Source organism: Chrysemys picta, chromosome 14 (genome assembly GCF_011386835.1).
Source record: "Chrysemys picta bellii isolate R12L10 chromosome 14, ASM1138683v2, whole genome shotgun sequence".
Classification (NCBI taxonomy): domain Eukaryota; kingdom Metazoa; phylum Chordata; order Testudines; family Emydidae; genus Chrysemys; species Chrysemys picta.
Window position 1 is genome coordinate 9442738 of NC_088804.1, and position 228025 is coordinate 9670762.

Below are 228025 nucleotides of genomic sequence, written 5' to 3' on the forward strand. Positions count from 1 at the left end.
TTGATTTATCGGGGATCGATATATTGTGTCTCGTTAAGACGTGATATATCAATCCCTGAACGTGCTCCCCGTCGACTCCGGAACTCCACTGGAGCGAGCGGCGGTAGCAGAGTCGACGGGGGAGCCGCGGCCATCGATCCCGCGCCGTGTGGACCCAAGGTAAATCGATCTAAGATACTTTGACTTCAGCTACGCTATTCACGTAGCTGAAGTTGCATATCTTAGATCGATTCCCCCCCCACCTCCCCCCGTGTAGACCAGCCCTTAGATTTAAGAAAGGGAAGCAGGATAATCCCTAACACGAGCAGATTTCCCCCCCACAAACCCTTTGATTGTTTTAAATTTTTAAAGGTTGGCAGTGTGGCCAACTCTCACAATTTTAACCTGAGTCTCACGCTATTTGGTGTGTTTCTTAGGCTTGGTCTACACTACCCCCCCTAATTCGAACTAAGGTACGCAACTTCAGCTACGTGAATAACGTAGCTGAAGTTCGAAGTACCTTATTTCGAATTAGTTCAAACTTACCTTGGTCCACACTCGGCAGGCAGGCTCCCCCGTCGACTCCGCGGTACTCCTCTCAGCGAGCTGGAGTACCGCAGTCGACGGCGAGCACTTCCGGGTTCGACTTATCGCGTCCAGACTAGACGCGATAAGTCGAACCCAGAAGTTCGATTTCCAGCCGTCGAACTTGCCGGTAAGTGTAGCCAAGGCCTTGGAGACCCACCTCACAGAATCATGTGACTATCTGACAATCTCAGCTTTTGTGTAAAAAAACAAATAGTATGTTTCTATCTTTCACTGTTGGGGGAAAAAAGATTGAAACTGTGACCCGAGTGCTCCCTAAAAGTTAAAAAGCAGACGGTAAATAAAAACCTCAAAATTATTTAAAAAAAAATCTTGTGATTTTTGAGCCAATCTCTTGATGTTTGTGGACCTGACTCGTGACTTATATGGCAATACTGCATTTGCTTAATTCGCTTGTAGGTTCTCTGGGGCAGGGACTTTTTACAGCGTGTTTTTAGGGATTGCTCACCATGCACCGTGTTTGTACCGCACTAGCCCAGCACAATGGGACCCCATTCTCGGTTTCTCTCTCAGTGCTGTCATAATAAACATGATTAATAACAACATTTGCTTCACAATGTTTTGACCCCTATGCAGCTGTTGTGCACTAATGCCCAAGCACCAGAAAGTGAAATGGACTAGAAACAGAACACGAAAGTAAGTCAAACAGCTTCAGAATCCCAGGCGCTCTTATTTATTCAATAATCACACATATGCTCTCATTAAAATGCATAAAAATATGTACAACAGTGAATGTTTCCAACCAATGAAAGAGGAAAATAAACTGGAGTAGAATCTCAGCATGTCCAAATGTAGAAGTTACAGTGTTATCAATACAATGATAAAACAGGCAAAGAAATCTGTTTTTACAAGTGCTATAATTTGTTTTTAGAATTTTTGTTTTACTGAGTGGGTGCTAAAAGCACAGAACTTCTGCAATAGCTGTTTTTGAAGGTGACAAAACTGTGATCACAATTCAGTGCACAACGCTGCCAACGCTGGAAGAAATCAACTTGACTTTTAGGTTCCCAGCCTGAGTGTCATAGATTTTCAGGCCAGAAGGGACCATTAGAATCAGCTAATCTGACCACCTAAACTTCTGGGAGGAGACCATGTAGGCAGAGAACAATTAATGTGTCCCACACATGTTCTCAGAAACCTGCTAAGGGCAGAACTCAAACTCACAGACGCTTCTTGGGTTCAGTAGCCACAGCAGGTCACCCGGAGTCACTCAGCTGCCGTTTGCTAGGCTGGCAGTTAGAAAAATCCTATTTTCACTTGTAAACAAAGTAAATTCCATCTGGAAACATGGAAAGGAGATACAACCCAGATCCACCAAAGCACGTGCTTAACTTTGAGCGCATGCTCAAGTCACACATGCTCAAGTGCCTTACTGAATTTGGACCTAAATATGGAAGCTCACTGGTGACTTTGGGCTCCCCTGCCCCATCCCTTTTCAGAGTATAACCACGCTGCAACCAAATGAGTCATAAAAATCAAAACCAAATATGCACCTTGGGAAACTTAACACTGATCTTTCAATAAAAACAATCACTCCCCATACTTCATGGAACAGTGGGAACCAGCAGGACATGTGCTCTTCACTTATCAGCACTCGTCATTGCTAAAAAATGCTTCTTTTAATACAACAGAATGCAGCTCCCAATCCAAACCACGGCTGTAAACAAGTCGATAAATAAACCCATTTCATTTCAGAGATTAAATATTTACAGTACCAAACGTACAAGTCAGCCACATTGCAATGAATGGGTATAAATAAGGTGCTCCGCATGGCTCCCATCCTGCCACTGGATATGCATGGACAGTCCCTTTGACTACATGCTCACACAGATCAGATCGCAGGATTGGGCCCATGTAGCGATTGCAGCATTTCATCCAAGACCACGCAACCCCCCCTTCACCTCAAACAGGTTAGTGCAATTTCAAATAGAGGGCCCCATTTAGCATTCCAAGCCCCGTGAAACAGTTAAAGCAGTATGAAAATATCTTTCTCCTGGAATAGCTTTCTCCTGCCCCCACCCTGAAATACCTCTCACACTGTATTTACAATTTTGTTCTATGCCATTTTGCAGCCTCCAGACTTTGCTCATTATGAAACAGTTATTTTCTCATTGAAACTTGATCTTTACGCGATCAAAATGTGAAGATTGATCTTTGATTGCTTGACAATAGGCTGATGTTCACACAGTAGTGTGCAGAATCAAAACAAAATGCCAAGCAGTCACCGGTTTGTTGTGAATATTTTGCCCAGCCTTAGAAATGATATTGGTCTGAGGGAAACATACACCATATTCAAACAACACATTGGAGAGTATTTGCAATAGGGTGTTAGGTTCTAGCTCCTCACACTGAGATGCAGAGTTCTTCTGACTCATCCTGGTATCAGGTCTTATGGTCCTGTATAAAGATACAGAGCTAGTCTTCTGACTCACCCTGACTGCCAGATCCAGTGGATCTTATTGGCTTCAACCCAGGAGTATAAAAGATTAAATCTCTCTTTGAGGTAGACGGGAACTAAGGCCAGGAACAGAGAGGTCTTGCAGGGAGTAACATCAGAATAACTAAACTCAGGAGGAAGCTTAGTTTGAGGTTTATATAATAGTCAGAGTTACCTCTGTGTTCTAAGAGCAGGGCTAGAATGCCACATGCTTACAATATTTATTTTTAGAATTCTGCTTTCTCTGTTTCTCTAGGCTCCTTTTCAGTGCAATTCACCAGGATAGCAGTAGTGGTACCTGGCTTACCTACCCTACCAAATCAGCTCTTAGTCATTTAATGTTCTTCCTTTATTAAAAGAATGAGAAATGCAATCTTGCATCTTGCTTCGTAAGACTTTCTTCAATGTTCTTGGGTACTGGATTGTTCCAAAGCCTAAAACGACATCGCATGGGTTATTAGTGGTTCGAAATATCCCCAGATACCCTCCCTCCTTCCTGCTGGGGTGCAGTTCATAACTGTCTGCTCCTAATCCACAGGGGCTGATTGGTGAGGGAGGCCTGGGCCATTGGCACGCAGGCCCAGTGGTGAGAGGGGTCTGGGGGTAGCACTGCTTCAGAGGCAGAGCTGCAGCTGGCGTTGGGCAGCACAATGGCTTTTTACCTGCCAGCTGGGGTGGGATGAGTTGTCTATCTTGGGGGAGAGATTTCTGATTCAAAAGACGAGGGTTTATTGTGGTATCAGAAGTGGGAGGAAGAGCTGACCTAATAAACCCGCAAAAAAATATTCCAAAACGTAACGAGAGGGAGAAAGCTGGGATGCGGTCATTCCTAGGTGTAGCAGGGAACAGCCAGTTATGCAGACGTGCCCAGCGTGATACAGCAGCAAAAGAGACCAATGCCGTTTGGACCAGCTTGTGCAAAGACAAAGACGGGGAAGAGTCTCTCTCTATACAGCTCTGCTGTGACTGCACTTGGCATAACCGTGCTCTGCCCTGGGGGCCCCGTTACCAGGCGGATATTGTCAAATCGGAGGGAGTTCCAAGAACAGTAACAAGAATGATCACAGGGCTGGAGGGACTAGGGAAGAGGTTAAAGGGAGTTCAATACGTAGAGCTTGGCTAAGCAAGGACTCAAGCTGGGGGAAACAAAGGGGTCTCCAAGCATGGGAAGGATGTAGACACCAAGAGCGAAGATGGGTTGTTTGGCGGAGAACACAAGGGAGTACAATCGGGTGTAACAAGATGTAGAAAAATGGAAGGGAAAATGCAATACCAGGATACGCTTCCTGACAGTGAGATGTATGAAGCTGTCTAATAGCCTCCCCAGGGGAGTGGTGGGAGTCCCCTGGAAAACCAGAGCAACAGAAAATGCATGGTAAGGACCAATCTCACACTGGCCGAAAGGATGGGCTAGATGGGACGTAGGCGGTGGTGTTGTAGCTGTCTCGGTCCCAGGATATTAGAGATAAGGTGGGTGAGGTCATATCTTTTACTGAACCGACGTCTGTTGGTGAGAGAGACAAGCTTTCGAGCCACACAGAGCTCTTCTTCAGGTCCGGCCCAGCAGAAGTTGTTGCAATAGAAGATATTACCTCACCCACCATGTCTCTCTGGATGGGAACTCCATCACTTATTGCTATGACTGCTTCTGAGAAGGGCGAGCTACTCTGCGGGGAAGAGTCGGTCTGGGAAGCCCACAATGTTTTTAGGTCTGGGCCCAATTTAGTGTCCTCATCCACTCCAGCGAACCTAATGCTGACTGGCCAGTGGGGCGCCATCACCCTTACAGAAGTGCTACTGCCCCCAGACCCTGGTGCCACCTGAGATGCATGCTCACCGTATGACTTGAATTCCACCACACTTGGCGAGCTCCTCCGCTAGCTTTGTGGCACCCCGGGCTGAAATGCGGTTATTGTCCAGACTTTCAGAAAGGGAAAGAGAATGTGCAAATGGTTTTCAGAACAGGCTAGGAAAAGATCGGCTAAGCTTCTGCTATGTACCACAGGCTGCAATGCTCTGCGACATGGGTCAGGGTCAGAAGTTCTCCTTCCTCCTTTCCCTGTTTGCAAAAGCAAAGGGCACCGCGGCTGTTCACCATGGCCTGAGATTTGCTAGCATGGACCCCTGCATTTATGCAGAACCTCAGTGGATCCCACTCCAGGATCAGTGCCAAGGACTGTCAGGAACAGACCCCCTTGTTGCAAACATGGCCTTCTTGCTAGTGCCTGTGGGCTTGTCTCCACTGCAGCAGTTGGCTGGAGGGAAGTAGGCTCCATTTTGAAGTGTGGCGGCTCTCGCTGGAGTTACTGGACTCAAGCTAGCCTAACTTGAGTGACAGTGACCACATATCAAAATACTGGGAGTTACACAGAGCGACCGGATTAGCAGCACACACTGACCGGATTAGCTGCTGATAGCTGGCGTGGTGGCATCCCCACTGCATCGCTAGCTTAAAGCACCACTTGACTCTCGCTAGAGATTTTTGTGTGTGGCTGGGAGTTGAGTTAGGGGTAACACTCAAGCTATAATTCCAGTTAACTGTGCTGTGAAGACAAGCCCTGAGTTACAGCCAGTGAAACTGAGCATGTAACAGCCTAAGGCTATGGCTACACTTGCAGATGTAGAGCGCCGCCCTCGGAGACCGCAGCAAGGAAAGCGCTGCCGTGTGTTCACACTGTCAGCTGCAAGCGCACTGGCGTGGCCACATTAGCAGCTCTTGAGACGCCACAGAGAGCAGTGCATCGTGGTAGCCATCCCAGTGTGCAAGTGGCTGCAGCGTGCTTTCCAAATGGGGGGGGGAGGGTGGAGCGTGTTGTGTGTATGTGGGAGGAGAGACTGTGTTTTGGGGGGCAGAGTGTGTCAGCATGCTGTCTTGTAAGTTCAGACAGCGGCAGGGGGAAACCCCAACATCAGCTCCCATCCCCCGCCTCCCTCTCTCACACACACACACACACACGCACAAACGCCTGCCTCTGCAGCAGGGGCATTCCACAGTAATGGGTTGCTTTGTGTCCTGGCAGATAAGCACGCTGGCGGTCAGAAACGGAGCTTTGAAAGGGGATATCTGCATGCCTGCCGCCGAGTTCAAAACAATGACCAGAATGGCCACTTGACTTCAGGGAATTATGGGACGTTTCCGGAGGCCAATCACAGCGCAGTAATGCAACACGTCGTCCACACTGACACCTGGGCGTTTCAGCCAGGGCGCAGCAAGCTTTATGCTTCTCATGGAAGTGGATTAACCAGGAGCCTCCAGCGGCTGAGTCCAGGCGCTCTATGTGCCTTGCCAGTGTGGACACCTCAGGAGTTAGGGCGCCCGGGGCTGATTTAATGCACTCTAATTTGCAAGTGTAGCCAAGGCCTTAGAAACCAACTAATGCTTCCTTGGCCCCAGATGAATGAAACAAACATTTAACAATGAAAATTAAGTTTAACTACATCCATTTTATGGTGAAAAACCTCAAGAAAACTCCTTGTTGAGCCAAATCCTCTCTCTCTCTCTCTCTCTCTCTCTCCTTTCATCGTAACTTTGAATCTCAACTCGTAGTCAACAGATATTTCTTTAGTGAATATAATTACATGTGTACTTGCAGTGCATTATTGAGCTATTAGATGTCTTTCTGCACTGTGTAGAGTTCTAGGCATAGTTTGGTCCCTGGTAAACAAAGCAGACTAAGCAAGAACTCAAGCTGTGTGGAAGCCTATTTTCTCGTGTCTACAATTTATAGCTATTTCCTTTAACAAATGTCTCCTATTTAATAAGGTCTGTGATTCCATATATGGAAATTCCCCTGGGGCAGTACTTGATATTGCCACGTCACACTCACTCTAGCATCCTCAGCCTTGCCATTCGCGGGAGAACCGTGGCCAGCTCCAGGGCACCTTCATCACCAAGACTGTTCCACGACAATCTAAATAAAACCAGAAACATCAGCTGGTTGGTCACCTGAGGCAAATGAAAGTGTAAGCCCCAGAGATACAGCAGCAGCGCTTTGGTGCAGTCTCCATCACATACTAGCACAATGATTTTAGAGAGCCAAAGTCATACAGTGAACCACAAGATTTTAGCAAGGGAAAGCGTTTATTTTGCTCTGACCCTAGGGGGAAACTTTCCCCGTCACAGCCTCAGGAAGCTTTATTTCCCCCCTGCTTTCTACTCTTCCCCTTGAGGAACTACCTCATGGCCACAATATCTTCCTATGCAAGACAGGACTCCACAGAACTGAGTGGGGTGCTGCTCATTCTGTGGGCCAGCTGGCCCGGGGAGTGAGACTAATCAAGATTCGGGTCTCCTGTACATCAGCTCAGAACGGTAGAGCAAGGCAGCTCCTTGGTCTGTTCATGGTGTTAAACTGTCACAGCAGGCGGTAGCTAATGGGGCCCACAACAGCGCCCGTAAAATTCTCCGACCTGCCCTTTATTCTGAGCTCTGTATAACAGGATTTCATGTGACCTTTCAGAGGATGAGAGTTTTTGCTTTCTGGTTTGTCACCGAGGGAGTTTTTGTCCTGACTGGAAGGGGACAGGCTCAGACTCCAGCCGTCAGCACCCGCTGAGCAGGGGGACGTTCCAAATGGCGTAGCGGTGAGACTCTATGAAAATGGGGGGTTTGTTGCAGTAACCGCAACTGTTAGTCGACATCACAACTTTTTAGAATTGCTGCAGATTTCCGCACTGCCAGCCCTTGGATGCTGCTATCCGCGGCACAGACTAGCCCTTCTGCAACCGGCTCCGTGCACCTTGTCGCAATGCAGAGGCACCGTTTCTAGCCAGGCGGTTCATCTTGGTGGCAGGGAGCAGAAGCGCATGGAGCCGGCTGCAGAGAGGCTGGTTCCTGCCTCCGGCAGCAGCATCCAAGGGCTGGCAGTGCTGAAATGAGCCAACAGCAGTTTGGCGTGGCAGGAAACTGCAGCTCTTACAGGGGGGCAGGGTATGCCACTGCTACCTCTGGGGCAAGGGTGCCCAGTCCGTGTGCCCCTGCCTGCTCCGGGTTGCGGTGGCAATTCCCTCCTGGGGGGGGAGGAAGCAGGGCTGGCAGCAGGGCAGAGTTGTGGCTTTGGCGTGATTACACCATTTATTATAAAATCGGGACATTTTGCAGGATCGGGGCCTTATATTGTAACAATTTCCTGGCCATTTAGGGAATTCACAAGTGTTACTCTGTTGCACCCCATGGCCACTCAGAGCTTCCTGGTGACAGAAGGGTTAGAACTCAGGACTGCCTGCTCCAAAACCAGAAACTGATAACACTACAGCTAAAGGAGACTCTTCCTTACCCGCTAGCAGTATAGGGGCTGTGACACATAGCTGAGCAGTTCTGATTCCATCCAATGGAAGGCAGTGACACGCATACACAATAACCAGTTCAATACATATCACCTGAGTGATTGTGAATGTAGAAAGTCAGCTGCGAGCCCCTGCTAGACGGTTAGGGAATTGTCGTAATGTACACTGTGCTCCCATTCTGATCTGGTAGTTTTTCATACCCACTTTACAACGGGGCAGGGCAGCAGAGAATCCAGACCAGTAACCTGCTTCTCTCGCTCTCATACGAGATGCCATGATGCCGGCAGTAAGGGGCGTCCGTTAAAGAGGAAGGTTTGGGTTTCATTTCCACTGACCCGCAATTTCCATTCAGGTTTCAATAAGATACCACGAGAGCTAGACAGGAATGAACGTGCACAGTAACCAGAAGACAGGCAGGTGCTAACTAGTGTGAAATGGATATTCGGGCCCCGAGGCGAGATATATACCCACGCCCTGCACTCACATGATCTCTTCAATGACGGGACAACGACTGAAGCCGAGGGCAAGATGTTTGGAAACGCCATCGCTGATTCCACACAGTTTCAGTCTAAAGGGAAGCAGGATTTGGAAACACAAATGGAATTGCTGGTCCACACGGCCGGCAGGCAGTTTATCGCAGGAAACGTCAGGGACTCCATTCGCCTGTCTGGAATCCCCTTGGGAACATCTACGCCATGTTTTACAACCCGTGGCAGCACGCCTCGGAGCCCGGCTCTACGGACTCCGGCTCGTGCTGCTGCACTGAAAACAGCTGTGTAGACACTGCGGTGAGGGCAGCGAAACCTACCCCACCCCTAGGCTTCGGAAACAAGCTCCAGCCCGAGTGTCTACACAGCTGTTAGAGGCCCCACTCTCTGGGTCTGAAAGAGGCAGGGAAAGTGACTGTATTCCGCCATTGTGCTCGCTCATCAATCCATGGGGCTGCCTGAGGCCAATTCTCCCCTCAGTTTAAATTAGAGCAGCCACAGACCACACCCCCTGGACCAGCTGGTGTCGATGGGCATAGGTCCACTGAAGTCAACACCAGCGGAGAATCAAGCCTTGCTGGCTGGGTCACCGCTGAAATCTTGTTCAGAGAACCACCGATCCACTGTGCCTCACGCAATTGGACTTACTCAATCTTCCTGAGCCGGGTGAATCGTGGAAGCCCCTCTGACAGGGTGCGGATGGCGCCTTCCCCAAAGCTGTTCTCTGACAAACTGCAAGGACAGTCAGAACACACTGAGTGGCTGTAAGAAGCTGTGATCAGAGAAGTGACACTGAGCTGCTAACGCTGGCAAAAAGCAACCCCATTCCTTAACAAACAGTAGTGCTGAGGTGAGGGCTTGAGAAGAATAAAGATGGTCAGTGGCTAGCTTGGGACTCGGGAACCCGAGGTTCAATTCCTGGCTCTGCCACAAACTTCCTGTGTGACCTTGAGCAAGTCACTTAACCTCCCTGTGCCTCAGTTCCCCATCTGTACAATGGGAACAATAGCACTGCCCTGCCTCACTGCGTGTTGTAAAGGTAAATGCATTAAAGACTGAGAAACGGGCCATGTCAGCACCTAAGATAGAGAGATGTTGCTTTGTAAAACACACCCGGGATCAATGGTTCACTCTGCCCATTTGTTTGCAGTGGGAGAGAATAAGTCATAGGACAGTCTCTAGTTGGTGTCTCCGGGGCTGAACCAAAGGTTATCTCAACTCTTTGGAAGTGTAAAGACATCGCTGACAGCTTGAAGTGTATCCTGGGGCAGAAGGCAAGTGCATTCTCACACTTACCAGCAGGTGGCACCCTGCTGTCATTTAACCTAGAGGTTGCTGATGAAATAAGCCAGGGCATGGCATCAGGGCAATTTCATTTGCCTCGAATTTCATGTCCCTGTCAGTTTTATTTTGGAAAATTATTTACTTCAGATGTAAAGCATCATGACCTAGAGGTTTCAGAAGGAGTCCTTTAGACTGAAAGAAAGGCATCCCAAAGCTGTCTGATTATTTTACGTGTTACCTCCTGTCACACACAGCATCCCACATTTGGGCCTAGGCTGGCGGGCGGAAGGTGATGCTAAGAGAGCAATATCCTGATACCAGTGTCGCAAAGAGGGAATATGCAGGGAAGGTCTCCCTGAACACGCTCTGTAAGTCAGTGCACGAAGCAGGATTGACCTACAGGCTCTGTGCATTTGCACAGGGGCTTTAAACTCCATGGGTGAAATCCAGGGCTCAGTGAAAGCAAGTGGAGTTTTGCCATTGATTTCAACGAGGCCAGGATTTCACCTACATAGTTGTAAATTCTACACGTAACTGTGTACTACTGTTTGTACGCTAAGTGTACATCTACACTACCCCCCCGGATCGGCGGGGAGTGATCGATCTATCGGGGATCGATTTATTGCGTCTAGTGTAGATGTGATAAATCGATCCCCGAGCGCTCTCCCGTCGACTCCGGTACTCCAGCTCGGCGAGAGGCACAAGCGGAGTTGACGGGGGAGCGGCAGCAGTCGACTCAGTGCCGGGAAGACACTGCAGTAAGTAGACCTAAATACGTCAACTTCAGCTACGCTATTCTAGTAGCTGAAGTTGCGTATCTTAGGTTGATCCCCCACCCTAGTGTAGACCAGGGCTTAGTTTTACAGGGAAGCCAATATATAATCCAGACCAACAGGCAGAGGTACACCGAGTCCTACTTCTTAACACATCCCTATTAATTCCCAACAGCACCTACCTTATCTCTTCTAGCTGCTGGCATTCAACCAGGCCTTTGGCCAGCGGTGTTCCTCCAAGTGAACCAATGTTATTGGACTGCAGACTGGTGAGAGAAGAAATTCAGACACAAACTTTTCAGAAGAAAACTGGAACAAATCCTTGTATATGCGACTTCCTGTCAAAGAAACAGCTGCTTTTCCAGAACTGATTCAACCGGAATCCCTATCTTTGACATTTGCACCCTTCTTTATGAGACCTTGAGAACAGCGACAAACCAGTGATCGGAATGTGGCTAGCAATTTGTACTCTATCGAGCCACTCCAATGTACCTTCGTTCACCTCAGTGCATGTGGAGGGTGAAATCTTGACCCCACTAAAGTCAAACCAAAACTCCCAGTTGACTTAAACGGGGCTAAAATTTCACAGGTAATCTCCCCTTGCTTTTCACACGCGACGCTCATTCACAAAGCAGCTGTAGTTAAACAGGGAGATTTAGCGCTACATTAATAAATGATGGACAAAGATCGGCCAGTCACCATAAGAGGCAATGCCCCCAGGAAATTAAAAGCTGCATGGCACAGCGTATTTGACCTGTACCCATGGCATGGGGGAGTTTGGTCTAAGATAGTAGAGAGAAAAATTAGGGTCGTTTAACTGTTTTGCTGCTGTGGGAGAGCAGGGCAGTGTTCTATTGATTAGAGGCTTGGCAAGGCTTCCACCTGAGGATTAAAAACTTAGCACTACTCAGTTTAGAGAAGAGACAAATAAGAGGTGAGAAAATAATGACGGGCCAGATGGATGTGCCTATTTACCCTCTCGTCAGATGAGAACAAGAGGACACCCAACAGCATTAATATGTAACATATTCAGAACTGATTAAAGGAAGTCTTTTATACATTTCCTAACTAATCTGTGGAACTGATTGCCACAAGGTATTTACCGAGGCCAAGAGCTTAGTGGGAATGAGGAAAAGTTTTTATGATGGAATGACACTACCGTAAAGACATCTGGCAATAAATAGTAGTCAAACTGTGTTAGGAAGCATTGGAAGCAGGTAGGTAATGAAACCTGGTCTTGGCAAGTCTTTGTTCACTTCATGCATTTTAGATTTGTTTAACCATGTCCCCGATTCATTGTTCTCCTGCTTCCATTTTCAGTCTCTTTTTTATCAGTCCCAGGATTTCCGGGGTGCCCTGCCTCTTGGAATGTGAGTACAGAAGTGGAAGCAAGCACTTACTGAAGGATCTTCAAGTGGCACATGCTAGGCAGAGAGAGGGAGAGTCTCGCTGCCGTCTTGTCTCCGACATGGTTCCTGGCTAATCTGAAAACAATATGAAACATTATTTATGACGAACTAACAGGCCTAATTCCCCACTCCCATCCATGTCGGTGTGTCTCCTGTTATAGTTAAGAGGAGCTGCACATGCTGAGGGTAGAACATAAATGTCCTTACTTAACCCTTTGGAGACTGAATAGACCTACAGACTGAAATAATAGTTATGCTTCATAATTCAGTCATTAAACAGTCAATTAAAGCATGGTGTAATTACCCTGTGGTTATATTTCCTGATACCACTGCAATTACCACTAAGTCATACAACCAATAGGTGAATTAAATAATTCAAATACTTGTTATTTCCCTTTTATCGACATAGAGATTAGGCCCCATTCCTTCAATCCAGACTGCAGGGTAGGAACTCAGTCAGGATCTTCTGCTACTTGAGCTGAAGGAGAAACTCCATCAGCTCCCAGCAGTAGTAGGCTGCTTTCCTCGATGGGCACTAGCCACTTGATGGGGACGCGACACAGGTGTGTTATGCCACCAGCACCCATGTGGTGTCCTGTTGACTCAACTGACTCACATGCGCCGTGAGCTGACTGCATGGTATGACGGGGGCCTTATGCTGTAATTATATTTTTTGATGCATGAGCTTAGTCCAATATCCTATAATCTGGAGGCTAACTGGGTGGGTTATACATTTTAACTGCAACAGAAATGATTTCCCCCACTCTGGTTAAAGATTTTTATTATTTTATAGGATATCGACACTTCTCTTCTGCAAACTAATAGGGAGTTAGATGAACAGTAATAAATTCAGCGATGGTCCTCAGCTAACAAAATCTCAAATCAGCCCCAACCCCCATTTTTAATATAGTAATAATTATACAGCTTTCATATTTATTTCGTAGGTAACATACACATCAAGCAGATGTGTGGCACACTCTAGGCCAAGGGTGGGCAAAGCTTTTGGCCTGCGGGCCACATCTGGATATAGAAATTGTATGGTGGGCCACGAATGCTCACAAAATTGATGGTTGGGTGCAGCGGGTGCCCTGGGCTGGGACTGAGGGGTTAGTGGACAGGAGGGGATCGGGACTGGGGTAACGGTGGGTTGAGGGCTCTGGCTGAGGGTGCAGGCTCTGCGGTGGGGTTGGGGATGCAGGATTTGGGGTGCAGGAGGGTGCTCTGGGCTAGGATTGAGGGGTTCAGAGGACAGGAGGGGGATCAGGGCTGGACAGGGGGTTGGGGTACAGGGGGGGCTCAGGGGTGCGGGCTCCAGGCAGTCCCGCCCCTGCAGCTCCCGGAAGCAGCAGCATGCCCCCCTCTGGCTCCTACGTGGAGTTCCCGGCCAATGGGAGCTGCAGGTGGGGGGCGGCGCTTGGGGCAGGGGCAGCGTGTGGAGCCCCCTGGCTGCCCCTGCGTGTAGGAGCTGGAGGGGGGACATGCCGCTGCTTCCGGGAGCTGCGTGGAAAGCCTCCAACCCCGTTCCCCAGCTGGAGTGGGGAAAGCCCCCAACCCTGCTCCCCGGCAGGAGCTCAAGGGCCGGATTAAAAGTTCTGACGGGCTGGACGCGGCCCATGGGCTATAGTTTGCCCACCTCTGCTCTAGGCCCTGTGTTTCTGAAATCCTAGCTATGATTCTGTACAAGGCACAGGCTTGGGCTCCACTCCATTAACAGAGTCTGTACAGCCCATTGATTCCACTGGGGAGAGCAGATGTGACACCTCAGAACTTTCTACAAGCCAGTGTGAATGTGGGACTCACAGTAACTCCTCGACATGCCTGCAGCGAGCCAGAGCCTCCACCAGCAACTCCCCTCCAGCTGGGCCAATGCTGTTCGACGACAGGCTACAATACACATGGAAACAGGCAGAGTCTGTCAATGGCTGAAAGGAGCCAGGATATACCAGATACAAATTAAGCCGTGGCATGAATGGCGCTTTCGCCGCAGATTGTTTCATGGCTGAGTGGCGTGACAGGGAGCGCAGGGCAGCGTAATAACGAGCTACCACTGAAGCAGGCCCGGAGATGCCAATCCAAAAGTTTGTCAAGAGACACACAGGTCTCTCCATCAAATAGCTTGGAAGAGAAAGGCTTTCTAATGCATTAGGTTAGACCATCAGAGCACTGGCATGGAGAGCCTATGGCTGCTTTTTCTCTCAGCGGGTGACCCCTTCATGGCCTAAGATTTGGGGTGAATTTTCTTACCAGCTGAAACTGGCCAGAAAGAGAAATTTCTCCATTTCCCCCCTCCCACACTTTTGTTAGGAAATAAATGTAGCGGTGATGGGACGTGCTGAGGCTGAAACCCTCCATGTAGCTACAGAACAGGTACACCTCTACCCCGATATAACGTGACCCGATATAACACGAATTCGGATATAACGCGGTAAAGCAGCGGTCCGGGAGGGGCTGTGCACTCCGGCGGATCAAAGCAAGTTCGATATAACGCGGTTTCACCTATAACGCGGTATGATTTTTTGGCTCCCGAGGACAGCGTTATCGGGGTAGAGGTGTAATGCATGGGCTAGGGAAGTGTACAACTATCCTATCAGGCCAACACACCGGGGCATTCACTCCCTGCGGCATAGCCAACCGTTGGCCTCCAGGTCTCCAATAACGGGAGAGACTTGTGCTGCCCAGGCAGGACATGGCAGCAACCTTCAGTCACAAAGCCAATTGCGGTCAATATGGGAGCCTTCCCAGTACCTTCTATGCAGGTCAAATAAAATCAGACATGAACATTCCCCCCAACCTGAGCTCTAACTCTAATTAATCCCATTATTCAACCCGAAATATAAAGCGACTCACTCGACTCTCTTTAGATTTTGCAATTCCGGCAGGAGCGTGGCTATTTTTTCCAGACCAGCATGTTCAATCTTGTTATGGCTTAAACTTTAAAGGGAAAAAAAAGCCACATTATGAAAGAAAAGGCTGAGTTTCCCACTGAGCGCAATGTCTTGTTTAACAGCCCTGATCTGCTGGAGGGAACCACAATTGGTTCACTAGTCACAGCTGAATGAATTTCAAACGTCAAAAAGGGGGTTGTTTTCACTGCGTCTTGTGTTAGAGAAGGGACAGGGCTTGGTTGCAATGAAGAAAACTAACAACAAGAAAAGGGCCTGAGACTGGATCTAGATTCAAACGTTTCCAGCTCTTGGGAGCACTGGGACCCGTTCTCAGAGACAGCTACAATACACAGATCTTGATCCAAAGTTTGACAGAGGGGGTTCAAACTTGGCGTTTCGGTTGAACCCATTATATGCAATTACATGTGCCAGCGCCTCAGCTCGGATCAGACCAAAACTTGCTCAGATTTTGCATCTGACGTTTTGGTTTGATCCCATCTCTAATTCAAGCAGCCCAGACACTAGAGCATAAGCAACCCCCATAAAACTTGCTTCTTTCATATAACTGCACCTAAGAACACCCCCTGACTTGAGCTCTATAATCCATCCCCATCACTGGCAGAGAGATTACAAGAAAGGAGGAACCCACTTGATTTCTTCCATATGAGGAGCATTCGTCAGAGCTTCGGCCAGGTGGGAGCAGCCTTCACTACCGACATTGTTATTGTTCAAGCTGGAAAGAATATTCACAAAATACCACACATTAGACTGTTATTCAGTGGCATGGCTTTCTGGATAAAGGATGAATTTCACCGCTGTGCAGAGGGCCAGCACAAGGCCTGTGGGCCATCTGAGTCCCACTTAAGGCTTCAAGAACAGAGATATAAATGGAATGCAAGTGGCGCATTGGTGTTGGAATTCAAAAAGAAAAAATAAATCTATGCAATGCATCGCTCTGCTTGAAAAAAATATGCTACCATCAACCTCTGAAACAGCTGCATGTATCCACGGTAACCACTGAACAGTCTACTTAACAGTGAAATGATCAACTCCGTGGTTTCCTGTAACATAACTGTAATGACAGGTTTCAGAGTAGCAGCCATGTTAGTCTGTATCCACAAAAAGAACAGGAGTGCTTGTGGCACCTTAGAGACTAACAAATTTATTAGAGCATAAGCTTTCGTGGGCTACAGCCCACTTCATCAGATGCATATAGGATGGAACATATATTGAGGAGATATATATACACACATATAGCTCTCTGTATGTATGTATATATATCTCCTCAATATATATTCCATTCTATATGCAGCTGAAGAAGTGGGCTGTAGCCCACGAAAGCTTATGCTCTAATAAATTTGTTAGTCTCTAAGGTGCCACAAGTACTTCTGTTCTTATAACTGTAATGCTATCGCTACTGGAGATTCTGATGGCTGTGCAAGTGAAAGACCCCCCGTGCTCCCGCAAAGCAGGAAATTATGATCTTGGCTACAAGTTTGTCTATTAACTGGACTTACATGGGAGTTTTTTTGGGCTCACTGGGTGCATGTGAATTTTTACGGGTGCATCTGTTGTGCTCAGCTTTGCAAGTCTGCCCCTGAGTGTTTCCTCTTCTCAGTGTATTTGCTGCGAAGAGGAGGATGGACACTTTTTTAAATTTTAAATATTTTTTAAAATGCTACTTCATCATTACTTAGTCAATAAAAGTAGGGACTACCAAAAATAGCAAAATAATGACGCAAATAGTGCAGCGGCTGCTAGCGTCACTGCAGAATTGTAGAACAGTGCCGCACCTTTGTGCTAAGATAGTTATCTCTTTAGGTTAGTATTTATCTGACCCCCTCACTGCATTATCCCAGGATAGACTGGTGGCAGAGTTTTGGTTAGGCCCAAAGCAATGTTTGACAGCACGGGAAGGATTCAGACTGCAGTACCCAAGTGACTCAGACATTAACAAACTTATCCTCAAAACAAACCTGTGAAGTAGGGAGAGGATTATTACCCCTATTGCACAGAGGTGAAACTGAGGCACAGACCTGCTCAAGGTCACACAGCGTGAGTGGCAGAGCTGGAGAAATGAACCTCCATCTCCTGAGACCCCAACCAGGGCCATGTACACAGGCCCAGCTTTCCTTGCTGCTATGATAGCAGGCCTGTCTACAAGGAGGTCAGACATACTCACGATGGAAACTTTCCTTCTTGAGTCTAGCACAGTGCATAGAACGTACACAGATTCCTTAGGGCTAAATCTGCTCTCCAGAGACTACGTAATAGCTAAGCTAGGCATCAATGTGAGATGCTCAGGGAATGAATCACAAAAGTTCCTTCTCTCGCTAGTGTCTCTATGGCCCTGCTAACACTACAGTATATGAAGGCCTGCGCAGACATACTTACAGGAGTCTTTTCAGTAAAGGCATTTTGTGAAGTCCTGGCACCAGCATGAGAATGGCCGTGTCATCGAGTCCCAGGGAGCCGAGGCTAAGAGGCAAATGGACACCGGAATGAGTGTGCACAGATCTAAACGGAGAGTTCACAGACCGTGACCAATTTGCTAGGCAGGAGCTGTCAAACCAATGGGAGGCTGATGGAGGCCAGCGTCAGAGCTCTCTATGGAAGCCGTGTCGTTATGTTGATCCCACAGGGTTAGCAAAGGGAAGCCTCTTAACTGTCGTGTAAACGTTTTGCAGCCCTGTGTCCTCCACACTGTGGGGCTGCTGAGGAGATTGCAATGGGAAATACTCTTTTCTGGTGTTACAAAGACCCTACCCCACTGACGTCAATGGGAGTTTTGCCATTGACTTCAATGGGTGCGGGATGAGGCCAAAGGTGCATAAAACACATACACAGCATGAGAGGCAAGTTCTTCATTCCCTTTCAGCCAAAACTGTCCCCAGGAGACCTGGAGAAAGGAAGAGCTGCCTCTCTGAGACCTCAAGCAATTACAAAGGCTAAGAATTGCAGGATCATTATTAACAGAGACGGGTAGAAATGTTTCAGACGTAAGAATTCTTCATTTTTGCTTCAAAACCCAAAATATCGTGAAAGCATGTTGAGATTACCCCCACCTGCCAATATATTCATTTCTCAATGGAAATTTATGATGGGAAAGTTTATTGCTCTTCTATGGGTTGTTTTGTTTGGTTGGTTGTTTTTTGCATTCCAGATTTTGACTGGACAGCTTAGTCACATGATGAGATTCCCACCTCCTCCCCAAAATGAAAATGTTCATTTGAGGATATTACCAATTTTTAAAGCAAATAAAAATTTGATAATGGGAAAATAACAGACATCCTTATATCAGGGGTCACATCGCTTTTGTAACAGGTGGTTACTATTTTGGGAATTTGAACAAAATACACTGATAATGATTAAAGACTGGCCAATCACAACTAGGTCTCTTTTGCAGGTAACAAATACAGGTTATAAATAAGATTTATTAATACCTGTATGGAAAGTTAATGTATGTTAATAACAATAAAATTGCAAAAAACCCAGTGAGATTTCCAATAACTGCTAAAACATCTTCTTTTAAATTGCATATCCTGTTATTTCACTGATGGCCACAACACTGGGTTTTATGTCTGATTGTGTGACATGGATGTCAGAAAATCCGTGTATTAAATGTAGAAAAATGAATACAAAAAATAAAACAAAAATCAGTGGAAAATTAGGAAAATAAAATAAGTCAGTCCCTCTAAAAAACATCGGAATTAAAATGTTTTAGAAATTCTTTTAATTTTCTTTTACCTGCTCTCATTATAAAAGGTGTTGATTTTTCAGGGTTCTTTATAAGAACCAAATAAAATAAGCAGGCTCAAGACACTAACAATTCTGCAACTTTTCGCCTGTAAGATCTTTGGGGCAAGGATGCTGTTTTCTAAGGGTGATGCCTCCGCAGTGATATGAATGATAAAATAATTGACTTTACGATCTTTAGGTTGCAACACTCATGACTAGAGCTGAGCAAAATTCTTTGCAATAGTTTATTCCTCAAAAAATGTAGTTTTGGGTCGACTGAACTTTACATTTCTACTTTTTCAAAAGGAAACATTCTGACTTTTCGTTTCAAAACAATGTTTCATTTAGAAATTTAGCTAGATTTATTTTAAAAAAACAAAACAAAAAAGGATAAAAACACCCAAAAACAAAATAAAAAAAAAACTGACAAATTAGTTTCAGGTCAAAGATGTTTTGTTTGACCAGAAACAATTTTTTTCTGGATTTTTTCAGTTCAGTCACAGAACCAAAAACTCAGTTCTTCTCCTGGCATTTCTCAGGACCATTGTGTCTTGGTCTAGTGTTAGGTCTTGGTCTGGATGGCTTCCTATGGCTGGCCCTCCAAAACAGGAGAAGTCAGAGGTGTACCATGGGTGGTTTCAGAATAGCAGCCGTGTTAGTCTGTATCCGCAAAAAGAAGAACAGGAGGACTTGTGGCACCTTAGAGACTAACAAATTTATTAGAGCATAAGCTTTCGTGGACTACAGCCCACTTCTTCGGATGCATCCGAAGAAGTGGGCTGTAGTCCACGAAAGCTTATGCTCTAATAAATTTGTTAGTCTCTAAGGTGCCACAAGTCCTCCTGTTCTTCTTTTTTCATGGGTGGTTGTAAAGCAAGGCATAAAAGTGCTTCTGTAAATGCCATCTGCTGCCACTAGAAGGTGCTACCTTCCTGGATGTGGTGTATCTTCTAACACTGCAATGTGGTTCCTGAAACTGCAGTGGGACACGGGTGTTCACACATACTGCAGAGGTACTGAGGATAGCAAAGCACTTGCTTGTACACAGAACCCTGCTCTCCCTGCCCTAATCACACATTACTAATCCTGTTCTGCCCATCCTTAGTTGCAAATACTAAGGAATTCATACTTCTCCCCCAGCTGATGTCTACCAGCCATCTGTGTAGTTACACTCATCCATGACACACAGCTTGTAAGTAACTGCAGTTTAACCATAAAATATAGACTGGCCTAACAGGGTCTACATAGCACCAGGACTATAAACTTACTTAAGTTCTTCAATAGCATGGCATTGCTGCAACCCCGCAATCAGGTGTCCCATTCCGCTTGGCGTAACACTGCTGGACGTCAGCCTGAAAAACCAGTAGCAGCACCGAATGAGAATGACTTCCATTCAGGCCGTCCAACAAGACAGGAGATATAGGAATCACTTCCCTCACCACTGATGTGCAGCTGCTTCTGGGGTGGAATGCAGAAGCTTTTTATCAGCATAAAACACAACCGGGAAGTTGGGAAGTGTTAACACCAATTGGTACCCACACACTAAAATGCTGAGAGCCTGATATTTCCAAATAGAACCACAGAGGGGAAATTAGATCACCAGAATGTAAATGGCCAGGGTCCCAGGGCTGGTACCCTGGGTTTGGATTTATACCCAAACACGACAGCTCGGCACTCGTTTCTCCCTCTTGCAAAAAATGGCAAAAGGTCTTTAGAAACCATACATGAACATGGGATCTTGGATTTATACCCAAACATGACAGCTCGGCACTCGTTTCTCCCCCTGTTAATCTTGAATCTTTTCAGAATTAGGGGTCTGCCTAAAAGGAAGGACCCCTCGGGGCTAAGCTTTTGGCACATGAGGAGCCAAAACAAACGAGAAGAGAACGTTTTTGTGATTTCCAGCTCCATTTTACAGACCCAAGAGAACTGGAGAGTCCAAAATGTTGGGTGCTGATCTGTACCGACTTGGACTCTCTGCAGGTTCCGCCAACAGCAACAGTGAATGAGTCCCAAAAGACTGTATTGTGCAAAGATACAGTCTATGGGCCTGATTCTCATTTAGCTACAGCCATTTGACACCACTCTGGGAGTATAAAGGGGCCTTAAAGTGAGAATAGATTATATTTACACCCTTACGCCCCCTTTACTGACTGGAGGAGGATAAAATGGCCACGGTGTACATGAGAATCAGGCCCTCTGTCTTTATATGTTTTTACTTAAAGAAAGGGGGCAGGAAGTGATAATTTCTCTGAAGTCTTGCACCATGACTAAATGCTCAAGTGCCCCATTCCAACAATTCACAGAAGAACATTCTAGAATATATGCCATGTTAACATGCAGATATGCGAAAGTTGCAACGTTCATGTCTGAATTCCAATTTCCCCACCCAATGGGGCTGCGGTTGGATCCGTTACAAAGTCAGGGGTCAGCTATGGAGTTTTGATGCTGATTCGGGTCTGAACTTTTCTGCACTTTGATCCAGGCTGCTCCCAAGAACACAAAGCTCAGAGAAATCATGAAAATACACATTTGGATTTAGCCAGCAACAGAGATTGCATAGGAAGGAGAGAGTTTCGTGGGGGTAGTGGACTGGGGAAAGGGCAAGTGAGGGCAGTAGGGGTATCTGCTTGGAATGAGCCATAGTTCATGAAGGAGAACATTCAACAGTAACGAGCTTTTTAGATAATTACATACTCAAACTTCCTCAGCGTTGGAAGAGTCAGAAGCATGTTGGCTAGCATCGCCTCTTCAGCTTTGTTGAGATCAATATGAGACCAACTGCAAGGACGAAAAAGCACATCCTCTCAGTGACACACAAAGCTCTGAACTGCCCATAGCTGCCTTGGCGTGGTGTGATACTTGCAATTGTTCTGCGTGAGTTAACTGATCAAGGGCGGCCTGGATGCTGACCCACCTCCAGGTCAACAGTCCATTCAGAAGCACTTCAAGGTATACGGAATAAGCCACATTTGCCCCCTTGTTGTTATAGCAACATAATCGCATTGTGATGCCAGGCCCAATGGACCCTGCATTCCCAGGCTCTGTTCTCCAAGCTTTCATAGTTCATGGAATTCTAAAGCCAGAGGGCACCGCCGGATCTTCTAGTCTGGCCTCCTGCGTAACACAGACAGGGGCAGGAGCTTGGGTTCGTCAAATCGCACAGCTATAACCTGAGTCTCTCTAGGGGCTGGTCCACACTAACCCCCCAGTTCGAACTAAGATACGCAACTTCAGCTACGTGAATAACGTAGCTGAAGTCGAAGTACCTTAGTTCGAACTACAAGGTACTTACCGCGGGTCCACACGCGGCAGGCAGGCTCCCCCGTCGACTGCACGTACTCCTCTCGCAGAGCAGGAGTACCGGCGTCGACGGCGAGCTCTTCCGGGATCGATTTATCGCGTCTAGACAAGACGCGATAAATCAATCCCAGAAGATCGATTGCTTACCGCCGAACCCGGAGGTAAGTATAGACGTACCCTAGGTTTGACCACCCCAGGTTTTCTTGCACGAGTCAGCTCATTCAAGGTATTTCAAGCCCCAACCAATCAAGAGCTACTCCTCAGCCCGAAGAGCCAACCAGGAAATGGCTGGCAGCTAGAGACGGGCCTTCTGTTGTGTCCTGGGGGTGCCGTTTGGAATTCTCATACACTCCACGATGCCAGCTATCACAAAATGCACAGCGTATGCACCAAACCAAGCACGTCTTGTTGACATTTCTGTGCCCTCGGTGCTCACTCGCCGTAGGGTATGCGTGTCTCAGTGAGCTGTAGTAACGAGCTGTGGTCAAGCCACATGCAAGAACTGCATGTTAGATGGTACGTGTACTGCTGTGTCTAACCACCTCCTTCGCTGGGGTCACTTAGGGCTAAATTCTGCCCCGAAGTTCACCCCCTGGAACTCCCGTTGGCTTCAGTGAGGTTGGACGGGGAGCATATGTCAGGGGAGAATTGACTATTGTCTACCATTGCTTCTCTACATGATTTTCCACCTCCCCAGTCCTAGTTTCAGAGATGCATCTATTCTTCCCATGCGCCAGGACACAAGAAACTATTTCCTTCCTGAGATAAATTGCTACACCGCTTTGAGAGCTCACCTCAGTTCCTGAAGCTGCGTGCATTTCTCAATAACCCTCTGGAGAAAGTGAATGTGCTTCGCTTCCAGCCCGCACTGATTCAACCTGCAGGGTGCAGACACACACAAACGCGACCGATCAACGTCAGTGACAATCAACCCAGCTCATGCGTACACAGGGCCTTGCAGCCTGCAGTATCCCAATGGCCTTTCTGTGCTATATGGCTGGGCTTAGGAGCAGACCAGAGCTGCACAAACCCAAGCTCCTCCTTGATGTGCCTTGCCCACTCCAAAGTCTGGTGTAGAGTCGGGGAGACATGGCCCTTTCCCACCTCTGGGTGTCCCTTCATTTTCCCAGGCACAAGGGCTGATTTCCCTGCCAAGAGCATGAAAGCTCCTTGCGCTATCCCTTCCATGCACACTCTTGCAAAAGAAAGGCCTGGTCTACACTAACCCCCCAATTCGAACTAAGGTACGCAACTTCAGCTACGTGAATAACATAGCTGAAGTTCGAAGTACCTTAGTTCGAACTTACCCCGGTCCAGACGCGGCAGGCAGGCTCCCCCGTCGACTTCGCGGTACTCCTCTCGCCGAGCTGGAGTACCGCAGTCGATGGCGAGCACTTCCAGGTTCGACTTATCTCATCCAGACAAGACGCAATAAGTCGAACCCAGAAGTTAGTCCACGAAAGCTTATGCTCTAATAAATTTGTTAGTCTCTAAGGTGCCACAAGTACTCCTGTTCTTCTTTTTGCGGATACAGACTAACACGGCTGTTACTCTGAAACCAGAAGTTTGAGTTGCTTGCCGCTGAACTACCGGGTAGTGTAGACCTACCCAAAGTGTCAAGCTGGCCTGGGTCTTAATGTATTCAAGGCCTCTACTTATTCAGGGTACAATAGGAATGCTAGTGAGTTCTTTTATTGGATGATCAGTCAGAGGGAGCAACCTGCAATGAAAAGCACAACCAGATGCACCTCCTCACCTGCTAACCACAGACTCCATCTTCTCCGTTCGACAGGGGAACCCCACGCCCACTCGAAGGAGACCTTTGTCTTTTGATATCCTAGGAGAAGATGGAGATGACAATACATCACAGGCCCAGACCTTGCTGGATGCATAATACAAATGGTTCCAAACACCCTGTAGCAAAGGTTACTTTCCACAAGATGGGAGAGAGCAGAAGACCGCAGGCAATCGGAGTTTACTTGTTGAATGACTGGAAACCATCTTTGCCTAAGGACTTGATAGCATTCGTCCAAGGCTGGTTTCCAAACACAGACTTTTATTTTTAGAAAAGGAATTGAAAACGGCAAGATCCCAGAGAAACCTTATGGAATTAAGTTAAATCTTACTGAATTGAGTTTTTAGGTTCCATTGTATAAAAATGCAATTGTTTATGTGTTCCTGTAGGCTTGTATGCAACTTTTCTAGAGATGTGACTAATGGAAATGTTAGGAACTTCAGAGACCCCTGGATGGACTAAACTTGTCCTGAGTGTGCTAGGCCTGAGCTTAGGCTCTTAAGAATTTATGACCATGGAAGAGACATCCAGGTGGGGTTTGCCAGAGCCCATGTTGGAGTTGGGGTGATCTCTATTAAGCTTATTAGCATGCACGTAGGTTCTTTTCTTGTTTTAATATGTTCTCTTGCACTTGCTTTTACCGTACGAATACATTAACTTGCATAGGAAGAGCTGTAGCTTAACTGAAGGCCATTACACTGTTGTTATTAGTTTCTGAAGAGAAAGCAAGCAGGCCTGCTTAGGCTGCCTGACTTTGCTGCTGAATTCACAGTATAACCAGGGAGCTGGATAGAAGGGAGAGATGTCTCCACCCAAGCGAGGTGACAGCTGGGGACCCAGAAGCCTGAGAGCAGGTGTCTTTCCTGGACTGTTGAGGGGGATTAGAGACCCTGGATCTGTGACAAGCAGCTGTCCAGGCTCCACTTACGTGATCTCTGTAACATTCCCGTGGGGTTGGACAGCCATCTGCAGAAGGCTAGTGATACTTTCATTCCGCACCCATTGCTCTTCAATGCTGCAATGCAAAACACAGGCAGCTTTGCTTTATTTCATAAGCATCATTTATCTAAACTACTCCCATCTCGATGTTACGTCCCCATATGTGTCTGTACAACCCTTGGTTCTCAGCTCACCATACTCAGAGGGGCTACCTCAGGGGAGGAAGCACAGTGCAAACTGGAAACAAGGGGATGTTAACCTCAATTTTTTCTCTTTTTGCCCCCAGTATTTCTCATTTTTTCTCACCAGCTGTACTGAGAAGACCGGATATGGTGTAAGTCCTTACTCGCCACCACCGGGTAGAAGATGGCAACAGTAACAATGCAAAACAGTTTGGGACAGGAAATAAAGAATTAATTGTTCAAATGAAATGTTGCAGGGACAGGTTCTTTTCCCCTTTCCCCTTATGACTGGAGAGGTGTTTAACAGGTCACTTCACCTTGAATGGTCCCTTGAGATATGTGTTAGTTATTTACGCTAAGCAATCTGTTCCACCTTATGTTGAGCTGTGACACCCGGAGTACCCTTCCCAGCCCTGCAGAAGAGCTCTGTGTAAGCTCCAAAGTGTGTCTCTTTCACCAACAGACGCTGGTCCAATAAAAGCTATCACCTCCCCCACCTTGTCTCTCTAATATCCTGGGACCAATACGGCTACAACAACACTGCATTAGGGATGATTTGGCCAGACACAGTGTAATTATCTGATAGGAATTTCTGCCCAGGCACTGGGGGTTAGCATCCGTGCTCTTACGAAAAGTACCAGGGGTTCTTTCATGATCACAAGTGATTACGGTCACAGTTTTACATGTATCTAGAAATAATGGTACTGCCGGCAGCACAGCGCCCCCTTGTGCCATGCTGGACACAAAGGGTTTGTCTACAAAGGGAAATTGCCCAGAATAACTATTCCACAGTAGAACAGCTATTGTGCTTTAAATTCACAGCCTCGCTTATTTCACGATATCTTCCGTGTGCAAACATTAAATCGCTGCTGACTCAGACAGCAACTAAATCCCAGCCCCTCAGCCCTCCAAACCTAGATGTTATTTTCAGCAGAACTGGATCCTAGCTTATCAGAACCAAAGTGGGTTTGACTCACAGAGCACTAGAACTATTCTGTACCTTATTCTCAGCGTTCCCAGACTTCTCCTCAGTGCCTGCAATAGATCTTCCACCGCCCTGGTTGTCATGTTGTTGTTTGTTGATCTAGAATCATAGATCATTGTGAAGAAAGATTTCAGACCTAAAAGTGGCAATTCTTCAACAAAAAAACTTGAAAAACAGGCTCCAATGTGAAACGGCAAAACTGGAATTAATTTGCAAACTGGACACCATCAAATTAGGCCTGAATAAAAACTGGGAGTGGTTGGGTCATTACAAAACCTAAACCTAATTTTCCCCATACTAATTTCCCCCTACTCTTACTCACACCTTCTTGTCAACTGTTTGAAATGGGCCACTCTCATTACCACTACAAAAGTTATTTTTCCTCCCTTGGTATCCTGCTGTTAATTGAATTGTCTCGTTAGACTGAGTAAGGCAACTCCCATCTTTTCATGTATTTATACCTGTTCCGGTATTTTCCACTCCATGCATCTGATGAAGTGGGTTCTAGCCCACGAAAGCTTAGACCCAAATAAATTTGTTAGTCTCTAAGGTGCCACAAGGACTCCTCATTGTTTTAACAAAATATTGTTAAGCAAAGTTCAGTCTATGCCAGATTCTCAGCAGTATCTAACTCACATGTACTCCGTCAGGTTGGTGCACTTTTGCAGTAGAGAGAACAGCTTTGGCAGGTGTTCTGGTTGAAAGTTGCACTCCGTTAGTCTGAAAGAACGGGGGAGAAAACTGTATTAGTTCCTTCTCAGTCATTAGTCCCTTTGATCCAGAAATCGCAGGCATCGCAGCTGCATCTTCTGAGAAAAGAGGAGGGACGGACATCTAAGTACTAAAACGCTGCGAAAAAGATTTTTGGTAAAATCTTAAGAGTTCTTCGGTATGCTATGATGCAGCCTATTATGAGGGTTCTTTCACTCTACCTTCCACAAAATACTCTTTTGTAACTGAAGCACAGGGATGGATAACTACTGATGATTAAGAGTTAAGAGATGAACAAGGGATCCAGGTACATTTAGCAGAGACTGGTGGGATAAAGGATTACAAGAGATCAGAGCTACAGAGGGAGTGTGTGTAGATTTTCTCTCTCTCATATGAAGGGACTATTATTGCAAGGAAACCAGGAAGAAATACCTGATGGACCAATTTTTAAAAAGGGTAAATGGGATGACCTGGGTAATTATAGACCTGACATCAATCCCAGGCAAGATAATGGAGCAGCTGATATGGGACTCGATTAATAAAGAATTAAAGGAGGGAAATGTAATTAATGCAAATCAACATGGGTTTATGGAAAATAGATCCTGTCAAACTAATTTGATATCTTTTTTTTTATGAGATTACTAGTTTGGTTGATAAAGGTAATAGTGTTGACATAATATAGACTTCTGTAAGGTGTTTGAATTGGTACTGTATGACATTTTGATAAAAAAAACTAGAATAGTACAAAATTAACATGGCACACCGTAAATGGATTAAAAACTGGCTAACTGATAGTTCTCAAAATGCAACTGTAAATGGGGAATCGTCATTGACTGTGTTTCCAGTGGGGTCCTGCAGGTATTGGTTCTTGATCGTACACTATTTAACATTTCTATCAATGACTTAGAAGAAAACAGAAAATCATCACTGATCAAGTTTGCAGATGCCACAAAAATTGGGAGAGTGGTAAACAAAGAGGACAGGTTGCTGATTCAGAGAGATTTGGGTCACTTGGTAAACTGTGAGCAAGCAAACAATCTGCATCTTAAAATGGCTAAATGTAAATGTATACATCTAGGAAAAAAGAACTTAGGCAACACTTACAGGACGGGGGAGTCCATTCTGGGAAGCAGTGACTGAAGAAGTTTGGGTGTCCTAATGACTAATTAGCCGAACATGAGCTCCCAGTGTGATGATGTGGCCAAAGAGCTAATGCGATCCTGGGATGCATAAACAAGGGAATCTCAAGTAGGAGTAGAGAGTTTATTTGGCACTGGTGTGACCACTGCGGGAATACAATGTCCAGTTCTGGGGTCCACAGATCAAGAGGGATGTTCATAAATTAGAGAGAGCTCAGAGAAGAGCCATGAGAATGATTAAAGGATTAGAAAACATGCCATATATTGATAGACCCAAGGAACTCAATCTATTTAGCTTACCAAAGAGAAGGTTAAGGGATGACTTGATTACAGTCTATAAGTATCTACATGGGGAACAAATATTTTAAAATGGGCTCTTCGGTGTAGCAGAGAAAGGTGTAGCATGATCCAATGGCTGGAAGTTGAAATTAGACAAATTCAGGCTGGAAATAAGGCATAAATTTTTAATGATTAGAGTAATTAACCATCGGAACAATTTTCCAAGGGTCATGGTGGATTCTCCATCACTGACAATTTTTCAAACTAGATTGCACGTTCTTCTAAAAGCTCTGCTCTAAGAATTATTTGGGGGAAATTCTGTGGCTTGTTTTATACAGGAAGTCAGACTAGATGACCATAATGGTTCCTTCTAGCCTTGGAATTGATGAATATGCCATTTGTTACAGATATTATATTATGCAATTCCTTAGGATCTAGAAGGCAGAGAGATGTTTTTCATTCTTCTCTCTAAAGAGGGGAAGACTCTAGCTTTTTAAAGGAGATTGAAACACACACAAAATACTCATAAAATTACCTCAAAATCTTCCTTGGTTCATCTTCTCTTGTGAACTTGATGAGTGATGTTGCCTTGGAGCACAAGCTGCACAGACAAGACCACATGAGTTTAGGATACACTGCGCTTTGGACACGTCTCCAAAGGACCCGACTTTTAGTTGAGGTGCACAACTGCCTGTCCAAAATATGCCTGCAATTGTGTACCTGATATGTGTTTGCATGCAACTGTCCTAGGGATTCATTGGGTTCAAAGCCTCTAAAATGAAAACTAAACAGCAACTAAACAATAAAGACCTACAGCAAGAACCTGCTTAGCCGCTTTTAACATTGAGCAGAATCAGTACTGTCCATGGACTATACTTTTGTCAGGCGTGAAAGAGATTAAAAAAAAGAACCCAAATTCAGTAAATCAAGGATTATTTTTGGCAATGTCACACAGAATTTAGAGAATTCTAAAATGTAGGTCTTCTGAAAATTCGGAGCTGAATTTTCAGATAGCGGAGGCAGGCTAGTGCCCATCAGAAAATGTACATGCATCCAGCGGCAGTGGGAGGGCGGGGGGCAGGAGGACCATTTGGCCTAGGCCTCAAGCTCAAAGGGGGCCTCAAATTTAGACACTTGTTAATTTTTTGGCATTTGATAAGTTTCGCTACTTGTTTTTATGCACAGCCCGATCGGACCAAAGTGTGACCCACTCTCTCAGCTTAGAGCTGCAAATTTAAGCAAATAAAAAATGTGATTTGGTAAAAGACATAATTTTTGTATTAACTGATATAGATTTTGTCATATTAAAGAGTTTAAACTGTTCATAAATATTAATAAAAATGCATCGGCTCTGATGGCACAAGATGAGACTGTGTCCGCTCAGATCAACTGATTATATAACCAACCCACGACTAGTGGCTGGTGCTGGATCAAGGGCGTGTTGAAAGAGGCCTCAAAAACTGGAAGTGGCCCAGGCCTCTCTGGAGCTCCGAGAGGGCCTGGTTGTATCTATATTTGCACACACAATGCCCAGATTTGCATATATAAAAAAGGACTTGCACTGACAGAATAAGGTAATGGCCCAACTAACTTCCTCATTTGCATATCCAAAATATTCATTTGCATGCACACATTTACATTTTGTAGGAATGGGTGCATGCACACAAAAAGTTACGTTGGCTGATAAGTCGACCCTTACAGTCAATATATAAACTTTAGGATAATTAAGTGAGAGAAAAGATTTAATGACAAGAAACCATACCTGACTTGAACTTCTGTTACATTTCTGCATGTGGAGAGGGTGTTAATTAGATGCAGCACTCCATCCTGAGATATTTTGTTATGGCTGAGGCTACAACAATAGAACATGATGATTCATATAGTATTAGAAATCTCAGTTACAGCTACTGTTACTCTTTGCTGCAATTTGGTGCTGTCAGCGTACGGCCATGTCTACACAGCAACTAGCTACCCACGGCTGCCCTGTGCCAGCCGACTTGGGCTCACGGGGATTCAGGCTGTGGGGCTGTTTCATTGCTGTGTAGACTTCTGGGCTTGGGCTGCAGCCCGAGCTCTGGGAGCCTCCCACCTTGCAGGGTCCTAGATCCCAGCCTCTAGCCCAAGCCTGGACGTCTATGCAGCAGCGTAACAGACCCGGAGCCCGAGTCAGCTGGCATGGACCGGCTGGGGTTTTTCTTTGCTGTGTAGACATAGCCGAAGCGTCTCGTGCTGACATTTGAGAAGAATGAATATTTGCAAAGAGACACTCACAGTTTTCAAATCTGTGAGAGACTAAAGGGTCTGTAGCCCCTTTAATGCTTGTGTGTACCTCCGATTATGCCTAAGATATTATGGCAAAGTCCCTCCTTCACGGCACTGGCATAACTGCACGTAAGTGACAGTCTCATGCCTTTCCCAAGCATTCATGTGTTGCGCAGCATCCCCGCCATCTCAAGCCATGTTAGGAGGTGGGACTTCCTGCTGGGAAGTGTCACTAAAACAGCAGCTCTCACTGAGAGACTCCCGCCGCAGCAGAAAGCTGCTGAATGAACGGGTGGAGACTGGAGTCCTCTGTTTATCTGTAGAATAGGCACAGCTCGAGCGCCAGGCAGAGAATCCAGCCCGCAGGGGCAGATGCAGCCAAAGCTGCAATCTCTGGACATTCACAGAACTTCCTCCTGTTTTGTGGACTTTCTCTGCCCTGTGCAGATTGGCTGTTTGCTCCAACCCTGCCCCTTCCCTCCTCTCAGTGTCTCTTCCCATCACTTTCACTCCACACTTGTCCCTCGTACTCTCTTTTCTCCTGCCTTCTTCCGCTCACCCTCCCTCCCAATTCCCTTCCCTTTTCTGTCCATTTCACGTATCCCCTTCTAAGTCACCCCCCACCCCTTGAGGATCTAACACGATATGTCTGACTAACATTTGCTGCCCCATCCCATTGCTCATGCTGCTGTTCCACCTTTCCCCTTGTCTGTCTTGACTATTTACGCTCCTCGGGGCAAGGACCGTCTCCTGCTCTGCGTCTGCACAGTGTCTACCTAGCACAAGCGGGCCCCATACTTGGCTGACGCAAGGCACTACCATAATCATATGATTAATAATCATAATCATTAATAATAAAAGCTTCACACTACAGCCCTACCGAGGGCCTGATCCGACTCCCACTGAAGCCAGTGGAGAGACTCCCATTGATTTCACTGGGTTTTTGATCAGATTCTACATCACTCGCTCCTGACCTGGAGGGACCGCCAGGAACAGTCCCAGGGGGCAGTCCAATCCCCACAGCCCATTGAATCCTTGGCCTCTCCAATGAGACAGGACAACAAGGGTGGCCACTAGTCCCACACGTGCTGCTATTTTTTAGGAGGCGAACGCCTCCCCACTAGGCCCCTCCTGTCTTCTGCTGCTTTTGGTGACGAGCTCGAGAGCAGGCACCAGTGCTCCGAGCGAGTCCCCGGGTTCCCAGGGCGCTTTCTTACTTCAGCAAGCGGGAAACGTGCATTTGGAGCAAGCGATCCAAGAGGCGTCTCAGCCCCTCGTTGCCGAGGTGATTCCCAGAGAGACTGCAAGGGAAGAGAACAAGGTGAAAAACACCCAAACAAATTCACATGTGAAATTCAGGCCAGAGCGCTCCCTTGCCGAGGTTTCCAAGTACTGCACAGCCAAACATCGCGGCCCAACGCCCCGCCCAGCACCACGTGGTGGAAACTAGAACGTGGGTGTTCCACAAAATAGATTACTTAGATTATCTACTAGGAAGTTCCCATCCTGTCACCCAGGTCTCTGGCTAATGGAGCAGAATAATCTGGTGCCCTCTTGACACATTATACAGCACAGATTGTCTTCAACAAAAGCACAAGGAGGTTGTTCAGTGTATTAATCTGAAGGCTCACATGGTGGAAAGTATTTCTTACAATGCGTAAAACAGGCGGTCGATTTACAAACAATAATAATACCTAGTTCTATAGCCCTTTATATCAATAGTTCTCAAAGCAATTCACAATCTTTAACATATCTCTCCACACAGCACCGCTGTGAGGCAGGGCAGCGCTGTTAGCTCCATTGTACAGATGGGGAACTGAGGCACAGAGAGGCCCACGGTCACACAGGGAGTCTGGCAGAGCAGGGAACTGAACCCAGATGTGTTATGAACTGTGGGTTTTAAACCCGGGTTCGCAGAGTTCCCCAGGGTCATCTTGCTCCAACCCTCCACCCACTGGCGACTGGGACTCTTTGAAGCCCAGCTCACATAGGAGACTCCACTCTGGGCCCTGATTGGTCCAACACCGGAGATCCTGATTGGTTGCTTCCTCTATTTAAGGCAGAAGAAGGAACAGGATTGGAAGTTGTCCCTACAACTGGGCTCCATCCTGCTTTGGGCTCCTCATCTAGTGCTACCTGCTTGTGTCTCCTGATCCTGATCACCTGGTTTCCTCATTCTGCCTGATTCCTGGTATCTGACTTGTGGCTAATGATCTTGGCTCCTGACCTTCTGGTTCTGAACCTTGGCTAGTGTGGGGACCTGCCACCCTTTCTCCCAACCCCCACTAATCACTAGGCCTGGCTGCCTACATCCCAGCCCTGAGAAGGTATCCTAAATCCCACACTGCACCTTCTTTCCTCTCCCTCATTATAATGGGCATTTCATGGTATATTCTCAACTGAAGGGACCAAGAGCTGTAGCCATTGGCTAGCCATGTGCAGCTGAACAAATAAAGGCTGAATTTGTTTACAGTTCTTCTCGGCAACTGGAGCACTGGAAAGCAAAGGGATTTTATACACACGACACTGTCATAGAAAACTACCTCACAAACCTGGCCTCACAGGGAGAACTCTGAGATAACAAAACTATTCAAGTCCCTTTACCAACTGGGGTCTGAACCAATAACTCAGCCTCATTGATTTCGGTAGGCATTTAGGGTACTCCGCACCTCACAGGATTGGGCCGTAAGGGCCGGATCCAAAGCCCAATGAAGTCAATGGCAGGACGCCCAGTGACTTCAATGAGCAGTGGGTCAGGCTCTAAGACAGAGATGTACATTAGTCCAGAGCAGAGTGGAAACACCTTGTTCCAATTGGTGGGCTCAAGCTATCTCCTGGGGACTCTGTGTACCAGGGAGCTCCACAGACCCTCACAGATCGAGGGAGTATGGGTGGGACCAGGTGAGTGGTCCCTCCGGGTCTGAGTTAGGCCACAGAGGAGGCAGCGCAGGGAAAGCTCGCAAAGCTCATTCCTTTCACTTCCCTCTTTGTTTAGATGCTGTTAGATACTGGATATACAGACAGAGTGAGCCTACAGGGCTTGAGTGTATGGAGACACCTATCTCTATCCACCCAGCTTTCCCTCACTGGCTCTGTTCACCTTCCTTTCAAGGCCACAGTGGAAAGTCAAAGCCCACTTACTCCAGTTCCGCAAGACGACCACATTGTTCAAGGATTCGGCAGAGTTCCTCCACCTCGTTCTGACCGATGCTGCAGTCAGTTAGCCTGTTTGAAGACAGACGAGGGAGACAGAAACAGCATTTGAAATAGATCCCGAGAAACTGCCTCGCACTGACTTAGCCTCTGCACTGAAAGCTACAGATTCTCAGTCGCTTGCTTGTACAGCAGTCTAGGGGCAACGCCTGCATTAATGAACGAGACTCTGTAGCCCTGCCATTGAGTGTAAAGATCTTTGCAAATATTCATTAAGCCTCAACACCTCTGTAATGATTATCCCCATCTTTCAGGCAGGGAAACAGCTACCGAGAGGTAAGACCCACATTTTCAAAGATGGTCACTGGTTTTTGGGTGCTCATTCTAAGACACCTTGAGCCTGACTTTCAGAGGTACCAAGAACCTCCCGCTCCAATACATTTCAGCAGGAGTTACGGGCCCTTTTGAACATCCCACACAAGGGTTCTTCAAGCTGAGAACCCAGAACGAGAGGCCACTTTTGAAAAATTGGCTACAAATGACTTGTCCAAGGTCATATGAGTCACTTGCAGAGCTGCAGATAGAACCCAGGAGTCCTGACTACTAGCCTCCTGCTCCAACTGATAGATTACAAGGTGTTCCGGAAACACACCCTTCTTCTCATGAGACTGGATCCTGGACTTTTGCACGACATGCACAGTTACATGGTGCTGCCCACGCAAGGAGTGAGAATAATTCTTATTCCTGATCTTAAAAATATCAGTAAGGATTACACCATGCATGGTGCACATTTTATCCATGCTGTTATTTAGTCAAATGTGGATTCCTTCGACATTATTTCAACAAATGCTAACAGTTTAGAAGCAAACTTATAAATAAATAATGTATGGCCCGACCTGCAGGATGTTTCTTGGCTTTCTATCCTCCCCGCTAAATGCAAAAAAGCATTTTCACTTGACCTGTAGCAAACACAAGCAAAAATAGTCATTGCATCCACGGCCACATTCTTCGAAAAGGACAAGGCTCTCAATTCCATTGGTTGGAATTCAATGATGGCTGATTTTTTGGGGAAACAGGAGGTCTCAGTTCCTTACCTGACTTCTACTTCTCTGATTCGCTCACACAGGTTGAGAGAGCTGGCCAGTAAGAGAGTGCAATTTGGGGAAAACTTGTTATTCCTAATACTGGAGGAAAAATAAATAAATCAGTCTTCATCTTCAAGGAAGGTTGGTTCCATTCACGTAGGACTTGACCGTCACTTCCACAAACTCAGACACAGACACGAGAGGGCCTGGTTTCCAAAACTGTAGGTATGACACTGTTCTTGCCTTTGAACAACTAGATTCTCCACTGCATCGGCTCTGGTTTTATACTGCTGTCACTTCACTGATGTAAAGCTGGAGTAACACGGTGGTGAACCAGTTCCCTAGCCCTGGTCTACACTGCGGGGGATCGATCTAAGTTACGCAACTTTAGCTACATGAATAACGGAGCTGAAGTCGACGTACTTAGATCTACTCACCGTGGTGTCTTCACTGCGGTGAGTCGACTGCTGGTGCTCCCGTCAACTCTGCCTGCGCCTCTCGCGGCGGCGGGGTACAGGAGTCGACGGGAGAACGCTCGGGGTCGATGTATCGTGTCTAGACTAGACACGATAAATTGATCCACCCTGGATCGATCGCTGCCCGCCGATCCGGCGGGTAGTGTAGACATACCCCTAGTTTGCATGTGTGATTTTTTTTTATTGCACCTGCAAATCCATTTTCACATGTGCGGATCAGGTAGCTACACATGCAAGCGATCCATTAGATGGATAAGTGACCATTTACATCTACACAACTGCAGCAGCTCTGTGTGCAAATGAGTTGCAGATACGCCCACCTACACGCTTGGAAAGTGACTTCTAAGTGACAGATCTCCAGTGCTATATGGCAAGTCAGTGTCCAAGCTTGGGTCACAATTCAGGAGCTCTTAGCCCTTGTTTCTTCTCTTAGGCATTTTGTGGTAGGCTAATCCTAAAAGGTTCAAAGTTTGTGTTCTTTTTGGATAAGCACCCAGGAGCCTGATGCAAAGCCAATGGAAAGACTCCCAGTGATATGAATGGGCTTTGGATCAAGCCAAAACTTATGAGGCCTGGTCTACATTACACAGTTTCGCTGGAGCGTGAAAAAAAAAATACCCCCGCACCCTCAAAACTGTCATAGCTATCCCGACAAAAATCCCAACACAAGTCTGCCGACAGAAGAGTGCTTCTGTCCGCTTAGCTAATATCATTCGGGGAGGTGGTGTAGTTATGCTGGAGGAAGAACTTCTTCTGACAGCTTTCATTGAGTCTACACTAGGGCAGTGTTTCTCAAATGCCTGGGGATTTTTCTGCAGTCACAACAGCCTCCTGGGTGGAGATGGGGGGGTGGGGGAACAGCGCCCCCTCCCTGCAGTGCCCAGCTGTTGCTCCTGGCAGCCTTGGTGTTTGCTGGCACCGCCAGCAGGGGATCATCAGCCTGCACCACACAGCCTCCTGGGGTTCTGGGCAACGCCTCTGCAGACACATGGGACCAGTGTGTGTCCTTAGAGGCTTTGGGCTTTAGGCCCTGGGCTTCAGCCCGGGGTGGCGGGGCTCGGGGTTGGAAAAATTTTCAGAGCGGCCACCAGCGAGGGTTGGGGGGCCACTCTCTTAGGCCACCAAAAAAGTTGGTCTGAGAACCCCTGCACTAGGGGCCTCCGCCAGCATAGCTATATCAACCAAGGCTTGGTGTAAACAGGGCCCGAGTCTGCAATCACTGGGCTGGAGACCATGAAAAAAAGAAGCGCGGAACCTCCAGCACTTTTGCTTCCCGATGTAAATACACGAGAACCGTCTTTCTTGTAGCATTTCAGGAGTTGGGGACCTGGTGGCAGCTAGAAACCAAGAGTGGGATCCAATCATCTCAGTATCTTAAAAGAGGTTTAGTTTGTGTTTGGGCGTGGACATGGGAGAGGAATTGGGGTGAGTGCGTTTCTGAGGGTTTCTGGACTTGGTTTGCTTTTCCTATGTTAATGTAGAAAGATGCGATGATTTATTAATGCTGGTAGGACATACTGCAGCATTACCACTTTCAAAATGAATATTTCATGACATCCATCAAAACAATGGCCCCAAATTTTACCTCAGTAGCTTCAGACTGTGCAAACGTGGTAGGGACATTAGCAGCCTTTCAATGCTTTGATCACTCAGCGCATTTCTAGATAATCTGCAAAGCAAGGGAGAAAACACATGGCAAGAATAGAAATGATTTGCAAGCTTCACGGTTAGTAGATATTAAAACAATACACTTCTACCCCGGTATAACACGAATTCGGATATAACGTGGTAAAGCAGTGCTCCGGGGGGACGGGGCTGCGCACTCAGGCGGTAAGTGGTAAGATTTTTTTGGCTCCCGAGGACAGCGTTATATCGGGGTAGAGGTGTATATTCCTGTTGAAAAATACACACTCGGCTCAGAAATCCTTGACTTCAAAGGTTTAAGTTTATTTACTGGAATATGGGAGTTAAAAAAGAACAGCAAAAGAAACTGTTGAGAAATGAAAACGGTTGGATAAGTTATGAGAGACCACTAGCTTCTGGATCATTCATTTTATAAACATCTTTATGGGTTTGATGCAGAGATCACTGGGTAAGGGTCTCTGGCCTGGGCTACACAGGAGGCCAGACTATCTAGAACTGGATCAGAATAGTCCTAAATGACCGTAACCATCTCTGAATCTAGGCTAGGTAGGGGAACAGAAGGGTGTGCCAGCACTGCATGCGTCCAGGGGAATTTACACACAAATTATAGAGTTCCAGGAAGCCAAATTCTGTTCTCAGATATACTGGGGTAAAACCAAAGTAACTCTCCTGAGGTCATGTACAGGGTGTCGGAGGGAAGATACTTGTATATGAATATCTGGATTAAATTCACCTTTGGTGCAAAGAGACAGTTGAAGACATAACACTGCACTGAGATCATGTGTGTGAGGGCGGGGGAAAGATGGAGCAGTCAGACAATTCTTTTCTGCCTTAGGAGGAGATTCCGAGCTGAAGGCTGCAATGGGGGTGAGTCATGAGACTTGCATTTACGTGGAGACAGAGGCCCCAAACACTCCATGCAACTAGCACCGGGGGCTGAAGGCGATACGCCAGCCCGTAGGCTGGAAGAGCAGTTCTGGCGGGAGGAGACCCTGGGTTGGGAGGATGGATTTCATCACCCTAGGTGCTCCGTCTGCACAAAGCGTAGTTACTCCGGGCCAGAACGTCAACTGCAGTAAATGGGTATCATTCCAATGAAGCAAACAGAGTGACACTGATTCACACCAGTTTGGGATCTGGCCCGTTGGTTTTATACAGGCGGATTTCACGTTCTAGGAGCACAAGACAGCCTGACGTATAGACACACTTACACAATGCTCGGCACTTACTCAAGTTCTGTCAGTCCAGTGCATTTTCCAAGGATCTGGCAGAGCGTGTCCATGTCCTCGGGACTCACGGCGCATTCCCTAAGACTGAAGCAAACCGCATACTCAGGATTCTCAGATTTACCTTCTACAGCAGGGATGACATGGGAAACTCCATCTAGACCTTACGTTTCAGGCCGAGCTGCTGGCCTGGGTGTTCAAAGCCCATCTCAGCCCTTCTCCCGACCGCCTTGCTCACTTCACAAGTGCATTCAGAGGGACGGTTTTGCTGTTCTAAACCTTCTGGGCCAGATCCCCAGGTGGTGTAAATGCAGGTCGCTCGATTGACTTCGGTGCAGCTCTGCTGATTCACAACAGCTGAGCATCTGGCCCCCGTGTGATCATCCCACTTTGTGAAGAGACTGACTAGAGCTGCCTCCTTGGCAATACAAATTCCTTTAGGAATCAGCACTTGTTTTCCCAGTGTCACACGCCTTCTTGGTTCCCTCGAAATAGGGCCGGGAATATTCCTCTCTCGCTGCATGGGGCTCCCTTAATGAGAGTTAGGGTTACATAGCGAGGGAATAGTGTGGTGAGAAGGCATCTGCTTTTCCCTATAGATGGGCCTTTCCAAGGCCTTCTCCTTAGCTGGCCTGATCCCCCACTGCCTCACACTCAGCAGTCATTTACACTTGTGCAAAGTGTGGGTAGAACACTAGTGTGACTAGAGAATTCCGAGTCTCACTTTGGCAGGTATCAATTACTCCGTGAGAGCAAAGCAGTGGGGAAATCAAGCCCTGTATATCTCAGTCAACTGCGATATGGGAAACAGCTCCAACCAAGCCAAGACACTTTCTATATAGCACGCTATACTGTTTTCTTAGCAGACTAGCTCATTTGAATTATGATTCTCTGTGTGTGTACAGGGGAGGAATAGCATAATACCCTATGGGTCATATCCTCAGTTGGTGTTAATTGTCATTGACTTCAGTGGAGCCGTGCCAATTTACATCAGCTGAGAATGTGCCTCTATAGACAAGTATTTCAGGCACCCAGATCTCTTTTCATTCCAGTGGTGCAGGGGCTGGGAAGGTGATGCCCCAAAAGTAAATCATTTAGACAGGGCCAGCTCCAGGCACCAGCAAAGGAAGCAGGTGCTTGGGGCGGCCAATGGAAGGGGGCGTCACGTCCAGGTCTTCGGCAGCAATTTGGCGGCGGGTCCCTCAGTCCCTCTCAGAGGGAAGGACCCGCTGCCGAATTGCCGCCGAAGAATGAAGCGGCGTGGTGGAGCTGCCTCCGAAGTGATGCCGATTGTGGCTCTTTTTTTTTTGGCTTCGCCGCTTGGGGCGGCAAAAAAGCTGGAGCTAACCCTGCCTTTAGAAAGATCTCCCCAAGAATGCTCTTAGATTTGGAACAGCTGTGGGGTCCCCACCCTTTCTCTCCACCTCTGCCAATGCTCTGACAGCTGTGACTGGCCAACCAGAGGGGTAGAAGGCAGCTGTTTCCATGGGAAGCAGAATCTGGCACCCTCTCTCTCTTTAGGATGAGAACTAGGCAGTCCATGGAGAGACCCTCTGAGGAGATGAAGGACTCCTAAAATGATCGTGACCCACGCTTGGCTCTTCTGACATTTCTAAATGAAAAAATGGGAGCCAGAACAGAAAGTTGCCATACCGAAAGCAATGGTCGTTCTCTAAATGTTGCGGATGAGCTGGGAACTTTCCTGCAGATCTGGTCCTGATGTTCCTGGGGACAGAGTTTTTGTTACCATTTCAATTGCACCGAGGGCAAAACACTATGTTGTCTATGGGTAGCTGACTCTCCATGCCTCAGTGCAGTGGCCTCCCACACCAGCCTCCCCGGGCTCCCCAAAATGAAGCACACATTGTTCACAGGAGCGAAGACTCATGCCACCCCTCCAACCCCAGGGGTGCCTTACATCCATCCAGCGCCTTTGGTCAGGTGGCTGCGCAGGAGGAAGTGAACTCCCATCCCTATCACCCACTGCTGACCCTGCACCCCATCCCGCACACTCCCGGCTGCCCACCCCCATCCATACCACCCAGCTGCTCTCTGCCTCCACTATTCCCAGCCAGCATTCAGAGCCAAAAGGACCCCTGATTTTGACACCCCATGGAAACCGCTCTATTGCAACATGGACATCTAGATACTATGGGAATGGCACACAGGAAATGCTTGGACAGGATCTTTACCTGACACTTTCCCAGAAGGTTAAATGGACCGACTGAGCGTTTCCCAGGCTGTAACCAAAAGAGAACACCATGAACACGCAGTCGGGAGAGGGGTGCTCACGTTTCATGGACTGCAAACCAAGGTCACGTGTCTCAAGCTTCAGCGCTGATGGAAAAACACAGCAAGAAGAGCCCCAAACATACCTGATGTCTATTGATTTAATGTGTTCCAGGGCCGATAAGCACTGAGCTAAGCCAAACACAGCACTCAAGGAGATCTGATTGCCACTCAGTCTAGAGGAAAAGATGGAATAAAACCATTATTTTCAAAGGATTAAATCCTCATCCTCATTATCATTAATGATTTATACGGTGCCATAAGATACAATAGAAATGGTCCTTGCTCTGAAGAACTTAGTCTCACTGCAGCCGGGAGCGTGCTTCCCAGCTTGCGAAGACAGACACTTCCTAGCTCTGCTCGAGCTGGTGCACCCAAAACCGCGGTGTAGCCAGGGATAGCACAGGAGGCAGCTCGGGCTAGCCGCTTGAGTACAAGCCACCTGGACCACTGGCTATATGCCTGGACAGCTACCACAAGCCATCACCCACGCTACCCGTTTGCATTGCTATTTTTAGCACACTAGCTCCAGCCAAGCTAGCGCGTGTGTGTCTAGGCGAGCTAAAAAACACGCTCGCCGCTGCAGCGTAGGCATACCCTCAGGGCCTGACGCTCTGCTGCTTTGCACCGCCTGTCCGCATTTCCATCTAGGCAAATGTGACTCAGTCCAAGCGAGTGTTACACAAATTAGATGTCAAACACGCCCATCCCCTTGTGTGTGAGTGGAAAATTCCAGTGTGGTAGCATTTCACACCTATTTTGCACAGGTTTAAACAACTATCCACAGGGTAAGTCGAGGGTGGGAATTAGGCCAAATATTTCAAACAAGCTACATAATGACGAGTGATCACTTACTTTAGGGAACTCACTGCCTTCAGCTCCGGAAGGAGTCCAACCAGCTTCCCGACGCCCTGGTCACCCAGGGAATTATTTGACAAACTAGGATTTAAAGGAAGATATTTATTTTTCATTAAGGAGAAAATAATATGGTCTAGATAATACTTAGTCCTGCCGTGAGTGCAGGGGTCTGGGTCAGATGACCTCGCGAGGTCCCCTCCAGTCCTGCGATTCTATGACTTTATAATATACATGGTATGCTCCCTTAATGTCAGTCCCCAAAGGGCAGAGCACTGGCATCCTCGGATGTAAATCAAAGCCGCAGGTAACTCATCCAGTCTCCTCCTTGCCTTTTTTGTCAAATAAGTTGATGGTGGCTTATGTCAACCCTACTTTGTAGCGTAGCCCAGGCCTCAGGACTAAAACCTGGGGGGGGGCAAGGCCACTGACAGAATCTGAAGCATCGCAACTCTAACTCGAATCCAGTCGAGTTTCCTCCCACTGACAGGAGGAAACAGAGTCACGCCAGTGTGAACGAGAGAAGAGTGTTCAGAACTTCCTCATCATCTGATGCCTAGGCGTTCAGTAGCCTCTGGAACGAGCTGGTGCTTCTCATCCCCAGAGGTCAGACAGCCACATCCATCAGGAGGATCTCAGATTGGCCCTGGTGTTACCAGGTTCAGCAGAGGAACCCAGGCATGAATGAGTCCCAGACAATGCAACTTTTCTGTTTTGCAAAACTTGTTGAGGTTTCAAGTTCAGTTTTCGTTCCGATGCTGAAGGACAATGAGACCTTTCGAAATTTTGACCAAAAATAAAAGAGAATCTGAGACTCATCCCAGAACAGCTTGGCGGTTAAGGCACTTGCCTAGGGTATGGAAGGCCCATGTTTGGAACAGGCTTGCAAACCTGGCTCTCCCATGTCCCAGCCAAGTGCCCTAACCAGCAGGCTAGTCTAGATCTCTCTTGTTCTCTTCCCTTCAGCCACCAGAAAACAACTCCATCCTGGGCCTGAATTTCCCTCCAAACAGATGCATTTCCACAAAGCATTTCGGGGTTGACGAAATGACTTTTTTGACGGAAAAAAAAGTTTTGCCATACTACTGAGAATAAACTCCCCGCTTGCACCTTTCCTGGGTCAGGCAGGAGGCACTTTGGCAGGGCAGTTAGCTGGGAAGATTGCACTGCTGCCACTAAAGTTATACCTGTTCTGTGAGTACATAGAAGACTTCAGTCTCCAGGCCATCCATATAAATATATATTTCATTACACAATAGGAAGGCATCAGTTCCCATCTCTTCTCCTACCAGGAAAGCCGTTTAAAAGTGTTGCTATGCTGAATTTGGCCTAGCAGAGGGGGTTGAAATCTCCATTACAATGCACTGCCTCCGATGCAGGCACTGTCCCTCAGGCAACATAATTAAAGGAGTCTCTGAGGTACAGGCAGCCATTTCCCTAGAAATATGCAGGCTTCATACAAATGCTCACTTGACTCACTGAAGTCTCTTTCTCGGGGCTCTGGCAAGAGGCCTGGGGAAAGTTGCATCAAGCACTGCCCCATATCATAGAAAATGCTCCACTTCCCAGACCAGTACGGAAGCACACAGGATTAAAATTGGCTTTGTACATGCTTTTGACCAAGCAACTCGATTGCTTGAATGCTTACGGAAAGTGGACACTAAAAGATAGTTTGACCATCCATTGTTGGGTTTAATGCAAGAACCACTGGGTGAAATCTCTCGCCTATGTTACACAGGAAGTCATGTTAAATTATCATAATGGTCCTTTCTGGCTGTAAAAATCTAGGAATCTCTGAAATCCTACATCTGTACAAGTCTATGACCACAAAACCAAGAACCACCTCCCGCTGCTAGCAAATAGAACGACTCCTTTTGTTTACAAGGTAGAGATCTGTGCTTTCGTGCTGAAGATCCTAGGTAAGCCATGTTGACGATCTATACGTGAGCATCACACCCTATTGTGAATGTGCAAAAGAGAGGCACATTTTGCATGCACGCAAATGAACCAATGGAACAATTTGCTCTAGGCATGTGGTGGATTCTCCGTCACTCCAAGTGTTTCAATCAAGACTGGATGTCTTTCTAGTAGATACGTTCCAGCTCAAATACCCGTGAATGGGCTTGATGCAGAACTTACTGGGCAAAGTTCTCTGCCCTGTGTTATGCAGGAGGTTAGAGTAGACAACCACCCTTCTGGCCTTAAAATTATGAATCTCTGAACAACTAACTGGGGCCTATAAATAAGGCCCAACATTTAAAAATATTTATTATAAATAATATCCCAACAAATTGCAAAAATACAACTTAGCTCTAAAAAATAAGAAGACTCACTCGAGCTCTGATACGCTGCTACATTTCTTCAATACAGTGCACAACTTGTCCAGATCTCTGGTGGGAAAACCACTGTCTGTCAGCCTAAGAAAGAAAGCAGCCCCCCCACCCCAAATCATGAGATGGGCTTAAAAATCATGAGATTTTAAAAAATAATAATGTTTAAGTTCTTTTCATTGCCTTCTGGTGTTTGAGCCTTTTGTTTATACTCAGGTCACACTTTCCTGTTTTTCTCTGCAAACACGAGGATTAGAAACATACTTTTTCATACATCCAGGAGCTGGGGGTTTTAAGAAACCCATGAAACTAATGATAAAACCATGAGAGTTGGCAATGCTGCCGTAACCCAGAGGTTTAAACTGCATCTGACTGAAAGAGCGAGTTGTTCTACAAAAGACTTTCAAAATCAGATTTAAAATGAGCTCTGCTTGGGAAAAATATTAAGGTAAAACAGCAAGAGCTACACTGAATTCCACCTCAGCCCTCTGAATACAACCCTGCATAGCAGCCCAGCACTGACCAGTGGATACGGCCTGGGGCCAGGTGACTGAGGTGCTATTCTGAGGTGTGTGACCTTGATCAAGTCACATCACTGTTTTGTGCCTCAGTTTCTCCATCTGTAAAATGGGGATAATACATATATGAAAGTTATGAGTAAAAGTGCTCTATGGACACTGAGCGTTATCATTTGCTAAGAGATGAGGCTGGCTGTCCTTTATCATTATTGATTTGTATTACAATAGCACATGGAGGTCCGCACTGAAACTGCCCCTGTGAACCCCATTGTTCTCAGAACAGTGCATACACATGGTAAGAGGTCCTCACTGTCCCAAGGAGCTTTACACTTAAACAGACAGAGGGTGGAATAAATGAAGGATGATTAGCCTCCTCTTACAGATGAGGAACTAAGGCACAAAAAAACGAAGTGACTTGTCCAAGGTCACACAGGGAGTCTGTGGCAGGGCAGGGGTTTTAGCCCAGCTATCATGAGTCCTACTTGAGAGCTATATCCAGATGCCCATCTTTCCTCTTGACAGCCTGCAAGAGATACGAACACACACTGACCTATACAGGTTTATATAGTCTGAATTAAATCCGGACTTGGGTTTGAGTCCAGAATCTTCTTGCAATGCATGTCCCAGAACAAGAGTAACTGACCAGCTCAGCAAATCCAGTTCCCGCCTCTGACCTGCTGGTTGAAATACTAACCACAGACTGGTTTGGTGAATGAGACCTCATAACTAGACATCAAAGTGGGCTCCTGAAGGACTGCACAAGCACTAACCACAGAGCCACCGGTGCAGTGCATCCTAGACTTTACCCCCACGCAAAGATAATTACGATAAACAGTGAGAAGTGACTCTTCCTTTCAACAGCCTCGTCAATGCTACTCCCCATTTGAACTTGCGCCAGAAATGGTTTTCTCAGCTGCAGACACCAAAGATCTCTGAACGCCCATGAAAAGCATCAAGATACCTTATTTTCCTTGAGACCACAGACTTCTGGCTCTCACCTCCACCTGACTGGTCCCCACTATGAGAGGTATCCCTGTAACAATACACATGATCAGACCTGAACATGAACTGTCCTCTGAAAAGACAAGGTGAAGAGAAGAACTCAAGGAGTCGTACATAAGTAACCACTCCACAGGGAGCACTCACCTCCACAAGAAGCCAGCGCAAAAAGTAGGACAAATGATTGGAAATATACATTGCTTTCCCTTGTTTGTAACGCCACCATGGATTTGCCACCATGATCTACCTCAAAGAGCTTGTCTCTGACCAGCTCATTTCCCTGCACTTGTCTAGCACTAGCCAATTCTTCCTTCCAGTGGTTAACGAAATACTTGTGGGAAGGGCTGTTTGAAATTTTTCCATCCAAATTGGTTTTGGGCAGAAATATAGGTTTTGACGGAACAAAGATTTTTGTGGAAAATGTCTGTCTTGTGTGGAGAAATTTCCATTTTTTGCTCAAAAACAGGACACCCCAAAACTGAAATATTTTGATTCTAAAATGCCACACTGTGGTGCATCATGGGAGTTGCAGTTCAGGTATCTCTTGTTCCCATTTTTCTCTATGAGCTGGGCTCCCCGGTTGGACTGCATCTCCCATGATGCAACATGGTCATGCAACTCCTCACTAAGAAGGGGAGACCCTGGTGCATCGTGGGAGATGTAGTCCAACCAGTGAGCCCAACTTATAGAGACCAGGAGCATAAGGCACCTGAACTACAGCTCTCATGAGGCAAATGGCAGCATTTCAGAATCAAAATATTTTGAATTTTTTTTTTGCCCAAACTTTCTGAGACCATAAACCTCATTTTCTGACCAGCTTGACTTGTGAGTTATGGCTATGATGACCCCAGAATTTACCATAAGCTGAACTTGGTGCCATTCTATGTGAACATATCTGTGAATCAGGTTTTGTAACTATTCGACCTGCCCCCCTGTTGTGTAGCACAGCTGTGTGGTGTTAAACAATTGCTACATTGATGACCTTTTATCTTACATAGTCTACTATGCTTGGGGTCCTGTGGGATGAAATGTGCTGTCGAGATGTAAGACGTTATAATCAGGGGCAGCACTGTCAGGGTACACGAGTGCACCCTAGTGATCAACCAAATCATATGTCTGGATTCATTCCAACATGTAAATAACAGGAAAATGTAAGGAACAGATGGGGGGGGGGGGAATTAACATTTCAGCCATGCTCTGACTTGTGATCAGCACAGACTGATACATAGAACAAGGATCTGTTTCCATGTGATGTACCTGGAATGGGTAGAGGCAAATTCTTTATCACCTATAAACTTCAGGATTGCAGTCTGATGATGAAGGCTGTGGGAAGAAAGAGATGACAAACAAGGTCACACTCGGTTCACTGACTATCACTAATTTATATTGTATTTACTCTTGATAATATTGTGGGGTTTCTCAAAATGACTTAGTCATCACTTCAAAGGTCAATTCAAATATTACCATTAGACAGCAGTTCCAAGGTCAATTAAAATATTACCCGAAGACAACCAGCTATCTCACTTGAGTCTAATTATGAAATATCAACTGAATAGTTCAGGAACACTATCAAGGAAAAGGTCCTGTTGAAGTTATTACACTTAACAACACGGAGTCTTGTCTACAGTCAGGAATTTTAGTCAGGGGTTGGGGAGGGAACCCATCAGTGCTCCTGCCAGTTCAACTGAACCAGTGAAAATTTCTCTCTAAAACCCCCTGGTGCCAATAGCATAAGAGAGGCAAAAAAGGGGTTTTATGCAATGTGAAAAAAGACATTTTGACTCTCTGAAATCTGATTACTGTATCTGATTCTCTGCTAAGGATTTTGGGAGTTTACCCTGAAAAACGCTGTTGATTCTGCAGGGTTATTCCTGCTAAACTGTACCGCTTTTAGCTATGAAGGAATACACAGCACTACAGAAATTAGAAGTGGGTGGTCGTTTAGCCCATGTCCTGCCAATACAAGAATATTCCCTGCCACATATTTTCAGTGCTTGTAAGGATAAATACAGATTGTGAGGCATTCAAATACTGTCCACACAAGGGCCATATAAGTACCTATAGATAAATTAGATAGGCTAAAGGGGGCCATACAAGTGCCTTTAGATGACAGATTAGACAGATGAGATAGATCAGTTGAGTACAATTTCCTGATCTGACTTTGCATACCTGGCTTCAAACTCCACCACATTCAAGCAGGTGTTCACGGCATTCAACAGACAGCAAACACCGTCCACAGATATCTGGTTGTTACTGACACTGAGAAAGTAAACAACCAGACAAGCAAATGATTACCTATTAAAAAGCGTGTGTGCAATAACAGACCATGAAGGAAGTCATTAGAGGGACATGATGGACATGGCTCTCATTGCGCGTGGGGGGGGGGGGGGGGGGGGGGGGGGGGGAGGGGCACCATGAACATTCTAACATTTAATTTTTTTAAGCGGTCGGGCTGAAAACAGCTGGAGCCAGTATTCTTGGGGACAAGGCATCTGATGCTAAACTTCTCTATTCTGAAAGGATGAGACTCCGCTTCTGAACGCAATGTTAGAAGCATGTGAGCTACCTAAGATTTCAGAGGTCCCTGGGCCTTCGGCTGCTCCTCTGTACGGGGATATGTCTCACTCCAAGAGAGGCTTGATTGGCTTCCTCCTGACTCAATATTCCACCCATACTCCTATGTGAGGGCTAGGAAGGGTGTTAGCTTCCTTCTTGGTGGAACCCTGTCAGCGTCTATGTACAACAGCCACCGTCTTCATCCCAGGTAATTCGGGGGGTCTAAGGCAATACTTACTCCAACTGCTTGGAAATATGTACTTCAGGGAGACTCTCTGCCAGCTCTCTGCAGCCTTCATCACCAAGTTGGTTACCTGATAAACTGAGGGATTTTCCCATTAAAGTGGTTCATTCTGAACAGTGTAAATAACACAGAATCTCATCCTCCTACTCCACGCTCCTCCACTCCCCTGCTTGGCCCCAGTAGAACTGTGCAAATTGATTTTTCAGTTTACTGGCAATTCTGGGAAAAACAACAACCCTAAAACAAAGTAGTTTCGGGTCGAACCAAAACCTTTTTTTTTTTTTTTAATTTTCAGCAAATTGGGTCCAAGGAAACGTCTCAGTTTGACCATTTTGATTGGGTTTTTTAAATACAATTAAAGGACATTTTGAAACAAAAAGTCATTTCAAACCAAGAACTCAAAATGTTTTGTTTTGAAAACTTTGAAACAAACTGTTTTGATTTAAAAAAATAATTGTAGGTTTGTTTTGTTTTTAACCAAAACAATTTGGCAAAAACAACATGAATTCTCAAAATATTTCACTGTTGCCGAACCTGCATTTCCCCCCCCTGTAGCGAGGTGGTCACCCGCTCTAGCCGTTAAGGGCTTAAATAGGGTTACCATACGTCCGGATTTTCCCGGACATGTCCGGCTTTTGGGGGCTCAAATCCCCGTCCGGGGGGAAATCCCCAAAAGCCGGGCATGTCCGGGAAAATCAGGAGGCTCGGCCGGGGCCTCTTTGTGCGGGGCCGGGGTCGCGGGGCCGGAGGCATGGTGCCGGGCTGGGAGCCGGGCCGGGCGCGCGGTGCCGGGCCGGGGGCCAGGCCAGGCCAGGGTCGCAGTGCCGGGCCGGTCCCGCGGGGCCGGGGAGCCCACGGGGCTGGGAGCCGGGCCCGCGGGGCTGGGAGCCGGGCCCGCGGGTCGGGGAGCCGGGCCGGGGTCGGGGAGCCGGGCCCGCGGGGCTGGGAGCCGGGCCGGGCCCGGGGAGCCGGGCTCGGGGAGCCGGGCCGGGGTCGGGGGGCCGGGCCCGCGGGCTGGGAGCCGGGGGTGGTCGGCCGGGGCCGCGCCTCCTCCCCCCCCCCCCTTACCTGCTTCAGGCTTCCCGCGAATTAAATGTTCGCGGGAAGCAGGGGAGGGGGCGGAGACTTTGGGAGGGGGTGGAGTTGGGGCGGGGCCGGGGCGGGGCTGGGGGCGGGGGCGGGGCCCCCGGGAGTGTTCTCCATTAGGAGGCACAAAATATGGTAACCCTAGCTTAAAACAGCCCAGGAGAGGGCTGTGGCTGGGAGCAAGCAGTTCCCAGGCGGATTGGGAAGGGCCCGGCTGCTTAGGAGCTCACACGGTACCTGGAGTGGAGCAGGGCTGGGGGAAGGCCAGAGGAGCTGGGGAGCTCTGGCTTGGAAACCCCCCAGGCTGCAGGCCTTGTTGAAGGCCCAGAAGGGTACTGGGGTTGCAGAGGGCAGCCCAGGGGTAGGCCAAGGCAGCAGGTCCAAACCCAACCTTGCCTGTGATGAGTGGTTTGTAGACTGCAGTCCGCCCCAGTGAGCAGGGGCTAGATGGTGACTGGCAGTAGCCTGATACTGAGGTGAGGTGGGGATAGTGGGTGGGGGTTCCCTTGGGTGGGGAAACCCAGATACTGTGGGGGTACTGCCAGGGGACAGCCCCCAAGAGAAGGGGCACCAGGGTCCGGGAGGGACATGGAGGCCAGTGAAAGGCGAGACACCGGCCAGCAGAGGGCGCTCCGGAGGCTGATGAGCTAATTCCCCGGTGGCCAGCAGGAGGCGCCGTGAAGGTGAGCATTGTCCCGTTACACCCCGCAAAATAGTTTCGGACAAAAACTTTTGCCCTGCTCTACTTCCTACATGAAGCGACCTCAGAGGGAAGTTCTCCCCTCAGTGAGTCCACTCGGCTTCACATTGCTTCTGTGGGTGCCCCAGCCCCAACAAGAACCTTCCATTCAAGCACTTGGGGAGGGAATGCGACCCACAGAAGAGCCATGACGATGGGTGGCTGCAGTCCTGATGGGAGGGGGAAACCACTGGGTAAGAAAGACCCTCTAACCCTAATCCCAGCCAGTCAATGGGAGAGCTGGCCCTCTGAACCTGTGGTGCTGAGCTGGGCTGGAGAATCACCTTGCCAGAGGTATTAGATTTCCCTGAATTTCCTATTGCAAGTAGGTTACAATGAAACCTGTACAGCCAGACCCTGTCTGGCACTAGCTGCGCAAAAAAAAAGGGGGGGGCAGTAGCTGCTAGTCCCCCCCAAAGGGGAAGGGCAAAGAGTGCGGCCCTGGCCCTGCCTCTGCCTCTCCAGACCATCTCGCAGAGGTGGATGGCCTTGGAGGGGCATAAGGGCAGCACAACAGGCATATCTGCCCTCTGTGCCCAAGAGTCCCACATGTCTCCTCAAGGATCTAAAAGATGCGCTCTAGTTCAAACAGGAATTAATGCAGAGAAATCCAATGGCCTATGTTATACAGGCAGTCAGACCAGACCATCACAATGAATCCTTCTGGTCTCTGACTCTGTAAATGCCTTCCAGAGCTACTCCAGAGCAGCGCCGTTCCCCGGGGCCCCTGGCACATGCCTTTGCCTCCGGGGCACAGCGTGGCCAACAATGCTGTTTTAAAATAGGTGTCTCTGGTTACATTCCCGCAGAGCCAGATGCTGGGGTTTAGACACCCAACTCCCACTGCACTGAATCTCTTCTAAAATCTCAGTGTGTCTAATCTCAGAACAACATGGCCCCCCTCCCCGCACTGGGGTGAGGAACACACATTACATTGGTGATTTGACATGATTTCTCCCTCTTCCGTCCCACCTGCAGCAAGATCAACATTAGAAGGGACCCTTAGATGAAACAGGATCTTTCCTGATGTACTTACTCCACTTCCGAGAAATGGGCGCAGCCCCTGAGAAGAGCAGCGATCTCCCCTGCATGTTGTGAATTGAGGCTGCAATCCTGTAACCTACGAAGAGGAAGATTACAGTAAATGAGCGGTGAAGAGACAGACAGAGCTTGAGGCTGATATCAGAGTGCAGATAGTTTTAAAGGGATTTAGGGGGAATTCACATCTGGGATAAATGCAGAGAGGGCCAGTGGATGGGGAAGCAGACTGGGAGTCATCAGATCTGGATTCTAGTCCTGCCTCTGCCAGTGATGAGTCTGGGTGACCTTGGGCAAGCCACTTCACCCCTCTTGTGCCTCAGTTTCTCTAGTTGTAAAATGAGGATAATACTTTGTAAGGAGCTCTGAGAGCCTTCATTGACAAGTGCTATGAGAGTGCAAAGTTTTATTGCATAGTAAAGCCTCATCATCCTCCCTACAAGGAAGGTAAGCATTATCATTCCCATTTTACGAGCGGGGAAACTGAGGCACCGAGTGACACTAATTGTAGGTTGTGAGAAAAGGTCTTCACTTTTATCAGGTTTAAATTTGCTTCATTTCAACTTCATTCTAAATGCCTGTGTTCCTGTATTAGGAGAAAAGTGACTTTTCTTTCTGAATCCCAGAGGAGGCCTTGTAATGAGTAGGTAGCTGTTTACTTTAAAAACCACGTTGAGAGGGAGGGAGCATTAAAAGAGCTCAAATTAGATTCTTTGATCAAAACAATATGTTTTCTGCAACATAATCTTTGTTTTCAGCAGACACAGCAGCAGTTTAGGTCTCTAGACTGTGATTACTTCTTGGAAGGGATTGTCTCTTCTAGGGAGGTTTATGGTGCCCAGCACATGGGGCCCTGATCCTAATTGGGGTTCTGAGGGCTACCAGAATATAAATACTTAATTATAATAATACTCATGATGAGAAAAAGTGACTGCTAGCAACACTCAGATATTACGGTGATGAACTGAATAGACAAAGTGTCCGCTCAGTCTTCTCTATACTATTATCTTGTGTATCTTTATCACCTGATACCAGCCCAATGACCCCATGGTTCTGCGACTCCAATACCCACCATCCCATGGAGGTGAGGAGAAGCAGGCTGGCTGCTTCCCAGTGCTCACAGCCCTCTCCTGCCATAAGTGCAGGCTCCACTGGGCTGGTGTCATGGCACGACAACATTGTGATACAAACTTCCCCGTGACAACATGACAGCACAATGAATTGTTGTAAAACCACATCAGCTGAGCCCAGCTTGCAGTAACTGGGGGCCACTGGTCTGGACAGCCTGGGATTTTTATATTTTAACTACTCACCCAGCTCCATCTCTAATAGGTCTTCAAGAATAATAAAACAACAAGCAAACCCTCTGAATGTAGGGTGCCCAGACAGCAAGTGTGAAAAATCGGGACGGGGGTGGGGGAGTAATAGGAGCCTATATAAGGAAAAGCCCCCAAAATCGTGACTGTCCCTATAAAATCAGGACATCTGGTCACCCTATTCGAATGTAATGATTAATATGATGGCTGCTTTGCCTTTGTGTGGAACCTGTTCTCTGAGGATCTCAATTAACCCACGGAAATGTAGACATATTTCTAAGAACAGGACTATGAGATTAAATGAGCTAAGTAGAGACAGAACAAGGGACTAATATCAACTGTCAACAGGCACTTCAAGCATCCATTCCTCTCTAGATCCATCCAGAATTCCCCTTTTGAATTAATATAAACAGGCAGAGGGGACCAGGGAATAGGCTACTGGCTTGTGAGTCGGGAGAGTTGGGTTTTATTCTTAGCTCTGCCACTGACAGCTGTGTGACCATGGGCAAGTCACTTGACCTCTATGTGCCTCAGTTTCTCTACATAATGAGAAAACTTTTGGACAAATCTTTGAGATCCTTACAGGAAAAACGCTACATGAGTTCAAACTACTATTATATAACAAAGTCACACAATTCGCCCTTTGATGTGAGTAATCATTACCTGTCCCGTTTTACAAATGGGCAAACCGAGGCACGGAACAGTAGGCTATATGTAAGTTGTGAGAAAAAGTATTTCCCTTCATCAGTTTTAAATTTTCTCTCTTTCAACTTCACTCAAGATCCCCTTGTCCTTGTAGTATGAGAGAGTGAACATAAGTGCCTGATCTACATTCTCTATGCCGTCTATTATTCTATGTACCTTTATCATCCAACACCAGCCACAATGTCCCTAGGCTCTGTAAGTCCATCTCATGTTGCCATATGGAGGTGAGGGGAAGCAGGCGGGCTGCTTCCCAATGCACACCTAGCCCTCTCCTGCCACAAGTGCAGGCTCTGCTGAGCTAGTGTCATGGCATAATGACATCATAGGATGATCAGATGGCAACTGTGACAAAATGGGACAGTGGGTGGGGGAATAATAGGCACCTATATAAGAAAAAGTCCCAAAAAACGGGACTGTCCCTTTAAAAACGGGACATCTGGTCACCCTATGACATCACGATACAAACTTCCCCACGACAACATGACATCACAACAGAATACTGTAAAACCATGTTTGCTGAGCCCAGCTCACAGTAACTTGGGGTTACTGGTTTAGGCAGGCTGGGATTTTTGTATTTTAACCATTTACCCAGCTCTAGCTCCAACATCCTTAAAGACTAATAAAACAATAAACCCTCCTGCATGTCATGTTTAATAACTATTAGAATTCCAAGCACTTTTCATCCATAGATCTCAAAGTGTTTTACAAACAAGGTCAGTCTCATCATCATTATTATGAGTATTACTTTGCCCTTCTGTGAAATCTGTCAGCTGAGGGCCTCAGTCAACCCATGGACATTTAAATACATTTCTAAGAACAGAAAGATTGGATTAAATGGCCAGAAAGACAAACAGAACATGGAACTGATTTCAGCTCTCACTGGGGCCTTCTAGGAATTAGCCCTCTCTCGATCCATGGGGAATTCACATTAGAAACAGTGTAGACAGGCAGAGGGGCTCAGTGGATGGGGTACAGGACTGGGAGAAAGATCAGTTGTTTTTCTCCCTATAAAATGGTCATAATCCTTCTGTAAAGTGCTTGGGAATCTTTAAAGGCAAAGTGCTACGGGAGAGCAAAATGTTATTCTGTAGTTCAGTCTCACCCCCGCCGCTATGCTGCTACTAAGAATTACCATCCCCATTTTACAAATGGGGAAAAAGAGGCACAGGGAGGCAAATGGTTTTGCCAAAGTCACTCAGGGAGTCAACTGCAGAGCAGGTGGTAGAACCCAGGAGTCCAGATTCACAGATACGCTCACTTCCAGCCGTCTAACTTGCTAGTGGGTGGCGCTGTGACACGACTGTGCTAGGGAACCAGCAAAGAGGCTTGGAATAAAGTGCTGTCTCTTACCGCCATGTACTCCAGTTTGGGCTCCCTGATCCAGTCGAGCTTGCCATCAGCTGGCCAATCAGTGTATTTTTGTAACACCGCTGCCCCCTGAATTTAGTGCCGGGGAAACGTGCTGGATTTAATAGGAATGAACATGGCAGCTCAGACCCATGGTCCACCAACGGTGGTACCCTGTCTCTGATAGTGGCCAGCACCAGCTCCTAGAGGGAAAGTGGCAAGAAACTGTGAAGTCGGTCACTATGCAATAGCCAACTCCTAGGGACATTTTCGTCACGACCCCTGCAGTCAGAGACTGGCTTTTGCTCTGATGCAGGAGGGTTTTTCTCCCTTCCACAATGCTTGTTTAAAAAAATCCTGACTGGTGGAAATCTGGATGCTCTCATTATCCTTATAACTATCCAGTCCATTTTTACTCCTGCTAAGCTCTTGTCCCCTCAGTTATATATAGTGGCAGGGAATTCCACAGGCTAATTGTACGCTGTGTTAAACACCCATTCTTTTCATCGGGTTAAAATTTGCTGCCATTCAATTTCATGGAACATCCCCTTGTTCTTGTATTGGGAGAAAGGGCAGATAATAATCCCCAAGCTACCTTCTCTACACATGCCATCCATTATCTTCTTTATCGTCTTATGCCAGCCATGATGGTCCCAGTGCTCTAAGAGTCCATCTCCCATCATCACATGGAGGCAAGGGGAAGAAAGTCAGTTGCTTCCCAATGCGCACAGCCCTTTCCTGCCACAAGTGCAGGCTCTGCTGTGGCTGGTGTCATGGCATGACGACATTGTGATGCAAACTTCCCCGTGACAACATGACAGCACAATGAATTGTTGTAAAACCACATCAGCTGAGCCCAGCTCACAGTAACTGTGGGCCTCTGGTTTGGACAGCCTGGGATTTTTATATTTTAACTACTCGCCCAGCTCCATTTCTAATAGGTCTTAAAGAATAAAACAACAAACAAACTCTCTGAATGTAGGGTGACCAGATAGCAAGTGTGAAAAATCGGGACGGGGTGCCGGGTAATAGGTGCCTATGTAAGAAAAAGCCCCCAAAATCGTGACTGTTCCTATAAAATCAGAACATCTGGTTACCCTATTCGAATGTAATGATTAATATGATGGCTGTTTTGCCTTTGTGTGGAACCTGTTCTCTGAGGATCTAAATTAACCCATGGAAACGTAGACATATTTCTAGGAACAGGAAGATGAGATTAAATGAGCTGAGTAGAGACAGAACAGGGCGCTGATATCAACTGTCAACAGGCACTTTTAGCATCCATTCCTCTCTAGATCCATCCAGAATTCCCCTTTTGAATTAATATAAACAGGCAGAGGGGACCAGAGGATCAGCTACTGGCTTGTGAGTCAGGAGAGTTGGGTTTTATTCTTAGCTCTGCCACTGACAGCTATGTAACCATGGGCAAGTCACTTGACCTCTCTGTGCCTCAGTTTCTCTACATAATGAGAAGACTTTTGGACAAATCTTTGAGATCCTTATAGGAAAAATGCTACATGAGTTCAAACTACTATTATATAACAAAGTCACACAATTCCCCCTTTGATGTGAGTAATCATTACCTGTCCCGTTTTACAAATGGGCAAACCGAGGCACGGAACAGTAGGCTATATGTAAGTTGTGAGAAAAAGTATTTCCCTTCATCAGTTTTAAATTTTCTCTCTTTCAACTTCACTCAAGATCCCCTTGTCCTTGTAATATGAGAGGGTGAACATAAGTGCCTGATCTACGTTCTCTATGCCGTCTATTATTCTGTGTACCTTTATCATCCAACACCAGCCACAATGTCCCTAGGCTCTGTGAGTCCTTCTCATGTCGCCATATGGAGGTGAGGGGAAGCAGGCGGGCTGCTTCCCAATGCGCGCCTAGCCCTCTCCTGCCACAAGTGCAGGCTCTGCTGAGCTAGTGTCATGGCATAATGACATCATAGGATGATCAGATGGCAACTGTGACAAAATGGGACAGGGGGTGGGGAAGTAATAAGCACCTATGTAAGAAAAAGTCCCAAAAAACGGGACTGTCCCTTTAAAAACAGGACATCTGGTCACCCTATGACATCACGATACAAACTTCCCCACGACAACATGACATCACAACAGAACACTGTAAAACCATGTCTGCTGAGCCCAGCTCACAGTAACTTGCGGTTACTGGTTTAGGCAGGCCAAGATTTTTGAATTTTAACCATTTACCCAGCTCTAGCTCCAACATCCTTAAAGACTAATAAAACAATATACCCTCCTGCATGTCATGTTTAATAACTATTAGAATTCCAAACACTTTTCATCCATAGATCTCAAAGTGTTTTACAAACAAGGTCAGTCTCATCATCATTAATATGACTATTACTTTGCCCTTGTGTGAAATCTGTCAGCTGAGGGCCTCAATCAACCCATGGACATTTAAATACATTTCTAAGAACAGAAAGATTGGATTAAATGGCCAGAAAGACCAACAGAACAGGGAACTGATTTCAGCTCTCAATGGGCCCTTCTAGGAATTAGCCCTCTCTCGATCCATGGGGAATTCACATTAGGAATAGCGTAGACAGGCAGAGGGGCTCGGTGGATGGGGTACAGGACTGGGAGAAAGGAGATCAGTTGTTTTTCTCCCTATAAAATGGTCACAATTCTTCTGTAAAGTACTTGGGAATCTTTAAAGGCAAAGTGCTACGGGAGAGCAAAATGTTATTCTGTAGTTCAGTCTCACCCCCGCCGCTATGCTGTTACTAAGAATTATCATCCCCATTTTACAAATGGGGAAAAAGAGGCACAGGGAGGTAAATGGTTTTGCCAAAGTCACTCAGGGAGTCAACTGCAAAGCAGGTGGTAGAACCCAGGAGTCCAGATTCACAGATACGCTCACTTCCAGCCGTCTAACTTGCTAGTGGGTGGCGCTGTGACACGACTGTGCTAGCGAACCAGCAAAGAGGCTTGGAATAAAGTGCTGTCTCTTACCGCCATGTACTCCAGTTTGGGCTCCCTGATCCAGTCGAGCTTGCCATCAGCTGGCCAATCAGTGTATTTTTGTAACACCGCTGCCCCCTGAATTTAGTGCTGGGGAAACGTGCTGGATTTAATAGGAATGAACATGGCAGCTCAGACCCATGGTCCACCAACGGTGGTACCCTGTCTCTGATAGTGGCCAGCACCAGCTCCTACAGAGAAAGTGGCAAGAAACTGTGAAGTCGGTCACTATGCAATAGCCAACTCCTAGGGACATTTTCGTCACGACCCCTGCAGTCAGAGACTGGCTTTTGCTCTGATGCAGGAGGGTTTTTCTCCCTTCCACAATGCTTGTTTAAAAAAATCCTGACTGGTGGAAATCTGGATGCTCTCATTCTCCTTATAACTATCCAGTCCATTTTTACTTCTGCTAAGCTCTTGTCCCCTCAGTTATATATAGTGGCAGGGAATTCCACAGGCTAATTGTACGCTGTGTTAAACACCCATTCTTTTCATCAGGTTAAAATTTGCTGCCATTCAATTTCATGGAACACCCCTTTGTTCTAGTATTGGGAGAAAGGGCAGATAATAATCCCCAAGCTACCTTCTCCACACGTGCCATCCATTATCCTCTTTATCGTCTTATGCCAGCCATGATGATCCCAGTGCTCTAAGAGTCCATCTCCCATCATCCCATGGAGGCGAGGGGAAGAAAGTCAGTTGCTTCCCAATGCGCACAGCCCTTTCCTGCCACAAGTGCAGGCTCTGCTGGGGCTGGTGTCATGGCATGACGACATTGTGATGCAAACTTCCCCGTGACAACATGACAGCACAATGAATTGTTGTAAAACCACTTCAGCTGCTGAGCCCAGCTCACAGTAACTGGGGGCCACTGGTTTGGACAGCCTGGGGTTTTTATATTTTAACTACTCGCCCAGCTCCATTTCTAATAGGTCTTCAAGAATAATAAAACAACAAACAAACCCTCTGAATGTAGGGTGACCAGATAGCAAGTGTGAAAAATCGGGATGGGGGTGCCGGGTAATAGGAGCCTATGTAAGAAAAAACCCCAAAAATCATGACTGTCCCTATAAAATCGGGACATCTGGTTGCCCTATCTGAATGTAATGATTAATATGATGGCTGCTTTGCCTGTGTGTGGAACCTGTTCTCTGAGGATCTCAATTAACCCATGGAAACGTAGACATATTTCTAGAAACAGGAAGATGAGATTAAATGAGCTGAGTAGAGACAGAACAGGGCGCTGATATCAACTGTCAACAGGCACTTTTAGCATCCATTCCTCTCTAGATCCACCCAGAATTCCCCTTTTGAATTAATATAAACCGGCAGAGGGGACCAGAGGATCAGCTACTGGCTTGTGAGTCGGGAGAGTTGGGTTTTATTCTTAGCTCTGCCACTGACAGCTATGTGACAATGGGCAAGTCACTTGACCTCTATGTGCCTCAGTTTCTCTACATAATGAGAAGACTTTTGGACAAATCTTTGAGATCCTTACAGGAAAAACGCTACGTGAATTCAAACAACTATTATATAACAAAGTCACACAATTCCCCCTGGGATGTGGGTAATCATTACCCGTCCCGTTTTACAAATGGGCAAACCGAGGCACGGAACAGTAGGCTATGTGTAAGTTGTGAGAAAAAGTATTTCCCTTCATCAGTTTTAAATTTTCTCTCTTTTAACTTCACTCAAGATCCCCTTGTCCTTGTAATATGAGAGGGTGAACATAAGTGCCTGATCTACATTCTCTATGCCGTCTATTATTCTATGTACCTTTATCATCCAACACCAGCCACAATGTCCCTAGGCTCTGTGAGTCCTTCTCATGTCGCCATATGGAGGTGAGGGGAAGCAGGCGGGCTGCTTCTCAATGCGCGCCTAGCCCTCTCCTGCCACAAGTGCAGGCTCTGCTGAGCTAGTGTCATGGCATAATGACATCATAGGATGATCAGATGGCAACTGTGACAAAACGGGACAGAGGGTGTGGGGGGTAATAGGCACCTATATAAGAAAAAGTCCCCAAAAACGGGACTGTCCCTTTAAAAACAGGACATCTGGTCACCCTATGACATCATGATACAAACGTCCCCACGACAACATGACATCACAACAGAACACTAAAACCATGTCTGCTGAGCCCAGCTCACAGTAACTTGGGGTTACTGGTTTAGGCAGGCCGGGATTTTTGTATTTTAACCATGTACCCAGCTCTAGCTCCAACATCCTTAAAGACTAATAAAACAATATACCCTCCTGCATGTCATGTTTAATAACTATTAGAATTCCAAGCACTTTTCATCCATGGATCTCAAAGTGTTTTACAAACAAGGTCAGTCTCATCATCATTAATATGACTATTACTTTGCCCTTGTGTGAAATCTGTCAGCTGAGGGCCTCAATCAACCCATGGACATTTAAATACATTTCTAAGAACAGAAAGATTGGATTAAATGACCAGAAAGACAAACAGAACAGGGAACTGATTTCAGCTCTCAATGGGCCCTTCTAGGAATTAGCCCTCTCTCGATCCACGGGGAATTCACATTAGGAATAGTGTAGACAGGCAGAGGGGCTCGGTGGATGGGGTACAGGACTGGGAGAAAAGAGATCAGTTGTTTTTCTCCCTATAAAATGGTCACAATTCTTCTGTAAAGTACTTGGGAATCTTTAAAGACAAAGTGCTACGGGAGAGGAAAATGTTATTCTGTAGTTCAGTCTCACCCCCGCCGCTATGCTGTTACTAAGAATTATCATCCCCATTTTACAAATGGGGAAAAAGAGGCACAGGGAGGTAAATGGTTTTGCCAAAGTCACTCAGGGAGTCAACTGCAGAGCAGGTGGTAGAACCCAGGAGTCCAGATTCACAGATACGCTCACTTCCAGCCGTCTAACTTGCTAGTGGGTGGCGCTGTGACACGACTGTGCTAGCGAACCAGCAAAGAGGCTTGGAATAAAGTGCTGTCTCTTACCGCCATGTACTCCAGTTTGGGCTCCCTGATCCAGTCGAGCTTGCCATCAGCTGGCCAATCAGTGTATTTTTGTAACACCGCTGCCCCCTGAATTTAGTGCTGGGGAAACGTGCTGGATTTAATAGGAATGAACATGGCAGCTCAGACCCATGGTCCACCAACGGTGGTACCCTGTCTCTGATAGTGGCCAGCACCAGCTCCTACAGAGAAAGTGGCAAGAAACTGTGAAGTCGGTCACTATGCAATAGCCGACTCCTAGGGACATTTTCGTCACAACCCCTGCAGTCAGAGACTGGCTTTTGCTCTGATGCAGGAGGGTTTTTCTCCCTTCCACAATGCTTGTTTAAAAAAATCCTGACTGGTGGAAATCTGGATGCTCTCATTGTCCTTATAACTATCCAGTCCATTTTTACTCCTGCTAAGCTCTTGTCCCCTCAGTTATATATAGTGGCAGGGAATTCCACAGGCTAATTGTACGCTGTGTTAAACACCCATTCTTTTCATCAGGTTAAAATTTGCTGCCATTCAATTTCATGGAACACCCCTTTGTTCTTGTATTGGGAGAAAGGGCAGATAATAATCCCCAAGCTACCTTCTCCACACATGCCATCCATTATCCTCTTTATCGTCTTATGCCAGCCATGATGATCCCAGTGCTCTAAGAGTCCATCTCCCATCATCACGTGGAGGCGAGGGGAAGAAAGTCAGTTGCTTCCCAATGTGCACAGCCCTTTCCTGCCACAAGTGCAGGCTCTGCTGGGGCTGGTGTCATGGCATGACGACATTGTGATGCAAACTTCCCCGTGACAACATGACAGCACAATGAATTGTTGTAAAACCACTTCAGCTGCTGAGCCCAGCTCACAGTAACTGGGGGCCACTGGTTTGGACAGCCTGGGATTTTTATATTTTAACTACTCGCCCAGCTCCATTTCTAATAGGTCTTAAAGAATAAAACAACAAACAAACTCTCTGAATGTAGGGTGACCAGACAGCAAGTGTGAAAAATCGGGATGGGGGTGCCGGGTAATAGGAGCCTATGTAAGAAAAAGCCCCCAAAATCGTGACTGTTCCTATAAAATCAGAACATCTGGTTGCCCTATCTGAATGTAATGATTAATATGATGGCTGTTTTGCCTTTGTGTGGAACCTGTTCTCTGAGGATCTAAATTAACCCATGGAAACGTAGACATATTTCTAGGAACAGGAAGATGAGATTAAATGAGCTGAGTAGAGACAGAACAGGGCGCTGATATCAACTGTCAACAGGCACTTTTAGCATCCATTCCTCTCTAGATCCATCCAGAATTCCCCTTTTGAATTAATATAAACAGGCAGAGGGGACCAGAGGATCAGCTACTGGCTTGTGAGTCAGGAGAGTTGGGTTTTATTCTTAGCTCTGCCACTGACAGCTATGTAACCATGGGCAAGTCACTTGACCTCTCTGTGCCTCAGTTTCTCTACATAATGAGAAGACTTTTGGACAAATCTTTGAGATCCTTATAGGAAAAATGCTACATGAGTTCAAACTACTATTATATAACAAAGTCACACAATTCCCCCTTTGATGTGAGTAATCATTACCTGTCCCGTTTTACAAATGGGCAAACCGAGGCACGGAACAGTAGGCTATATGTAAGTTGTGAGAAAAAGTATTTCCCTTCATCAGTTTTAAATTTTCTCTCTTTCAACTTCACTCAAGATCCCCTTGTCCTTGTAATATGAGAGGGTGAACATAAGTGCCTGATCTACGTTCTCTATGCCGTCTATTATTCTGTGTACCTTTATCATCCAACATCAGCCACAATGTCCCTAGGCTCTGTGAGTCCTTCTCATGTCGCCATATGGAGGTGAGGGGAAGCAGGCGGGCTGCTTCCCAATGTGCACCTAGCCCTCTCCTGCCACAAGTGCAGGCTCTGCTGAGCTAGTGTCATGGCATAATGACATCATAGGATGATCAGATGGCAACTGTGACAAAATGGGACAGGGGGTGGGGAAGTAATAAGCACCTATGTAAGAAAAAGTCCCAAAAAACGGGACTGTCCCTTTAAAAACAGGACATCTGGTCACCCTATGACATCACGATACAAACTTCCCCACGACAACATGACATCACAACAGAACACTGTAAAACCATGTCTGCTGAGCCCAGCTCACAGTAACTTGCGGTTACTGGTTTAGGCAGGCCAAGATTTTTGAATTTTAACCATTTACCCAGCTCTAGCTCCAACATCCTTAAAGACTAATAAAACAATATACCCTCCTGCATGTCATGTTTAATAACTATTAGAATTCCAAGCACTTTTCATCCATAGATCTCAAAGTGTTTTACAAACAAGGTCAGTCTCATCATCATTAATATGACTATTACTTTGCCCTTGTGTGAAATCTGTCAGCTGAGGGCCTCAATCAACCCATGGACATTTAAATACATTTCTAAGAACAGAAAGATTGGATTAAATGGCCAGAAAGACCAACAGAACAGGGAACTGATTTCAGCTCTCAATGGGCCCTTCTAGGAATTAGCCCTCTCTCGATCCATGGGGAATTCACATTAGGAATAGTGTAGACAGGCAGAGGGGCTCGGTGGATGGGGTACAGGACTGGGAGAAAGGAGATCAGTTGTTTTTCTTCCTATAAAATGGTCATAATCCTTCTGTAAAGTGCTTGGGAATCTTTAAAGGCAAAGTGCTACGGGAGAGGAAAATGTTATTCTGTAGTTCAGTCTCACCCCCGCCGCTATGCTGTTACTAAGAATTATCATCCCCATTTTACAAATGGGGAAAAAGAGGCACAGGGAGGTAAATGGTTTTGCCAAAGTCACTCAGGGAGTCAACTGCAGAGCAGGTGGTAGAACCCAGGAGTCCAGATTCACAGATACGCTCACTTCCAGCCGTCTAACTTGCTAGTGGGTGGCGCTGTGACACGACTGTGCTAGCGAACCAGCAAAGAGGCTTGGAATAAAGTGCTGTCTCTTACCGCCATGTACTCCAGTTTGGGCTCCCTGATCCAGTCGAGCTTGCCATCAGCTGGCCAATCAGTGTATTTTTGTAACACCGCTGCCCCCTGAATTTAGTGCTGGGGAAACGTGCTGGATTTAATAGGAATGAACATGGCAGCTCAGACCCATGGTCCACCAACGGTGGTACCCTGTCTCTGATAGTGGCCAGCACCAGCTCCTACAGAGAAAGTGGCAAGAAACTGTGAAGTCGGTCACTATGCAATAGCCAACTCCTAGGGACATTTTCGTCACAACCCCTGCAGTCAGAGACTGGCTTTTGCTCTGATGCAGGAGGGTTTTTCTCCCTTCCACAATGCTTGTTTAAAAAAATCCTGACTGGTGGAAATCTGGATGCTCTCATTGTCCTTATAACTATCCAGTCCATTTTTACTTCTGCTAAGCTCTTGTCCCCTCAGTTATATATAGTGGCAGGGAATTCCACAGGCTAATTGTACGCTGTGTTAAACACCCATTCTTTTCATCAGGTTAAAATTTGCTGCCATTCAATTTCATGGAACACCCCTTTGTTCTTGTATTGGGAGAAAGGGCAGATAATAATCCCCAAGCTACCTTCTCCACACATGCCATCCATTATCCTCTTTATCGTCTTATGCCAGCCATGATGATCCCAGTGCTCTAAGAGTCCATCTCCCATCATCCCATGGAGGCGAGGGGAAGAAAGTCAGTTGCTTCCCAATGCGCATAGCCCTTTCCTGCCACAAGTGCAGGCTCTGCTGGGGCTGGTGTCATGGCATGACGACATTGTGATGCAAACTTCCCCGTGACAACATGACAGCACAATGAATTGTTGTAAAACCACTTCAGCTGCTGAGCCCAGCTCACAGTAACTGGGGGCCACTGGTTTGGACAGCCTGGGATTTTTATATTTTAACTACTCGCCCAGCTCCATTTCTAATAGGTCTTAAAGAATAAAACAACAAACAAACTCTCTGAATGTAGGGTGACCAGACAGCAAGTGTGAAAAATCGGGATGGGGGTGCCGGGTAATAGGAGCCTATGTAAGAAAAAGCCCCCAAAATCGTGACTGTTCCTATAAAATCAGAACATCTGGTTGCCCTATCTGAATGTAATGATTAATATGATGGCTGTTTTGCCTTTGTGTGGAACCTGTTCTCTGAGGATCTAAATTAACCCATGGAAACGTAGACATATTTCTAGGAACAGGAAGATGAGACTAAATGAGCTGAGTAGAGACAGAACAGGGCGCTGATATCAACTGTCAACAGGCACTTTTAGCATCCATTCCTCTCTAGATCCATCCAGAATTCCCCTTTTGAATTAATATAAACAGGCAGAGGGGACCAGAGGATCAGCTACTGGCTTGTGAGTCAGGAGAGTTGGGTTTTATTCTTAGCTCTGCCACTGACAGCTATGTAACCATGGGCAAGTCACTTGACCTCTCTGTGCCTCAGTTTCTCTACATAATGAGAAGACTTTTGGACAAATCTTTGAGATCCTTATAGGAAAAATGCTACATGAGTTCAAACTACTATTATATAACAAAGTCACACAATTCCCCCTTTGATGTGAGTAATCATTACCTGTCCCGTTTTACAAATGGGCAAACCGAGGCACGGAACAGTAGGCTATATGTAAGTTGTGAGAAAAAGTATTTCCCTTCATCAGTTTTAAATTTTCTCTCTTTCAACTTCACTCAAGATCCCCTTGTCCTTGTAATATGAGAGGGTGAACATAAGTGCCTGATCTACGTTCTCTATGCCGTCTATTATTCTGTGTACCTTTATCATCCAACATCAGCCACAATGTCCCTAGGCTCTGTGAGTCCTTCTCATGTCGCCATATGGAGGTGAGGGGAAGCAGGCGGGCTGCTTCCCAATGTGCACCTAGCCCTCTCCTGCCACAAGTGCAGGCTCTGCTGAGCTAGTGTCATGGCATAATGACATCATAGGATGATCAGATGGCAACTGTGACAAAATGGGACAGGGGGTGGGGAAGTAATAAGCACCTATGTAAGAAAAAGTCCCAAAAAACGGGACTGTCCCTTTAAAAACAGGACATCTGGTCACCCTATGACATCACGATACAAACTTCCCCACGACAACATGACATCACAACAGAACACTGTAAAACCATGTCTGCTGAGCCCAGCTCACAGTAACTTGCGGTTACTGGTTTAGGCAGGCCAAGATTTTTGAATTTTAACCATTTACCCAGCTCTAGCTCCAACATCCTTAAAGACTAATAAAACAATATACCCTCCTGCATGTCATGTTTAATAACTATTAGAATTCCAAGCACTTTTCATCCATAGATCTCAAAGTGTTTTACAAACAAGGTCAGTCTCATCATCATTAATATGACTATTACTTTGCCCTTGTGTGAAATCTGTCAGCTGAGGGCCTCAATCAACCCATGGACATTTAAATACATTTCTAAGAACAGAAAGATTGGATTAAATGGCCAGAAAGACCAACAGAACAGGGAACTGATTTCAGCTCTCAATGGGCCCTTCTAGGAATTAGCCCTCTCTCGATCCATGGGGAATTCACATTAGGAATAGTGTAGACAGGCAGAGGGGCTCGGTGGATGGGGTACAGGACTGGGAGAAAGGAGATCAGTTGTTTTTCTCCCTATAAAATGGTCATAATCCTTCTGTAAAGTGCTTGGGAATCTTTAAAGGCAAAGTGCTACGGGAGAGCAAAATGTTATTCTGTAGTTCAGTCTCACCCCCGCCGCTATGCTGTTACTAAGAATTACCATCCCCATTTTACAAATGGGGAAAAAGAGGCACAGGGAGGCAAATGGTTTTGCCAAAGTCACTCAGGGAGTCAACTGCAGAGCAGGTGGTAGAACCCAGGAGTCCAGATTCACAGATACGCTCACTTCCAGCCGTCTAACTTGCTAGTGGGTGGCGCTGTGACACGACTGTGCTAGCGAACCAGCAAAGAGGCTTGGAATAAAGTGCTGTCTCTTACCGCCATGTACTCCAGTTTGGGCTCCCTGATCCAGTCGAGCTTGCCATCAGCTGGCCAATCAGTGTATTTTTGTAACACCGCTGCCCCCTGAATTTAGTGCTGGGGAAACGTGCTGGATTTAATAGGAATGAACATGGCAGCTCAGACCCATGGTCCACCAACGGTGGTACCCTGTCTCTGATAGTGGCCAGCACCAGCTCCTACAGAGAAAGTGGCAAGAAACTGTGAAGTCGGTCACTATGCAATAGCCGACTCCTAGGGACGTTTTCGTCATGACCCCTGCAGTCAGAGACTGGCTTTTGCTCTGAGGCAGGAGGGTTTTTCTCCCTTCCACAATGCTTGTTTAAAAAAATCCTGACTGGTGGAAATCTGGATGCTCTCATTCTCCTTATAACTATCCAGTCCATTTTTACTCCTGCTAAGCTCTTGTCCCCTCAGTTAAATATAGTGGCAGGGAATTCCACAGGCTAATTGTACGCTGGGTTAAACAGCCATTCTTTTCATCAGGTTAAAATTTGCTGCCATTCGATTTCATGGAACATCCCCTTGTTCTTGTATTGGGAGAAAGGGCAGATAATAATCCCCAAGCTACCTTCTCCACATGTGCCATCCATTATCTTCTTTATCGTCTTATGCCAGCCATGATGGTCCCAGTGCTCTAAGAGTCCATCTCCCATCATCCCATGGAGGCGAGGGGAAGAAAGTCAGTTGCTTCCCAATGCGCACAGCCCTTTCCTGCCACAAGTGCAGGCTCTGCTGGGCTGGTGTCATGGCATGACGACATTGTGATGCAAACTTCCCCATGACAACATGTGATGTCACAATTGAACATTGTCAAATCACTTCAGCTGCTGAGCCCAACTCACAGTAACTTGGGGCCCTCATTTGGACAGGCTGGGATACTTTTAATGTCTACACATTTATCCAGCCCTATTTCTAACAGCTCTCTGCCTTTATTGTCTAACGCGGCTGTTACTTTGCCCATCTGTGGAACCGGTCATGTGAAGATCTCTATTCACCCATAGAAATTTAAGTATATTTCTTTTACCGTAACTTCACATTTCTTATTTGAGCAGCATTTTCCTTTTTATCTTCCCTTCTCCTCAAATTTGATCTGCAAAGAAACAAAATATTTACTGGCCTTTGAAACTCCATCATGAGACATTTGCGCTGTTGAATATTTTCCAGCTACATTGTGGGATACAGTATGCACAGGGAAGGAATAAAGCTTTGTTGGAAGAAGTCACTGGGGGTACATTTAACACAGCAGCAGGGGCTGTAATTCCCAGCTTGGGGAGGCGAACTTGTACTAGCTTTGATCGAGCTAGTGCGCGAACAGCAATATGGCTGCAGTGACATGGGCGGTGGGACGGGCTAGCCGCTGAGTGCACACCTAGGGTCTCAGATAGGCTTATACTTAGCCCATGCCTCCCACCACCCACACCATCATGGCTACATTGCTATTTTTAGCATGCTAGCAGGATCAAAGCTAGCGCAGGTATGTCTACCCCAGCTGCAGTGTAGATGTAGCTTGAGTCTCTTTCCAGGATTCAGTTCTTTGGCCCAGCACTGCCGTAGTGCAGCTGAATGGGAGTCAGGAGGTTAAGGACTGCTCATTGCAAATGAAAACATTCAACTACGTAGCACAGCATGTGATGAAAGGTGCTTTCCGGCTGGGGCATCTTCAGACTGATCCTCTAAGAGAAAAACAAGGACCCATATTTTGCTTGGTATTTACTTACCTAGGGCTAAATCCATGCTGTCCCCACACATACGCAGTGGCATGAAAAGAGGCAACCAAGCAAGGTGCAAGAAGTGTTGTACCCCATTTATGCCCCACCCCCTAAAGAAAACATCGACATGGCCGTGATTCAGAATTGTCTTGCGACCTCTACTGTCATTTACTCCCATGCAAAATGCTCCCGTTCTGGATTAACAGTTTTACATTCCCTTTTAACAGGTAAATGACTGCACGGGGTGCAGGGGAATTATGTCCCATTTCTCAGAGGCAGATTTAGGGTTTGTGGGGCCCTGTGCACAGCTTCATGTTCGGGTCCCCCCAGCCAAGAAAAAGAACATTCTCTCTTATCTCCCCCCGCCCGGGTTTTCATTCTTTTTTTCTTCATCCTCCTCCTCCTATATTATAAGTAATGGGAATTAAATGACAATAAAGCGAGGTACCTTGATTGGGGCAGGGGGTTGGGGTGCAGCAACGGGTGCGGGGGGAAGGCTCTGGGAGGGAGTTTGGGTGAGGGGTGTGGGCTCTGGGAGGGAGTTTGGGTGCGGGCTCTGGGCTGGGGCAGGGGGTTGGGGTTGCGGGAGGGGGGCAGGGGGCGGCGTTTACCTCAGGCAGTGCAGCTCCCAAAGCGCAGTTTCCAGCCAATGGGAGCTGCAGAATCGGCGCTCAGGGCGGGGGCAGTGTGTGGAGACACCCCCCCCAGGGGCCGCAGGGACATGTCAGCAACTTCCGGGAGCAGCGCGGAGGGAGGGAGGGAGGGAGGCAGAGCGGGCAGGGAGATGCCTTAGCCCTGCTGCTGGCATGTCTCTGTGCGTCCCTTGGGAAGATGGGGACAGCAGGTCTCCACGCACTGCCCGGAGGACAGCGCACGGAGCCGCCTCCCCAACCAGGGACGCACAGAGACGTGCCAGCAGCTGGCCACTTCCAGGAGCGGTGTGGGGCCACTGACCACGGCATGCAGGTAGCCTGTCTGCCTGAGCCCTGCTGCGCCGCCGGCCGGGAATTGGGGGGCAGGTTGTCAAATATTTGTCCTGCATTTTGGGGGCGCCCCTCTGTCTTTGGGGGCCCTGTGCCACTGCATGTTTTGTCTCATGGTAAATCCGCTCCTGCCATTTCTGGAGCCAGCAGTCACCAGTGTCCATGGTAGAAATGACTATTGTTTGAATCAGAATTCCCTTAAATACTCACAACTCCAAGCTCAATTTCTCACCTTAGGACTTTTCTGGACTGGCCAGAAAAATATATCATGACGGTGTCCTTCCTGCAAGCAAAATACAAGACACTATTCAGTTAAATGCTAAAGGATTAAACTTCTTATGCAGAAATGCTCAATGGGGCCCTGCCTGCTCTCCTTGAAATGGACAGCAAAGCTCCCACTGAATTCAGTGGGGCTGAATCAAGCCTTAGAAACGTGCTGCTCTCAGAGCTCTTAAGCTTATAAAGCAAAAGGGAATATTGCAGTGGATGTTAGTCAAAAGAATCATTGGTCTCAACAAGGCTGGTCAGAAGCTTGAGCAAATTGCTTCTTGGGGTTCCCCTTCTCTAGATACAACTCTCATGAAAACAGGAACTCATTCCACTGATCCAAAATGCTACAATTTACTGCAGCAATTTGGCCCTTTGCTCCAGCTGTGGCATGGAGCAAAATAACACTATTCAGTAAAAACGTTCTTCTGCAAGATAAGTTATAAGAAGGGTCAGCAGTGATTTCAGTATCACATGTCTATTGTGTGGAGAAACTTGGAAAAAAGCAAACTGTGTCCAACAGGACTTCATTAGAGCTAAACTAGGGATTAATCTGGCTCCTGAAGTTTACCCATGGAAATAAACTAGTTGTAAGAGCTGTAATTTAAGTCTCCACTTTACCCAATATCTTGGACATATGATAATATCAAAACCGTTGTTCAAAGACAAAGCAAGTGCACAGCAACGCAAAGTGTTGCTTTTCCAGTAATTTTCGCTGGTTTATAACTCATTTGCACTGACAAGGAATCTCACCGGGTAGATATTGCATGTTTTAAAAACAGAGTTTAAATTATGTTACATATACATTTTACATTGAAAAATCAATGTGTGAAATGAACACGTAAGAATCAATGCCTTCATAATTCCATATTGTATAATGTAACTGAATCAAACTCCACGTTTTAACTTGTCAATAAGAGGAGAGAATTGAACTCAATTTGCACCAATCTTTATTACGGAGCAATTCTACTGAAAAGAGAAGTCAATTTTTAAAGTCAACAGTTAGAGAAATACAGTCTATATTACCAGTACCTTATATGTAGTTCAGTAACATTTGGACAAGTGGTGGCTCCCTTCGCCAAAGTAAGAACAGACTTCACCGAAATATCATTATGGCTTAAACTGGGGATAATAGTCAAAGAACATCACAATATCAGCTGCTTGTATTTGATAGTAATTCTCTTTTATTTAATACACAACCACTGCTTCTCAACACACACACACACACACACCCCTCCCTAATGGATTTGTTGACTATTTAAAACTATCCCTGTTTGTTTTCAGCCAACAGACATTTCTGACTGTTCGCAATTCAATTCTATTTTATGGACTCTTTCAAATGCAACTGCTGCCCCTGAGTTCAGAATCAGGGACACTTGATAGAGCTATAGGATAGTAAAACAGTTCTTCACCTTTTTCTGCTAAACAAAACACTTATTAATAATGTAGGTGATGCAACTGCAATATCATAGGCATTTATGATAAAATATTTAATACATACAGTACATTTTTCATAGTTTGCTGTAGCAAACTAACAGATGTAAAGTACAGCACTTTAAAGGAATACACTCAAGACAAAAATCTTATGCTTAAAAAAATCTAACCTGTTACTAGTAAAACTCAAAAGATTTTTTAAAAATATAATTTCCTTTTATTTATGCTGTTTATTTCAGTTTTGGACTTCACTCACCCTGATCCTGCAAACACTTTTGCACGGGCATAAATTGACTCTGCCTGATATCAATGGAATTGCTCACGAGTAAAGTTATGCACACGTGTAAGGGTTTGAAGGAACAGCCCCTAAAATTAGATTGGTTTATTTGGTAAATTTCACTCTCTTCTTTTTTCAGCTGAAAACCTGTTTCACTGAAGGCTCCTGTGCATTACGAGGCCAATGCTGTTGTGTCAGGGTTTCACTTTCCAGCCTGGCAGAGGCATGTTTGACTCCGATTCTTCTTCCCCCCTATATTTGCATACACAAGCACATCCCAAGAAAACATTTCTATTCATATTAGGTTTAGTAAAACCTTGAGGCTGGGGATTATCTTCTTTTTTAATGAAATCTAATTGTACATAACTTCCTAGATATTAACACCAGGAGCGACTATTAGATTATTCCCATCAAATTGCATCCTCTTACTTCCATTTTGAGCCCAGTAGCTTGTGTTTGTGTTTGGCTAAAGCAGATCTTCTAGGAAGGTAACCAGTTTTCATCTAGAGACCTCAAGAGATGAAGAATTCACTGTTTCCTTTGGTAGTTTGTTCTAATGGTTAATGGAAGGGGCCTCAGGCATTGACTGCGGCTCGGCCTTTCCTGTTCCCCAGGGGCACATAACCGTTTAGTCTCCTGAGGACTAAAATGCTTTGGTTTAACTGAAGTCATTAGGCTCCATGATGTCAGGGTATTTGGGTGGGATTTGATGATCTGTGGTCCAGCCTTTTCACTGCTGTGGGCCAGATGCTAGTTTTGGGGCACCTCCGCAGGCCACACCCAGGAATAAGTGCTCTACAAAATGGCGCCCTCCGTGCGGCATGACCTCACACGTATTGTAATGGTAAAGTCCCACTGTGCAGAGGACACCATTTTGTAGAGCAGGTCTGCTAGGGGTGAGGGCAGACACCTTTGGGGGCTGGACAAAATCATCCCACAGGCCAGCCCAAGAGCTGCCAGTTGGACTGCTCACCTCACTGTGAAAAATCTGTGCGCCTGACTGACCCCAGGAACTGCTGGCATTACTCCCTGACCTGATATTGTCCCTAAACTACTTGACCCTTTGATGGGATGATTTGCTTCTTCAGAGCTGACATTTTAAATGGGCTTAAGTCATTAAATCTCTTACTTACTCAATCATCTTTAACTTTTCCACTCTGGAAAGCATTTCAATCACCTTCCCCATGTCTTGGTCCCTCAGTCGATTGTCCTGCAAGCTGCAAATCAGTTTGCCTGGTTAATATTCCCCCCCCCACAAATAATTCTCAGCTGATTTTAAAAGCATCGCTCGCCCCCAATAACGCAGGTCACTTACTTAATTTCTTCAAGTTGAAAGCAGTTTGGAAAGACTTCTGCCAGGCCAGTTACCCCCAAGGCAGTGATACTACCACCAGTTAACCTGAAAAACACAAAGCAAATTGAACATGTCGGATCAGTACAAATCCGCCAGACTCGTGGCAGAAACAGTGTCTGGGACGTCTCTGGGTTCCACGTCCAGCATGTGACCAGGAGGAAGATGCAGAGGCGTGTGGCCTGATTCTGCTCTCAGTCAATAGAAGTTACGCCCCTGGGGACAAAGGGCAGAACTGGGCTCCAGCACCATCACTTTGCTCCGCATCCATCGCAGCTTGCAGGAATTTGAGTTCCTGACATTCAATTTCCCCTCTTTTCAGTCTCTGAACACGCAGGGGAAAGCCGCAGGAAGTAGAGAGGAAAATGCACCCCAAACTGCTTCCAAACAAAAGCTCAACACAGCCAAAATGAAGCTCTTCATCTTTCCCACCCTAAGCCCTGCCCACTCCCTTCTTTCTCCATCACCATGGACAGCACCCTCAGCGTCACTCAGCCCCATAACTAGGGCTAAGATTTAGTCACGGGCATTTATGGTAAAAGTCATGGACAGGTCATCGGCAATAAATGAAAATTCAGGGCCAGTGACCTATCCATGACTTTTACCAAAAATACCCCTGACTAACTCTTGATTTCTGGGGCCCTGCTGCTTTGGGGGGTCCTGCTGGGGGTTGACTGTCCCCGGCTGCTGCTCCCTGGGGACCGCTCTTCAGACGACCTCCGGGCGCCTCTGGGGATGCTGCTCCAGCCACCTCGGGACCACTGTTGCTCGGGTGGTCCCCAGGGTGCCCACAGGACTGCTGCTTGGGCACTCCCTGGAGCCAGCCACACTGGCCGCTGCTTGCACGGTCCCCAGAGCCAGCTGCCCGGGGCCTCCCAAGCACTGGCCAGTGCAGCTGGCCCTAGGGGCCACCCGAGCAGCTGGCCTCAGGGCTGGATGCTTGGGCAAGGCTGCAGTCAGCCACACCAGCCACTTCAGAAGTCACGGAGGTTGTGGAAAGCCACAGAATCTGTGAGAGAATCGCAGCCTTACCCATAACCTACGCATGGTCTTCGACCTGGCCCAGCCATCCCGAAAGGCCTGTCTACACTTACAGCGGCGCAGCTGTAGGGGTACACACAGGCGGCGGGTATAAGAGGCCAGGGGAGGCCAAGCCGTCCCAAACAGCCTGCCTGCCACCTTCTGAGCGTGCTGCCGCCGAAAGGGTGGGCACCCTGGCTGTGGCCCCACCCACGCTCTGCCCCGAGGCCCTGTCCCGCTCGTCCTCTTCCTTCACGGCTCCGCCTCTTCCTGTCCCCGCTCCGCCCGCATGGGAGCCTCATGGCAGGGGGTGACTAGTCATGCGCGAGCAGCTGGCTGGCCGACAGGCGGGTGGGGCTGGGGGAGGGTGCAAAGAGGCGCATGCATGGGAGCGGCCGACCGGCAGGCGGGTCGGGGGACCTGAGGGAGGCAGCAAAGCAGCACAAGCGGCAGGCAGGGGGGCCAGGGGCAGGAGAAAAGAGGTGTGAATGGCAGGCGAGGGGGGCCTCGCGGATGAGGCGAAGAGGCACAAATGACGGGGGGGGCTCGTGGGGGAGGCCTCGGGGGGCCTGGGATGGAGCATGGGCGGAGCTTCCAGGAGAGGAGGCTGAGCAGGGGTGCGTCTCAAGGCAGGGCCACCGTCCGGGTGCTCACAGCCTCCCCACATGGAGGAGTCACGCACCACCAATGCCGGTACCACTGCGCCGCTGCAGCACGTGTGGTGAAGACGTTCTATGCCGATGGGAGAAAGCTCCGTCGACTTAGAAAAAACAGCCCCGTGAGCGGCAGAAGCTCTCCCACCAACACAGCACTATGCACACTACGCTTATGCCAGTGTCACTTAAGTCGCTTAGGTGGGTGGAATATTCACCCCCCCCCCCCCGAGCAACATAAGTTTTGCCGACATAAGTGGTAGTGTAGACATAGCCTAAATCTCACCACTTCTTCCTGCATAACATCTCTAAGATCCCATCCTTCCTCTCCGTCCACTCAGCTAAAACCCTAGCACAATGGGGTCCTGATCCAGGTGCTACCCCAATGCCAACGCCCCTTGCAGGCAAAGCATGGCTCTGCAGCGCCCTGCCTCAGTTTCCCTTCTCGCAGGGCCCCTTAAGAACTTCACACATACCAAAAGATAAAAACCAAATTCCCTTGCTGGGGTTCTACTTAATTAAGTCTAAATAAACTTGAAATAAATCTGCCTGGCATGTAGTTTCTCCCCTCAGATTCAGATGGTAGCCCAGACCTCAGCTCAGGGAGATAAGGGAAAGAATGACAGAGCTACTAGAAGGGATCCTGAAGAAAGTGACTGGGGAAGAAGCTGCTGGAGATGTTGCTGAGAGCCCAGTGGGGAACGTGGTGGAATCTAATATTATAATGAAAATGTGTAAAAGGGAAGTCAACGGTATTACTTATTGTAAACTTCAGTGCCAGGGTTTGCCTGCTGTGCAATCCTCTCAGGAAAGAACGAAACTGCATTCATACTGATTCCTTTCAGTTGACGTGATCAAGAGAAGGAGTAAGGCTAATGTTTACAATCAAACATGCTTATGCTATCAAGTTAGTGCTGAAGAGGCAGTAAACCAGATGCATTGAAACCACATAGTGTGTGTATAAGGACATTTGGCTAGAGTGGAATAATCACAAATGTAATTGTTCAGCTCGGTCATACATACCAAGGTCCTACCGTGGTTGTTGAAACAAGGAGAACAGGCCTGGACTATTTACAGAGCTGTTCTGGCCATCCAGAGAACAACAGTTCTTGAAGGGACTTTGCATTGTATAATGGACTGTTAACACAAGTTTAAAGAGCACCAAAGATTACGAAGAGACTTTATATAAATTATATGAACTTTAAATTGGACATTTCAGCAGCTAGCAGGATGTTGATGGAGAAACTGCAAATTGAACAAGCAATAATTGCAAAATTGGCCAAGGGACGCACCACAAAGGGGTCACAGAAAGGGACTTGCGGAGGTAAGCTGCTGACCGGACCAACCAGTGTTCAAGGTGTGTCCCAAGATGGTTGTATCAACAGTTATGGCCAAACTTGTCTTACACTAGCTGGTGTGACAAGATGTATTACTCAATGATTCAGGAAATTCCTAGTCTCATTTGCAAGAACTCAAAAGCTGATGCCTTGTTCCCTGATGGGATGGTAAGAGAGGATAACTCTCCTTTTGGTTGGACATTTTGAATCTTCACAAGAAGTATGAGTCGACATGCCAGAACCTCTAAAAAGAGGAACCAAGTTGGACCAGCCAGCAGAAATAGGATAAAATCACTAGTGTCCTTCAGCACATCACTTCTCAAAAGCTGAAGGCAGCTGGAAGACAGAAGACTGAGTTTCTGGGCCAGCAATCTCGGAGTCCTCCTGGTGACACCAAATACCTATCTCAGACAGACCACCTTTAAAGTCTCTTTCTATTTTCCAGCAGTTCAGGTTCCCTGTTAGCACACCGGGAAAAGACTATAGTTGTATCCATCCTTCACTCAATCTGTGTTTGCATGTCAAGTCCTGCTGTGGACAATTACTGAGCCGAAAGGTGATGTCTGAGCAAAGATCTAGTGATACGTAACACACAGACTTTCTTTGGGAGATGTGATGGGGCGTCTGCCCCACACTGGTGGAGAAAGGGTTAAAAGCAGCCCTGGGGAGGCTGCGCAGCAGACAGCCAATCAGAGAGGGGCTGCAATGAACAGCCAATCAGGGCAGAGCAGGCCCATATATAAACAGAGAGACAGGGCAGTGGGGCAGTTCCCTCTTTGGAGCCCTGGGAGAAAGGGCTGGGTCCCTGAAGGGCTGAGGAAACTGCCAGCACCCTGGACAGAGCAGTGCTGAGCCGGGTCGGGGAGCAGAGGGAGCTCCAGCTTGACTGGCTGAAAGACTGAAGCCCTGATACAGGGGCAGAGAAGGTGCTAGGGCTAGACACAGCGTGTGGCTGCCGCCTAGAGGGTCCCTGGGTCATGACTTGGAGTAATGGGCAGGCCCAGGTCTCCCTTGCCCCCACTTGCCACTGAGGGGAGTTGCCAGTGAAGGGCTGCAGTTTGCCACTGAGGTAATTGGCTAGAACTTTGGGCTGCAGTTGGCCACAGAGGTGAGTGGCTGGACAGAGGACTGCTGTTCCCCCGGAAGGGAAGGAGAACAGAATGGGGCATGTGGGGCTGGAGGCCTGTGTCCTGAAGAGGATCCCGCCGGTCCTTGAGGCGACGCGGGTCCGGAGCAGAAATCACGCAGGCGAGCCACCACCGGAGGAGGGCGCTCTGCGAAAAGACAGAGCTAATTCCCAGAATGACCAGCAGGAGGCACCATGGTGGTGAGTCCCGGCCTGTTACGCGAGACAACCCAAATCAGTCAAATGGTCACTTCCTGAAACTGAGTACCTAATTAGTAAGGAAGTATACATGCTTGCCACAGAATTACAGCATGTGTCTTTGTTTTGGAACAGGTTCCAACCAAGATTGTTGTAAAGTAGCTTTAAAACTGAACAAGTTACTGTTGTTAACGAAGATTGCAGAACTGCACACGTCTACCATAGTTAATGGTAGACTGCCTTTGAAGTTCTAGGTGTATACAGACATAAAATGAGACCAGGGTTAACCTCTGTAGCATAGACGCTTGCTATGACGATGGAAGGGGTTTTTCCATCACATAATAAATCCACCCCCTCTAGAGGAGGTAGCGAGGTTGATGGAAGAATTCTTCTGTCAACCTAGCAGAGTCTACACTGGGGCTAAGGTTAGCTTGACTACGTCTCTTGGGGATGTGGATTTTTCAGACTTCTGAGTGATGTTGTTAGGTCAACCTAAGTTTTAGGTGTAGACCAGGCCTAAGTGTGCAAGCTTCTTGTACTGGACTTGGTCTATCAAAAATGTAGGGGTTTATTTTAGGTAGTTAGGAGTGTTGGGCGGATCTTGGGGCTAAAATAACTCATTGAGAAATAGGTAACAAGGATTTGACTACTACAGGTCCATGGAGACAAATGCACCATGAAATCAATGATACATCTGAAATATATGGATAATATTTTCATCCTTTGGACAGACGGCTTAAACTCTCTTATAGATTTCCACCACAACTCCAACAACTACTACCAATCCATTAAACTCTCTCTGGAACACTCCCACACTAGCATCAACCTCCTGGACACCACAATCAGCTTCAACAATGGAACCCTACAGACAACCCTAGACAAGTAACCCACAGATCACCACACCTACCTCTATAGACCATCCTTCCTGTGCTGTACAGATATTAGGGTTGGTCAAAAATTTTCCATTGAAGATTTTGGGGGGGGGGAGACAAATAATTGGATTTTCAACTTAACTCAATATTTTGCAGAAAGTGTTTTCGTTTTCCTCAAAAAAAATTGATTTTTGAAAACCTGAAAACCAAAAAGCTTTTGTCCAAAAAGTGAAAGAAAAAAAGTGTTTCAATCCGCTCTAATAGATATAAAGGATCATTACAGCAGCATAAGGTGATGCACATCTTTTGCAGCTATCTCCTGGCATTTGGTAGCAATGCCCAAAAGGTACCATATACAATCATATTTTTCATATATTTCTGTATTTTTGTGTTGCACTAAACAACAAAACAGATTATATTTTAGACAACATCACCCAGAGCAAAAGATTTAAAATACGTATGACATAAGATGGTGGTACAAAATCCAAAGGGGACCCCATTCCCTATTCCTATTCAGCACTAGAGCAAAGTAAGATGGGTTGACCCCAATATTAAATGCTTACTCTAGTTTCTTCAGACTCTTGATCTTCGGTAAGCTTTTGGAAAGAGCAGCTGCAAATTCGTCACCATATTTCCTGCTCCTAAAGCTAAAACAATAAAAAAGTGGGCTAAAACATGATAGAACAAAACAGAACTCTTTATTTTTTTCTAACATTATCTATGATCCAGCCACCTTATTGCATCATAATTATTTCTAAACATATTAGTTCTTTAAATACCATTTCAACATAATCAAATGTACAAAGGGGGAAAGACTTTATTGGCTTGGTTACTAAGACACTGAGATACTAAGTAGCAGTTGCTAAACTGTGGCGGCAGTCTGACTGAGCGTTCTGCTAGTGCTATGATAAAGATAAGTAATTCCTTATTTAAGGACATTTTCTGCTCACGGTTATATCGGTGAGCAGTGAAAATCTGACTCTTATAAACTGGAAAGGCCTAATGGCTCCTGCGTGTAAAGCAATTGAAGTCAATGGAGTTAGACCAGGGATGAATTTTGTCTGAATGCTTTAAAGCTGTTATTGGAGAAATAGACCATTTCAACTATGGTAAATTAGTAGCACACGGTGACCTGGAATGCACGCAATCTTCAAAGTGAACTTAGCACTCATAAAAGCTATCAAATTGATTGAAGTGCCTATTTTGCCCCGCTCCCCCAGCTTTCAAGTACCAGCTTTAGCGATGAGATGGTAGTTCACTCTCCGTCTTTGATCTCTCTGCTGAACCTGCCCACTGCAATGGGGGCACCTGTCCAGTAGAAACTGGACTGAGAAAATAAACGCATTTCATCTACAATATCTAACAGCAATCAGAAGGCAGCAAATTTCAGTCGCTATCAGTGCTGGTTGGCTGTGAACCAGCAACCCAGAAATGAAATGCTTGGGACTTCACGGCTAGATATCTGAGCCCTCCATTGATAGGTAATTTAGATACCCATTTCCCATTCATTTTAATGGTAAATGGGCATAGAAATCCCTTCAAAATCTCAATCCAAATGCACATGTCTTTCATGCATTTCTTACCTCAGATGCTCTATACTTTTACAGCTGGCGAGAACCTCCAAACAATCTAATTCCATGGGGCAGCCTGCAAAATCCAAGTGAGTCAAATCCCGGCCACAGTTAATGATGAAAACCAAAGCTGAAACATCTAGAGGGGTCAATCTAAAGTTTCTAAATTCATACTTTAAATTTAACTGGCTCCCGACATGCTGGGCTAATTCAAGGTCTTGTGTTTCGTAAGTGCAATGGCACAGTTCAATTATCTTGGGCCCCGTTAGATTAGTAGCTGCCAGCTTCTTCAACGACTGCAAGATGGCGGCTTGCTTGTCCCGCACCCACGCCTGATTTTGTTCAGCTAACTGGGTGAGGAACGTCCGACACTCTTTCGACGAGAGGCCTGAGAGAAAGATGTGAAAATTCTCCATGAACTCGGTCCTGGCTTCATTTTTTAAAGTCCACTTTGACTTCAGAGAGAACTTTTTCTTCAGGTAGCTTCCGTCGATTGTGTTTTTTATCATCAGGTTCAGCGCAGCAAAGAACTCCTGAAGACTTAAGTGCACAAAGGCATGGCCGGCCTCTGGGAGGCTGTCACTCCTCTTCACCTCAAAGACAGTCAGCAACCCATGTAGGGAAGCGAACTCTTTCACATGCTCTGGGATATCATCAACGTAAAACACTATCTTCTTCTCTTCCAGGCCTTTCAGTGCAAGGTCACACAGGCCCAAAATGGCCGTCCTGTGGTGATTCAGCTGCGTGTCTTCACTCACAGTGCCCTCTGTCTGCTGTTTACTTATAAAGATGAGGAGCATTTTGATATAAAATTGGGTCATGGTCTGAGGAAGCTCCACCTTCGACAAACGCTTCCTCAGCAAATATTCCAAACAGACGCAGACGATGCAGCACAAGGCAGGGATCAAGCACATACTCAGAAGCTTGCTGTTGTTTTTCAGGTGAGCGATGGCCTGCTCTTTGAAGGAATGTTGGTGGAAATAGTGGCTGGCATATTCTTCAACCTTCTCGTGGTCAAATCCCCAAATTTCTGCCAGCAGATCTGCTCTGTTTAACAGAAAGTCGGGTAATTTCTTAGGCCGACTGGTGACCAGCACCGTGCACCCAGGGAGAAGTTTTCCAAAGCAGAAATTGGCAAACAACTCAGATATGGACATAGGCCTGTGGAGGGCAGGGCTTACACACGGCGAGGATGGCTGGCCTATGTTCCCCACAAATTCATCCAGCCCATCAAAGATGAACAACATGCGCTGGGCGTTCTCCAGGAGGTGCTGAAATACTGCATCAGGCCTATCTTCTGGCTGAAGGACCAAATCAAACAACAGCTCCTTTAATGTCAGCTTTCTGCTGATCAGATTCAGCTGCCTAAACTCAAAGAGAAAAGTAAACAGAAATTGCTGCAAAGCTCCTTCTGCCCACTTCTGGCAAAGCCGATGCATCAGCATGGTCTTTCCCATCCCCGGTTTGCCAAACAAAAGGATAACCCGGGTGGTACCCGAGCTAACGACACTTTCAAACAGGTCTGAGACTTTCACAGCCGTGTCCACACATTCCTCAGCTTCCTGCATGCCTGCCGAGTCCTCCCTGGGTTTATCTGCTCTCTCCTTTAGTCTGGAAGCTTTACTCCGCCGGATGACCAGGTTGACGAAGGCTTGGCTGAAAGCTGGTGGCTGTGCTTGTCCCAGGACAGCTGCTCCTGCTGCTCGTTTATTTTCATACCTTTGGCACATTGAAGCAATGATGAGATGCCGGTACCTTTCAGCTGAATCTGAGAGGCAGAGAATGACAGAGAGAGAGTGTGTGTGAGAAAGTGGTAATGGGAAACAGCTAGATCAACTTCATGAAAAGTGATCTTCACCATAATAAACACAGTGAGACCGTGGAGCTGTGCCAGTTCATATAGGATCTGGCCCGCTGCTTAACTACTGAAATAGACCCTGATTGTATTGGGAAGTTCATGATCTAAAGTACTTCCCCCTGCCCCACCCCGGCCCCGATCTATTTGCAAAGTCCATGTGATTCTTTACTTATGTAATTTTTTTTTTAAATCCATGCTTCAAAGCACGCATTTAAAACAATAAATCAATACCACAGCAGTATATTCAGCCCAGCAACCCTACACCAAGTAATTAGTAAACAAAGCAGCACTCTTGTACGACCTTGCAATAACAAACCACGTGCAGACACAATTCCATAGTGTTATTTGCCCAAGTAGCGTATCTTCCATCCTCTGCCTCATAGACCTGGTTTTGGGGATTCATACTTCTCCCTCACACAATATAGGGAGTAAGACAAGCTCACAGCTCAAACAGAAGTTACGGGCTTCATGCAGAAATTACTGGATGTGGCTCTCTGCCCTGAGTTGTGCAGGAGGTCAGACTAGATGATCATAAAGGTTCCGTCTGGCCTTAAAATCTATGGAAATTAGCCAAGGATTAGAAAAGGTCCCCATTAGGACCCCAGTGGCGGGTTCAGAAATACGCAAAGTATCCCTGTCGTCTTCTGAGCAATCTCATCAATTTTCTGTGTGGCGCTCAGCCCAGTAACACACTGATTAACTCTGAGGAAAGGTGTTCACTGTTGAGATCCCTCCCAGAGACTGTGGACTACTTTTATTTCAAACAAGATCCTAGGGTGTTTTGTTAGGCTGCCAAGAATGCAGGAGACAGAGGGACAGATAAAGGGCAATGACTGGAACCTAACAGGCGTTCCCTCCCTCAGGAGGGCAGAGTCCCTTACAGATAGCATCTGGATGTATTTCTCTTTTTTATTATAGACAATGTAGGTATTGATGCCTATAGTTAAGGTTGCCTGACACTTCCCATTATAAGACCCTGTTTTCAGTTGCTTCTAACTTTGCCAAACATTAACCATTCAAGCCAAAATTTCAAGAGGGAGGGATAGCTCAGTGGTTTGAGCATTAGCCTGCTGAACCCAGGGTTGTGAGTTCAATCCTTGAGGGGGGCCACTTCAGAAGCTAGGGCAAAATCAGTACTTGGTCCTGCTAGTGAAGGCAGGGGGCTGGACTCAATGACCTTTCAAGGTCCCTTCCAGTTCTAGGAGATAGGATATCTCCATTCATTTTTATTTATTTCCCATGCTGGGTTTCTGCCTCAGGCTGAATTTTTGGAAAAATTTTCAACTAAAATGGCTCAACCATCTCTGTTTAAAAAAAAAAATTCTTCCAACCGCATCGCTGAGAAGCTGTAGTATAGCCATGCTTTGGAGCAGGGGGACTTGACATTTGACTTTTAGGTGGCCTTTTGCTGTGCCTGTGAAAATTTGTCCAAATTTGTCCAAGTTATTAGCCTCTGAAAAACTCTCAGTTCCCGCATGCTTAGTAAGACTTTGTTAGCGTTTGGCAGCTAAATTATCTGGAGGTTACATCTGCACGGAGGATGCTCCGTCCCCTCACAGCTCCTGTCTGTGACCAGCCTGCATGTGCACCATTCCCACGGAGCAACCGAGCATGCTCCGGCCAAGGCTGCCAGGGATGAGCTGGGACTTCCCTTGACATTGCTCCTCCTGGCAGCTGACGTAGTGCCAGGCACTGGAATTGAGAGCAGGGAGACTCTGCCTCTCCTGTGTTCTCAGAGCTACCCTTGCTCGTGCCCAGGTAGCATGGAGGAGAAGGAAGACACAACCTGGCTCAAATGCAGGGAGGTGAGGAATGGGGGTGGATACAAGCTAGAGCCAGAAGGGGAGGAAAGAGGCAAGAGTAGAGAGGGGCAGAAGATGAGGTAGGAGTTGGAGCTGTGGAGGGGTCAGGATAGCTGCAGGGGTGGGACAAAACAGGTGCAGGAGCAGGGGGGCAGAGGAAGGAGTTGGGGGCAGGAGCTGGGGTGTTGATAACCAGGCTGCAGGAGAGGGGGGCTGGAGAGGGAGCAAAAGGAGACAGGGAGAAATGGGGGGGGGCAGAAGAGTCCATAACTAGAGCTTACTTGCCTCCAGAACCTGGAATTGAATCCATGAGTCCTGAGTCTCAACATTGCCTTGCTGTCTAGCAAACAGGCGTGAAAAATACAGGTAAAATGTGTGTCCCCACCCCCCTCTAGGGGCAGGTCCACATAAAAGATAACAGCCTTCTGCTGCTCCCAGCTACTCCATTAGTTTGAGTGGTAGAGGACTGTGTTGTGGATCTAAAAATCCCAGCCAGGCTGCTGACCCAGACAGAGAATCAATATGGTTCCAAGGGATAGAATTTTGCTGGGTTTTATTTTTTTTTTATTATTACGTTTTTTAAAAACCCTAGAAATTATATTTTAAAAAAACTAAGTTAAAAGAATGTGAAGGTTGCAAAGTCAAGCACCCAAAAGTTAAGCAATGCCAGAATTAGGGTTGCAACCTTAACTCAGACCCACCTTGTGCATGTGCATTATGATCCAGTCTTTCATTACAGTCATGAATTTGGATCCTGAGCTGGGATCAGAGTCCAGCCCCCTCCAAGCTGAGAGTTGTCTAAATCCAACATTTTGCTTTGCACCCATTTCGGTTTCCAAACAACTCTCCGAGTTCACAATGTGGTGGGACCAAGGCCTTGTTCCTGACCTCCTGAGACATGTCCCCTCTGAGAACACACTAGTACCTACTGGAAATGCTAGCTAGCGCCCTACAACCCCGCTCTCTCCAGCCCCTCTGTTGCTTCCTATTTTGCACCAATGTAAGTCAGCTATAATTTGGCCATTCATATTTTGTGGGTGTTGGCGCAGGCCCTATGGCCAATGTTGGTGTTATTCTGTCTCATCTACAGTTTGTGGAAATTCAATTCTTCCTCAATTTCTCTGGGTTTTGAAATCACACAAGTGCATTTTCAAATGTGCCCCACTAGCTCTGGCGGCTTATTGGAGTTTTGTAATAAACTTGCATGTTTCCTGAACTGGTTCCCCATTCCAAAAAAAATAAAATAAAAATCTTTCATGAATAACAAGCTGGGAGAGACCTTCTGGGCATGTAATTCCTTCAAAGGGTTTTTATTCTAGATTATTTTAATCCATCTTTTTCCAGAAGGGTTTTTAGTGTACCTCTGAGCCAGTTTTTTGCAAACGCCCATTGTCTTTGTGTTTTTTTAAGATCAGTTGCATATTAGATAATGCAGCTTCTCAACACAGGCTTCCCATAATGAGGCAGGATGATTTCTTGGTGCTTTTGATTTATTTACTGGCATGCAAGAAAAATAATGGGCACTTGGGTCGATACTGTATATGACACATACAAAGTCGGTAACTTGGCATTTCCCCACAGATGAACATGCTCATGCATCGTTTGCGAAATCCACATACCTAATCGTTGCTGTTTAGACCCTTTACCATTGGGATGAGAACTGCTTCCATGACGACGCCTTTCAAGTCCTGAAAGTTGAAAAGCAGCAAACATATTAATGCAGCACTGTGAGCTTGAGATCACATGGTATAGCATCCCGTCAACAACAGCCAATCAAAACCCTGCAACTGCTGGGGAAAAGCATGTGTGCAGTGCAGTCATCTATGGGGATGGATAACAGAATGTCAACAGCACCTGATTTGTGGAGATAACACTCATTTGTGCTTCACGTATCGGGGGAGGGTGTAAATTCTGTCACTTTGATCCCATAGTTGACTGGATGCATAAAAATGTAAGTGTAACATTAGAGGCTGTTCGTGGGTTTGAATATCTTCATGGCAACACTTTACATTAAAAGGGGTATTTATAAAAAAAAAAGTGTTCAGAATTAGAAAATGGTTGTCAGATGTTTTCGATGGATCCTTTCACCATCTGTTAAGAAGCGTGGTGCTAAGACATATTGATCACCAACGCGTTAACCAGACCGTTCTCTGAGGGACTGTTGCAAAGTGCACTGAGTCTGCCAATATACATTCTAAGATTCCAAGGCCAGTCTGGCTCCCTGTACAGTAGGAAGTAGGAACTTCCCTGAATTAATTCCTGTTTGCACTACAAGTGTTTTAGAAAAACATCCAATCTTGATTTCAAAATGGCCAGTGATGGAGAATCCAATTGTTGCGATGGCTAGTAGTCCTCATTGTTCCTTATGGATTGTCTGAATTTATCTAGCTTCAATTTCCAGTCATTGGCTCTCGTTATATCATTGCCAGGCAGGGTGAAGACAATACCAGTCAGCCTCATAAGTAGTGCCCACAGTGCACCAGCTGCCTGACAAAACAGTTTGCTGGGTTAAAGTGCCTCAACATTCCTAATTGTAATTTATATCCAGGTGAAAAAGCAACATGTTTGATCTGATTCTCTGGAGGGCTGCCCCCAGCTCATTGGGGTTTGATCATCTTACACTGGTCCCAGTTGGAGCAGAGTGCCAGCCGCAGTTTGCCACACACAGAGGCATGCGAATGGATTTCTACCTGAGCACTGGGGCGGTGGATGGGGGAAGGTAACATTGAGTCATGAAGCGGGAACCCACCAGAGTTCCAAGGACGTTGTGGCTTGGAATTGGGAATGGGGGAGCTTCATGCAGAGGGAGGTCTTGAAAGCCTCCTAAGCTCTTTCTTTGGGCTCATCAGAGGTGGCAATTTTTTGTGTGCAATCTAAGTGCACATTCCAGCCTCCCCACAAAGGCCATCCACCTTTAACAAGGCAGCCTTGCTCTGGATCAGGGAGAGAGAAGTCCCCCTTATGAGCTGTCTAGTTACAGTAGCGTTGTCAAGTATCCATCACCATAGAACGGCCAGGCACAGCAGGGGCCGGATTCAATTTTGCATCTGGATTTTCCTCCCTCCGCCTCTTTTTTTTTAAACCCTCTTTCCTAAGCAAGACAGAAACCTATTGAAGACTGAGCCAAACTTCCCAACCGATGACATTCATGGGTGTTTGAAATCAGGCAGAATGAGTCTCCCCCCCCCGACCCGGGGATGTCGCCTAGCCTCTTGTGATGTGTGTGCGCAATTCCCCAGCCCCTGACAGAGCTGGGTAGCGGAGTTAATGGAATCTGGCCTGTTACAATGGAATATGGTTACAGCTCTCTCTCAATCTGCACCCTGACCCAAAACCCTTTCCTCAGATTTCTTCCGCTGCTCCTTCCAGCTGTCTGTCTCTCTCTTACAGTTTCTGTCTGTTTTCAGTTTCTCTGTGTTCTGCCTTCCCTCCCTTCCATTCCCGCACACGCCTACTCAAAACAATACTCAGCAAAAGCTCCTGGGTGGGTTCACATACTCCTGCTGGTTTAGGTTGGGGTTTATCCTTACAGTTATGTTAATTGAAAGGTGTGTTCACACCTATCGATCTCAATGAGGTTTTAACTCACTCCATAACAAGGTTTCACCTAGCTCCTAACATTACCGATAAAGGATATCATTCATTGCTATTGGCGTTTAAAAGAGAACTAGATAAATTCATGGTGGTTAAGTCCATTAATGGCTATTAGCCAGGATGGGTAAGGAATGGTGTCCCTAGACTCTGTTTGTCAGAGGGTGGTGATGGATGGCAGGAGAGAGATCACTTGATCATTGCCTGTTAGGTTCACTCCCTCTGGGGCACCTGGCATTGGCCACTGTCGGTAGACAGGATACTGGGCTAGCTGGACCTTTAGTCTGACCCGGTATGGCTATTCTTATGTTCTTATTATAGGAGCCCGAATTGGGATCAGGCCCCCCCCCATGGTGCAAGGTGGTGCACACATATATAGTAAGAGGCAGTCCCTGCCCCCAAGAGCTTACAATCTAAACAGATCTGAGCTGGGCAGATGAAATTGTAAAGGGCCAGGACTTTGCCATACTGAGGTTTTGTGGGTATACAGAGAAGAGAAAGAAGTGGATGCAGAGATATAGGGATTGCAGTCTGGTAAAAATCCTCTCAACTGTACATTATATAAGGAAGTAGTGAGAGGTGGGTTGGGTAGGATGTGGTTTTGAATACGTAAAAGAGAGCGATTCTTGCAGATTCAGGACTGAGATAATAGATCCAAAAACTGCACACTACACCACAGTCTACAGCTGCACACTGTACCACAGAAAACAGCCCACAGTATCCTTAACATTTCCATAACCACACTGTAATTTAGGCATATCGGTCCTGATTTGCAGTCGTGTTTGTACACAAACAAATGCGGGCCGACTTTATGCAAGTGCCAACTCCGCATGCATGCACAGTTCTGGGGATACAAGCATTGCATGGCTATCTAGCTGCGTGCGTAAACCCTCAAGTGCAAAATGTCGGGGGGTGTTGCACATACACAAATTACAGAATATCAGGGCCACTGGCAATGGTGACTCAGAGCCACATTCTCCCTGCACCCTGCAGGAGCGACGTGTGCCTATGAATTTGAATCTCAGGCTATGTCTACACTAGAAACACTGCAACGGCACAGTTGCAGGAGCTCTTCCGTCGCTGTAGTAAACCCACCTCTCTAAGAGGTGGTAGCTAAGTTGACAGAAAACTTCTTCCGTGGGAATTGTTCACACCCTTGAGCTACATAGCTGGGTTGACCTAATTTTCCAGTCCTTAGGATATGTCTACACTACAGCAACTCTACCCACATAGCTGGGTAATGTAGTGTAGTCCAGGGTGTAGATGCAGCCTATGTTGACGGAAGGGTTTTTCCCATCAGTGTAGGAACACCGCTTCCCCAATGTAGCTGCATCTACACTGGGGAACAGATCGGCAAAACTGTGCTACTCAATGGTGTGGGTTTTTTCACACACATGTCCAGTGAAGCTGTGTCAACCTAACTTGTAAGTGCAGACCACACCTTAGCTAGTCTCTAAATTCACAGACCCACGTACGCCTGGCTGGAGCCATAAGCATAAGTCACCGTCTGAACCAAAGGCTCTGAACCGGAGTAGGCCTGGCTTTGGCAGAACAGCAATGCGCCAGGTGTCAGCGAACCAAGTAAGCACATTCCTGACTGGACAGGACTGTACAAAAACATATCGATCTCTCAAGTAACTGTGTAAACACATTCTTAAGGGATGGTACAAGAACATATCGACCCCTCGTAAGATAAGGAGGGGATGACAGGATAACGGATGAGGATGTTCTAACTAGCAGGTACAAGGGTGGTAACTAACATCTGGAGTGTAATATGTAACTTGTTTGTATCCATGTATAAAAGGAGAAGTCCTATGGGGGGGGGGGCATCGCTGTCCAGCCTAGGGGACAGCATCCTGGTGTGCTGATTTGCCTAGTACCATTGTCGTGGGCATATGTGTGTGAGTGTACGAAGTGTACGAACCATTGAGTCAGGGCACTAGGATTGTGCTTTGTCGACAATAAACCTGGCCAAGTGCCTTCGTCACCAAACCGCGCCTGTGGTCTTTCTTTCCAAATAACACTGAGGTCTCCTGAAGGGGTAAGCGGCATTAACTGCTAGTGCAGCTGGCATCGGAGCTCCGAGAACAGCAGCACTGAGTAGCCGTAACAAGTTAGCAGCCCTAACAACTCTCCTCAGCACTTAACAACACTAATGGGAACTTCCTAGGCAAAATGGAGAGCACGGCGGACTTCTGATCAATTCTTTCTCTACCAGGCAAAATCACACATGAAAATCACACTTGGCCACTGACTTTTAGCCTGCCTGTCCCTGGCCAAGCACAGAGCCCTGCACAGCGATCAGCTTGCACTGTTCTCAGACACTCACTAGCACCCTAGGTTTCAAAAATTCAGCTCTACAAGGTCTGTCTGCAGATTTCTTCAAGTTGCAGAGCACAGAATACAAAGGGTTCGTTTCAGCATTTTTATTTCTACTTGTGTACACCTTTGGGACAGATGCAGCAATAAGGTTAGAGCTTTCTAGATGAAAGCTAACCCACATCCAGCAGACTTCTTCTATTGATGCTGGCTTGTGGAACAATTGCCTCCCAGCTCAGGAAGTGACAGTGCTGCAGCAATACTTACCACAGCCTTTCTCCACCTGCTGTAATTCTCTTCACGAGGGTGGGTGGGGAGATGTGCCGGTGGTTTGATTTTAGAAACCAGACACCGTTCGAATGAGAGGCACCTACTGAGTTTCTTCAGCAGTGTAACACCCATCCAATAATACACAAAGCTTGGCACACTGATGGCCATTAAACGACTTCCACGAACCGCATTGTGGGGTCATGTGTAACTGGGGTGTGTGGAGCAGTCTGAGCCTTTCCTGATATGTTGGATTAAAGGCCTCGGACTGACCTTTGGGCCACAATCCATAGCCAGGAAACCAGGCAGCCAAGCATAAAGCATCACTAAGTCAACATAAAACCAAATGGGTTTCCTCAAACTAACCCGCAGTGAGGCCAGTCATTCAGATGCAGTGAATTAGCCAGAGGGGCTCATGTTATAATGTCCTGGGGCTAGGAGCTTCTCTAGACTGGCAGAACAAATCAGTAGACCGTTGGCGAATACAGGGCTTATTGGCCTTTTCTGAAACACGCAGAGGGAAATCAAAACCTTGGCAAATAGCTGAGACGTGTAGAGAATGAGAGAACACAGTACAAGCGGGTTTCCTCATGGGGCGTTTCAGTCTGGGCTCAGTTTGTGGCCTACTCTATGGTGCAATGTCCTGATCTTTGGCTCCGCCCCCAAGTAGGGTTGCCAACCCTCCAGGGTTGTCCTGGAGTCTCCAGGAATTAAAGATTATGTCATGTGATGAAACCTCCAGGAATACATCCTACCAAAATTGGCAACCCTACCCCCAAGACAGCTACCTCACAGAGAGCTGGGAAGCTCCTAGAATGTTATCCCCTTGCATTCATGCCATAGACACCAGGCTTACCTGTAGGTTGAGAAGGAGACTGAGTACTTTCTTCTGCAAAGGCTTCTTGTTTCTGGTTTAAATTACCTACAATTATTAATTTAAAATAAAATTAGGATATTGCCAGGGCCTCCCTCTAACGTGCTCCAAATGAGTTAGGCTCACCTGTCTGTGGCATTACCGTCCTGACAAAACCAAAGGTATGCAACATGCAAACACACACACACAATGCTGCAAAGGAAACCCCGGTACAATGTCTGACTAGTGTCTGATAATCTGCTGAGTTGCAAACAGGCATGGGGCACTGTGGCCTACCTCAGATGTGCCCTGACTCTCATCAGTTCATCTTTAGTTCCCAGAGAGGTGTGAAGCTTCAACTTTTACACAATGCAGTTTGCTCTGTCTCACAATATTTGCAGTGCTAGACCTGCCTCAGCCTAAATTTGACTCATACGCTCATTCATTAGGCAACCTGGTTACTCATGAATCACCTGGTTTCAGCCCCACTCCAGTGCAGTAGCCTGGAGAGTCCAGGCTGATGCTAAAGTTTCAGTTTGCCATGGATTTTTGTATTGATGATACATTCATGCATCATCGTTGTCAAGGCAAGGGTAGAGGGTTCAGCAGCTGGTGGAGAATAGTTCAGGTTTTTGTTATCCAGGAATGTGTGGGAAATGTTTTTGGCTTGTGAGATAAGCACAAGTGCTAAGCTATCAGCAGCTAAATAGTTAACAATATAGACCTTATTAGGTGTCAGAGTAAACCAGGGCCGCCCAGAGGATTCAGGGGGCCTGGGGCAAAGCAATTTTGGGGGGCCCTTCCATAAAAAAAAGTTGCAATACTATAGAATACTATATTCTCATGGGGGCCCCTCCGAGGCCAGGAGCCTGGGGCAAATTGCCCCACTTCTCCCCCCACTCCCCCCGGGCGGCCCTGGAGTAAACACCCCAAAGAAATAAAACAGGTGTTTTATTTCACGGCTGTTGCTTTAGGCTGCCTGGCTACAGATTCAGACAGACATCACTACACTGGTTTGTACGTGGCTTCCATCTGGAAGTTTCTCTTCACAACCAGAACAACCAGAACATTATTCTTTTGAAATGAAAAAGACTTTGGAACAAAGTTCTGTGGCGAGGAGAGGAGCTGGGGAAACTTCTGCAGAATCACAGACCCAGTTCAGGGTAAACGGTGATCACTGTATCACTAGTGATGAGTGAACCTCCAAAGGTTTGGAGCTTTGGTCTGGATAAAGTTCAGCATTTATCAGAGAATCTTTGGTTTAAAAAACATTAGACTCCCAAGAACAGACTCTTTTTGCTGTCGTTGCCAACATTTGCTATTTCTGCAAGTACAATGAGATCAGTACAGTATTTTGGTATTTCCGTTTCCAGGGCCCAGCTGAAAGCAGGGAGCAGAGAGATGCATGTAGAAGGTCTCTGCATTGTACTTGCCTGGTACCAAAAGCCATGAACAATGACCATTTTAAATGATTACTTAATATTTGTATTACAGTAGCACTGAGAGGCGCCCATCAAGATAATTGTATGAGGCACTGTGAAATTAGGGTGACCAGAGAGCAAGTGTGAAAAATCGGGACAGGGGATGGCAGGTAACAGGTGACTATATAAGACAAACTCCTGAATATCGGGACTGTCCTTATAAAATCAGGACATCTGGACATCTTATGTGAAATAAACACATGAAGCCACAACTCCTGATCTAGAGATTTTACAATCTAAGAAACTTTAAAAAAACAACAACACTGAACTCTGAGGCTAAAACTTGTTTTAGCTTGAACACTGGAAGAAAGTACAAGTCAATTCTTAGTTTTAGCCTGTAGCTAGGTTTAACTTTGTTCCCCTTTCCTTTTCTAGGTGGGTTGCTTCTGGTGCACTTGGCTAGTCATGGAGGCAAACAGGGTTAATGTGCAATAACAAGACTGCTTGCATGATCTGTCTGCTTAGATGAGCCGTCAGTTATTTGCATAACCTCCTGCTAAGCAAGAAACCGGGGGCTGAGGATATCCAACAGCTAAATAGAGAAGATACCCTCGGTGAAATCCTAGATCTACTGAAGTCAATGGGGCTCAAGATTTCACCAAATGTGTCAGGAACTATTAAGTAAGAGTTTGGTATCTATAACGCTCTGTGCGGTGTTATTCATTGTCAATGACAACAGCTCACGTGGAGCATCTCCCATATTCTGCTGTACAGATCAGACTGGGAAGAAATTTCTTTTGATGTTTTCAAAGGGAGAAAACCACCTCACAACTTTTGGAGGGCTATAAAGATTGTGGGATAAATTGTTCCAGCAGGTGGGACATTCAATTATAATGATTTAAACAACAATATTAATATACTTACGCATGTAAAATAAAATGACAGATGTATGTACTGTATCATTATCACTCTTTGTTCTCTCACCAAAGGATCGGGATCCTTATGGGGCAGAATACATTGTCATACCACAGTCCCAGTTTGCACTAGTCAATGCCCTGAGTCCTTCCAAAGAGATTTTGCCTCTGAGGACATTTCGAATTTGGGAACTGGATGTTCTGCTCATCCAGAGACAGGCCCTGAGCCTGGAAGGTATTGCACACCCTCAACTCCCAGTTAGGTCAACAGGAATTGAGAGCGCTCATCCATTTACTGTATCATCCATCCTAAAACATCCACTCCCATAATGCAAAATTCACTCCTGCCATTGCTCTGTCGAAGCCACTGGGCTGCACCAGGGACACAGTTAGCCCATCAGCTCTACCACAGCTAGACCTGAGAGTGGTGATGCTAGGGATCAAGGTTTCTAGCGCAGTTGAGCTTTCTCCTTTACCTTCTCCTGAGGCACTCATGAGCAGTATCTCCAGGTCCATGGGGAGGTTGCATTCCATGCAGACGCACTGGATAAACCGCTTCCAAATGATCGGTCCTGCATTCTCAAGCGTGTCAAGGAGCAACAAGACCTTTTCTTTGCGGTCAGTGACCCCAGCCACGTGACTCAGGTCCATGTGAGGGAGGAAACATTTGGCTTTCATAAGCAGCCACTCAGGGGCATGACTCAGGGACTCCACCAGCTGTGGCTGAGCGTTTGCTATGGCCCTCTGGAGATCCATATCCTCCATCTGGGGCTGGAGGGAAGAAACCAGATAGGTTAGTAGTGAAGTTGGGAACAATGGAAACCTGCCTTTGCCCTAACACTTACAAATCACTCCTGCCTGGTGTTTGGTTAGGCTGCTTATACAAAACCCCATCTCTACTGTTCCCTTGTCCGTCCATCTCCCCACCATTTGTCTGTTGTATTACTGTCAGAATCCTAGTCTAGGAGCTCTTTGGGGCAGGGACTGTTTTTGGAGTGTATGTTTGTACAATGCCTAGCCCAATGCAGGCCAATCCTTGTTTTCGGGGACTCGGGGGCTACTGCGCTAGAAATAAATAACAGAAGCAGGGTCATGTACAACTTCATCATCAATAACTTCACTGATATGGCAAGTTGGGCCATAGTTCACAAAGTGTCATAACAACAGAGCAGCTGGGAGGCTTTGGGCGCCAAGAGTGGGGTTATATTTTCCTCTTTAGGGGACTGATGCAGCCACTTTTAGTCATGCGCCATGGACTTCAGTGGGAATTGTGACATGTTCTTGGCCCATTTGGTGACACAAAACCATGTCCATGTTCTACTCTCACAATCTCTTCTGCCCTACCCAACTGAAGATCTCTTACCTGCATCCTGAGACGGTCACTTTCTTTCTAGACTTTTACATTTTCAAATGTAACTGTGGATTCTCCTCCATTTCCTGTGAAATTACCGACCCCCGTAGATGTCACACTTTCAATAGACATCGGTTCTCGGATGCATGTTTTGTGCATGTAAGTGGATGCTCTGTCCTGTGCAGCCTCCTACGGGGAAAGAAGTGGACTGTTAACAGAGCAGGATATAAATACGCATGAATAAATACAAAATGCCATATGCAATTACAAGCATTTCAGATTTAGGAGCTCTGGCTAGGAGAGCAGCAGAGGACTGGTAATGGGCTACAGAGCCTTTCATTGCCAGGTGAACAGTTCAAATCCTACCCACGTGAGTGGTGACCAAAGTGTTTTGCCATGTGATGACTGGGCTGTGAGAAATGAGTTGGTAGACTCAGTCAAGCTCCTTACACATCGGGTTTCATACCAGTGTGTGTGAGGCAGTATTAGCTAGAGATTAGAAGAGGGCAGAACGGGATTCTATTTTCAGCTCTGTCGCTGTGTGAACTTCCGCAAGACGCTTCGCCTTTTGGTACCTCAGTTTCCACATGGAGATAATAGCAGCCGAGGTGCTCTGAGGCCTAGTTCATGCCTGGACGGTGCTTTCAGAACCTTGGAGGGGCGGTGCTGCAGAACTGCAAAGCCCTAGTAAAGCCACCAGCCCACGACACAACTGACTCTAAATAGCATTCGTGTGGGTTATTTTGGCAGGGAGGCTAAGAAAGGAAGAGGCCGTGGAGACTGAATTACCTTCTATCCCCTATTGGGAGCGGGAGCGTCCTTCCAGGCCCAGGGCTGAAACATACTGATGGTGGCTGAGAGTGGGGAAACTTGTACTGCTAATCTGATACCTTTCACTAAGATTATTTAATCTATTTTAGGGTTTAATATTGGCCCCCATCTCTGTAGTATCTGAGACTTCCCCAGATACTATACTATACCACCTATACTTTGGATTGGTCTCCTAGGCTATTCATCTCACATCGTTCACCATCGGTCATTTCACTTGCCAATTAAGGAGCTGAGATTGGATAAATGAGTCACAGCAACAGCTTGAGAGGGCATTTTGTGCAAGTCGGGGATCATTCCATTGCAGAATTGGTTCTGTGCAATTCTGGGAGCATAAAGATGATGGGAGAAGAAGTGAGTGAGTTTGCACATCATGGGATAGACTAAGCGCCTGACCCAAAGCTCATTGAAATCAATGGAAAGACACCCATCAACTTCAGGGGGCTTTGGGATCAGCCTAACAACATTGCTTCTATTTCACAGAGGATGAGCATTTTTTGGCACAATCAGATTCTGACCTCAACAGGTGGAAATGCAGGGCAAAGCGTTAGTATTAACTCACGGATACAGAGTTTAGAGGTGTACAAGTGTCAGGAGTGTTAAACTCGAGATGAGAGTTGCTGAAGTAGTTTAGAGTCAAACGAAAGTGAAAATACACAGACCTTAACTCCCTCGCACACAAAACAAAACAAGCCAAACTGACCCTGAAATCAAGGGAGTCACAGCGTGGATGTATTTGACTGAGCATGTGTGTGTGCGTGTTTGTGTGTAGAAATGAACCAAAACAGCAAAGTCTCATCTGTCAATTTTAGGTTGCCATGAGCTACCCATAGTGTGAGACACAGTCAGGTGACAGGATCCATTTCTCGGAGTTGTTTTTTCCTTCTTTGATCTCAAATAGTCTTCTCCTTCTAGCCAGTATCAAGCATGTGTAGCCATTTCCCACGGCCTCTTCCCCCACTATCAGAAGTGCTTTTGTAACAGAAAAACAACTGCAGTAACAATAATCTGACAGAGAGGGGGCGCTGTTCTGCAGAAACCACCTTCCAATCCGGCCATTTTACACCCTCGTTCCTGAGTTTGCATTAGATCCCAGCCAAGTAGCCGAAGACCCAGCAATGTGTCCCCTTTTGCCCTCCAGTTCCCATGCGAGCCGCGGACGAAGGCCGGGGTTTGACAGGGAGCTGGGGGAACAACCCAAACCAGAAACTCAAAAATGAAAGAAGGCTGGTGGCCAGGCAGCCTGAGAGAGACCCTTGCTGCCCCTACGGGGCGAGCTGGGTGGCTGAGCCTTGCTTACCACTGCAGGCCAATTTCTTCCGCACGGAAAGGACCACTCCCCCTTCCCCTCTCTCTATAATTAAAGGCGTACCCCACAACACCAAAATATAGAGAGAAGGGAAGCAGCCTCATCCTCAGGAATCCAGAAAAAAATAGCAGAGGAAATCTGTTGTCGAGCTAAAGCTGGAGAGGCACAAATCTTCCCCAGTGCAGATTGCCCCCCCAGAGGGGATGCGCCCGCCTACCCCACCCCACCCCTGATTTGCTGCTTGGCTTGTACTGAGCAAGCTCACATGGACTGAGCATGCTCAGTAACACAGCTGAAGCCGGCTGCCCTCACTCCGCCCCCCTCCCCATCGGCAAGCATGGGTCGCCTTTGTTGCCACCCTCTCCACAATGTCTCTTAGAACAAAACCAACCACCACCACCCTTTCCGGTACACTGATGGGAACAGGACTGATCGATAACATTCATTTATTTGTAAAGACTTTGAATCTCAAGATAAATTGACTGATCTCTGAAGGTCTTGTCACCAGGCCAAGTGGGGTTTGCCATCACAATTCATCTCGATGCACCAGCTTAATTGGTTAATTTGTCTCCCAACTGTACCGAACTCTTTCTATCATTCTTCCCAAACTCTAGCAACTTTCTTAACTGCTCTGGATCCATTAGTAGGCAAACGCTTAATAAAAAGTCCTTATCTTCTATGCACACTTATTATGCCAGCATTCATATAAGTGCTGTAGTTAAGAGTCTATCAGCATTCCCATTCTAAATCCAGTTTTCAGGATGTTTAACTTGGAAATGAACTTTTGTTCTTGGTTGAAATAAGAACATAGGAACAGCCACACTGGGTCAGACCAAACGTCCATCTAGCCCTTTATCCTGTCTTCCAACAATGGAACAATGCCAAGTGCCCCAGAGGGAATGAACAGAACAGGTAATCATCAAATGTGTCATGAAACCATGCTGGCCAAAGAGCAAATAAAAACATGCCTACTAATGCCTCTCCAATAGTCCTTAGCAATAGAGCGTCTCAAAAATTTTCCAATGGAATTTTTTCCCATCAGCCAATGTCTTTTTGTCTAAATAGAAACTTTCCACAGGAATGTGTCAATTTCAACAACAACAAAACTTTGAAACAAAGCATCAAAAATGTTTTGACCTTATCAGAATGGAATGTTTTGATGTTTCATTTCAAAATTACTTTTCATTATGGAATTTATTTTATGTTTTAAATCATGATGTACATACAATTTTAAAAGACATCAGAATAAAATATCTGAACAGAAATCAGAACAAAATATTTTAATGCTAACAACAAGGAAAATGTTTTTTGATTGACCCAGATGATTTTTTTTTATTTCATTTTTGAGGAAACGTTGATATTTTTATTTAAGCTCCAATTTGGAATGAATTCCTGTGGAACGGAAATTTTAAGTTTTGGCCGGCTCTACTTATCAATCTTCGGGACACAATTATTTAAGTTTTCTACCGCTGAGCTATTAAATTAATTTTACAATATAAGTGACTGACCTTTCCTCACCTTTGATATACAGGGACTACTCACATAAATAAGGACTACTCATGCAAGTAAGAGCTTGCAGGATTGGACCATAATACCACGGAACATAGTACAGGTACTAATGGAAGGCCATCAGTCCAGAATGTCAACTCTTGTAAATAGGAGAAAAATTGTACACGAATAAGGGAACAACGTGTGACTACAGCTTAAGGTACACAAGATATTTTAATCCTCAAAATAAATGCACAACGCAACCCAACCCAACGGGTAGTGTGGTCCAAAGATCTACGTCCTGACTCTGAACTAGGCAGAGGGGCTTTTACAGCCAAATGGATACATTTTGGGTTCTATCACAGCCTTTGTAACGCTTGAGCAGCAAACTGATCAAAACATCAGTGGAAAAAGCCAGCATGCACGCTGCTTGCCACCCCCAGCATGAAACATAAAACCAAAACGTGAAGCTGACCACCATGAGCCTAAACGCTGCACAGACACCGGAGAACATGTACTTACCAAGGGAGAGAAAGAGACACAAACCACCACAGAAATGGACAGAGACGAGGACTCTGAAATAAGAGAGTGCCGAAATTGTGTCCTTCTCTTTAGCTCTGATCTCTGCACGTCTCAGTAACTACTTGAAACTACCTCAGACGTACACCCCCACACTCCCCTTACGGGCTCTGGTAAGGTACAAGGCCTAATTAAAACTGAAAGTAAAACCGATAAGGAATTCCCCCTTGCAACGGCCCTTTCCTGTGTTAAAAACATTAGGAATTCATTCCAAACATATAGATGGGAGACTAGATAAAAATGACATCCCTCCCTAAAGACTTCACCCCCAGGAAATCAGCCAGCCAGCCAAGGCAGCCTCCACTGGCACTAACCCCAGCTCAGCCATATTGAAGGTTATGCTGGTGGGAGCCTCAACGTCCACATGGCTCTAAAAGCACTGATGGGAATTTCCCCCTAGAATTCCCAAGCACGGACACAGCCTAAAGGAATTTAAAGGGAAAGTTTAAAAGCTCAGGGTTCTCGCTTTGGATACGGCACGAGATTAGGCGAGCTCCTTCGAGACTCGGGCGATTTGTGAAATGTTCCAGGAATCCAAAGAGGCTTGCCTGCGTCAATAGGAGGGTCCTGAGGTTATTCTGTAATAGGTAGCCACAGAATGACTGCAGACAAACAGCTTGGTAAGGGTCTAAAAGGAGATCAGATATTACTATTCTTTCATCGGAGCACAGGTATGGCGGGCCAGATCCTCTGGTGCTGATTAAATCCAATGACGCTATGCTGACTGATACTGAATGAAGATCCAGCCCAATATGTATTAATAATACCTAGGACTTTTCCCCAGTAGATCTCAAAGGCCAGGATCATTATCCGTATTTTACAGATGGGGAAACTGAGACACGGAGCAGGGAAGTGACTTGCCTAAGGTCACCCAGCAGGCCAGTGGCAGTACTGGGAACAGAACCAGGTCTCCTGGTCCCCACACTGGTGCTTTATCTACTTGGCCACACTAGCACATGGTGGAAACCAAATAACATAATTAGGTTCAGTAGCTACAACTACAAGCTCATTAGCTGGGATAAAAGGACAAGAGCTGCTGGTCCTCGTGTTTCAGGAAGAAATGCTTCCCCCCTGTGTCCTGTCTATGGGAATCTGGGAAGCAAATCTCTCACTCTTCTCCAGGGCTAGCAAAAACTGGGAGCTCTAGTGCTGGCGTTTTTACCCGTGTTGTCCGGATTTTCTCAGAGCAGGATTAGATGGCATGGAGGGGAAAACAGTGAGAGGATTCCCTAAGATGGTCGATGTAGACTCTGCCCCGGGGTAGTGTGAACACAGCTGGCGCTCACTTGTTCTTACCCGAGGGAATTGCAAGCAAAGGAGTCTCTGTGAGAGCCCCTCTACTTTAGAAGAAATTCTCCCCACCCCCTCACACCACCTGAAATAGCCCTTGTTTTCTGACCTTTCAAGCACACCCCACCTATCTGGGCAGACCTGACAGACACAGGGTTTGAATGTTGGTGGTAGCTGAGTTTTGGGGTCTTTTTTTGACATTTGTTGACTGGCAGATTCTGTGCAGAAAAAAAGGCTATGGAGCTGCTATTGGTGTTACCTCCGTTTGCTGCACAGCGTGTGGGACAGTCGTCTTTATACTTCTATATTGACAATAAAAGAAATAAATACAAATCTGAAGGGGAAACTGTCTACCTTTCGGACTATCTAGAGGGAGCCGGTTCGATGATCCTGGGACAGGAACACTAAACCCCCAATCTCTCGGAATTATCGATAAATTGGCAAATGCTCCTTTTATAGAGCAAATGGAGCCAAAAGAGATGAAAAAAGTCAGATTTGCAAGCTAACCAGGTTCCAATTTATTAAGTACATGCACAGATGTTAAGGCAAGAAAGGGCTATTTTGATCATTTAGTGTGGTCTCCTGCAGAACACAGGGCACAGAATTTCACCTAATTACTCGTCCAGTGGAAGGACTTATTCTTTTCTACTATGCAAGTGAACAATAATCAGCCCAGTATCAGAGGGGTAGCCGTGTTAGTCTGAATCTGTAAAAAGCAACAGAGGGTCCTGTGGCACCTTTGAGACTAACAGAAGTACTGGGAGCATAAGCTTTCGTGCATAAGAACCTCACTTCTTCAGATGCAAGTCAGCCCAGTAACTTGTGGCTGAATCTTTTAGAAAGACATCCGGGCTTGATGTAAAAACTTATCCAGATTGATAAGTAACAGTCATTTCAAATCAACTGTCCTCTCACTATTTCAACCATTCAATTTTAACCAGTCAGGGTAAATGTTTACATTTAAAATACAGTAAGCTCTAGGGAGAGGGAGCTTGAAAGAGACGCTGGAAAAAATAATAGGGACACTGAGGAGTATTTTGCTAGCTGCAACGCTGACCAATTTAGCCACAAAAACTTTCAGGAAACAGAAATTAACCTGGCACTGTTTTAACCTAGCAGTTTCAAGGAAAGGCTCTGAATGGACTAAGCATCCCGTGACAATGGCCCCCGCCCATTGTCCTACCCTAGGAACATCCAACCGCAGAAACCCCAAAAACCAGGCTCTGAACTCAGGGCTGCATTCTGGAGAGGGGAGCCCCTCCCTGCAAGGAATCGCCCTTCAGCATCAGTCTGCGGGCAGATTTTATGCCCCACCAGCGGGGAGCCCACCCCGCCTCCCTGTGCCAGCCCACCTCCACGTGCTGATGTGGAGAAGGGAGCGGCAGGCTGGCGAGCGGGGCACCTCGAAGGCACCCCCTGTCCCAGGGGGCTCAGGCTGTCAACCGCCCCCCAGAGACAGGGCCGGGGCGGAGAACTGGGGGCGGGTACTGCACCCACTGGTTAGCCTCAGCTCCATCCCCCAGGGCTGGGCAGGGGGGTGTGGTGCCCCTTTGGTTGCATTGCCTGTGCTGCAGGACTGCGGAGAAGGGGTCCCAGGAAGGGGACCAGGCAGCAAATGTGAAAAATCAGGATGGGGTGGGGGGTAATAGGAGCCTATATAAGAAAAAGACCCTCAAATCGGGACTGTCCCTATCAAATCGGGACACCTGGTCCCAGCCCCCAGCAGGGTGGGCTGGGTGTCAGCAAAGGCGGCTCCGGGCCCCCAAGCGACCAGGTCTGCACCAGACCCGGGACCGGCTGGGGGGAGACACTCACCCCGCTCCGTGCTCATGGCGCCGCTGCCCCCCGTGCTCCGGGCCCGGCCACCCCAGCGCTGCACCGCCCGGAGCCGCCGCCCCCTTCGAAAGTGAAAATAAATCCAGGCGTGAGACAACGGGAGCCGCTTCCGAGAAACCATGTGATGCGGGCACCGCGCTGTCCCGGGGCACCGGGCAGCATCCTCCCGGGCGGGCCGGGGGAGCACCGGGGGCTGAACATCAGCGGCCGGAGCGGGGCGCGCACCGGACAGAGGCCACACGCGGTTCAAATCACAGATCTGCCCGCCCCAGACCTTTAATCCGAATTCTAATACTCCCTCCCTAGGTGTAAATGCCAAGAGCTCAAAGGGGTTGGAAAACCTTCCTGCAGCCTCCCAGGCAAAGCGGCGTAGACCTGTGCCAAACTCGTAGGGGCCCAACTACGAGAGACATTTGGTCCGGGACCCGTGGAAAGCAAACCCCGGCCCGGCCGGTTCTCCAAAAGCTGCCTGAACGAGGGGTTTTGCAGGTGGCAGTGGGCGGGAAGTCGTGGGGTTGGTTTTTGGTTTGCGGAGTAGGTTTGAAGACGCTGCTCTTCGGAGCCGGTTTCGCTCAGGGTCCAGCTCCGCTTGGAGCAGGACCCCCAGCTCCAGGACACACAGACCTGCTGGCGCTAGTAAGCCAAAGATGGACCGGAGCGGGGGTAGGGTGAGCACCGGGAGGGGGCTATCCCCGGGCCACGGGCACCTCGTACCCGGGATGGGACCGTACGGGGGGGCCTAGCCCCAAATATTTTAGAAAAAATGATTTCTTTTCCCTGCAAAAAATTCCAGTTAGTCAAAAAAGCCATTTTTCAAACAAATATTCCAGGGGGAAATGGTCAAGCCGCTCTTTTTGCAGAAGCCAGTGTCCCTGCAGTGCGGACAGCACCGGGCTGACACAGGAGAGGGAGGCACAAATCCGGCCTCGTCCACAGCTACTCTGACCCAGTCCTTCCATCCCACTGTGTCCCCTGGCGGATACGTCCTCCCTGCCTCCAGGGGCTGGCCGGTTTAATTCAGTAGGGTTGGAAAGGCCTGGGAGATCCCCAGGTACAAGGCCAAACAAAGCCCAGTGATCAGCAGCAGAGAAGCCAACAGTGCAGGGAGCCGGGCAACTCCGCTCTCCAAGGGCTTGTCACAGGGGTGGCCAACCTGAGCCTGAGAAGGAGCCAGAATTTACCAATGGACATTGCCAAAGAGCCCCAGTAATACGTCAGCAGCCCCCCACCCCGCTCCCAGCGCCTCCCACCCATCGGCAGCAGCTCTGCACCTCCCTCTCCCTCCCCCACCTCCCAATCAGCTGTTTCGTGGTGTGCAGGAGGCTGGGGCAGAGTGAGGACATGACAGGGCGGGAGGGGGTGGAGTGGGGGCAGGGCTTGAGCAGTGAGCACCCCCAGAAAGTTGGCGCCTGTAGGTCCAGCCCCGGAGTCGGTGTCTATACAAGGAGCCGCATATTAACTTCTGAAGAGCAGCATGTGGCTCCGGAGCCACAGGTTGGCCACCCCTGGCTTATCAGGTGGTTCTTTGGTCTGGGGGCACTGAAACTCATCCCATGTGCTGGACAGCACAGGGTGAAGCCAGGCTGGCCTGACAGCAAGGGGCTTCCCCCCTCAGGGTTTGTGAAACACTCTATACCCAGGTGAAAGCACATCTCTCCCTCTCGCGTGCGCACACCCCTCTTATTTGTTTACCCATTTAAAGCGAATCCGAAACCTGGCTTGGCTGGCCGCGGGCACGGCTCCTGGGACCCCCCTGGAGTATATTGGTGGCAGGCAGCGCTCAGCCGGGCGTTCAGAAGACATCGTAAGCGGGAAAGAGGGCGTGATCTGCAGGAACATTTAGAAACACCAGCTGTCATTTGGTGCAAGCTGGGGACCCTGCTCTGCAAAGTAGGTTTCTAAGGTGTTACCTGTCAGCTCTGCGTTCTTGGGGAACCAGGCCGCAGTATCCATCCTGTCTGACTCACGAAGGACACCCCCCCAGCCTCTGCTTGAACCAAAACCGATCAGAAGAAGGACTTACAAAACGCCTACAGAAAGGAGAACAGAGAGTCCAAGGCAAGAACCACATTGAACTCTGGGACCAGAAAAGCAGGGAAGCACTGCATGATGGGGGATCTCTGCTCCAGATGTTAAGGAGCCCACACCTGCACACACCCAGCTCAGCAGTTATCAGACCCGTTCTAGCAGGGCCGGCTTTAAGCCGATTCGGCCGATTCCCCGGAATGGGGCCCCACGCCTAAGAGGGCCCCGCAATGTCCAGGACTGCCGGCGAAGGGGGAAAAAAAAAAAAAAGCCGCGTCCTGCTTCTCCCCCCTCCCTCCAGCGCTTGCGCCGCCATACAGCTGATCAGCACAAGCCTGGGAGGGAGGGGGGAGGAGGAGGAATGCGGTGTGCTTGGGGAAGAGGCGGGGCCAGGACAGGGATTTGGGGAGGGATCCAATGGGGCAGTGAGGGGGTGGGGCTGGGGCGGGGCCAGGGTGGAGATTTGGGGAGGGATCCGGAGGAGCGGAGTCGGGGCAGGGCCGGGGCAGAGCCGGGGTGGAGTTGGGGCAGAGGGGCAAGACAATTCGCATCCCGGCGTGATGCCGGCCCTGAGTTCTAGTAATAAATCCTTTATTGGTATCCAAAATACTGAAGCTGCCTCATTGCATTGTGAGCTTCCTGGAAGGAACACCGCCCATAGCCAGGAATGAGCAGTTCCTACTGTCTAGGCTGAACAAAACAACTTTGGTATACTCCCTTGAGCCATCAGTTTACCTATAAATAAATCTTGTGTTGTCCCTTGAACCACTGTTGTTTCCCTTCCCACGCTCAAGTAAGTGTTCTGATGCCTGGATCCAAAATTTGCATCAGCCTCAAGGGGGCTGAGTAGCTGCAGCTCCCGGACTCCTGGGTACACTGTGGCTATTCAGCACCAGTCAGGATAGGGCCCATATCGAATACACTACAGAGAGGCGAAGGTAATCTGACATTATTATTTGTATTGCAGTAGCCCTGAAGGGCCCCAGGCAGGGATCGGGGCCCCATTTCTAGAAACACGCCTTGAAAGAGCCAGAGATTATGGCCCCAATTCAGAAAGCCATCTGAGTGCAGGCTTAATTCCTTTCCTATTCAGGACAGCCCCCAAAACCAGGCTCAGGTTCCAATGGCTTCAATGAGGGACACCGCTCCTAAATTTCAATTTACTACCAGAACAATTGTAACGTGACAGTGGGGACAGGGACGTGCTCAACCTGGGACATATGAGGGTGGCAGCTTGGAAGTGCTGATTAAACTGGTCCTCTGAGACACACAGAGTGAGTGAGTGAGAGTGTGTGTGTGTGTGTGTGTGTGTGTGTGTGTGTGTGTGTGTGTGTGTGTGTGTGTGTGTGTTCGTCTGATTCTGGGGCTGGAGGAATGCAGCCCTGGGGAACTGAGGTCCTGCAGGATAGCTCCACGGGGAGGGAACTTGCAGAAGGGAGAAGTGGAGCTCCATCTGAAAACACCAGTGACACAAGCAGTACATTGATAGAATCACAGAACCCCAGCCTCCCCCCCCCCCCGGAAGAATAATCCTAATAAATGAGCGTACCCCAAAGTAACGGGCAAATCTGGTAACAAAGGGTCCAGCTCTGCTTGAAGTAGGATCCCCAGCTCCAGGACACACAGACCTGCACCCCTCTGCTGGCACTAGCGAGGGGGGCGTAGGGTGGCAGTATGAGCAGCAGGCGGAACTATTGGCACCTAGTGTCTGGGATGGGATCCTGCTGGGGGGCTCACCCCTCCCACTTCCACCCTCTATTTTTAGGGCACCTGTGGATCTGAGCTAGTGCAGGTAGGTCTCCAGCTGGGAACTACACCCTGCTCCACCTAAGGTTTTGTCCACACTGCAGTGCAAGCAATATGAATGTGGTTTATGTAGGCAAAGCCCAGTTGATTGAGGTAGTGCAGCCAAAACCAGCATGCCCCTCCCGCCTCGCCCGTCTGCGGGGTGAGCTAGGCACAAGCAGCAGGAAGTGGCAGAGCTCGGTATGCGTGCAGACTGGGGTTGGCCAGCCACAGGGAGGGGGAGATAATTGGAGGTGGAAACCTGCCCACTGCTGTTTAGGCTGGGGCAGTGAACGTTGCCCTGACCACGCTGGGAAGTCCCTGGCACTGCCTGGTGGGTTTTGTGTCAAAGTGAGAGATAAAGCGAAGGTGAGTCCTGGGATCCCTGCCACAGCAGCGGGCGGGGTGGGGGAAGGGGCTTTATTTCATGGCCACAGTGTGGGTTGCTGGCTGCAAAAGAGGAGGGACTTTGGGTCTGTGCTCCGGGAGCTATTTAAAATGCACAAACACACCAGTGAGAACTAGCGGGATTTCCCCAGCATGAGCAAGGCCTCAGAGAGGGTGATTTCCTGTCCACGTGGCTGCCCGGGAAGAAGCTCACTCAATCCCCCAGCGCGGTGACTAATGAGGAGTCCCAGCAATTGTCTGACTAAAACCACCTGGCGGCTCTGAACTTTCTGAGCTCTCTCAATAGCACCTTTCCCTGGACCAGCTCAGCAGCAGTTAGTGAAGCTTCAAACCCCCTCCAGTGAGTTCAAGGAATCCCCCATTCAACAAATGGGGAAACTGAGGCACAGAGCTATGAAGTGACTTGCTCACGCTCAAACAAGCCCATAGCTGAACGGGGTGCAGAACCCAGGCCAGCCAGCACGCAGTCTCTTGTGCTACCACTAGACCACATGGCCTCTCCACATGGGTTTGCCACATAAATATGAAAGCCTATCACCAGAAGCAGAAATAGATCCTCTCATTTCATGACCCCTATTGGGGGGTGAGGGGAGAAATCGTCTCAAACTTCTTGGAGAAACCCTGATTTTAATATGCTTTCATGCAATGGGAGAGAGTTCCGAGCTCCTATTTTTATTATTGTAATAACCCTGTGATTCTTGGAATTGCATTTAGTATTTGTTCCTCCTGTTTTGCATTTGAGTTTTTCCCCTCATATTGAAAGCTTTATAGAAACACAATGGCTGGAAAGAAGAGATAATTGGTACAAAAAAAAAAAAAAAAAAAAGAGAGAGAGATTGAACAGCACCAAAACATCATACAAAAGAATGTACGGTACTGGGGGGTCCATCCATTTGTATCTTTTGCTCTTTCCTCGTGCTCTTTCTAGTCTCCTCTTTTTGCTGCTCGTAAACTTGCACCAATGGCATCACCACCCCTCTGTTATTGAGATGGCTATAACTGAACGCACTATACCAGTTGCAAACAATGTAGCAAGGGCCTATCCCATCATCTCATGTCCCAGGATGTGATGCCTCTCAGGGCCCAAGTGAGGCAATTTGCCCCGGGCCTCGCAGGGGCCCCCACGAGAGTTTTTTGGGGCCCCTGGAGCGGGGTCCTTCACTCGCTTCGGGGGCCCCGGAGCTGCTTCCACTCCGGGTCTTCGGCGGCAGTTCCGCAGTGGGGGGTCTTTCCACTCCGGGACCTGCTGCTGAAGTGCCTTGAAGACCTGCGGTGGGAGGTTCTTCCGCCCGGGGACCCGCTGCCAAAGTGCCGGGTCTTCGGCGGCGGGGGGCCCCAGGCCCCCTGAATCCTCTGGGCAGCCCTGATGCCTCTATATAAACATCAGTCATTGAGACTGCCATATTACACTTCAAAGTCATATCCAACTTACTGATACTAATACCATGCCTAGGCATTCTGGCATTACTGCTTCTGAAGTTACTCTCCGGGAAGTTCACCAAGTCTGGTGATCGCATCTCTAAGGTTTGTCAGTATCACCACACTACCCCTTTGATATGACTGGTGGCTAGAAGAAGCCTGGGACTAGCACAGTAAAACGCTGCAACGGGGATGAAAATGGACCAGTTAAATCCTTCACTGGGCCTGGCACTAGGTAGTAGGGCCTGATCCAAACCCACTGACTTAGTAGTTCACTTTCATGAGCACAGAGAATCACCTAAGACTTTTAAAGCAACAAGCCGTAGCTTTGGCTATGAACTTCGCCATCCATGTTTAGCAGGGATTCATCAGAGAGAGATGTCCACAAAAGCCAGAGTATTTCTTGCTAAAATCAATCTCTCTTTTAATGGCTGGGCTATAGGGAAGTTGACCCCCCAAAAGGACATCATTTCATTGGGTCACATGCATTCTTTCTATGTGTACAGTCAATTCCAACACTCCTTTATGAATGGATTCCTTCTATAATGTTTTCTTAAGAAAATCTACAAGCAAATGATGTGGGAAGCCAAAGTCCAGCTGTATAATGAGGTATCCCTATAAAGAGAGAGAGAGAGAGACGAGTTATACTAACTCACACCACATTTACAAGAAGAAGCTTGCAGTGCTCTGTACATAGAAGTGGCGGTAAGTTTACTTACCTCCTTTGTGATGATCTCAGGATTTTTAATTTCAAATAGATTGAGTCCTTTGCTGTTCATCAGAGAAGTTAAAGCTGGCTCAATCCCTAGGAAATCAATAAAACCATCCAGTTATAGGCCCACTAATGGTGGTTTGCTAGTCCCTCGACAGTAAACGCATTTGGTGAGACTGTCTGATTGCATAGTAGAAGGGCAAACTTCCCAGGCTGGGTGTGGTACCTCTGAGACCCCATGAACTTCACTTGTCCCTATTTTCACACAATGGGCCCGTTTCCACAGTGCCGCTGCTTTTAAGCGCCAACGTTTGTGCAGTAAGCCTTGATCCTCTTTTCACAAGGGCCACTTTGCACTTGCACAAGGGGAGACAGTTTTTCATCTTGGTGAATAGGAAAGTGGATCCCACACGGGGATGAACATTAGTTGGCGCCTTTGAAACACACCCACGCACCATGGAGCTTTTGACATGCTGGAAAACGGACAAATGAAACACACCAGAGTGTGATTTTTTTCGTGATTCTGATGAAAGTGCATCATGAATCAATCAGCGATACACTGAATCTAAGGGGAACTCAGTTTTGTGCCAGGTTTGTCAATGATGTGACTTTTTTCACACCACTCTACTGGCCACTTTATTATTATTTAACCACATTAGTGCTGCCTCAGATACCGTACCAGGTACTGCCCCATGTACTGGGTCCATTGTCATTAGATGGAAGATTTTCCATAGAGACTAAAGGGGTTTAGAGCATCTCCCATGATGCACTACAGCCAGGGGCTCCCATGATGCACCACTTCTCTGCACCAAGAAGAGAAAGGGTGCATCGTGGTCAGTGTAATCCAACCTTAGAGGAAGCACCCAAACTACAACTCCCATGCAGCATTTCCAAATCAAAATATTTCAGATTTTTCACCAAAAAGTCAAAAATTTCCATGGAAAACAACTCATTTCTGAACAGCAACTATGGAACAATTAGAAACAACTTGCAGCCACTTCAAACGACAGTTCGAAAACACAACTGACGTTGCATGTTCTGCCAGAACTTTCTCCAGAGCATAAACTCACTTGAAATCACTTCTGGGATTCCCGCAACTGAGATGATTTTCTGCAGGAAGTGCCTAAGAGATCTGTCATCCTGAAAATCAAACACATTTACAGAAAAAGCAGCAACTGCAGAGATCTATAATGACCCCTAAGTTAGCAAGGTCTTCCCTGGAGATTAAATGCTCTCTACTTACCCCAGCTCTCTCCAAAGCACATTTAAAAACTTTAGGCTCTATCCTGTAGGAAAATATTAACCAAGAAAAGATAAAGTCAGTAAGAAGTATCTGAAAAAGCCTTCTTTCCTTGCAGCTAGCACAGGCAAGTTAAGAGACCAGTGCAATGCACAAGAGACACCGGTACCTACACAGAGTCAGCGAGATGCAAAACCAGTTTCTTTTCTACATATGCAGACTGGATTGTGACAGTGACTTCCTGTGAAGAGAAGGAGACAGTCACATGCTCTGTTTGGCTTCATCACCAGATTCATCGGAGGAAGAAAATCATGATCATTCCCTTTTGCCAGTTCAGCATGGTAAACTCCTGTTGAGTCCCTGGTTACTAGGAGCTCTGGAAATGGAAGCTCTGTGACTCGATTAGTGAGGTACGTGCCTGATAAGCGTTATTTATTAAGCCTATACTATATGGGTAGGCACACAGCACTGACCAAACACTTAGTCCCATCCCCGCATGCGCAGGGCTCTGGTGTAGTTCTGATAAAGCCAATGGAATTGCACATCAGAGATGTGTATGGCCCACAGAGTCAGCATTAAAATAACGCACTACTGAACACTTTTCCACAGGATTCTCTAGAAATAACGTCATGTTCCAGGTTTGCATGTGTGGATGGGGGTCAAGGAACACCCAAGCTATACTGCCTAGTGAGGACAAATCCCAAGAGACAGAGAGAACAGGGGAGCGGGTGTGGGAGAAACTAACAACTTTAGATAGTTATTTGTGTGCCCCTCCAGCAGTCATTTACTTTCCAAACAATGTCAATGTAATGACCTAACTTTAAAGCTTTTATTGGTTGAGCACTAACAGCATTGGGGATGCAACGCAGAGCCTAGTGGGAGACATGGTCCCTGTCCCAAGGAATCTGCAACCTAGATTAACTGAATAAGAAACTGACCTTCTCAAAATATAACACCCCGGTGGGCTCTGCTCCTTGGGAAAAAATGCTGAGTTCCACGGCAACAGATGACTTCACAATTGTCCCTTCAGGCTGGAGGGTAATTTGGGGAGGGGTGAGACTCCAGACCTTAGCCAGCGAGTCATTATAAGAAGTGCCTTGAAAAATCTGTAGGACATAAGGGGGACAGGATATGTGCTCAAGACGTTTCTGAGGTGCATGGTACTTGATTTCTTAATTTATGAGGCGCACGCAACACACTGCATCCCTCTTGTGGCCTCAGGTTCTTCTCACTGCCCCCCGCCCCAACCAGTCCCAGTAATTGAGTTATTTGGGCATAAGCTTTCGTGGGTAAAAAGCTTATGCCCAAATAAATCTGTTAGTCTTTAAGGTGCCACCAGACTCCTTGTTGTTTTTGTAGATACAGACTAACACGGCTACCCCCTGATACTTGACAGTAATTGAGTTGGGACACTGGGGGAACTACCCAGAGATGGGGGTTGGAGAAATCCACTCCCTCCCCCCCAGCTCTACAGATGCTACTGCAGCCCAAGGGGCAAAGAAGCCGCAGCATCCCTTGCCCCCAGAATCCTAGAGATGGTTGGGAGGGCGAAGGACCCAAGATGCTGCATCGTTGCAAATCACCCAGCCCTAACCTGAAAGAGCCACTGTGTTCCAGCCTGCCCTCCCCCTCCCCCCGTGGTTCCGTGTGGCAGGGGCAGACGTTGACCTTCGGTTGGGTTGTCGCCTTCCAGCTCAGGAAGGGCGTTCCTTATGTGTTTATTCACTTTACTATTTTATATTCCATTTAAAGAAACAACATTGCCACCGTCCATAAAGTTAGCTCTGAACTGGCTCCCTGGTTACCTCTTGCACAATCCCTTGGTGAGCCTCCGTGTCTTCCATTTCAAACATCTCCTTAAAGGAACAACAACAATGAAATTATGAGTTGGTTTGAGCACAGTGTGTTCCCAACGTGTCACCGGAGCTGGGGGGACCAAAGAGTGCCCATAGGTTGAGGGCAACTCCCAAGGAATTCTCAAATGTAGCTGAATTAATATGGAACAAGAGGGGCAGCCCCTGGAGACCACAGGGCAATGGTCTATCTTGAACCAACCAACCACAGGAACAATGTGTGGCTAGAGATCTTTGCTACCACTGACCCAGGCTCTGGTTTTGCTCTCATTAAAAGTAGGATAAATTACAATACATTGTTCCCCACATCAGCAAATTGTTCTGTCAGCTCCTTCTCCTACCCCTGTCTCTCTGTCCGTGCTTTTTCACTCTAGCCGCTGCAGGTTTCACCCACTGGATTTTCCCTCTTCATCACTGTCGTTCTCCTAAGCAGAGCCCAAGCCCAGTACCAATTCTAAGCTGCAATAAACCAAGTGCTCTTGTCTACTCAGAACTAAGCTTGGTGCAAACTGGTATTTCAGATCTTGTAACACCTTCTCTTCTGCAGTACTGCTGGGAAAATAAGACCCACAGCGTTTTGTTTTCTGAGGATTTCTTTTTTCTAAGTGACTCCGTGTAAGACATTGTGAGGTTGCAGATTTCCTTTTCTCCCAATGATCCCACAGCATATTTTGCTTAGTTTACAACTCAAAAGATTAATTTTCTATCTGCCAGCGTAACCCACTCAGTGTGGGCACTCTGTCACCCACAGCCAGCGGCTGATGCTGCGGATACAGCCTTGGTTAACAGCTGAGACTTTTAGCTCCTGAGTTCTCACGTTCGATCCCCACTGCTGACAACCCTCCCATAGGACCAGTGTTACACCTGCACCACAGACTTACCCCCAGGATCTGAAAATCCGGCTAGGATTCCGCAATCCAGAAAATAAGCTGAGTGTGTTCTTACCATGAAACAAAATAGAATCCACTTCGCTTTCCCATAGCTCTTTGGGGTCTGCAGGGGATTAGTAGATAGGACTCATCAACCAACACACAGGGAGCAGGTATGGACATCTAAGAAGGTGCCACTTTTCTGACCATGATCACACTGTAGGCTGCATCTCACTATACGTTCCCTTCTTCTTTTGGAACCAGATTGCACAGCAAATGAATGCTCTGAGAAGTTTTACTTTCTCCCCAACGTGGGGGGCGGGGGCGGGGAAGGGCTTCAAAATACTATTTGAGTGAGAGAAAAAGTTAAAATAACCCTGTAATAGTTACCCTTAACTCTTCCCCTGTGATCGTTAACACCAGACGTTCATCCAGGAAAGCTGCCATGGCCAGAGAGTTCAGGACCTGGTCTGAAAACCAGAAATATAGCATCTTGGACTCGGAGAGCAGAGATGGAGCAAACATGGAGTCATTGAAGACGACGGAATAGTTCTTGTACAAAAGCAGACCCTTCAAATGAAAGAGAATGCATTGCTGGTAACCACCAATTAGCCAGCTGTCCTCACCTGGCCACGTCACGCTTGGTCTGCGACGCAAAGGGCTAGTTGTGTTTATTAAAGCCAGACAGGATAAGCTAAGCCAGACACAGATGGAAGATGGTGTCTATACAGCCTAGGCAAGATGCTCAGCTACCCCCAATACGTGCAGGGTGTAGTCAGGGTGGATAGCTAATCCCAAAGGGGCAGAGTGGAGGAAGGAAGCCAGTTGCCGCTCCCTGATTTTAGGGATGAGTCTAGGCTGGCCCCATCCCCAGCATAGATGAGAGAGACCAAGGACCATTCTAAATCACAGCAGCTGGTTGAAGCCACAAGGGACTGTTATGCCAGGGAGGGACTACGAGAGCCCAATAACGCTTCAGCCACACCCCCTTGTGACTAGCCATCCTATGTGGGAGACTCACCCACACCCTGGGGGAGTCCTCGAGAGATCAATTAAGGTGGTGCTGGCTGGGGGGGGGAGGGGAGGAACGCAGAGAATCTGGCCCCTGTATGTGCAGAGTTTACTGAAGACCTTTCTAATTCCTGAGGGTTTGAGTTGCTTGAACTGAACCTGAGCGTCAGTTTGTATTTCCCTTGTTAACAGCGTTCCAAGTAAGGACAGGGGAGAGCCAGCCCAAATCAAATAAGAGCCGGTCTGCAAACCTTTCCATCACTCGCCTTCTAAAAGACTAGTCCCGGAAAAAAGAATACTCTGTCCTTCTAGAACGCCTTTAATCTGGGGCTCTTACAACTCACTGCACCCTGGGAAGTAGGGATTTATTATCCCTATTTCATAGGTGGGGAAACTGAGGCAAAGAGTCATTAAGTGACTTCAATTATATAATAAATCAGAAGCAGAACCAGCAGGAGAGCCCTGGAGTCTTCCTTCCTTAACCCTTGCTCTAATGGTTAGACATCTCTGCCTTCTAGCCATCTCCACTCCAAGAGTGGGACAGAGCAGAGAACTGGGAAGAAATTAGTATGAAATGCCCCCACCCTCATTTGCCCCCACTCCCCCCCCCAAAAAATACTTTACCTTATGATGCGATTCCATGTAGTTTGCTTTTATTACTGGAAATGATGCCAGTGAAATATCTACTCCGATAGCCCCATCCTGGAGGAAATTTGCTGCAGAAAAAAAATAAAAACCACTCGTTTTACTGACTGTGCAATTTCACATGATCGAGACCAGAATTTACGAAGTCCATTTCGAACACTAACAGATTAACTCCTGCAGACTAGAGGAAGATAATATAGCACAGCACTAGGAGTCAGGACACCTGGGTTCTATTACTATCTCTGCCATGGACCTTCTGTGCCTCAGTTTCCCCACTTGTAAAACAGGACTAATAATTCTCAATCCTTGCATTCCAAAGTGATGGGTGCAATAGAAAAACCGTAGAGAGATGTATCAGAGGGGTGGCCATGTTAGTCTGGATCTGTAAAAAGCAACAAAGAGTCCTGTGGCACCTTATAGACTAACAGAAGTATTGGAGCATAAGCTTTCATGGGTGAATACCCACTTATGGCTTCAGTCTCTCAGGCCTCATACTTTAATTTAAGGTCACTCGCTATCCAACTAATCTAATAAATATTATTAGGGGGGAGGGATAGCTCAGTGGTTTGAGCATTGGCTGCTAAACCCAGGGTTGTGAGTTCAATCCTTGAGGGGGCCACTTAGGGATCTGGGGCAAAATCAGTACTTGGTCCTGCTAGTGAAGGCAGGGGGCTGGACTCGATGACCTTTCAAGGTCCCTTCCAGTTCTAGGAGATGGGATATCTCCATTTATATATATTTATCCATCCCTGTGGTGTCTGAGCATGTAGACCAACCAGGAAGGGGGGGGATTTTCAAGCACATTTACATGACTTAGGAGCACAAGTTCTATTGAGTATTTTTCCCCCTTGGCAAATATTTTCCTACAGGACGGCGCCTTAAGCTTTTAAACCTGCACGGAGCTCTGGTCAATATTTCATCTTAAGGGAGGAGCCCCTGGCAAACCGGGATGTCATTTTCAATGGCTGCAATGAACATTTCATTTGTCAATTTCTGTTTGGTTCTCAGAATGACAAATCTCCAAGGCGCTTTCAGGTGCCGGAACCCCAGAAGTGATTTCAAGCGAGGGCAGTCTGGGGGGGGAACGTTCTGATGGTGACGCCCACACACGTGACATCAGTTCAGTGTACAGACAGCGGTTAGCTGGTTCCTACGGCTTTGCTGATGCCGTTCCACCGCTGCTCTCGTGGCACTGCCGTTAAGTGCCAGCGTTGAATGGCAATGTTGGCACTTGAAAGAAGATGTAGCAAGTCCATGGGGCAGGACCTGGTTCAGTATCTGAGGCAGCACTCAAGCGGCCCAGTAATAGCACTGGCCAGTAGAACGGTGCAAAAAGAATCCCACTATTGACAACACTGGCACAAAACTCAGTTTTCCTCACATTCAGCAAATCACCGAGTCACGACGCCCTGACTTTTTTCATTTGACTCCCCCCCACACAAAAATCACACTTGGTGTGTTTCCAGACATGTCAAAAGCTGGAGTGTGTTTCAGAGGCACCAATCCTGTTTGTCTCCACGCGTGACTCGTCGTCCTATTCACCAACGTGAGAAACTGTCCTCTTTTCTCATGCAAAATGGCCCTGGTGAAAAGAGGAGCAAGGTCTGCTGGGCAAACCCTGGTTCTTAAAGAACCGTGTCATTGGCGTGGGGCTCGTTGTGTGAAAACAGGGACAACTGAGGATAGGCGCATGCTGGGCCCAGGTTCCTGGGATCTCCGAGGCACCACACAGCCTGGAAAGCTTGCCCTTCTGCCTGCAGTCTGAGAGGTCACTTCTGGGGAAGTGACGTAGGTGAACGGGCCCTACTGACTTCCACTGCGGTTTGTGCTCTGAAGAAAAAAATCCAGGCCCAAGGCTCACGCAGGCACTTCTAATGAAATCTTACTTACCCGACGGACTTGGAATCTGTACAACACTCTCTCCTCCTGTTTTAACTCAGAGCAGATCGCCACTGTAGACATGCCCAAGTTAGCTTTGATCTAGCTAACTCGGGGTACTACCTGCCTGAGGCCAGGTCTACACTCAGACGTTAGGTCACCCCAGCTACATCGCTCAGGGGTGTGAAAAAACCACACACACCCCCAAGCAACACCGTTAAGCCGACCCACCCAATGCTAGGTGGGTGGAATCATTCCTCCATCGACCTAGCTACCACTTCTCAGGGAGGTGGATTAACTCCAGCGAGGGGAGAAGCTCTCACGTCACTGTAGTAAGTATCTAAACCAAAGTGCCACCACGCCTCTGTAGCTTTCCAAGTGTAGACGAGCTCTGAGTAATGCCCGGGGGCCAGGACTGGCTTGCCCAGCCCACACTGAACTCCTAGCTGGATAAAAGCTAGATTGAGTATCTCCAGCCCACACCAGCGGAAGTCCCACCCCATGAGGGTAGATGGACCCTCACTCTCCAGCCTGCGTAGTTTTTTTCCTCCACCCCCCACCGCACAGGGAGGGATTCTGATTAGTGGTTTTGGGTGCAGTTTCCTCGACCGCGGCCATGTCTCGATCCCCATTTCGCAGGGACAGGGTCATTGTCTCCTTTGGGTCTGGCCCAGCCTCAGTGGATTGCGTCTAAGAAAGGAGGAAGACAAGGAAGAGAAACTGGGCAGAACACTTACCTGCTCTGTCCTGTATAAAATCTGCCAGCAGCTGAGCCAGAGAGTTAATTTCTTTACACACCTACGAGAGGAAAGGAAAGCAATTGAATACATTGGTGTGGGCCAAAAAAACCCTGGTGTCGCCATGTGTCCAAATCCAAGTCTTGCAGTCTCCGCACTGGTGTAACTCCACTGGAGTCACTCCTGATTTACACTGCTGGGAGATTAACATCAGCCTCCTGCTTCTCAAGCGTCTGACGTTACCCTCTCTTTGGATACCAGCACTAAGAGGTTGCTGCTAAGCAAGGCAGGATGCTCCATGCCCGTCAGCTTGTTGCCAAAACTCTGCTGTCCCAGGATACCAGGGTCTAGAATTGGGACTCAACCCTATATTCCTGGCAGCACAGGGCCAGAGTACTCCATTTAGACACCAGACCAGCCTCCAAGTTTCACTGGGACTCCTCATAGTGCATAAAGTTAAGTAGGTGGCTACATCTTTGCAGGATCAGGCCCTTCATTATGATGATGTACCAATGCCAGAGGCTTATAGGGCACTTTGTGGCCATAAGACACAGCCTTTGCTCTTCTGTCATCTGGTCGTTTGTGTTTCTTACCTGGCCTTTTAGAACGAGCTTCAAGGTGAATGAGATGAAGTCTGTGAAGAGCTGCTTCAGCCACCCTGGCCTGCAGAGAAGAAAGATCGTTACAGAAATGTGGGGGGCGCCCAATGGGCTCGAAAGCCCGCGGGGACAGTAGCGATGGGCCGGGCAAGCTGCCATGTGCACAAGGATGCATTGCTTGAAGAAGAACTCACTGTTTGTCTCCCTGGAGATGGAGCGTCAGCTTATAGAACGTCAGGTAACAATCCGAGGTATCGGCCGCCACCCGGCCCTTTGCACACGCTGCACAGCACAAAAAACAAACGTGGATGATAAACCCCATGCAACTGACAGGAAACTGGGGAGCGAAATAAACAGGGCACCTGGGCTAGCTGGAGTGAGTACAGGACAGAACAGGAGGAATCAGAGACCCCGGGTGACTAGAGGGATCTTTGAACTGCACCATATTGAGGACTGGAAGAACTTAGGGTCTGAGCCTACGAAGGGGCAAACACTGCATGTGTACCAAGCTCAGTAGGTTTACGGGGGACTTATTTGGGATTAAGACAGGGAGGTGGGAACCAGGAAATGAGAGTGCTGGGGTCAAATTTTCAAAACCATCCCGAGCCCAGATTTTCAAAGGTATTTCGGAGGCATTGCGCTGCTCAAGGCTGCAATCCCGAGCTGGCTTCACAACCTGAGTCTCATTTTCCAGAGGGAACAAAGGCACTTAGGAGTCTGAGGTCGACACCTAAAAGTTGGGTCAACCTAGCTACGTTGCTCAAGTGTATGAAAAATTCACGCCCCTAGTTAAGCCGATCTGAGCCCTGGTGTAGACACTGCTAGATCAACAGAAGAATTCTTCTGTCAGTCAAGCTATTGCCTCTCCCGCGGGTGGATTAACAACAGGAGAACCCCTCCCATCACCAGAGCAAGTGGCTACACTACAGGAATGGAGCAGAAGCGCTGTAGCTACACTGCTGTAGCGCTCACAGAGTAGATATCCCCGAAGTGTTATTAAAAGTCAATGGGACTTAGGCTCCTAAGTCACTTGGATGCTTTTGAAAATGTTACCCGTGTCTCAACTCTGCCCACTAACTCGTCTGTGATGCAGGCAAGTCACTCCATGTCTATGTGCCTATTTGCCCCCCTGTACCATGGGGTGAATGCCTGCCCATCGCCAGGCAGTGCTTTGAGAGCTGGAGCATCTGGTTTCCTCTCCAAGACAACCAGCAAATATAAACGACTCTGGCACTTTCTGCCAGGATCTCGCTCCTCTTGGACTTTAAAGCGACTCCCATGTAACATTATTGCGACCCCCATCCCAACCAAAAGAGGTGTTTCCTCCACCAGACGTTTTCTTCACGGAACGCGATTTTTAAACATGCTTCTCCCCCCAGCCTCCCAGCCCAAACCAATGAACTTGGGGGAAAGGTTTGCAAATCGTTCCATGCAACGCTGGCTGCACTGCCGTTAGCTTGCAACCCACTGCGTGCAAAAGGCTCCTGTCATTCCTCCGATGACAGAGCGACCAGCAGGCAGTTTCACCAAGAACTTCTGGGTTCTAGTTCTGCACTGACTAGCTGCAATATCTTGGTCAAGTTCCCTTCGCCCCGCTCTGCCTTGCTTTTCCTGTCGATACATGACGTGCTGCAAGGGATAATCGGCTTAACGTTTGGGCGGGGCTCTGCAAATATGACACACTGTTGTCACATGCTTCATGCTGTTATTGCACCCGAGGGTCTTTAGAGCAGTGAAGCCAAAGAAATAACCGACTCCCTCCCATCAGCAATAGATGGATCAGTTTGGTCTAATAGTGAGAGAATGCGGAAGCCAGCAAGGAATCTAAAGCCCAGTCTGGGATAAGCCATTGACTCATTTTGCATAAAGTCAGTCACTTTATATTATATATTATACAGCACTCAGAAACCTGCTATAGAACAGGAGCTCGCTGAAAACGAAGGGGCTCTTGTGAAATTTTGCTTCCCTAGATCAAAACCCCCAACGGACGCAACTTTGTGCAACTCACTCCTGGGTTTGTGGGTTTTTTTGTGATCCTAAACTGCAAAACAGAGAAGAGGGCTGGTCTGTGGATAAAGCAATGGCCTTGGCCTCGAGATCCAGCCCAATTCTCAGCTGTCCACCAATGTAAATCCACGTAGCTCCATAGAAACAATTGACACCAGCGGAGAACCTGTCCCTTTAATCTCTCTCTACCTCAGTTCCCCCTCTGTAAAATGGGATTCCTTTCTCCTACGTTGTGCCTGCCTTGCCTAGTTTAGACTGTTAGCTTCAAGTGCAGGGACTACCTCTCGCTGCGTGTCTGTAACCACCCAGCACAATGGGGCCTGGATCTCAGGTGGGGCCGCTCGCTTGCTGCTACTCTAATAGAGATAAGCAACAAAAGGGCCATGATAAGCGTCTCATAGCAAAAGCACATGGTACTGCATGGCAGGAGAGGTCACAAACGGTGCCTTGGGCTCAGTGAAGTTAACCCAGCTGTAGTTAAGGCCGCTGTATTCCAGGCTGTGCCGCTACTTACTCAGTTTGGCGTTGATCTGGAGATCAAGTGAGGATTCAATTTCAAAATCAATGGAGTGGGTGAGTTTCACACTGTAAGAGAATGGAAAACACTCGGCAGCCGTATCCATCATAGAACTAGAAGTCCAGTGCTGGCACATAGACCCCAATGGCGATAGGTGCCTTCTAAACACCTTGAAGACATTAGATTGACTATGTAAGACTAGCGCCATTTCTATCTTTATTAGCCATTTCCCCCTTGAATAAAGAGGGCAGGAAATTGCAACACTTGTTTTAAAAAACCATAACCCAGAATGTGTGTCCTTCCCTTGTATTCACTCCCTGGGTTTCTTTGCACTGCGAATTGCTAGTTGATGTCACATCAAGAATAGAACCACCACACTGATGATCTATTCAGAGCTCAGACCTGGCCCCCCCTTGTCTGTGAAGCTCTCTCACCTCCCCCACCCTCCCTCCATCTGCTCGTTCTCATTGCCAACTAGGATTAAATGGATTCAGGTTGTTTTGAGAATCCTTTAGGAAAAGTCTGGGCTTCTTTACCTTAGAGAGGAGACAAATAAAGGGGACAGAATACACGTCTATACAGTAATGAGTGGGACAGACAAGGTAGGTTGGGGATTGTTGTTGTTCTTGTCTCTTAACACAAGATCAAGGGGACAGTCAATGAAATCAAAAGGAGGAACATTCAAAACCGGGAGAAAGAAATACTTTTGCACACGACACATAATTAGATGGTGGAACTCACTGTCACATGAAGCTGTTAGGGGTTAAAACTTAGCACAATTCCAAAAGGGATTGGAGATTTATCTGGATGTCAAGAATATCCAGTTATAATGAATAATGATAAAATAATAATAATGTTGGAAGAGATATTAAACTCTGAAGCACAATCACTAACTATTAGAGACCAGCATGTGGGGGCAGATTACTCCACATCTGTCCACTGTGGGCTTCTTCCTTCTGGCAGAGACATACTACTGGATTTACTGGACCTGGGTTTGATCCAATCTGGCAGTTCCTGTGTTCCTACATACTTACAACCAAGCCCCGCTGTAGCCATAACTCAGGGTCCCTTTGAAGGATGCTGTCACGTTCTGAATTGCAATGTCTATGGCATCGTCTTCCTTAAAATCGACCTCACTGTTTTCTATGGACAAGTCGTTGATCTGTATGCTAAAGAAGAAAATGAAAAGGGTGGATACATTCAGAATGCCCGGCGTGACCTGAATGCGTCTCTTTTCTCCATTGGCGCTCTCTCGGTTATTGTTTCTTGCTAACCTTGTAATTGTACTGAACTCTGTACATTCGCTGGGACAATTTCTAGGAGAGACACTACATAAAGTTGTTTTGTTGCATTGCATTTCTTCTGGGTCGGGTGAGTAATAAAAAATAAGATAGTCTTGTATTCTTACAGTTGCTTTTGCTGAATTGTGTGACTGATCGATAGTAATAAGTTAACATAATAAAATGTAGCAGGTTTCATCCCAAAGTGGTTACACACTCAACACCTCACTATCAGCAGGAGTTGCTTTATCTGCCCCTGCAATGTGTAACCTGTGCCCATGAATGGCCCTCTGGCACCCTCTGGTGGTGGCTGGGCCACATTTAGCGATTGAGAAGCCTGATACACTGTTGGCTGATACATTTAGCTCAGTCAGTCAGTCCTACACAGCAACACGCCCCCAAAGTGCATCAGAGCCCAGGTCAGCTGCCTCAGGTTTGGGGCTGAAAACAGCATGTAGACGTTCGAGCGAGGGCTGGAACTTGAGATCCCCGCCAGGTTTCCGAGCCCTGGCTCCAGCCCAAGCCTGGATGTCTACATGGTTATTTTTTAGCCCTGCAGTGTGAGCCCGGATCAGCTGACCCACACTCTGAGACTTGCTGCTGTGGGTGGGTTTTGTTTGTTGCTTGCTTGCTCTATAGCTGTACCGTTAGAGGCCCAGGCTTTAAGACACAGAGGTGGCAGGGTCAATCCACCCCAGGACACAGCACCTCACAAGTAGCTCCGTCTGCAGCAACTGTTTGACAGCGCGCACAGAAACACCGCACCCCCACGTAGCAAAGAATACTGCCCCAATTCCAACAGCAGAGGACATTTAGGTGGGCAACAGTTAATTACTAGAGATGGGCCCAAAGCAGAAGCCCTGGCCCAATGTACTTGGGGAAAGTTCAGGGTCTCACGTGAACTGCGTGACTTTGAGTCCGGGGACATGGGCAGTGCTTTGAAACCCATCTGTTCTCCATGTCCCCAGAGCAGACGTAGCCCGTGGTGCAGTCACTGAATTGCTACATGCAGATCTGCAGGCAGCGGACGCTGCATGGCGGTTGGACAGGTGTTTAAACAGTGCCACAGGCAAATCAATGAGTTCAGTCACCCTCCTGAGACAGTTCAATCACCTGAACGTTCGGACACTTCCCCCATTCTCTTCGCTCACCTCCAATGAGGTAAGTGAAACAGCCCACAAATAGCCTTGGTAGCTTGTTAGAGCTCGAGCTCTAAGTGACGTATCCGATGGCAGAGGCCAAGTTATGCTGGCCTCTGTTTTAATCAGGAAATACTTGCATGTGGAAAGGAGCAGAAGGGGACCTCGTTCTCCCAGCCATGATTTCAGACCAAGCATATTTGAATCTCCCTTCAAACCTTCTTCCCAGGCACATCCAGGGCCTTATTCATAGGCCTGCCGCATTTCCTGGCACAAAAGGGAGTTTAGAAAGCGCCTGGTCGTACTTACTTTGTTAACCCGTAGGCCACTTTGCCAAGAAACGTCATGGACTTTTCCCCACTGATATCCGGGTAGGTGGCATGTCTGAATGCTGCTTGAATTACCTGAGCTGTTTGCTGGTTCACTGCAAGCGGAACAAAGGGACAAGACAAACGATAAAGCACAATTCAGCTGCGTTTCAAAATCAGATCAGCGCCTCTCGTTAATAGCATTAAAAGTCGTACAGTTTTGCTTGGCACCTAGCATCCATCCGTGCAGGGATAAGCTCCCGTTAGCTTCATGGTAAAACACTGACTTAAGCGTGTTGCACAGGGGAAGGTCATAGGGATAGCACCTCCCTATGTCTGACCCGTGCTCCCAGGGCATCCAGCCCAGATTTCACGAGACCAGATCATGAAGGGAGTTTAATGAGAGCTGTGATCCTCCCCATACAGCGCAAATCTGATCAACCGAGCTCAGAGTGATGGATCTCACTACTGAGTTCCAGTGCTTTGCTATAAGGCCGTTCCCGAATACCAGAGACAACGCAAAAGGACAGAAGAGTTTCCACAACAGATGAGACCATTGGTCCATCATGTCTGGTTGTCCCATGACAGCATGGCCAAGATCATCTGATCCTTCCTCGGTGGCAGGTAACCAAACAGCCTAATGCACCTAGCCAGGTGTGCAGCTCTGCACGAGGATAAACAATCGTTCCTGATTCTTGCAGTTGATCTCAGTATACCCTGGAGAATGAGATGAAATTACTAGGGTCATGATCATGGTCTGCACAGCTACAAAATATTAACAGCAGCCATAACATTACCCCTCCCCTTTCAAATTCTAGCCACAGGGTGTCTCTCAGGCAGAATTTAAATGGCATAAAGTACTATTTCCTTCTAAATACACCAGCCATCAAGTTCATCATCTGTCTTCTTATGCTTGTATTATGGAACAGGAAACCAAGAATAGATTGATCAGTTTTCACTCTCCCCTTCATTACTAAGGCTGGAGTATTTAAAATTAAGTACTATTGCCTTTCATCTGAGGATCTCAAACCCCTAACGCAGCAGAGAAACATTGCTTCCCCCACTGAGAAACCGAGGCACAGAGACATTAGGTGATTTGCCTTTGGTGCATGGCAGAGCTGGGAATCAAACACAGGTCACCTGACTCTCATGCTGCTGCTTTAACCACTAGACCATGAGTCCCCACATCAATTACTGTCACTAATGTGGTTTTTTAAAAAGGTCTGGATAATTTCATGGCTCCCAACAACAGCTGTAGCTATGAAAACTAAGTTTATGATGGTCATTAAATGGTAATGACAAATAAATCTATTGCTTCAGGGCATGAACTGGTCATCAGAGCGGTCAGGAAGGAATTTGCTCCTGAAGTACAGCATTGCACCATTGATTCTGAAGCATCAGTCATTGGCTAATGCGGGAGGCTACAGCTGCCTCATTGGACCAGCAGTCTGATACAGTATAGCACGTCTCATTTCAATGGGATACTTAATAGTGTGGCCCCACAGGCTGATTGCAAAGGCTTAACTATAAATACTAGTTGGGGAAATAGGGACGGAGAAGGACTGATGTACTCATAGCCGTCTGCTGTGCCCGCCGCCCGCCGCCTGCCTTCCCTGGGGGGAATATAGCCCAAGAAAGCAGAGACTTACGCACTAATGCCGCTGGCTTGGTCATTCTGCAGACGATCCCGGTGAGGTTCAAGGACGACTCCTCAAACGTACAAGCCACTGCCGTGCTGATAAGCGCTAGCGGGATCACAAAGAGCCCGGCCATCATTCTCTAGGCGGAAGATCCCAAGGACTGGCTGACCGAGTCCCTGCTGCAGCGCCAGCTCCTTTCCCATCCCAAACAGAGCTCTTTCTAGACAGGACATGAGCCACTTCCCTTACTTATCCAAGTCATCACACATTTCCTGATCTTCCTATGGCTTCCTTAACCCTTGCAGAGCCACCGCTCTGCCTTCAGCCCGGTTTAGATAGGCCGGATTCTTTCCCAAAGACTGCTATAAATCCGGAATAACACCCCTGCAGCCAATGGAGTTATGGTGGCATGAGACCTTGATCAGCCCCGTGGACAGGCATTCAGGGGGACAGTTTAGAAGTTTACCATCACCCCTTTACAGTTTGATCTCTTTAGAAGAGAGAGAATCCTTATTTTTCAGTTATGAGCTGGCTTTGTCCTCTGGTAGCACCTTCCATCCAAAGCGCTTTTCAAAAAGTACCATCTGGATTCAGAAGGCCCCCCCTTCACCAGTGCCCCCTGTCCCATCACCCCCTCCACATCACATGTTGCACTTATGCTGGAATGCGGTTTGTTTATACTCTTCATGGGAGGCAGCATTCTGTGGACGATTGACTAAAAGTCTTGAATCTGAGCATTCATACAGTGAATTGAATTGAGCTCCTATTACCCCCCCCCACACCCCCGTCCCGATTTTTCACACATGCTGTCTGGTCACCCTAGCATCATATGCTACTGAATTTGAGCTCCAGCTCTGTCGATGACTCGCTGCGTGGTTTGGGTCTCTTCGTGCCCCTGTGTTCCCAGCTCTAGAACGGGGATGATAATCGGTCGCCAGCATTGGGAGGATTAGCACAACAGCTAGGGTGACCAGACACTGAGTCTGAAAAATCAGGATGGGGGGGGGGGGGGTAATAGGAGCCTATATAAGAAAAAGACCCAAAAATCAGGACTGTCCCTATAAAATCGGGACATCTGGTCACCCTAATAACAGCTCAGATTAACCACGACAATAACAGAGAGAGGTGAGCTACAGGTCTGAGCACAGGACTGGGAGCCAAGCACTCCTGAGCTCTATTCACTGGCTGGGACAGTGACTTGGGGTAAGTTACTGAGGTCAAAAGGTTTTGGATTTAGGTGCCGAAAGCCAGGGACCTAAGTCCATATGGCATATGTCTGTAACATACACACACCTACAGGAATGACTTCACTTAGCACACAATAGTGTGCTATGTAGCACGCAGTGCAGTGAAAGACATTTTGTCCCAGTGACACAGCAGGAGTCAATGTCATTACCACCGTTAGAACTTAGTATGCCTACTGGGGAGACGAGGGGGTCAGTTTCACTTCTCTTCCCAAAAGGCAGATCTCTCACGCTTCTGGTGCTAACCTTTTGAATCCTGATTCGTTTGATCGGTCAGGATTTTCCTTGCTGGAGTTTGTAAATGGAACAGAATTTCCTTTGGGGAATTCCTGTGTCTCGGATGTCAAAGGTGGTGCGGCCCAAAGGGAATCCAGTCTGATTGTTTTTCTGTAAAGATATCCTGAGTTGGAAAAGTGAATAGCCTCTGGTGCGGAGGTATTCGCGGTCATTGACCTGCAAAGGGAAACTAAGGTCAGAGAAGACTGCAGACATTCAATGATAAGGAAAGTCATGCTGGGTTCCTGGAATGCCCGGCTAGCTAGGACCTCACATTCTTACTAACGGTGGGGTTGCATTGTACTTGCTCTCATGACTGGTATGCTAATCAGAACTGTCTCCCTCAGCAGACATTGCTGCACACCGCTGTGTGAAAAAGCCGTCCCACTGGAGCTGTGCGGTGGGATGCTGGAAGTGCTAAGACACCAGGGTGAGGAGAGCAGGGCCGGCTTTAGGAAGTGCGGGGCCCGATTCGAACAGTTTCGACGGGGCCCCGACAGGGGTGACTTAAAAAAAAAAAAAAACCACGTTAAAAAAAACACGTGGGGCTTGTACTCACCGGCCCGCGCTCCTAGTTTTTGGCGGCGGGTCCTTCACTCGCTCCGGGTCTTCGGCGGCACTGAAGGACCCGCCGCCAAAGTGCCGCCAAAGACCCGGAGCGAGTGAAGGACCCACTGCCAAAGACCTGGAGCGCCGCCGGGTGAGTAAAAATTAAAAAGGTGCCTCTAGCCAGGGAAGGGATTCTCTGCCACTTGCCCCCCACTCTGGGCGGCCCTGCCACTGGGCGCGGGGCCCTCTTAAGCACGGGGCCCGATTCGGGGGAATTGGTGGAATTGGCCTAAAGCCGGCCCTGGAGGAGAGGAGCCCAGACCACCCACCCACTCCTGTAGGGGCGTCTGGGACACCTGGGCGTCGACAAGCCTTGGAACAGAGCTGCGTCTTTTAGCTCAGGCAGTAGAGCCTCATGCTACAAGAACCAGAAGTTCCAGGTTTAATCCCCGCTGCCAACAACCCACCCAGGGGCGCAGCATTACAAACGCCTGGTATAAAAACAGATACAGAAAGACAGCGGCTGCATAGCCCTCACCACTGGCGGGGGAGTTCATCTGCAGTGAATGCACTGAGCTAGGTTCACTCACACTAGTACTGGGGGCTGTAAATCGCAGAACCCAGCACCAGTTTTTGAGTCTTGTGTCCCAGGGGCATTGACCCTTCTTGGGTGGGGGGGAAACTCAGAGGTGAAAGTAACTTAAAGGACTTACCAGTACACCAGAGTCCTGAGCGGGGGCGTGGCCTCAACCGGAAGAGGCGGGGCCTTTAAATCATCCTGGAGCAGAGGCGGCTGGGAGCCCCAGGGCTCAGGGGTGAATTAAATCCCCGCCCAAGCCCAGCTGCAGGAGCCCCGGGCCCTTTAAATCCCTGCCGGAGGCCAGCTGGGGTAGCGGTGGCAGGGCTCCGGAGGCAATTTAAAGGGCCTGGGGCTCCCCGCAGCGGCTGGAGCCCTGGGCCCTTTAAATCACCACCGGAGAAGCCGGTCCGGTCCAGTGCACCGGCTCTTTCTGGTACACCATACCGGACCAGACCGGCTTACTTTCACCTCTGGGGGAACTGTAACATTATTCTAGACTTGTGTCCAGATGTGAACTCGGTACGTGCCAAGGGAAGGTCTTCAGACCTCAGCAACGCCAGGAATAGCAAGGCTCTCGTTTTGCTGAAGCACTTTCTGGAAGACTCAGAGAACTGGAGTGGGAACTTTCTCAGCTCTTACATGGGAGGACAAAGGGGCTGACTCTTTAAGAATGATCTTCCTCCCCAGTGTTCTAGGCTTTAATTAATACAAATGTCAGCGTCTCCTACAACCCCTTTCAGTGGCTCGGATTTCAGACTCTTGGTCTTTCTGGCATCCTCAGCTCCAATCCTCCAGCTCAAAGAGCAATCTCAGGAGCAGCTGTTTGAGAGGAAGGACGGACCACTGGCTAGGGCACGAGCCCGAGACTCGAGAGCGTAGTTTGTGCATGTCTTGCTGGCTTGGCTCGCTGGCCTGTTCCTTGCTACCTTTTTAAACCTGCTTTAGTGTATTAGTCCTTGGCTGTCTTTTCTAACAGCCATCCTGAGCTGGCCACGGGAGTGGCCTCAGAAACCCCCTTGTACAGTTACAGGTTTACTAGCGGGCGTTGACCTGCAGGAACTGGGAGGCCAGAGATTTTCCGAATGCAATAACAGGAGGCTGGAACGCAGGGCTGCAGCTGGTACAACACTTCTCGCCTCCCTTCTCCCTCCCCACGCTCTCTGGCCATTGCCAAGTCACACAATGGAAGCCCCGTATCCAGTCCCTGCTCTGTTCTCAGTTACACCCACTCAACTGCCTTTGCGCCAGTGGGGCCGGACAAGCAAAATAAAAAGCAGCATTTGGCCCCTCCGGCCTTGCTGGCATTGAGTTGCTGTGCCACTGGCACGAGGGGGCAAGCGGGTGGTATGGGATCGGGACACAGGGGAGCCTGCAGCTGTCGAGGGTTTATATTATAGTAGAACTTAGAAGCCCTAACCAAGATCAGAGTCCCCTTGTGTTAGGTGCTGGACACACACATAGTACAAGACAGTCCCTGCCCCCTAGCAGGATGTCTTGTAAACTAACTAGACACAAGTGGGAGAAGGGAAATATCATCCTCGTTGACAGAAGGGAAACTGAGGCAGAGAGCGATTAAGTGACTGCCCCAGGTCACCCAAGGATACTGCAGCCGAGTCAAGATTTGGAGCTAGATCTTGAGTCCCAGCCCAGGGCTTTAACACAAAATCACGCTTCCACGTTTACAGGCCGCCTGCGCCAACGAAAGCGGGTTGCCCACCTGTGAGGGTAAGGGCCTTGGAATGGGACGCTGATCCTGACTCCGTCACCAATCTGCATTTGGACTCTGGGCACATCAATTACCCTCTGGGCCAGTTTCCCCAACTATAAACTAGGGATTATCACACTCCTCCGAGGGGAAAGGGAGGGCGAATGCATTTAGTGTCTCCATAGTGCGTTGGAGGTGAGAATTGGCTTTGTAAGGTCTCATCTGAAAGACATTCACATGTGAACGCACACTTCATTGCCTGGGCCTTGGTCACTCGTCAGGCCACCGGTGTAGATGTATACACAGACTGTTTGGTTATCCTGTTGGCTCCATTGAGCTAAATTCTGTACATCAGAGCGATCCTCCCATTGCTACACTGCGTCTGTTTCCTGAGATGGTCTTCAGCTCTGGGGCCTGCAGCGGTAGGGACTCTGTGATCCGCTGCTCTCTCCCCCCTCCAGTTTCTCTGACCCGCCATTCCCCACCTCAGTGCTCCTTTCGCTACTGCAGGGCTGGGACGATGGGGGAGGGCTGAGCCCACCAGCAAAGCCAGAATAGACAAGTTTTGCTTATGGAAGGTGCAAAGGAGCTGGGTGATCCGAATACTCACCCACGAGCTGCGTCTGAGGCAGCTAGACACATCCCGCCATTGCTGGGGCTGCCCCCTCCTCCGAGGAAAAGCAGATCAGTGAGTGCTACGGCGTTCAGTGATCGCTCTGAGCCACGGCAGCAGAGAGCGCTCCACGTTGGTCAGGGTCTGCGTCCTAAACAGCCAGCATCGCTTAATGTTCTAGGGACGCTCACAACAATCACGTCCAACTGGCTCTTGCCTGGGCCCCTTAAAGGTACAGTTCCCCACATGTGCCGACCCATTGGCCACGGCTCTGCATCTCGCATGGAATGTGAATGTTTTCAAAGTAGCATCTCTGCTGCCCTGCACAGTATGCCTGGCTTTGACCTTTATAGTAGCGTGGGTGGGACTTCGCAGTGTCCACCCCAGCTATGGGCCAGAAGAACAGGGTTATCAGCAAGGGGGTTGGGAGCTCCAAATACCCCACTGGGGACAGGATATCTGGCTCCTGACTCTGAAGCCCTAGTCGAGATGTCCTTGCGAGTCTAAGTCTCAGCCCATTTCTTTACGGAGATCACTGAATCCCTCCACTAGCCAGGCCTTTGAGAGCCATGAAATGGGAGCCCAGCTTGCAGTCCTGGGAAGGAATGGAGCCTGGGCTCTTAACCCTGGCTCTAGACCAGGGGGTCTCAAACGTCACTGCACTGCGACCCCCTTCTGACAACAAAAATTAGCACATGACCCCAGGAGCGGGAACTGAGCCCGCCTGAGCCCCATCACCCCGAGTGTGTGTGGGGGGGGATGCTGAAGCTCAAGGGCTGCAGCCCCAGGCAGGGGCCTGTAATCTGAGCCCCTCCACCCAGGGCTGAAGCCCTCAGGTTTCAGTTTCAGCCCCACTTTGGGGTCCCCACCCACAGTCTGAGAACCACTGCTCTAGGGTCACGTCCCTCCCAGCACGTGCTGTGCTGCTTAACGGAGCAGCCGCCTCATGAGAGGCAGCGTGATTACCCAAGACCGAGAAGGGACTCCTGAATGCTAATCCCAGCCGTGACACTTCTTCCCTCTGTGGCCTTAGTCAAGTCACTTCCCCTCTCTGCCTTCGTTTTCCCACCTGTAAAATGGGGATATTTCCCTACAGCACAGGGTGCCCGTTGTGAAGGTGAGTGTGTGTAAAGTGCTATACATAAGCATACCAAACTGTCTCGCCTTCCCCTGCCTGCTTATATGGAGAACAGGGCCTTGAAAAAGCCTTGACTATATTAGTGGCTTTTCACAGACCTCAGGAGAAGCAGCTGGACGCTGCCTCACCCGCAACAAGAGGTCAGTAATGGCCCAGCGATCACATCCTCCACCCCAGCTGCATGATATTGAAGATTAAAAGTGCCCCAAAGAGTCCTCCGGCAAACCCTGGCCCAGATCCGAAGGACCAGCCCTGTACACAGTGGTGTGATCATGGTGCACAAGAGCTGTGAATACTCTCCCCATCCCCTGTAGCAAGTCTGACCTGGAGAGCGATGACAGGAAAAGCAACTAACAGGAGGCATCCGATAAAGCCCCCCCTGCTTTGTCAAACCCCAGCCTCTTGGTTACTTTTCCTACTAGCACCTGGCACAAAGGAGCAACCCCATTCCACAAGATGAGGCGGACCAAGAAATAAGAGGGCCTGAGCTGGAGCCACTGGGAGAGGACGGCAACAGGACGCTGCAAACTTGGGGAGCAAGGGGAAGAACAGCTTTTGTCCATGCTGAGCAGGGTGGAAGCCCACAGATCAAAGTGACTTGTAACCACTTACCCCAGGCTATGCCCCCATTCGGGTTTTCACCCCTGTTCCACTCTTGGAAGCCGTAGAAGGGAGCTGGGCCCATAGCTGCAGGGAAAATCCTGCCCATTTTGCCTTGTCAAAGATTCAGCACTCGAACAGGGCATGGCCTTGTGAAACTCAAAGGAGACTCCAGCTAGGCCAAGGAATTTACTGGCCAACTATCCAGTGCGGCCAATTTATGATTTTATCCCAAGTCTTGTTGCTTTGGTGCTTTCCTTAAAGCCCGAGCTCTGGGAGGCCTGGGATTCTATTAGACTCTCCCATGAAAAGAACTCAGCGTTTATTGTTTTTAAACTCTCATGATTCTCACGCCAGTCCCGTGATTTTGGGAAGTCTGACCCAGGATTTATGAATCCTTGGGGCTAGCACTGCTCAGCATCTTAAATCCAGGATTGAATTCTTCAACAGAGGCAGGAGCGTTCAAGCATCCAACTCTCTTCAGGTTTAAGCGAAGGTAAGTGGCTTAGAGAATCATCATGTTTTAGTAACACCCCCCTGGCCAAATTAACACATTCTCTGGCTTGAGTCATCTGCTCTACAGGGACAGCCTGCTTAAGGTGTTCATAAAGAGGGCAAAACACAACAGAAAGAAGTGGTCAATCAACTAAACATCATATTAAAAAAGCCCAGACTCTTTAGACATACAGGTTCAGCCCACCTGGTTTTTCACCCTTCTGAGCGAGACACACAGAGAATGGAGTAGGTCACTATGAAAGCGTTTTTCAGATTAGACCTTAGAGGACAGCTCTGTTTGACAACGTGCCTCTGTACAAACAGCATCATAAGATCCCACGGTTATCATCTCCCAGATCATGTCATGTGTTCTCACGATGAATGAAAATGAGGTTTAGTTCCTGACGAGTACTCCTGCAAATCTCAGCTGAGAGGTGGCTTTGTTCTTCTAAGCACCAGTAAGAAAGGCCAAATTATGCTCAGTAACCCCTTTGCAGTCCTAGTGCCGTCAATAGGTTTGCACAGGTGAAACTGATTGGAACTTAGTAAACAATCATGTTGATGAGACACAAGGAGGAATAGAATTCAGCTGCCTCTCTTTGAGGAGAGGTTTCTTCAGGGCTAAAGAGATTAAAAAGCAATAGAAATGTACTTTTGTCTGATGCATGCACTCGGGGATCAGATTGTCCCATTTTATACAATTGCATCTCAGGGTAGAGCTGCTCTCTGCTCCCTATAGGTATAAAATCCCAGTAGGATTTTTCCATGGGGACGAGATATTCCAGTGATGATTAGCAATGCCTTAATAAGTTCAAAGGGAAACAGAGCTCAACTTGATGTGCCTGACTGAAAATTCTAGTACCTGATCATAAACTGAGCGTGGCTTTTCCCGAAAGGGGATTAGTATCTTTGGCATCCAGTAAAAATTAAACCACGCTGGGCCTGGATCATCCCCAATCATTTATACTTGAAGGAAGCAGGACAGATCCTCAGCTGGAGAAAAAAGTCTGAGCTCCCCTAGGATGACAATTCCCCCCAGCTGAGGCTCTTCCCTCTCAATCCCAGGGTCGGGCCCCAATGTTACCAGTAGTGGGAGTGGAGAGGAAGTGATTCTGTGATCACCCACAGCCGCTAGCTAGGAGCAGTTATTGGCAGCAGTCAGTCTGATTTTAAATTCCTCGGTCCTGTGTCCCGGGGAGCAGCCCAGGCTAGCACCAGCATTTTGATGGCAGTTTTACACACTCACTAAATTAACTAACTACCGCTTTAAAATAGCTGGAAAGACAAAAGCTTGAGATAATTTTAGAACCCAGAACTTAGGATCTCCCTGCCAAAGGCTGGGGAGGGACAGAGCGCCATGGAAAGCAGTTCACTCACTCTGCCACCTGGTGGCCAATCCTCCTATTTACAACTTCTGTTCTTCCACAGATGTATTGTTTTCTATGGCGTTAGCCTGTGTCCAGGCTGCTAGTTGAAAAGCTACAGGCCCGAGCTGCTGTTTGTTTCCATAGTTGAAATAGGGTTAGTAATACAAAGATAACTTCTCGCTTTATCATTGAGCAGCTTGTTGTTGGACCCATCCGTAAAGCCTAAATTATGTATAAAAATTCTTTGCCCATAAACTTACGGCTCATCTTCAGCTTCTCCCTCCCTCAACCAGGCAGTTTCCACATCCTTCTGCTTCTTCCTCCAAAATCAATCCATTTTTCTGCTGCCAAAGCTCCCCTTCAGACCCTCATCTCCTATCAGTGCAGTAACTTCTGGATTACCCTTCTCCCTCCCACCCTGCAGTTCTAATCACATAAGCCTCCCCCACAACCATATCCCTCTGTTCAATCCCACCACTAGCTTCCCCCCTTTCACCCCATCAAATTTCTAGGACTGTCACTACTCAGCCCCTCCAGACCTGTCTCGCATCCTTACCTTGCTCCTCCATCACCATCCTTGGCCACCCCTTTATTAGCCTCTCTCAGCATCTTTTACAAGTCTCCTGGCTCACTGCCCTACAGATGGGCTGCCCCCACCCTCTTTTTCCTTCAAAACACCTGTAACAATCCTAATAGAAAAATCAATCCATTAGGATTTGATGGATGGGGAAAAATTGATACTAATACAGCATGTTAATCAATATGTACATTTAACTGCATCCTCTTTCCTTTATCAATGAGGGCTCGTTAGGTTGTACTTTTCAGAAGAAGGACTGTCATCTGATCCACTACAGTTCAAGTTGCCATAGGCTTGGCAAATTTTGATTTTATTATTACAATTCTACTAGATAGTTATCACTTTAAATGGTTGCAGTTGCAGGAAATTATGAGGGAGACGGGGCAGACAATTGGATCAAATCAATTTGGGATGCCTAGAACTGATTCTTCCTCAACTTTCAGTGTAATGAATACTGCACAATCACCTGGCGCACCAGCTCTAGTAACAGCAGAGGCAGCTGTTTTAAGAGAAAGGGCACTAGATGTTTTATGCACATAAAGGTGAAAGTCTAAGTTAAAGCAGTGTTTTTCTTACCGTTTCCAGCTGACAGGTTCAGTTATCAATGGTAATATTTTTTCAGCAGTTTGTGTGTTTAGTGAAATCAACATTTACCACCAAGTGTAATCTTTCCAACCATAATCATGCTTATTAACGGGGCCTTCGCCTTACTGCAATATTATATACATATGAAACAAGGCTGTCAGAGGTTTTTTCAGGCACGTTACAGTGGAACAATAAGCAAGGAGACTTCTCACTCCTCTCAGAGACACAGATACTCATGCTTGATAAGGATTTGTTAGAGGGTGTATTACTTTACTTAACCTTTCTCTTCACTGCCACCTCAGCAGATTTATAGGAGTGACAACTTCCCACTGAGGTTGCATGGTTCTGAAACAGGAACTCTATTATGCAATGGAGAAGGATTTATCTCCAGCTAATTTGTTATGATAAGGAATGAATAAAAGCTTAAGTGCAGTAGATAAAACACTGAAACATTAAACCATGTTTAATGGGTAGGTGTAATATGTGGAAAGAACAGGATTAAGAATTTCAGATTAAGTAATTACATGGTCAACTGTACAGAACAAGTTCATGCACATTAGCATGGCAAGACATTTGCTTTAAAGCTTTATAATGCAGTTTTGCCATCTACAAGTAGCATTATTGACGAGATGTTAATCCCAAAAATCTTCATACCACATCCCAGAAAAAAAAAAAAAAAAAAAAAAAAAAACCCAGATGTTTACTTCGCAATAAAACATTATCCCTGAGCTAAAACAATTCATTGCAAACCCATGCACATGTCAAAGGAGCCTCATACGTTAGGCCAACTTCCTGAACGCCTACAGAACTACTAGGAGCAGCTACAAGTTGTCTGACCATTGTAACTTCAACTTCTTTTGTTTGTTCAAAGAAAAGTTATCCAAGGCACATTGGGCAACAAAGTTATCGGCTGCCGAGGAGTAAGTCTAGTTTTACAACGTGCAAAGGCTCTGTTCATGTATACATGCAATTAGTGACTGGGTGTGCAGACAGCAAGTTAGGTGCATACCATCTATTTGCACAGGGCAATTTTCTGATTGTGGTCAAGTCTGCACACAACTGATTGTTTTCGAAAACAAAGCCCTTGACAATATTAGGCGTTCAAGGGAACACCAGGAAGGAAGAAATGAGTACAGTGAAAGTTGTTCCGGAGCAATCTTGTGCTTGCTGGGATGCAAAAGCCTAGTTGACGCTTTTCTGTACATCTCAAAAGGAACGTAGCCATTTGTCATGAACGTCTGGGATTCAGAAAGTTCTAGCTGACAAAAGGTAACAGGCCCTTCTAAGTTTAAGTTGACAGCAAAAAAAAAAAAAAAAAATGTTGGCACTGGTCTTTCTAACATTACAGAAAATTGCATGGATTGAATAGAGAACCTCTAGGCGACAAACATGGAGCATCCTGGAAGCGGTCACAAGATAGATGCACAGCGCAACTAAGTTCTAGATGAATGAAGCTTTGGGATTTACAAGCCAGAAAAGGAACCTTTAAATGGTTTTAAAAGACACCTGATTTTGACAACTTGAAATTCACCCTGTAACTCAGCTGATCCATTTGGTGTACTTGTTTATCAAAGGCTGTGATTAGCTTTCACTTTCTGACAAAGTAGGTAGTTACTGTATTACACAGTATGTCCTCCATAGGAAATGTACAGCGAAAACATGATTTGTCTTCATTTTCTGTTAAGATTAAGCATTGCATTCCTTTAAGCAATTTAAGGGTAAACCTCCCCTAGAAAAGTCTGCCAATACTTAACAGCAGTTCCTTGTTTTATAGATGAGATACTACACTCAGTGTAATTTAAACAGCATTTGAAACATTCCAACAGGAATCAAATAGCATTGGTAGAAGCAATCTGCTTCTCTTACATCTCCGACACACCTGCTTACTGTCTGTGCATTTAGGGCACTGCTGTACAATGCTAGGCCCTCTAATTTAACGCTTGCTATACAGCACACTGAAGTTCTTTGGAATGAAGACATGGAAAGCACAGTATGTTTTAGTCTATATGCTGTAAAGGTTTAAGGCTTCTTGCAGTTTTTAGGTTGCTTAGTTGCTATGAGATGGGAAATCCCAGTGATACTTGTCATTTTAACTTTGGAGTTGGTGTCCAGACTAGTCAGGTACAGAAGAGTAATCTGCTGGAGTTACAGACGGGCTAGTACGTCGATATCAAAATCAGTTAGTTGGCCACGGCTGGAGGCCCTTCTGGCAGGAGCGATGCAAAGAAAGTCTTGAAGAAAAGCCAGGCTGTGTTCATAAATGAAGGACTCTCCTGCTGATTTTCTGGTAAAGCTCTTCCTTCATCAGAAACAGCCTCAGGTTCAGCTTCTCCACCTACATTTTCCTCCTGCCAAGATAAAGATAAAGTCTCTCTCATAAGTTGTTTTAAGAACACTAAATTCTAAAAGCCAGATTCCTTTCTAAAACAAGCTATTTTAATTCCTTTCAAGGGAAGAACCTTAAGGACTCATTAACAGCCCTGACTATACTGCAGTACTTCATTCCTTTATTACCCATTGTCCCAGAATTACAGCTCAAGAGACCACATGGCTAAGACACAGTAAAGCCACCCACCATTGCCAATACTGTCCTGTGCTAAATAAAACGATATTTACAACTGGGAATGATGCATCTGATACACCCAAACAAGCTGTTGAGTCTCAAAAATATTTTGATGTTCTAGTTGTAAATTGGTCAGCACCAAAAGCACAATTCCACACCAAGTACTAAGACCAAATGAAAATGCCAACTTGAACATGTCCCATATACAGAGAGAAACATTATGTACAACCCTCCATACCAGATTAAGGTTCATACACATTCAAGTTTTAGCTGCAATATGAGAGCCATTCACTTGTTGTAGAGACAGATTACGGTGGGACTGTTAACACCTGCTGCAGTAGTTTAGCGTTAACAAGCACTGCAAATATTTGCCTCTTCCCAAAATATGAAAACGGTTGAGCCTGTTACACTGCTAACAACCACAGTAGCCCTTGGCCAAACCGGGATTTTCTGGAACAAAATGCATCAACCAAAGGCACAAAATGAGCTCAAACTAGCTACGGGAATAAAAGGAAACAAGAAGACTTTTTATCAATACATTAGAAGCAAGAGGAAGACCAAAGACAGGGTAGGCCCACTGCTCAGTGAGGAGGGAGAAACAGTAACAGGAAACTTGGAAATGGCAGAGATGCTTAATGACTTCTTTGTTTCGGTCTTCACCGAGAAGTCTGAAGGAATGCCTAACATAGTGAATGCTAATGGGAAGGGGGTAGGTTTAGCGGATAAAATAAAAAAAGAACAAGTTAAAAATCACTTAGAAAAGTTAGATGCCTGCAAGTCACCCGGGCCTGATGAAATGCATCCTAGAATACTCAAAGAGCTAATAGAGGAGGTATCTGAGCCTCTAGCTATTATCTTTGGAAAGTCATGGGAGACGGGAGAGATTCCAGAAGACTGGAAAAGGGCAAATATAGTGCCCATCTATAAAAAGGGAAATAAAAACAACCCAGGAAACTACAAACCAGTTAGTTTAACTTCTGTGCCAGGGAAGATAATGGAGCAAGTGATTAAGGAAATCATCTGCAAACACTTGGAAGGTGGTAAGGTGATAGGGAACAGCCAGCATGGATTTGTGAAGAACAAATCATGTCAAACCAATCTGATAGCTTTCTTTGATAGGATAACGAGCGTTGTGGATAAGGGTGAAGCGGTGGATGTGGTATACCTAGACTTTAGTAAGGCATTTGATACGGTCTCGCATGATATTCTTATCGATAAACTAGGCAAATACAATTTAGATGGGGCTACTATAAGGTGGGTGCATAACTGGCTGGATAACCGTACTCAGAGAGTTGTTATTAATGGTTCCCAATCCTGCTGGAAAGGCGTAACGAGTGGGGTACCGCAGGGGTCTGTTTTGGGACCGGCTCTGTTCAATATCTTCATCAACGACTTAGATATTGGCATAGAAAGTACGCTTATTAAGTTTGCGGATGATACCAAACTGGGAGGGATTGCAACTACTTTGGAGGACAGGGTCATAATTCAAAATGATCTGGACAAATTGGAGAAATGGTCTGAGTTAAACAGGATGAAGTTTAACAAAGACAAATGCAAAGTGCTCCACTTAGGAAGGAAAAATCAATTTCACACATACAGAACGGGAAAAGACTGTCTAGGTAGGAGTACGGCAGAAAGGGATCTAGGGGTTATAGTGGACCACAAGCTAAATATGAGTCAACAGTGTGATGCTGTTGCAAAAAAAGCAAACATGATTCTGGGATGCATTAACAGGTGTGTTGTGAGCAAGACACGAGAAGTCATTCTTCCGCTCTACTCTGCTCTGGTTAGGCCTCAGCTGGAGTATTGTGTCCAGTTCTGGGCGCCGCATTTTAAAAAAGATGTGGAGAAATTGGAAAAGGTCCAAAGAAGAGCAACAAGAATGATTAAAGGTCTTGAGAACATGACCTATGAAGGAAGGCTGAAAGAATTGGGTTTGTTTAGTTTGGAAAAGAGAAGACAGAGGGGACATGATAGCAGTTTACAGGTATCTAAAAGGGTGTCATAAGGAGGAGGGAGAGAACTTGTTCACCTTAGCCTCTAAGGATAGAACCAGAAACAATGGGTTTAAACTGCAGCAAGGGAGGTCTAGGTTGGACATTAGGAAAAAGTTCCTAACTGTCAGGATGGTTAAACACTGGAACAAATTGCCTAGGGAGGTTGTGGAATCTCCGTCTCTGGAGATATTTAAGAGTAGGTTAGATAAATGTCTATCAGGGATGGTCTAGACAGTATTCGGTCCTGCCATGCGGGCAGGGGACTGGACTCGATGACCTCTCGAGGTCCCTTCCAGTCCTATAATCTATGAATCTATGAAAACTACAAAAAATACCAGGTGATTGCCAGGGTTAAGTTTTAAAACCAAATACATTTCTACATATGGCAGGAAAGATACTTTGATTTCTATGGAAGCAAAAGTATCAGAGTACCTATTACAGTGGTAACAACCAGACAGAGCAGGAATTAACCACATCCCTCCTGTTCTTTGCCTGTGGCACATAATAAATTTAGTCTCCTGAAGGCTGTTAATATTTTGGTCTAATTTCAGTTGGGTTTAGCATGCAAGTGGCTGAATGGTGTTGGTGGCCTGTAAAATACAGGGGTAGGCAACCTGCAGCACGCGAGCTAGTTTTCAGTGGCACTCACCCTGCCCGGGTCCTGGCCACCAGTCCGGGGGTCTCTGCATTCTAATTTAATTTTAAATTAAGCTTCTTAAACATTTTAAAAGCCTTATTTATTCTACATACAACAATAGTTTAGTTATATATTATAAACTTATAGAAAGAGACCTTCTAAAAACGTTAAAATGCATTACTGGCACACAGCCTTAAAATCAGACTCTGCACACCACTGCTGAAAGGTTGCCAACCCCTGGACTAGAGGATCTGTGATCCTTCTGGCCTTGAACTCTAGGACTCAGTGAGAAAAGGCGGCTAGTTTAGATATTTTACCAGGAAAATAAGTTTCCAGTAGAAGATTTTGTAGAGAACACTATTCATCCTTAGTGATACAAATGTTTCCAAAATGGAAACTAAACCCTTTCCCGGGATTTGCTGCTGTTGTATGTCAAATATTGAGCCAATACCTGTAAGTTATTGTTTTGGTCCTGGTTGATCGCAGCTTGGGGAAGAACATTGTTTGGAAGAGGGTGAACTGGCCGTCGTCTAAATGGAAACCATCCAGCATGGTGCCTGGAAGACAAGAACTCATTGTGAATAGCAGTTAGCTAAACATTACTCCTGCCTTGCTAGACTTCAGGCCTAGCAAAACACTCGAATATGCACACAAGAGTAGACAGTTTGCTCAAGACACTGGGATAAATTCTGATTGGGAGCCTTCCTCCAGCACCTCAACCAAAAACCTTCTCCACCACAATCCCTACCCCCCAACATTATGGCAGCAAGGCACAACATAGCATTCGAGAGGCAGCAGTGGAACCAGCTCTATACAGGCTGGTGCATCACAGCCTAAGGGGTCTTGATCAGGCCCCCAGCGGGCTAAAGCAGATGCTGCAGTGTGTAGCGTGAGAACTAGGACAGAGTGCTCCTTTTTAAAGCAGCAGCATGTACCACCGTACCTTGGATTTCCCTACACCTGCCCTGTCCTAATGGGATAACTGAAATTGTGATGCTGGCATTGCTCCCTCATCCGGTGTGGCTCACAAAGAGGGGTCAAAACAGGCCACCACATGGCCACTTGGCAAACTAATCTCTCTCTCTTTCCCCAGTGGCTGCATCTTGTACTCCAAAAATATAAACTTTTAAAATGTTCTACCCGTATGGCTCTGAAGATAAAACTTCAAAATACTAACCAGATGTAATCCAGTGCTGACTTCCTGAGTCTGCAGACAGCCTGAATTGGCTCTAAGAAGCGTGGACTGCTTCTGTTTGAATGTGTTAACTCTTAAGCCTACTTGTGGCAATTTAAAGGTCTACACTAATGTCACAACTGATCCAAGCATGTAAAGGAGGACGACAATTATTTGAAGATCAGCACAACAAATTATGAGCAGCTTCACAAATGGGCAGAGATTGGGAAGTACTACAAATTACCTGCCCATTCAGAGCAAGAGTGGTCAGTTTGACTGGTAGCATTTTTTCTAGTCAAGAAAGTGGCTAAGGATTACACTGCATTCAAATTAGTTTTGCATGTTTACAAACAGTCAACAACCATGGTAAAAAATGCTAAGCCACATCTTATATAAAGGTATGAGATCAATTCCCCTACCAAAGACATGGCCGCACACAACTGTACACAATCGTTAGCCATGTTCTTTGAGTATTAACCTGAACCAGTAATGTATGATATAGTGTGAATGTTTTATTGTAACTTTGACTTTAAACAATTCCCTCCAAAAATGTTGAGCTAAGAGTTACAGTAGGAGATTTGCTGATCCTGTGATGCATTTTGACATGTCAAAAGGCAAGATCTGCTCAACACTGGAAAGTATCATCAATTATTTTGGCTAGGAATGTGATTTCTTACAGTGATACTGATATAAACCCTTGTGTGGCTACAGTTATACCAATATAAAGGGGTCTTATCCTAGTCTAGCACCTTCCTATCCCATATGGGATAAATTACACAAGTAAAAGCACTTTTATACTACTATGAATGCATCCACACTAGGGGGTTGTGTTGCTTTAACTATACAAATATAGTTAAACTAATACAATGGATGCATAGATGAGCTGTAAGAGACTTGATTCCAACAAAGACTCTCACAGTGCAGACAAACTGCTCCAAAGAGCAGTCCCCTGAATGACAAGTCAACACTGAAATGTTTACTTCACGAGACATGCATGCTTACAGGTACATCAGAACTGTGCCGCCCATAACCATGAGGAACCTGCTGAGGCTGGAGTAGAAGTAGATAATGTTGACAAAAACGAAGAACAGGGTTGCCGAATAAAGCCAGTCCAACCAATCTCGATTCATCTCCTCCTCCTCTTCCATGAGAGGACCCCCCTGGGCATTCATTTGCAAATTCTGATTGGCCCCTGCATTAAGCTGAGGAGGGGCATTATGGTTTCCAGGCAGGTTTTGTGCAGGAAAGGCATCTGGAAGTGGGGCTGGAGCTGCAACTGGTGCCACTGGTATCTCTTGTGACCTTTGTGTAGGTGATGTATCAGCAGAAACAGCAGCCAAGCTGAAAATAAGATAAAAGCAGTAAGACTTTGCCAAGCTCTGCAAAGGATAAGGCAGGCAGGCATAAAAACTTGTTAATCTTACATTCATGTGCAACTAGGAAGCAGCAAATTGTGATTAGAGCAGTGACAGAAATCAGCCCTGTTTATGCCAATGACATGCCACATGATGGGATAAGTTCAACTTTGTGGGTCATTTTCACCTTCTGTAAAATGGGATAACATCCATCTTCATAAAGTTGAAATACAAAGGGTTTATATTTCAGTACTCCACTGTTGAAATCTTTCAGAACCTCAGTACTTAGACCCTGTAGCAGGCTGGGTAACCAAGTTTTGCAGCACTTAGCTTTATCTAGGCAAAAAGTTGCAAGTAAAACTAAACCGAATTACATTTTAGGAGCCACATACAGCATTTATATTTACATCAGACATTTGAATCATAAAGGCTAAGTAACATGCCTTTCAACTACATTACACCTGAGGGAAGGACAAAATTCCCTCATTAAGAAATAGTTAGAACATTTCAAGGCTCCCAGGGAGAATAGGAAACAAAAATGAAAACTTACTATTGCATGTAGTACTGTCTTGCGTAAATCTGCTGAAACCAGGACATCTGTAGTATGTTGTAGGTGGTATATGCAGAGTACCCAGGAGCCACACCATGGGGATGCTGGGCAGCTTCAACCCTTATTGAAAGGGTAAAACACAGGATGTTTGTTTACAAAAGAACAGGCAGGCCCACTTCCCCAAGTCTTTCCCTACTTGTACCATTAAAGAGAGACAGCATCGCAAAAGCTGTTTGATGCTTTACCCACTATAAGATACAAGCATATACCATACACTTTCAGCATATCCTACCTTAAATCTGGGCTTGAAATACTGCAATCATTTTTATTAGAACATGAATGCAGAAATCTACATTTCATCCCGAAAATATGCTGTTGTGAAATCAGAGTGGGGCAGGAAGACAGACAGTCTTACTACCACTGGATCCCAAGTACCATCTTTCTGATTAAATGATCGATATTCAGCTTTAATTTCAGTTCAGGTCCATTCAAACAAAATGGCAATGCTTAAGCAATGTTCCAGAAAGTAGTACTAGGATCTCAGAGGAAAGCAAGCCCGCTCAATCTAACCTTCAGAAGCTCAATAGTGGAGACAGCAATTCCTGGGAGAAAATATTTATCTCCTAACAAAGGAGAATCAATTGTAGGGGCTACCTGCATAAGAATTTTGGATCAAGATAGAATCCTGGGTTCATATTTCCATGAAAATGTAACAGCAATTCTACTTTTCCACATGTAACAGTAAAGATAACGCTTCCCCTCTGGTTGGAGAGGCATACATCCATTTAACCCCTTCAGTGACCACTTAAATATCTAGAAGAATAGTATACATGGCTTATATTCCACTGACATTTACAACATTAAGTATCGCATAGGTGCTGGTATTCAACACTTAGATTGTAATTAAGAAAGAAAAAGTTCAACATGAATGGTCAACATCTTCAGAAAGTTATCAGCATGTGTGGCATATTTACCTAGTACTGGCTTCCCCTGTAGAAAGCTGGTTGCAGGAAGTCTCCCTTTGTCTCAAGCCATCACTTGAAGAAACTACAGAAGGATCTTGACCAGGTCCTGAAACAGTCTTTGGCTGTTGATTGGTTTCGGCAATCTAAATAGTACAGTTAATATTAGAGCTGACTCAGAACAGTATCTGAGAAAAGTCTTCTGTTGCAAAGCTAAGAGGACGCACTGAATGTTCTCTTGAAGTTTTACCAAACTGCTGTGCATTTGTACAGATCTTTGACAACGGGCATTACCACAATACCAATTAATAGTCATAGCCATTGTTATAACCGGTCCTTCCATACATATTCTATTTCTAACACTCCTTTAAAGGTAACCTGGAAAGGAAAAAATAGTTTTGTGATTCTTTCCCCCGCCCCCCCAATCATCTCATGATATGCAAAGATCTGAGTATGTTTTTTGAAGTTTTGGTTTGCTTATGGGTTTTTTTGGATTAGAAATTCAGATCTCGCATTGGATAAAAACTATAACTGGAAAACTCAGACTTGTCTACACAAAGAAGTCGCACCAACTTAAATTGGGGTAATTTTGTGCTTGTCTAAACACAAGCTGTACTGCTTTAACTATTCCATTCCCACAGAGGAGTAAGTTATACCAGTATAAGCATTTTTATACTAGTATAAATGCATCCATCCATACTAGATCATTGGACCACTTTTAACTATACTGCTATGGTTAAAATGGTATAAGTGGTGTGTTTAGACAAGCTCTAAGGAATAAAAAACAAAAAAAAACATTAAGCTTCCTTGGGTCTTTAGCTTTTTGTTGTTAGCTTTTATTTATTTAATTCATTCTTTTGCAGGTCCCCTTTAAGAGCAAAGATCATCTGTCCTTCTCGTAAGTGTACTAGTATGAGAATTTATTTTTAAATGTGTATCTAATTTTGGAGTTTATGAAATGAGGTCTTAAGTTCTAGCAGCATGTGGGTGGCTGCTCTGCCAACTGCTCTACAGAACCAGGACAATGCACCTTAATCAAAATGCAATACCTGAGCATTTCTAGTCCCAAGGATCTCTGCCATGTGTGTTGTGACAAATATCCAACTGGAATTAGGACGTACTGTATGCTGTTCACTTTTGATTTAAAGAAGGGTGGAAATCTATGCCTTCAGATATGAAGCTTGTGCACTAGTTAATTACCTAACTTCCATTCAGAAATAAAATATTGTGATGGGATATATGGTATTGTGCACTAAACCAATACATATTAAACTGAAATTCTAATGCTCATTTTTAGTTTCAATTTCCTCTTCCATATGTTTTTGAAGTTCTGTTGCCAAAGTAAATCCCAGCAAAATTCATATGCTGGACACTGCCTATTCAAACGGTAATCATTTCCCTCTCCCTCTGATGAGCATAACCACTAGTGTGATTGGACTCTGTAATCATGGGGGAACAGGCACCACAATTTCACCCTTTGCATACAGCCCAGCCACCATGTCCATCATTGGCTGAAGAGCCTGCAATATGAGGTGTCACTAGCTATTTAATGGAACTAAATTACATGTGATTAAACATTTTGCACCCCTCTGGCAGTAATGTCAGCTCAAGTTTATGCAAACAATTAGAAACTGAGGTTTGACAAGTTAGACACAAAGTGGGTGAAGTAATATCGGTTATTGAACCAACTTCTGTTGGTGAAAGATAAGCTTTCGAGCTCCACAGAGCTCTTCAGGTGCCATCAGCTCTGAAACAAACAATCCTTGCTCTGGGATTACAGTACTTATTCCAAATGTGTAAGTGTTCCTTCCCCCAGCCCTATTACAACTCTGAAGGAATGCTGCCATAACACTTACAATGACAGAACTTTTGACACACGAGGTTTACCACCCTGCTTTGACATTATCAACCTTTACAAGCATACAGTAATTAAAAAACTAGGTCACATTCCACAGATTTTTGCTGATCCTTTCAATATCTAATGTAGGAAGAAAGTCTAAATTTAACATACCTGCGCGTTGGTCTCTTTCATTTTTGACAGATTCTTTGAATGGTACACCAGATGAAGAGCATGAAACGTCTCCTGCTAAAATAAAAGTCAAGACATTTGATAATCATTTTGTTTTATCTATAAAACTTTATTTGACCTCACTTGATACTGCAGCGCAGCTACCACCAACATGTAATGACCATACCTGGGGCAGCACATCTCTCAAATAAAGGTGGTCAAGCAGCAGCTTCCCAGAATAAATCAGCTTCTGGTCCTCTTCAGGCTTTGAGAGAAGACAAAATATACTGGTTACTAATCTGTCAAATGCATTCAAATGCCAAAAAAAGTTAGCTTCACATAAGAAAAGCTGTGTACGTAACAGCTGACTGAAACACCAGAGGCCAAACACTGCTCTCAGACACACATCAGAAATGCTCCCCAGTTGAACAGAAGTTGCGTGCATCTCTATTAAAGAAGAATTTGGCTTGTAAAGATTAATTCAGTCAATTACTTGTATGCAAAATGTGCAATACCGTAGAGATTTAGACAAGTGTATACAGAATGAGGATAGAACAGCTGCTCCGGGATATGAAGGGATTCATTTTGTAGTACAGGCCAGAAACCCCCACCACAATCCTGGCAAAAAGGAACCTCTCTACACTCCTTAAAGCAGAGCAGCCCTGCAGGCACTTTGTAATCTTGTGACAATTCACATGATCTCCCACCCAGTAAATCTGAGCAGCTGTTCACACAGAAATCCTCCTGCAGTTGGAGCACACAGTCACTGGGAGTTGCCCCAGAGCAAGAGAGCCCATGTTCCCCTCCCTACAGGAAAAGGTCAGCTCTGCCAGCTTCCAAAGCAAGAGTCCTACCACTGCTTCCAAATTTAATTCTTCAGAGCTACTAAAACCCAGTCTTACGTGATTGCTACATAAATAATGTATCTGGCCAATGCTGATGGATGCCATTTTAACACCCCAAAGCAGCATATGAAGACCTCTAGGCTTCCACTGACACTGGGCATTTAGCAGAAAGATAGCATTTCCCACAGCAGCACACCTTCACAGCATGCATGGAATTTGCTCAGATAAAAATGAATTTAAATAAATCAGATTTTTTCATTTAAATTAAATAAGCAGGTTTAGTTCTAAAGAATAAACCTATTTAAAATCAAATTTGAAACTTAAAACCAAAGTTAAGGCCTAAATTTATAATCTATTGACATCATTTAAATAAAATACAAAAAATTGTCTTAAGCAGTACATGTTTGCTGCCAAGTGTTAAAGAAATTCAAAGTACTGAAAGATGGAAGTCACTGGCTAAGCACCTTGAACTAGAGTCTACTGAAGTGCTAAAATAGTTTAACAGTCGCCTCTTCCACAGGTGCAGAGTGAATATAGTCTTCATTTCAGTCTATTCACCTAGTTCAGTTCAATCATCAGTTCATTCAAAGTTAGCAACTGGGAGCTGAAAAAGCAGGAAAACTTGTTTTCCTCTTCAAATCTATGAATAAAAACTGGTTGAAAGAGGATGAGATCTAAAAGTTAAAAAAATCCTGAAGGACACAGTCAACAGAAATAATCAGGTTAAATTCGCTAACTAGAGAGAGTACTTTCTTTGTTTAATAAAAATCAGTTTAAAAAGCAAAACTATTTGAATTTTTGTATGTTTCCTGCACAGTTAGTTTTATTTAATAATTTTAAATACTGTTTGTGTATTTTAACTGAATTTGAATCCGCGTCCAAATAGAGCTTGACGCAAATCACAAGTTAAAAAAAAAAAAAAAAACACTAGTAAAAAAAAAAATGCATCATTCAACATTTCCTAATAAAAAATAAGAATCTAAAATATATATATAAAGTGTATTTAAGCAATTGTGTACATTAACATGTAGTGTATTCTTAGCAAAAGAACAATAAACTTGGGGCAAAGGCTATATTTAGTTACAAAAAAAAAAAAAAAAAAACAGGCTGGTTACCAAAGAGCATCAACCTTTTTAGAAGAGTAACCAGAGTGCAAAACCACAATTAAAATCTATTACTTAAAAATCAGTTTTAATCTGCTGTCAGTCAGCAAGCAGGAAACCTTGATTATTTAAATCAAACCACGCTTGCTTGAAAGCCCAGTGTCCCCCTTCATCATGTCAATTCACATTTGTACAGATTGTTATGTCTACTTATTTGATTAGTCTTCAGCAGCATATAGAATATAGTTATTTTGGAGTTTCCTATAGTGCCCATAACCAGAATATCTGTCATAGTCTTAAAAAAAAAAAAAAAAAAAAAACAGCTGCTTGTTTCAGTGTGAAATAATAAAAATAACATCTAAATACTAACTCCAAGAGATTCCTCTCAATGAATCTACTGCTTAAAAGCAAAACAGTTTCATAGTTATTTCACGGACAAATTTTCTTTCGACATAAAAATAATGCAGCCATTTAACTCCCTTGTCTTGCCTGGAACACTAACTTAAAACTTTTTTTTTACTTTGCCTATACTGCCACTTCATAAGAAATTGTTACCATTGGGAGAAAAACTAAGACTCCAATTACATACTACTTCAGCATCCAACAAGTTACTACGCCACATCAACATTAAATGGCAGCTGAACAGGAAGAAATAAAGCAAAAAACCCCCAAACAGCTTCCCCATATTCTGAACGAATTTCACTTCCGTATTTACAACTGATTTCCATAACATATTTACAAACTATTTTGAATTGCACTGTAACATTTGCAACTAGCCAACCATGCAGAAGCAGGTGTTCTGGAATCCTGGTCGGGGAAAGAGGAGAGAACAGGACTTTTTTTTTTTTTGCTCCACATTATCAAAAACTTTAAAGAGACATCAAATAGATGCTGCAGTTCCCTGAACCTTTGAACACTTTTACAGGCACAAAGTGGGTGATGCAATATCTTTTATTGGACCAGCTTCTGCTGCTGAAGACTAGTTTCAAGCTTACACAGAGCTGAAGAACCTTCTTCAGCACCTGAAGAGCTCTGTGTAAGCTTGAAACTAGTCTTCAGCAGCAGAAGCTGGTCCAATAAAAGATATTGCATCACCCCCTTTGTGCCTGTAAAAGTGTTCAAAGGTTCAGGGAACTGCAGCATCTATTTGATGTCTCTTTAAAGTTTGATAATGTGGAGCAAAAAAAAAAAAGTCTTCAGGTGCTGAAGAAGGTTCTTCAGCTCTGTGTAAGCTTGAAAGTTTGTCTCCCTCACCAACTGAAGTTGGTCCAATACAAAAAGTTTTACCTCACCCAGCTTGTACTTCTAAAACCCTGGTACCGTCAAAGCTACAACTACGCTGCAGGAACACTTTTGCCTCCTGGTAAATAGTACAACCTTTTAGAGCCAAGGCTGCCGTAATTAGTGTGTTTTATTTATTTTTTTTAAAGAGGGAGGCAAAGTAGATTGTGCAACAGAAATGACAACAGCTCTGTGGTAACACGAACACCCACGTCCACACCCAGAAGCGTCCCAAGTACGGGCGCTCAATGTTAGGGCCTACCAAATTCACAGTCCATTTTGGTCAACGTCATGGGATTTTAAAAAATCAGAAATGTCACGATTTCAGCTGTTTCCATCTGAAACGTCCGGGGGCTGTAACGGTGGGGGGCTGCCCCAAAGGGGGCCACAAGGTGGGGGCTGCAGTTCAGCCCCCCCTGACTTCAGTGCTGCTGCGAGCAGCGCGGGACCCTTGGCTCCCAGCCCCGCTGACGGGAGGAGAACACACCGCGACCCCCCCCAGCCCGCTGGGTCAGGACCCCCCAGGGGAGCCCTGCTGGGGGGTGCCCGGCGGGGGCTCGAGGCCTCCCCCGGCCCGCTGGGGCGGGGAGCCGCGGGACGAGGCCGGGGGGAGCGGTCCGGTCGGGGGTCCGGTCCCCGCCTCACCGGCTCCTCCGGGTGCAGGCGGCGCAGCCGGGCCTTGAGCTGCCGCACGGTCCAGCCGGGCTCGCCGCGGAGGCGCAGGTCCGGGTGCCGCTGCGTGGGGCTCCGCACGAGCAGGTCGAAGGGCTCCATGGCGCGCGGGGCTGCGGCTCGGCCTCGGCGGGCGTCAGGCGGGGACGGGACGGCGAGCGGCTGCCAACAAACGACGGCCCCTTTTATACCCTCACCGCCCCTCGCCCCGCCCCCTGTTCGCCAGTGCGCTGTGGCTGCAGCGGATTGGCTCCGCCTGGTGAGCGTGTCAGTACGTGGGCCTATCAGAGGGCACATCCGGCTAGAGAGTAAATAGGGAAGGGGCGGGGCTAGGAGGGAGGGTGGCTTGGGAGGGGGTGCCCAGCTGGGCTGGGGTGAAAGAGGGGGAAGGGCCACCCAGGCAATAGCCATGGGCAGGAGTGACAGCAGGGCCCTCTCCCTTGCCCTGGTGCGGGCCAAGGTGGTTGTAGCACTTGTAGGACCATCCCTTCAGGAGCAAACACATAAAGCATCCCGAGACTGTCGAATTCTTGCAGGTTGTGATTCAGCCCAAGGTGATGTGGCAGGGAAGACAGGAATTCCTTTCTCCCACCCTTTGTCTGGCTTGTCTGTTTAGATTCCAAGTTCTCTAGGGTGAGGACTGTCCCTTATGGGTTTGTACCATGCTAAAAATAATGGGCTCCAGAGCTCAGCCAGCCCCTCTAGGCCAGCGGTTCTCAAACTTTAGTAACCTGCGGCCCCCCATTTTGATTTTTAAAATGTTTACGGCCGCGCCCCCCCCCCAGCCCCACCCGCTCAGCCCCAGGTCCTGCCTTCCCGCCCCCACTCCACCCCCATCCCTCCTCTTCCCCACCCTTCCCCCGCTCCTCCCCTTCCCCCACAGTGCCTCCTGCACACCACTGAACAGCTGTTCTGTGGCCTGCAGGAGGCACTGAGAGAGAGGGGGAGGAATTGAGGGAGGGAGGGAGAGAGAGGAGTTGATCAGCAGGGCTCGTGGACCCCCGGAGTACCCTTGCAGACCTCAGTTTGAGAAACGCTGCTCTAGGCACCATTGCTTCAATACAGAAATAACACCCCTCTGACCACATACACCTACTTGTCACCTGTCAACCCACCCTGGAACCCATACGGGGCATCATCAAACAACTACAACCCATATTTGATGGGGTCCCCATCCTGAAAGAAATCATTCCTGAACTCACTCCCTCCATTTCTGGCCTTCAACCAACCTCTCCAAGCTTATCATCTGATGCAAGCTCCCCTCAGTCAAGGACACACAAACTTAAAATGCCCCAGACTCTACCAGAACAACAGAGGCAAAACCTAGAATCATAGCTCCACTCCTACCATGATTAACACCCCACCCCCCACAAACCTTTTTCAAGATCCATGGATCCTACACAAGCCTATCACAACATCCCGCGCACTAAATGCCTCAGTAACAACTATATGGGTGAAACCAATCACTGTGCTCTTGAATGAACTCACACAGAAAAATGATGAAAGATAAAAACACCCCATCACTTGTGGGTGAACATTTTTCACACAGCGATCACTCTATGGTTGACCTATCAGTCTTCATTCTCAAAGGAAATCTGCACAACACTTTCAAAAGATGAGCATGAGAGCTTAAATTCATAACTCTGCTTGAGGCTAAAAATCATGGACTGAACAGACACTGGATTTATCGTTTATTACAACAATCTGTAACACACTAACTAACCAGTATCTTTTTGTCCTGTGACTGCAGAGGTGTTAATGGGCCACTCTACCTTGAATGGTCCCTTCGAATATGGATTAACTACTTTTGCTAAACAATCTGTCCACCTTGCATTTGGCTGTGATGCTTGGAGTACCTTTCCCAGTCCTGAAGAAGAGCCCCGTGTGGCTCGAAAGCTTGTCTCTCTAACCCGTAGAAGTTGGTCCAGAAAAAGATATTATCTCACCCACCTTCTCTCTCTCTCATATCCTTTGACTGACATGGATACAACTATGCTTCATACAAAAATAATGTAAGGAAAGAGAAGTGGACCATGTCTGAGTAAGTTACTGTTATACTTCTCTAATATTTGTATTGCATTAGCGCCTAGACCCCCGTGTGCTAGGTACTGTACAAATATTTAATAAAGAGATAGTTCCTACCCAAAAAAGTTTACAGTCTCAGAGTATGTCTACACTGCAGTCTAACCCTAGAGAGAAGCAACTGTACTGAGACAGAGAGACTGAGACAGGGAGATGCTTTCTGCTCCAGTGTCTCAAATACAACTGCAAGAGACAGATTTCCTCAAATCTGGGGAATTATAAAAGATGTCTCAGCAAAAAGCAGTGAGGAAAAATTGTGCCTGGCCCTGAAAGAGAGGAGAGAAATGGCACTGCACCACTTACCATCCTGACACCAGATCAGGTATGGACAGTAATAACAAATGGACCCCCAAACAGTGTGTGGCCCCACACCGGCTAGGTCATACCTGCCCCTGACAGACACCTGAAGGGTCTGGCATTTGTCTTACACTTTAGCAATACATATGTATCTTGTCATCCCAAAAAAGTCTCATTGAATTGAATTGCTTCATCTAATCCTCCCTGCAACCCTCCACAAATCCCAAACAACCAATAAACTGACAATCCTCTGCTGTGTCATCTCCTTTCAGTCCACTAGGTCCAGATCTCTGGGGATCTTGACTCAGTTGCCCTGGAGACAGGGATGTCCAGTTCCCACTGGCTCTCTGACAGATTCTGATATATCCATAGTTTGCAGATACCCGAAGCACAATTGCTTGGCTCTTCTCTTACTTTCAAGGTAAAGTGTCATTGAGTCCTAAAAGTCAAGGAGAACTTCCCTGATCTGATGCTGTTTAGTGCAGAGTCTTTCCCATTCTTTGTCCCCAGTTGTAGTTTTCTTCTGAATCCTCTTTCCTCCATTGGCATCAATGGTAAAACTCCCATTAATGTGAACTGGATCGTGGCTGTAGTGTGGTTAAAAAAATAAACAAAGCAAGATATCAGTTTCATTTCCTAGCACAAAGTATTTATTTTTTGCCCATTTCATTAGGTGCTCAGTTTTCTCTGGCAGCTGGAGACTGTTGCCCTGAGGCACAATCAGTTCAGAGCCGGTACTGTACACTTGTCTCTCGTGTGTGTCATTTGCAGGATTAGCGAGACAAGGACCAACTTCTGTTAGTGAGAGAGACCAGCCTGCAAGCTTACACAGAGCTCTCTTTCCAGTCTGTGTAAGTTTCTCTCACCGACAGAAGTTGGTCCAATAAAAGCTATTACCTCACCCACTTTGCCTCTCTAATATCCTGCGACCAACATGGCTACAACACCACTGCATACCTTTGGACGTTTCTCATTTTTGGTTCTAAGCCAAGGTGAGCTACAGTGTCTTATCCTGGATTGCCATGTGCGGTTACCCATGACATGATTATTTATTATTTGTATAACAATAAGTGCCCAGCATCCCATTCTGGTAGGCACTATACAAACCCAGCCCTGCTGCCCTAAATCTCTACTGCACTCCTCTACGAGGTTCCAGAGCGGGGTGGTTCTATTACTGGGGCACTATCCCACTCAGAAAAAAATGAGAAAATAAAATTATAGTGAAATGAGTTGAGCCTCATCCCAATTCCGTGACCCATCCACAGCTGATCAGTCTTGAACAGAATAGCTTCTGGAGACAAAGGATGCAGGTGGAGGCTCTGCATTGTATAGCACCATCCGGGGTACCAAAGCAGCAGGATCAGTTTAGCAGCTGTAGGAGAGCTGCTGTTCTTTAGTCGCTCTGCCCCTGTCAACCAGCTAATAAGTTTCCACCAGCCTCTCCCATAAGCAGGAAGGTTTTGGCTTCTCCAGTCCTGATCAGTAGCTGGACTCCATGCCCTCTCCTGGGAAGTAAGGAGGAAAATGCTGCAGTGATGCAACCCAAGAACCTGATCCTCAAGTGGTGCAAATAGAAGTCAATGGAGCTAGGACACTTAACATCTACTGAGGATTTGGCCCTAAATCTCTAGCAGAACTAGCTGCTGCTCTGGCTTTGTTCCTGGTGTAACTGGCTGAGTTCCCCTAGCACCTACCTTCTGGCTTGAAGTGGAAGAGGGCTTGGCAGGAGAGACCAATATGATCACGAATTTAAAGGGGCACACCTGGAAAGGCCCAAAGCAAGATTTTTACAAGGTGGCGTTGGCACACAGGACCATTCAAATGTTAGGAGTGGATCTTGTGGGCGGGGTGTCTATCGTAGGGACTTTGGGATTTGAAGAGATTAGTCCCAAGCTTATTGTCAGATGTTTCCTGTGTGGTTTCAATAAGTGGCTGTCATTTCCTCTACACTGTTTTCAGCTTTCCACTGACCCATGAACTATGCAAACAATTCAAGTCACCGTGCCTTTTCTGCAATCAAGATTAAACTCGAACATAAGTTTGAGGGACAGAGGGCTCAGCGCTTGCCTAGGCCAGATTCCACCTTGCTCCTGCCCCGCTCCTGCCCTAAATGTTTCTGGGACAGTTTGGAATGTAATTTGGAACCTCCCATGATTCAGTGTGTTTCCTTTCTCTGGGCAGGTTCTTGGGCAGAGGGGAGTCAGGAACTGGCCAAATCATGGGAGTAGGATATTGGGAACCCCTCAGATGTTCTCACTGCATGAAAGAATAGCCCTGCCTCTCACTCTGCAATTTGTTCCTCATTGCTGCCGGTCAGGAGATGCAGCACAGCAGGAGGAAGGGATAGTAGGATAACTCCATCCTAAAGGCATGTACAGAGGATGTATTGATGGGTTTAGAAGCACTGGATTTTCTATGGGGGGAAGGAAAGGAGCAGGGCTGGCTTATTATTCTTTATGGTTCTTATTCTGTATGACTCTATTGTTATTAACAATAGAGTCATGAGCTCTCCTCCTCCTCCAAGGCAACACCTCTAGGGATTTGGCGGTCACCTCCCTATAGTGACTCCTTTTCCAATTCGCCCTGGTGTCTCTCCTCTCACTCTATCCTCCTCCTCCTTGAGTTAGCTCTGCTTTGCAGAGGGGCTCTTCTTGTAGGCCTTTCCTGCTCCTTCTGGGTGTCACTGGTGTCACAGGGTCCTTTCTCCTTCTGGGTAGCTTCTGAGTTTGTAACACATCCTCTCATTCTCCATAGGATTGCCTCCGGTGCAGCCTTTCCTTCTTTGGAAAAGGATGACTGGGGATGCAAACGTCACAGCTCCAGACAATCTCTGTAATAAAGTCCCCCAGAGGTGTCGGCTGCGTGATCTAGCTGTTCACAAGCAGACTCAGCGAAAGTGTGAGTAAGGAAGATGCGGTTGGCTATTAATGTGTAAGTAATATGGACAGCCAATCCGTTGTCACTCAGAGCATATGACAAAGGCATGCCCAGCATATGTCCCACACGGACTGAGCACATGTCCATTTCGGCAGTGTTGTGGCTCAACCCTTGAATCTCTATGCCTTGGGAAACTATATCTTGGGAATGCTCTGCAGCTGAACATGCTCCGTGCCCTCACATGCCCAAATAATCATGTCTTGGATCACAAAGTCAACAGGAAAGTACTAAATGTAGCAACCAAACCTTTCCGTTTGTTCCCAGAGCCCAAAGACTGCTCTCATACCGCTGTGCGTTACCAAGCCCTTTCTTTGCTACAGAATTCCTGTGACCACCTCCACAACTAGAAGTCAATTTGGAACCAGAGTTGAATCTAACCAGATCATATGGATGTGTACAACAGCAGAATGGCATTTTAGCCTTTTTGCATGATACAGATTCCTGACCTGGCAATGGTAGAAAAGGCCAGATTCTAAGCATCAGAGAAGGCTAGCGGAAAGCCATAAACCTGTCTGGCTGGTAAAGGACACAAGGAAGAACTCAGTGCTGGTGGGAAAGAGATGTCCTTCCAGTTCCACTATATAAGGATCCCAGGGGTTGGATTCAAGCCTTCACACAATGGTTTAGACCTTGGAGAAGGGAAAACATAGCCTCTGTGGCTGGCAGCTGGTGTTTTCTAAGCTTCTTTTTAAATCGATATCTATAAAATACCAGCTCTCCCTTTTTCACAGCACACCACAGCACAAGGCAGCGCTCCTAAACCACGCAGCAACAACCAACAGAATGGTTCTCACCGTGTCCAGCTGCAGATGGAACTGTTGATCTTTATTAGATCAGTCAGAGCCCAAAGAAAGAGCTGTCAGCTCCAGGAAGCGTGAAGCTGTGTTAGAGCGACACCTTGTTCAGTCAGCCGGTGAGTCAGGTGTATGTCCCTGATTCTGCAGGGGGTTTGTTCAAACATCTGTGCTTTCTAGCACACTGGGTCCTGCAGTCTCCGAAGCACACTCTTCTGCCTTGTGATTAGAGAGGAGGACCACACGTCCATTGATTGTTTGCTTCCCTTGGTGGCAAATGCATTTTTCAAAGGCTGTGATCAGGCGCAGAGTGAAGGGGATGATGCACTTGGACTTTATAGAATTCTGTTACATTTTAAACAAATTAATCCTGGATCTGATTCTTTGCTGCTTCCACAAGTTCCAAAAAGCTAAGGTGTGGGAGGGAGGGATTCTCAGAGAAACTGATTTATATCCCTTGTAGAATTTCTTTAGGGGCTAGATCACGTCACCGGCCTGAGTAGAGAGGCAATATGGAGCTGTACTGCCCCATGCTGGGCTTGGGGAGGGATTCAGGCACAATTTCTTCTTGCACTCCCCACTATGGTCTCCTCTGTGATCCAGTGTTGGAGGTGGGAAAGAGCCATGGTCCCACCCCTTCCTCACCACTGCCTACCCCCTTGGGACAACGTGGGCTCCTAGAGGTGCACAGAGAGAGTCTGTGATTATCTGAGACTGCGATTAGTTCTTGGATGGGGCATGCAAGATGGGGAAAGGCTCCTCATGCCCTCCATCTCCCCTACCCCCAAGCACCCTGGAAGGGCCTCTCTCAATCAAGTCCTGCATGAGGAGGACATTTGCAGCAGTCCAGTTGTCAATGTCAGGTAGAGTTTTGCCCAGGAAAGGATCCACTCTGTGTCCATGAAAGATCAATTAACACCCATAAAGCTCTTTGAAGATATAAAGTGCCGTGTAAGAGCAAAGTGTTATTCTCATTAATGCCTGGAGCATTGGCATTTCCCAGGCTGCAAGCCCAGTGCATCTATTTGAATCCATGACTGCATACGGCTGCAGTCTCCGAAGGGTCTGAAAGTATTGTGCTCACGCAGCTACGCTACATTCAACCCTTTTCTATCCCATCCTCAACGGATGCCAAGGTAAGGGAAAGAAGCAAACAGGGACTAGTCCTTTGACTCTGCAAAAAAGGGGCTGAGGCCGACATTTTCAAAAGTGGCCGCTGATTTTGGGTGCCTAACTTGAGGCATCTCAGGTTGTGCGTGCTCCGTTGCTCTGAACATCAAGCCCAAGCTATGGAAAGATGGGCTCCCAGGAATCGAGGGATCCGTGAGTAGGCACGTCTGAGAATCTGGCTGCGTCTGTGCCAGTCCCAGAGGCGGATGATCCTGAGCACTTTAAGCTAAGGCAAGAACATGTATCGTCGGTGATTATTCTGTACTTAGCTTCATCTTTGTTCTGTGGCACTGCAAACTTGGAAGGAACTTAGCAAACATGGGGTGACCAGCATGTGATCAAAATGCCCTAATGTACAATTAATTCCGGTGTTCCAAAATACAAGGGCCTTTATGGATCAGAAATCCAGGCTTTTTGTGATACAGCTGCAGTTCCTTGGCCTTATTCTGATTTCACTTACACTGGAGTAAATCAAGATTAAATCACTGAAGTCAACAGTGTTTACTGGTGTAAAACCCATCAGAATTAAGTCCCATGGGTGAGATTATCAACTTGCTTTCAACATTCCTGCTAATGCAAGATCCTAACCCCTGAAAATAAAAGATGTTCCCTTTTCAAAAGTACAGTGCAACCAGACAATTGTAATTCAGCAAAAGCCTAATTAAAGACAAAGGGATATGGCCTGAATTAGGACTGCCTTATAACATCCACAGATATTAAGGTTGCTTTGCACTTGCATAGGGCTTTCAACTCAAGGATCTCAAAGTACTTTGCAAACAGTAAAGAATTCAGTCTCAAAGCACACCATGAGGCATGGAAGAATCATCCTTATTTTACTTATTATTATTTACAACACAGACACACACTCTTAAAAGAAGGTTAAAGTTGCAAAGTCAAGCCCTCAAAAGTGAGGAAATGCCAGAATTAAGGTTTGCAGACTTGTTGTAGTAATGCCGGTCCCAGGATATTAGAGAGACAAGGTGGGTGAGTTCATATCTTTTATTGGACCAACTTCTCTTGGTGAAAGTGTTGTGTATTTGGTTGGTTTTTGGTTAGTTCACTGTGTGGCAATAAATGGCTGCTTTTAAGGTTTGCAGCTCTCTGTGTTTCCAGTGATTTCTTCCTAAAGCTGTTGCCCCCAAGGATATAACAGAAAGAGACAAGTTTTTGAGCAATACACAGCTCTTCTTCAGTTCTGGGAAAGGGACTCAGTGTCACTGCTAAATACAACGTTTGTTTAGCATGCGTAGTTAACATATATTGTAAGAGACCATTCAATGGGAGGTGGCCAGTTAACAGCCCTGCAGTCCAAGGACAAAAAAGCAGGGCTAGTGGGTCACAGATTGTTGTAATCAGCCATAAATCCATTGTCTTCATTAAGACCATGATTTTTAGTATCTAGCAAAGTTATGAATTTAAGTTCCCAAGCTCCTCTTTTGATGGTGTTGTGCAGGTTTCCTCGGAGGAGGAGGACAGAGAGGTTGGATATGGGGTGACTGTTGTGTGAAAAGTGTACACCCACGAGTGATAGAATGTTTTGTCTTTTATCATGTTTCTGTGTGAGTTCATTCGAGAGCATGGTGATTGTCTTGGGGATTGTCTTGGTTTTCACCCACAGAGTTGTTATTGGGACATTTAGTGCACTGTATGAGGTATACCACATGTTGTGACAGGCATATGAAGGAGGACCCATGGATTGTGAAAGGTGTGTTGTGGGAGGGTGTTGATCATTGTAGTAGTGGAGATACGTCTGCAGGTTTTGCACCTGTTGCTATGGCAGGGTTTGGGCACCACTTTAAGTTCTTAGGCCCTGGTCTGTGGGAGTTTGCATCTGATGATGAATTTGGCAAGGTTGGGGGGCTGTTTGAAGGCCAGAAGAGGGGGTTTGGGAAACATTTAATTCAGGATGTAGTCCCCATTGAAAATGGGTTGTAATTGTTTAATAATACCCCATATGGGTTCCAGCGTGGGGTGGCAGGTGACAACAAAGGGTGTGTGGTAAGAGGTTTTTTCCCCCTCATATTGAAGTAGTTTCTCTTGAGGTCTTTGGGTGACCTGTTCCATGATGTGATCTACTTCTCTGGTGGAGCGTCCTTGTTTGGTGAAGGTGGTGTTAAGGTGTGTATCCTGGAATTTCTCCTCAGAGCATATTTTGCGGTATCTGAGTGCCTGGCTGTATATCACAGATTTCTTAGTTATTTGGGGTGGTTACTGGGTTTATGAAGGTAGGTATGGTGATCCATGAGTTTCTTGTCCATGGTTGTCTGTAGGGTTCCATTGCTGAAGCTGATTGTGAGTCCAGGAAGTTGACGTTGGTGCAGGACTGTTCTAGAGAACACTCTTCTGGCCTTCAAACAGCCCCCCAGCCTCACCAAGCTCATCACTGGAAGCAAGCTCCCCACAGACCAGGACACCCAACTCAAAGTGGCACCAGACCCTGCCAGAACAACAGATGCAAAACCTGCTGGCATTTCTCCACAGCTTCAATGCATTATATGCACAATGGACAGGATGGGAGCATATTAATGTTGGCTGGAGTCTTCTGTGGTATGCACCAGATATAAATGCTTGTACATCTGCTATGTATTTTGAGAATAGGTCTCCCTGTTTGTCCTCGTGTACTGAAAGGACTTTTTATCCACTAAGGATTGTTTGCTACAGATAAACGCTATTGATAAGTGCATGTGACCTTTCCTCAATCAGAAAAAAAGACCAGATGACGGAGTGGTTTGAGGAGAAGTCCCAGGAACTTAAACAGCCAGTCCTAGCTCAGGACTCCTGTGGTGGCCGTTAGTCCCACTGTGAATTGGGTTCTTGGGAAGGGAGGGGTGGGAATATTTGTAGAGGGCAGAGCAGTTTGTGCTTTCAGCTGCACTTGGAGAGAGCACTGCACCTGACCCCTGGACCTGAAGTGTATCACTGAGGCCTCAAAAATAGAGCTTGGGGCCAGCTGCCACGCTGCTGGCTGATGTTTAAAGAGGATGGGGAGGCCTGAGAAAAGCTCCCATGACCAGCAACATTGTAGTTGGCTGACCCTGAGGAGGAGCAAGCAGGCTGGGAGCAGAACATAGCAGCCCATCCTCTCTGGCACCTCACTAACCTCCTCTCTCCTGAATTAGCAACCGATTCAATGACTGTGCTCACACTAGCAGATGTATCCACTGCAAATAGCACTTTGCTTAGCACATCATGCTTTGATGCGGCGCTGAGCTCCCTGGCATTGGTCCAGCATATCACTAAAGCACATGCTTGGCTTTAAGCATTGGGAGTCACCCTGTTAACATGCTTCAGCACTTTGCTGGATGGCGATTGGAGCACACAGCCCCTGCCTATCTCTGGCTTTATGATGCAATGGTGGAAAAGGCTGCTCCATATTCTAACTGGTCTTCATGATGACAATCTCAGCAGAGGCGCCAAGGATTTAAAGGGCCAAGGAAACTGAACCACAACAGCTGGTCTGAATTAAGACACAGCATGTGGAAAGTTTCCATTGCTGCTGCCCAGGCTTTATCTGTTCTGAGGACAGAGAGGACTGCAGTCTCCCGGTCAACCCAGCACCTCTCACCATCACAAAGACACGAGATGAATTGGCCTGGCTGCCTTTGTCACTCACGTCTCTGAAGTACTGGGATGGGAGTATTTTTCTCCACGATGGAAGAGTTTACTGAAGCAGCTCTGGGTGGGAAAACACCAGCCTCCGGCTCAGCACTGGAGAGAAGTCCATTTGTGCTGCCCATGTCACACATGGCTGAAAACAATCCATGGGGCATTGTGAAAATCAGAGCGTGGTACCGACGCCAAGGTCAGGGTGACCTAGGCTAGGGCACCTATGCTAAGCATTCCCACTACTGGTTCAGTGTCACGGGTGGTTTCGAACACGGGAGCACTAGTGCAGACAGGCACCAGCACCTGCCAGGGGTTTAAGCATCATATCACGATGCCCTGCTCTGAGCAGGGTTACCCCTGTCTTCACCAGTGCTCCCACTCTGCCGCTGCTGGGAGAACTGAACAAGTGGGAGCAAGAACTTTCACACAGCCTTAGCCTGAGGTGCTGACAGCCAGGCCAGGGGAGGCAATGCCACCAGAGCATCAGACAGAGCTACAGCTTACGGCGATGCAAAGATGTCACCCCGGAAGGAAATGGTAGAAGACAATGAGCATCAGTCGCCACTGTGGGCCACTCATTTCCCCCCCGCTTCACACCCGGGCAGCTACTTTCCCTTGCCCAACAGGCCTATGGGCTTTGCGAGCTTCACATCCTTTTTTAATAGAAGAGAGGACTGCAGGGCGGCGTGTTTCATTGACCCCCAGCCAGGGTTCGGTGGGGGGTCTAAGGAAGGCAGACGAGCGCTCTAGTTAATGTTTGATTAGGGCGAGGGTAGGTCATTGAAACAAACACGACCAAGGAGGATGGCAGTATCACGGTCAAAGCCTATGGTGAGCACATTCCCCGCAGCATTCACTCCGAACAAAATCTGCTTCTGACAGGATCTTAGAAGAAGGTTGATTAGAAAACTGGCCTGGGGATCAGGAGACCCAAAGTCTGCCACTGAACTGTTGTGTGACCTTCGGCAGATCACATCATCTCTCTCAGCATCGCCAGCTGTCCAATGGCTATAATAATGAGGGAGGCAGAGTGGCCAGCAGAAATGAGGGAACAGCTGGGAGTTCTAATCCTAGCTCTGCTAGTGACTCACAATGTGGCCTTGGGCCACTCTCTTAACCTCTCTGCCTCAGTTTCCTCAGCTGTAATAAGGGGCAGCAAACCTAACTTACAGAGTGTCATGAGGATGGCACAGTTCAGATTTTTAACAGTGCAGTTTCTTTTATGGGGACAAAGGAGGCACAATATGTGCTAACACAGCAGCAGAACATCCTGGAGCAATGCGTGGTCATTGGCACAAACCTCTACGCGGCAATGCAGGATTGTAACATAGTGGAGTGTCCCTTTCCTTCCCCCAAATTTTAAGGCCAATCCCGTCCCTATTAATTTTTCTTCCTGTTTCCCCCCACCCCTTTTCTCTTCTCTCACCTCCCTCTTTCCTTCACTGACAAAGGACGGTACAGCTACTGTACGATTGGGGCTTGGATCTTTGATGAATTTCCCAGGTTCTAACCCCCAGCAGTCACTTTCTGATTGGAATCACAGGGTCGTTTTCAGCAAATTAATGGGAAATAAATAGGACAGATGATATCTGGGGGAACTGGAAGCCCGGTTCATTTGGGCATCCAAATCTTTTAGGCAGCTTTGAAAATCTCCTGTAAAAACTCTGACTTTCCCCCCACTACTGCCTCCTCTGTGTTGCCCAATAGGTCCCACCCAGGAATTTGCATTAGAGAACTCAGGAACACATTATCCCCCTGGCATGTGGTGGTATTAAGGTGCTCCCAGGATATGCAAAGGCTAGGATCAGCAAGATCAGTTTTCAGAAGGGGGAGGGCAGAGTTGGTATAACCCAGTGTTAGTCATTTCCCAACATTAATCCTTTATCAATGGCTGACATCAGCTGAAACCAGGAGAGTTTGCTTTTACCAGTGACTAGCACCCGAAAAACCGGAAGAGTTCATTCCAAGGCCAAAACCTGGCCTGAAAATTCACATCCTGACCCACCGTGTAGTCAACCACATTCTACTGGCAGTAAAACGTCAGAACATTTTCTTGGTTTCCTCTGGTCAGAATAACTGGGGGTCTCAGGTCTTGCGAGAGGGTTTCTAGCCAGGCCATATAGAGGGAGCTGGGGCATCTCCCCTTTCTGCCTATTGGCAAGGTTCTGGAAAGGAGAAGAACAAAAACAAGAGAAGTATGAAGTGGGGAGGAAAAAAACCTTGCATCTAATTTTGCCTTGGAAGAGTATTATTCCCTCAGTGAGAAGTCCATGCAGATTTGCAGATTATAGATCCACCTCATACACTGTGTGCCACCAACTTTCTGTGTCCTGTCCACAACACTGATTCCTGTTCACTTTGAATTCTGCTTTATCTGTACTATCTGTGCTAGCAGAGGAGCGGAGCAGAACGGATAAACCTGACTCGCCCTATGAGCGGTCCTCGTGCTGTAGATGCTTCCGTAGGCAGCCCCTGTTTAAGATTCAGTTCCATGAATAGTGTGTGTCATGTCAGGCATTCATAAATGGAGAGCTGTGTTTCCTCAACTGGTCACTAGGTGACCGGTGACTACAGGCTGTGGGGTGAGTTCAGTGCTAGTGACTTATAGCTCTTACAATCAGGGCAAGGAGTCGGACCAGAAGAAAGTGAAGTGAATTCAGTCAGCTGGCCTTGGCAGGAGAGGGGGTGAGCTTTCTGTGTCACACGTGACCAACACTGTCTGGAGGGTCGAAAAGAATTTCTGAATGAATGACAGCCTCACAAGAGTCACAATCTAACTGGGCATCACTGACACAGGGACACCTGCTCACCTGTTTATGGCCATATGAATGTAGCCTCCAAACCTACACCCAATAGGACTTATTGGCCAGATTTTCTTGTGAAATCCAGCCCTTTTGCACCATTCGGGAGGTGAAATAGGGGCCAGAAAGCAGGTGGACCTCCCTAGCTGAGAATTCTCCTGCCATGTGGAGTCATCAGCTGCACAGACCCAGAGTAGCCCACTCCTACACAACTCCCACACACCACCTTCGCATAGCCAATATAACTGGAGTGCTGTTGCATTCCAGCTATTCTGAGCCTGAGATGGGCCCTTTTAGGGGCTTCTACCAACTGGTGTAGTTTAAAGCAGCCTTGAGGCTGCTCTAAATTATGCCAGGACTGGTTCCAGTATGGAGCCAACCTGAATCAGGGAGCTGCAACCAGCTCTTTTGTGACCTCTTCCCCTCTTCTGGAGCAGCAGAGAAGCTGGCCTTATAGGTGGAGAGTATATCGTCAGTGGAGCAATTATCCAATTAGGGTTTGCTCCAAACTGCTGCACTATCATACAAACAAACAACAAAAATATATTGCATTACGCTATAGTAATGGTCCTGAGCCCTACCTCCCTAGCATCACCCATAGTGTGTTAGGCCATCACTGTAGCAAACTAGTATTTTTATGTGGGCTTTTCTGCAGATGCTGCATAGAAGGTTTAGAGGTTTTTAAGGCCTGGCTTGACAAAGCCCTGGCTGGGATGATTTAGTTGGGGATTGGCCCTGCTTTGAGCAGGGGGTTGGACTAGATGACCTCCTGAGGTCCCTTCCAACCCTGATAGTCTATGATTCTATAAGGGGGTATACTTGAGGGCATACATGGATTGGTAGTGTCTGCTTAGTTGTTATTATGTAGAAGGGAGAAGACTGAAGGGGCTGTTTCTATAGTAATCTATTCAAGAACAAAAATAGCCCCTAAATACACTGACTTGCTGGAGAAGACAATATTTAAGAGGCGCATTATGGATCCTGATCACTCTGGGGGCTGCTGTTACTTACATGACTATGAGAGCAGCATCCCGTGAGTAATCCAGCAAAATCTCATTCAGTCTCACTTGTCGAAGCGACTAAGGAGCAAAAAGTAAAAATCACATCAGCACAAAGTCAGTCAGGCAGCGTCCCCCTGGAATGCCCACGGATTTCCCTGGTCCAGCACCCGCTGTCCCCAGTGGGAGTCAATCCATTGACTGAGTGCACGCTGCAGGGCTGTGGTCATTTGCCAAACAGAGGAGAGATCTGTGAAACTCGGGACTGTCCCATGGAATTAAGGATGAACCTCACCCTGGTTACTGGTGAGGCCCCTAGCTACCAGCATGGGGCATTCCCTGCCTGCTGACCTCATCTCCAGCTGAACATGCTGCCGCTCTCTTAACCTCTCCCGAGAGCCGTTTCCTTCCAAACCCTTTGGTCCTGCCTATTGCTTCAGCATGGAATCAGCATAAAAAACCTCCGCAGCTCATGCCGTTCTCCAGAGCAGCAGAAGAGCTCACGAAGGGTCCGGTCTGCACCCGGTGAAGTCAACGGCAACACTTCCATTGACACCAGTGGGTGCAGGATTGAACCAAGAGGGCCCCCAAATCATTACGGGCCCAATCCTGTAAGGTGCTGAATGCTATTGCCTTGTAGTGATTTCAGTGGGAGTGGAGGGTGCTCACAGCGCCTTACGGGATTGGGATCCTGGAAAAGCCTGCAAGCAAGGAGAGCTTTCTGAATCGCAGATTAGGTCAGGAAAATCCTTTACATGAGAATTCCCAGGTATTCTCCCTTCCCCAGCTGTTGCAATCTCCCAATCGCAGTGGTAATGTCCCTACCTTTACTTTGTTTTTATTAACCTCCTCATCAGAAATCTTCCAGGGGCAGTCACGCCTCATTTCATTCACCACGGCCTCGTCCTTAAACCCATCGTTCAGCCTGAAGGGGGCGATCAGGTCATCAAATCTCTTGATGCTACAAACAAAAAGCATGGTAGGATTGGAGCTCTGTCCTGACATTTGCTGCACTGGATAAATGCTGCTGGGGTTTATGAGCATGCTGGGGGCTCCCATTAGAAAGATGGCAACTGTTATTGGTTTCTGTCTTCTGAAGAGAGATCCTGGATCAACAAGAGAACTGGTCAGTCTGAGTCGTCATGGATAGTTCCCTGAAAACTTCAGCTCAATGCACAGCGGTGATCAAGAAAGCTAACAGTAGGTTAGGAACCATTAGGAAAGGGATAGAAAATATCGAATACTATGTGCAGTTCTGGTTTCCCCGTTTCATAAAGGATATCACGCAACTGGAACTGGTTCACAGAAGGGCAACAAAGACGATCAAGGGTCTGGAACAGCTGCCATATGAGGAGAGACTAAAAAGATCAAAGCTGTTCAGCTTAGAAAAGGTGGCGACTAAATGGGGATATAACAGAGGTCTATAAAAGCACACATGGTGTGGAAAAAGTGAATAGAGAAGTATTATTTACATTTTCCTACAATACAAAAACCTGAGGTCACCCAATGAAATTAATGGGCAGCAGGTTTAATACACACAACAGGAAATACTGTTTCACACAACACACAAATTAACCCGTGGAACTCATTGCCATGGGATGTTACAATGACTAAATGTATAACTGGGTTAAAAAAAAACCTGGATAAGTTCATGGAGGATAGCTGTTGATGGACTTATTAACCAAGATGTTCAGGGATATAACCTCTCACTTGGGGTGACCCTAGACCTCTGACTGCCAGAAGCCGGGAGGGGAGACAGAGGTGGAATTTCTTCAAAATTGCCCTGTTCCGTACACTCCCCCTGAAGCTTTAGTACTGGCCACTATCGGGGACAGGATGCTGGGCTAGATAGACCATTTGTCTGACCCAGTATGGCTATTCTTACGTTCTAATGATCTTCTGATGAAAAAGCCCTTTTCACAAAATCTACATTTTTCTTTTATTTTGCTGAAAATTTTCCATTTTTCCATTAGGAAAACCAAAATGATGGCTGTCCACCTAGAAGGGTCTTGTTGATTTGTCTGCTGCAGTTCTGTACTTCCTTCCCTTTCAGTTCTTCCAAGATGGAATTTTTCTGGAAATCCCTGGTTGTGAAAAATTTCATGTTTTGGCCTTTTCATCCCAATCCAGGATGAATTTTTTTTTAAATGTGAAATTTTTCGTGAGAAGGGATTTCCATTTTTCAGCCAGTTTAGATCAACCGCCCTGGAAACTTAATTCCTCTGTTCACAGATCAGTCTCTTTGTTGGCTACTTCAGGAGAACCCATGTACCCCCTATGCAAGGTAAGAAACTGTTTTCAGGCTCTCTGCACAGGTATTACTGTGGAGAATGATTTGGAAGAGCCCTCTGAGGGAAGTGATCAGAAGGAGACCCCATCGATCAGAAGGCATGAGATGCATTGTCCTAGGGATGGGGGTTCTATGACCACCACTCCCAAGAGGAGGAGACGGGTGGTGGTGGTCGGGGACAGAGTCATCTATCTGCCGACCAGACCGAGAGACTCAAGAAGCGTGCTGCTTGCCTGGAGCTAGAATTCAGGATGTGACAGAGTGTCTTCCGAGACTGATCAAGCCCTCGGACCGGTACCCCTTCCTACTTCTCCATGTGGGCACCAATGATACTGTCAAGAATGACCTTGAGTGGGTCACTGCAGACTACGTGGCTCTGGGAAGAAGGATAAAGGAGTTTGAGGCGCAAGTCGTGTTCTTGTCCATCCTCCCTGTTGAAGGAAAAGGCCCAGGCAGGGACCATTGAATTGTGGAGGTAAATGTGTGGTTACGCAGGTGGTGTCGGAGAGAGGGCTTTGGATTCTTCGACCGTGGGATGTTGTTCTGGGAAGGAGGATTGCTAGGAAGAGATGGGATCCACCGAACGAAGAGAGGGAAGCGTATCTTCGCAGGCAGGCTTGCTAACCTAGTGAGGAGAGCTTTAAACTAGGGTTCGCTGGGGGACGGTGACCTAAGCCCTGAGGTAAGTGGGGAAGGGGATACTGGGAGGAAACACAAGGAGGAGGATACAAGATGGGAAGCCTCCTGATTCATACTGAGAAAGCAGGGCAATCGGCTAGTTATCTTAGGTGCATGTACACGAACGCAAGGAGCCTGGGAAACAAGCAGGAAGAATTGGAAGTCCTGGCACAGTCAAAGAACTATGATGTGATTGGAATAACAAAGACTTTGTGGAGTAGCTCACATGGCTGGAGCACTGTCTTGGATGGGTATAAACTGTTCAGGAAGGACAGGCAGAGGAGAAAAGGTGGAGGAGTTGCACTGTATGTAAGAGAGCCGTGTGATTGCTCAGAGCTCCAGTATGAAACTGGAGAAAAGCCTGTTGAGAGTCTTTGGGTTAAGTTTAGAAGCAAGAGCAACAAGGGTGATGTTGTGGTGGGCGTGTGCTATAGACCACTGGACCAGGAGGATGAGGTAGACGAGGCTTTCTTCAGACAATTAACTGAAGCTTCCAGAACACCAGCCCTGGTTCTAATGGGGGACTTCAATCACCCTAACATCTGCTGTATTGCTCTCCCAACAGTGCACAGACAATCCAAGAAGTTTATGGAGAGTGTTTGGGACAACTTCCTGGTGAAAGTGCTGGAGGAACCAACCAGGGGCCGTTCTCCTCTTGACCTGCTGCTTACAAACAGGGAAGAATTGGTAGGGGAAGTAGAAGTGGGTGGCAACCTGGGCAGCAGTGACCATGAGATGATTGAGTTCAGGATCCTGACAAAAGAAAGAAAGGAGAGCAGCAGAATATGGACCCTGGACTTCAGAAAAGCAGACTTTGACTCCCTTAGGGAACTGATGGGCAGGATCCCCTGGGAAGCTAATAGGAGGAGGCAAGGAGCCCAGGAGAGCTGGCTGTATTTTAAAGAAGCCTTATTGAGGGCACAGGAACAAACCATTCCGATGTGCAGATAGAATACAAATATGGCAGGTGACCAGCTTGGCTTAACAGAGAAATCTTCGGTGAGCTTAAACACAAAAAGGAAGCTTACAAGAAGTGGAAACTTGGACAGATGACTAAGGAGGAGTATAAAAATATTGCTCGAGCATGCAGGGGTGTAATCAGGAAGGCCAAAACACAACTGGAGTTGCAGCTAGCAAGGGATGACAAGGGTAACAAGAAGGGTTTCTACAGGTATGTTAGCAACAAGAAAAAGGTCAGTGAAAGAGTGGGACCCTTAATGAATGGGGAGGCAACCTAGTGACAGATGATGTGGAAAAAGCTGATGTACTCAATGCTTTTTTTGCCTTGGTCTTCACAGACAAGGTCAGCTCCCACACTGCTGTCCTGGGCAACACAGAATGGGGAGGAGGTGAACAGCCTTCAGTGGTGAAAGAACAGGTTAAGGACTATTTAGAAAAGCTGGACATGCACAAATCCTTGGGTCCAGATCTAATGCATCCGAGGGTGCTGAGGGAATTGGCTGATGTGATTGCAGAGCCATTGGCCTTTATCTTTGAAAACTCGTGGCGATCGGGGGAGGTCCTGGGAGATTGGAAAAAAGCAAATATAGTGCTCATGTTTAAAAAAGGGAAAAAGGAACTACAGATTGGTCAGCCTCACCTCCGTCCCTGGAAAAATCATGGAGCAGGTCCTCAAGGAATCCATTTTGAAGCACTTGGAGGAGAGGAAGGTGATCAGGAACAGTCAACATGGATTCACCAAGGGCAAGTCGTGACTGACCAAACTAATTGCCTTCTATGATGAGATAACTGGCGCTGTGAATATGGGGAAAGCAGTGGATGTGATATATCTTGACTTTAGCAAAGCTTTTGATACGGTCTCCCACAGTATTCTTGCCAGCAAGTTAAAGTAGTATGGATTGGATGAATGGACTATAAGGTGGATAGACAGCTGGCTAGATTGTTGGGCTCAATGGGTAACGATCAACAGCTTGATGTCCAGTTGGCAGCCGGTATCAAGCGGAGTGCCTCAGGGGTCGGCCCTGGAACCAGTTTTGTTCAACATCTTTATTAATTATCTGGATGATGGGATGGATTGCACCCTCAGCAAATTCGTGGATGACACTAAGCCGGGGGGAGAGGTAGATACGCTGGAGGGTAGGGATAGGGTCCAGAGTGACCTAGACAAATTGGAGGATTGGGCCAAAAGAAATCTGATGAGGTTCAACAAGGACAAGTGCAGAGTCCTGCACTTAGGATGGAAGAATCCCATGTACCGCTACAGGCTGGGGACTGACTGGCTAAGCAGCAGTTCTGCAGAAAAGGACCTGGGGATTACAGTGGACGAGAAGCTGGATATGAGTCAGCAGTGTGCCCTTGTTGCCAAGAACGCTAACAGCATATTGGGCTGCATTAGTAGGAGCATTGCCAGCAGATCGAGGGATTTGATTATTCCCCTCTATTCAGCACTGGTGAGGCCACACCTGGAGTACTGCATCCAGTTCTGGTCCCCCCACTACAGAAGGGATGTGGACAAGTTGGAGAGAGTCCAGTGGAGGGCAACAAAAATGATCAGGGGGCTGGGGCACATGACTTATGAGGAGAGGCTGAGGGAACTGGGCTTGTTTAGTCTAGAGAAGAGAAGTGTGAGGGAGGATTTGATAGCAGCCTTCAAATACCCGAAGGGCGGTTCCAAAGAGGATGGAGCTCAGCTGTTCTCAGTGGTGGCAAATGACAGAACAAGGAGCAATGGGGGAGTTATAGTGGGGGAGGTTTAGGTTGGATATTAGGAAACACTATGTCACTAGGGGGGTGGTGAAGCACTGGAATGAGTTACCTAGGGAGGTGGTGGAATCTCCTTCTGTAGAGGTTTTTAAGGCCTGGCTTGATAAAGCCCTGGCTGGGATGATTTAGTTGGGGATTGGTCCTGTTTTGAGCAGGGGGTTGGACTAGATGACCTCCTGAGGTCTCTTCAAACCCTGATATTCTATGATTCTATTAATTGAACAGGCCTATGGGGAAGTTACCCTGATGGCGTCTATTCATCCTTCTATGTTCTCTAGTCATCCATTCATTCCGTGTTCCTGTGGTGATGACTTCTGAACCAAGGTTGTGGCACATTGTCTGGGCAGCATTGAATAATCTTGACCTTCCTCTATCTCTACTGTGAATGGTCCAGTCCTGCCAACTCCAGTCATATGTCAGGTGCCAAAAAAATCACAAGATTTGATGAAAATCATGAGATTTAAAAAAAAATCACTGTTGGGTTCTTTTCATTTGCTTTCAGGTATTTGAGCCTTTAGGGGGCATGTTTTCAAAGTGTTCTCTAAACACAGGGGGGCTGGAAACTTACTTTTTTCCTTCACATGAAAGCTGAGGTTCTTCCATAATAATATGACTCTGGGAGCTGAGGCCTTGCAGAAAACACCAAGTATCGTGAGACTTGTCCTGCAATCATGATAGTTGGCAACACTGATTTTCTTTGGCTAAAGACAAAACACCAGTCTCCAGGGCTGGCACCTTTCCTCTGCATGAAATTCACTTATAAATGTAGAAAATGGCTGGGTTACAAGTGTAGTTTTCTCCTTTTCTGCCCCCAGCCTTCACACTCCCCATCTGGTAGAAGCGGAGCCCCTAATCAAAGCATGGGATGGATTAGGGACAAGAAGAACTCTCAGGTTCCACTTGATGTACACACAGTCAAGACACACACACAGAGGAACCAAGTCTGGAGAATGAAAGAGGCAAAGACAAAAACTAGAGAAATAACGTACTGTTCAGGGCGTGGTTTCTGGTTAATGTCTGGAAGGACATGCACCTCATGGAACCCAAGTCGGAACTTGCTCAATAGAGAGACAATCCTGTAAGAGAGAAAAAGGGGGATTTTTTAAAAATTTACTCTTTTTTTCCTGCTCAATACTTTACTGACCATCCCAGGATTCCCAGAAACTCTCTGAACATTTAAGAATCAAGCGAAGCAGTGTTGCCTAGTGGCTAGAACACTAGCCTGAGACTCAGGAGACCTGGGTTCTAGTCATGGCTCTGCCGTTGGCCTGCTGAGTAACCATGGGTAAGTCAATTTGCCTTGCTGTGCCTCAGTTTCCCCCTGTAAAATGGGGATATTGCTACTGACCTCTTTTGTGAAGCGCTTTGAGCTCTACTGATGAAAAGCGCTAAAGAAGAGCATTATTATAAATATCTGTCTGCTTATCAAGCCCTGCAAACACTAGGCCCAGTGTTTACTACTCTGAGTGGTCCATTGAAATCTACTCAGGGTAGTAAGAATTTAGCCAGGTAGTAAGTATTGGCCCAGTCATATTCCAGGTGAAATGTCAGAACCAGGAGGTGGCTGGGGGAGCTTTCATGGCGTGGCCAATTTCTCTTTTTCTGTTCCACTGAGTGTTTAACAATATCACCTATCTACCATATCGTCTGTAGTAAGATAGTGCAGGGTGGCATTCGGCTACTTTCCCAATCACTGCTGACGGCTCTTTCTGTGTTCAGCTCCTGGAATTTCATTTCCATGGCCCTTGGGTTTGCATTTTTAAAAATCATATTTGCATTTTTTATTCTCCACCCTTGGGTCCTCTCAATACATTTTCCCACAAACACAATGTCATTTTAAAATAAACAGACAAACAAACAAATGGGGCAGATCCTCCGATGATATAAATCAACATAGTTCCGTTAGCTGGAATGGAATTATGCGGATTTACACAAGCTGATGACCAGGATCATGGCATACCATGCGGAAGAAATATAATTTAAAAAATGGTCAAAACCAAAAAAAAGAGCTTCTGACATTTCTAAAACAAAGAGAAGAGTGTTGGGTCAACAGCAAAATTCCAGACTTAAATCCCCAAAAGGTGCAGCAAATCTGTGAGATAGTCCAACCTGTGGGGTAGGTGGCAGGTAACTTATTATTTTGTCTTCTGTGTGCTGTGCCTTTACATTTCTAGGAATCTGCTGAGGCAAGCTGCCATTTTGGGTGGTTGAGTTGATTTCACAGCAGAGACACACAGATTGGGCTTTCCCATGGAGACCTTGCTTTTGTTCTTTCTTCCTTAGTTATTTCAGTTAATCCTAAATACACGCTATTCAGACTGAATATAGAGAGTTGATGTAAGGCCCGCTGAAGTCAATGGAAAGACTCCTATTGACTACTGTAGGTTTTATACTAGGCCCTTTGTGTACAGAAAATCATAACAGAAGTGACTCTGAATTATCGATGGAATTAGTGGCAGCTAATGGTCTCCCAAACTCTATTTGATCAATGCTCAGGAATGCACTCACGCCTTCCTCTCTTCATCCATCCTGTGGATCTGCCCACCAACAAACACCCGGGTTCTGCACTTGCCCCACCGCTTCTTGCGACTGAGGAGGAACGGAATCAGGAGCGTCAGACCTGCCACAGGGAAGAGCACAGGGATTGGGTCTTACTTTTGGGGACCAAACAACTATTTAACATTCTGAATCAGAGATGGAGAAGGCCCTGTGCTTGCCAGCCCATCCCCCCATCAATGTGAGATTGCACCCCGGGCTGTATTTTCTAGTGTACTGCTCCGTCTAGTATTAAATGTCCCCAGCTAAAATCCCACACTGCACTGCCAGATCTCTGGGTTGCAGTTAGTCCCAGAAAAGGAGACTCATACAAATATTGTAGTGCAATCTCTTTATCATGAAAGTGCAACTTACAAACGTAGAATTATTTTTTTTGCATAACTGCACTCAAAAACAATGTAAAACTTTAGAGCCTACAAGTTGAACCATGAAGGGACATACTAAGGTTTAGCATATCTGGCATGTATATACCTTGCACACTGGCTACAACAGTGCATTGCGAACACCAGTTCTGACTTTCAGGTGACATTGTAAATAAGAAGCGTTCTCTCTCATTAATGTAAACACACTTGTTTGTCTTAGCGATTGGCTGAACAAGAAGTAGGACTGAGCAGACTTGTGTGAGGTGAATTGAAAAATACTATTTCTTTTCTCTTTTTTACACTGCAAATATTTAGAATAAAAAATAATAATATAAAATGAGCACTGTACACTTTGTATTCTGTGTTGTAATTGCAATCAATATATTTGAAAATGTAGAAAAACATCCACAAATATTTCTAATAAATATAATTGGTATTCTGGTATTGTTTAACAGTGCGATTAACACTGCAATTAATCGCAACTATATTTTTTAATCTAGTTAATTTGCTTTGCGTTAATCGCATGCATTAACTGCGATTAATGGACAGCCCTAATAACATAGTAATTAACCTCAGCTTCACTCCACAGCTGACCCTCAGACCTTCCTCCCCTCAGAGTTTTCCTCAGTTCTGTCCCCCTCGCTCCTCTCCCTTCTCTTGTCTTTCCGTTTAGCTGATTCCTCCTACCTAACACTCTTGGGGGTAAGAAATCATGAAACAAATACTCCATTTGCCATCATCACATTGATTGCTCGGCTTGTAGACTGTATTCCTTTCCACTACCCCGTGTCTGTCTTGCCTATTTAGATTGCAACCCTTTTGCGCAGAGACAGCCTACTGCTCTAGGTCTGTACCGTGCCTTGCACCACAAAACCCCAATCTCGGTTGGTCCCTAGGTGCTCCCGTAACAAACATGATTAACAGAAGCAAGTCTCCGGAGCCAGCGCTGCTGTCGAATGTTGCAAAGGAAACGTGAGACTGGAATGGGGTTAGGAGGTTTGAGGCTAACCTTTCTGCTCAAAACTATTATATTAAAAGCCTCCTGCTGTGTTAACATCAGCCCTGGTGGAAAGGGCAGTGCAGGAGAGATTTTGCTAAGAGAATATGAGTGAGATTTGCAAAGAGTCTAAGAGAGTTGGGCACCCAAATCCCATTGGTTTCAATGAGAGTTGGGCACCTACCTCTCTTAGTCGCCTTCGAGAATCTCAGGCTTGTCCTCAGTAGGCCACGCTGGCCTAGTAGGGCAAGGTTTTGGTGGAACTTAACAGCACTGTACGGGAGCAGCACAGTGATCTGGGGGTAGCTGACCACTGTTGGGCAGACACTGCTGAGAAGGGCTTCACCCTGCGGAAAGCTGGAAATGAATGGGTAGGAACTGTCCTGAGGAGAACTAGACCCTGACACTGCTGAGGAATGACTGATGGATGATTGAATGGGAGTGAGCAGAGCTGAAGAGGTCACTGCCCTGCAGTGGCTTGAGACCCAACTGCAGCGGGAAAACCCTTCAGAGATCGGTCTCATTCATGAGCTGAATGGAGGGTGAGGTGGAAATAATGAGATAAAAAAGTCCCAAATCTGTGTGCAGGCTGGGTGTATTTATTAAGGTCAAAGGTCACCTCCATCATCAAAGAGCCAGTAGATGTCGATAGTCTTCTTGCCCTGTTCAGTCTGGAAGATGGTGCTTGCTTGCTGTTCCGCTGTAAGGGCATCCGGATCCACTAGCAAGGGGAAAAGAACCCACAGCGTGAGAGACAGGCCCTGGAATTTGACATGTGCTGTTCTTCCAACTCTCTGCAGCAGGTGGCAGACCTTTCCTATTTAGAGCCTTAAACTTCCCTGCAGGCTACGGCAAAATGCTGTCTAGGCCACATCCTGTAAATGTTTGATCCAGAGCAAAGCTTAGTAGCTGAAACCTATTTTTGTATTTGGTTGGACCAAAACCCTTGATCCAAACATCCCCAAACCTTGCTGACCCAACGCCGCAGCTGGAACCTTTACTTACAACGGAACAAACCCAGCTCCCAGATCTGGACACCACCAAACTTAAGGGAAGTTCAGATCTGGACTTCGCAGCCAGAGTAACTAGTAGCCAAGAATCATTCAGCTAGTTGGCCCTGACATGGTAGAACATCATTCATTTTCACTGCAGGTTGGAGGGTGAGCGTTTCATATTACAAAGATGAACGTGGTTAGAACTAACATGTTCCTGTCACAGTGGGTACCACACCATTTGCTCCATTCTCTTTACGGTCTTCTGCTGGGTCAAACACCGGGTTAACTGCAAAAGAGATGAGAAGAATAAAGGCAATGGAGACGTGAAAGACAAAACAATGGACGTTTCTTTTCACTTAGAAAACTATTATGGCTAAATCCAATGACCATTGAACCTACGTTCATTTTAATTATAACTTTAAAAAACATCCTGAACAGAAAAGTTAAAGCTAGTTTAGAAAACGTTTGCATTTAATAGATGCAGCGTTAAATTCTGCTGCATGCATGCTAGTTTAGGGGGGAAACGTCTGCACCAAGAGCCAGCACAAAGAATAGGCACCACTTAAGCCCTACATTGAAGACTTAAATGGTCCATAGACTCATGCCAACCTTTTGCACGATGGTGAATTTCATCCTTAGCCAACCTGCACTGAACCTAACAAAGATTTAAAGCATGTTAAAAAGCAGAAGTTAATTGCACCCTGGGCAGAGGTGCTGTTCCAGCGTCTCATGAGGATCTCGTTGTTATTTCGGAGATGTGCATGGCATAGGACTGCTGTTCACGATGGTGAATTTACCCCAAGGCAGAGCACAAGGCCCGGGCACTGTTCAAGCGAGTCTTAAGTGGTGCACAGACTCTGTGCGAGCCCCCTGCACGGGAGCGAATGGTCACCCTGTGAGTAATTTGCTGTAATGACACTGGCAATTCGTTCTATAGCCTTTCATCACTCTTTGTGCGTGTAGCGATGAATTAAAGGAGAACCAGGCTGGTCTCAGATACTGGAGCCCCATAAAGCAAGCTCTGAATTTTGCAATCTCACCCAGAAATCTGTGGTGAGGTGGGGTGACTGCGTTGTTCACGGGCTTGTCTAGAGTCCTGCAGGCTGTGGGTTTGTCTTACCTGATCTCACACTGAAAGGCCACCTCCAGTTCACCCAGCGGCAAAATGGGCACCTGATCCATTGGGACAGGGCCATCAAAGGCGGCCAGACGTGATGCTGGCAGTACCACTCCCTTGTGCACCATTGGCTATGAAACTGACATGCCTTCACCATGTCAGCCCAATGAGCCGCTGGCTAGGGGGCACTTTACAATGACCCAGAAATGCGTTATGCACTTCATTTCCCCCGTGAGATGCTGGGTAGCAGCCTCTCGGGTGGAACAGCGCAGAGCAGTGCCATGAAATGATTTAGGACTGGAAGTGAAGAATAGCACGTTCAGTTGCAGTAACTGGAAGAATGTGGGGAGTCAAAAGGATTCTGGCCACGTACAGTCGAAGTTCTGTGTCAAAGTCCTTTCTCTTGCAGGGGGAAATATTTGACACCTTGTTTAATTATTAACAATAGAGGCACGTTACTGATCTGCAAAGGGCAAGTGGGTTTGACTTATTGTGTTCATCCATTCAACTGATATGCCAGTGTGCACTCACATCTGCTTAAGGCTTGGGATCTAACAGGGATCTGCAATTCCTGCAGGTATGGCTGCAATCGACACTTACTGTGAGCCTGCATCATTCTGGAAACATTCAGCCCTTCCTTCATTCGCATTAAGCATATTCCATACTTGAAGTCAAACGCATCACTGGAATGAGAGAGAGAACGCGTACTTAGCATTGACATTCTTTGCATTCGATGGGACCATAGGAACAGGCTCAGAGGGGTTGTCCCTTTAGTTCAGTACGCTGGCCATCTTATGCGACATCTGACATTGGTCGCTGTTGGAGACAAGACACTAAATGAACCTGACCTCTGAGCCTTTCCAGTGAGGAATGCCTGTAAAAGTTAACCAAAACTTCAAGACAAAGGGCATTGGTGTGACCGTTGTAACTGAGGTTACTACGGAGCAAATCCTGCCCCCGACACAAATCCTAGGTAACCAGGCTACACCTTGAGGAGTCTCAGAGAGAGCCAGGAGAAATGAAGCCTTCCTACTCCAGTACAGAGCAGTCCAAGAGCTACTTGCTTCAGTCTCAGGGCTGTGGTGCAGGTGGTGGTCAGTGATCACTCAGTGCTTAAGGTGAATGCAAGAGCTCTGCTTTATTTTGTGTCCAGTTCCAACTGGCTGCAGGGCCGTACCTAGCTATTCTGGGGCCCTACGCAGCCCCCCAGCAGGGGGGAGGGGTGTGGGGCCCCAGGCCTCTGCAGGGGATGGGGGATTGGCCCCAGGTCTCTGCAGGGGAGGGCTTGGGGAGCAGGGGGAACCACTCACCGGCGGCGCAGCTGGGGCCGGTGAGTGCAGGCCCAGCCCTGCTGCACTCCTCAGGGAAGTGGGGGTGGGGCTGGGGTGAAGCAGGGGCAGGGGCCCTGGGCAAGAGCCGGAGCAGGGGCTGGAGTAGCACGTAGCTGCGCAGGGCACCAGGAAATTTGGTGCCCCAAATTTTCTGGTTCCCTACGCAGCTGCGTAATTTGCATATGGGTAAGGACGGCCCTGACTGGCTGTGAAGCTCAGCTCTTAAAGGTACAGTCCCCAGTACCACAGTGGCTGTGTTTCCCTTCCACACTGGAAGTAGGGGGAAAGTGTGGCCTGTGGATCTTCACAGATCATAATGAGCTTCCAGAAACCACTGCTCCATGGCACCCTTGATGCAACGGAATTGTCATCTTTCTGCTGCATCCAGAGTCCTCTCCACGCATGAGCGGGTGAGCACAGAGCATGTCAGATGCTCTTCCCCCACGTGCCTGGACATGCTACTGATGCAAACACTTGTCAGCCCTTAACTGGAGCAAAGCCAAAGCAAACGCATCACTGGGATTGCCTTTGTCTATCAGATGCGGTCAGGCAGCTGGAGAGATGGAATCAGTGTACGGATGCAATAATAGGCAGAGCAATTGAGACGTCTGAGGTGCAGCTAAACTGTGATGGTTGGAATCCACGTAATTTAACACATGCTAATAAGTACAGTCACTGTAATAATGCTTTGCCCTTCTAAAGAAAGTCACAACTCAGGGTCAGGTCAGGTTCTTATCCCCCTTTACAGAAGGAGAAGCTGGGGCACAGAGAGACTGAATGACTTCCCAGAGGTCACACAGGAAGCCAGGAATATAAACCAGACCTCCATCCCGACCTCCTGACTCCCAAGTCCCTTGCTTTAGCCTCAAGCCCCTCCTTCCCCTCTGCAGTGAGAGACTGGTAGTAGCCGTGAACACCCACCAATACACATCTTGCTGACCAGTGGCTGCAACAGCCTTGCTAAGTTTCCAGAGGCTAAACTCTGGAATTTCACTCCTTATTTCACCAGGAGGGTGGTGAAGCACTGGAATGGGTTCCCTAGGGAGATGGTGGAATCTCCATCCTCGGAGGTTTTAAGGTCAGGCTTGACAAAGCCCTGGCTGGGATGATTTGGTTGGGGATTGGTCCTGCTTTGAGCAGGGGGTGGGACTAGATGACCTCCTGAGGTCTCTTCCAACCCTGATAGTCTATGAAACTGGGAGCCAATGGAAGTTTCCGGTTCAAACTTTGCAGCGTATTCATGAAGATGGATAGTCATGAAAGCGGGCTAGTTATACACCACCATATTCCTTCCCGAGTGTCCCCCAGTTCACCCAGAACTCTCTACTGTTTAACTGGGAGCAAACTAAGCAGGCAACGCTACCATCAACCAGCCTCCCAACTTACTGCAGGATTCCAGTGTACTCCTCCACAGTCCTAGGGTGAGCTGTCTGCCAGTTCTTCTTGTACCCGATCACCAGGATGTTGGGTTTCATCTTCCCAAGACCGGATGCCTTGGTTAATAGATATTTTTCCAGTGTTAATAGGACTATATATACATCCCCGTCATACACACATGCATTTATTTCATCTGAAGGTCTCATCACGTGCACAGAGTCCTATAACCCATGAGCTGCTAGATGGTGCCCTCTAGGCTCAGTTCTGAGCAAGGAGTAGTGTGTAAACTGCCAGGAGCAGTCCCAGGGACACCCCTCTGAATCTCAACGCCTCCTCCTTGCTCCATGGGGGATGGGGATAATATGCCAGTGGAATAGGTCAATAGCAAATTATAACATTGGCCAGTGAGTAGGGGGGTTGGAGCCAAGGGTCCACTCATTCCCCACCCACCTGCTCCAGAGATGGAGTGAAGGGTTCTGGCTAGCCCATGAAGAGGCACCAGAATTTTTACTCCCCCTTACTCCCTTGGACAGGCATGTACTTCAAGTCATAATCCATCCCTTAACAAATCATGCTGGCCCCAACAATACTGACCTCTTCTCAGTGGAAAGGTTGAAGGCCCCTTGTAAGAAACATTCAAGAATTCCTTGATGCAAGATTTACAGCAGGGGACTGCAGTTCCTTCATGATTCAATATCCAGTTTAGGGCTTTACCTGCATAAGTGTTTTGACTCCACTTCTCAAGTCATCAGCTACCACGTCCGTATAGAAAGCTTTGATCTTTCTCTTGGTCAGCCACTTTGTATGGCCGTTGGAGGTGAGCCTGCATTCTGACATCTTCTGCTTGCATGGTCCCTGTTATTGCGTGGGAGGAAAGGACACAACAGTAGCATTAAGGATCAGCGTGTTTGCGAAATGCAGACCATTTTTAGCTGGTGGTTTTAAGTTTATCCCCATAAAATAATACGCTTTACTTTGAACCAAGCAGTTACTTTGAACCATGCAGTCTCCTGAATCATAGATGAGATCCAAACTTAGACCCTGGAAATGCGGGATGACATAAGAACGGCCATACTAGATCAGACCAATGATCCATCTTGCCCAGTATCCTGTCTTCCGACAGTGGCTGGTGCCAGATGCTTTAGAGGAAATAAAAATAATAAGGCAATTTATCGAGTGATCCATACCCTGCCATCCAGTCCCAGCTTCCGGCAGTCACAGGTCTAGGGACACCCAGAGCATGGGCTTGCATCCCTGCCCATCTTGGCTAATAGCCATTGATGGACCTATCCTCCATGATCTTATCTAGTTCTTTTTTGAACATGGCTATACTTTTGGCCTGCACAACATCTCCTGGCATTGAGTTCCACAGGGTGACTGTGCGTTGTGTGAAGAAATACTTCCTTGTGTTTGTTTTAAACCTGCTGCTTATTGATTTCACTGGGTGATCTCTGGTTCTTGTGTTAAGTGGTTCTTGTTTACTTTCTCCACACTAATCATGATTTTATAGACCTCTACCATATCCCCCTTTAGTCGTCTCTTTTCCAAGCTGAACAGTCTTTTTAATCTCTCCTCACATGGAAGCTGTTCCATCCCCTTAGTCATTTTTGTTGCCCTTCTCTGTACTTTTTCCATGCCACCATTATGCAATAGTTCAATTAATCCTCATCACACTGCAGAGTGGTTTGGAATACATGTTCTCCACGCCACACACACTTTACATTAATATTGGCTCCACAGGGCTCACTGCGTCTGTGTGTAAAATAAGGTTAAAAATAATTGTAAGCCGATGACAATCTTATAGGGCCAAATCCTGAAGTCCTGACTCAGGTCCTGATTCTGTCTCCCACTGAAATCTCTGGCAAAACTTCTGTGAACTTTAAATGATACCAGAATTCAGTCCTGCCTCTGCCAAAATCTCACTGATACCAATGAAGTTTTATGTGGCACAGGACCTGGTAAAATCTGTGAAAGGCCTTCATGATTTGGCCTGGAATGCAGGTTTCATTGGTTGCTTTTAAAGAAGGACTTTTATGTGCACAGATCCATATTCACGTACCCATCCAGCTTTGAAAATCCCAGCCTCAGTGGTTTGCCCAAAGTCACACACAGCCAGAAATTGACCATAGAGCCTCATCTTGGTGCCTTTACTGCAAGATTATCTTGTACTGATTATGCTCCCATTGATCAGGCCCTGTGTGAGCAACTCTCAGTCTGCTACACCTCAGGCAAAAATGAATACATCTACATCAGCCATTTGATCTGGGAGAAATGAAGACACTGGGACAGACCGTTGTCCTCTGATCAATGTCCCCTTTCAAAAGCAATGCCTGATCTTCACGTTGGCAATTCATCTGCAGCAGGCGGCCATTAGCCCCTGACAACGTTGTAGCTTGTCACCAATATTGCTTAATTAGCCTGTGATCTTTTCAACAGAAATGGCTTTACTTTTTTTTTTTTTTTTTTGGTCATTTAAGAGTGCCTAGAAATATATTTTTAAATCACAGGTACATGAGAAAGGATCTGGCTTGTCTATCTACCTCCAAGTCTTCTATATGATCCATCATCACAATGAGCAAGGTGGAAGGACGCCAACATCCCAGTCAAACACTTCATCAAGGACCCAACCAAAGTACCGAGTGGTTTTTCATTCCCATAAAAAATATGGTCGACTTTTAGCTGCATCCCACAACACATGACAGATGCACCTGCTTTTGGGGACTGAAACAATCCTATCTGTGACTGCAGAAATGGACTTCAAACTACAGAACACCTCCTCAATCAACATCCCAAGCCATCGTATCCTGGTGAGATCTCTGCCATCTACTCCGCATCACTTGAACCAATCCTTGATCACTAACCTAGACTTGGACATCCGGCAGTGCTGGTTTAAGACAGATGAAAGAAGAAGACCACAGTATCTAAGTGACTTCCAGATATCTCCATGATGAGGTTCCTAGTGGTCTTCATGAAGTTTCTCTCCCTAGTTAAAGGAGGCTCTGACTGGAGAATATTTTTGGTTTTTTATCATCAGGCTGGTATGCTCTGGGTCTTTATCTTGGCCTCAGGGTGCCCCAACTCTGGATTACTCTAATTGCCTTAGGAAGCTCGTGCCAGAAGTAAACCCCTCAGCCAAGAATGCTTTATCGCCAGCTCTCATGCACTATGTTGAGGGCTTTACAAGCTGCATTGTGTCAGAGTATGGCAGCATAGGTGCTGGTTCACTCAGCAGTGGTAGACTACTAACCTGCAAAGTTCTGCTATATGCTAACTCCTCAAAAGTCAGTGCACCAAATCCTGAAATCCTCACTCCGGCAAAACTCAAATTGAACCAACTCCTTGGTCATTAATGAGGTTTGAACCCAGGCCCTTGAGAGCTGAAAACGTAAGTCTCCACCACATGATCTAAGCTCCTTAGCTGGAGACAAAAATCAGCCTCATGACCCTCTTAGGTGACCCCGCCACCAGAGGGAAACAAAGACTCGCAGTTTGCATGGGGTACATAAGGACTGGAAGAGTCAGCCCCATGCATTTAACAACCCTGGATATTATTTTTCAGGGCCCTGCCAGGGAGTATATCACACAGCTTGTTCCTTTTGTACTGGCAGTGAACAGATGTCCAGATTAGGGTTGGTGTAGATACCTGCGTCCTACCACACCTTGCACTCTTACGCAAGAGAGCAGCTGAACCGAGAATACTTACTATCAGCACATTCCCACAAATCATCAAGCTGAGGTTTTTGGTGAAAGTGCCCACAAAATCCACCAGGGCTGGGCGGAAGTTGGGAGGGCCTGTTAAGACCAGGCACTGGGGTCTAGAGAGGAAGAAGAAAAGATGGCTGGTAACTTACAGTAAAAAAGTCACTGTTGAGATCTTCTGGTAGGAATTTGATCACTACGCCCTTGTACTGCTAATGGCACCCACCCAATCTAAGCAGTATCTTTTGGATGCTTGGGTCCTTCACTAACAAACTATCAGATCCTCCAGGAAGTACACAACTGGGCTGGAGATCTCAGGCTTCCTTGCAAGGACTTCCTGGGTCTAGCTGGGTGGAAAAGACCATGAAAACTCTCCTCCTCTCCAGTCCTTCCGACCCTGGCTGCAACCCAGAGGTGCAGAGAGGAGCAGAAATTTAAACAAATTTACTCAAGCTCAGTTGAGGCTCATTTGGGGTTCAGTTGGCTGGTTATGCCTTTGAGGGGAACATGGGGGACTTATTCAAATACATGGGCCCCTTCCGTGTTTGGGGATGAGGGTAATGTTCCCTTGCCATCATCCTCCACACAGCTTACTTGCCTGTAGTTCTTAATGTGCTCGCTGATTTCGTTGAGTCCCACGGAATAGTTCAGGGCCAAGTTGTACGAACCTGCCTGCACAGACGAGCCCCAGTTCACTTCTGCAGAGGAACAATCATTCAGAAAATATCAGACCATTTAAAAACAGAAATAGGAGTGATGCCGGCAATGCACTGGGCACGGGCACGTGCTGCTTTGTTATTGTAGGGTTGCTCCAGAGAGCCTGGCTGTGCACACGTTGGTTTGTTTAGTTGGAGGGTTTGGGTTCAGTTACTACTGCAGGCTTGGCCACGTCATAGAAACCTCTCCCCCAGCTGAATGCCTTGCGGGCAGACCTGGCAGGGCACGTTGGCAGGAGAGAGTGTGGCGGAATCTTGCACTGATGCTGCCCTGCTCTGAGACCAATAACTTCAGATCTCTCAGTCTGGCATTTTCACCAGCGCCGCTGTCTGCTTAAGAACAAGGAGCCCCCGTTACTCACCAGGCTTTTTGTAGAGCACGTATCCCAGTAAGAAGACAATGATGCCAATGGCTATCAGGGCTGCCCACCAGGTCAATAGAAACATGATCACGACAGAGATGACAGCACCGAAGAGCGCAGCCCACTTGCTGTAATATCTAAAGGATGGTCTCCATCCTGCGTGGACATGACACAAAAATACATTCATCACTCACACGGCCAAACTCTTCCCTCACACCTGGGGGAGGGGTCCTTCAGCCTCTAAGGAGAGAGAGTAGAACAGGGGCACCCTATCGATCTTAGATATTTGTCTGGCCTCCATCACCACCACACCGAGCACCTCACAACCTTTAATGTGTTTATCCTCACCACACCCCTGGGAGGCAAGGCAGTTATCCCCACTGTACAGATGACGCACATCAAGGCTAAGTGACTGGCCCAAGGTCACACAGGAAGTATGTGGCAGAGTAGGGAAGTGACCCCCACGTCTCTCAAGTCCTAGGCTCATCAGTGGCTCATGCTTTCTTTGTAACCCTGGGAGACAAAGGCAGGGGTGGAGAAAGAACCTGACATCCCTCAGAGTAGGAGCAGATACCTGTACCCAACCACCCCCACCCAGAGATGCTCTGTTTTTGGAATTGAAGATACTCCCCCATCTCCTAATCACTATGGATCCTCCAAGCATATCGCCTTGTTCAGCTCAAAGAGCTTCTTACTATGAAACCATTGGGCTCGGTCCCACACCTTACCCTGCTGCAGAGAGTGACCCCAGCCTTGTAAAGCTCAGAGACCCCGGACACTACCGCCCAGCCAACGAAACGAGTGTAGCTACCGAGCACCAGCGTAGCGATCACTCACCCGGCGAGTTGGTGATGGAGGCGTGGAAACAGCTGAAATTGATGAGTGCGTACGAGCACAGGAAGAAGTTGGAGATGATTGGGGCAATAGTGTTCAATTCAGCTACAGGGATAGAAAAGAGAGGGATGGCTCATTAGTGCATATGCTACACCCTGGCCAACTTAAGCCTCTGAGAATGGGAGAGAGGTGAAAATCAAGAAGAAACCGAAAGCCCTGGCTGATTGTTCCAGCTATAGGGTGACCAGATCACAACACTAAAATATCGGGACACATTGGGGTGCCGTCAGCCCTGCCCACAGTCCACCCCCGTTCCTCCCAGGCACTGACTTCCCCTCTGCCGGGTGGGTGCTCGCCCACTCCCTGCCTCTTCCCGCCCAAGCATCCGCCCTTGCTCTGCCCCCATTCCACCTCCTTCCCCCAAGGCCCGCCCCTGCCCTACCTCTTCTCCACCTCCTCCCCTGAGTGCGCCGCATCCCCGCTTCTCCCCCTTCCCTCCTAGAAAGCGCTAAGTGCCGCCAAACAGTTGTTAGGTGGTGGGAAGCACTGGGGGGGGGGAGGGAGAAGGAAGCGAGGAGGGGGGAGCTTGGCTGCAATTTTTCCCCATGGGTGCTCCAACCCTGGAGCACCATGGAGTCAACGCCTCCCTCCCGCTCGCCTCCTTACCTGAATATTGGGACAAATGGTGTCCCGATCATACATTGATTGGGATGCGGGACAAAGGGTTAAATATCAGGACATCTGGTCACCCTATCCAGCTCTTGTAGAGATTTCTAGATGTCTATCAACATGATATGGAAGAGCCATTGGATATGGATTCTACGTCCAGCTCTCTCTTTCCCTGTGTATGTGTTATGAAAGGACTCTCCCCCTAACATTACAATGCACATGGGGAAGGATTAGCCCCTTCCATCAAGATCAAACTCCAGTTAAAAAGGCAGCAGTGGCTTAGTGGTTTAACACATGTCCGACTGAGCTCCGTGGGAGGGAATGATGCTCAGCGCCAATTTGGCTGTTCAGGTTTTAGTGCAACTGGAGAAGTAGCCGTCGGACTCTTCTTGCCGAGCAAATGACAGAACTCGCTTAGATTGGACTTATTTCTTACCTTCCTGGAACAAACTCTGGGCCCGATCTCTCCTCACCTGGGCATAAATATGGAGTAACTCTACTCCAGACTAGCCAAGTGTGTAAGTGAGGGCAGAATTAGGCTCTCACAATCTACCTTGCGCTCATCCTTTGGTACAATATAATTTTATCTTCCGGCCTCCTGTGTGTAGGAAACCTGCAGCCATTTTTCATACCACAGTGGAAGAAGTTAACAAAGGCAGGAATTTGGTTTGACAAAGAAACAGCCACTTGGTACCACACTGATCATTAATCAGCCAGTCGAAAAAAAGCAGAGAAAACTACCTACTGGATCTGGCAGCCTATTAAATCTGAGGCACTTACCGATAAGAATGAACCCCACTGCTATGATGTAGGTCAGCATGTAACCCCTGATGGGCTCCTCGTTCTTCCCATAGCCCTTCCCAAAGAAGCCGATCAGAGGGTAGAGCTGGTCCTTGCACAGGCACTGTGGAGAGAAAGAGAGGTCATCTGGACTTGACAGGCGCTGCGGACTAGTGGTTAGAGCTGAGAGCGAGCGTCGACTGAAGCAGGATTCAGTTCCAAGCACTTTCACTGGCTCAGTGTATAGCCTTGTTCTTGAGTGGACTTACTCCAGATTTACAACAGTGTGAGAACAGAATTTGGCCCCCATCCTAGAGCAGTGTTTCTCAAACTGGGGACACCGCTTGTGTAGGGAAAGCCCCTGGCGGGCCGGACCGGTTTGTTTACCTGCCCCGTCCGCAGGTCCGGCCAATCGCGGCTTCCACTGGCCGCGGTTCGCTGCTCCAGGCCAATGGGAGCTGCTGGAAGCGGCACGGACCGAGTGACATACTGTCCGCCGCTTCCAGCAGCTCCCATTGGCCTGCAGCAGCAAACCGCGGCCAGTGGGAGCCGCGATTGGCCGGACTGCGGACGGGGCAGGTAAACAAACAAACCCTACACAAGCAGCGACCCCAGTTTGAGAAACACTGCCCTAGAGGGTTGATATATTTTTAGAACCAGTTTGCCCGTTCCTGCTATCAGGTCCCCTTCGCTTTGGAAACGCTATCTGTAATAACTCTGACTTGCATCCCAATATCAGTGGTAACAACCCTACCTGATGGGGCATTGCCATCACGGCTGGCCCTATGGAAAGGGCAGTAGATGTCACCTTAATTCTCTTAATTCATAAAATGAACAAAAGCAATGGGCCATATTCTGCCTCCTTGATACTCTCGCAAGCCCACTGAAAGGAAAGAAGCTGCATGGGAGTGACTGAGGACAGAATCTGTCCCATTAGGATTAGCCAAGTAGAGCAAAGCCAAGGGGATAGCATGAAAAAGTAGGAATGTGCATATCCCCCAGCTCATGGGCTGCACTGCATGATGGGATCAGGTGGAACAACGCTCCAGGCAAAAACCCCAGAAGCATCAAGAGTATCAGATTAAAGAATCTGTCCAGAAAGCTGATAATTCCCAGTGATTAGGGTGACCAGATGTCCTGTTTTTATAGGGACACTCCCTTTTGGGGGACTTTTTCTTATATAGGTGCCTATTGCCCCCCACCCCCTGTCCTGTTTTTTCACGGTTGCTATCTGGTCACCCTACCCGTGATGCATTGTGAGGCCCAACCACGGTGGTTATTCAGCTTGTTATAGAACTCACAGTGCCTACGCGTGGTGGAGGCTCGGCCTGTAATTACGGCTCTGAAATGCCAGTGACCTGCTAGCTTGCTGTGGACTCATGTTTACTGTATACACGAAAGACAACATTGCAGATGTTTTCGTGGTCCCCGGAGCATGCCACCATCTCACCTGGAAGACTTTAGGTGCTGAGACCAGGCAGGCCAAAGCAGAAGAGAGGGTGGCCCCGAAGATTCCAGCCGTGATCAGAGGGGCAAATCCAGATACCATGCTCATACTCTACAGAAAAAACAGGGGGAGATAGGCGAGGGTGATGCTGGAGTGATCTAACAGCCTGGGCTCCTCCCACTGGAAGCTTCAGACTCTAACAGCCACCACTCAGAGCTCCTCAGAGCACAGCTTATTACAGCCAAAAACACCCTACGCCAAAAGAACCTTAATAAGATTGCAAAGTCAAGCACTCAGAAGGTAGGAAGTGCCAGTATTCAGGTGGCCTGTGCAACCTTAACTCAGCCCTCTAGTGCATATGCATTATAATACAGTCGTTAATTACATGGTCACATGCTATTTTTCCCCCACAGAGCCCTACCTCGTTCATGTCACAGGATGCTCTGGGAATGAATCAGGGTGGCGTGGAGAAAGAGCCTGTTATCTGTAGGACCCTTTCCTCATTTGTTGCAAGTTACTTTTTTAAAAGAGAGAAAGCAGCAATTCAGGCAACTGTCCTATCACCCTCAGTGGCTACTGGCTGCATTGGGGTGTGGCTAATATTTCCACTCTGAGGGGCACTAAATCCAAACCTAACTGAGTACAGCAAAGGAACTGGGGCGGGAAGAGGGTGAGAACCACCAGCCATGGAAATCTTATCATAGAATCATAGAATATCAGGGTTGGGAGAGACCTCAGGAGGTCATCTAGTCCAAACCCCTGCTCAAAGCAGGACCAATCCCCAACTAAATCATCCCAGCCAGGGCTTTATCAAGCCTGACCTTAAAAACCTCTAAGGAAGGCAATTCCACCACCTCCCTAGGTAACCCATTCCAGTGCTACACCACCCTCCTAGTGAAACAGTGTTTCCTAATATCCAGCCTGGACCTCCCCCACTGCAACTTGAGACCATTGCTCCTTGTTCTGTCATCTGCCACCACTGAGAACAGCCGAGCACCGTCCTCTTTGGAACCCCCTTTCAGGTAGTTGAAAGCAGCTATCAAATCCCCCCTCACTCTTCTCTTCTGCAGACTAAATAATCCCAGTTCCCTCAGCCTCTCCTCATAAGTCATGTGCTCCAGCCCTCTAATCATTTTCGTTGCCCTCTGCTGGGCTCTCCAATTTTTCCACATCCTTCTTGTAGTGTCAGGCCCAAAACTGGACACAGTACTCCAGATGAGGCCTCACCAGAGCCGAATAGAGGGGAATGATCACATCGCTCGATCTGCTGGCAATGCCCCTACTTATACAGCCCAAAATGCCATTAGCCTTCTTGGCAACAAGGGCACACTGTTGACTCATATCCAGCTTCTCGTCCACTGTAACCCCTAGGTCCTTTTCTGCAGAACTGCTGCTTAGCCATTCGGTCCCTAGTCTGTAGCAGTGCATGGGATTCTTCCGTCCTAAGAGCAGGACTCTGCACTTGTCCTTGTTCTTTTGGCCCAATCCTCTAATTTGTCTAGGTCCCTCTGTATCCTATCCCTACCCTCCAGCGTATCTACCACTCCTCCCAGTTTAGTGTCATCTGCAAACTTGCTGAGGGTGCAATCCACGCCATCCTCCAAATCGTTAATAGATATGTTATGATTTCCTGCACCCCAGGCCAAAGTGACCAACCCAGCCTGAGCCTTCTAAGCCACGCTGCGGAGAGCACCAGAGTGACAGTACCTGGTAATAATTGCTGAGTCCATAGTGACAGCTCTGTTTCTGAGCACAGTCCGTGAAGTTCCACCCGTAGTCACAAGCAAGTCCTTCGCAGCCCGGAGAGCCAACAGGGATGGAGTCATTCAGGCTCCCAGAGGCATCACGTACCACACAGGCACCTAGGAGGGAACAGCTCCCATTCACTTCCCATCTGTCTTTTCCAAGACGATGCATGATGCCCAGATGTGCTTTAACGAAGGTCCCCGTGTAATTGTAACTCACTATTGAGTGTGTCTTACAGGTGCCTGATCCACAGAGGAGACAAGTCTGTCACAGTCCCCATCTAGAGAGCTTTAGCTCAAGCTGTAGCCGCTTATGCTTTCCCCTCTGAACCAGCGGCCTCCAATCTCCAATGTGCCAACCAAGTTGGCGGCTATCACAGACTGCCCATTCATTTTGCCCAGTGTCCCAAGTGTCTGGCTGCTCCTGGAATTACCTTGTACTAGGTTTTGTTTTTAAAGTAACTTTCAGCTGTATCAGACATGTCCACGCTGCACAGGCATCCACCCAGCGCCAACTAAAGCTCCCAAGGTTCCATGCCATGGATAGTACATACTGGGCCCACTGTCAAACCTGGGTTGAATTCTTTGGAGACACTTAGTGTTGCCAACCTCAAGAGGTCAAAATTCCTGAGTCAGATCTCAAAAAATCATGAGATATTTTTTAAAAATCAAACTATAATTTTATTAGTCTGTTTTTTAACTGTTTAACTCCCCTCTACTCTGCCCCCCTGCTGGTACCCAGAATCAGAATGGATATCTGAGCCAGACTGAATCAAAGTGCCCTGTGTCCCAGGATTCCTGATAACTGGGAATTGCCCCGTCCCTAATGAACATGAAAGCATGTAATTAACCATGGACATTTCATCATATGTCACTCCCCCACCACTGCCACTGATTAAGTCTATGCATGTTACTTACCAATTGTAGCAGAAATAGCCAGATAGGATATTGTAGTCCAGAATATAGCCATCAGTGTGCCTTTGGGAATGGCTATGGCTGGATCCTAAGCAAGGCAACCACAGAGTTACACAGCAGCATTCCATAGGCACCACAAAATTACCTTTCATTTTTGTAGCTATAAAGAAGAGAAAACACTCCGAGATACTCAAAAACCGCAAGGCAGCTTTCAACCTGATACCTGCACTGTCCAGAGTCTGGATTTCTTAACCTGCTGGGCACTTTGCAAAGCCCACTTTCGGTGCTAGATGTTTGGAGGTGAAGTGGGATTGATGGGCTGGTGTGTTGGAAATCTCAGAGTGTGTCGCACGGAATGTTGTTCTAATCTATTTAAAGTGACAGTGACAGAGGATATCACATGCACTGGCCTCATCTGGGAAGAAGTATCACAACTAGCGAGTGACTCTGATCAGTAGAGGAACCGGACTGCCCAATGTGTCAGTGGTACAGGAGGAACTAAGGTTTAAAGTAAGGTAAAGCCTCAGGGACAAGATAGGAGCTATAAAATCAACTAAACAGCTGTCAGGCTGGACAATCCTCGTAAGAATCCAAGGTGCCAGAAATGGCCCTAAACTTGAACTTTATAAACATGTCATTACAAGGGAGGGTGTGATCCCTCCTGAGTAAGGAAGACAAAGTTGGGTGTTGGGCTGTGCAGAAGCCTGTTTGTTTGTATCTATAGTTTGTTGCTCTTGTCTTTAATAAGCACCTCCTCTTTCAGAAGGGCTGGGATTCCATGCATCATGCAACCCAAGCCCTTGGATCCAAACTCCGGAGTGTTTGGCGTGCCAGTCCAAATCAGCATGCTGGGCCCATCTATGACGGATTCAATTCGGATGCTTATAGCCAAACTTTCTGACATTTCTTTGGGATGCAAAATGAGCTGGGACTCTCCTGAGCCCAAGCTCTTGGGAGAGATTGCCAGTCATTTCTAATCGGCAGCTAGCTCAACACTTCTGCGAGAACGGTCTTCCTCACATGATTTTGGCACTCATGCCCCAGGCAGGAAGGGCAGAGTCCTGTGAAACTGAAGAAACAAAGCTTACCAAACTTTCCCTAACCTCAAAAATAGTTCAATTTATTGCTTGGGAAACTGATTTATCCAAATCAGTTCAACCGTTCCTGTGCAATAAATGTAGGTAGCCCAGTATTAATTCTATTCTGTGTAGAGTCTTGGGGTACGTCTATACTTACCCGCTGGTTTGGCGGCCAGCAATCGATTTTCTGGGATCGATTTATCGCGTCTTGTCTAGACGCGATAAATTGATCCCGGAAGTGCTCGCCGTCGACGCCGGTAATCCTGCTCTGCGAGAGGAGTAGGTGGAGTCGACGGGGGAGCCTGCCTGCCACGTGTGGACCCGCGGTAAGTACTTTTAAGTTCAAACTAAGATACTTCGACTTCAGCTACGTTATTCATGTAGCTGAAGTTGCGTATCTTAGTTCGAACTGGGGGCTTAGTGTGGACCAGGCCTTGTAGTGCATCCATCACTGTGCAATCTAATGCCTCAATCCTGCAAGAGTCTTTGGGCATTGGACCCCTGAGCTAATGTAACTGGGCCTCTATACGGGTGATGGGTGCCACCCCTACAGAGCAGGATCAGGATCTAAGAACCTACTGAGTAGAGCTAGTTGGAAATGCAGTAAAACATATATATCCATGAACATTTCTTGGACTTGTGTGTTAAAACTTTAAAAACGACAACCAGTTCCATCGCCACTCAAAACACGAATAAAACATCTGTTATTTTTTTTTTAATTATTTTTACTGCTCTTTCAAAATTTGGATAAAATGTTTTGAAAATAAAAAGATTTTGGCCAGCTCTAAAACAGAGATAGACCAAAAAATTATCCAAGTATAGCGGGACCTGGATCCAGGAGCAACTCTAGGTTTTTTGCTGCCCCAAGCACGGCAGTCAGGCAGCCTTCGGCGGCGTGCCTGCGGGAGTTCCGCTGGTCCTGCGGCTTCGGCGTACCCGCCGCTGAATAGCCGCCGAATCTGTGGGACCGGCGGACCTCCCGCAGGCATGCCGCCAAAGGCAGCCTGACTGCCGCCCTCGCAGGGACCGGCAGGGCGCCCCCCGCGGCTTGCCGCCCCAGGCACGCGCTTGGAGCGCTGGTGCCTGGATCCAAACCAGGCCTGCTCTTGGATTTACAAAATCAAAAGCCAATCAAGGAAGTTTTACCGACTCTGGAGTTTGCCCGTTTCTGACACACGGAGCTTGATTAACACAACCTCATTCCTGCCTATAGCACACAACCTGTGCCGCTTGCCTTATGATGCTGTATTGGCCGGGAGTGGTAAAAACCTACCTTCAAATCACCTGAAATGTTGGCTCCAGCCAAGATGCCAGTCGCTGATGGAAAGAAAATGGAAAACAAACCAAAGAAGGTGCCATCTGGTCCGCGCCAATTTGGCACAAAGTTCTGAGCAAAAATATCAGCTGGAGGAGAAAAATATTTTTCTATCAATTCCAATCTACTAGATCATTTTAATCACGGTTCTTTCACTTTAAAGGCAATGGTTAAAACAGTAGCTGCAGTGTTTCAAACTGCTATTGGGAGGCAACCTTGCAGCGTTCTACTGTTATCTATACGGCACCCTAAAACGTGCTAGGTGCTTTCTTGTCATAAAGTTAGATCCGAGTTTACAGTCGAAGACTCTGATTTGGCAAGCAGATCAGTGGGTTTGCCTACAGGTGTCCAGTTTTTTAAAGGTATTTAAAAGCAAGGCCTAAGTGATTTAGAGGGTTACATTCCATTTTCAAAAGCGCCTAAATACGTTTACAAATTTGGGCCTGGGTTCCTGCTCAGGTGTATGGATCTGCCCATGCCAATCTGATTGTGAAATCAAGGTCTACACAGACGACACAAAGTCTAAGGAGGGCTGGGAAAGGATGTGTCATGAGCTAATTTCTTGTTTGCTATTTCCCCCCCCCTCAATCTGTTATAGGGTCGGGCCTTAAAGTGGACAAGGCGGAATCCAAATGAAAGATGCTTCTCGGTATAAAAAATTATTCGGCCACTGCCTGTCTGGAGATTTTGCTCCAGGGGATTCGAATGATTCCAGCAGGAATGGCATAATTCACTAAATGAAAGAGAAGCATTTAATCGCAGCCTTAATTATCACGATGGTTTCACCCATTGATCCATCAAGCTCTCTCGGTGATAAGCCCTTTCCCTGGCAATAAATGGGCGTTCTGTGTGACAGTGACAAATAGCCACGTTCAGCCGATTCATTTTGATCCTTCTTATGTCAAAGAGCAAATGGTAATTAAGACAAATGCCGGCATGTTTTATCCCCGGGGGTGAAATCAATGGGATCTGTGAATGCTGAGCACCTATGAAAACGAGGCACGTGCAGTACTTGCATGCTTGGTAAATGACACCCACAAGAACTCTAGGGTCCCAATGGTCTCCCACTCTTCACTCAGCCAAAGTGGTTTGCACAGTCCTGGGCTGAAACACGTACTGGGCTGGGTCCCCTGCCACACGGGCTTGGTCCATCTCATACACACTGCAGGAGCATTCACCTCTCTGTCCCTGGATGTAGATCCTTAGGGGCCTCCAGCATCTTGCAAACGTTCAGCAGAACAACCAGGAAAGTGTCATTGTCTCCCCAGAAGCCTTATTCGTCACAGCACCGCTCTTACGCCGAACAAGCAGGCCAGAGCGGGCGCTTAACACGAGAGGCTGTTTTCCTGGCAGGCACGTAACAGAGCTGAACAAAATACATTTCTGTTGCATGCTGCCCTACTATCGACTAACTGCCAGGACCTTGAGAACAAAGTGACCGTATGGAAACGTTCAGTTCAGCACTGTACTAGAGCATTCATCTACATGTGTCAATAAACCATAATCATGCTGGTACAGTAGAACAAAGCCCTGGCTGGGATGATTTAGTTGGGGTTGGTCCTGCTTTAAGCAGGGGATTGGACTAGATGACCTCCTGAGATCCCTTCCAACCCCAATCTTCTATGATCCAAAAGCCATATAAGCCACACAAAGCTAACCAGGCCCTCTCCACCGAAATGGAACAGCGGAGGTTATGGCGAGAACGCCGAGCACCAAGACTTCCTCGTTTTGTGACATGGACCGGAGAACATTTACTCGCACATTATCATAATTAAAAGTCCCATGGAACAGAAAACTCTGGTGCAACCTTAACTACGGTTTTGTTCCCATTCCACCATAATCGTTAGAACTAAACTCCAGCCGACACAGTAAACTGACTGAAAATACATTCTAGCCAGTTTATATGCTTATCTGCCCCCCACCACCTTAGTACCCAAACGCCTCACAATCTTTTAATGTCTTGGTCCTCACAACCCCCCTGGGAGGTAGAGAAGTTCTATTATCCCCATTGTACAGGTGTGGATTGAGGCACAGAGACAAGTTGCATGAGATCACACAGGAAGTCTGATGCCGAGCAAGAATTTGAACCTGAGCCTTCCCAGTCCCAGGCTGCCTCCCTAACTACTGAACCATCCTTCCGCTTCCATTAGAGGACGCGTTTGTCTTCCCTTTTCACTGTTTATTTGCAAATCTCAGTCATTCACGCCGGCTCTCCCAGCCATCCATGAGAATTAGTACGAGTTCCCCCCAAACTCCTGCCGTTAGCCACCGCTGGAACCTACCTCGGTAACTGAAGAATCCTTTTGCCTGCTTCTCCTCGGAGGCTGGAATCACCGTCCCCACTATGTAATTTACAAAGGAAATCATGATGACTATGAAGAACAGCACCTGTGCCTGAGAGACCAAAAGAATCCGGCTCAACAATCTGCTGGCTGAGTACCTGCTGCAAACGCTGTACAAAGGGGAGGAGTGAAAAGTGCAGGCGGGCAACTCCTAAGGAAGTTTCACCCATCTTCCAATGGGGAAGCTGCAAACAGGCCCCCTGAAGCAATAGTCTGCCCTTGTGACTAGTAGGTCAGGGTAAGTAACCTGTGCATTCCTCGCAAGCTGCAATGCTGCTTATACCCTAATGCTAGTTGGTGCAAAGGAGCGAGCCAACCTCTCCTCCATACCATGCTTCCCGCCCCTCCTAAACTTGGGGACAGATGAATCTCATCCAACCTAACAGGCTGAGCTAAGCAGCAGTTCTGGCTAGACCCATATTACAAGATGCAGCATGAACCTTGAATCTGTGTTTGTCTGTTCCTTGGCCAGCAGACTTTTGTGGCTAGTTAAAGGAGGCAAATAGCAGCATCTGAACAAACGAACCAGACAAAGGACAGCCTTGAGGCAAATGTGGTGATAAGATTCAAGAGAGATTTGGATATGCGTGTAAATGAGAACAGATTCCACACTTTCAACAGTCAGAAGAAAATTATATCTGGGCTGGCAACGCTTATGTTGCAGGGCAAAAACCAATCATCAGGAAGGGTCAGGAAGAATTTTCCTGGTGGTAAGAACCTTGCAGTTAGGTGCATTATTGGAGGGAGGGTCTGGCTCCACTATTCCCTGAAGCAACTGGTATTGGCTGCTGTTGGAGGCAGGATACTGGGCTCGCTGGACCATGGCTGTGTTGTGGTATGGAAATTCCTAGGTTCATCCTAACAATTGAGACCATTACCTTTGCTTCCCACTCCATTCCGGCCAAGGAAATCCCAAGTAGCACTGTCACTGTGATGACCCCGATGATGCGGATGTCATTTGTGGGGTCTACAATGGGCGAGTTATGTTCCTGAGAAAGGAAGCCCAAGTCAGCAGTCTGCAGTTCTGGAAGCTGATGGCAGAGTTGACCCTAACCATACAGACAGCATCCGATTCCTTCACTTCCCTCTGTCTTTATGTACTTTTAAATTCCAATTCTTATTAACAACCAATAGAGAATGAAGGGGCCTATAAAACCATCATTCTTTTGCACCAACATTCAACCAGCTAAGTCATTTCAGTTGGCGGTTACCTTAAATCTGGTCTGCCAGGCATTTTTCTAGACTTTTACATTAAAACATTATGGCCATACTATTGACTGGGAGTTCTTCAATGCCGGGGGTGCGTCTTACCTAAGTTCCATAGAGCACTGCGTGAATGGATGGGTCTATATCATTTTGGTGTGTTTAAGGTATGGATCTGTAAAGTTATTTATACTTCCTAAATAAACAGCTTTAAAATGATCTTTAAAACAAATTAATAATAAAAAAACAATTTCCAGTTTCAAACCAGGCAGGAGCAGGCTGTATGGAACAAGCCTGAACTGGCAAACACGTGGAGTGGAAAAGCAACTAGGTCCTTGTCATCTCTACTTAGCATGATTTCCATGGTTATTGATTGCTGTTGATTATTAATTGTTGGTTATTGATTTGAGTATTGATAACTAATCAGTGGCTATAAGTGATTAATTACCAATCATGTGTCAACTATTGATAATTAATTTGCTTATAATTAATGCACACGCAATGGCATGTAAAGAGCAAAAAGTTTAATGACAGACAAGTTGAGGGAAAAGAGGAAGAACAAATACAGATTTTTTTGTACAACTGTTCACTGTTGGCAGCATGGCAGAAGTTGGTCTTTAAGAAGAACTTAAATGTTGACATGGTACAAGTCCTTGCGGATGAGATTGGGGGAGGGGCACCGTGAAACAACTCTGATTCCTTACCTGGAGCAGATCGCGCACAGTTTCCGCAAAGCCCACCGTGTGCATGGCCACTGCCACGGCATTCGCAAAGGCAAATATGAGACCGATGGAACCACCCAGCTCTGGACCGAGGCTTCTTGAGATAAGGAAATAGGTGCCACCTAACGCGTGCCAGAAACATTCCATTGTTTAAATACTGCACACGCAGGATCAACATTGCAGTACCTGAGGTGATCACAGATATTCACGAACCGAACAACATGCCCTTAAATGGCTCTTTGTCCTCTACACAAATTAATAACAAGTAGGACACTATGGCCTGTGTTGGCAGACGCCTACCTACATCCATGCACTGTATGTGTGGTGAGTGACAATGACACAGGGAGATAGGAAAAGAGGCTCAACATTTTACAAGGCCATTTATCAGGATCTGAACATCAAAGTTCAGGCAAGTCTGGATCTGGGGTTTGGGTCAGGCCCATCTCTAATTTAAAAAAGCATTAATTGTGTGCTTCTCTGAAAACAGTTCAGTGATGATGAACCAGTTCTCGTCCCAGATCCTGCCTTGTCTTACTTCCACATTAACTATTATTCCTTTTTATGGACTGAAGCCCAATAGCTATTAAGCATATCGGCCTTTGCCTTGGCATCTATGTTTTCCCCTGATTCTTGCCTTGTTTTAAGACCCTTGCCCGCCTTCTCTTCAGGATTTGGTGGTTTATACCGCTACCCAGAGTCCCAGGAATCGTTGTCTGTACTTTGCTTCCTTTATCTTAAGCAGGTAGCCGTGTTAGTCTGTATCCACAAAAACAACAAGGAGTCCAGTGGCACATTAAAGACTAACAGATTTATTTGGGCATAAGCTTTTGTGGGTAAAAAACCCACTTCTTCAGATGTCACTGAAAAAGTGAGGCTTTTTACCCACAAAACCTTATGCCCAAATAAATCTGTTAGTCTTTAAGGTGCCACCGGACTCCTTGTTGTTTTTGTGCTCCTAAAGAATCCCTGCCTAGGAGAAGGAAGAGTTTGAAGGGAGACTTAGAACTAGACAAGAGCAAACTCTTGAGACATTGGCGTGAGGGAACTAGGTGTTGATAAGACAAAAACAGACTGAACCTTTATTTAACACGTCAGATTTAATATTTCAGTTTCAGCCTGGACTGCCCCCCTTGTCCGGAGACTCCACTACAAGTCATGGGAATGTCCTTGCTGAGCTGCTCTCTCTCCTGCCAGAGTGGGCCCGGAAGCAGAAGAGATGGAGGCGGTAGCTTGAGGAGATGGCGGTCCAGAGTTCTGGGAAGCAGGGAGCTGGGTCTGGGGATTCCGGGGGCCAGAGCTTCAGGAGGAGACATCTCCCCTCAAGCCAATCGCTGACAGCTTCTATCACCACTTCTTCCCCATATGCAAGGACCAGCCCTAGGTGAGAGGGACTGCCTGGGACCTGTCCCCCTGCCCCTCCAACCAGAGAGACTGGGGCCAGCTGGGATCTCTTCCCCCTCCTCTCTCACAGGAGAGACCAGGGCCAGCCAGGACCTCTCCCCTCACACCAGAAAGATTGCCCCCATTCCCAGCTCCTGGCTTCCCAAGACCTCATCTCCTCACACAGCCTCCAGAAGGAGAGATGGTGGCTTGGTGAGGATGTATATGTGGTGCTTGGAAATGCGAAGGGGGGAACGCATGCCTTTTGGAACGTGACCTCTGCTACTTATTAAGGAACCGGAGCTCCCTCCTTAGGAAAATTCCGGTTGCGCCCCTGGTTTGACCCAGTGATTCCTGAATCAATCCTGAACCCAGTAACTTGTGGTTGAACTACAGCGAATCCTTTAGAAAGGCATCCAGTTTTGACTTAAAGATTCCAAGTGACGGAGAATCCACCACATCTCTTGGTGAGCTGCTCTAATGGTTAGTCACCATCACTGTTGAAAAGTGGCCTCTTATTTCCAGTTTGAGCTTTGCTGACTTCAGCTTCCAGCTCTGGGATGTTGTTATGCCTTCGCCTGTTAGACTAAAGAGCCCCCTCGTGTCAGATATCTTCTCCCCTGTAAGTACTTATGGGCCATGATTAAATCACCTTTTAACCTCCTCCTAAGCTAAATCGATTGAGCTCCTTAAGTCTCTCATTTGCAGCCCACAAATGAATTCTTGAAGCTCTTCTCTGAATCCTCTCCAGTTTTTTAACATCCTTTTGAAAGTATGGACATCAAAACCGGACACCGTATTCCAGCAGTGGTCTCCCCTCTGATGTATGCAGAGGTAATATCTACTCCCTGATCCTGCTCGATATTCCCCTATTAATACATCCAGGTATTTTGCCCACCGTCCTACTGAAAGCTCAATCTTTTGGTAAGCAGAGCCCCCAAACTTTCTTGAGATGCATCAAGCACTATATAGGGAACAGTCCCGTACTGGGCAGAGAGATGGGGGTGACACTACATAGCCTAAGAGGTCTTTTCCATCTCTCTTTTCAGTGGCATTTACCAGAGCTGTATCCGAGCACAGCATGTAAAGTACCAGAATGCGAGGGACTCAGCGGGAGCAGGAGTGTACGGTGGGCGATGAGAGCCCTCAAAAGGAAAATGGGAGCCAAACACTACCTGATTTCACTTTGCCGTTGGTGGAGATGGCAGAGATGGACAAGCCTGTGATGCTCGTCACCGTCACAGACATGAAGATAATCAGCCATGTGAGTGCTGCAGAGAAGAGGAATTAGTTGCACTTTGTTGCCTGGTGAAGAAAGCAATACCACCGTCTCTGACCCTTTTCCTTGGCACCCCGTACATTGATCCATAAAGTCACCCTTCCCCTCAACCCACTTCTTCCAGGATGTCTATAAAGGACCATGTCCTCTTCTGAGCCCAATTTCTATATTGCATCTGCCTCTGTCTATATCCCTATCCCATCTTCTCCATTGCTGCCCCATAGACACCAAAGCCCAGATTTTTAAAAGTATGTAGTTGTTGCTGAGCTAAGTGTTGCAACAACTAACAGATTTAGGAGCCTATGTCTTATTTTCAAAAAAGATTTAGGAACTAAATCCCTCAGTCAATGGGATTTGGGCTCCTAAGTGTCTAAATAACATTAGAAAATTAGATTTAGGCTCCTAAATCAGTTAGGCTTTGCAATGAGGGCGCAGCAACCCCTGGACACCTTTAAAAATTGGGCCTAAGGATATCGGGGAAGGGAGAGACTGTTTTCATTGTGTCCTGAATAGTGCCAAGCACTCTGTCAGGGCTTACAATGAGACAAATTATATAAACAAGATCATAGTTGCTGGTAACTATAGAGAATGGAGCTGCACCTACCGATTCCTGCCTGTGCAGTGATCCAGGGCAATCGCAAATAGAGAATCACACCCCAGATGTTCAGCATGCATCGGATCTAGAAGGAAAACAGCCACGTTAATCTCATGTGATCATCTGCACAGCTGACCGTACGCGTGAATAGCGAAACGGCAGAATTGCCAGCTCAGACCCAGGGCTCTCAAGTCCAATATCCGATCTGCAATAGTGGCTAGTGCCAAATGCTTGAGCCCCATGAAGTGGAGTGACCTGCTCACAGGAAGTTTTCCTCCTAACCTCATCAGTCAGAGGCTGGTTTAAGCCCTGAACCGTGAGGCTTCATTTCCCTTCTAGAAGTTTTTTAATCCTTCCTATTGCAACTCTGTGGTGTCCGTGTTATCCATGTCAATGTCTAGCTCTTATCTAGCACTTTTCATTAGTAGATCTCAAAGAGTTTTGCAAAGGAGGCCAGTATCATCATCTCCCATTTTACAGATGGGAAAACTGAGGCACAGGGCAGGGACATGATTTGCTCCCAGCCTCCCAGCAACAAAGCCGGGAATGGAGCCCAGGTCTCAGGAATCCTAGTCCATTGCCCTGTCCACTTGGCAACACTGTTCGGAATCCTGCTAAACTCTCGGCCTCAGTGATCTGTCTGTGTTCGGTATTTCTATGACCCCCGGGGCCATAGCTGAGCACGTCACAATCTTTCAGTATATTTACTCTCACAATACCGCTCTGAGGTAGGCCAGGCCTATTGCTATTATCCGCCTGTTACAGTTGGGGAACACAGGCACAGAGAGATGAAGCTCGGGGTGGGACTTCCCTGCTCACGCACACGTCCTCACGCAAGCTCGAGTATACGTAGCAATGTAGCCACGGTAGCCCTGGTAGCGGCAACACAGCTGAGCTGTGCAGAGCGCATACCCACCCAGCCAAGCATTCAGACTGAGAAATAAGGCATACGTTTTTAAGAGTGGCTGTCATTAATCGTTGGAACAATGTACTTGGGGCCTGGTGGATTTTCCTTCACTGGCCATTTTAAAATGAAGATTGGATGTGTTTTCTAAAAGATCTGATGTAGGGAAGAAAAAAAAATTCCTGTAGTGTAGTGGTGATCATGTTCACCTAACACACGAAACGTCACCGGTTCAAAACCAGGCAGAAACAGGTCACTGTTCCTTTGCGGGGGAGGGATAGCTCAGTGGTTTGAGCATTGGCCTGCTAAACCCAGGGTTGTAAATTCACTCCTGGAGGGGGTCATTTAGGGATCTGTCTGGGGATTGGTCCTGCTTTGAGCAGGGGTTTGGACTAGATGACCTCCTGAGGTCTCTTCCAACCCTGATATTCTATGATTCTATCATTATTTTATAGCTGTTCTTTGGCCTTTGTTATACAGGCATTCAGACTATATGAGCACAATGGCCCCAGGTGGCCTTGGAATCTACGAACCTGAAGCTGGTGGGTCTGTACTCGGCATGGCTCCTCCGTGTCTTCACTGCCTCTACCACACATGCTACCGCAGCTGCACTGCTATTTATACTCACGCCAGCTTGAGGAGAGCTAGCGCAAAGACACGTACACAAGCAGGGGAATCACACCCCTAGCTTGAGGTGTAGATGTAGCCTAAGTGAATTCCCCAAAATCACACAGGAAGTCTGTGGTGGAGCAGACGATTGAACCCGAGTCTCTCAGGGGCCAGGCTAATGCCTTGAGCACAGGACCATCCTTCCTCTCTACCTGGAGGCGCTACCTCTGATACCTTGTGGCAATGAGTTCCACAGGCTCATTGTGCATTCTGTGTTTTTAAAAAAAGCATTTCTTTTTATTGTTTTTTGAATATGTCACTTTTCCATTTTGTTGAATGTTCCTTTTGTTCTTGTGTTATTAGTACGGCTCCGAGTTTGTCACGGAGGTCACAGAAATCACAGATTCCGTGACCACCATGACTTCTGCAGCAGCCTGGTGCCGCTGGCCCGGGAACCACCTGAGCAGCTCGGGCAGCCCCTGGGCCAGTCGTAGCAGGAGTTTGGGTGTGGGGGGGCTCAGGGCTGGGGATTGGGGTGCAGGGCGGTGCTTACCTGGGGGGAGCTCCCTGGAAGGGTGACAGCAACTCCCCTCCCTCAGCTCCCAGCTCCATGTGCTGCCTCCGCCCACAGACACCACCCCCGCAGCTCCTATTGGTCGCGGTTCCCAGCCAATGGGAGCTTCAGGAACCGGGACTTGGGGTGGAGCGGAGGCAGCATGTGGAGCTAGGAGCTGGATAGGGAGCCTGCCCCAGCCCTGCCAACCCCACCCCCATAGCACCTGCAGCACCACCCCGGGCTACCCCCCCAGCACCTGAGATGTCCCCCCAGGCTGCGCCCCACCTTCCCCAGAACCCATGGCACCTCCCCCAGGCCACAGCTCCCCTGACCAACCGCGGCGCTTCCCCAGGCTGCACCGCCGCCGAGCACCCGCACCCCCCCAGCACCCGTGGCACCCCCCCAATACCCATGGCGCCCTCCAGGCTGTCCCCCTGAGCCTCCCCCCGCTAAGTTTTAGTAAGGGTATATAGTAAAAGTCATGAACAGGTCATGGGCCGTGAATTTTTGTTTACTGCCCATGACCTGTCCATGACTTTCACTAAAAGTACCCATGATTAAAACCTAGCCTTAATTATTAGAAAGGGTTAATAGAAAAGTCTCATCTACCGTCTCTAGACCATTCATTATTATGTATACTTTTATCCCATCCCTCTGATCTGTCTCATCTCTAAGATGACAGACCCAATTCAATCTCCCTTCATATGGAAGCCTTCTTATGCCCCTAATTATTTCATCACTGGTCTTTGACCCGCCCCGCCCCACCCCCAACTCTTTCTGTTGAATGCTGCCTGAAATAGGGTGACCAGAACTGAACGGTATTCCAGGTCAAGGCATCTGATTGACATATAATTAAATGAACGTATTTTCAGTATGATTTCTCATCCCATTCCTTACACCTCCTAACCATTTGTTTGATTGTTTTTTCGGCACCTTGAGCAGAGACCTCCCTGAGTTTGCTGCAAAGACACCCAGTGGATGTAGTCAGGTTAGAACCTAGTAATGTGCAAGAATTATTCAAATGTTTCCTTTGAATCTGTCTTCTACTTGCCCTGTCACCCTAGTGTTCGAGCATCCCACGCTCTTTAATGTACTTAAACTCACAGCAAGTAAAGTGCTATTATCTCCATTTCACAGGTGAGAAACTGAGGCACAGGGTAGCTCTGTAACACACAGAATGCCTGCAGCAGAACACAAGATTGAACCAGATTGAACCTAGACTGATCCCCTAGCCCCTGGACCATCCTTCCTCCCTACCTACAGTACCCTCCATTTGTCAAGCTTGAACTTCCCTGCCATCATGTGGCTTAATATAACAGGTTATACTAGGCATATGAGGCATCAGGATTGCATCGATCTGTCACACCAATACAAGCTAGATTATACATTGAACCCAGGGAGAAGAAAAGTTCTGCATTGACTTTCAAACCCAAGCCATTACCCTGTGCATGGTTCCATTGAAGTCAATGGAATGGCTTGAGGAGTGATCTACAACTTGGGGAGAGTGAAGGTGGCAAGATTGGGCTATACGTGAATTTTTGCCAGCATAGGACCCAAGCTCTCCCATTACACTTCCTTCTGGTCTGTACACAACAAAAAAACCTTACCATCACTCCTTTCACCCATCCAAATCGGACCGGCTCGCCTGGAGGCTTTTCCCCACCCTCACCACCATCTTCCTCGGTCGTTTCATCACTCAGGCCGTTACTTCTCTGGGGTTCGTACACTGGGTTGTGGAGACGGCTATTGTCCGACTGAGAAAGCAGAGAGAAATCAAGTTACAACAGGGCATAGAGGTGGGACAGAAAGGAAGATGTCTGGGAACATATTAGAACTTGTCAATTTTCAACCCTCCCGTTTGAAATTTTTAATCCTAGAGCAGGAATGTTGTGCTAACAAGATTTGGCCGGGCAGGATCTGTCTCTCACTAGGTTTCTGTACACCACTGAGCACAATGGGACCCCGATTTCAGTTCACACCATCATCATACAAATAATGAATAACACCACCACACAAGTAGATATGTACTCCTGTTTCTTCTTAAAATACTGTAAATCAGAACTTGCAAATAACAATAATACCTAGCTTGTATATAGTGGTTTTCATCAGTAGTAGCAGATCTGGGGAGTGGAGACTTTGGGTTTTTTTTGCTTCACAATTAGTTAATATTTGTGCAGTGCTGTGAAAATATAAGGAACTATGGGTGAGATTTTCACAATCTGTCTGTTTTAAGGCCTGACACGGCCCCCATCACTATGGGATCTGAGTACCTCACAATCTTTAGTGCATTTATCTTCACACAATCCTGGGAGGCTGGGAAGTGCTGTTATCCTCATTTTACAGATGGGGAATAGAGGCTAAAGACCAGATTTTTGAAAGGTATTTAGGTGCTTAAAGATGCAGGTGTTTTCAGTGGGATTTAGGTGCCTAGGTGCTTTTGAAATCCCCCATAGTGGGAAGCATGGGAAAAACACTGTTCACAGGATGCCTCAAAAGGAGCTTTCATCAGCAGCGTAAGGACAACACAAATATCTCTGGGCACGGGGGCAAGATGATGGCAGGTTTCAGTGAGCCCCAGGCGCTTGTTGACTATAGGCTGCAGAGAAATGAGTCCATCTTCAGCTCATCCATGGAATGCTGAGATAGCAAAAGACCCCAATGGAGGAGGCCTGTGACCCAGACCACGACACCAGAGTGACTCGCAATAGGATGAGCACTGACCATGTTACACAGCCCTGCCGTTTTTACTGCTTGCGTCTGTGTCATGCTGGTACACCCCTTCCCAATACCTAGAGTAAGAGAACTTGTTTGAAATTACTGAACCTCCATGACTACTTTCTTAAGAGCTTTGGCAACAGAGAAGGGGGTTCTGGGTTGGGATGCAGATAGATACCCATAAGGCCAGAGATTTTACAGACCATGGAGCCCTCTTCCCCCTCCAAGTAAGGGGTACAATAGTGGGGGCAGTTTAGGGAAAACGTGCCCTGCCCATAGTCAGTCCGTTTGCTGGATAAATACAGGATTTGAGTCTCTAGGTCCATCAAGCCAGGAACTTTCAGCACTGCTAATTTCACTTGAAAATTAAAAACCACAAGCATACCTCTGTTTGCTGCAAGGTCAAGGTAAATGACCATAACTGTGCAGAGAGACTTCAACAGCATTCTTTTTATCCCCCAGGAAAGAAAAGGATGGGACAAGGAAACATAACCCTACACCACCATCTATGAGGCAGACTCACGGGCAAAGATCTCAGCCCTGACTTTGTTAGGAAGCAACTGAGTTTTGCAAGTCCTCTGTCAGGTCATTTCTCTTCTTTATTTACTTGAGTTTATAAAAATGCTAAAAAGGGGGGCACCTAGCTACATGTTCTTGGCACCCTTGGAATAACTTAGAAATACATCCGAATGCAGGTGACCCTCCCAATCCCCATCCTGGCCATTACAGTTCTTCCCTAGCCACTCCTCACCATGCCTGGAGGGAAAATCTGCTCTGAAGAGCATCAGCTATGGGACGTTTTGGACCAAGGAGGGGGCGGATTCCCAAGCTGGAGACAGACAGATTTCACTGTATGTGAACATGATGAAAGCAAGGCCATGTTATTATAGGAGAGCAGACAGGCTTCCTCTTCATATGCAGTAGAATGTCATCGATGTGAAAATATTGCAGAGCATGAGGGTAGTTTGGTTACAATCCTACCACACCTTTGTTTTATGTTCAGTTTGGGAATATGCATTTTGCAGCAATATTCATCCTATACGCCCGTGTGATTTACCTCTGACCTCTCAGGATGGTGACACAAGCTGATGGAGTCATGAGCTGATCCATCTGCCTGATATTTAAGTCTCAACGGCCAACATTTTCTCCTGGTGGAAACAGGGCACTCAGCGCTCAGAAGTTGTTGGTTGCCCGCAATAGAGCTGGAGAACCATTTGCAGTGACCTAAAGCATCAGATTTCACCTTTGTTGCTTGTTAGTAAATAGATTAAGAACAGATCTCGATTTCCACCCATGGTTCACAGTTATTCAGCGAATCTTTCTATGACCCGTGTTTGCAGAAGGCTCATTTCAAAGTCTATGTTTCTTCTACAGGGACAGAGATAAGTACATAAAGAGTATTTGCTACACACAAACTACAGCACTGCTCAAGTAAACCGATGCTAGAGACAGTCCTTCTACATAGCTTACCTTCAAGAAAGAATGTAGATCTGCCAGCGTGGGCCTAACTTTATTGGTTTCACCCGCCACCTTCGTGTTGGCGTAATGTTCATAAGTCGGCACAACATCCAGGGTGTTGTAGCCAAAGGTCCTCATGTAGAAAGTGCTGCTGTGGGTGAGGTGGCTGGGATGGGTAGCCTCACAAGCGGCAGCGTCAGGCTGTCCATAGTGAGGTTTGCTGCTGTCCTCGGTGCTGATCAGGGTGCTAATGGTGAACCTGCCATTGGCATGGGCCAAGTCAGTTAATTCTATGGCTGGCAACTCCGCCATTTTATCCCTGCTCTTCTCTCTGCCTGGGTCCCTTTTGGTCAAGCGATGGAGAGGCTGTGATACTATAGGCGGCACACAGGCACATATGGAGACTTTATACACAGCGAAACCAGAACGAACCAACTGGCCGCCACTTAATCAATTACTCATGGGGAAAACTAATTGGCTTGAACCACCCGGAGCTGGTCGTGGAAAAGACTAGCCTGAGGGGGTATCAAAATGCCTGTTACCCGAATCGCTGACTCCCAGTGCTTGATCGGGGCTGCGATAACAGATTGGAGATTAAGTCCCAAGGACAGATCAGTGGGAGAATGTGGAGTTATGTTTCCCCTGCAGCCTAACCAGGTACATTCTGTTCCTGCTACAATTTGTTAGGTAAAAACAAAAACAACACATCTCTCTCGGGGATATTGCCCCAGCCTGAAGGGCCTCTGTAAAGTGGCTACGGAGGAAGTTTATGGGGTTTTTCTGGTCACTGCCCATGCAGCTCAGAGGCTTTCAGGTACAGCTGCTGAGTTTAACCCTGCCAAAGAGAAGCCAGCTAGCCTGTGGTGGTGGTGTGTAAAGAAAAGTACTCTCTGTTATGTCGCGTAACTTCATGCAGCACACTCTGTCAGATTCACCGACCTTCAATGTAAGTTTAGTTTAGACAACACCTTCTGTACCCACAAGGAATCCCAAAGGTCTTTGCAGTGTAGAATAGGGAAGCCGTAGAGTTAAATAAAACCAGAGAGAGAGAGAGAGAGAGGATTTAAATGATGGCTCAGGGAGAAAAGAAATGTCTCCATCAGGGCTCTGATGGAGAGAGGAAGATGTGAGGGGGATACAGTGCTCCAGATGACAGGAGAGGCAGAGAAGAAAGCTCCCCTGCCAACCCCAGCAAGACTGTGGGAAGGAGCAGAGAGGAGGCTGACATGAGACAAGAGACCTCACATGGCAAGGTGCTGAGTGCCTTCCACGCCTATTGATTCAGCGGGAGCTCAGAGTGCGCAGTACCGCACGGGAGGAACTCGGCCGCTCGTAGGCTCTTGTCTGAGCAGAGGGAAATTGTAGATGGGGGGTAGAGTTGTTTGTGGCTGTGGTTCTTTGTATGTGTGGGAAATGGGAGAGCAGCACTCTGCATGCTGGGGTCCAAGGACACAGGGCTGTAGCATTGCAGTTCTCATCTCAGCACTGGGGGTGGGAGGCGCCCATGGATGATCGGTCTGATTAATAGACACAGCGTTCTCCACTCATGTGCAGAGCCTGGGGGCAAAGCTGTGAACTTATCTACCTCTGGCTCCCATTACCCTAGTGCCTAAGCAACTAACAACCTTCAGTCCTCACAGCAACCCAGTGAGGTAGGGCAGTGCTAACACCCCCATTTTACAGCTGGAGAACTGAGGCACAGAAGGACTAAATGACTCGCCCAAAGTGAGGTCACTCAGGGAGTCTGCAGAAGAGCAGGAATTGGACTCAGCTCTCCTCGAGTCCCTGGTTGGTCCCCTAGCTATTGGGCCATACTCAGAGGGATGGGCAGGTTCCCAAGAGTTAGGCATTTAGATCACAGGACAGTTACACTCCCTCTAGCGAGCACAGGGCCAGATTTTTCAGCACTGCATGTGACCAAGCAGCTGACAAACACTGTATATACCAGCACATCCTTCACCCACACGCCATCACCAGGATCCCATCTGCACAGAACAGGGCCATTGGGGTGGAGGGGTATAATTTATTGTGCACACCAAAAGCTGGGGTGTTGTGTTTTTTTTAATGAGTGGACAAAAACGTGTGTGTAGTGTATAAGCTGGAGCAATTACTCTGTAAAGACCAGAATACGGATCTCCAGGTGGTGTGCAAATACACCTCTACTCCAATGTAACGCGACCCGATATAACACGAATTCGGATATAACACGGTAAAGCAGTGCTCCGGGGAGGGGCGGGGCTGCACTCTGGCAGATCAAAGCAAGTTCAATATAATGCGGTTTCACCTATAACACAGAAAGATTTTTTGGCTCCCGAGGACAGCGTTATATAGGGGTAGAGGTGTAGCTGGATTTGGCAAACAGGTATGGTGTAAAAATGGAACATTTTACCCAACAGAATTTTTTGCTGTTGCCTGCAAAACACTAGGAAAGGTATTTGAAGGTGGCCTGCACAGGGAAATAAAATGGGCTTTGTGCTCATTTTCCTTCTATATGATATAAAGAGAAAACCTGAAGTGTTTCTGTGCAAAAAAACTTGTGTTTTTTTAGCATCATAAATCCAGATCTTATCTGCTTTGGGGGACTCTGTGGTGACTGGTGAGCTAGGGAAGTTACCATCTCAAGAGACTGAAAGATGAACAGTGACAGGGAAAGGGATTTTAAAGTCAGATAGTTGAAAACTTTCTTTTTGCTAACGCCAATGTCTCATCATCGCTGGGGAGAAGTGACTTTTTTTAAAACAAAAGTTAAACTCTCCTGGCCTTTGGGTTAAAGTATGAGAGCTCATGAGACAAATCTCCGTGACTTCCACAAAGTTCTCCATCAAAACCTGGAAACACCAGCTCGACCAGATAAGAGTGGTGAAAGTTGGGTAGGTGCTCCGGTACCTCACTGACCTGGGGCATTAGAGATCATGAAAATCCAGGACAAATGTATAGACCTGAGGCAGCACTAGTGCAGGAAAGCATTATGCAAGATCCTTTCACAGAACTCTGCCAACACGCCTAGCTCCTAACCTGCAGCATCTCCCTGAGCTACTCGTATCACACCGCGCAAAAGGATATGGCAGTTGTGTGATGGGGACACAATGAACCAATCAGATATTGATGTTATCTTCCAATTAATCCCCCCTCATTGCATCCTTCCACTGCCTCCTCCTTCATCACAGACACAAATTTCTTGCCTTTACTTTTAGGGCTCTCCCTGGCTTGGCCTCACTGCCTGTCAACTCTCACTTGCAACCAGATGCTGCTTCTTCTGGGCCAGCGGCGCTAGCCGTTAGCACCCATCCATCAAGTCTCTTTGGGCTTTCTCCCATGCTGCCCCTTATGCACGGGAGGAGCCACCATGAAGCACCACATTGTCGTAAGCTGAGACTGGTGCTTATTCCCCAGTCGTGATATCGTGATTGTCCTCCCCGGACCCCCCGATTTGTCATACCATATGCTCAGATTGTAAAGCAGGGTCTTATCACACATGTGTATGGTGCCCAGCCCAAGAGGGCCTTGATCCTGGACTGGGGTCTCCAGGCACGACCACAATGCAAATAATAAAACCACTGTGAGAAATTAAGCCCCAGAGCACCAATGTATTTAAGTGCCTGCTTAACGTCAAGGCCTTGACTTAAGCACGTACTTTAGTGCCTTGTTCGATGTGGATGGGTTTTCTCACATTTACAGCTAGGCATGTCTCGAGTGCTTTGCTGACTCTGGGCCATAATGCCACTGGGAAGATTTGCCTTTCCCCTAGTCCACACAACAGGTATAGTACTAGAGGTGGCAGCAGTGCGAGATTCCTCCAGGGGGTTCCACGGATGTGCTTCCCCCTCACCATGCAGAGCCCAGGCCTCACGTGGGAAGAGCAACCTACATACCTTCCCCAGGGGTTCACCTCCAGAATGAGACTGGCATCAAGGATGCCCATTAGCCAGAGCAGCGGCGACTCACTGTGATGTGGACAGCAGTCAACGAACCCATTCCACATAGGGCATCAAACACCTTTCTTATGGTAACGAGTCCTGGCCTGGCCTCAAGCGGGTGACCTAGAGGTGAAAGACCACATAGACCATTAACAATCCCCTGAGCCATCCAGAACCCCAAATTGCCTTTCAAATGGGTTTCGGTATGACAGATGCTTGAAGCCTGTGGCACTCCTACTGGCGCTAACAGGTGTTACTCGGGTGCACTGAGAAGTGAACATACCCCGCAGGGACTGGATTATTTACTTTGCGTAAAGCACTCACGCCTCAAGGGGGCTGAGTAGCTGCAGCTCCCGGACTCCTGGGTACACTGTGGCTACACGGGGGGGGGGAGGATAGCTCAGTGGTTTGAGCATTGGCCTGCTAAACCCAGAGTTGTGAGTTCAATCCTTGAGGGGGCCACTTGGGGATCTGGGACAAAATCAGTACTTGGTCCTGCTAGTGAAGGCAGGGGGCTGGACTCGATGACCTTTCAAGGTCCCTTCCAGTTCTAGGAGATGGGATATCTCCATTAATTTTTTTTTTTATTCAGCACCAGTCAGGATAGGGCCCATATCGAATACACTACAGAGAGGCGAAGGTAATCTGACATTATTATTTGTACTGCAGTAGCCCTGAAGGGCCCCATGCAGGGATCGGGGCCCCATTTCTAGAAACACACCTTGAAAGAGCCAGAGATTATGGCCTCGATTCAGAAAGCCATCTGAGTGCAGGCTTAATTCCTTTCCTATTCAGGACAGCCCCCAAAACCAGGCTCAGGTTCCAATGGCTTCAATGAGGGACACCGCTCCTAAATTTCAAGTTGACCTCAATGGAACGAAAACGTGCACTTAAAGACAAGCATGTTCTCAAGCGCTGCCCTGAATAGGGACGGGCTGCCTGAATCGGGGCCGAAACACTGATCTCATCCGCTCAAACAGAACTTCTGAACAGCACAGAGGTGGGTGTACTCGCGTGTGCGGCGGCGGGGGGCTTTTCCAGGGACTGAACACTGGAAGGCTTGTTCTCCGAAGTCACATGTCAATTTAAAGGCAGTTACAGATAAGATCTCTCAAGACAGCAAATAGAAGTCAGGTAATAAAGTTTGAGTGCGACACCAGAAAAGCCATTTGAAATTCAGCCCTGCGTACGCTGGCGGGTTAATGGAAAATTCGGTCTGTTCTCTGGAGTGCCTCTGGCGATCTTTTGTATTCACATTACAGCTTTCACCTGCCTTCCTTTTACTGGGGGTTATTTCCTTCTGGGTTGTATTGTTTTATGTACTGGCCTGCAGAGAGCTAGATTATGCACCCGTGGGTGGGCTCTTACTCATGTGAACAGGCCACCTGACAGCAAGGAGCTTACTCACTTTGGGAAGCACTCCCTCGCTTGGGTAAAGGTTACACAATCCACCCCACAAGACCCTGCATAACGCAACACTAACCTGCGCCAGCACACTCAGCCCCTTTGGACATTTTGGTGGCTTGCAAACCAGCCACCCGTCTGTAACGTTACCGTGCATCCATTTGGTCCCCTTCTTTCTGGTGGGTGCTGATGAAGGTTCTGAAATGCTCAGGCCAAGGGTGGATCCCCGAATCTGAAGTCCACTGACTCTCAGGCTGACAGTTTAAGCTTTACCCTCCTGTCGTCCACCTCTTCCAGCAGAAGGGAAGCCAGTGCTGCTGGCTAACTGGCCTTGGGAGGGGAAAGAGAAGGGACTTGGGTTCCCAGACCTGTGCAGGCAAGAGGCTTGTTAGACGTCCGACCATAAGCGGCGGTGGAAAATGCTCTTTGCAGGGGGGCTGAGTAAAACTGACAGGCCCCGCTCTCCGGTGTGCGTGTGGGGTCACTGTCTCTACCCTGGGCCGGTGCAGAGGGCAGGCCTCAGGTGAGGAGTGGAGCACAAGCCTGCCCCACACTCAGCCCGCAATGGTGGCTTCTGTCCCGCAGGGTTCCACTACGGCCCTTTAGCTCTCCCCGCTCATCGATTTGCTGTGGCAGGTTCCCCTGAGGGGGGGAGGGTGTCTAGCCATCTGATCACCCCAAGACGACAATGAGAGGAGGGAAAACGTCACCAGCCCCGTGTAACACTCCAGGGCTGATGCCAGGGCTAAAGGAGTGAGGGGCCCTATGGGGGGTTCCTGGGCAAGCTATATGGGGTGGAGCAATTGAAGAAGGAAGGGGGGGTTGGTGCGGCCAGGAGTTGGGGACATTTGTGCTGATCTATTCAGACAGAATGGACTTGGATGCTGGGGACAGCGGAAGGGCCCTGAGGGGAATAAGGGGTGCAGCGGTGGGGGGAGGGGACCATGCTGAGGCAGAAGGTTGGAGGGAGGGAAGTGGTTTGGGGCCAGTGAGGGATGGGGGAGCTTTTAAGAGGTGGGTTACTGGGGAATGGGGAGAAGGGGCAGGGGAAGGTTTTGGGTGGGGATGTGGGGCTTTGGGGAGTGGAGGGAGGGTTTGGGTAGGGGGTGTTTCATGGGGGCGTTTTGTGGGGGGAGTGTCACAAGGGGTGAGTTTATTTGAGGAAACGGGGTTGGTATGGTGGAGGAGGGGGATGGGGCAGGGGGCCATGGCAGTAGGAGGGTTTGAGTTGATTCGCAGGTGGGTGGGGGGTTTAAGCAGGGTCTGTGAGGGGGCAGGTTGGAGGCTGTGGCAGATGGTTATTAGGCAGTTTATGGCAGGGGGTGGGTGGGATGATTTGAGGATCTATTAGGGGGGATTTGGGTAGGGGTTTGGGGGGAGGGCATAGGGAAGTTCAGGGAGTTGTGCGGCAGTGCCAGTAGCTGCAGCTAGCTCCCTGCTCTGCACCCCTATCCCCGCTCCTCCCTCTCACACTGGCACCAGCCCCAGCTCCCCTCACAGGCACCGGGGAGGGATGGATTCAGCCTGCACACCAGGGACAGGGCTAGCTCACGGGGGCAGCCTGCCTGCAGCACCATGACAAGGCCTTTGTGGACACAGTCTCACCCCACGCGCTGGGCTCCAGGGTCTCTGCCTGCTTGTCCTGCCGCCGAGCACCTCAGCACCAGGTCCGGGCACCGTCTGAGGTGGAGCTATGCCTGCTGAGCTGGGCTGTGCTCTGGCACTGGGGTGGCTCAGATTTGAGAGGGGGGGCTAATCCCCTTCCCGCCCTAGCTATCTGCTGCCTGGGTGTCTGACCATCCGCACGTATTGTCCCCGTGTGACACCCACAGCTAGAACCGCTGGGCACAGTCAGAGGCCGTTCCGGTTCACCGGGGAGAAGTTAGCTCACGGAGCAAGGGGGAGGCAGCCCATGAGGCAGGGAAGCGCCTGAGCATGGTAAGCGCGTAAGGACGGCAGTCAGAGGGGAGGCCCTGAGGAGAAAGGGTCCCTCCAGCAGGCTGGGGAGAAGCTGCCTGCCCAGCCACTGCTCCCAAGAAGGAGGAGCAGCGCATGCGGCTGGGGAAGCCTTCGGAGGAGGAGCGGCAGGACGTCACTCAGGCTAGGTACTGTTCCAAACAAGGACCCTGAGTTGGAACCCAGTGGTGTGCGTGGGCCTGGGTTCCCCTAAACCCCAGCCGAGGCGTGTAGAGAGGCTCTAAACCCTCTAGACCGAAGGCTGTCTAATCCCCTAGAACAGCGGTTCTGAACCTATTTACCATTGTGGGCCACATATATGGCCCACAATAGGTTATGTGGCCGCATCCAATACAACCTGTATGGCCCTGACTATGTCACGTGGGCCACGACTCTGTTCTGATTGGGCGGCAAGCGGCCCACGGGCTGCAGGTTGAGAACCACGGCCCTACAGCCACACTCCCCCTGTTAGCTTGCAAGGGACAGAGACTACTAAGGACCTGGCCAGAAGGGTGGCTCGTAACAAGGACTTGACAAACAGAACTGGGCGTGGTGGCATATGGAGGATGGAGTCAGGTAGGGCAGCTTCCCCTCTGGCCACAAGGGAGTACTAACAGATAACAGCCCCATCTTGCAGCCACACAGTGTTACACTAATAAAATAATACCAACAGGACCTTATAAGGTGGGCAAGGCAAAACACCACATTTATTGTAAATACGGAGCGAGAGAGAGAGAAATTACCACAATAGTTAGCATATGCTTTTTAGACACAGACACATACACACATAGTCCTGCAGTGAGGTTTATAGTTACCAGTGCAGAGTCTGGATCAATCTAGTGGCCAGCCAGATTGGTTGCAGAGAGGAGCGGGGCTCTATCGGTCGTGATCTGATGCTCCTGGAGTGTGGCAAACCCAAAGTCCCATCGCCAAGCACCCTGTTCTTATAGGTTTTTTTCCTCTGTTGAAGTCTATGGATTTTGCTGTGTCTGTTTGTGACCCGTTACTTCTTAATTGGTGTAAAAATTCCAATTCACCTCGAGAGGGTCATCCTGTCCTTTGTTCCGATTTAATCAATTATCCTTAGGGGTGCCAGCCTTCACTTCAGGGTCGTCAATCTGCCCTCACTACAGATGCACGGTGATGATTCTTTGATGTTCTTTAAGTCTCTTTACTTCTTCCTTGACTCTGGCTATAACAATGGCCTTCACACCTTATCTTTTCCTGATGCATACACTCCTCATTCACACAAACAGATTGAGAATCCAAACAGGAGTATTTTATATCGAGCAAAAAGGCATTGAACCTTGCTAAGTTTTACAATCAATAACCAAGACAATTTACATTGAGACCCAGGCTTTCAATGTTCCTCTAATCTACTTAACATAGACACAATAGAGAATCTTGTCTCTTACTAACTAAAACTTAAAAAAGAGTTAAAGAGGGCCCAATTTGTAATGCATATGGGAAAACAGAATCTCATAGTCCCAGAGGGTCATTTCTTTCTGCTATTCAAAAAGGGCGGCTAACAGGATGAAATCAAATCACACATTAAATTCTAATCCAGCTCCTATAACAATTTAGGGCAGCCCACCCTCAAGACAAGGAGGAATAATCAGTTGTCATTAAAAGGGGTGTCGTTAATCAACAGTCAACTACTCCATAGGCCCAACCTGCACCATGTAGAGCACTGCCGACCCGCCCCAGCAAGGCACTTAAGCAGGTGGTTAATGTTAAGCTGGTGATTAAATTTAAGCATGTGTTTAAGTGCTGTACAGGATCAGAGCCAGAATACTTGGTACCTTGCCGGATCAAGTGCCAGCGTTGGTAGAGTTCACTTGCATCAGACACTTGGGCATACTTTTGTTCAGCTGTTTCAACTAAAAGAATCTCCCAAATTCTAGCTGGAAGGATGGGGTTTAGTCCAGAACACACCCTAGGGTAAATTCATCTCCTTCTAGGTTAGATTACGTGATCCAATGGTGCTTTGTGGCTTCAAACTGTATAAAACTTCAGGTTTCATGACAGGCCTCGTCCCCTAACCCAGCCAAGAGCCTTTCCCTTTGGGGTGTTGGACAGTGAGATATGGTCTTTAATTCATTTTTTCTGCCCAACACACGCCTTGTGGACTGAGAGGCTGGTTGTACATAAAGGAGACCTCTGCTCTGTTTAAGGCCTCAGTTCAACAAAGAACTTTAAGCCAGTGCTTGAGGTATGCCGGAGAGACACTGGGGTACTGCTGTAACGGCTGTCAGTACAGCTGGTCAACAGCTTGGTAATGACTTTATGATTTGAATAAAAATGGTTCTTTTTCCAAAAATGAAAAAATGTCACAAATCTTTAGATTTTTCTCAATTTTTTCAGTGTTTGTCCAATTAAGGGGACTTCTTTGTGCTGGGAGCAGTACATACATATGGTAAGAGAGAGTTCCTGCCCCAATGCGCTCTCACTAGACAAACCAAAAGGAGCACTATCCCCAGTTTTCTGATTAAATGACTTGCCCAAGGTCACCCAGACAGCCTGTGGCAGAGCTGGTAAACTGAAGCCAGATTGCCTGAGGTCCAGTCCAATGCAGTAACCACAAGTCCGTCTTGTCAGTGCAGATCTGGATCCAGGCTTCCTGGATTGGGTCTGTCTCCAATAAATACAAAATAACCGCAACTCTCCAGTACTAAACAAAGATAAGGAAGGAAACTGTCTGGGGCTTGGGGGCCTTTCCAGTGTCTAACCTGCAAATCTCTCAGCAAGCATTACACGTAAGACACACGGCAATCAGAGGGAAGTTAAAGCAGACAAAACCCTTTCCAGGTAAAACACTGCATCATGTGAACGTGTCTTCAGGGTAGCTGTCCAGTTACAACAGGCAGAGAGACCCACAATCTGTGAGGGAGGAAAGGAACAGTTTCCGAGGGAGGGAGGAAGGCAATGACAGGGGAAACCGAGGCAGTGTGTAATAGCATTCAAAATGATACAGCATGACAAAGGGCAGGAAAATCTGCATAAAATGAGATGATTAGCAACAGAAATTATGCATCTGGAGCGGGAAACTGATGCCTCAGGGGGCTGACAATAGATAGAGCAGGTTCCTGAGACGAATCATAGCCAGGATCTGCAATGACCCACATTTGAATAGCAGTTTGTATTCCAGCAGCACCTAGAGTACCCAACCAAGATGAGGACTGTCTTGTGTTAGGTGCAGTACGTTCACATAGTGAGAGACACTCCCTGCCCCAAGGAGCTTGCAATCTGAGCAATGAAGGGGAGGAGTATTATTGTCAGTGTTTTACGTCCGGGGAACTGAGGCACTGAGAGATTGTGACTTGCCTGTGGTTTGTAGCAGAGGTGGGAATTCACCCCAGGCTGCAGACCACACCCTTCCCACAAAGCACCAGCCCTGTTCGCTACATGGTGCGCCACTGCTATGGAGAACGTTCTACTTCATCCAGAAGTGCTTAACCAGGACACCTCGCTGAGGAGAGATTTAAACCCAGTGATATGTCTTCATGGGCACCTCACTCTCTTGCTGGTTCTGTCTGCTTGCTCCTCGGCAGCTCGGGCTCCCACCTACATATGAAATATAGATTCATAGATTCTAGGGCTGGAAGGGACCTCGAGACGTCATCGAGTCCAGTCCCCGGCCCTCATGGCAGGACCAAATACTGTCTAGACCATCCATGCCAAAAGAGTAGAAGCTGCCAGTACCTGGCTGTTTGCCCCTTCCCATGCCAATTCACATGTGCTACCATCCAGGGACCTTGCACTGGGCAGGCATTAGACTTAGTCCTTGGCTGAGCACAGCGTCACCTCCACGGGCCTGTTCAGAAGCTTCATGACCATCTAGCTACCCCAACAGCAGCATTATTACGGAAATAGTAACTAACAGGGGCGAAGGGCCATCCAGCTAATGGCTAATCACTCTAAATTACTCCAAGGCCGCAGTCCAGACGGCTGACGCTCGTCCTGGCATCAAACGCATTCCTGGAAGATGCTCAGATGCCAGGGGGATGGGCAGGGGATAGGAACCAAATCGATATTTTGCTGCCCAGGACGCACAGGCTGGATAAACTGTACATCCCCGAGTAGTCCCAGCGTGGTGTATTCTGGCTTGCTTGTGTCACGACTTGTAATAACCACTCAGTCACTTCAAATTGTAACTTTTCTTTTTTTAGATCCGTGTAACAAAGCAGGCCCATCAACATAAATATTTTAGACACCCCTATGTTGAGTTCTTATTTCAAATGAAATAACTGTACTTCGTACCACTGGAAAATCCGGCTTTATAGCGAGTTTGTAAACCCCTGGGGGCAGGGATTCTGTGTGCTCTGGGTTTGTACAGCACGGTCCTAGCACAACGGGCTCCTGGTCTGTGATGAGAGCTCCCAGGGCTACGATCATGAAAACTGAATAATCATTTAAACTTTACATTGATGGTACACGTGTATGATTTCTTCTTAAGATCACTCCGGCAATTCCTTCGCTAGGGGTTTCTGGGATGAACGCTAAGCCTGCCCGAGAGTAAACTTATGTGAACGCCGAACGTTGATCTCAAGCTATGCACCAGTTTGATTCTGGACTCTGCCATCTCTAGCTGCGTATGATCGCTGGTCCCAGCTGTTGGTTGGTAAGGGTGGAGGCCTGGCTTGACATGGGTGAGGCCTCATTTCTTGGGAGACAGGAATGGGAGCTAAATGGATCAGCGGGCTAAAAACAGAATGTCTACACTAGCTAAGATAAAGGTGAACATCCAGGGAGGGAACCATTTACAATGGAGAAGATATGCCTGGAACGTAAGGTGAGGTAAAGAGTAAGTAGTCAGGGCCACCCAGAGGATTCAGGGGGCCTGGGGCAAAGCAATTTCAGGGGCCCCTTCCATAAAAAAAAGTTGCAATACTATAGAATACTATATTATCGTGGGGGCCCCTGTGGGACCTGGGGCAAATTGCCCCACTTGCCTGCCCCTCTGGGCGGCCCTGTAAGTAGTGCACGGCCAGTGTGCAGCCTGAACATGTTGTACAGGGACTGGTTCCTACAGGGACCAACCAATCCCAAAGCATGTGAGGCAATGTCCAGTGAGTGTAAATATAGATATAGGAAGAAGTTTGCTGTGTAACTTGGGATCTGTGGTTCACCCTATACCCAACCCCTATTCTTGAGTCTGCTCAACTCAGCATGGCTTTACTGTATGCCAAATAGAGGAACTGGAGTGATGAACCTGGAATCAAACTGAGTCCTTGGGGACCCAAGTGGAAGAGGTCTTGGGGGAACCCCACAGAGGGATGCTCACTTCTCTTTGCCATCGGCTTGGAAGAGACCAGCCTCTGAGAGAGACAAATCCCCCCAGGAGCTGAGCGCTAGGGACTTAGCACTGGGAACCTAGGCCCTATGGAAGAAAGGTAGTGACTTACTCAACGTCCTGACCCTTTCCAGGGCGCGTGACCCAGAGCTACGAGGGCTTCTTCCCTGAGCTGCAGAATGATTCATCAGAAGGCAGCCTTTGAATCCGAGACACTGTCGTTTGCTGCCCTGTGAGGTTCCAGCCCCATGCTTTGTGCCCACCCAGCAGTGCTTAGCAGAGCATCCATCTCAGTACAGTTATTTCCCGCGGTCTGTCTTCTGACAACTGGCTAATAAAATCCCCTTTTAATTATGCTACTGGGAAGTGGCTGTGAACACTTAACACTGGGGGACGACTGCTGCAAAGGTGCCTCCTCCAGTGACCCACACAAATCAGTGTCTTCAGGGGAGCGGACACAGAGGGTAGAGGAACGGTTCCGCCACCCTGCCATGCATAGCAGAGGTGGCAATCTCTCCCCCTGAACAGCGTTGGCCCAGGCACGAGGAGCACCAGGCTTTCCTACAGTTCCCCATCAGAAAATGTTACGCAGCCAAACCCCTTAGAACATTACTCTCCTGGAGCAGATGACTGGATCAGACCCAATATCTTCTGTGCAGTGGACAATACGACTTAAGATGATTAAGTGACTCAAAAGACAACAGTAGAATTCCATTCAGCAGCTCCTTGAGGACCAACCCCTGGACTTTATTGGGCTGCGACCTAGGGAACAGAATCAGGGCAATGCATTTCAGTGACTCCAATCGAGGGATCAATGCTACACCTAGTTCATTTAAGCAGCGTGTCCAGTAGAACAAGCCTCTATTCACAGAGCTAAGAGATGCCAACAAATCTCTGCTCCGGGCCTTTGTTCACTTCATGCTGCTTCCTTTGGTCCAAGGCAAAATGCCTTCCTGACGCAGGAGGCAACCGACAGCTTGAAACAGAAGCAGGACTATCCCCTCTTAGCACCACCAAGTGCTAATACTAAGGTGCATAAAAGGATCGGTTTTTAAAAGAGCTGGAGCCCTCCAATGAAAAGACAGCCTCAGGGCTCACAAATGGAATTAAAAGCTTTCCCTAAAACTGTACCTGACTAAATTGCATTGGGAGTCATCAGGATCAGCACAGATCACTCAGCTCTACTCTCCCGTAGCTCATCCAAACCTTCAGAATTTCACTCCCGCAAGTTCATCAACTTCCTTTCAAAAGAGCTCCGGCTTAGGAAATCACACACACCTTGTGGGGCAGGGCTTTATTTTACAACGTATTTAAATAACAGGCATCAGCTTTTGCCAAGGACACGTGAGTTGTACATTGAAGTTGGATCCAAGCGGCGTAGAATCAAAACACTCGCAGCAACGGTGGAGGGAAGCCGAAGACTCCCGGCGCTAGTTGCGTAGCGAAGTTGAGTGGTATGATGCAACCCTGGTGTAGTGAAATAGCCGGATAGTAGGATGAGCTTGTTGTCGGCCTGATTCACAACACCAGCTGCAGCAACAATACCTGACGCCATCCTGTGACTCCAGGACTCTTCTCCACTTCTGCAAACAGCTTCTCAGTTTGGTGGAGCAGAACAGCACTAAAGCACATTGCAGAAACCTTTCAATAAACCCTGCTCCGGTCACAGCTTACTCGTGCCATCCCCCCCCCGCCCCCCAGCTATTGTATCCCTTTGCCTTGAGCTGGCATCTCACCACTCAGCACCTCCTGCTGTGGGGTCATTTCTTACAATAGCAAAGCAGTTCTGGAGCTAGCCTTTGTTGTAGAAGGGGAAAACATTTGCACTGGCCCAGCCAAAGCCTTTCTAAATGCTGGCTTCTACTCCACATCGCAGCAACCCAGTGGCATCAAACCGACAAAACACAACAGTAGAATTCCATGCAGCAGCTCACCAACAAGCAACCCACCCACTTGATTGGGCTGCGTGCCAGGGAACGGAGTCAAGGCAATCCATCTCAGTGACTCTAATCAAGGGATAAATGCTACACCTAGTTCATTCAAGCAGCGTGTCCAGCTGAACAAGCCTCTATTCACAGAGCTAAGAGATGCCAACAAAGTTCTGCTCTGGGGGCCTTTGTTCACTTCATGCTGCTTCCTTTGGTCCATTCTGGCTGTTAAACAAGACAAATGAACCTTAATCTAGTTTAAAAAGAGAAATGTTTCGGTGCTTTATCTACAGCTTCTTTTTAATGTTCTGCCTGCAGAGTTTATTCCTCTGAGCTGTTAACAATCGGGACAAGGTTTTAATTGACATGTTTCCATCTCCTCTGGCGCACGCCGAGGAAGAAGAAATCTACTGCGCTGGAACGGAGAGGCATTGCATTACAATAACATGCGAGCAGGGCCTTAGCATTGAAAAGACACAGTGTAGAATGGAACTGGGTGTCTGAAACTGCAGGGAAGTCTGAAAAGGGAAAATACAGGGGTTGTTCGGCCAGTTTCTGAGTATCTTACAGGGCAAGCAAAAGCAACCCCAACTTCCACACCCACCCAGGGCCCATTCAGACAGCAGAGGGATGAGGGTCTGAACAGAATTAGATGGCAACTTGCATTCCAGCAGGAGCTGAGCACCCCTCCCCCCAGGTATTTAAAAATAGATCTAACAACCACCACCACCACCACCTCTTTTTCTTCCTTCCCAGCCTGTGGAGAAATAGCTTGATTAGTTGGAAGGTGTTGGGGTTCCTTTTTTTGAGGGGTGGGGTTGACATGAGGGGGGTGTACAGCATATTGAGGGAAAGCTTGATGACAAATGAATTTTGCATTTTGTTCTGAAAGCAGAGAGCCCAGCGGTCGTTCTTATCTCGGGCAAGGGACAAACCCATAGCATGGGTCCCACTCGTGTGCTTGCAGGTGTCACGCTAGGGGCTGAGATTTTCATTGTGCCAGTGGAACAAAGCTGTCGTGGGAGGTCAGCATTGTGGTGGATGGAGAGGCAGCCTCTCACCTCGCTCGTTAATCCCGTACAGATTGAAAGTGCTGAAGAGGAGGACAAAGACCTTGAACTGGAATCTGTACTCAACAGGGAGCCAGGCATTAAACCCAGAAGCTACACAGGCTATTGTCAGCCACTTTATACCAATGGGTGAGAGCTCTCCCGGCAGTAAAATAAAACCACCTCAACGAGCAGCAATAGCTTTGTTGGCGTGAGAAGATCTCCTGTCAACAGCACTGTGCACACTATCGCTTATGCCGGCAAAATCTGTGTTGTTCGGGGTGTGGGGGTTTTTCACACCCCCGAGTGACATAAATTTTGCCGACGTAAGTGGTAGTGTAGATGTGGCCAGATGGACAGACTGAGAATTAATCAGCATAGCAACTCACTCAGAAGCCAATCAACATTTATATTTTAAATACGTGGTTCTCCTTTGGTGGCTGGTAAGCGAGTTACAGATTGTCCTTCAGGGCCCTTCACTGGCTTTGTGGTGCGTATAAACTGGATTCTCATCTCACTTACATTGGCACAGAGGCAGCGTAACACCACTGACACCCGATGTACGTTGTAAGTGTTACCAGAATCAGTGTGCCTGATTGGCTCCCATAGGTCTGCCGTATATACGTGTATCAGACAGCGTGGAGAGCACTGAGCAAACAGATCTGGCAGGATCGATTTACCAACATCTCCAGTCCCAGGCAGGAAAGGAGCCTACACCCATTTCCTCTCAGCAGCCAGGATTGTGGTGAAAGAGAAGAACTAAAGGAGGTGAAAACGTTATCATGCTGCAATGCAATCTTATCCCCTGCTGCTGCAACATCAGGACATAGCCCCACAGTTCTCTTGTGGCTCCATCAGAGGCGAAGTAGCTGTAAGGGACACTCCTATAACAGAATAGAAGAGAAGATAGCTATTGACGTCTTTAAAAAGGACACAGGTATTTTTAAAAACATAATGGAACGGATTATCCAAACTAAGTTTTCTTGTTCTGCATTCCTGCCAGCAGGTGCGTTCGTAGTGCCGGGCTGCTCACAAAGCAGAAACAGCATCAAAACCCAGATTCAGCAGAGCACATAAGCATTGAAATCAATGGACAAATCATGTTTAAATGCTTTGCTGAATTGGAGCCTATATTATGCCACGTAGAGCCTGAACCAATGGGGAACATATTGGCATCGGTGGGCTGCGGACTGGGCCTTTAATTGAGAAGTGCTAAGTAGTCCTAATGGCCCCGACCTCAGTAGTATTCAAGCATAATATATGTGATGCAAAGCACCAGGGTCCCACCTGGGAACACTTTTAATCAAATACCCACTATGAGGTCGACGCCTGCATCGTTATTTAAAAAAAAAAAAATCAGATAAAGAAACTGATCTGCAAACCTCATGGGAGACCACAGGAAGATGTCCTGGAAATGTGTTTAAGCAGACTTTCTCCTCACTGGCACAAGGGAAAGAGTTCTCACAAAGCACAGCTGTCCGGTTCAACTCCAGCTCATGCAAAGGTTTCTACTTACAGCCCGAGGCTAATCTCAGTGCAGTTCCCGGAGAGACATCTGAAAGGCAAGGATGGCTGGCAGGTTAGCCACAAACGGCATGCAGCAGGCCAGAGATCTTGACAGCCAGAAGTAACTGGTGGTTTAGCTTATGTAGCAACAGCAAACACTCCTTACCTAGTTCAAACAAATGCTGGGGGGGGGGGGGGGGGGGAGGAAACCTGAAAAAAGGCTATTTACATTTTTAACTGTTCCTTTACTGGGCAAGCAACACATGCTAGAACTATACAGTGATGATTTTTAGCTTTGCTGCTAAAAAATGTTCCCTCTATGTAAACCCAGCCTTCCCCTGCAAAAAATATAGTTTAAAATGTCCTTAAACACACTGTCCACTCAGAGGTAGCAGTCTATCCACTATATACCCATTTGTCAATTAACTAAGTCCATGAAGCTAGAAGACCTGTTGTACTGAAGTCAAGATACTGACAGATGTTTCATTAAAGGGATGTTACGACCAGAAATGTGACATGTACAATGGCACTTTCCTACTCAACAACTCTGCTCCCTGTTTGTCGTCAGTCAGAGCTACTTACTTCAATAGCAAGGTGTCCTTTTTTTTTCACCCCATCACCACTGCAGCTCTAACACAGCTAAGAGAACGAGCGACATGCTATTGAATATTGAGGACCCTCCTTGGAACGGTTAACTTAAGGTCCAACTGGAGAATCTTTATGGCTGGGGATGAGGCACAGAGCCAGGAAGAACCTCATGGGATTGTCAGATTCCAGCTTTCGTTTGCAGTGTTGACAGTTGAACAAAACCCCAAACCTCGTTCTTTCACTTACACCCTGAGCAAACGTTACCGGGGATCGCTGGGGCAAACGCTCTTCTCCAAGACAAATGAGCAGAGCTTCATTGACTCCAGTGGCGTTTCGCCAATTTACAGCAGCAGAAAACTTGGCTCATTCATGGAAAAAATATGACACCTCACAGTCACTTTCTGGAGAGTAACTGTACTTTAGTTCAATCGGAGGATCTGGCAATAGTTTCAGAGAAATACTTTGGCCAATGGAAGTTTGTACCCTTTAGACTAAGGCCCTTCATGCAATACAGTTTCCTAGAAAGGTGATTTCACGACCTCCCTTGAAAGCCTATTCCAGTATTCTCATATCCTTATGGTTGGAAAGTTTTCCCTAATATCTAACCTAAATATCCATTTCTCCTTCTATCTTCAGTGGACATGGAGGGCAACTGATCACCATCCATTCTATAACAGCCCTTAACATAGTTCAACACTTACCAGGTCCCCCCTTCACTCTTCGTTTCTCAAGACTAAACTATTTTTTTAGATATTCCTGCTCTCTCCGTTGCTGAATGAGACTTGCTTGTCACCACCCCACCCAAGACACCTGTGTTAGGATGCTGGGTTACAAGGACCATTGAAAAAGATCAGTCTAACTCAGTTGGTAGGACCAGGTCTTTGGTTGGCGTTGCCCCAAACATCATGGGCCTGAAGTTTACCAGAATGGTGGAGAACTAGAACATCATAATAATACCTTGAACAATGGCTGGTTTACTCGTTAAGGGAGAACTGGTATTGTGCCTTTGAAAGACACCAGTTAGCATCAGAACAGAGATTGAAAAGGGTTATTCGATCAATCCAGACCATCTCTGTGCCAGCACAGGATTGTTCCCTACAGGATACGTATAGAATCACAGAAGTTAGAAGAGTGCCAGGCCCAATACGTGGCTCCGATCCCCACCCTGTGATGAATAATCTCATGTTCTCCCAGCTGAGACCAGACCTCACCTAGAGCACTGATTACCGTATCTCGGAAAAGGAGAGGACTATCTTTGAGAAGATGCTGCGCAGAGCAACTAGACCGGAAGAGTAAAAAAACCCCAACCAACCAAACAGCGAACAAACAAAACGCATGGGAGGGAAAAGAGCTTCGGCAGTGACAGTATTTCTGGGCAGGTCACAAAAAAAGCTCTGAAGGGAATTAATATTACAAACAAACAAACCTTGCCTCCTGGCTAACGACTCAAAAACTAGAGAGTAAATTAAACACCTTAAGAAACCTAGGAGCAATGGAACAGAGGCAAACACATTCCATGCCACGGGCAGCTGAACACAGCTGTAACAAACAGAAACCAGGACAAGGGGCAGAGAGAAATGCAATAAAATATGTGTATTTGGAGCTTCTTAAGAAAAAACTGAAAATAGGCCAGCTGAATAAAGCAGAAAGAAGTTCTTTTCTACATGGCAGAATCCCAAGGGAGCACAAATTGAAAGCTTCCCACTTCTCTAAGAATAAACTTGTAACCATGAGACTTGTTTAATCTCAAATGTTCACAGCAGAGTAACAGATGGAGAGCCACTAGGGCCTGATTCAGCAAAGCAGCTAAAGCCCCGCCCTATGCAGCAATGCACTTATTTGTGGCAGAGCAGAGATGGATTTACTAGGTACAGAATACGGCACAGTGGACAAGGCACAGAGTCTGCTGTCCTGGGAACATAAAGGAGATTTATTGTACAGGAATTAGCACCACCTGCACTGGGCACGGATGGGAGAAGAGACCGGGAGGTGCTTTTCCCTTCCTTGAGAACTACCGGGCTCGTGGAAAGCAAAGGGAATGGAAAACGAAAGCCCTCCACTTAGGTCTATGCCGCCCTCCCATCAATGATATCAATCCCTGACTGGAGGAAGGTGGGATCTGGAAACGTGGGCAAAACCACCCTTGGTATGGACACCCGTGATCATCTGCTAGCCTCCTGCAAGAGCAGATTTACAAAAAGAGCAACATGCAGGGTGTCCCAAATTGCCTATGCCCTGCAACCAACAAGGACTCTGCTAGTGTTGAGTGCTAGGATGGAGCTTTCCAGGGTTAGCACCATGTTTTCTTAGCCAAGGGTCTTCATTTATGGGATCCATTTCCCTGTCAGTTCCCTAGAGACAGGGCTTGTGGGCTATTAGAGCACAGCGCAAGGCATCCCTGTTTCAGCCCAGCTTTTGCTTAAGAGGCCGCAGAGGCAGGAGTTACAGCCACTATGTCATGGAAGGAGCAGCTTAAAATGAGGTTTGCTTCAATGGGTCTGTTTTTTGGTAATTATTTTGTGTTCAGGCTGTGAGATCATAGCCATGTAGAGCTGGAAGGGATCTTGAAAAGTCATCAAGTCCAGCCTCCTTCACTGAGGCAAGACCAAGGAAACCTAGACCATCCCTGTTTGTCCAACTTGTTCTTAACAAACTTACAGGGACGGGGATTCCACAACTTCCCTTGGAAGCCTGTCCCAGAGCCTAACTATCCTGAGAGTTAGAGAGTTTTCCCTAATATCTAACCTGAGTCCCGCTTGCTGCAGATCAATCCCATTACTTGTCCTACCTTCAGGGGACAAGGAGAACAATTGATCACCATCCTCTTTATAACATATTTGAAGACTTATCAGATCCTCATCTCAGTCTTTTCTCAAGACTAAACATACCCAGTTTTTTAACTTTTTCTCTCAGGTCAGGTTTTCTAAAGCTTTGATCATTTTTGTTGCTCTCCTCTGGACTCTCTCCAAATTGTCCACATCTTTCCTAAAGTGCGGCACCCAGAATTGAGCACAGTACTCCAGCCGAGGCCTCACCAGTGCTGAGTTGAGTGGGACAATATAGGACACTCTTGTTAATACACCCCAGAATCAAATTAGCTTTTTAGCAACTGCATCACATTGTTGACTCATTTTCCATTTGTGATCCACTCTAATCCCCAAATCCCTTTCAGCAGGACTACCATCTAGCCAGTTATTTCCCATTGTGTAACTGCATCAGGTTTTTCCTTCCTAAAAATGCATTTGTCTTTATTGAATTTCAGACCAATTTTTCTAACATTTTGAATTCTATTCCTGGCCTCTAGAGTGCTTGCAACCCCTCCCAGCTGGTGTCATCCGCAGATTTTCTAAGCATACTCTGCATTCCATTATCCATTAATGAAAATATTGAATAGTACCAGAACTGATCCCTCTGGGACCCCCAGGAGATGCATCCTCCCAGTTTGACAGCAAACCATTGATAACTACTCTTTGACTAAGGTCTTTCAGCCAGTTGTGCCCCCACTTTATAGTAATTTCATCTAGACCACATTTCCCTACTTTGCTTAAGAGACTGTCACATGGCACTCTGTCAAAATCCTCACTAAAATCAAAATATATCACATCTACCACTTCCCCCATATCTATGGGATGCCTCTGCAACAGCATCCTAATAGATCAGGTTTGAAAAAACAATCATCAGCTGTACAAAGGACCAAGAGTCCTTTAATCATCCAAATTCAAGAACAAAATTACACCAATAAAATAACATGGCTTACTAGCTAACCAGAGTGGGAACAGGTAACACACAAGCCACCAAGATAAACATGCATTGGAAACTACAGTAATAAAAACAAGCATTGGGAAGTCTTCCATCCCACCGTAAAGATGCACCAATGCAAATAACCGAGGGGGTGGAATTATAAACAAGCAGGCCCTTCAGGAAAAAGCCCTGGTCCTCTCAAGGTGATCTCTTCGGAGAGGGAGCAGTTCCAGTGCTGCCTCAGACAAGGCATGGTTCCTTGGGTCCTATATTACATAGGGTGTTAGAAGGTAACGACTAAGGACGTCCTGTCAGTGCACTTGCTGACGTACAGACAGGTGGAGAATTGGGGAAGGAAGAGAGAGGGGACTGGACTTCACCTGAAAAAACACAAGTGAAATAATTCGGTCAATGATTATTAAACAGCCGGCTTGAGAAAAGATGCTCCACTCTCGTGTCGTTTTCAGCCCTGTGCTCTTTAGCAGATCAGACTAAGTGGTGAAGTGGGTCATATCAGGAAATGCCCAAACATACCAGAAATATTAAAGACTGGAGATTTTCATGTTGAATTAGCGATGATTTTTTTCATTATGAAATCATGATGCAGGCAGTTAGCTGGTACATAGGATCACTCCAATACATCCTCCAGGCCTTCTCATCACTATGTGTGAAAGTCGATCTAAGCTACGCAATTTGAGTTACGTTAGTAGCGTGACTCAAATCGACATAGCTTAGATCTATGTACCGCGGGGTCCACACTATGCTATGTTGACAGGAAATGCTCTCCCGTCGACTCCCCTCACTCTTCTCGTTCCGATGGAATACAGGAGTCGACGGGAGAGCAATCTGTGGTCGATTTAGCGGGTCTTCACTAGCCCCGCTAAATCTACCATCGATGTATCGATTGCCACGCGTCAATCCCCCGGGAAGTGTAGACAAGCCCCCAATAACATTTAGGTATCTCAACATCCCCTCCCTTACCTGTGCTCTCATCTTATGCCTCCTCCTGTCCTCTCTTACACTTTACACTCTTCAGGCCAGAGAACGTGTCATACTTTGTAGAGCGCCACATACTGGTATTGATCATTTGTATAGCACTACAAACGTAACAGTCATCTTTCTAACAGGTTAGTGCCACAGTCTAGAATTCCCCAGGACTAAATCTCCCCCTGCGTGCTGTCTTGTGGTTTCTTGTCAAGCGAAGAAAAGTTGACAAAATTAGGCATAACAAAGACTTAGTAAAAGGTGGTTAGAAAAATCTGACCCAACAGTTTGTAAATCATTCAGAACAGCAACTAGCAGTGTGTTTATATATCCCTCTACATGCGTTACAAATCATACACAGTGATGCAAAATGGGAAACCAGTTCTTCCCATCCTGGGCATTGAGATGGGAAAGCTGGTACTATTCTGTGTATTAACCTCTTGACTGTTGGATCATCGCTTTGAAACACACCTCCTGTGCTTCTAACCATATATGTCCTGACATTTCCATGATCCGAAAAGCTACACAGCAGGTGCTATGGAGGACCAGGAGCAAAAAGGCTAAGAGCTAGTATCCGTCCCATTCCATTTTTAAGACGGATAGGCAGCTATATACAAGTGTATTTTAGACAGAGAGTTTTCATACAATCCAATCCCTGGACCTTCCTGATGACACACTTCAGTCAACATTTTCAAACTTGGGTGCCTAAGTTTAGTCACCTAAAATCCACACTGAGACACTGATTTTCAAAGGTGTTAAGCACCCAGAACTCTCAGTGATGACAGTGGGAATTGTGGGTACTTGCTACACTGGAACTGTACCCTGCGTCAGACACCCACATTTGAACATTTTGGTCTTCCTCTTTCAGATCTCTAGCATTCCATCCTGGGGGTAAATTGTACACTGTGTCATGGCAACCTGAAGTCTTGACTGGCTAAAAAGTGACTGGTATTTAGTGAGACTCTTCTGTTCCAATCTTTTTCTGAAATAGCGTCCTGTTGAATCAGTTACAATAGTTTCTATTTTTCTTTGGAAACCTCACTGATTCCTGCAAAGACTTCAGTGCAGTTAGATTGGATCTCCACCAGCGTAGCTCAGAATCTGGCCTCATATTTTAAACCTCCTCTGAAGGGTCAATTTATGCCACCTATCCTTAGGCTTGGAAGGATTCGATTTTTATCAGTAAAATGTCGGTAAACATCAATTTCACCATACACAGTAACCCATGAAAAAAATATTTCCATTGATAATCTAAATTTACAGATAGGCAAAGTAAGGAAAATGCTGCTTGAGAACTTATTATAGTTTGATTTAAGGATATTTACTTTGTACATTTTGAAGGGATGTTGACAATTTGTGTTAGAAAGCTTTGATTCTTTAAAATCGAGGTATCTGAGGTCATTAAATAATTATTGTCTGACCTTCCCCCCCACCCCAATTTCCTGCAACTGTGAAAATTCAAAATAGGTAGAAATTGACAAATGTGCTTAAAACTCAATGTCCTGCAACTGTGAACATTTAAATTGATAAAAATTAAAAATACAAAAAATAAACATTGATATTATTAATCAAAACGATAAAAAATAAAAATCTAGTTCGGCCAAGCCTACCTGTTCTATGTAAAGCTGAACTGCAGCATATAAAGGTATATAGTTATTCACGAGAGAACAATGTATGCTATGTACAGCATCTCTTATGTAATGCAAAGTACATATACATATTTTCAACTTTTAAATTACCTTCA

General features: G+C 47.1%; 4 protein-coding genes across 13 annotated transcripts; all 4 read right to left on the bottom strand.

Annotated features, from left to right (window-relative positions):
• Positions 1-1235: 1235 nt before the first annotated feature.
• Positions 1236-100649, bottom strand: NLRC5 (NLR family CARD domain containing 5). 5 transcript variants are annotated; one of them, XM_065566953.1, is made up of 48 exons: positions 100511-100649; positions 93214-93390; positions 92327-92621; positions 89519-89584; positions 84105-84173; positions 78838-80593; positions 77818-77901; positions 72013-72096; positions 71831-71914; positions 70019-70108; positions 68952-69002; positions 67052-67117; positions 50717-50800; positions 47850-47933; positions 47225-47314; positions 46313-46378; positions 45018-45089; positions 43542-43625; positions 41209-41292; positions 40440-40529; positions 40257-40304; positions 39718-39789; positions 38068-38151; positions 36780-36863; positions 34728-34817; positions 34530-34592; positions 33622-33705; positions 31698-31781; positions 29981-30070; positions 28754-28819; positions 26726-26809; positions 26105-26188; positions 24912-24998; positions 23945-24025; positions 22983-23066; positions 21583-21666; positions 20154-20237; positions 17542-17625; positions 15797-15880; positions 15110-15193; positions 14063-14146; positions 12254-12337; positions 11036-11119; positions 9445-9528; positions 8793-8876; positions 6850-6933; positions 4860-4943; positions 1236-3456 (listed from the first exon to the last, which is right to left on the bottom strand). In XM_065566953.1, exons 2-48 carry the CDS (start codon positions 93217-93219, stop codon positions 3375-3377), a joined length of 5580 nt encoding a protein of 1859 aa, XP_065423025.1. In that variant the 5' UTR covers positions 93220-93390; positions 100511-100649; the 3' UTR covers positions 1236-3374. The 5 variants fall into 5 exon arrangements, 4 of the variants coding, with proteins under 4 accessions (XP_065423025.1, XP_065423024.1, XP_065423026.1 ...); XM_065566952.1 differs by lacking the exon at positions 100511-100649 and adding an exon at positions 97349-97538; XM_065566954.1 differs by lacking the exons at positions 77818-77901; positions 100511-100649 and adding an exon at positions 97349-97487.
• A 5918-nt stretch (positions 100650-106567) lies between these two features.
• Positions 106568-122838, bottom strand: CETP (cholesteryl ester transfer protein). 2 transcript variants are annotated; one of them, XM_008166889.4, is made up of 16 exons: positions 122613-122838; positions 120965-121079; positions 119271-119405; positions 118234-118304; positions 115907-115994; positions 115707-115776; positions 115114-115174; positions 112478-112569; positions 111233-111412; positions 109926-109976; positions 109059-109226; positions 108294-108361; positions 108124-108166; positions 107951-108020; positions 106888-106973; positions 106568-106783 (listed from the first exon to the last, which is right to left on the bottom strand). In XM_008166889.4, the coding sequence occupies exons 1-16, from the start codon at positions 122737-122739 to the stop codon at positions 106709-106711; spliced, it is 1500 nt and encodes a 499-aa protein (XP_008165111.2). In that variant the 5' UTR covers positions 122740-122838; the 3' UTR covers positions 106568-106708. The 2 variants fall into 2 exon arrangements, with proteins under 2 accessions (XP_008165111.2, XP_008165112.1); XM_008166890.4 differs by having other exon boundaries at positions 122617-122784.
• A 9942-nt stretch (positions 122839-132780) lies between these two features.
• Positions 132781-147649, bottom strand: HERPUD1 (homocysteine inducible ER protein with ubiquitin like domain 1). Of its 4 annotated transcripts, none has more exons than XM_005306261.4 (8): positions 147453-147649; positions 143766-143843; positions 143582-143653; positions 141583-141716; positions 140609-140728; positions 139706-140044; positions 137981-138086; positions 132781-134680 (listed from the first exon to the last, which is right to left on the bottom strand). In XM_005306261.4, the coding sequence occupies exons 1-8, from the start codon at positions 147579-147581 to the stop codon at positions 134513-134515; spliced, it is 1146 nt and encodes a 381-aa protein (XP_005306318.1). In that variant the 5' UTR covers positions 147582-147649; the 3' UTR covers positions 132781-134512. The 4 variants fall into 4 exon arrangements, with proteins under 4 accessions (XP_005306318.1, XP_005306317.1, XP_042708261.1 ...); XM_005306260.4 differs by having other exon boundaries at positions 143582-143656; XM_042852327.2 differs by lacking the exon at positions 147453-147649 and having other exon boundaries at positions 143766-145846.
• Positions 147650-149157: 1508 nt separating this feature from the next.
• Positions 149158-204303, bottom strand: SLC12A3 (solute carrier family 12 member 3). 2 transcript variants are annotated; one of them, XM_042852325.2, is made up of 27 exons: positions 203928-204303; positions 201350-201496; positions 197683-197758; positions 196975-197070; positions 194402-194541; positions 193373-193483; positions 192435-192546; positions 190111-190241; positions 187762-187846; positions 186806-186960; positions 185102-185209; positions 183652-183775; positions 182206-182307; positions 181369-181524; positions 180889-180988; positions 180295-180406; positions 177306-177446; positions 176601-176707; positions 174484-174566; positions 172975-173052; positions 172391-172492; positions 170365-170476; positions 168846-168932; positions 162990-163125; positions 162178-162245; positions 160371-160530; positions 149158-150445 (listed from the first exon to the last, which is right to left on the bottom strand). In XM_042852325.2, the coding sequence occupies exons 1-26, from the start codon at positions 204225-204227 to the stop codon at positions 160389-160391; spliced, it is 3111 nt and encodes a 1036-aa protein (XP_042708259.1). In that variant the 5' UTR covers positions 204228-204303; the 3' UTR covers positions 149158-150445; positions 160371-160388. The 2 variants fall into 2 exon arrangements, with proteins under 2 accessions (XP_042708259.1, XP_005306320.2); XM_005306263.4 differs by lacking the exon at positions 149158-150445 and having other exon boundaries at positions 160229-160530.
• Positions 204304-228025: the final 23722 nt, after the last annotated feature.

Excerpts from the sequence above, each read along its gene's own strand:
- CETP (XM_008166889.4), bottom strand. The coding sequence starts at position 122,739 with ATGATGGCCGGGCTCTTTGTGATCCCGCTAGCGCTTATCAGCACGGCA. Across the intron at positions 112,570-115,113 it reads TTTTATACAGGACAGAGCAG|CAAATTTCCTCCAGGATGGG; the intron begins GTAAGTGTTCTG and ends TTTTTTCTGCAG. Across the intron at positions 109,227-109,925 it reads ACCAAGGGATTGTGCAAGAG|ATTTTTCAAGGCACTTCTTA; the intron begins GTAACCAGGGAG and ends TATGTCCTACAG.
- SLC12A3 (XM_042852325.2), bottom strand. The coding sequence starts at position 204,227 with ATGGCGGAGTTGCCAGCCATAGAATTAACTGACTTGGCCCATGCCAAT. Across the intron at positions 190,242-192,434 it reads AGGATTCTTCAGTTACCGAG|CTGATATTTTTGCTCAGAAC; the intron begins GTAGGTTCCAGC and ends TTTCTCCTCCAG. Across the intron at positions 176,708-177,305 it reads GAGTCAAAACACTTATGCAG|GCATCCGGTCTTGGGAAGAT; the intron begins GTAAAGCCCTAA and ends CTATTAACCAAG.
- HERPUD1 (XM_042852326.2), bottom strand. The coding sequence starts at position 144,023 with ATGCACGCAACTTCTGTTCAACTGGGGAGCATTTCTGATGTGTGTCTG. Across the intron at positions 143,657-143,765 it reads TGAGAGATGTGCTGCCCCAG|CAGGAGACGTTTCATGCTCT; the intron begins GTATGGTCATTA and ends CTTTTATTTTAG. Across the intron at positions 138,087-139,705 it reads GGCACAGTTCTGATGTACCT|GCACCATGCTGGATGGTTTC; the intron begins GTAAGCATGCAT and ends CTTGTCTTCCAG.
- NLRC5 (XM_065566953.1), bottom strand. Across the intron at positions 50,801-67,051 it reads ATAAGAAATGTGAAGTTACG|GTTACAGGATTGCAGCCTCA; the intron begins GTAAAAGAAATA and ends TCCTCTTCGTAG. Across the intron at positions 8,877-9,444 it reads ACCCGGCTCAGGAAGATTGA|ACTGAAACTGTGTGGAATCA; the intron begins GTAAGTCCAATT and ends GCTTCCCTTTAG.